The 234,075-nt window shown below is 48.0% G+C and overlaps 1 protein-coding gene and 1 long non-coding RNA gene across 11 annotated transcripts; one reads left to right on the top strand and one right to left on the bottom strand.

The window, feature by feature from the left end:
* Nucleotides 1–28,586: 28,586 nt before the first annotated feature.
* On the bottom strand, nt 28,587–197,007 carry PTP4A3 (protein tyrosine phosphatase 4A3). Of its 10 annotated transcripts, XM_037891917.2 has the most exons (8): nt 196,776–196,923; nt 191,753–191,866; nt 148,146–148,269; nt 72,347–73,083; nt 59,696–59,788; nt 42,373–42,503; nt 40,077–40,151; nt 28,587–38,057 (listed from the first exon to the last, which is right to left on the bottom strand). In XM_037891917.2, exons 4-8 carry the CDS (start codon nt 72,449–72,451, stop codon nt 37,940–37,942), a joined length of 522 nt encoding a protein of 173 aa, XP_037747845.1. In that variant the 5' UTR covers nt 72,452–73,083; nt 148,146–148,269; nt 191,753–191,866; nt 196,776–196,923; the 3' UTR covers nt 28,587–37,939. The 10 variants fall into 10 exon arrangements, with proteins under 10 accessions (XP_037747845.1, XP_037747846.1, XP_043394954.1 ...); XM_037891918.2 differs by lacking the exon at nt 191,753–191,866 and having other exon boundaries at nt 196,776–197,007; XM_043539019.1 differs by lacking the exon at nt 148,146–148,269.
* Nucleotides 197,008–217,841: 20,834 nt separating this feature from the next.
* LOC122464202 lies at nt 217,842–231,228 on the top strand. The gene is made up of 4 exons (XR_006288143.1): nt 217,842–217,854; nt 219,284–219,289; nt 224,950–224,959; nt 231,025–231,228. It is a non-coding gene; the product is annotated as an uncharacterized LOC122464202 (long non-coding RNA).
* The last annotated feature ends 2,847 nt before the right edge of the window (nt 231,229–234,075 follow it).

The raw sequence follows: 234,075 nt of genomic DNA, 5'->3' as shown, positions 1-234,075 counted from the left end.
TGTAAACAGAGAGCCAGTGCAGGAACTAGGTTAGTGGGGTCTTACGTCTGGTGCACATATTTCTACGCCATCAGTCTATATCCTGATCCTACTTCTCTCCTAGCAGTGAGCCAAATTGCTGATTTTCTATACATCACACCTATCCAAAGGGTTTTTACTATCTTCTTTCCTGACCAGGCCCCAGGAGAGCTTAGTCACACACTGATTTCCCAAGTCGGTTCTCCTCCGCTGAAAACAATGATTTACAATAATTGCCTTAAAAAAGAAAATGTTCCAGTGACCTCTGGTGGCATCCCTGGGAACTAGTGGACAATACCATTGATTATTGAACTGTGCCGGCCAGGCCTCAGGCCCAGACTTGGACAGAGCAGAAGACTGGGCCAAGAGGACGTTCTGTTTAATTTCTTTGTTTGAAGGGATGTTCAGAACAGGTGACTGTGATTATAGAGGAGGATTTTAAGGCTGATCCTTTTGTTGTTTTGGGTCCATGACACACAGCCTACGTCTACACGGGCACTTTTGTTGCTAAAACTTTTGTCACTCAGGGGTGTGACACCCCCCCCCCCCCCCCCGCTTAACGACAAAAGTGCTGGCGTGGACAGAGCTTCATCGGCAGGAGTCGTATTCTCTCGGTGACGAAGCTCCTGCCCCTCGTTTGAGGTGGTTTTAGTTTGTCACTGGGAGAGCTCTCTCCCGGCGATAAAGAGCGGCCACACAGTGCACCTTACATGATATGGGGGCGATCGTATCAAAAGCTTTGCTACAGTCAAGGTATATCATGTCCACCGTTTTCCCCATATCCACAGAGCCAGTTATCTCATCATAGAAGGCAATCAAGTTGGTCAGGCATGACTTGCCCTTGGTGAATCCATGTTGACTGTTCCTGATCACCTTCCTCTCCTCCAAGTGCTTCAAAATGGATTCCTTAAGGACCTGCTCCATGATTTTTCCAGGGCCTGAGGTGAGGCTGACAGGTCTGTAGTTCCCCAGGTTCTCTTTCTTCCCTTTTTTAAATACGGGCACTATAGGCACCACAGGTCACCGTCCCATAATTGTGACTATGTAAATAGCAACTTTGTTAACTGTTTCAGTGCTGGGCCTTTTAGGAGAAACCTCCAGCTATAATGAGATGGCGGGCAGAACTTGAGCAGAGAACTGGAATAAGCATCTGATACACAGCTGTGTTTGCAGGAAACAGACTTTACTCCATGGTCACATGGCAGCGATCCGTGCACTAGCACCAATGGAGCCCATTACAAGGGCCACCCCTTCCTTCACATGCCCAACTCCTGCTCCGGAGTTTTCCAAAGGGATGAAAGCACGGAGATTGCAAAACCCAATAGAACAGCAAAGTTACGATGATATTGCAAAAATTCAGCGAGACTCTTATTAGAGCTGGTCAGCAAACAGGAAACAATTTTATCAACATTTCCCCACCCGTTTTTCCATCAAAACATCAAAATAGTTCACCCAGCTCCAATCAGTATTTTAATGCTTCCCTGCAACTTTGGAGACCCAACAGGTGGGGGTGTGGGGTCTGGGAGGGAGTTTGGGTGTGGGAGGGGGTTCTGACCTGGGGCAGGAGTGCGGGGTCTGGGAGGGAGTTTGGGTGCGGGAAGGGATTCTGACCTTGGGCAGGAGGTTCGGGGCACGGGCTCTGGACGGGCAGTGCTTACCGCAGGTGGCTCCCGGTCGGTGGTGCGGCGGGGCTAAGGCAGGCCCCTTGCCTGCTCTGGCTCCTTGCTGCTCCCGGAAGTGGATAGCATGTCTGGACCCTAGGGGGAGGCACAGCCAGGTGGCTCTGCACGGTGCCCGCACCCGCAGGCACCGCCCCAGCAGCTCCCATTGGCCGCAGTTTCCAGCCAATGGGAGCTGCAGAGCCAGCACTGGGGGCGGGGGCAGCATGCGGAGCTTCCCTGATTGCCCCTGCACCTAGGGGCCGGACATTTCGGCCGCTTCCAGGGAGCTGCACAAAGCCAGGGCAGGCAGGGAGCCTGCCTTAGCCCTGCTGCACCACCGACCAGACTTTTAGCAGCCCACAGTGCTGACTGGAGACGCCAGGGTCCCTTTGCGACCAGGTGTTCCGGTCGAAAACCGGACACCTGGCATCCCTAATTGGAGGTTTACAGAAGGTGCTTAGGGTCTTCAGAAGGAAAACTCAAAGAGCAGATTCCATTTCCCACTCACGCTACACTTAAAACATGAGGCAAAACAGAACCCTCTGTTCTGTCAGAAGTGCCAGCTGAATTGCTTTTTCAATTGCAGTCAACAAAGCAGATTGCCATGAGCTGAACTTTAAGAACCTCATGTACACTGGACAAACTGGAGAAAAAGCATAGAAAAATCTTGATTATGTTTTTTTTTTTTAGTCCCCAACCCAGTGCCTTCAGTCCATGTGGCCTGCCAAGTTGTGACACCATCGCAGCTGAGAAAAGCTGAGCTTTTCATAAGCCCCACACGCAATTTTCTTGCTTAGGAGAAGTGGAATGGAAGCTCATTTGAGAAACACTCTGCACATTTCTGATGCTTTGTAGTCTAAGACTAGGCAAGGATTGCTGTATAGTTATGAGAGCATGGGGCTAAAACAAGCATTTATTGGGCTCTATTCCCAATTGCCACCAACTTGTGGCGGGATCTTGGGCAAATCCGTTAGCTTCTTTCTACCTCCGTTGATCCTTCTGTAGAAATTGGCACAGCACCGGGGCAAATTCCCGGCCACTGAGGACTTCATGACCATCCCCATGCTGCACACCATGGCCACTAGGAACTTCACAGTGCAGGGTAGAACTCAGATTGTTTTCTGCTCCCAAAGCGAGGCCCCTAACACGTTAGATATGGGGAGACTCATTGTTAGCTGTTAGCAGCATATGGCCCATGTCACACTGTTGAGCACTCCTGATGTCATCCGTTAAAAGGCAGTGACACATACTGTCCAATATGTATGTGTCTAGAGGGGAAGGATGGTCCAGTGGTTAGAGCACTAGTCTAGGATGAGAGACACCCTGGTTCAATTCCCTTCTGTGTCACAGACTTCCTGTGTTATGTTGTATCAACTTAGAATAGATGGGGTCAAAGGTTTAAGATAACCCAGTTACTGTCCAACATTAAAGAGTGTTAACAGGCTTTGGGGTTTTGCATACAGAGACCTCAGCCTGCTTAGCTCCATGGCAAACCCACCACTGAAAATCCTTTTCACCTTTTTGTAAAGATGCAGAAAAGAAGGAAAAACTGTTGAGGCATTCAAAATGTTTTCATTTTAACATCCCTTGCTCCCTTTCCTTTTAGCTGAAGGAAGTTTTTAGAAAGCAACTCCCTTGTTTTCCAGTCTTTTAGATATAAATAATAGTCCTTGTGTGTGTGTAGTGAAGGGACAGGAGGGAGGGGACTGATAGTTGAGATGGGATGGAGCTGCTGTTGTTATAGTCTGATCCTGTTCCTTAAAAGACAAAACAAGTTGGACATACACAAAAGGGGGAGAGAAAAGAAGAACAAAGATAAAAAAAATTAACCTGTGGAACTCCTTGCCAGAGGATGTTGTGAAGGCCAAGACTATAACAGGGTTCAAAAAATAACTAGATAAGTTCATGGAGGAAAGGTTCATCAATGGCTATTAGCCAGGATGGGCAGGGATACAACACCATGCTCTGAGCATCCTTAGCCTGTGTTTGCCAGAAGCTGGGAATGGGTGACAGGGTGGATCTCTTGATGATTGCCGGTTCTGTTCATTGCCTCTGGGGTGCCTGGCATTGGCCACTGTCATCAGACAGGACACTGGGCTAGAGGGACCCTTGGTCTCACCCAGTGTGGCCGTTCTTATGTTTTAAAATGCAGCTTCTGTCTCGGATGTTGACATTCATTTTCAGCCTCACGGCTGGAGAAACACAGGCTGAGCTCAAAGCGTCCTAGCTCAGCACAAGGAAAACTGCCAGAAAATTTGTGCTGGTTCCCATTTGGGGTGCAGGCTTTAGGGACTGACCCACTGAGTTCCCACTCCTGCCATGGGTATCTTTGTGGTGACTGGTTTCAGAGTAGCAGCCGTGTTAGTCTGTATTCGCAAAAAGAAAAGGAGTACTTGTGGCACCTTAGAGACTAACCAATTTATTTGAGCATAAGCTTTCATGACCTACAGCATCTGATGAAGTGAGCTGTAGCTCATGAAAGCTTATGCTCAAATAAATTGGTTAGTCTCTAAGGTGCCACAAGTCCTCCTTAATATCCATGTAATTCCCATGCAGTTCCTGAAGGTGGCATCCATGCACCATAATGCTCAGCATCACAGAGAAGGAAGGTAGGGTGAATGAGTGTGAGTGAGAGAGAGAGAGAGAGAGAGAGGCCTTGAACTTTTTCTTAACTTGCAAAAAGAAAAGGATGTGCCAGCAATGCCCCTCTGCCATGTACACTGGTCAAACTGGACAGTCTCTATGTAAAAGAATAAATGGACACAAATCAGATGTCAAGAATTATAACATTCATAAACCAGTCGGAGAACACTTCAATCTCTCTGGTCACTCGATTTCTGATCTAAAAGTGACTATTCTTCAATAAAAAAACTTCAAAAACAGACTCCAACAAGAGACTGCTGAATTGGAATTAATTTGCAAATTGGATACAATTAACTTAGGCTTGAATAGAGACTGGGAGGGGTTGAGTCATTATACAAAGTAAAACTATTTCCCCTTGTTTATCCTCCCCCCCACTGTTCCTCACACGTTCTTGTTAACTCCTGGAAATGTGCTGGAAATGGCCCACCTTGATTATCACTTCAAAAGGTTTTCTCTCCCCCCACCCCACTCTCCTGCTCCTAATAGCTCATCTTAAGTGATCACTCTCCTTACAATGTGTATGATAAACACCGATTTTTTCATGGTCTATGTGTATATAAATCTCCTCACTGTATTTTCCACTTTATGCATCCGATGAAGTGAGCTGTAGCTCACGAAAGCTTATGCTCAAATAAATTGGTTAGTCTCTAAGGTGCCACAAGTCCTCCTTTTCTTTTTGCGAATACAGACTAACACGGCTGCTACTCTGAAACCTTTCTTAACTTGGTTTTACATTCACTATTTAATTAGAGGGCAGTGATACAACCGTGGTGATGGGACTGTAACATCAGAAACACGACAAGGAGCTTGCAGCTCTGGAAGAGAAGATCACTTTGTAGGGCTAGCCATGTATACAACAAACTTTCAGTTCCCCACACACCTTCCCATCCAGACTCAAGCATGTACCTGTCCGCTCCCTGCTGGATGCATCTGAGTCCCTCTCCCTTCCCTAAACTCCTTCCGCTTGTCTTGAAATCAGAGACCTCTCGCACCAGTCACTTGTCTTGTCCCACAGGGAAAATGGCCAGTGGCCAATGCCACACCATTACGCAGTGGTATGTGTTTGGATGAAATTCACCATTAGCAAACAGTAAGCTTCACTAGCCAAGCTGCAATACAACAGAACCCCTGTTGTCATTTGGACACTGCACACAAGAGGGCAGAGCTGGGGTCCCTCTGAGAGCACTTAACAGGCCCCCCTTTTTGGGTGTTAAATCTCAGGTTCGCCATTCGGTTAACGTGGGTTTAACGCACTGGACAGGAATGGGGCAGGGTGTTTAGAGGCTCAATCACAAAGAGAAGCAGACTGAGGGGACCCCACATTTTCCTTCAGCCTCATCTTGGTGGGGTAACCCCAACAGCATTCTGCCCCGGTAGTGACGGTCTCGTCCCAGGAGAGGGGTCTCGGGAAGCCGGGCGGCTGATGGGTCAAAGCGGTTGTGGTTGCAGCCTGGATTGAAGACTCGCAGTAATTACTGAGCAGATAATTGATAACTGAGCCGATACGGGGCAAGCAGTGGTTTAGAAAACTCATCTGGTGGAAATAGCCACATGCAGTTTTCCTGGATGGAAGCCGTGCTGCAAGGAAAGTTCACCGTGCCTTTACTTGCAACGCTACACGACTTTAACCTTACAGCGGTAAGCTGATGGCCCAAAGCCAACCTGTCAGGACCTGTAACATAAGCAGGCTCAAGGCAGAATAGGACTTGGATGGGAGACCCCGCAGGAAAGCCCAGGAGCTGCTGATACAGCAGGTGACGTTCTCCCCTGTGCGTCTGCATCTACCGGGCGATTGCTCCGTGTCCCAGGGCAGATGAAAGGGGTTGTATAACACATACATGTCCCTGGAAGACATGAGCTCAGCACTTGGGCCCAGATGAAGGTGTTTGCAATGGCTGGAGGTGGAGCCTTGCCTCCGTTACCAACTCGGCAGTGCAAGAAGCGGCAGGCCAAGCGTTCCCGGCCCCGCCCGGTCTGCGCTCCTCCTGGCTGGCTGAGTCAAGAGCTTTCCCTGCTGCCCGCTCTCGCTCTGCCCAACGCGGCCTTGTAACGCCAACCACAACGAGCCAGCCGCGCGGGGCTGCCCTTTGGCCTGGCCTGGGCTGGGGAGAGCAGTGTGGGTGCCAGCCGGTGGCAATGGCTTGGCGGCGGAGGAAAGCAGCAGCGGCCATCTGACAGCACAGCTGCTCCCTGTCTGCTCCTGCAGTGACTTGGCGTCTCCCGCTCCCCTGGGGGGTGCAAGGGCGTTCAGGCAGTTTGTGGCTGCCCCCGGAGAGCAAACGTGCCCAGAGCAGACAGCGGGCCTGCTGCCCCTCCCGTGGGACCAGAACCATGAACGTGACACACGGGCTAGGGAGGAGAGAACAGCACTGGGTCCAGCCTGGGGATTGCGGCTGGGAGCCTTGATGCTGTGGTGCAAGAGGGAGGGTATTTCAGGTGAAGCCAGGCAGCTGGCACAAGCCTGGTTCATAGGCACAGTCGAAGGGTGGCACGTAGCTGTGATCCTGCCCACAGACCCACCGGCAGCGGTGAGCGTCCCTGCATGAGCCGACCCCAGCACGATCAGCTGTCGCTCTGAATTCTTCACCTGCCCACCCCCTCTCCTTCGCACGGGCCGTCGGGTAGCTCAGCCTGGCCCCCGTTATGCTAGCTTTCCAGAGTAACCGGGCCTGTTCAGCTCAGAACGATCAGACACGGCAGAGGGGGAATGAGAGAGAGAGATCCTGGCTTGGGGGCAGAGTAGAAGTCTCACGCGGTCCTGCTTCTGTTACTAATGCTGTAACGCACCCACAGGAGGACTGCGCGGCTCCTTGCGCCATCACGACGACGGCAGGGACCGAACTGATTCTCCTGCTCTGGGAGCACAGACCTCCAGCACTGGAGCTAGATTGTCAGCTCTTTGGGCAGGAGCTGGCTTTTTGTTCTGTGTTTGTACAACGCCTAGCGCGATGAGGGCTGGTTCCTGACGGAGGCTCCCAGGTGCTTCAGTAGTAGGATGACCAGAGACCAAATATAAAAAATTGGGACAGGAGGTGGGGGGTAATCAGCGCCTGCATAAGACAAAACCCCGAATATTGGGACTGTCCCTATAAAATCAGGACATCTGGTCACCCTATTCAGTAGAACAAGCAGCGACTAATAAAGGAGAAGCCCTGTTAGCAATGTGGGGCCTCTGATACACAGCTGAGCAGTTCTGATTCCATCCAGCAGAGGGCAGCGGCACTCAGGCACACCGGCCATCATATTGTAATGCTTTGCACTTATGTAGCACAGGTGAGCAGGACAAGCCTCTTCGCAAACCTTGGGTTATGGGGTGACCCTGAACTCAGGCATAAGGGACTGAGCAGAATCAAAGGGGAAGCGCAGAAGGTGAGGCGGAGCGGGGGGGGGGGGGGGGGAGGACACAGACAGCACGGTTAGCTCTCCTACTGCAAGAATGATCGCAGCGAGTTTGGGCTCAGTTATTTATCATCTCCATCCATCTGTTGAAAGAAAAGGAGGACTTGTGGCACCTTAGAGACTAACCAATTTATTTGAGCATAAGCTTTCGTGAGCTACATTTCCACTGAATGCATCCGATGAAGTGAGCTGTAGCTCACAAAAGCTTATGCTCTAACAAATTTGTTAGTCTCTGCGGTGCCACAAGTCCTCCTTTTCTTTTTGCGAATACAGACTAACACGGCTGCTATTCTGAAACATCCATCTGTTGAGCATCCAGAGCCAAACAAAAGCCAGCTCAGCTTCATCTGGTGCGGAGATCTCCTGGCTGTGTCCTTGAAGACAGGAAGGGTACAGCCCGTGTTCTGTGCACAGCCATCCAGGAAAAGGGCTCTGGGGAATTCAAGTGCAGTTCCCATTCTCCTTTGCTGCTGGGTGTTAGAAGGGGGAAGGAGAAAACCCGACAGCAACAGGAGCGAGGCAGACAACAAAAACCGTAAACACAGCGCGGAGCCGAGCTTTCCATGTGGAAACAGACGACGGCACGCCAGACACTCTCCATTTTAAAGTGGCCCAACTGGCCTTGGGACAGGAATGACGAACCGGCCGTTTGCCCTCCTGACCTTTCCACGTGCGAGCTGGTATTAAAGCATTGCTCCTCATTTGATTGCCCGGAGCTGACAATTCCCACCCTGTTTGATCGGGTGGATGGACCCCACTCAGGATGGGAGTAACACACCTCTGCTATTGTTTCTGGCTGCCAGGAGCAGTGCTGAGTGTCACCGCATTGCCCCTTTCACGGCCAGGGAGAGCTAATGACACAGACGGAGCCGTAGCTGAATGAGATTCACCAGGGTCGGGAGCTCTCTGACTAAGCCAGAAAAGAATCTCTGATGAGCCACCCCTGATGTAATGAGTGGGAAGGAGCAGAGCCCGGAGTGCAATTTAGTTTGGCAGCTCTTTCTGGACAATCAAAGGTCAGACTGCGGTGTAATTTTTTTTGTTTTTTGGTCTGTTCCGTGGCTCTTGTTCAAGGCTGTGTCCTTGAGGACACAGATCCTCTGCCCCGGCGGAGAACGAGCAGCATGGGTGGGCAAGCAGCTCTTTGTTACAGCAGGACTTAGCATGCAAATCGCTTTGCTTTAACACAAGCTGCGGGGGGGGGGGGGGGGGGGGGGGGGTCCAGGATGGACCCGGGGTGGAAACGGACAAAAGATGGAAGAGCTCTGATCCCAGCTCTGGTGCTGTGTGTGATGCCCCTTTGGAGCTTCATAGTTTTATTATTTATTGTATTTGCAGTGTTGTAGTTTGTAGATGCCCCAGTCACAGACCAGGGCCTCACCGTGGGAGGCTCTGTACAAACACAGAACAAAAAGACAGTCCCTGCCCAAATGGCTTCCAAGCTAATGTAAAAGACAGCTGATGGATATAGCCAGACCGATGGGGGAATACAAGGAAACACAGAGACAATATTCCTCAGCATGATAGGCAGCGGCCTCCGCACACCGGCAGCCTGTCATCACGTTTTTTGAGGTATTTAATATGTTAATAACTCAGTCATTTTAGCTGGTAGGGGCAGGGAGAGTTTCCTATGTTTATCGGGCCTAGCACAATGGGCCCCAGTCCTGGTTGCTGTCCTACCTGCTACTGTCTACATTTCCAGCTGTAATGCTGTGTGTATAAGAGAAGCAGCACCTGGCATGGCTGTCTAAGCCAGCCAGTGGTTAGTGGAATGGAGGCTGGGGGAAGATCCTCACCACAGAGGTAGACCAGCCTTAAGTTTGTAAATTTGAAACCAAAGCGGCCATAAAATTGATCATCCCCCATGCTCGTCGCACACAGAGTCGCACGCACAGCGTCCCGGGGCTTTGCTGAGTTAACTAGAGCTAAACATGAAGTGAAGGAGGCAGGGATATTAAATGGCAAAAGGGCTGCACATTTACAGAGGAGATCTGAAAGGAGATGGAAAGCCAGGGTGGCGGAGGGACAGGGAGGCTGCTCCAGGTGGCAGGAGCCAACCAGTGGATGAGAGAGTGTGAATGGATGGAAAGGAACCCAGAGCTACATAAGGGGAGTGGAGGGAGATGAGGGCCTGGGGAGAGGCTGGAACAAGTTTACGGACCAGCGCAGAGAGGGCAGCTTGGAGAACTGGATGTCAAGATGAATGGGGAGCCAGGGAGCACTGGCTGAGGATGGGAACAGTGACGTCTGTGCTTCAGGACACACATTGTATCCTGACTTAACCCCTGGGCCACGCCACTAATGGTGATGAGGTTGCCCGATCAGTCAGCACGGCAGCTTCCCCCTTCCCTGCCTCTGACCACCCACCTGTGACTACTCCCTCTCTCTGTCTGGTCTCCCGGTTCCCCTTCCTCAGAGGGGCCCCTCCTCTTGTTTCCACATGCCCTGCTCCCACGATAGCATCTCTGGTCACTTTCATGGCAGCTGTTCACAGTCCTGAGACAACCCTTTCACACAGTGTCAGCACTTCCAGGTGGGGCGAATCCCAGACACTGAAGGGCTCTTGGATCTAGCAAAGAAAAGCACAACAAGAACCAATGGCTGGATGTTACCACCAGAGGAATTCAAAATTAGAAACTTTAATGGAGGGCATTTGGTTACCAAGCTCTAGCCACATGGGACGTCAGCCAGCAGCCTGGATGTCTCGCCGTTCAGGCCAGGGCGCAACACAGAGATGGCTCTAGCAGCACTAAAAGACAGCGTCCTTATAGTCATGGACACAGGTAAGATCCCCACGCTGGTGCTGCTGGGCGTCTCTCCAGCCTTTGGCACAGTGGACCACAAGACACTAAATTACATGTCGGGAGTAGATGGTCCAGCGCTACAACAGCTCCCATCATTCTTCTCCAGCAGGTGATGGGTAACTGCGCCTCCACTCTGAAGGCTCTCAGCTGCATGGGACCATCCTATCCCCGCTTCTCTGCAGTATCCACAAGAGACCACCGAGAGAGAGTATCAGGGGGTAGCCATGTTAGTCTGTATCCACAAAAACAATAAGGAGTCCGGTGACACTTTAAAGACTAACCGATTTATTTGGGTCTATTTATTTATTAGATGCATCTGAAGAAGTGGTTTTTTTATCCATGAAAGCTTATGCCCAAATAAATCAGTTAGTCTTTAAGGTGCCACTGGACTCCTTGTTGTTTTGACCGAGAGAGAGAGAGAGAGATGCGGTGGGGCGGTGGCGCTCAGGTACTCATCTCCTTCTCAGCGGATGCAACCATCACCATGACTGTAACATCAGAATGCCTATAGGAAATCAGCTCTTGGATGAAGAGCTGCTGAATCCAGGCAGGACCGAAGTGATGCTGGTTGGAAAGGGGAAAGGCTTTGAGGGGCTGGCCAAGACACCGTCTCCACTTTCCGCTGAAGGCTCAGATCCCCCATTCGCCAAAGTGCTGCTCTGCCTTGGGGTCCCTCTTCGCTCCTGGCTCGCTACAGGCAAAATAATGAAAAAAGCTGGTAGGGGATTCAACTGATAAAGATTAAAGGCCTGGATACAATTAATGCCAGTCAACATGGTTTTATGAAACTAGGGGATCCAACAAACCAGATTGCGTTCTTGGATGAGATTAAAAGTTCGGCTGATAAAGGGAACTATGTAGACGTTTGACTTGGGTTAGGCGTTTGATTTAGCACCGCACAACATTCTGGTTACAAAATTAGCACTGCATAGTATCAACAGAGCTTGTGTTAAATGGCTTAAGAACCGGCTAATGAACAGTTCTGAAAACGTAGTTGGCAATGGGGACCCATCACCGAATGGGGGGGGAGGCTTCCTAGAGGGGCTCTGCAGCGACTGATACAAGGCCTGATGCCATTTAGCATTTTCATCGAGGATCCAGAAGTGAATATATAATCCCGGCTGCTGACACAAAGACTGGCAGAGCGGGCTCGGCAGAGAACAGCACAGGGCGGAGCTGGGCGGAGAACGGCACAGGGCGGTACAGGGTGGAGAATGGCACAGGGTGGTACAGGGCCGTACAGAACAGAGCTGGGCGGAGAACGGCACAAGGCGGAGCTGGGCGGAGAATGGTAAGGGGCGGAGAACGGTACAGGGCGGAGCTGGGCGGAGAACGGCACAGGGCGGTACAGGGTGGAGAATGGCACAGGGTGGTACAGGGCCGTACAGAACAGAGCTGGGCGGAGAACGGCACAAGGCGAGCTGGGAGAACGCACAAGGCGGAGCTGGGCGGAGAATGGTAAGGGGCAGAGAACGGTACAGGGCGGAGCTGGGCGGAGAACGGTACAGGGCGGTACAGGGTGGAGAATGGCACAGGGTGGTACAGGGCCGTACAGAACAGAGCTGGGCGGAGAACGGCACAAGGCGGAGCTGGGCGGAGAACGGTACAGGGCGGTACAGGGTGGAGAATGGCACAGGGTGGTACAGGGCCGTACAGAACAGAGCTGGGCGGAGAACGGCACAAGGCGGAGCTGGGCGGAGAATGGTAAGGGGCGGAGAACGGTACAGGGCGGTACAGAGCGGAGCTGGGCAGAGAACAGTACTGAGCGGAGCTGGGTGGAGAATGGTCATGCTGGTTTGTGGTGGGCTTTGAGATTTTGAAATGTGATTTTGCTCCAATTTGGAACAACCACTCCAAATGTTGATGTTCTCTGTGAACCAGAACTACTGTTCCCCACCCAGTTCCTCTGGGAGCCCTGGCTCCGGTCAGTCTGCCTGGTGGGCTGCCCCAGAGCTGGTGACCCTGGAAGCCCGGGCTGCTTAGGAGCTGTTGGTCTGGAAGCTTGGGAATGGGACTCCCAGGCTTCCTGCTCCCTGATGGCTAAAGCCCTGCAAATCCACGCAGCGGATGCAGATACAACCACACAGGGCTCTACTCACCGGCGGTGCCTGGCCCACAGTGTCCGGCTCGGGTACCCGGGGGGCACGTCGTGCTCGAGGCCGGCGCCTACCAGCCAGTGGCTGGGGCTGGGTGGCAGGTTGGAGTCGGGGCTGTCCAGTACCTGCTCTCTGTGCCGCTTCCTGTCCAGCAGCTCAGGCCCCTCGGGCAGCACCAGTGTCCCCACCATGGCCTGGCCCAGCAGCACTGGCCACTCTCCCAGTCCCGGGCCTGGCCCGCCGACTCCTGGGCAGCAGGGCCCACCCCCAGCCACAGAGATTGGAGCGAGTGGGGCCCCGACCCCCACTGCTGCTGCCATGTGCCATCGCTTGCCAGGCCCCGGGAGCAGCAAGCGATGTGATGCCCCTACCCCCAGGCCCCCTCTCCATGCCACCCCTTCTCCTCAAAACCCCACCCCTGCACTGCCTCTTACCCCCAGTCCCCACCCTTGTGCTGCTTCTTCCCTGCAAGATGCCGCCCCCCATTTGCTCCTTCCCCCTCTTCCCCTGTCACTAGCCCTTGTGAGACGGTTCGCTGCTGAGGGTGCGGATGCAGGTGAAAGATGGCTAGCGGATCATGGGTCAGATCGGGGGTTGATCCTGGTGGATGTGGATCAGATGCTGTGACATTATCTGATTAAAACATGACCATCTAGATCATTGTTGCAACCACTGTTATATATTTGCAACAAATCTTGTACAAAGGTTGTCAAGTGAGGGGTCTGTGGAAAAGTTATGCCTCGCTGAATATAATTCTGCTATTTGTATGCGTGTATCATTGTTGTATTTGAAGTTATGAGTATGGGCTCTATACCTGGATTTCAAATGTTTGCTCCAGGTTAAGGACACTTAACTCACAATGGACCATGGGAGACGCCCATCTACACTGAGTAGACTGTCATGTAAACGTGCTGTCTGGAGTGTAGGTAATGGCTTCCTGCAATGACTGGGCGAAATTGGGCATGAACATGTGACTCCAAACTCCATCTCGTTACTGTAATTTTCCACTGTAAGAACAATGGGATTCCCTCCACATGGCAAAAGCTATAAAAGGCCCTGGAAACTCCTCCATTTTGCCTCTTTCCTGCCCAAACCTCTGGACTATACTAATGAGAGCATTCTAATCAATGGACTGAGGTCCTTCCAATGATTTGGAAGCAGCCAGAGACTTGATTTAAGCCAGCAGTTTATTCCATCACTGCAACAAGCCTGAACCAAGAACTTCGCATTTACTGTGTGTATTGGATTCCTTTAACCAATTGTAACTCTCACCTTTCTTTCTTTCTTTCTTTTTATGAATAAACCTTTAGATTTTAGATACTAAATGATTGGCACCAGCACGATTTTTGGGTAAGATCTAAGTTATATATTGACTTGGGTGTGTGGCTGGTCCTTTCAGATCAGAAGAATCTTTTATTTGATGAGACTGATTGTAAAGAACCAATCATCTCTGAATCCAGTGTTTTTGGTGGTGATATAAGAACTGGAATTCCCAAGGAAACGACTTTTATGACTTCTTGTTAGCCAGTGTGGTGAAACAGGAGTTTACTTTTGTGGCTGGTTTGGTATATCTTATAAAGGAATAACCACCAGTTTTGGGTTGTGTTTGCCCTACCTCTCAGCAGTTCGTCCTGAATTTGGCATCCTCAGTTGCGAACCACTGAGGCACGGATGCGGATCCACATTTTTGTGTCCGCACAGGGCTCTATTGCCAGGCAGCAAAGGAGCCGGGTGGGTGAGCTGGCAAGAAATCAGGCTGGATTCGAAAGATGCCTGGCAAGCCACATTCTGCTGGAGAATTTTGTCAAAATCAAACCACCTCTGCACAACGTTTAGATTTTGATGAATCAGCAGATTCCAACAAAAATGTTTAGTCAACCTATTTCTGGGAATAAATAACTCTGAGGGCAGGGCAGTCATCTAAAACGATCTCGGTCACATGGTAAGCTGGGACCATTCAAACAATGCATTTTAATACAGCTAAATGCAACATTATTCAACTAGGAACAAGGTCTGCTGGCTGTACCTACAGGTGGGGGCTGTTTCCTGGAGAGCCGTGACTCTGAAAAGGATCTAGGCATAAAAGTAACTCTGGTGCAAGGTTTTCTACTGTTAAGCAGAATGTTCTGGACAGCTGTGCTCTTTCTTGACGCTTAGATACTGATGAGCTACGCTGTGAGGTGCAGCACTGGAAGATTTGTGGGGCAGCACTCATCCATGGGTCTGTGGCAGGAGGTCTTTGGTCCCTGTCAATGGTAAGGGGTCCTGAAAGGACAGAAATGTGGAGGTCTGAACACCATGTCTGTCTCAGCCAGGTGGGAGCAATCAGGAGCATTCTGCCACAGTTTTGCTGGAGTTTGATGGTGATTCTGGGAATCAAGGACACTGGTGGGAAAGCATAAAGGAGGTCCTTGCCCCACGGAAACACAAAAGCATCCATTATCGATCCAAGGCTGTGACTTGCTCTGGAGCAGAAATGGGGACACTTCCTGTTCTGCCATGTCACAAGTAGGTCCATGGGCACAAAACCCCTTGTGCAAAACGTTCATGCCAAAACATTCATGTGGAGACACCACTGGTGACCTAAGTTGAAGGATCTTCTCAGATGATCTGTTAATCCATTTTGAACTCAGGGCAGGCAAGATGCTTTTTGAGGGACCAGGTTCTGGTGTAAGCTCCGTAACTTGACTACCTTCTGGCAAAGGCTGTTGGATATGGCAGCACTTTGCTTGTTCACATGAAACGCTGCTGGGGTGTTGTTGGTGAGAACCTGGACTGTCAAATCCAGAAGTGTCCCAATGAATTCTATTCTTTGGACAGGCGATGAGACTGACTTCTCTCCGGTTAGTTGCAGGCCCAGTACGTTGAAGACACACAATGAACAATGGCCTGAACCTGGTGTCTGGAGCAGCCCCAAACCAGCCACGCAAGGATACACATGTATGTCTCTTGCAGAGGTAAGTCGCTAGCACTGCCATGCACATGGTAGAATCATAGAACTGGAAGGGACCTCGAGAGGTCATCTAGTCCAGTCCCCTGCGCTCATGACAGGACTAAGTATTATCTAGACCATCCCTGACAGGTGTTTGTCTAACCTGCTCTTAAAAATCCCCAATGATGGAGATTCCACAACTACCCTAGGCAATTTATTCCAGTGCTTAACCACCCTGACAGTTAGGAAGCTTTTCCTAATGTCCAAACTAAACTTCCCTTGCTGCAATTTAAGCTCATTGCTTCTTGTCCTATCCTCAGAGGTTAAGAACAACAATTTTTCTCCCTCCTCCTTGTAACAATCTCTTATGTACTTGAAAACTGTTACCATGTCCCCTCTCAGTCTTCTCTTCTCCAGAGTAAACAAACCCAATGTTTTCAATCTTCCCTCATAGGTCATGTTTTCTAGACCTTGAATCATTTTTGTTGCTCTTCTCTGGACTTTCTCCAATTTGTCCACATCTATCCTGAATTGTGGTGCCCAGAAGTGGACACAATATTCCAGCTGAGGCCTAATGAGCGCAGAGTAGAGTGGAAGAATTACTTCTCGTGTCCCACTTACAATACTCCTACTAATACAGCCCAGAATGATGTTTGCTTTTTTTTTTTTTTTTTGGTGCAACAGCGTTACATTGTTGACTCATATTTGTCTTGTGATGCACTATGACCCCCAGATCCCTTTCCACAGTTCTCCTTCTGAGGCAGTCATTTCCCATTTTGTATGTGTGCAGCTGACTGTTCCTTCCTATGTGGAGTACTTTGCATTTGTCCTTATTGAATTTCATCCTATTTACTTCAGACCATTTCTCCAGTTTGTGCAGATCATTTTGAATTTTAATCCTATCCTCCAAAGCACTTGCAACCCCTCCCAATTTGGTATTGTTGGCAAACTTTATAACTGTACTCTCTATGCCATTATCTAAATCTTTGATGAAGATATTGAACAGAACTGGACCCAGAACCAATCCCTGTGGGACCCCACTTGTTATGCCCTTCCAGCATGACTGTGAACCACTGATAACTACTCTCTGGGAATGATTTTCCAATCAGTTAGGCACCCACCTTGTAGTAGCTCCATCTAGGTTGTATTTCCCTAGTTTGTTTATGAGAAGGTCATGCGAGACAGTATCAAAAGCCTTACTAAAGTCAAGATCTACCATATCTACCGCTTCCCTCCTATCCACAAGGCTTGTTAACCTGTCAAAGAAAGCTATCAGGTTGGTTTGACACCATTTGTTCTTGACAAATCCATGCTGACTGTTACTTACCACCTCATTATCTTCTAGGTGTTTTGCAAATTGATTTCTTAATTATTTGCTCCATTATCTTTCCGAGTACAGAAGTTAAGCTAACTGGTCTGTAATTCCCTGGCTTGTCCTTATCTCCCTTTTTATAGATGGGCACTATATTTGCCCTTTTCCAGTTTTCTGGAATGTCTCCCGTCTTCCATGACTTTTCAAAGATAATTGCTAATGGCTCAGCTATCTCCTCAGCCAGCTCCTTGAATTTTCTAGGATGCATTTCATCAGGCCCTGGTGATTTGAAGACATCTAACTTGTCTAAGTAATTTTTGACTTGTTCTTTCCCTATTTTAGACTCTGATCCTACCTCATTTTCACTGGCATTTTCACTGGCAAAACCCCCCAGGGCTTATGACAGCCAGAATGGCATTACTGTGAATTTTGGTTGTGTCCTACTATGACCTTCCTGTGGCCAGGTTGGATTACCATGCAGAAGTAGGCATTCTTTAAGTCGAGGGCAGCAGACCAGCCTCTCAGATCTAGGGAAGGGATAATCATGGCCAGAGAAGCCATCTGGAACTTTTTCTTCCTGATGTATCTGTTCAGGTTCTTAAGGTCTAGGGTTGGTCTGAGACCTCCTGTGTCCTTGCGAATTAGACAGTATTGGGAATAGAACCTTCTACCCTGATGGAGAGGAGGCACTTCTACTATCCCTCCCAAGGAATGTAGAGTCTACACTTCCCTCTCATGAGTCTGTGCTAAGCCGAGGTCCCTGAAGAGGTGTGTGGAGAGGGAATGGGATAAGGAAGAGGGGATAGTAGGGAAGTGGAAAGTATATCCTGGTTCCACCGTGCTTAGCACCCACTTGTCTAAGGAGATGAACTGCTGGGCATATAGGAAATGGGACAATTCTATCCCAAAGGCAGGGAAAGGCCAGATAGCTCCGGGTCAGGTGGCATGCTGTCCTTAACGCAGAAGTCAGATCTGCTGTTTTAAGGCCTGGGGATGGCTCAGACCAGAGGAAGTGGAATGCATCTGCCTCCTCCTCTGTGATCGTTGCCTCTTCTTATGTTGGTCAGCCTGGCAGACGGGGTAATATCGCTGTCTAGGCTGGTATGGAGCACCATAATTTCTCCCTCTTTGTTATGGTGGGGGAGAGGCACAAGGACTTCAGAACTGCTCTCAAGTCCTTTAGGATGTGCAAAGCCTCATCTGTTTTGGATGAGAACCCTTCAAAAGAGAGGCCCTCAGCTGTGTGCTGCATTACTGTAGGAATGCCCAAGGATTGCAAGCCAGGAGGAACGGTGCATCATTACAGCTGTCACCACGGCCCTGGCTGCAGAGTCCACTACATCCAGGGAAACCTGCACAGCAACTGGAATTGCGCCCCTTGAATCTTCAGGCAACCTGGTGACAAAGCAGGATAGGGCCTACCCACTGGAGAAGTCCTATTGCAATAACAGGGTGCGATGGTTGGCAATCTGGAATTGTAGATTTGCCATGGAATAAATTTGCCTGCCAAAAAAAGTCAAGCTTCTTAGCGTCTTTGTTATGGGGGGGTAGTCTAAGCACCACCCTGATGACTTCTCTCATTCACTGCGGCCGCAGCTAATGAGCATGGGTAGAATGTAAATGGAACCATGCAAACCCCTGTGATGGAACCTGGTGTTTCCAGCCCATTTGTTTGGCCACTGGAGGAGTGCAGAAAGGGGTCTGCCAGATGATTTTGACTGGCTGAATGATAGTCTCATTCTTAGGTAGGGCCACCTTCCCGGCCACAGTGGGATGGAGAACGGCGATGAACTTGTGTGTAGTCTCTTCTCCAGGCTCCACTTGAATCCCTAGAGAGGACGCCATTTTCCTGAGTAGCTCCTGATATTTACTTTAAAGTCATCCAATCCTGGAGAGAATGCCTCCAATACCAGGGCCTGATCCAGAGAGGAGGAAAAGGCTGGAAGCAGAGGCCAGGGAGATGGCTCCCTGGATGGTCTTCATAGATTCATAGATATTTAGGTCAGAAGGGACCATTATGACCATCTAGTCTGACCTCCTGCACAATGCAGGCCACAGAATTTCCACTACTCCTGCGAAAAACCTCTCACCTATGTCTGAGCTATTGAAGTCCTCAAATCGTGGTTTAAAGACTTCAAGGAGCAGAGAATCCTCCAGCAAGTGACACGTGCCCCATTCTACAGAGGAAGGTGAAAAACCTCCAGGGCCTCTTCCAATCTGCCCTGGAGGAAAATTCCTTCCTGACCCCAAATATGGCGATCAGCTAAACCCTGAGCATATGGGCAAGATTCACCAGCCAGATACTACAGAAAATTCTTTCCTGGGTAACTCAGATCCCACCCCATCTAATATCCCATCACAGGCTATTGGGCCTATTTACCATGAATATTTAATTACCAAAACCATGTTATCCCATCATACCATCTCCTCCATAAACTTATCAAGTTTAATCTTAAAGCCAGATAGATCTTTTGCCCCCACTGCTTCCCTTGGAAGGCTATTCCAAAACTTCACTCCTCTGATGGTTAGAAACCTTCATCTAATTTCAAGTCTAAACTTCCTGGTAGCCAGTTTATATCCATTTGTTCTTGTGTCCACATTGGTACTGAGCTTAAATAATTCCTCTCCCTCTCCGGTATTTATCCCTCTGATATATTTATAGAGAGCAATCATATCTCCCCTCAACTGTAGCCTATAAGTATTTGCTAGGTAAGGCACAGCCATAAGTTAAGGCAGTAATGCAATGAGCCAACAAGCCTCAAGGCCTGTAAGACAATAGCTTAGCTGAACTCATCAAGGCATAAAGCCCAAAAACCTTAGCATAAGTAGTCAGCCAGCAGTAACCCTAGATCTTAAGATATCACAAGATAGAATGCTGCAATCACTAAACTGCTGACAGGTAACCACAAGATGCTCGTTTAAACCTGCTTGGAATATTTTAATTTAGGAACATCAGCAGGTGTCTGAACACAAGAGTGCCACAGTAACTAATTGACATATATGCTAATAAGCTTGAAAGAAAGGACTAGACCTATGGGAAAAGAACAGACAGATATTAGTAGGGTGAGGAACTGCAAATTAGGAAAAGGAGAGAATCCCCTACTGAATATGCATTAGGCATAGTGGCATCAGCATAATACACTATAAAAGTTCTGTCCTGGCCTGTGTGCCCTGGGAGATGCCAGGACGACAACCACTGGTGATGGTGAGGGGGAAGATGTTAACACTTCAGGTTGTTCTGCGAGGGATAGTGGGAGTATATGGATGCTCAGCTCATTCTGTATTATCTCTGCCTGGCTGGGTTGGAGTGTTTGTAACTTTACTAATTGTGTTAATAACACTATTACAAATACAGAAGGCTTTTCCGACACGTGTGTTGCAACTGTGCATGTCGGGGTTCCCGATTAAACAGGAATTCTAACACTCCTGAGCCTGATCTTGGGACAAGAACCTACGAAGCGTCAGATCATTAAGTGGGAATTTTAAAGTAATCAATATAATTCATATGTAATCAATAGATTAGGAAACTGTACGTGTATGGGCTGCAGTGCCGGTGGTTGTTACAGAGCCGGCAATGGTCAATCAAATGCACAGGAGTTGGGCGGTTGTCCCATACCAACCAGCCTCTCAGAGCTGTTGGGGAAATGTGCCTCCTGGGGGATTTACTCAGACAAGGTGCTGTAGATCTGGAAGCCAGAGGCATTTCACAAGGGGGGAATGGCACAGTATTGGGCCCCAAGCCTGGCTGGCCCAAGTGGCCCAATCCCTGGATGGACCCTTCTCTGAGCCATGGCAACAAGAACAAGGACAAGAGTGAGCTCTAAACTATCGATACCAGGAAACCTGAGAGTCGACTTCAGAGTCCAATGACAACCTGGAGTCCCTGGAGGACCAGGGAGAAGTGGTGCCAGGAGGAGTCCTCAGGGACCTCAGTCAAGACCTATGTCTCGATGCATTACTGCGGGCAGCATGGATGCCTTCCTAGCTGCTGGAAATACTCAGTGTGGGGGATCCTGAGCCGGCCCCATGGAAGGTGGCAGGATCTACCCGAAGGCAGGTGGTGCCATGGATGAGCAGATGCTGACAATCTAGAAGGCTGCACCATGCTGAGCAACGGTCTTCACGCCGAAGCAAAGGTAATGGTGATACTAACGGGGATAATAAGTGTCTAGCCATGGCCTAAGCCTCCTGCGTGGTAGGTACCAACAAGGGCTGCTAACTGCAGTGGTCAGGGTAGACTGTTCTGCCTGCCACGATGGGAGAAGTAGCTGGACCCCACAGTCTCTGAGGTGGAACTGGAGTCGACAGCTCAGGTCTCTCTGAGCAAGTCGTCACCAGGGAGGAGTGAGCCTAAGGAGGTGCTCTATTTTGGTACCTGAAGGACCCTCTGTAGAAGAGGCCTGCAGCCTAAACTTTGAGGAGCCAGATGCAGACTTTTGTGCTTGTGCTTCTGAGGCTAGGGGCTCGGATTCCCTGGGCCTCAAAGAAGATGGTCCTGGAGACAGGGATCTTCCGAGGCCTTTTTCAGCTGATTTAGCCAGGGGAGCGCTTCAGGAAGGAGTCTTTGAAGAGCTTCCGTTTAGTTGATGGAGGGGGCTCCGATACCGGTCGAATGGCATCCCTACACAATGATATATCGGAGGTGCTCCTTGCCCAGCTTCTTCGTCCCAGTCTTGATGCCACAACAGATAGAGCACCTAGGTCTGACGTGGCCTTCTACCAAACAGGCAAGGGTGGGGGGAGGGTCACTGACAGAAACAGCTTCCTGCAGCCTGCACCAGTTTGAAGCCCAGGGTCCCTGGCATAGATTCTGCCAGTGTCGGTAGGGTCCCGAGAGCTGTTGGACTGGAAAAGCCCTTAAAGAAGGGCTAAATCAAAAGAAACAAACTTAAAATTATACAACAGTAAAAGAAAAGAAATATCCGAAGAGCTTTTTGAGTACCACTAGGTAGTTGGAGTAGCTATTCACCAGGAACACCAATGCTTCCACCACTAACCACAGACAGTACGAAGGAACAGGCGGAGGGGCCAGTCTCTGCCCTTTATACCAGCACAAACTCGGCAGTGGGAAACTCTCTGGCACCTGTGCACATGTACACACACCTACAGTGTAATGGACACATGCAAGCGCTCCAAGAAGAACGGTCCCTTCTGGCCTGAAGACGAACCGCTCCAAGCTGTGGGCCTGACACAGCCCCTCAAACTAAGCAGATTTGAGCTTGCTAGGGCAAAATCCAAGAACAGCTAGGCTCAGTGGGACGATCTGTTGGGTGATCCAATGGGTTTCTTTCTTCCAGCCCAGTCAGTAGTGAACCAATGTCGCAGCCTATCGTTTTGTATCCACCGTGCTGGCAGGTGGATCATCTTCAGATGAGCTGTAAGGACACCCTAAGCAGTCGTGGCCCTTAAACAACCTACAACACTTCAGTGGCAGGCACCAAACGTGGTGTCTTAGCCTAGCTCCAGCTAAGGTAGTCACATTGCCTTGCCAGATTTCCCCGCTGTGGTTTCACTTGGATACTATGTACATCCCTCCCTGTTCTAAGCCATTGTGTCGCGCGCCAGCTGTCCAGCGGCACTCCGGCCCAAATGCAGCACCTGTGATCTTTGGCCGTGATTTGCCAAAAAGCATTCTTGCCATTTTTGGTGTCCTACTTGAAACTCCTTAAAGGGGCCTAATGTACAAAAGGGCTGAGAAGCTGCCTTCTGAGAGCCAGGCCCCTTCAATTGTCTCTATTTGGGCACCCAAAAGTCACTAGATACTGCTGAAAAATCTCACAGTCCCGACCTGTTACCAGCAACATCTCAGAAGCGCAGAGAGATTTTTCACTCACAAGCAGGATCCTCCTCTCTATTCATTTTCCAGATCACTGCCCACATAAAACTCACTGCTCTTCATTCCACGCCCAGAGCCTCCACAGACTTGAGATTCATTCACACCAATGACTCAACGGTGCCATTGACTCAAACCCGTCGAGAACGACTGGATTATCGTTGTAGGTTGGAGGCAGCTTTTACATTCAGCTCATCAAAGGATAGAGATGCCAGGTCCCCGAGCATCTTCCACCCCCAATCATTTCCCCAAGCTCTGGCTGGGCCACTGTCAAGGTTCCTTCCCCACTCTGAACTCTAGGATACAGAGGTGGGGACCTGCATGAAAGACCCCCTAAGCTTATTCTTACCAGCTTAGGTTAAAAACTTCCCCAAGGAACAGTATGCTGCCACCACCAAGCGTTTTAAACAAAGAACAGGGAAAGAGACCACTTGGAGACGTCTTCCCCCAAAATATCCCCCCAAGCCCTACACCCCCTTTCCTGGGGAAGGCTTGATAAGAATCCTCACCAATTTGTACAGGTGAACACAGACCCAAACCCTTGGATCTTAAGAACAATGAAAAAGCAATCAGGTTCTTAAAAGAAGAATTTTAATTAAAGAAAAGGTAAAAGAATCACCTCTGTAAAATCAGGATGGTAAATACCTTACAGGGTAATCAGATTCAAAACATAGAGAATCCCTCGAGGCAAAACCTTAAGTTACAAAAAGACACAAAAGCAGGAATATACATTCCATCCAGCACAGCTTATTTTACCAGCCATTAAACAAAAGGAAATCTAACTCATTTCTAGCTAGATTACTTACTAACTTAACAGGAGTTGTAAGGCTGCATTCCTGATCAGTTCCCGGCAAAAGCATCCCACAAACTGATCCTTTGTCCCCACCCCCGCCTCCAGATTTGAAAGTATCTTGTCTCCTCATTGGTTATTTTGGGTCAGGTGCCAACGAGGTTACCTTAGCTTCTTAACCCTTTACAGGTGAAAGGGTTTTGCCTCTGGCCAGGAGGGATTTTATAGCACTGTATACAGAAAGGTGGTTACCCTTCCCTTTATATTTATGACAGCCACTAAGCCATGACTTGACCCTGACACAAGGCTGAAGGCTGCATGCTCTCTGTGGAGGTGTTGCACAGGCCCCCACACCCAGCAATCCCACAGGGAGATGTTGCAACAGAAGACAACTGCAGTCAGGGAGGGACGAGAGGAAGTGTTTAACTGCTGCTACCATTTGCAGGGAACTCCCTCACTCTGAGAGCCACCCGTACCTCTCAGCGATGGGATGTCACTGACGGCACCAAGCAGTTTGCGGCAGAACCTGGCACTAGTACTTTGTCAGCTTCATTACAGAGCAATCACAGAACTTTTCACAGATAGTTGGATGGCCAGGGTCCGACGCTGACACCTCACCCAGTTCTGGTAGAGAGAGGAGCCAGTGTGGCAGCAGGAAACTGTCCTGGAGAAAGAAGAATTTTCTCTTTGTTCTGTGCACTTAGGAATGCCAGGAAGACAATTCAGAGGGCGCAGCTCAGTGCGAGCACCTTCTCCCTTGGAGCTCGCGCTAGCCAGAATAATGACTCATCTCTTCAGGTCTCCACTGAAGCGTTTTCCACCCTTACTGCTGAAAGGTTTTCCTCTCCTTCAGCAATTAAAAAAAGTTAATTGCCATCACCAACTTTCGAGTGCCCTGGGATATAGGCTGAGAGACGCTATACAAATCCACTTCAGATGGCACCAGCACAAGCTCTGCATGACATATTTATGGTTTGTGTGGGCGAGCTCTGGTCTGGGAGTCAGGAGAACTGTGTTGCAACCACTGACATGGTGGTGTGACCTTGGGCGAGTCATTTCTCTAGGCCTCTATTTCTCCACCCGCCCTTTGCCTGGTTAGACTGCAAACTCTTTGAGGCAAGGGCTAATTTCTTACATACGGGGGGACTCTCAACTGGGGCCTCCAGATGCTACCTTGTTGCTAACAGTAATATACCCCACCACTGCTTTGACATTTTATCTATGGTATAAAAGTACATATGATGATTTCATTCTAAGTAGATCTTCATGCCCCAAGATGCCTGTCTTGGGCTCTGGCTGCCACTGGCATACATTGAAAAGACGAGTTACCACACGTAAGTCAACCAAAGCCACAGCACTGCTCTTCTTCCCATCCTATCAAGAACCAGCTAATCGCCAGTCATGTGACCCATTGCACTTTCCGAAAGGGGAAGCTCACGCTGAGCTGGCCCAACACCTGCTCAAACAGATGGGCTGTGCAGCATGCCAAGGTCAACAGATTGCGGGGGTTTCACTTGCCTCCAAGGGTGGAATTCCAAAGGAAGGGATGGGGAAACAGCACCAGCAGTCCCCTCCCATAGATCACGAGGAGGCTCCGGACAGAAGGTCTTGACTGTTTTAACGTTGCTGTTCCATGTGTGAAAAACGTGTAGTGCCTGGATGCGTGCGTTGCCAGAGACCGGGGCTACGTCGCCCTGCCAACGTGAACCAATGCAATGCCTTCCGGTGTGATTGCAGGCGGGCAGCTGTGAGCAACGTGGAGGGAGTGCAGATTACGTTTGTTTTGGATCCAGCGCGAAACCCGGAGTCTCAGCTTGTATGGGGAGAACACCCAGGAGAAAAAGGGAACCATGTTGAATAGCAACCAAGTCAGCGCCAAATGATGATGATGATGATGATGAAGCTTAGTGCTTATTCCCAGATCTCCAAGTGCCTTGCAAAGGATGGGTTAACTACAGATTGGAAGCTCTTTGGTCCAGGGCCTGACTTTTTGTTCTGTGTTTGTACTCTGCCCAGCACAATGGGGTCCTGGCCCATGACTGGGGCTCCTAGGCGCTACCAGAACACAAACAAATAATAACTTCTTTCACAGATGGGGAAACCAAGGCACGGACAAGGAACGGGATTTCCCAGAGGTCACCCAGCAAAGCAGTGGCCAAGATGGGAACAGAACTGAGATCTCCTGATTCCCAGTGCTGGACCACACTGAAAACAGGAGGAAGTTATCAAGCATCAACTTTTTCTAGGCCGCGCTTTCGAGGGGTAGCTGCCTACAATAGCGTTTTGGGGCTACACACCGTCGTGTGGCATGAGAGTGGGGCTGTTCTGCAAGGTGGTGAAAGCAGAGGTGCATCTTTATAGCCTAAAATCTATGGTGGAGGGCGGCTGCTACAGAATTGAAATGCTCCTTCAGAAGCAGCCCTAGGCCTTCTGGTTGGAAGCTCGTCTCCGACAGCAGTAATTAGGCTGACTGAAGGAACAGCTTGTTATTGCCCAAACCTGCAGGCAGCGTACTGTGCAGATGTAACATAAAATGCACGGATCAAAGCCAACGGCTAGATAACAATCTCAATTGCAGAACGTTTAGGGGTGGTACGGGCAAGCCAAGGAGGATTCCTTCACTTGTGCTGCCCCAGCGCTCTGCTATCTGGAACTCTCCCTTCCTCCGAGCCAGTGAGTCACTTTGCTTCATCATCGCACCTTAAAAGCTTTCCTGAGCCTGCTGCTGGCCAATTCCCGCTTCCCTTTCCCTGCCCTGCTTACCCTACCTGGCCCTCACTGCAATTACCGGGGAGCTCACCATCTTGGCCGGGTTTCCGTTTCAGCCTTTTCATTTCACTGCATCGGAGCCCCCTGCTGACCTTCCCGGGAGAACAGGGCACAGCCACCAGTCTTTGCCCTTCCGCCCCAGCCGACAGGTGCTGGATAAAGTCATTTCCCTGTTTAATTCACAAGAACGGATCTGAAACATGACCAGTCATGTGGCGTCAGTGAGGCCATTAGCCTCCCGAGGACTGCGCAACGGCAGGAATTGGATTGAAACAGGAACCCACAGAATCTCTATCAGGAATGGGGGCCTGCAGCTAGGCCCAGGAGCCACTAGCCAACCGCGGCTAAAACCCCTAATCAGCCAGATGGTCTGACTGGCTCAGCGGCATTGCCAGGCCTGCGCTTAAGCCCAGCAGTAGTGTGATGGCGACAGACCCAGTCGTCGGCAGGCAGGATCAAACCTGGGATCTCTGGAGCTTAGTGCATGAGCCTCTATTGCATGAGCTAAAAGCCATCTGACTTTGCTAAGGCTGTAGAGCAGACTCGATCTCTCTCTAAGTGGTCTCGGTGCCACTAGATGGGACAGAACATCACACCAGGAGGTGTGTGGGTTACAGTAGCACTTGGTCAGCAGCTGCTCGATGCTGACCCCGGCAGCTGCGATCATTCCTGAGCCTGCCTTGCTCCCGCTCTGCTCCGGCCCTGGGGCCCTGCTGAGTTGCTGACTCCAGCTCTGAGCCCTGGTTCCTGACTCTGGCCACCACTGCTCTGACCACTAGACCCTGGTCCATGACAGTTTGAGCAGCCCCCACAAAAAAGGAGGAGGTATAGAAGGGGCGTGGGAACAGGTCAGTTGCTGAAAGGGTCCCCCTAAGCCCCGTGTCTCTGCCGGAGATAGACTGCCTGTAGGCACATCCCTTCGTTTCTTCTCATTGGGCCTTACAGCAAGTTTCAGGAAGTTTCCAACATGCAGACAATAACTTACCAGTTCTTTGCTGTCTGCCAAAGGACATAGTAAGCCAGGCTCGATTGCCATAAAGGAGGGGTCGGTGGTAAGAAATGAGAGAGGAGGTGGGGTGGAGTGGGGCCTTGTAGGACAGGCCAAAAAGCACTGAACTGGGAGACCTGGATTCGATTCCTTCTGCCACTGACCTGCAGCGTGATCCGGGCAAGTCGCTTCTCCTCTCTGATCCTCTTTGTCCCTCCTCCCTTCTCTATTTGGGGTAGGGACTAATTTTTAATAAGTGTCTCTCTAGTGCCTAGTAGGATGGGGCCCTGATCTCACCTGGGGCTTCTGAGGGTATGTCTACACAATGAGAAGTAGCGAGTCTCAGAGCCCAAGTCAACAGACTTGGGTTACTGTGCTAAAAACAGCCATGTAGACCTACGTTCCCCCTAAGCACAGCAGCCCATGAAGCGCCGCACAGGCACTAAATTTGATTTAATTGGGGATTGGTCCTGCGTTGAGCAGGGGGTTGGTCTAGATGACCTCCTGAGGTCCCTTCCAACCCTGATATTCTATGATTCTATGCCTCTCCCACAGCCCCAGACCTGCACAGCCGTAGGAGAAGCGCCCCTTCTGCGGCCCCAACCCAGTCCCGGACCTGCCGCAGCTGGGAGAGAGGCGGCTCTCCTGTTGCCCCAACCCCGGAGCTGCTGCAATAGGGAGAGGCAGCTCTCCCCCCAACCAGGCCAGGTGCTGCTGTGGGGAGAGCGAGCTGGGAGGAGTCCTCTCTCCCTGCCATAGCCCTGGGGCAGCCTGCACCCCAAACCCCAGATCCCTGGCCCCACCCCAGAGCCCCCACCCCCAGCCGGAGCCCTCACCCCCCCACACCCCAGCCCCGAGCCCCTCATCCCCAGCCCCACCCGAGCCTGCACCTCCACACCCCAACTCCCTGCCCCAGCCCTGAGCCCGCCCCACACTCCAAACCCCTCGGCCCCACCCCCACCACATGAATTTTGTTTTGCACCCCAATATGGAGGCGATGTGCCACATATCACCTCCATATTGGTGCACATAACAAAAATTCATTCTGCAGATGCGTGGGAAAAATTAGAGGGAACACTGATGTAGACTTCAGGGTCTGAAGCTCCGGAGGCTTCAGAGCCAAAGCTCCAGCCCAAGCCAGGACTACAGGGCGATTTTCAATGCAGTAGCCTGAGCCCTGTGAGCCTGAGTCTGTCGAGCCACGTTCTGAGACTTGCTGCCGCGTAGACGTCCCCTAAGCACCCCCCTAACACAAGCCGTGCCTAACGTAAGCTTGAACGCAGAGCACGTGATCTGCAAAAGCTCGAAGGTGAACACTGAAGAAAAGTCCACAACACAATGTACAAAACAGTGAACCCTTTTATTTTTATTTTGCTGTTGTTGCTGGAGGCAAAACCCCCTTAATCCACTTTAGGAATTTCATAAAACTCAAAAAAGTGATTACTAAAAGGCATACAATTTTACACAAGACATAAGTAAACAGACTTTTCTTTTAAAAAAGGTTATAAAGTGTCAAGATCCTATACCTCATCTGCATAACCCGAGTGATGCTGTCTGGTATAAAAGCACTGGATATAATAATTTAGCTATGGCTCAGACCAAAAAAGTCGTTGGGCTTAATCTACATACTACTAAGATTGCCCATGGAGATTAAAAGGAAAAGTATATACAGTTCTTTGTTGCCGAGAAAGAAACAGCTGGGAAATCAAGACTTCTTTCGGGAGAATATTATCTAAAGTAAAGCAGAAGACTTAAAAAAACCCCTAAGAATGTTGGTTATATGCTTGAAAATGTGATGCCCAATGTCCCATGGCCCCACACTGAGCAAAGACACCGGGCGAATTCTTGCCTCACCAGACAGTATCCATAAGAAGACCAAAAGCTGAAGCTGCCTATGTAGCCAAGTGGTTAGACGCAAACGGGATAGAAGAACTTGTAAACTGCAGTTTAAAAAAGGATCTTCCTTTTGCTTCCTTGTGTCAGTTTTGAAAAATAAAGCAACTTCACCCTCATTTTGTTTCGACAGACGAGACCCTGCCTCTTCCCAAATTGACTAACGGTAATAACCCTGTTGCTGAAAGCTCCTTCAGCCCAAGCATGGAGGTGGTGGCTTTATCTCAAAACCCATAACATAATTTACCAATAACACAATCTTTAAATAGGTAGAAACAAACCTCAGGTGAAAAAGTGGCCATTTACGCGGGTATTTCACACTCCTCACCACTGTCACCTTTCAGTATTTTCTATTTTTTTTTTTTTAATCACAAAGCATTGAGAACAGAAGGGAAAACATGATCATTTTAAGCCAAAACATTGTAAAACACACACAGGAAATGCGCCCCCCCCCCCGGGTTAATATTTCCCACCCCCACTCAAGCTCAGTGAGACAATTCCTCTCCTTCATGAATAGCACAAAGGTTCTTCAGATGCTGGCCACAGTGTGCCTGTTTATAGCGATCACGCTGAGTGTCCGAAATACATGCTAGGGTTTGGAGCAGTGTCAGTGGTAGGAATTTAAATATTTAAGAGAATTCATTTTACAGGGAAGGGAAGAAGGATATGGTCTATGCTGCCTACAGCTCAGTTTGTGTCTTTTTTTTTTTTTCTTCCTTATGATAGACAAAGGAGACATGAAATATTTATCTCTCCTGTTGTTTGTTTTTTATTTGAAACTTCAGGAATGTCAATCAGGTTTTGCCCTAGTTTTGCTGGGATGATCCAGAGAAGCGGTTCGGGGACGGTCTTGATGCCCTGGCCACTTCAATTAAGGACAATTCTTTAACTACGAAATCTCTTCTTCCAAGAGTTTGTTGGGCATTTGATAGAAACAAGGGTTAGCAAAACCAAACACGAATATAAATCACTTCCACCATCCAGCAAGCCTCATTTCATGGTTATGATGCCTCCAGTATCTGAAACCTGCTTGCTTTCCAATTGTCTGGGGAACCTCCCAGGAAGAAAGGGTGGACACAGCAGGAAAAATCCCAACATGTCAGGCCTTTTCTACTGCCTTTGAAAACACTTCGCGGCCAAGCTGTTCAGAAGTTGGAACCTCAAGTCAGGCTCCTCCGTCCAGAGGGAAAGTGCTCAGCACCCACCGAACACAGCGAGAGGATGGCTGCTCAGCCCTTCTGAAAAAACCAGGCCCCTTTCATTTTAGCTGCCTAAAAATGAGTTTAGGAGCCTCCCTTTCGACACCCACATTTGGAAATCTTGGACCACGAAGCACAAAAAGGCACAAAGCTGTTTTTTCCCCCCTTTTTTGCGGGTCATCATGAGGAATGACTCAGCCAAGGAGCTGGTGGGGGGAAGTCACAAGCAAACAAGCTCTATCCAGACCCGTGCAACTGCTGAAATGCCGCACGCGCGAGGGGCAAGGCAAAGACAGTCCAGCTTTGAATCAAGCCACTGAAATGATGCAGCAATGTCAGGGGTGAGAAGGAGAAACGGCAGATCCTCTCATCCGTTCCGTGTGTGTGTGGGGGGAGATATTGCTCTGGTTGGCCGTCATAAACTGTCGCTACTAGCCAGAAATGGTGGCAAATGTTAGAGATAAACAGGAAAATCTGGTTTCAGAGTAGCAGCCATGTTAGTCTGTATGTGCAAAAAGAACAGGAGGACTTGTGGCACCTTAGAGACTAACAAATGTATTTGAGCATAAGCTTTCGTGAGCTACAGCTCACTTCATCGGATGCATGTAGCTCACGAAAGCTTATGCTCAAATAAATTTGTTAGTCTCTAAGGTGCCACAAGTCCTCCGGTTCTTTTTGAGGAAAATCTGAGCACTTTTTCTGCTTGATTTTGTTAGCCCCATCTAGACAATCCTAACCCCAGGCTTTAAAACTGCATCTTTAAGACTCCATCCCTTTTCTGTACAGGTATTCCCCACCCTCCCTCCCACCCCCAGCTGTGCTCCACTCAAGCGCTTTAACTTGCAAGTAATGACTGTGCAGCCACAAAGATTTCCTCAGAGAACTTCTGCTGGACTGACCCTTCTTAATCAGCTGAGAGCCTGAGACATGAGAACCCTCCCCGCTCCCTGACCAAAACCATCGGGGTCTCGTACACAGAACAACACTCAGCAAAAGGAGGTAACAAGTTCCGTCCCAGGAGAGAGGTGTCCATCAAAAACCAATGACAGCAGCTAAGGGGGGCGTGGTTTTGCAGTGACCTGGAAAACTGGGCACCATTTTAACACACAGAGGCCTTCAGAGGGAGTTCACAATACCAATCTTCAAAGCAAGGCGGAGACAGCGGTCTCCTGTCACATCAGTTCTACACGCTCCATGATGCCAATGGAATTGATTCTGATTTATCCTGTGACTTGTCCCCATCCAGCCCCCTCCAAAGAGAACGCCCCCCGAGTTCAGATCCCACCCCACAGTACAGACAAGAGCCACTTGTTTCAATCTCTGAACTCTTCATGGGGGTGGGGGCGGCACAAAGGGGCTCCCACAACCGAACCAGGCGGAGCTCTCTCACTCCCCCCCGAGGAGCGTACCAGACCCGAACCCATTGCCACTCTGCACTATGCCGTGCCACCGATCCACACTGAATGCCCTAAGCGCTCGTGCCGATGCACATCCCTGCTCATCCTGGGCTGCAGTGCCGTTACCCTGAGGATTAGGGTCAGGAGGGGAGGGCGAGAAAGCTACAGGGTGCAGTATTCTCGCAGGCCCGTCGTGATGGAAAAGAGGATTTATCAGCAGGGTACATGGATTGTACTAGGGCAGCAACATGGCTGCAGCCTGCTGTGATCTGGGGGTGTATGGAGACACTCCAGGCATTTTGGCCAAGAGCACCCTCCCACCACCCCTGGACCAAAGCAGCACTGACGGGGGTTAACTTTGCAGCCCTCTAAAGGAACTCATGATACATCCACCAAGATCCCTGTTCCTGTCCCAACCTGCCAAGGGCTCCTTGGGCACAATCCTGCTGCCACGGACTGCAACAGCAGTTCACGATTGACACCCTTCTCCTCCATGCTTCCCCCCCACCCCCGCCCAGTCCCCTATTGTGCTGGCTTCTTGCCCAGGTGAAACGTGCTAGTGAAGTGGACTGGAGCAGAAACGCCAAGGGAGTTCATGGGAGCTGGGTGGGTGTCCCACAGAGAGCAGGGGATGGGCTGGGTGGAGATGTATGTACTCCTAGGACATGGGGCAGAAGTTAGGAGAACCTACAATCACAGTGCAAATCCCCAGTGGCGACAGCATCTTTTGTGAACGCCTGCAAATAAATGCTACAGGAGTAAACCAGAGAGAAACGGAGCATCCAATCTGGATCAGTTAAACACCAAACTTAATCCCCTCCGGGCTACTGCTGCAGCAGGTCTGTCCCATCTCTAACCTCTCTGATACTCAGCAACACACTACTCTCTCCTACCCTGCGCGGATTTGTAGAGCACCCGCTAATGTCAGGTTAAACCAAGATGGGGATTTCTGGGCCCTGGATTCTGACAGTGGAGAACCACCGTGGATGTCGCCATGCGAATTTAAGGAGCTCCTTTGTGTGGAGAAGTGTATCCCCTAGCATGGAGGATCCTGGTAGCAAATCAAAGACAGGGCTGGCGAGAGCGCTCTTACTCTATACTATCTAGACAGACAGTACCTCAGTGTCGTCTCACTTCCATCTAACGGCAGAGACCTTGTGGGAGATTCCTGCCAAGATCCGGAGGCAGATGAGAGACGAGCTGCTGGCACAGAAACACAGCCCTGCTCAGGGGCACTGTGAAAGTGGCTGATTGCTCAGTGTGGTGCAGACCCGAGGTCACCACAGTCTCCCAGCAGCGCACGGCACCAGCTGGGGGAATAACGCGACTAACCAACCCCTTGGGCTTGGCCTCAGCGTGAGCATCCTGTGAAGCGCCGGCTGTGACTCAGGAGGTGGCGTTTGGGGTAGAGGAGAGGCAGCACCGGAGACGGTTTGCGAATAAGTTATGCAGCATGGAGTCATTAAACCTACACGGGTTCCTTGGCAGATGCCGGAAGAATCTATAAAGCCTTCTTCACGAGATCAGACGGGAAGCTGCAGGGCACAGATTTGCAGGAGTGGCTGGTGACTGTCTAGTTTTAGGGGCCCAGAATTTGAGACTTTCAATGGTGCCTGATCGTCAGCACTTTTTGGAGGTCAAGGCCCCTCTAAGGCAGCTCAGGCTGGGCACCTCAAAAGCAGAGCCACTCAAGATCACTGTTGATCATCTGGGTCCATCCATGTGAATAGGTTCTGTCCTACGTTTCTATTACTGACAAGGCGCAGATGAAATCAGCATTTCTAATCCCCATTTATGATCCCCACAGGATAGTCATGGAAGATTCTACAATGATGAGTTACACTCACGAATTACGCAGGAGGGCCGAGTCCTTTCCATTCATGGCTTTGTGCTTGGCCAGCACGGCAGGTGAGTGGGCCCGCACACATGGGCTACATTTCCAATTCGGGACGCAATAAGCATGAACAACTTAGGTTGGCTTCCCCGGAAGGAAGGTTTTGCACTGTGGATCTTTTCTCACCATTTCTTTGTGTTCTGCTCAGGAGGGGGGAAGTTTATATTCTTCTCTCCCTTGGCGGGGACTTCCAGCCCCTGTTCCTCGATACACGAGCTGCAGTGCCCTGCAGTGCTTGGAAATGGAGCTGATGAGAGAAGAAAGGCCAGAGGATTCATGGAAGGCAAATATGTTCCATTTTTCATCCGTTAATTCCTGCCCTTGCAAGAAGAAAACATTTTAAAAAGCATGTTGTGATGGGTGTTTAAATACGTCAGTTCTGCCACTGGACAGCCGCCCCATAAGCACACCCAGCGGTGTTTATGATGTAATTGTCGCCATGTGTTTACACACACCCATGCTCCAGCGTGCCTGCGTTAAGGATTTCACTTGGGGGAGGGTGTGTGCAGGGTCAATGGGTTGCGCTGCCGTGGAGCACGTCAAGGCAGATTCCAAAGCCAAGCCAGGCGCCGACTCCGAGGAGGAGTTTGAAGCACGCCCAGGGCACGGGTGACCTTGCAGGCTGTTTTGCTTGGAGTACTTCTGGCATCAGTGCCTCTTTCTAGACTGGAGGGCACCATCTTTACTGCTGGCTGCAGGGCAGCAGTAGAGGTTTTGGGCTGGGCTGGGGAAGATGAATTGCTGAGCCCATCCACGCTTCGAATGCCCGACAAGGAGGCGCCTGCTTACAGAGATCCTGAGCTGGAACCCAGGCGAGGTCAAAGCCGATAGCACTGACAAACTGGGAAGCATACAGCAGTGTACGGGGCGGAGGGAGGGCAATTTGCGCCCGTACCCCCAAGCTTGCCCCCAAAGTTAGAGGGGACAGCGGAAGAGGCATGACCTCTCCTCTCGGACTGACCCATGCAGAGGGCTTGAGCTAGTGCAGCACCGCTGAAGCCGCGCTCACACCGGGCCAGCACGTTCCATTCTCCACCGCACAGCGGGGAGGGTGGAAATCGGCCATCTTCCATGTCACATGGCCTTAAACAGCAGGGAGCATCCGCGGGCCGTGCAAAGCGTCCTCGGCAGCGCCTGGGCATGCTCAGAGAGCGACTCAGGACAGCTGCTGGGTGGAGAACTCCCTACCGCTAGGTTCACCGGACCCCGCAACAAAACATGTGCAGTGGCAACCCAGAGATCCCGTGGATGGTGTTCCCGCATCTCCCTCCCCCACAAACACTCCTTGCATTGCAGATTCGTCTGCCACAAGGGAAGGTGGCTGCTTCCCGCGCCCCAGTTTTAAACAATCGCTAGTTCCTGCATATTGGGGGCAGGGGAGATAATGTAGGGTAGGCCAGCTCATGGCAGAACCTGGAACAGCCACGGGGCTGGGAAGGAGGGAAAAACCCTTCCCTGGGGCTGCATCTCTGAGAAGTGTCACTGAAATCCCTTTAGAGACCCCCTTCCCCAATTGGCTGGTGGTTAGGGAAAAGCAAACCGGCAGTGGGTGATTTCTGAGCCTGGCTCCTTTAAAGGAGCCTTGTTCTGGGCTCGGAGAAATGCACAGCCACAGGGAAAAGCAATGGCACGGGCCATGCCAGTCCTCACCACCAGTGAAGAAACACGGGGCCCTATTCTTCCCAATACAGAAGGGAGCCATATAGAGAAGGGAAGACTCCAGGGGTTTCCAAGCTGTTCTCCCTCCCCATGCCCAAGGGGGAGCACTGCACTCCCCAAGCCCAGGGGCACTGGGTCAGAAGCAAGTGGCACCTGTTTGGATGTGCCCATCTCGCCTGCCCCTTCCAATCAGAGCAGGCTGCCCACATGGAATCTCCCCTTTCTTCAGGCACAGGCTCCCCTCCACACACGGTGTAGCAGAGAGCCCTTAGAAATGGATGCAGGATTTGGAGGAAGAATTTCTTAATTCTTCCCCCCCACAGGACCTGCATGCAAGAGATTGGCCTTTCCTAGCCCCTCTCCAAACCTAGAACCCCAGCGACTTTCATGCAGACTAGCGGGGCAGCTTCCTGGAGGATACCACCACATAGCACTCCCCTAACACTCAATGGCTGCTTGGCGCTTTGCATCCATCCTCCCAGCCCCTCTCATCTCCTCTTTCGGGACACGGACACACACACACGTGACGTGATGGGCACAAGCCACAGGGGAAGTGTATGATGGAGCTGTGATTGTGGGCACTTGCTGTGTGCTCTGCCTGCTAGCCCTCAGCAGCGGCATCCGAGCCAAACGCTGCCCACGGCAGCACCCGTTCCTATCATCACACAAGCAGCACATTAAACATCTTCCCATTTTGTAAAGCTTGTGCATTTAATAAAGAGGTCAGAGGTGACAGGACACACGTGGGCAGTGCTATAGGGAAACTGACACCTGCAGTCCAGGAGAAGACCGGCCATTTGCTCTCCCCTGGATTCCTTAGAATGGAGGAAGGGGTAAGACAGAATAGTAGTGCCTTTCTGCGGAGGCCCAATCCCCGGTCCCCCTACAAATCTGGGCATCTCTGCCAAAGCAGAGTTCTGGAGTCACCGCTTCGCTGGACTGGCCTCCTTCTGTAACCGAGGTGCTCCCCTTTCCTGGGTAATGCACTTATGCAGGCCATGTGTGTCAAAGGAGAGGATCTCAGCTCATTTCCCCAAGCCGCTGGGGGAGCCTGGGGTTACACTGCAGCAATCTGGAGAGAACCCAACATCTCTTAGCCCCTTGCATGTTGTTTCCCCGAAGGCAGTGGTATCTAACCCCAGCCACGGGTCATGGCCAAAGGTGGATGTCACCGTGGAGGGCTGGCTACCCGAACGGGAAGCTGCTGCAGCAGACGCTGTGCCAAGGGGAAGATCAGACCCAGACAGAAGGGAAAAGATGACAAATTTCAAGAGCAATATCACCACCCGCCCCCTTGTGCTCTCCTGGGGTTCGCTTGATGTAGGAAGCTGCTCAGTCTTCCAGCCAGGCGGTGGCTTTCAAGGTGAAACAAGCAGATCCTGGCTAGTTACACTAACGCTGAGCCAGACGGGAAACTCCTACGATCCAAGAATGAGACCGAAACTTCACATACTCCCAATTCCCTCGCATGCTTCGCCTCTGTGACATCAAATTGTCCGGCTGCCCCTTCTCCCTCCCTGTCAGCCCCGGCACCAACCCAGTCCCGGAGTCTGTATTTGGAGGGTGTGAATATGCTCTGGGATGCACCTGTCCAACAGCGGGCTAGCATCCACACCTAAGCCCCTCTCCTCCCAGCTAGAAGACCCTTTACTGGCCCCAGCAACGCGTTCCCCTTCCATTCCCACACCCCGTCACCCCCGTGTACAACCCACTCCCCCAAAAGAAGACCATTTGATTTCAGAAGGAGAAAAGGAACTCTTGGGCCAGGTTCTTTTCAGGCAAAGGAGGGAGGTAGCTGCGGGGGGGGAAGAGAGCCCTTGAGATCTGAATGAACCGAGTTCTCTGCTGGGGAGTTAAGGTCCCACGAGACACACGGGGGATGTTCAGCGCAGGGCTGGAATTCAGCCAGGGAGCGGCGTTTGTACAGTGCCGTCTCCTCCCTCAACAACACCCTGCCCCAGGTGACTGACTGGAGCCAGCTCTACTGAAGCCCTTTAGGGAAATAAAACAACCCACTTGCTCTGGATCCTACGTGCCCCACTGGGACACGTAACAGTGCTGCCCTAATGAAGAGCAGCACAGAGAGAAGAGAGAGGGAAGAATGTCTGTCACCAGAGAGGAAACCCAACCTCAGAGCATGTCCTAACCCCCGATCCAGCAAACCCAGTGGAAGGGGCTGGCCCGACACAGCGTATTTGACACAGCGCCAGACTGCGGCTGTCACACGCCAGGCAGCAGGCGAATTCTCTGCAGCTTTCCCTCCCGCAACCCTTCCCCAGGGCAGCACAGCATAGACAGATCTCTTCCTGCAGGTGGGTTCAGATGGTTTTCACTCTCAGTGCAAAGAATTCAGATCAACTCAAGCTCCGCCTGCAGGTGGGGAAGGGGTGAGGAGGGGGAAGGGAGATTTTTTGGGGTGGGAGGAATGATGGGCTAATTCTCTGTCCATTAAAACCAGGAGCGAGATGCCTAACCATCTTCCCTCCTCGACCTTAGCTGGCCAGGGGTGCAGCGATTTTTTAAAGAGAAAGCGCCCCATTTACAAAGAAAGGTCAGTGCCACTTTGTCCAAGCTCCCCGCAACTCCACCGTCCGACCCTGCGTGCCCGCATGTGTGTGTCTGTGCGTGTGTTTTGGCAAGAGGTTGCTGAGGTTACATGATGCAGCATTTGTTCTTGTGGTTGTGAGGGTCCTTGAATCGGAGTCTCTGCTTTGGCCGGTATTTTTCCAAGTACATTAGCTGCTTGCTGTTGATGGCTCCTCTGCGCTTCCTGGAACACAAAGAGAAAGCCATTAGTGCTCCAAGGCTGGGGAGCGTCCGAGAACCAGCCCTGCACCCCGGCACTCTCTGCCTCCTGCTCATCTCTCGGTGTCCAGGCAACAGAACCCTGGAAGACTAACAGGCCCAATGGCCAGCAAGTGGCCATAGAGGCCTTGGGGGACACATCCCGCACCTCCCAGGCTGGGAGCTCGAAGCCAGAGAGGTCGCTGCTCAATTAGTGAAGCCAGAGGGCAAGTTCCTAAAAGCTGCATTTCTCCCCTGTCCTCCCTCTTGCACTCAGCTGTGCAGCAAATCCAACTTTGACTGCAGGAGGCCTGCGTGTCTGCAGCTGCACTAACCCTGTTACCTGGGGAGTCAAGAAATATGGGATGGAGCGAACTCCCGCAGGCTGAAGTTAAGCAGAGGGAAATTTAGGCTGAACAGTGCCCTAGCAGGGAGATCTAATAGACTGTGGATTAGCCTCTCCCAAGGAAACGGTGGGAACCTCTTGGCTCTGGGGCATTTAAAACTGGGCTAATACCGATAACAGACTATGGAGAACACGAGGCTGGCTCTGCTAATTGGCTCTTCTATTGCTAGTCCCCGATTTACCCCTCCATTTTGAATTGCTCTGTTCTACATACACAACGAAACCTTTCCAATGAAAATGGAGTGCGCCTGAAGGAGGAGCCTGAGCAGAAATAGCTGAGTGGGACTCATCCTCTGGGGCAGGAACTGGGGATCAGACCACAGACAGAGACTGACATACTTGGTGTTCATGGAAAACCTCTCTCCCTCCTGCAGTCATAGCTGGCGTCAGAGAAAGGGGAAAGAGAATAATCCCCATATTTGCAGTCCTAAATGGGAGCTGCAGGGCATGGACCAGAATATATTACGAAGACTAGAGTGGGATCGTAGACAAATATAGAAACAGTGGCTAACAGCAAGTATCAGCTATGAGAAAGGTCTACGATAGCCTACGCTGACTTATGACCAACAGAATGGTCAAGAGTGGAGTTCCCAGGAGCGAAGAACGCCAGAGATCCATACAGCCCGACCCACTGCCCCTGCCCTGCAGACTGGCTAAATAGAAACGACTGTCATGAAAAAAAAACCAACCAGTCACAGCACGTGCGAGTTTGGTCAACTTCTTACACACACACACACACACACACACAGTGCATGATCCTCGCTGCTTTCCGCGCCTGCCTTCTGATTAAGATGATTGTTGGTCTAGAAATCAACTTATCCATTCGTCTCCTTCCTTCCTTCTCTTTAGCATTTAGTTATTTCACTGCCCAGGACCTCTGCAATCTTTGTTACATTTACCGAGTACCTGTCAATGCAGCAGAGCTGAAGGCGCAGCCCTTTGCCTGGGGGATCCGAGCTCTGCTAATGAACTGCTCAGAACTCCAGAATGAAGTCTGCATTAATAGGTCACTAGGAGTTTAGCCGACTAATTATTCCCTGATCCCTCTGGCCCACAACCACCAACATAGCTGGGGAAACAGCAACTGATGATGAGCAGCAAAAAAAGTGGGCTGGATCTGCTCAGCTCTGGCTACCGATTTACACACACAGACTCCCGACAGACAGCTCGACCCATGGAGCACAGGCCAGCCGCGGGGGGGAAGCAAACAAAAATATAGCACCAGGTTTGTTTTTATATGAAGATGGGGTCTAATTTAGAGCTAGGAGGATGACAGGCTTCATTCCCTCTCTATGCAGCTACCAGGCGTGTGAGACTCATTTTCTCCATCTCCTGCCAGTTCAGGGGAAGATAAAGCAAGTCTCTGAAGGTTATTTCACCCTGCTTCCACCCAGCCGCTCAGAGGAGTTCACAAGTTCATGCTCTCCCGGCCCCCCGGTGCGGCTCTGAAACAGGACTTGCCCCTCTCATGAGCACCGGCGATGTATTCCCTGGGGCACGCCAGCACGGAGCAGCAAGAGCGCCATGTCACTCTGGATATTTTACACTGTCAATTTGCTGCTTGGCACACAGTGGAGGGGTTTATTCCAGGCCACTTACTGTCTGATGAACTGAATGGCATCTTCATACTTCATCCCGCTCTCAATCAGAGCCAGGGCTACGAGAACAGGAGCTCTGGAAAGTAATTACAAGAGGAGTCACTTCCTGCTTTAATTAAAGAAATGCCAACAGTGATAAGAGCCTTGAACAAAAAACACCGAAAAACTCATGGACTCTTCCCAAACCTACTGTCATCACATCAACAATCCCCCCCACGCTAAACCCACAGCACCATGAGTGCACACACAAAATCAACGGGTTATACAGCACGCAGAGATCACACAGAAACAGACACACTTGCATCCAGCTTCTCCTACAATAGGTTCCCAGAGCAAACCCCAGCAGCATAGTTACAGTGGCGTGTTCACTGCCATTTCCCACCACATAAATTCTGGGTTTCAGGCTTTGTCGTTTGGCCACAAAAATTAACTCAAGGTTGGAGCTCTGAGGCGCAGCGTATCCATGCCTAGAGAAACGATGCTCCTTTTAAAGCAAGGAGGATAAAATAAAGAGAGGACAGAGCTTTCACCTGTCTACTGCTCTCCCTATAAAACACAGCTTTGATTTCAGAGGAATTTGGCAAATGATTTGCAAGTAGATTAATAAAGGAAAAAAACCAAACAAACCATAAAACAAACAAAAACCAAACCAGACCGAAGTGGACTAGATACGAAGTGTCTGAAAAGGGGCTTCTAGTTTTAACAGGGGGGAGATTTTACAAGCCACGTTTACATGACAGACCTTAATACAACCTAGGTCGTTGTGACACTCCAGTATGTGAATGATACACGATTCCAAGAGCATATTAAAAGCTGTTGCAGACGACTGTGTGACAATCTGCACTTGGAATCCTGCTTTGTTTCTGGGGCGGGTTTTAAACCTAAAGAGAGATTCGTTCCCAGGCAGGGACCAGGATCGAGAAGCCCTGCAAGGGAATGACAGATCACATCTCTAAATACAGGGAAGAGGTATAAAGTCACCACTCTCTTTAGCCTGCCCAGTTTTGGCCAGGTCACTGATTTATGTAGTGCCTGCCTTTCCTTCCCCAGGTACCTTAAAGGGATTTAATAAGCAATGGAGTGAGCAAAATGAACAGCTGTTATGCACGCCACCCAGCCAGACCATGGGGTGTTGGGCTGTGATCTTCAAAGCTACCTCATGGATTCAAATGCCCAATTCCCATTAAAGCCAAGTGGGTGGCATCTGGGAGCTGCCACCATTGTATTTATTTAGCCACCCAAACTGAGAAGCCAGGGAGAGCCCATGGGTACGGTCAACTCCCGTGGAGGGGAAGCCAAGCTCAAAGAGCCCAGCATAGTTCCTATTTTGCACACCTGCGGTGAGCGATCTCTCATCATGGGGACTCGTAGGCAGAGCTCAGAAGAGTCCCAGCCCCTTCCCCACTATCCAATCTGGCCCCTCCGTGCTTCAGCACAAGTTTAAATCCCATGGACTTCAATGGGATGTACTTCAGTGGTTTGCTGAATCAGGATCCTTCTCTGATTCTATCCTAATCTGCTTCAGCTGAGGACTGGAGACTGCTCATTGACACACACACACACCCCCTGCTCGGCCTGGCCACAGCTGCTTTAGGTAACTTGCACTGAGGACACGTGTGAGGCCCAGCTGCTCCCCAGGGACGCTCTCTAGATCACACCTCCCCCCTTAGAGAGCGAGGCTGTCGAGCTGAAATCCAGGGTGTTTATAAAAACCCCTAAGGAGTTAAGCTCTCTTCCGTTGTTGTGTGCAGTGCTGTTGTAACTGTGTCAGTCCCAGGATACTAGTGAGACAGGACGGGGGAGGTCAGATCTTTTATTGGACCAACTTCTGTTGGGGAAAGAGACAAACTTTCAAGCTTGAGTCGTTCGAAGGTTTGTCTCTTTCCCCAACAGAAGTTGGTCCAATAAAAGATTTGACCTCCCCCATCTCATCTCTCTAGCCTGGCCTGGCTTCTCCTGCCAGCATTGGAACTTTTACAATCCCATTTTCTTGTTAAAAGAGTTTTGTCCCCATCCTGTGTGGCTGCATGGAAGACCCTCCCCAAACAAGAAGGGGCCCGACAATACAGAGGCCAAGATGAGTCCCATCAAGCATGGCCTGATGATACAAACAGCCCTGCCAACTGCACAAAGGAAGAGCTGGGAAAAAGAGGGAGAATTTACCTTCTCTGCAGCTCAGTAAGCTCCAAGGGACTTAGCAGTTAGTTGTAACAGGAGACATCTCCCTTTAACAAGATATTTAAATCTAGCTGTCCTTCCTAAGGGCAGCTCCTAGCTCCTTTCGAGCCCTCACTTACCGGCCCAGGCCAGCCACACAGTGAACTGCCACGCAGCAGCCAGGGTCTTCGCAGAACTTGGTTTTCAGCAAGTTGAGCCAGTCTTCCACTATTTTGCTGGGGGGAGGAGCGCCGTCGTCAAAGGGCCAGTCCTAATGGAAGGGCAGGTGGGGGAAGGGGAGGGAGAGCAGTTAGCAATAGATACATAAAGTCAGAATCTTACAAACCAACACAGTGGAGAGGAAGGCACTTGAAGCTTCCGCCAATCTCCCATCTCCCCAGGGCTGTATTTCTAAAGCACAGCATCCTCCCTACAACAGAAGGAGAACTGGGCTGTTCCCGTCTGAGATGCTTTACCTCTCTCTGTGACTCGGTTTGCTCAGCTGTAGGACAGACACATTGCTATGGATTACTACCAGACAGTGTGACCTCGTGGACAGAGAACTGGACTGGGACTCAGACGAATTGGGTTCTATTCCTAGCTCTGCCCCTGACCTGCTGGGTGACCTTGGGAGAGGCACCTCTGTGACTCAGTTTCCCCATCTGTAAAAAAGGGATAATGATACTGAGCTCCTTTGTAAAGCACATGGAGATCTACTCAAGAGAAGGACTGGGTCAGAGTAGCTATGATTATTTCTAGCCTCGCAGGGGTGGGGCTGCGAGGCTCGTATTTACATGCTCTGAGATCCTTGGGTGAGCTGCTGTAAATGTTCAGCAGTAAAAGCCACACACAGCTAACAAGGGGCAACCCGAGTTTCTTAGCAAGTTAAACCGTAAGGGAGCCTTTCCTGCAGGGGTAACTTTACAGCACTGACCGAAGAAGGTAACAGACGTGGCTTTCAAAGGTTCATTTCTAGGGTATGGCTCCATCTCCATGTCTTATTGCTTTAGCTAGTGAGAGCGGCCAAGCTCCTGCCTCCATAAACTCGAAACACATGCGGGGTTTGGCAGATGTTGCAGTTCACATGTTTGAGCTGAGTGTGGGTGGGAACAGTAACTGCTGGCTCAGCCGCTGCCAGCTACAGCCACAGGGAGTGGGAACTCGGAGGAAAACAGACTTCCTTCCTGAGCCAAAAAGTTACAACTTCCGAAAGGCCCCCGCCAACCCGACCACCGAAAGAGAGCCTATGAGCTGGCCTGTGTCCCGGAGACTGACACCCATCAAAGCGCAATTAAGCCACCAGTGAAAGGCCAGCCCTGCCCTCTTTGGGAAAAGGGCGTGTAAGGTAAAAAGGACAGTAAAGCTAAGAGGCTTCTAACCACAAGGCAGATGGATACAGATAGTGAAACCGCAATATTGCCTCGTTTAACTTGAAACAAGCACTCCCTGTCCCTACCCCCCACTGCCTGTTCCTGGCTAAACAAAGGAGTTGGCAGATTCAATCTGCTTTGCAACACTCCACGGCTCGGACGCTGAAATAAAGAAGCCCAGCAGACAACACATATGCCACGAAGCAGAGGAAGCAACGAACCCACAGCCTCCCCATCCCACCACGCCCCAAGCAGCCACTGAGTGTAGCTGAAAAGTCATTTATTGACATGTCAATAGTCTGTGGACTTTGGGAGATCAGGTTACAGCCAGGGGCCAATGGCTACTGATTTCAGACACCCAGCTTGACACATTTGAAAGAGGCTTGATTTTTAAGGGCAGAGGGAGCTCAACCCTCCCTGGAAGACAGGGCCCTCTAAAATGCCTAAAGTTTGGCAACAAACATTGGGGCCAGCCAAAATCACGACTCCCTTTTGGAAATCTCATTCGCGAGACATGGACTGGGCTATCCACGTTGCCCAATAAGACATCAGACTAGACATAAGGTGTACACTGCTAACAGTGAGACCATCGACCATAGGGACAGCTTATCTAGGGACGTGATCTCAGTCTCTTGAAGTCTTTCTAAGGCCATGTCTACACTACCACTTTTGTAGGTATAACTTAGGTGGCTCAGGGGTGTGAAACAAACACGCATGTGACATTAGTTACCCTGACAGAGGCACCGGTGTCTGCACAGTGCTACGTCAGCAGGAAAGCTCTCCCCCTTCGGCACAGAGCAGCGACACGAGCCATCTTACAGTGGTGCAGCTGCGTCAGTACAGCGGTCCCGCTGTAAGTGCTCTAGTGTAGACACGGCCTAAAAGATCTGCTCTGGCTCAATCACGAGTTGTGGGCGTGGTGCAGGATGCACTGGGTGGAGCGCTCTGGCCTTTCTTATGCCAGAGGTCAGACTCGGTCAGCAGAACGCTCGCTTTCCGGCTTTAACCTCTAGGAATCCAGAAAGAGGCTCTGGCCCTGGGCACATGCCTGCAACAGGCAGGATCTGGTGAGAGCCAAGACCGAGGGCTTTTCACACCGCTCAGTTCAGGGTGACAGAGAGTCAGGTGAAGAGCTGGCGAGGGTGGCAGGGCAGACACGTGCCAGGGATGACCCTGACCCATACGAGGGTGGCTGTGGTGTGTCGGGAAGGTGCTGCGTCCCTGCCGGGCTGCACGTGAAGTAACCCTTGTGTTACGCTCAAGCTAACTTGCTGCCTTCCCCACGCTGACCTCAACCCCGATAAGGGCTAGACACACAGGTTACCCTCCCAAGCGTTTGTATCACCCACAGAGAAACGAGTAGGCATGGGCTGTGAGCTGGGATAACTGCTTCTGATTGGCTACAAGCGGCCTAGACTACAACATCCTCCCATCCTGCCTCACCCGTCCCCACCCCACTGCTCGTTTGCCTCAGCCGCCTGTTATCCTGCAGGCTCCAGCCACACAACTGACGTTGCATGGGTGGACTGTTAGAGTCGGCGGTGCTCTGCATGGACACAGCAGCACAGGGTCAGAGCCCTGGACCACAAAGCTCTTTGGGCACTGCCCAGGCCTGGCTGAGGCCTCTATAGTCAATATCAGCAATAAGGCAAAGCATGGCCCAGGTTTTCCCTTTCATTACTGGGTTTAATGCATAATCATTAGCAAGCTACAGAGGTGAGAATTAGCATTACGATTATTTCCCCAGCTTTAGCCACTCAGGACACGTGCCATTAAGCAGGGAGCGAGACCGGTGGAGCAGCGTGTCGGGCAGCAACGTAAGCTTACCATGCAATACCCCAGGATCTGTATCCAATGGGTTCTGGGGAGAGTGCTTAGACAAACAGCTACTTATTAGATGTGCGTGGCATTGGAACGGGCGAATTCCCACTCTGAGTGGGCACCGCGGACAGGGATTGCTGTGCCAGGAAGTAGGGGGAGCTCCCGGCTGCTGAAATGTGAGACCCACTTTTCCCACCTCACCCCTGTTGGGGCCCCCCCAAGAATCCTGACATGAGCTGCTAGGGTCTAGCTGGCCCGGCAGGGTCCAATTGCACAGAATGAGCAGTGCAGGGGGAGGAGGGTTTGGAGGCCACAGGGCTGTTCTTTGGGGAAGGGAGTTGTGGAGCTTTAAGAGTGGGCTCTTCTGGTGACGGAGAAAGGCCTCCCTCCTTGGGGGTGGGTGGGGAGGGTCTGATGATTGACGCGACTCAGTGCCTTCCAAGCATTAACAGATCAAACTGCAATGTGCTGCCCCCATCCCTCCACCTCATCCACACCCCTCTAACTATCCCCATCTGCACAGCAGTCTCAACCCAGGCTCCTCCCGTCTGTCTTTACACTAGGGAATCACACACCTTGTTGCTAGTTTCAGAGTAGCAGCCGTGTTAGTCTGTGTTTGCAAAAAGAAAAGGAGGACTTGTGGCACCTTAGAGACTAACCAATTTATTTGAGCATAAGCTTTCGTGAGCTACAGCTCACACCTTGTTGCTGCTATTGGCAAAGATCACTGTGCACCGGGCTCCTTGGCTCCCTCCATCCTCCCCCACCAGCTCCCTGAGCGTTTCCCTCCTGTCCCCCTCTATTTCAGGGCCTCCCTCCAACCCCCACTTCCCATACCAGGACTCCGAGTGCCTCTCCCAATTCTCCCCACATCAGGAGCTCCTTTCAGTTCTTCTGCTTTCACCCAGATCAATAGGGTTCTGCCCACTGGTGCCTACAACCTTCCCTGACATTTTGGAATTGACAAGTTGAAAGGTTACCCCATTGCAGACAGACGGAGAGAGAAACGCTATCCACTTGTGAGCCAGGCGCCCGCAGTACAGAATTACCGACCATGCTCAGTGATGACTATTTCATCTCAAGGAAGATTAGGGGGCTAATCCCAGATGCTTCAGACGGCCCCCCCTCCCTGGCATGAGCCCTTCTGATCTGTTGCGTGGGCGGTGGCGGACCACAGAGCTAGACACTGGTATGTATGCCTCTCTGTTAAAGCCCGTCAGCTCCTTCACACTGACCCAAAATACCTCTCCCCCCACTGCTATGTGCATCCCACACACTGGACCATGGATCTGAGGCTACAGGCAACAATGTATGTAAAATACACAACTCCTGTGTCATTTCCAGCTTTCCGCTCCTCATTCTGCCTCAATTTCAGGGCATGGCAGGTCCTCCTATATTCATTTGGATAGGATAAAGGCTCTGATTGATCTGAGTCACATGAGCAGGGTTGACGCCCCTAGCAAAGTGGGCTGTGCTAGGTCATTCGCGCGCGCGCATGTGTGTCTGTGTGTGTGTGTAGACTGCTCACCACATCATTTACAACTCTCCCTCCCCCACTGGGGCAGACTGTTTTCACTGCACACCCAAGTGTAACTCAATTAAAGCTTTAGGCGACTCTAAACCCCACCATCAGCAGGAAGGTTTAGAAGCACACTTCCCAAGAGATTTACAGTGCAGTCCGACTCTCCAAAGAGACAAGGTGGCTGAGAATTGCAGAAATGACTCGTGATTTTGGGGCGCCCAACTTCAGGCAACTTGTTTCTTACTGACAAGCTAAACTGAAATAAACCTAGCTTATCTCAGAGTGTCCACACAATCTTTTGCATTGATTTAAGTTAAATAGGTTTAAAAGGGATCATACCTTTAGGTGAACTGATGAAACCCTGGCTATAGACAAGCGCTCAGAGTCCTGAATATGTCTGCAAGGCTGCTGGGTGTTCTGCTTGTCAATTATTCCCACACAATACATGGGGAAACTCCAGAATGCTATTTCACCGAGCCGTATTTCAAAGCAGAGTGGCGCTGAATCCATCAGGCCAAAAGCACAACAGGCTGGGGGCACTTTAGGAACACAGCACAGTCTTCAACATAGTCTTCAAATAAAACAATGTGTGGCAGATTTTCTTAAAGCATTTTGACTCTTAAAAGGAGCATCTCTTTTAATTTAATGGGCCTCCAACAGTTAAAAACCCAGGCGGTGCTTCCAAACAAAAACTTGCCCACAAATGTTCAGACAGACTTCGTAACAGCTTTGACTGCAGACCAAACATTGGCGGAAGTCTGTTCTGCAGCGAACTTGACTCACATAAGCCCTGACCCTGAAAAGACTTACAACCAGGCATCTAACTTTGAACTCAATGCAGCTGCGCACATGTTCAACTCAAAAGCACGTGCACTGATGGAGTTTAGCCCAGCTTTGTTCACTCTGCTATTTGCCACATCCCCTGTGTCATTTTCTCCCCTCTTTCTGAGGTATTTATTTCCTTCACTCTTTTACCAACCCTAGTTTCACTCGTCCTAAACTATTTTACACACTCTCCACAGTTTGACATTTCTCTTTTCATTTGTTCATTCTATTTTGCTTTCATACCACTGCTTATTTTTCCCTTTAGTCTTTGTATTCTTTCAATCTGATGGGGTTTTTCCCCCTTTACTAAAAGTTTCCAAATAAACTTTTACTAAATTGTTTTGTTTTGGTTTTTTGGAGACTGGGGGAACCCACACACACACCAACAATTTTTCATGATAAGTTCTGTTTTCAACAACAGGACAAGTCTCTTCAATATGTTCCAACCAGATCTGTCACTAGAGAGCTCCAGTATATAGTCAAAGCCTATGGGAAGACGATGTGTTGACCTATATGAAATACACATGCCTCAGAGGGTCTATGTATAGTGTAATAACTTCATTCTGGTGGACTGGTCTATACGGAGGGGGACTGGTGACCAGTCTAGGGAGGCAACGCAGTCCAGTGGTTAGTAAAATGGGCTGGAGTCAGGAGATTTGGAGTCTATTTCCAGCTCTGCCAGTGACCTGCTGCATGACCCTGGGCAAGTCACTTCACCTCTTTCCCCTCCAGCCCTTGTCTACTGAGACTGACAGCTCTCTGGGGAAGGGGATGTATCTCGCACAATGGGGCCTTGATCTTGGGTGGCACCTCTAGGCGCGAGTATAATACAAAGAGAATGTAATATATCTACTTCTGGCGTTATGGCACACTACGGGCTGTAATGTATGAAGAGCACCTACCCCGAGGAGCAGAGTACAGAAACATTACTCTGTGCCAACGCAACATTGCAAATGCAAACAACATATGGTGCAGCGCAGAAAGAATGCATGTGGGCATTAACGCCTTGTACTGAAGTCATCACTGGTATAAGATGATAAAAAACCCTTGAGGCTTTTTTTTGGTTTGTTTAAATCAATGATGAAATTTCAACTCCCCACTGGCCATCGCTGGAGAATCGGTGCTCTGTGCATTAGGGAATCCTGCTGCCTGAGTCATCCCATCTTTTGTGGAGGGTTGCTGTGCACTTTGAAAGCACTTTGCCTCCTCACCATGCCGAGGAAGCTGAAGTTCAGGGATGGATAGTGACCACGGTGCATAAAGTAAGGCTGTTAAGCCTAGAGTGATTTGGGGTTAGAACTGGTAAGTGTCAATCATACTCATTTAGGCGTTAGAAAACTGGGAATAGTGGACTGAAAAGCACTTATCCTCTTGCAGAAATTCTGAACACGTCTTTGATCTGTACAGCACATGTACAACTCCGAATGTCCCTGACTCCCTGGGAATGAGCGTGATGTGATTAGAATGGTGTGTACGGAGCTCACAGGGGGCCCCAAAAGGCCTGGGCTGTACTGGCACCTTCTATCTCGCTGGGGAAAGGTTCCCAACATTCCCGGCCACGTCTCTCCTCCAAAAGAGAATCAAAAGCCTCTTAAACTCCTGCTTGCATGTCGTGCAGAGCGTCACACGCGGGCGAGCTTGCAGAACAAAGATTTCTGCTCCTTCAGAGACACACCCAGTGATCTCAGCACGCTAACAGGTTTGCACTGTGCAGCGCAGGGCCTGGGTCTGACCGGCGCAATACCCTGATTGCAGGGCCTGGTGGTCACCGCATCCGAATCCGACCCAGAACCAAAGCCCCCTGCAATTAAGCAGCTACAGATCAAGCCCATTTGTGCTTACTGCAGTCGCATCGCTTTCGTCAGTTTTCTGAGACTGCTAAGACCATGGGACGCCCTCAGGCTCTACAGATTCAAACATGGGGCATTCTATCTCCATTTGAATGGCCAGTATCAATGAAACCCTCAGCCAAGCCACAATCGGACACCCATGTCCAGGGACGTTAATATTTACATATTGCTCCGAACAGTGACTGCATATGGAGGGGCTCCGAAGAGAAGAGGTTCACTTAACAGTGTGTGCGCACAAGGGCTGTGTGCACAGTGGCATGTGCATGTGCACTCAACACGCCCCATCCCTTGAGCACCCCCAGCCGCAGGCACTGGGAGAGCACTGCAGTAGCAGAACCCAGACATGGGTTCCCCAGGGTCATTACATTCAACGTTGTCCTCTGCATTGTATAGGTCAGCTCTGCCTTCCACACCCAGTGGAAACTCTCTGTGGTGCAGACCAGTACTAGACAGGCTCTCTCGCCAAAAATGAAGCAGAAATGGACTGAGTTGGAGCGTATACAGTGGGGAACAGGGACCGAATGCTGTACAACATCCTCACTTAACACAGTTTGGATGGGGGAAAAGATCACTGCCAGCCCCAGTGAAAGTGGGCAGCTGCCTCTTTCCCTAAGCCAGGCAGGCTGGGAGAGCTGTCAGCTCTGTGATAGCTGCTCCAGTGTTTAAAAGGGAAAGCTGCTGGAAGCTTTAAGCCTGGTGGGGGTACTGAAACCAAAAGGGTTTGGGACCTCCCACTCCAGCCCCCTTGCTATTTATTCTGCCTTTTTATGGGCCGCTGATGGTGACATCCTAACCAGCTGGTTCTGCTCCCAGCTCCGTTGTAGGAATGCTCCCCAAGCAGAGCAGGGGCACCTGCATTCAGCTGGCCTATGTTACATAGGTTAATGTGTAAAACGCACAATTAAAAACGCTGCTGCTGTTGTGAACTTTGTCTGTTACACCAACGGGACCCAAGGAAGCCCAGGGTACAGATCTGCCTTTTCTAATTCACGACTTGGGGAAACTATATAACTATATAACCATATAGAAAGAAAAGAAAGAAAGAAAGAAAGAAAGAAAGAGATAAATGATACCCAAAGATACCCCTTTCTCAGTCTCCCTCAGCTCCTCCTGGTTTTACTTCCAAATCCCTCTTTTGCCCTCATTGGCCAGCCCTCAATTCTGATTTAGAAGTGGACTGAGTGGCAGCTTCCAAGCTCCAAGTCATACAGCTCACTGCTTATCGCCTCTGGACAACACACGGTAGTCCTGAGACACACACTACCCCTGTCCCGGTCTCCACAGGCCTGCCAACGGGTCACCCACGGAGTTCTCATGCAGCCTTGATCGCCTCAGACATGCAAGTGCAACCTGTGAGGATCAGGAGTCCTGGCATGAGACGCTCCAGTCACCTTGGATGAAGATGGAGTAGGACGTGCCAGGACCTGTCGTCTCTCCAGTCACATCTGTGTGCTATCAATAAGGGCTTCTTGCCATCTGCTTTGTTTTAAGTAAGTCAGGCGTGCAGCCTTCATGCTAGCTGCTAATACGGCTCTTGGATGTCAGTGTCACAGGTGGGGAACAACATTCCCTCTAATTTTTTCCATCCACGTGTGGAATGAATTTTGTTATGTGCACCATATCAAGGTATGTGTGGGATATGCACCACCAGTAGAAACAAAAACCCTAGATATCATATATATTTTTTAAAAGTTACTATAGGAATGATTACTCCAGCCAGGACAGGTTAGGAATTTTAGAATTCACTACTCCAAGAATTAAATTTAAGGGTAGGAGAGAAATAAAAATTATGAAATGCATAGACCAGTCAAACAACTCAAATAACAGCACTCTGAAAGAATAAAATTACAGAGAATATATGTGCATTGCAGGAAGTACCAAGAAGTAACAACAACCACCATAATAAAACAAGTATGTGTTGGGAGGTGAGTGTGAAAGGCAGAGACACAGAGTGTGTGTGTGTGTTTGTGCGCGCGCGCGTGTAAGAGAGAGAGACGTGCTGCCCCTTTAAGTAGATCGGCACTCACCGGTCTGAAGCCTGCTTGTTTGGACACAGCGGCAGCCGCCAGCAAGCTCATCTCTGCCCTGAGCCCTGTCATGACCCCTGCACCGCGGAGATGGAGTACAGGGGGGAGGGGGACACCCTGACATCAGCACCCCCCCCCCCCCCACTCTGCACAGCAAGCGGGAGGCTCCCGGGAGCAGCTGGCCAGGGGCTCCAAGGCAGAGGGCAGGAGCAGCACGGCAGTGGCGGGGAGAGACCCCTGAAGTGCGCAGCACTTGATAGACTGCTGGGCGGCCACACAGCTTAGAGAACACACACACACACACACACACACACACACACACACACTCTCTCTCTCTCTCTCTGCACCCAATGTGCGTACATAACTCAGTGAGAGCTACCGTTTGTTCTGGAGAGAAAGGAGGTCCTATGGCTCTTATTGTTTCAAGCACACTACTGAGACAGAGAATTTAATAGATTACCTGGCAAAGAGACCTGTTAAAACTCTGGCGTGTTACTCTCATGCCTGACCTCATCTGCAATTATTTATGATTAAAGACACAGCCTAGGCAGTTAGAAGATCTATGCCTGTTTTTTTGCTGACTGACTGTCTTGACTACTCTCTAGCTGCATCATGCCACTGCTGAGAGAGCAAAAAAATAAAGCATAATTTTCATACCCTCTGGATGAGATAATACTAGTGGGTAACATAAGCAGCTTCGCTTGTGTCATGCCCTGAGGAATGGAACCTTTAAAACCCTGGATGCTTTATGGCTCCCCCTGGGGGTCATATTAATACCATCCCCACTCAACTTGATTCTGCCTTCTTCCCTTTCCCAATTTTGAGCATGGGGATCCCTGGGAGCAATCTGAAGTCTGAATTGTGTTTATTTCAGTAGGACATGGGGCGTTACCAATGATGAGCTACAGGAGAAGCCAGATCTGCTAGGCATATCATCAGTTCACAGTACAGAGGTGAACGTCCACATTTTAAGAAGTGGCCTCTAAAACGGGATACTCAGTTTCTGAGTGCTCAACGTGAGACTGTGGCTTGGATTCTCAGAGTGGCTGTTGATTGCTAAGGTCAAATGAAACCAATTGAAGTAGTGGGTGCTCAGCTCCTTTAACCAACCCTACTTGCCAGAGTTTCCAGTTGGATTCCAAAACTACCAGGACTGAGCGTGGCCAACTCTCAATAACTTTGGGAATCCTTGCACATTGTCTGTGGGCATTGGGCCTGCCTTGAAGGCCCCTGGATCTAAGCAGGTACCAAACCGAATAGCTTGAACCATAATGACCTCAACTAGAAAACAGGCTTGTAATAAGAACCACAGATGGGGTTGATCCAAGCTCCCGCCACCTTGCATAACAAGGCTGTTTCCCAAAATCCCAGCTCTGAACACCCACAACGTTTGGGGATTAAGAAGGGCATGCAAACTTTGCATCTCAAGTCCATATCTGGAGGGGAAAAGAAATAAATAAGCCATTATTTCATATGGCAGCCTCCGAATGCTGCAACTGACACAAACCCCAGAAAGTCAATAGGTCCTGAAGCCTCCCCTTTTAGAGGGTTTTTCTTTCCCCTGTAATTAAGAGCAGTTAGATTTACTTCCAAGAAAAATTCAGGGCTTTGCTTTTTCTGGAATTGCCCTCTTGTTAAAAACACCCCTTTCTTCTCATGCTGGTTTGGAAGCTCTCCTTACAATGCTCTAACTAAGGAGATGGAATTTTAGCTTTATTGGGTGAGAAAGGCTCAGCTGCCATTCCAACAGCTCAGACAGCTGCCAAAGCCACACAACCGAGACATTACAGCTAAATTAAAAGCCGGGCCGGCTTTAAATGGCTCCATGATGCCCTAAAAAAAGAGCTAAATACACAAAGCCTAAATAAACTGTCCTCACTGTTACCTTGCTCTCTTTGCACATAAAGAATGCACACATCCTCAAGGATGTCTTTTAAAGGGGAAGCTTGCTGATCCTTAAAGCTGTCTCTGATCAGTGCCTGGTGAGGTCTGGATACAAAGCAGCAGTGCTCAGCTGCTCAAGAATCGCACCTCGCTTCCGTGCGGCTGGAGACAGGGAGATTAAAGGTTTCTCTCCACTTCCTGCTAGCACATTCACATTCACTCCTTCTAGCAGGTTCCAGGGAGAGAGGGAGCGAAGCCCCCATTTTTAGAAAGATGCAACAGGCGTCAGGATCTCAAGGTGGTTATTTGACACTGAAAAAGAGGAGCTGAGGTTGATGCGAAGCAAGTTAGAGCTCACAGGGAAAGCCAGGCTGGCATGTGAAAGCACAGCTCTGGCTGCGCCTCCCAACACTAGCATGTACCATCTCTGCAGCCTGTCTGCACAAGTCCCCCTCTCCGAGCGTTAAAGCCAGGGACTTTACAAATGTAAAAGTGCACAAACAGCCCCTGAAGGCTTCCAGAGCTTCCGTTTCCTTCCCTTGCACCTAGCATTAGACAGCCGAGAGAAAAGGCCTGCACTAACTTGTCCCCCGTTACACAGATTTTAGAATTGTACATTTCGTGGTCTCAAGGAAAGTGGACTCTGGAGGTTCATAGCAGCATCCATACAGGGATTCAACTATTACATAGGAATGTGCATTTAGTGGCATGCGAAGTGTATAAAATCCTGTAACCTAGAGCTGGTAAAGACTTGGGCAGTCTCCCTGTCAGGGCAGGATTGGTCCCTACTACACCTCACATACATTTGGGCCTGTCTAGTTTTCAATGTGCATTCCAAAGTATACATGAGGTTAGAAACCTAACCAGAGCGCTACACTCATGCATGCAAAGAGTTAAGCATTCAAGCAAGCTGGAGTCAGGCAATCTGAGCTCTCTTCCCCTCTTCAAGTACTGGCAGGGAGCTTTATTCCTCATTTCCCTCTGATGCACTGCGAGAGGATCACCGAGTCAGGTTCTACTGCATCAGTGTTGTTCAACTGATGACAGGGACCATCCGGCAGAGGAGAACTTTGGTCCCTCCTGTCTCCTGTGTTGCTATGACTAAGGCCTGGTCGACACACAGAATTTGAACTGCTAAACAGGCACATCTTTGTGTTTAGACAAGCACTGAGTACTAAGAGGGGCTTGTCTGACTGGAGCCTGGCATAATTAGCACTGATGTAGCACTTTTCAACTTCAAAAAGCTTTACCAACACTTAACTAATTAATCCTCAGAACACCCATCCCTGGGAAGTAGATAAGTATCCTGCCTTACAGATGGGAACGCACACAGAGGCGAAGTGTCTTGCCTGAAGCCACAGAAAGCATCAAGAGTCTGGGTTAGAACTCAGAGGGCCAATTCTGCACAAACAAACCTGTGTGAAAATGGACTAACACCATCAGAGTCTAGAAGATTACTCCATAAGAACATCCATACTGGGTCAGACCAGTGGTCCATCTAGCCCAGTATCCTGTCTTCTGACAGAGGCCAGTGCCAGATGCTTCAGAAGGAATGAAGAGAACAGGGCAATTTAACGAGTGATCCATCCCCCGTCGTCCAGTGCCAGCTTCTGACACTCAGAGGTTTAGGGACACCCAGAGCATGGGATTGCGTTCCTGACCATCTTGAGTAATATTAATTGATGGATCTATCCTCCATGAATTTAACTAATTGTCTTTTGAACCTAGTTATACTTTTGGCCTGCACAACATCCCCTGGCAATGAGTCCCACAGGTTAATTGTGCTTTATGTGAAGAAGTACTTCCTTATGCTTGTTTTAAACCTGATTCCCATTAATTTCATTAGTTTACCCCTGATTCTCGTGTTATGTGAAAGGATAAACAACACTTCTTCACCATTCATGGTTTTATAGACTTCTATGATATGCCCCCCAATTAGTTGTCTCTTTTTTAAGCTGAACAGTGCCAGTCTTTTTTAATCTCTCATATGGAAGCTGTACCGTACTCCTAATAATTTTTGTTGCCCTTCTCTGTAATTTTTTTTCGAGTCCAATTATATCTTTTTTGAGATGGGGCGAGCAAAACTGCACACAGTATTCAGAGTGTGGGTTTACCGTGGATTTAAATAGTGGCATGATGATCACAGAATCATAGAATATTAGGGTTGGAAGAGACCTCAGGAGGTCATCTCGTTCAATGCCCTGCTCAAAACAGGACCAACCCCAACTAAATCATCCCAGCCAGGGCTTTGTCAGGCTGGGCCTTAAAAACCTCCAAGGATAGAGATTGCACCACCTCCCTAGGTAACCCATTCCAGTGCTTCACCACCCTTCTAGTGAAATAGTTTTTTCTAATATCCAACCTAGACCTCCCCCACTGCAACTTGAGATCATTGCTCCTTGTTCTGATATTTTCTGTCTTTTATTATCTATCCCTTTCCTAATGGTTCCTAAAATCCTGTTAGCTTTTTTGACTGTTTGTTGTCCAGTCACCTAGTGTTGTGAGATCCCTTCGTAACTCTTCACTGTCTGCTTTGGACTTAACTATCTTGAGTAGTTTTGTATCATCTGCAAATTTTGCCACTTCACTGATTACCCCTTTTTCCAGATCATTTATGAATATGTTGAAGACCACTGGTCCCAGTATAGATCCTTGGGGGACCCCGCTATTTATCACGCTCCATTCTGAAAATGGACCATTTACTCCTACCCATTATTTCCTATCTTTTAATCCATTACTGATCCATGAGAGGACCTTCTCTCTTACCCAATGAGGACTTAATTTGCTTAAGAGCCTTTGGTGAGGGATTTTGTCAAAGGCTTTCTGAAGTTCCAAGTACAGTGTATCCACTGGACCACCTTGTCCACATATTTGCTGACTCCCTCAATGAATTCTAATAGATTAGTTAGACGTGATTTCCCTTTACAAAAGCCATGTTGACTTTCCCCAACATATCATGTTCATCTATGTATGATAATTCTGTTCTTTACTATAGTTTCAACCAACTTGCCTGGTAATGAAGTTAGGCTTCCCAGCCTGTAACTGGTCTCTTTTAAAAAAATCTGCATTACATTTGCTATCCACCAATCATCTGGTACAAAGTCTGTTTCAAGTGATACGTTAGGTACCACAGTCAGTGGTTCTGCAATTTCATATTTGAGTTCCTTCAGAACTCTTCAGGAAATACCATCTGGTCCTGGTGACTTATTTATCAATTTGTTCCAAACCCACCTCTATTGACACCTCAATCTGGGACAGTTCCTCAGATTTGTCACCTAAAAAGAACGGCTCAGGTGTGAGACTCAACCTCACATCCTCTGCAACAAAGACAGATGCAAAGAATTCACTGAGCTTCTCTGCAGTGGCCTTGTGTTCCCTGAGTGCTCCTTTAGCACTTCGATTGTCCAGTGGCCCCGCTGATTGATTGGCAGGTTTCTGCCTTCTGATGTGCTTTAAAAAATTTGCTGTTAGTTTTGTGTCTTTTGCTAGTTACTCTTCAAATTCTTTTTTGGCCTGCCTAATTATAACTTTCCATCTGACTGGCCAGAGTCTATGCGCCTTTCTATTTTCCTCAGTAGGATATGGCTTCCAATTTTTAAAAGATGTCTTTTTGTCTCCAGCTGCCTCTTTTGCTATGTTAAAAACATAAGAACGGCTATACTGGGTCATATCAATGGTCCATCTAGCCCAGTACGCTGACTTCCAACAGCGGCCAATGCCAGGTGCTTCAGAGGGAATGAACAGAACAGGTAATCATCAAGTGATCCATCCCCTGTCGCCCATTCTGAGCTTCTGGCAACGTTGTTTAGCTATGGTGGCATTTTTTGGTCCTCTTACTGTTTTTTTTTTTTTCTTTCCTAATTTGGAGTATACATGGAGCTTGAGCCTCTATTATTGTGTTTTTCAGACGCTGCTATGCAGCTTGCAGGCATTTCACTCTTGGGACTGTTCCTTTTAATTTCTGTTAAACTAGACTGTTCATTTTTGTGTGGTTCCCCTTTTTGAAGTTAAGTGCTACTGTGGTAGGTTTCTTTGCTATTTTCCCCCGCACAAGGATGTTAAATTTAATTACATTATGGTCGCTATTACCGAGCGGTTCAGCTATGATAACCTCTGGGCCAGGTTCCGTTAGCCACCTAGGACTAAATCAAGAATTGCCTCTCTGTTTGTGGGTTTTAGGACTACCAGCCTCAAGCAGTCATTAACGGTGTCTCAAAATTTTCTCTGCATCCCATCCTGAAGTGACATGTATCCAGTCAATATGGGATAGTTGAAATCACCCATTACGGAGTTTTCTGTTTTTGTAGCTCCTCTAATTTCCCTTAGTATTTCACAATTACAGTCACCATCCTGGTGAAGTGGTCGTTAGTGTATTCCTACTGCTATACTCTTATTATTCAAGCACTGAATTTCTATCCGTAGAGACTCTATGGCACTGTTTGATTCATTTAAGACTTTTATTGTATTTGACTCTGTGCTTTCTTTCACATATAGTGCTTCCCCTCCCTCCAGCACAACCTACCTTGTCATTTCTATGTATTTTGTACACTGGTATTACGGTGTACCATTGATTATCCTTGTTCCACCAAGTTTCTGTGATGCCTATTACACCACCATCCTCATTTAATACCAGGTATTTAATACCCCTCCCCTCAGAGAGGTATCCTCAGTGCAAGGGGATATCATGACATCATCTGGAAGGAGAATCCCAACCATGGGCTCATTTCCCTCCGCTCCAGCTTCATGTTCTTCCTCGAGACTTCCATCCTCCTCAACAGCACAGAGGCTGTCAGACTGAGGACAGGACCCCTTGGAAAGTCTCCTCTATGTACCTCCCTATCTCCCTTACTTCCTCCAGTTCAGCCACTTTGGTCTCAAGAGCCAGTACTCCCTCTCTGAGGGCCAGGAGCTGCTTGCACTGAATGCACACATATGCCACCTGTGCTGAAGGCAGGTAACCATACATGCTGCATTAGTGCAATCAATTGGACAGCCCCCACTCTGCTGCTGGACTTCCGCCTGCATTATTTTTACTCTTGCAGGGATGTGCATGCGTACACATTTTGGATCCATACTACCATAACAGGGTAGAGATTTCGGCTCCAGATTTCCTGGCTTCCAGTCCTGTGCTCACTGCATCCTTCTCTCAGAAGTGGTAATGACGTATCTATTACAGTGGTATGTTCTCCCAGAGACACATGCGCACATTAGGAGATACAAGGCAGCAGCAGCTGATGATGAGACACTGGGTTTATTCCAGGGACAGTTAATAGATGGACCGTGAGCCTGGACCGCCAGATGCGTTTGAACTGACCATGATCTTTTTATTTACTTATTATCGTCATGATTGTTGTTATTTTTGTATTATTTTCTCTGGAGTCTGGACCTTGACTATATCTTGACCAAGAAATTTGGACCTTAACAAAAAATAATTGGTTACCCCTGGTTTATTCCTTTCCCCTTTAAAGCGATCAGCATCTTTATAGCCTTTAGTCACAAAGCAACTGAACCCTCCTATCACTTTACCACTTCAAGGAAGCTATAATAGCTGCCGAACGGAAGCATGAGCTCCAAAGGCAGCTGCTAGCTGAGAAGTTATTGGAAGGGTCTGTGACGGCAACAAAGCAAATATTTACAAAACTGAAACATATGGGAGAGATGGGGACCAACAGGTACTGCCTAAGCTTGGGCATCAATGTCTTGGGTAGAGAAGGGGCTCCCAGCGAAGGGATCTGATCCAATCATTCCCAGCACAGGGTACATACGTCAGCACTGTTACTTCAAGCTGTGACTAGCAGTCTAGGCCCAATGCCTGGGTGTGGCCTGCCTCCTTCGGCCCCAAATGGAAGCTGGGCTGCTCTGAACCCCAGCAGGGTCTGGCGTGGCCTTGGCTCTGCTGTGGTTTGTTGCGGGCACATGTCGGAAAGGGAGGCTGCGGGCACTGTCTAGTAAAGTGGAGGTCGCGCTCGAGGAGAGAGGGGGTACTCCAGAGAAGTAAGGAGAACTGATCTAGCCCATCTCCCCTGCACTGTAACAGGCTGGCTGTGCCCAGACTCAAAAGCCTCCCGCAGCAGCTGGTTGCTCATCCCTGAGCTCTGGGAGAGAGACCGAAAGGGGCTACTAGAAAGGGGACGCTCTGGTCAGGACCTGAAGAGGCTACATACCATTACTGTGATGCCATCCTTCTCCAGGGGAGTCTTGTCGTAGGTCACTTCGCAGACCCGCACGACTGTCGTCGCGCCGTACTTCTTCAGATCCTGGAAAGGGAAGGGGAGACTCTTTACTTACAGACACATCTTCTCTATAGCAATCCTACCAGAGGGCAGACAGGCACGTGGCCTCTCTTCTCACCCGTGCTATTTGCGTGGCTCTCCTTCCAGATGTAGACTCAGCCCGGCACGGAAACATGTGCAAGCACAAATCACATGCTGAGTGAGCTGGGAGCACGTGTAAGCGCCTGGCTGAGTCAGGACCAGGATGGGTATGGTGAGGTGCTCAGGGAGCGGTTTAGGGCTGCAAGAAGTATTTACCCTCTGCTTTCTCCACATTTACATTCATGATCCCCTTAATCCTCCCACCAGCCCCTCCAACATGGCTCCCCCGACTCCTTTCCAGTGTTAGACCTGAAAACAAAATCCTCCAACACACACAATTCACCCGTTATGGCATAGCCGGTATGTGGTCGGAACACAAGCCCATAAATCAAAATGCCCCAACAATTCTGGCAGAAACCAACTCACTGGGACCTTGGGCAAGTCAGCACCAGTGTGATGCTTTGGGGGTCCACCCAGACCAGTAAGGTGGTCTGTTAACACCTGCCCGGTAACCTCAGGTGCCCATACGCTGTGCAGCTTTGGCGGAGCCCTGACACCAGCACCATGTCCACAGCATAAAGGTCTCCCCCTGCACTTTCATCCTCCAGTTACTCCTTTGCAGGGTGACCCCAAAAGCCCTTCCAATTTGGAGTCTCCCCAAAACTGTCTTCCCTGAAGTATCCGGTCCCTCTCGCTGAACGCTGTCAGAGGTAACACCTACTTCAATGCCTCCAAAGAGCCAGTCCATACAACAGCTTGATAGCTCAGCTGGGGTTAGACATGGCCCTTTAATACCCAGCACTGAGCTGGTCTGCGGTAAAACTTAAGTTTATTAACAAAGAACACAGATTCAAGTGATTTCAAGCTAGCGTGGAAGAGATTCGAAAGGGTGACAAACAAAACCACACCAGCACGCGTTCTAGTGTCTAATCTTTAACTCTCGCCCGATATAGCTTCTTCCTCACACCACGCTGTTAGCATTCTCCAGCATGACTGGCTGTTCCAGCCAGGATCCACCCTCCCCTGCTATGAAATGGGGATTGTGCCACATGTCTGGCACAGGTGTTGTGAAGATTAATTTGTATTTGTACAATAAGGCAGAAGAGCTATGAAAAGGGGCTGCGTCCTGGGATGGAGAAGCCTCCTTTTCCCTACGCAGGAAAATATCTTTCAGAGAATCATAGAATATCAGGGTTGGAAGGGACCTCAGGAGGTCATCTAGTCCAAGCCCCTGCTCAAAGCAGGACCAATCCCCAACTAAATCATCCCAGACTCATATCCAGCTTCTCATTCACTGTAGTCCCTAGGTCCTTTTCTGTAGAACTGCTGCCGAGCCACTTGGTCCCCAGCCTGTAGCAGTGCATGGGATTCTTCTGTCCTAAGTGCAGGACTCTGCACTTGTCCTTGTTGAACCTCATCAGATTTCTTTTGGCCCAATCCTCTAATTTGTCTAGGGCCCTCTGTATCCTATCCCTACCTTCCAGCGTATCTACCACTCCTCCCAGTTTAGTGTCATCTGCAAGCTTGCTGAGGGTCCAATCCACGCCATCCTCCAGATCATGAATGAAGATATTGAACAAAACCGACCCTAGGACCGAACCTTGGGGCGCTCCGCTTGATACTGGCTGCCAACTAGACATGGAGCCATTGATCACTACCCGTTGAGCCCGACAATCTAGCCAACTTTCTATCCACCTTATAGTCCATTCATCCAGCCCATACTTCTTTAACTTGCTGGCAAGAATACTGTGGGAGACCATACCAAAAGCTTTGCTAAAGTCAAGGAATAACATGTCCACTGCTTTCCCCTCATCCACAGAGCCAGTTATCTCGTCATAGAAGGCAATTAGATTAGTCAGGCATGACTTGCCCTTGGTGAAACCATGCTGACTGTTCCTGATCACTTTCCTCTCTTCTAAGTGCTTCAGAATTGATTCCTTGAGGACCTGTTCCATGATTTTTCCAGGGACGGAGGTGAGGCTGACTGGCCTGTAGTTCCCTGGATCCTTCTTCTTCCCTTTTTTAAAGATGGGCACTACATTAGCCTTTTCCAGTCGTCCGGGACCTCCCCCGATCGCCATGAGTTTTCAAAGATAATGGCCAATGGCTCTGCAATTACATCCGCCAACTCCTTTAGCACTCTTGGATGCAGTGCATCCAGCCCCATGGACTTGTGCTCTTCCAGCTTTTCTAAACAGTCCCGAACCACTTCTTTCTCCACAGAGGGCTGGTCACCTCCTCCCCATGCTGTGTTGGCCAGGGCAGTAGTTTGGGAGCTGATCTTGTTAGTGAAGACAGAGGCAAAAAAAGCATTGAGCTTTTTCCACATCCTCTGTCACCAGCTTACCCCCTCACTCAGTAAGGGGCCCACTCTTTCCTTGGCTTTCTTCTTGTTGTTAACATACCTGAAGAAACCCTTCTTGTTACTCTCAATATCTCTTGCTAGCTGCAACTCCAAGTGTGATTTGGCCTTCCTGATTTCACTCCTGCATGCCCGAGCAATATTTTTATACTCTTCCCTGGTCATTTGTCCAATCTTCCACTTCTTATCAGCTTCTTTTTTGTGTTTAAGATCAGCAAGGATTTCACTGTTAAAAGACAAGCTGGTCACCTGCCATATTTAGTATTCTTTCTACACATCGGGATGGTTTGTCCCTGTAACCTCAATAAGGATTCTTTAAAATACAGCCAGTTCTCCTGGACTCCTTTCCCCCTCATGTTATTCTCCCAGGGCATCCTGCCCATCAGTTCCCTGAGAGAGTCAAAGTCTGCTTTTCTGAAGTCCAGGGTCCGTATTCTGCTGCTTTCCTTTCTTCCTTGTGTCAGGATCCTGAACTCGACCATCTCATGGTCACTGCCTCCCAGGTTCCCATCCACTTTTGCTTCCCCTACTAATTCTCCCCGGTTTGTGAGCAGCAGGTCAAGAAGAGCTCTGCCCCTAGTTGGTTCCTCCAGCACTTGCACCAGGAAATTGTCCCCTACACTTTCCAAAAACTTCCTGGATTGTCTGTGCACCGCTGTATTGCTCTCCCAGCAGATACCAGGGTGATTGAAGTCTCCCAGGAGAACCAGGGCCTGTGATCTAGTAACTTCCGTTAGTTGCCGGAAGAAAGCGTCGTCCACCTCATCCCCCTGGTCTGGTGGTCTATAGCAGACTCCCACCACGATATCACCCTTGTTGCTCACACTTCTAAACTTAATCCAGACACACTCAGGTTTTCTGCAGTTTCATACCAGAGCTCTGAGCAGTCGTACTGCTCCCTTACATACAATGCAACTCCCCCACCTTTTCTGCCCTGCCTGTCCTTCCTGAACAGTTTATATCCATCCGTGACAGTGCTCCAGTCATGTGAGTTATCCCACCATGTCTCGGTTATTCCAATCACATCATAATTCCTTGACTTTGCCAGGACTTCCAGTTCTCCCTGCTTGTTTCCCAGACTTCTTGCATTTGTGTATAGGCACTTGAGATAACTTGCTGATCATCCCTCTTTCTCAGTATGAGGCAGGAGCCCTCCCCTCTCGCGCTCTCCTGTTCATGCTTCCTCCCGGTATCCCAATTCCCCACTTACCTCAGGGCTTTGGTCTCCTTCCCCTGATGAACCTAGTTTAAAGCCCTCCTCACTAGGTTAGCCAGCTTGCTTGCGAAGATGCTCTTCCCTCTCTTCGTTAGGCAGAGCCCGTCTCTGCCTGGCACTCCTCCTTCTTGGAGCACCATCCCATGGTAAAAGAATCCAAAGCCTTCTCTCTGACACCACCTGCATAGCCATTCGTTGACTTCCACGATTCGACGGTCTCTACCCAGGCCTTTTCCTTCCACGTTGAGGATTGACGAGAATACCACTTGCGCCTCAAACTCCTTTTTCCTTTTTCCCAGAGCTATGTAGTCCGCAGTGATCTGCTCAAGGTCATTCTTTGCAGTATCACTGGTGCCCACGTTGAGAAGCAGGAAGGGTTAGCGATCCGAGGGCTTGATGAGTCTCGACAGTCTCTCCGTCACATCGTGAATCCTAGCTCCTGGCAAGCAGTAGACTTCTCGGTTTTCCCGGTCGGGGCGGCAGATAGATGACTCAGTCCCCCTGAGGAGAGAGTCCCCGACCACCACCACCCATCTCCTTCTTTTGGGAGCGGTGGCCATGGAACCCCCATCCCTAGGACAGTGCATCTCATGCCTTCCAATCGGCAGCGTCTCCTTCTGTTCCCTTCCCTCAGATGTATCATCTAGTCCCCTCTCCACATTAGTACCTGTGGAGAGAACATGAAAACGGTTGCTTACCTGTATCTGCGCTGCTGGTACATGGACACTCCCCTTTCTTCTGGAGGTCACATGCTGCCAAATTTCTTCACCGTCCTCCTGTCCCCGCAGTGCAGCCTGCTCTGAATCTTCAGAATGTTGTGTCCGTAGAAGCACATCCTGACCTCTGTCCAGGAAATCTTCAGTCTTTGGACACCTTTCTGGACATCGCTCCAGCAGGGACTTTGCAATGCGAGACCTTCCCGCAACTTCACTACAAGCTACGTTTTCCCACACAAAGGTGCGTGTCGGCATTAGAAACGTTTGTCAGATCTGCCAACAATTAGTCTAGCACTGATGCAGCTCAGCTGATTAAGCTCTCTGGGGCAAGGTGGGTTGTTTTGTTCTGACAGCCTCTAGCAGAGTGGGGCTTTGGCATACTTGGGGTGACTGTAATGAGTAGCAGTGTAGTTCAGCGGTTAGAGCAGTGGACTGGGATTCAGGAAGCCTGGGTTCTATTTCCAGCTCTGCTACTGACCTGTCTCATGACCCTGGGCAAGTCACGTCACTGCTCTGTGCCCATTTCAGCTCTTCTGGGCAGAGTGTGTCCTTCACTCTGTGTTTATACAGCCCCTCGCACAATGGGGCCCTGATTTTACTGGGGATCTTTAGGCACTGCCGTAACGCAAATCAATAATAGTTACTGGCATCTAACCCTGCTCAGAGCACGGCTACATGACACTGTGGTCAAAGGGCCTGGGTGCTGCCTAGAGAAACTTGGACAAAAACCTTCACGTAAACAAGTTTTAAGAGGCAGACAGATGTTAAATCACAGGGCACGAAGACAGAAAATCTGGTGTAGGCAAGAGTGGGATATTTTTAAGCTACAGCAAAAAAGACTGGACACCTTCACTGCTCCTTCGAGTCGTAAACACAAGCAGGGGCATTTATTCTGAACCCAAGGAGGTTTGCAAAAGCTCATCTTGTTGCCCACGAAACCAAACAACATCCATGGACAACATAACCAATTCCAGGAAAATGAATGGCTCAAAAGAGCACATTGGCTACGGTCCCAAGAGCTCAACAGAGCGACACCAGAGAGAATGTTTTAGCTCCACGCACAGATAAAGGGAGCACTCTCTCATCTGTCCTCGGCTATGGTGTGTTTCCGTCTGGCTCTGCATCACGCGCGCCTTGGCCCCAAGAATTCCGGTAAGACTGCGCACTGCAAACACTTCACCAGGTTCCCTCCAGGAATGTTTGCAGCAGACAGGAGACAACTGGTCCAATTAACAGGGCCCTGGATAGGAAGCTGGACCCGGAATCTATTCTTGGCTCTGCCACTGACCTGCTGAGTGACGTTGGGCAAGTCCCTGTTTCCTCTCGCACTCTCTGTCTTGTCTATTTAGATGAGAGACTCCCTGGAGCAAGGAATGTCTCTTGCTCTAGGTTTGTACAGTGGGGCCCTAATCTCAGGTGGGGCACTGTGTGTTTTACAGCAAAGCCTAGTTAACAATAACATAGTGAAGTATAAAATCCTGCAAGTTTCCTCCTTCCCCAATAAAACGCTTGTGGTGCACAAGAGCAGGGATCCAGACACACTGTAGAAGGGAGAGATGGAAGAGAACATCTAGAGTATTAACTGGAGTGATGTATATCAGACACGGGAGGTAACTGTCCCGTTGTACTTGGTTCCAGTGTGGCCTCAGCTGGAGTGCTGCGTCCAGTTCTGGGCACCACACTTGAGGAAAGATGTGGACAAACCGGAGAGAGTCCAGAGGATAACAACAAAAATGATAAAAGGTTTAGAAACCCGACCTATGAGAAAAGGTTACAAAAATTGGGCATGATTAGTCTAGCGAAAAGCCGACAGAGTGAGGCCCCAATAACAGTCTTCAAATACATTAAGAGCTGTTACAAAGAGGACGGCGACCAATTGCTCTTCATGTTCACTGAAGGTAGCACGAGAAATAATGGACGTCATCTGCAACAAGGGAGATTTAGGTTAGATAGTAGGAAAAACTTTCTAAGTATACGGGTAGTTCAGCTCTGGAAGAGGCTTCCAAGGGAGACTGTAGAATTCCCATCACTGGAGGTTTCAAAGAACAGGCTGGACAAATGCCTGTCAGCGATGGTCTAGATTGATTTGGTCCTGCCTCAGCGCGGGGGACTGGACTGGACGACTTTGAGGTCCCTTCCAGCCCTATATTTCTATGATTCGACGATCCATCTTGTCTTCTGCCAGTGCAGTTATTACTTGTAGTATATTCCTCCAGTGCTCTGTCCAGTCCACGTTTTTCGTTGCTCAAGCAGTGGGGCTTCCGCCGCGCCCCTTGAGAAACATGCAGGGATATTTCGGTATAGACAGATGTATCACTGGGGGCGGGGGAAATCAGCCTCACTAGCATCTCAGAACACAAAAATGACCACCCAATAAGCACTATTCAGTGCGTTCGGCTTACTATCTATTATGCTTCTATGGTCTCCGTCACCCCAGGATTGGAGCATCTCACAACTGGGGAAGTATTTATCCTCACAGTGTCCTTGTGAGGTAGGGCAGTGCTACTATCTCCCACTTTACAACTGAGGAACAGAGCGACTAAGTGACTTTCCCATGGTTACAGAGGATGTCTGTGGCAGCGTAAAAGTGTGTGACCACACTGTGAACATGTAATTCCCCAATGTTAGGTGCTCAGAGGACTGAGCAATTTTCTTCCCCAGATGGGAGCCAAAGTCAAAGGTGTTGGTCCTGCTTTGAGCAGGGGGTTGGACTAGATGACCTCCTGAGGTCCCTTCCAACCCTGATATTCCATGATTCTATGTACTGTTCCTATTTATGTCAGGGCTGACTTTAGCCATTAATGCTTTGCAGGTTCCTTACGATTACTGTGAACATTTTCACACCATCGCTACGTTTTCTAACAAGCACAGGTGACATCTCCTGTCATGTTTTATTGCACATCCTGAGCAGCTCATTAAAAAAAATAAACCTGACAAACAAAGCTAGTCACAGTGCAGGAGCGATGACAGCTGCATCAGATTTCAGTGCAGTAAGCAGTTAGCCAGTACGCGCTCACACACTTTAGTGACACACACAATCCCATGGAGCCAGATGTGGAACCACTGATTCTTATGAACTGTAGTGGAATACACTTTTTAAACCACTGCCAGCTTGAAATTAATTTTTTTAACCTACTATTGGTGCAAGTAACACTGAAGAGGACTATAAATAATGATTTCTTTATCCTTTTGTGCATCTGACAACATTTTGTGTGGTTAGTTTTACTGCTTTCCTTGTATTTCCAGTCAGCTGGTCTGTTTCCTGTGCTGTTTGATGCTTGTCTTTCACACAGCAAGAGAGGAGAGAAAACCCTTTTAATAAAATAGAGAAAGATAATTGTAAAACCACAAAATCTGGTAGGGGGACTCTGTGTGCAAGTAAAATTTGAAGCTACTTTAAACTCTTTTTCAAATGGACCAGACGTTAAAAGTTGACTTTGTCCCTTTAAGCAACACATGCATAACAGGAGCGCTCAGTATTGTAAAAGAGGCTATTAATACTCAATTGTAGGCATGAGAGTCTATGCCTAACACAGTAATAAAGAAGAAAAGCGACTTGATCACAGTCTAAGCGTCTACATTGGGAACAAATATTTGACAATGGGCTCTTCAATCTAGCAGTCAAAGGGATAACACAATCCAATGGCTGGAAGTTGAAGCCAAACACATTCAGACTGGAAACAAGACGTATTGTGTTTTGTTTTTTTTAAAAGGGTGAGGGTAATTAGCCACTGGAATAACAAGTGTCATGGTGGATTCTCCCTCACTGATAATTTTTGCATCAAAGTTGGATGTTTTTCTAAAAGACCTGCTCTAGGAACTATTTTGGAGATGTTCTAGGGCCTGTGCTATACAGGACATCAGACTAGATGTTCACAATGGTCCCTTCTGGCCTCAGACTCTACAAATCTATGAAAGTTGGGAGCCAGACTGCACGCAACAAGAAGTGGAGGCTAAACTGCACACAATCCAACTGAACCCGAAGTCCAACTGCATTTCAGTTTGTTGCTCTATGCCTACAATAAACGGTGTCTAACCACCAGTGCCCTTCTCAGTTATGCAGGTGCAAGTCTTCAAAAGAAAGAATTTAGATTTGCTTTTACAACGCTGTGCAAAAACCCCCACTTCTGATGTGAGAGATTAGTATCTTTAGGTTCCGGGTCCACCACTTGTTTCAGTTTCACTCACCAATGCAGTAAGGATTTTGAAAGTTACATAGGTCACCTTCTTGATCAACCGGAGAGCTTTGTTGCTACATCCCTCAAGCAATTTAGTTGGATGCTACAGGCAGTCAAAGACTTGGTCCACTTCCAGCATGGCTTATCACCTGGACCATGGACTGGCCTTGAACTTCGATCTGACAAAATCAGCTACCTTACACTTTATGGAAAATCATCTGAATTGCTTCTTGCCTGAATGTGGCAAATCTACTTTCATACCAGATGCTTCAAAAAGTTATGAGCAAACAGCAAACCCTAGGGAAAGGTTTATGGTGCTCTCCCTCCTCCCACCATGTCTAAAATGTTCCCCTTCCTTCTCCCTCTCACACACAGCATATGTACCTGCCTCCCTTCAAAATCTGTACGGCTCAGACCTGCTTTGGTGGGTCCTTTGCACGTGTGAAAAGGAAGTCTCTGGTGTCAGCAGGTGTTTGCTTCTCAGGCTCTGAAGGGATTATTTTTTCTATCTTGGACAGTTTCTTCTTTGGCTCAGAAGGCCGCACCAGCCATCTTCTGAGCAGAGCATCCTCAGAATATGTCTGACCGTTTCAGAGTGCTTGGCATACTGAACGGCAAGCCATTACAGCTGAGCAAGCCAGCTCCAACTCATGCCTTTACCCAGATGGTGCCAGGAAGCCTGAGATGATGGTGAGAAGAGCGCATATAACAAGGTTTTATTTTATGCCACAAACATGGCTTGTGATTAGCCTCCTTACTTCCAACCTGTCGCAAATCAGTTGTTCAACACCCCCAGCTTCAAGTCAGCTCTGCACGGGAAGAGTCCTGCGTACATGTCCCTTCCCGCTGTGCTGAATTCTCAAGATTCTGTTTGTGCTGCGTCCCAGCTAGCAGTGACTTTGAGAGCTCATGGACAGTTGACACTAACTCACAACGAACCAGTAAATAAAATGCTCCGTGGATGGTGCAAAAGAAAGAACAGTAATCTAGATCTGACAACATGTTTCATCTGCTGCACATGAATGCTCCACAGGTGGGCTGGTTTCGAATGGCAGATGAAGTCAGTTTGCATTTTAAATACCTTGGGATCTTCTGGAATGGAAGATGCTGTATACATTTAAGGGGGGATATCATGTGTTCAATCAACAGAAGAACATGTGCATGTGAGCGAAGTAAACTAGACTAGGCTCAGGTCTCCTTAGGAGAACTTAGCCTTTTCCATTTTGATGACCACAGAACTAAAACTCTCTCGTTGGTGGAAGAACAGGGTCGAAGCCACACCCTTCTTTCCCCACACACGTGCGAAGTGGCAGATAATGCCAGACACATCGCTTCTAATTTTACCACCCTGCAATTACTTGCTTTGCCAGTGGGATCCAGAGCCCAGACAGTGAGCTCATGAAGATTGTTATCTGTGCAGCATCACCAAAGCATCTCTGTCGCCTTTAGTCTGCTAAGCCTAATGAGGAACAGGAGCTGCTGGGCTGTGGCTGTGAGAATGTAACTTATAAAATTCCACAACTGGTGGGGGCAGATGGGAGGGGAGGGTGTGCACGTGAGGACAGAGATGAGAGTTTACTCTGAATGCCGGGGTGATCAAGTGCTATAAGGAAGCAGTTTTTCACTCTGACTCAAACAGCGATACAGCTTGAGCTCCAGAACGTTTCAGTTCTGCGTCCGATAGAAGGTGAGGTACAAGCCCAATGAACAAAGGGAGAACGCGGCAGTTGAGATGTATCTTCAATTCTTCTGAGAGGCCAGGAGGCTAAGCATGAACAGAGTGGCTCACAGTGATCTGGAGATGATAAACATCATGGATACCCTGCCACAACTCTGAGATTTTGGCATGACAAGGGTGATTACAGTCAGGTAACCGACTACCTCCCAACGCCTCCCCCTTGTCCTCCTGCAGACACAGCCACAGAAATATTTATAGAACAATGCAGTCAGCTAACTGCAGTCACAGAGAATACAAAGAGAAGCTTGGAAGTGGGAGCCCGGGGACACTAGACTGAGACAGGCTTTCTCTAATGTGATCCTTGGATGTATAAAAAGGAGCTGTACTGATGCGACTGCTGTGGGAATACTGTGTCCAGTTCTGGTGCCTACAATTCAACAACGATGTGGATAAATTGAAGAGGGTTCAAAGAAGAGCCACAAGAACGATTAAAGGACAGAAAACCTGTCTTATAGGACAGAGTCAAGGAGCTCAATCTATTTACCTTAATGGAGAGAAGGATAAGGGGTGACTTAATCAGAGTCTGTAAGTATCTACATGGGGAACATATATTTGATAAGAGAGCTCTTCAATCTAGCAGACAAAGGAATAACACTATCCCGTGGCTGGAAACTGAAGATAAAGTCAGACTAGAAATAAGGCACACTTTTGTTTTTTTTAAACAATGAGGGCAATTAATTATTGGAACTAGATTCAGGATGGTGATCGATCCTCCATCACTGGCAATTTTAAAATCAAGGTTGAATGCCTTTCTAAAGCAGGGGTGGGCAAAGTTTTTGGCCCGAGGGCCACATCTGGGTATCGAAATTGTAGGGCAGGCCATGAACGCTCACGAAATTGGGGATTTGGGTGCAGGAGGGGATGAGGGCTCTGGCTGGGGGTGCGGGCTCTGGGGTGGGGCTGGGACTGGGACTGAGGGGTTGTGGGTGCAGGAGGGTGCTCCAGGCTGGGACGGAGGGATTTGGAGGACGGGACGGGGATCAGGGCTGGGGCAGGGTGTTGGGGGTGCAGGCCCCGGGCGGTGCTTACCTCAAGCAGCTCCCAGAAGCAGTAGCATGTCCCCTCTCCGGCTCCTAAGTGAAGATGCAGGCAGGCAGCTCTGTTCACTGCCGTGTCCGCAGGCATCGCCCCGCAGCTCCCATTGGTCGCGGTTCCTGGGTGCCAAGCCCCCGGCTGCCCCTACGCGTAGGAGCCAGAGGGGGGACAGGCCGCTGCTTTCCGGAGCCGTGCGGAGTGGGGCAAGCCCCTGACCCCACTCCGTGGCTGGAGCGCCAGAACAGGGCAAGCCCCAGACCCCTCTCCCCAATGGGAGCTCGAGGGCCGGAATAAAAAGTCTGGAGGGCTGGATGTGGGCCCTGGGCTGTAGTTGGCCCACCCCTGTTCTCAAGGATCAGCTCTAGTTTATGCAGTAAGTATTGCAGGGAGGTCCTATGGCCTGCGTTATGCATGCGGTCCAAGCAGATGACCACACTGACCCCTTCTGGCTTTATAATCTATGAATCTGGTCAAAGGCAACCCACTGTACCGATCTATGGCTAAGTGCCTTTGTCTGGCGAATGGGTCTCGGAGGATCAGAGACTCTCCAAATTGCTGTGTATTATGAATGCTGAGCAGCCTAGTGGTGAGTACTCGCAACGGGGAAAGCAGTATCCATTTTCAGATCCAGATATTACGAGATATTTTTCTCCTCGGCACGGTTGCTGTGTGAACAAGGAGCTGGGTGACAGGGTGCCCTGCGCTCAGAACTGTTCCGTCACTCCAAATGAGTCCCCAGGTACTGGTGGTGAGAGGCTCTGGACTGACACGCCTGCAAAGGAGGAGTGTTATGGCCTGTATTACAGCACCACCTCTAGGCCCCAAATGACCAGGGACCATTTGTGCTGGGAGCTGCACGTACACGTAGGGTGAGGCTGGTAAAGCTGCTTAGAGGGCTGAATGCCCAATTTCCTTTCATTTTAAATCTCAGTCGTAGATCTGAGTTGTAGTATAGGGAGTCCCTGCCCCAAAGACACTACAATCCTAGCAGATAAGGCAGACCAAGGGTGAGAGGAGAAGGGACAGTATTACTGGCCCCATTTTACAGATAGGGAGTTAAGGGACAGAGAGATTAAATGACTTGCCATGGGGCACTTATGTAGTTTGTTGCAGGACCAGGAACTGAACCGAGATCTCCTGAGTCCCAGTCAAGAGACGGGCTAGATTTGAACTGGTGTCCCTGAGAGTTCAAACCTCTATATCCTACTACCAACTCCCTAAGCCACCCCCCCATCTTTCCTGCATTTCCTCCTTACCTCTATGAAGGTGCTGAGTGTGGCATTGGTGGGGTTGTGGGTAATCAGGAACCGCATGTTTTTGTAGCAGACCTCCACAGGTGCAGGCCGATTCATACGGGCCATGGTGAAGTGAGGGTGGCAGGGGGAAATAAAGAAAGAAGGACGAGAGGTAAAAAAAAAAAACAAAAAACACCTGGTGTTTTGGGGGGGAGAGGAAGTAATTTAAAAAAACCCCAACACAAATGTTGTGCAAATATTCCCAGCTCTTGGGAGTGTGTTAGATCCCCCAACACACACAAAAAGCCATGTGCTTGAAGCCAAATAATAATAATAAAAAATAATAATCTCCCTTTGTAGTGTCAGTTTCCTTTGGGCGTGCAATCCAGAGCCGCCGCCCTCCCTGCCTTCCGCGCCGTCCGGTTTCCTTGCTTTCCTCTCTAGAAAGGCCTTTGCATCAGGGAACCTCCTTGCGTGCCGTTGCGCGCCGTCACGTTACCCCATCTGGATAGGTGGAGTACTTGGGAGCAGCGATGGGGGCCCGAAGCGGATCAGGCTGTGGCAGCAGCCAGCAGAAGTCCCTTGGCTGCGAGAGCCATGCACGGGAGATTTGAATGGTTAAACCCGAGGGCACGGACCCAGGGGCAGGAGAGCCGGCAGAGACCCTTCTTCAGTGGGCACAATGTTGTGCGTGGCAATACTCAAAGCTGCTCCCCGGCACCTCCATAAATCCACAGCCAGTCACCGGCAGAGAGAGCCTGGAAGGGAGAAACAGACAGGATGAAATCAATGTGGGGTTGGGATCGAGTAAAGAGAAAGCTACACCGGGCCACGAAGTGCCAAAATTAGTAGGGGACGCAGCTGCTGTGTCTGATGCCAAAGCCCTTTTTCCACCCTAGCCCTGAGCAAAACACTTCAGGAATTGTCACACTAAGGGCCAGCTAAGGTGGATGTAATGAGATCAGATCACCTAACAGCAAATGCTCTCAACAGAAACCAGGCAGGCAAGTGGCCGGGCAGAGGGCTCGTCGCCAGGACGCCTGGGCTCTATTACCAGGTCTGCCCTTAGCGAAGCAGGTAACCTTGGGGAAACCACTCTGTCTCGTCTCTGCCTCTGGTTAGCAATAGGTGTGCCATCTGCCCAGGTCAGGCGGTGCTTTGAGGCTGAGCGACTGCGACATGTATTTGTCAGGTGAAAGGTGTGAGAGGAACACACAATAGGCACTAGTCACCCTGTACGTCCTCTGCAAACCCCACTCTCTCGCGATTCTGCCACGCAGAGAAATTCGTGAATGACTCGTCTTCTGGGAAGGCCCATTTTCATATCTTGCTGGCCAGCTCCCCCGCGGGTACTACAACTCAGTGTGAGCCTCCAGCTGCCTGCCCCGGGTCATGGATGGCTGAGCTCTAGCACGGCTCGTTGGGATACCCCGCGGGACGGACAAGCACCGATGGAGCATCCACAGCATTCAGCCAAGTAATTATCTGCTTTGAAAACATTCACCTGCTACTTGACCCCTGAGCGTAGGGAGCAGCTCGACAATGAAGACAGCCGTCCCTTCAGACAAAGGCTGCTTCCCCTCCCGAAGCCTGACGGCGGGGGCTCGGAGTCCAAGGCCTGGCACTGGAGATGCTCTCCCGCTCCTGCCCAGCGCTGCTATACAGAGAGACACGCCCAGCGCCCAACACATGGATCTGGGAAGCCAGAGCTCAGCTCTTTGAACCGTGCTAGAAGCCTGACCGTGCTCTGGGGAAGACGCAGGCGACATTCTCTCCAGGGTTCACAGCCCCACACAGGTGGGCAACTGCCTCTACACCACCTGGGGCTTCCCTACGACCGGCAGACAGCTCTTTGCGACAACACACTACAATTGCCTTTAACAGATGCAGCTGGAACCACACTGTACCCTGCTGCCAACGGCGCATGGGAATCTAGCAGCAAGCTCTCCTAACAAGCTGGGATCTGGTCCGATGATGATCACAGCAAATCCTTACCCTGGTTGGATTGGCAGGGCCATGGGGGGGCGTGTCCACTGAGGGGCGGAGCAGCTCACGGGAAAGGGGGCTTGCGTTCATCAGCTTAGCCTAGGACGGGAAGGGTGGTCAGCAGGTCACAGGTGGAAGTTAAACTGCTCGGCTTAGCTCTGAGAAACTTACAGCAAGGCATTTCTAGCTGTTTCTAACTATTAAAAAACCTGGGACAGCTGCAGAGAAACCCAGCTGTCTGCTCTGCGGGGGGGAAAGACAGAGTGGATCCATCTCACGAGCCTTGCAAACGTGCAAGAATGACTAGCTACACCCAAGAATCAGTTACTGCATCCTCGGGGCTGGGAGGGCAGAGGCGGCACTGGGGCCTTCAGGAAAGGTTGGGGGTTTGAAGCCATCAGAGCACGGACTCAGGATTTCTTCAGCAGCTTTGCTCACCAGAACAGTCCCTGAGAAGGTAAGAGTCTGAGCTGCTGTGTAGCTTCCCCCTGCAGGAGCAGCCGCGCAGGAAGGCAGCTGTTAGGAAATGTGTCCCCCGCCCTGGGCCAATACAATTTCTCATTTGTATGATTTAAAGAGGGCCACATCGGGGTTGCGAAATTGTACAGAGGGCTGGGTAGGGAAGGCTTTGCCTCCCTGAACAGCCAGGCCCCCTCCCCCTATCTGGCCCCCTCCCACTTTCCACGCCCCTGACTGCCCCCCTCAGAAAACCCCCAACCCATCCAACCCCCCTGCTCCTTGTCCCCTGACCGCCCCGGCCCCTAGCCGCCGCCCCCCCCCGCCCCCTGACAGCCCCTCCCCAACCCTCCCTGTCCCCTCCCCCCCCCCCCGAACTTCCACCCCATCCAACTGTCCCCTGCTCCCTGACTGCCCCCCTGGAATCCCCGCCCCCTTGGGCCAGAGCGCTGGCAGCGTGGCTGCGGGGGAGGGGGAACAGCAGGGGAGGGGCCGGGGATTAGCCTCCCTGGCCGGGAAGTCAGGGGCCGGACAGGATGGTCCCGCGGCCGTAGTTTGCCCACCTCTGATTTAAAGGGACAGCAACAAGGGTTATACATTTCATCTGCGCTGCTAGTTCCCCATTAAATCCCCCCGCCACATTTGAACACTTCCATGCTCCAGCAGATCTCTGTCCCCACATGCTATGCCAGGAGCCACGTACTTCTGATCCACCCCGTAACAGTCCACTCGTTACAGAGTCAATACTGGAGCAGGATCTAAACACGGGCTTGGGCATGCCAGGACAGTAACACACGGGTCCTTTTAAAAAGGCATTTAGAAGCAGCTGCTGCTTAGTTCTTTTCATAGATCCCAAAGCACTTTACGAAGCGGGGTAAGGACTATCTGACAAACACACCAAGGTGTGGAAAGAGTTGTCCCAGGGCCCAATATGTCGGGCTGGGAATGAAATTTAGGTCTCCTGGGTACCAGTCCAGGGCCCCCTGCAGCATGCTGTGATTAGCCTCGCCTAGAGAAGGATGCAAAAGGTGTGATGTTCACACACATTATCTAACCTGCGCTAAGTACACCAGACACTTCAAACATATTAGCTAGCATGTGCTAGCCAGGATGTGCTAACAGCACACCCTTCCCTCCTAGCCCAGACAGCCACAGGAAAAATCCAGTCTCAGGATTCAGGGGTCCCTTGGTCACAGCGAAGGACAGCAGAAGAACTCACCCCACTCCCTCTGAAGACACGCTTCGTGCCCCACCACCATGGTATCTAGGCTCTGCTGCCGCCACGTCCCCACAGACACAGGGCTGCACAACTGGCCAAGGCCATTACGCCACAGGTCATGGTGAACGCTCTGCATCCTCCGGTCTGACCCACCACAGCAAGTTCTAATGTTGAGGCAGCCTGTGTGTCCAGGGGAGAAAACCAACCTAGCAAGGAAAGATGTCCAGGGTTACAGCACAGGGAAGGTTTTGAGTCGGGGGCGGGGGGGAGGAGGGGGAGGGAGAGATCTCACAGGGCAGATAATTTTAAGTCCCAAGAAAAGATCAGATTCTTTAGCCCAGCAGACTCCAGCTGCATCACAAAAGGCCAGTGCTCCCCACTACAAGAGAAGGAGACTCATTCACTCCTAAATTATACCTGCCTACCGATGGGTATTTCAAGCCTGAAGTTTTCTTCTAACTAGGTACATATATGGCCCTAACACCCTAGTATCTGAGGCTGCAATCGCTGAGGGATTTTATCTTCACAACACGCCTGGGAGGGAGGAAGTAGCTCAACTTTACAGGGGAAGGAAGGCAGAGAGGGTATGTCTACACAGCAAAACAAACACACCAAAAAAACCCCACCTCACGGCAGCAAGTCTCAGAGCCCAGGTCAACTGACAGGCTTGTGCAACGGGGCTAAAAACCAGCAGTGTTGACATTCCCGCTCGGGCTGGAGCTGGGCTCTGAAACCCGGTGAGGGGCTGGATCTCAGAGCCTGGCCTCCAGACTGAGTGGGAACATCTACGTTGCTATTTTTAGCCCAATAGCTACAGCCCCATGAGCCCGAGTCAGTTGACCGGGGTTCTGAGACTCACTGCTGTGAGGTTTGGGGGTTTTCTCATACCCAGAGAGAGACTCAGTAACTGACTTACCCTAGGTCACACAGGAAATATCTGTGCAGGGCCGGGAACTGAACCCAGCTTGCACACTGAGTCCCCTTCAAGCTCTTTGTTATTGCCCTTGTCCCCGCAATCGGGGTTTCCCCGCCCTTTGAGTAACTCAAACTAACAACCAACGTGCTCTGCGTGAACGAGCGGGCTGGGGGCGATTCGCGACAGGTTCTGCCTGAGCCCTAGCCCTGTTTTTAGGCAGCTCGACAGCATTTTCACAATTGCAGCCTCTGCAACTCCACTGGAAGCCACGACAACCCCCAAAACAACAAGGCGTCCGGTGGCATCTTAAAGACTAACAGATTTATTTGGGCATAAGCTTTTGTGGGTAAAACACCACTTCTTCAGATGCATGGAGTGAAAATTACAAGAACCCCAGATATCCTGAAAAGCGGAAGCGTCCATTCTAACAAGCAAGATACCAAGGTGACCATCATAGAAAGAGAGGAAGGCTGGGGGACCCTGGGTTCAAGTCCTGCTTCTGCCACGTTCCTAGTGTGACTTTAGGTAAGTCAGTCTCTTAAACTCACTTCCCCATCTGTACACTGAGGATATCGGCACTGGGCCGTTAGAAAAACACGTTAGCAACTGTGAGGCACTAATATGAGTAATCGAGATAGAATGACAAATGGGCTGGTTGGTCCAGGTGAAATGTCTCCTTTCACAGCCCCAAAGCCTCATCAATTACAAGCAGCCAGCCGGGACTCCCGGGTATGAAAAACGGCAGCATTTCAGAAAGGAGCCTGACTGGTTACTGAGGCCAGCGCAGAAGTGGCTGGGACCAAAAGGTCAACAAAGGTAGATCTCTCATCCCAGCCTTGCTGTCTCCAGGCTCCAGCAGCTGACAGCACCTCACTCCTGTCACTCAGCCAGGAAGGGGAGATTTGATAGGATCTGCAGGTCCCCCTGCAGGAGAGTCCTCTGCCAGATGGAGGGCGGCCTTACCATGGAAGGGTTGGGAGCAGACAGAACTGAGGACAAGGAAAAAGGGGAGAAATTAAGGATTTAACTGCAACACACTGGATGCCCATCTCTGCCCAAATTAAAGCAAAGTAGAGGAAGGCCCTTTGCGACAGTGCTCGTTCCCCTATGGATTCTCTCCTATTTGGGTCTGAGGAGGAGTGTCATTAATAAATACTACTTAATAAAAATAAGGGTCTTCCCTCCCTTCTACATTGTTCTGCGTTTGCACTTAGCACAATGGGATCCTGGCTCTTGACAAGGGCTCCTACATAATGCAGCAACACAAATAAATAACAACACACGCGCCTCCCAGCTGGACACACCATCTCCTAGTGGAAAGAGCACTGGGATGTAGCTGGATATAAGTAGCACACTCCCTGGTTTCCTTTCCATCAGAAATACTGTATTCCACTCCAAAACCAAACAAAACTAAGGCCAACTTAGTTGACTCTATGGAGGAAGGATGGCCCAGTGATTAGGGTGCTAGCGTGGGACTTGGGAGACTTGGGTTTAATTCCCTGCTCTGCCACAGACTCTGTGGGTGACCGTGGGCAAGTCACTAAGTCCCTCTGTGCCTCAGTTTCCTCATATGTACAATGGGGGGTAACAGCACTGCCCCACCTCACACAGGGGCACGGTGAAGATCAATACATTAAAGATTGTGAGGTGCTCAGATAGTATGATAATGGAGGTCAGATAGATAACTTCGCCTCACCCCATCCCGCAGCTCTGGTTGATTGACACCAGCTAGATAGAGCACTTTGGGCTGTAAAGAGCCACTTTTGTGTGTTTCCAGGGGATACTATAAAGCACAGAAGATCAAAATTGCACAGTGTGCCTGCTGAGTGCCATGTATTTCTGCTTCAAGATCATCTGGGCACGTTTAGCCTGTGGTTCAGGGGGCAGTTTGCAATTGGACAGCTCAGCAGCGGAGGGAGGGAAAGCAGTGGGGGAAAGAAAATAAACATAACCAAGGAGGAGGATTCGTTTCAGCTGGCAGCTGATTTAGTGGGGCAAGTTTGCTGGGAAGCTGGTCTGCTAACAAAAAGCTGGGGAGGAAGGAAGGCGAGAGTAATCTCTGTCTGGATTTACAGGATGGGCAGGAGATTACAAACAACCAACATGCGATTTAAAGAGAGATGTCATTACGAAACATCAGCAGTGCTAGCAATGCGAGGCATGGCAGGAAAGCAGCTCACACTCACCCCTTATTTATGGCTTGGAAAGCTGGAAGTGACCACTTTCAAAAAGTGCAGTCAGCAGCTGGTGCAGCGCTGTGTCCCTGCAAGGCTCATGGGCTAGAAAACTAATCACTGCTCAGTGCAGTCACCTACTGCCCGAGACAGAAGGGAAATGGTTAAAAGCCATTTTACCCATGTTATAAGGAGAACTCTGTGCTTATCTTCCCCCTTCTGTTGGGCAAATACAACAAACACACTGACACACTGCCAAGACAGAGAAGCTGCTTTAAGTGCCACCTTAGGAATACAAATGTGGTACTTGTTCCTCCGAATGCAAGTACCATCTGCCACAATTAAAGCTGATCTGAGCCAGCAGTCGCTGAGAAAAACCCTTCAGCATCAAGATATTTTGCTGTTAACGCTCTGTAACGAAACATCTGAGATTAGGGACTTTATAGCCATGTCTGTCTATGTTTCCAAGCAACAGCATGCAATTTATTACACACACGCAGGGATCAAGAGAGAATCTGAAATGTCTATCTGTATCTTACCTTTAAGTTGCTAGTATCCAAGCAAACACAACACAGTAGGGTAGGAGAAACCACACATGATTTCTGACCTGAATAACTCACTCTGCTTGTAACCAGTCAGCCTGCCCTAAGCAGCCACATGACACTGACACTGCTCAATGGTTAATGTCAAGTAAATGCACTTCTAATACTCTTAGGTCAGCTAAGCTTTTCCTCGCTCTCTTTTTTTGGTTCTTCAGTCAGTGCCTGTTCCTGAGGCATGAAATCAGAGGCGCATTCCTCTTAGAAGCCTCCTGAGGAGCTGGAAACCTATTAATAAAGCTATTAGTACACGAGGGTAGATGGAGAGCAGAGAGTGTCCCTGTGTGTGCACATAAGTAACTGACAGCAGCAACGTGAAACATGCAGGCTGTAAGAAGGGGCGTGAGGAATATGCCAGAGACAAACGTCAGCAATAGCCATCCTGGGGAAGGGAGAAGTGCAAAGCAACTATAAGAAGCCTTTTCCTATTGAAGTTTAGCTGGCTTTGGTGCATGCACAAACATTCGTGACGGATGCAGGAGGTTTAGGGAACAGGGGCTAATGAAAACTCCGTAATCACTGCTGACGTACATAGAAGCTCCAAACACCCAGGTCTTGGGGTACATGATAAGAGGCAGCACACAACAGCTTCCCACCGAAAGCTGTAAAATCAACGGGGAGGGCGGTCCGTGGGGCTATATCAAACAGTAATGGGAGAAGATTAAGGAAAAGAAAAATAGAGCTAAAATCCCCTCCCACGGGGAAATGTCTGGCTGTGGAACAGTCTCCCAAGAGAATTGGTAAAAGCCCCAGTGCTTCAGTGACCTCTTGAATCTGACTCATTTCAGAGGGAGAGAATCTGGAGCATTTTTCAGGCAGCCTTTAGAGCCGCTCACTCCTGTGAGGAAGGATTTTCTTGTGCATTTCACAGGGAAACACATTGTTAAAGAACAGCCAGGTTCAATGGCCCCTCATTTAAGCCTCTGCCGCTCAACAGCCCTGAAACTAGACAGAGCCCTTGTGTATATTCCGCATGGAACAACTGTGGCCCGTCAGGAGATTCGCAAAAAGAAAAGGAGGACTTGTGGCACCTTAGAGACTAACCAATTTATTCGAGCATAAGCTTTCGTGAGCTACAGCTCATTTCAAATTGGTTAGTCTCTAAGGTGCCACAAGTACTCCTTTTCTTTTTGCAAATACAGACTAACACGGCTGCTGCTCTGAAACCCGTCAGGAGATTGTGAATGTGGGAGAAATGGAGGAGCTCCCTAATTTCTATGACTCGAGGATATCCAGCATGTGGTCTGCAACCTGCCTGGCTGAAGGAGATGCACCCCACCATCCCGGCTGGAGGCAGCCTCCCCATTTGATCACCCCACTCAGCCACTCGCAGACTCTTGTTTTGAAAAACTCACACCTTCCCCAGGTCACAGGCTGCTTAGCCCTGCGTGGCCAGAGACTCAAAATAGAACATAAGCACATAAGGAAACTGAAACGGGAGGTGGCTGAGCAGAGCAACATCTTTGGTTGGTTCTTTCTTGTTGTAGACGCAGCACAAAAAAGCAACTGGAACTGTCACAGCGCTTCACAGCACACCTGAGGGAAGAGGCTGCTAGCAGAGACTTAACCCACTGTGTGCCATCCTCTACCGTTTACACTACACGAGGGACCATGCTAATGCTGCATTATCCAGCGTCCCCCCCTTATTCGTTCAATTCAGCAGATGCCTCTGAAGACTGCTGACATACATCCAGGAAGGGGTTAAAGATGGAGGGAGAGGGTGATGGGCTGTCCAACCCTGACATGACACGTTAGGAAAAGAGCTAAAAGCAATTCCTGCTGTCACTGGGAGCTACGTACCGTTATTATTAGAATTATGCAGCACCTGAAGACCCCAAGCAAGACCAGGGCCCCACTGCACTCAGCGCAGCGTAAACACACATTAACAGCCCATCTCCGCCCACAGAGAGAGACAAGACGAAGGAGGGAGGGGGGAAGAAAAGAAGTACAATCACCCCCATTATACAGAGAGGGAACCCAAGCACGCAAAGATGAAGGGCCAGACAGTCAAGACAGCTCCGCACGCTGGGCGATGAACAGTTCTGGAAATCTGCGCTCTCTTGAAAAAAATCGGATAGTCGGATCTCTCGAGTCCTAATCCCGTGGCTGAAGCACAAGCCTGTCCCTCCTCTCCTCCCTAGGCTCTGTGGCGACTCAGTCAAGGCCAAGTTTTCCCATTAACGGGCCTGACCCCAGACCCCCAAAGCCACACGTAGGCCCCTAGTTTCAGCAACAGCCCTCTGAAAATTGCTGTGGCTCTCCACAGCAGGAAGTATCTTAGCGGTTCTCCCCAACACCCCGCCCACGCACTGGCCTAGCCAGTCTCAAGTGGACAGAAAAATACATTGACACGGAGAGAAAGCAGATTTTCCTAAGAATGCCACCACCCGTGAGTCCTCCTGCGACGTTTACATAGCCACCTTCAGCAGGAGAGTCAAACCATCCACTTGTCACATGGCAGCAACACTGAAATGGGCAGCAAGTATAAATGAGAGGGGGGGGGCGGAAAACCAAACGGTCATTGCGAGAGGCAGTCCCTACCTGAGCTAGAGTTCTCACAGATGGAGACATAATGGCAAAGCATCTTTACTGATGAATAGTAATTGGACAGATCCCCTTCCAAGGAGGGGAACCTCAGGGCAAGCGACCTCTGGGGTTTGGGGGTGTGCCCCACAGCTCGTCCAGTGTAATGACACAACAGGAGGAGATCCTTGCCCTGCCCTGAAAACCTTCTGACAGGCTTTACATCTTGACTTGGGGCAACGTGGACCTATGAAACGACGTCATGTTTATGCAGCACTTGGCACATTCAAGTCACTGCACAAATAACAACTGATAACTCAGGGCACTGCTCTTATGAGATGGGGAAAGGATTTACCTATCTGTGAAATGGGGATAACAGGCTGAGGTTAACTGATTAGCCAATTTCCACACAGCGAGTCATAGGCAGTGCAGAGATTAGAACCCCCCACCCTCAACTCCTGCCCCAGTCCAAAGGGCCACATTTCTTCTCACCCCCACTCTCCACAGAACCTCAGTGGAAATTTGGTTCCCTGCCTGGGAAACTTAGTTTGTGTGAATTCCTTTGCGCTAATGTAAGGCTGTTGGGGTTTTACCCTCCAAGGGCAACATGTGGAAACCGGACAAGGCCAATGGATACCACGGTCTGTGAGAACTGTCAGCCGCCTGAAGCATTCCAGCACAATCAGTGATCCCATGTCTGAACTTATCACTGTACAGCGTAAAGTTAGACTATATGTGCAGGCTATCCTTTTGCTCCCTGGAGATACCAGCCTGGGAGGAGCAGGAGGAGGTCTCTCCTTTGTCCAGCTAGTTTTCCAAATCCTAAGAGGGAAGGCTCCTAAACTGGCACAGAGGAACTGCATGTCTGCAGAGGAACTGCGTTCCTCTTTCATTGCTGATGCCTACACCAATCTGGGATGGGGAGGAACGAGAATGTGTAAGAGAGCAATGTAAAAGGGGAGCTAAGAACATACTCCATTTGTACTGGTCACCCCTGAAAGGGCACCCAGTGACTTACATTAAAAAACAAACAAACCCATAACAAATCAGTGCTCCATGCGTCTTAACGCGAATTCTATCCCCTCTTACAACAAAGGATAGACTGGAAAGAGACGCTCTGCCTTCAAGTTACAGACTCGGCAATCTTCCCTGTAAAACATCTAGGCCCCCGACACGTTTCAGAATGACAATCTATCCCAGGCACCTCCAACAGATACCAGGGGAGCGATGCTGCTGCAGAAACACCGAGAACCCCTCAATAAATGAAGATGACTCAAGTCAGTCAGCTTGTCTGTCTGAAAGTCCTCACCCTGAGTAAATCAGCAGAGTTTTCCAGTGGACCTCTAAGAGATTCGCAGGTAGCTACTGCTTCCCATGTTACGGCCTGAGTCAGGAAGAGACGAAGCTCACCTCACGTTTTCCCCAAAGAACAGTCACTATTGCAAGGTGTGGTTCCCTACAGCATCCGCGGGGCTCAGCGAAGTTGAATTTCTAAGGAGGGGGTCCCCCACTGCCTGAAGCCCTGAGCTTTGAGAGACGTCTTTTCCCAGTCTTGCTGCAGCGAGCTCAGCGCCTGGAAATGTTTCTGAAATCTTACCCAAAGCGAGGACGTGAGCGTGCCAGCCCTGGGTGTCAGGATGACAAACTCCTTCCTTGTGTGCTGGAAGTGAGTAGATGGACACAGTGCCCTGCAGCCAAAGTGCTAAGTTATTCAATTCTCTTCCTTTTAAAACCTTCCCGGAGGAAGTGACCTGATGAGGAGCAGATCCCCACTGTCCTCCTGGGAAGTGAAGTAGCTGAGTATCACGTTTCTGAGGGCTATTAATAACCCGTCACATCACACAGGCTTGCCCAAATCGCCCCAGTCAGGATGCAGCAGCTCTGACGGGGTTGTTTTGAAAGGAGTATCCGGTGAAAGCCCCTCTGCACTTCAGATAAGCACTGAGGAACTTCTCTTTCACTGCAGACACCTGCTTTCTATATTTAAAATCCTGCATCTGTTGAATATGTTCGGCTTGGCCGAAAACAAAGTTGTAAAAGGGTACAAAGGGGTGGGTTTGTTTTTTTTTGGGCGGTGGGGGGTTCACATAGTGAGACAAAGCTGGACATTTCCACTAGCTCCCTGCTCCTAGGACAAGGAGAGAAACATATAGGGCCTTTTAGTGGTCTCTGCATCGGGGAAAACAAAAAGCTAGCAGCTGGCCACCATGGAAAAGAATATTGACTATTAACGGGCAAGCAACTGTTATTAATGACTCTTAAAATCACAAGTCTTCTTCCTATTAATAGATCGATGATTATTTGCTTCATACTAGTGCCCAGACACCACAACTTTGTCAGGGCCACATCGTGCCAGGTGCTGTACATATGCATAGTCGGAGTTGGGCCCCTGCACCAGAGAGTTTCCAGCTCGGATTTTTCAAAAGGAGCCGCAAGGGAGTTAAATGGCGAAATTCCCGGGAAATCCAAGGGGATTTGGATCGTGACTCCCTCAGGCCCCGATGAAAACCCAGCCTAGTATTTTATGTATGACAAAACAAGCGCGTGAAACAAGCAGGAAGAGAGGACAGGCCGGCAGAAATCGAGGCATGCTTTTGCAGAGCTCAGGTGCATTTGCAAAGTTTGTAGGGGGTGTGCATGTACGCAGGTGTTAGCAGAAGCCGTAATTGCAGCTGACCACCTGCCTATCTATGATCAGCTGGCAGGATTCTGTAGGCAGCACTGCAGAAATGAGTCTTAAGGAGGGATCTGAAGGAGGATCAGTGCGTAATCAAACTATTAACTGAGTCAAACCCAGATTTCAGTCACATTGAAAGCGACGGTGACAGCGTGAGCAGAACCATTTCCCCCACGCCACACAGGTTCACTACAGAACTGCTCGTTGTACAACGGGAGCATTTGGTGCTTTTACCCTGCTTGACTATAAATAGTTTCTCGAAATCTGAGCTCACTACAACCAGGTCCAGCTGCTCTTTTTTTTTTTTTTTTTTTTTAAACTAGGAGCTACAGGACAGCACATGCTTGGCACACATTCTCTCTGTGCTGGAACAGCTCTAGCGCACAACTAGAATGCAACTACGTTTCAAAATAGGTGAAGGACGGTCTCATAGCTAAAGCACAGGATTGGGACTCAGTTCTGCCTGGGAACTGCCAGACCGGATCCATGGTCCAGCTAGTCCAGTATCTGTCTCGGACCCTGGCCAGCATCAGATGCTGCAGAGGAAGGTGCAAGTAACCTCACATTAAGGCAGATGTGGGATAACCTGACCTTTACATTAGGTGGTCTCCTAATCTCTAATAGACAGAGATTGGTTTAAACCCTGAAGCATAAGGTTTAATATCCCTTCCAAAATGGATGTTAGCATCAACTAGAACACCTCTGGCTTCTGGTATCCATGTCAATATCCGGGCCCTTTTTTAATCTTACTAAGCTTTTGGAATGAACAACATTCCGTGGCAGTGAGCTCCACCGTGTATTTCTTTTTATTGGTTTTCAGTCTCCCACATTTTAATTTCACTGACCACCCCTTGTCCTTGGTGTTCCAAGACAGAGAATGAAAGTTCCCAATTTACCTTCCCTATACTGCTCACTCTGTATAATTATGCTTCTTCTTACTCATCCTCTTGCTAAGGTAAGCAATACCAATCTTTTCCATCTCTTTTCATATGAGAGCTTTTCCTTCCCCTCTGTCCTTTATACCACCAATTCTCCATTCATGCTTCTGCCACAAACTTTCTGGTCAAGTCACTTCACTTCTGAGTTTTCTCATCTGTAAAATGGGGATAACATGGTCCTACTTCACAGGGAGGTGTCAAGGCTAAATTCACATCTGGAATGCACTTTGAGGCCATGGAATACAAGAACTCTGGATTCTTAAAATGCATAGGTTGGCAAGCAAAAGTGGAGTAAATTACCAATAAGTGCTGACTTCTATGATTCACCAATATTAACTGTTACAAACTGGTTACGTGCCACACCGGTCTAGCATCAACACCCTGCGGGAGCATAGACATAATGGTATTCTATGAGTCCTTCACGGTTTCCACTCCACTTCTCTTCACGTTGTGATAATCAATTTCTAAAACTCTGGAGTCTATCCGTTGCAAAATCCAAAGTCAGAAAGCGATAGAATTATAAGAGATACCTGCATAGTGACAGTCTGTGATTGGAAAGGTTCACTTCAGAGGATACTGCAGCATTAAAAACTATGTAGGACTTTCCACTGGGGATTTTACATCACTATAAATGGAGCCTCTCTATACATAGAAGCCAAGACTTGTGTCTGACCAAGGTTATAAAAAGATTCTGAGTTACACTAGTAAAGTGTAAATGAATACATACACCTGACAAGAATGAAAGCCATTACCACTAGCACAAACTAAAATGAGACGAGAATATTTCTCCCAGTTTCCACTGGTCTCTATGTCATGGTTTCATAACTGGGATGGGAAACAGACATTTGCAAATGTAGCTGAATTTTTCTTCATGCTATACAATCCCAGGTGATGAGATTTATATTGGCTTGAAGTTTGAGACTTGGTACTGTCAGGGTTGACTCTACTGATGTTTAAAATGATGTTCACCCATTTTAAAAGCGTCTTTAATTTTTGCATATGCTCCCAGAAACAGAAACGCTTCAAAAAATTTAAAAATACTCAGTCATGAACTACTAGGATTCCCACCAGTATTTACACTAGCAATTCTTCCCAACTTTGGCAGGATGCACACGAACACACCATAAAAATCACGTCACTTGATTACAACCTTCCTTACAACCCACAACAATTTATTCACTGAGGGCCACAGGTTTATTCAGCACTTTAAAGACACACGAAAGACAAGGAGAAGCTCACAATCGAAACACCCCAATCTCATTTCTGATTGTTTCAGAGGCTACCACCACAACAACTTCTCGAGCTAGAAACAGTGTTAAATGTTTCACCTTTTGAAATGCTCAGTACCCAGCTCTCAAATGGCAAGCAGTATTATAACACTAGTGCCTCAAGAGATTTCAGCTTCTAAAGTTACACCAGAATTGTAACAGGGGAAGAAGGAAGTAAGCCGAAAAAGAATGACACGAGTTATATCAACTGATACATCCTGACCTATCCATGGTCAAAGCACTTTGGCACATCCACCTTAATGTTTTCAGGACCACTAGTGTCTTCTAAAGAAAGGTCCTAAATGAGCAATCAGTAAGAAAAGGCAGAAATCCTTGGCAGCTCTCTTCAAGCATTCCACTCCCAGCTCAATACGGCCAAGACACAACTTGAACACCTAAATAATCAGAAGATATTTTGGATTTTTATCCCAGGCATTAAGACCAGCACACAGATTGAGAGAACAGAAACCTGTATTCCACAGATGAAACAATTTCTTCTTTTTAAGTATCCACAGGGTCCAGCCCTTGCTCCAACAGAGCTGCCAGTTCCCAGTCTTTATTTACTCCCTCCAAGGAGTGCTTTGCTGCAAAAAGATGATCTGTTTGTTGACAATGTGTTAAGTAGCACGCTTCACATAAATCTCCCTATTTATTATCAAGGCTGCATGCACATTCTTCAACTATTGCCGAACACTTAGCAGGTGCTGCATTCCCCTGCAGTGTCACCACACTACTGGTGTTTATCCTTGGGCTTCACAAAGTGCTTTGACAAGCTTTTACATATGATCCACTAGAGCTACTGTATATAAAACCAAGGCTCTTCAGAGCAGTGTGGCCTGGTGGATGGAGCACTGACCTGGGACTCAAGAGATCTGGGCTCTATTCCCAGCTCTGCCGTTGGCCTGCTGGATGACCTTGGGTTCATCATGTTACTTCATGGTCTCTGTGTGTATATAATGTCTTCTGCAGTTTCCACGATATGCTATGCATCCGATGAAGTGAGCTGTAGCTCACGAAAGCTCATGCTCAAATAAACTGGTTAGTCTCTAAGGTGCCACAAGTACTCCTTTTCCTGTGCCTCAGTTTCTCTATCCATAAAATGGGGATATGATACTGATTTCCTTTGTAGCACACTCTGAGATCTACTGCTGAAACATCCTATATAAAGAGCGAAGTATTATTATTAGTTCTACTTCCAGGTTCGCCAATCACCATAGAAACTCAGCGTTGCTATGCTATAGATGCATCTTGACTTGTATCTGAAGGAACACTTGGCAATTGCAGAGCACCGTCCCGTTAAGTACTGTGCGAGCATTAGGACAGCATCTCTGAGAGGCAGATAAACACATTTTGCATGGAGGGGGGAGGTTAAGGCCTTGCTGTTGCCTTGCTGCCTTTGAGCCCTGGGACCACTGTGGGTGCTCTAACTTTAAAAATCAAGCCAGTAGTTCAGACACCAACTTCAACAACCCCCGACTGATATGTCTGGCCCAAGGCCATGCCTGAAGTTACATTTTGTCAGTGGGAATGGCCAGGGATAGAAGGTAGGAATACTTCGTGTTCTAGCCATGCTAAGAGTGCACTGCACTTTCTTGTGCCAACTATAACTCCTGGCAACTTTTATTTTTTCTTTCATCTAAGCAGACAAATTCAGGGTTGGCCAACAGGAGCATGCGCTGGACATAGAGCGGTGGTGGGCAACCTGCGACCCGTCAGGGTAATCCGCCGGCGGGCCGCGAGACAGTTTGTTCATGCTGACTGTCCGCAGGCACGGCCGCCCGCAGCTCCCAGTGGCCGCGGTTCAACGTTCCCGGCCAATGGGAGCTGTGGGCAGCAGCAGCCAGCATGTCCCTGCGGATGGTCAATGTAAACCCACTGCCTTGCGGCCCACCAGCGGATTACCCTGCCCTGACACAGAGGCTTCTCACTCACCCACAGGGTCAAGAGATTTCTTGGGCTCCCAAGTAGCTAGCCCGTGGCCCTCTTGCACTCCTTACACAGGCACTGCAATAATGACAAGACACCCACCTATTACCTTCTCCATCGGAGAAGCCCACATCCGCCCCTGCGCTTCTGTCCTGGGCATTAGTTAAAAACAGGGTGAGAAACAGCAAGTGGCTGACCGAGTTGGAAGCTAATTCAGGGTGTTTCACTCCGAAGTGGGTGCCTGGGGTAAGAATCCTTACAGGCTTGCAAAGAGATCCAGAGACCATCTCAGGCAGTACAAGAGTCCTGGGAAAAGCTGAGCCTCCGAGTGCAATGACTGCCAAATGCCAAAACTGGCACACCAACCCCCTTCCATCCTGAAAATAGAGTCACCCAGAAGGTTTTCTCCAGGGAAAAGAGAATCTTCTCTTCCCAGTCACTGGCAGCGAGATTGTGAAGGAAATACAATTTCTTGTCAATCAGACCGGCTCCATTCCCAGAATCTCACACCTGCATGGGAACATTCACTACTTAAGGAGGTATTTCTATAAGCCGGCCCAAAAAGCCTGGCAAATTACTCATGACCTATTCCCTTAAAATAGCCCTGCTGGAGAGAGGTACAACACGACCAACTGGAGAGCTCAGTGCGTTATTGACATTTACGCTGGTGGATCTCAGACTTGCCAGCTTCAGCAGTCCCGTTCCACGGGGTAGCCAAGAATTCGATACGTAGACCATCTCATTTATCCCCATCTCATTCCTGCATGAGCGGACGGTCAGCACACACAGTTAAGCCTGGTGGTGCCAAGCTTGCCACTTCTCAGCCGAGCAGCATTTCTGACAGCTAATATTTCAGATATTGGACAGCGTCTCTGCTCCTTCCCCTCCTCCCCTGCCCACTATGAGCCCCCACGGGCCTGCCTGCAGCCAGAGAAGCCACATAAGAGATTTTTGTTTTATTTATTTATTTTTTTCCACAGAAACAGATTTTAGGGTGACCAGATGTCGCTCAGCTTTTCGTTCATGCCAAGAACACAGGGCTCCAGATACGCATGGTCAAAAAGAAGAGAGCCAAGAACACGAAGAGCAAATGTTTCCCAAGAGAAACTCACTGGCATTCTCTCCGGCAAACTGTTTTCTTTGTTTTGTTTGCTTAAAGAAAGGAGGCTAAAGCTGAGGTCCTTTAAAGAGACAGGAAAACAAACCCTACCCAGCAGTTGAAATACTGGGTATTATCAAGATAGCAGTAAGAGCCCCATTCAAAACAGAGGAGCTGCCATAATTACTATTTCCACCGATTAACTCGTAATTGATTTGAAAATGGAACCAGTCTGTTCCAGCACCTCCTTCTGACACAGCCCATCTTTATTGCCTGAAAAGAGTAGCTCACTCCTCAGCACCTTCTGATGCAAAGAAATATTTAGATTCTCATGGTTTTTAATTTCTCCTTTAACGCCATGCCGCTGTGCCTCCTGATTATTTTGCAGGCTTCCAGCTTCTGATAGACTTAGAGGATTTCTGGTTCTTTATTTGTAATGCCTTTGGCTATTTGCTCTTCACACTCCTTAATTTTGATCTTACACGGCATCTATCACAGCTTACGTTCCTTTCTATTGACTTCACATGGGTTGGATTTCCTCTTCTGAAGGATAGCCGTCTGGCTCAAACAACCTCTGAAATCTTGTCCTCTAACCCTACTCTATTTTTCCCTCTTTATTTTGCTTCCTTTTCTGCTAGGGGCACGCATGCCCTGTGTGACTATCAGTGTGGTTAAGAGATCATACTATACTAAACCCAAGGATTTTAATTTCCTCAAGTGTGGATTTTGGGGTTCTTTATGACTAGCTTCCCATTTTAAAATCCTCCTTTTAAAGTTTCATGTTCAGGAACCAGTTTCTAGGACGATCCTTCCTCAGAGGATGCTGGACTTCATTGGGTTGTGGTCCACATTAGTTACTTGGTGCTTCAAGAACTTCTTGATCCAAGTGAGGTGTGTTTGTGAATTAGGACCCAGTTGAGAACTGGATGGTTTCGTATTTAAGGCACCACACAAAGACTCGAGATCTGGGTTGATTCCTGGCTCTGCCACATACTTCCTGACTGCCTCTGGGCAAATCACTCACTCTCTCTGCCTCAGCTCCCAACTGTACAACGCAATGATCTTTCCTTTCTTCCCCCTGAACCCCCACCCCCCTGCCTCTGTCTTGTCTATTTACAATGCAAGCTCTTTGGGGCAGGGTCTGTCTCTTACTATGCATATGCACCGGTTGCTGTGATATAGGCTCTGATCTCACTTGGGGGCCTCTGGCTGCTGCAGTACCGAACAGAACACTTGTATACTGCACTCTTCTAAGATGAAGTCATTTAAGGTAGCAATGAGAAATCGCTTCTCTCAACCATGGCCTAGCATGACCTACAACCAGCTTATATGCTGGCAACTGACACTCACTCATTACTGCTTTAGGAGATGGAGTTGTTCTGATCTCCCTCAACAGTGCATACTCTCTATCCTCTTTCCTGATCTTGAGGTGGGTAGTATAACTCCAGGAGCACATCCACCTTCCTAAGACTTGGGTTTTAAATCCCCCTCTCTGCTCAGAAGTGTCTTCTCATTAGATTTGAGATTGACAGAGCCGGACGGAGGCAGCAAAAACCACAATAGAGCAGGGCGCCTACACTCCTGTGAGAGCATTGGGAATTGTTTATTCCCCCCAATCCCGTCCTTCCCTTGGCAGATGCTGCATCTTTCTGGCCAAGGACCCGAACAGAACAGCTTACCCAGCCTCTGAGCAGTGCCCAGCGATCAGCTGGAGAGCTGTCTGCTGAGCAAGGAAAGAGCAGCCACTCCCTCTCCCCACACCTTAAGGAGGAAGAGATTCTTACCAACCCCTTTAAATCACAAGAATGGGTTACAGAGTAGCAGCCGTGTTAGTCTGTATCTGCAAAAAGAACAGGAGGACTTGTGGCACCTCAGAGACTAACCAATTTATTTGAGCATAAGCTTTCGTGAGCTACAGCTCACTTCATCGGACGCATTCAGTGGATGCTTTTCCACTGGATGCATCCGATGAAGTGAGCTGTAGCTCACAAAAGCCTATGCTCAAATAAATTTGTTAGTCTCTAAGGTGCCACAAGTCCTCCTGTTCTTTTTAAGAATGGGTTAGTAGCGACACAGAGACACCCTGTTTGGCTGCCAAGTTGTGTCTGGTTAGACACAACGCAGAGGCTTAGCTCTGCTGGAGCACTAACAGCTGCTTTTGGGAGCCTTGCTCCAGACACGACTTAGCAACCGCTCCCAGTAGAGCTTTCCGCACTGCAGGCCACCTCCCGTTCTCAATGCTTTGCAGACTAGCTGGTGTCCCAGCAGTGTTCCCCCTGCCACAGTCCAGAGCTGGGGGAAGGTCACAGCTTGGGTCAGTGAGCTGCCCTTTTCCTGGGCCCCTCAGCCTGGTGCTGGCTTCCCTGAGTCACCTAATTCACTCTCAAACGGCACTGCAGCCTTTTGCTTTGTCAACGGCGCCCGCGCCGCACACCTTATCAAGGGGCTGTATGAATATCTCAGACCCAGGGAGAAGGTTTAGCCCCATTTTACAGTCAGGAAGACGTTCACGCCCACATTTCCAGAAGGAACCACTCATTCTGGGTATTCGACTTGAGAAACCATGGGCCTGGCTTTCAGACACGCTGGCACCTACCACTCCCACTGGAGTCCATGGAAGCTGGAGTTGCCTAACCCCTCCGAATGTCAGGCCTTAAGATCAGTGGTCCCCAAACTGTGGGGCATGCCTGCCTAGGGGGCCATGGAGAAACGTTTGGGGAGCGGGCAGCAGGGCCCGGGCCACCCCCACGGTGGGTGGGGAGGGAGCGCCATGCATCCAGCCCTTCTCTGCCCCAAACCCCGTTCAGCCCCCAGTCCTTCTCCGCCTTCCGGCCCAGCTCTGACTCCTACCCCAGCTCCATTCCACCCCCTGCTTCACCCCCAGCCTCGCTCTGTCCTCATTCCCTCTCCGCCTCCAGACCAGCTCTGCCTCTCGCCCCAGCCCCTCTCCCATCCCCAGCCCTGCTGCTGAGGAAGCCTAGGCTGTGCAGTAATGGGGGTGGAAGGGGGGGCATTGACAGATTCCGTTACTGGTACGGGGGGAGGACGGGACTGGAAAAGTTTGCGCACCACTGCCTTAGATGCTTGAAGCTGGGCACCACTCAGCTTTTACAAACCTGGGCCTCACGGAAGGCCACACACGCTGAACCAGTAGCAGAGCCAGCCTCAGAACCAGGTGGGCCTGGCATCCAGCCCTGCGCTCAAGGCGTTCGATTTGCCAGTGTGGCTTCTCACCACTATTTCCACGTGCTAGGAGCGTTATGACATCTGTTCCCTGTAGCACTCGCAGCACCTTGCGGCAGGAGATCGAGAGGGGAAGGGTAGAGTGAACAGCGACCCCATGTTTTGCAACATAAATCCTGGACACATTTGCTCCGGCGGATCTTGGTATATTTGCACTTTGAGACAAGTCAATCCCATTCAGATTAAAAGAATGATGTTTCTATGGGCAGAGCAGGGACACACTGTTCCCTTCACAGTACCGATACGTTATATTACTACACTGCCTTGCATCCTGAAGGATGGCAGGCTGCTTGACAAAATACACTGATGATGGACCTCCGGGGAGAGCAGTCTTTGGGAACAGCGAGAAGGCGTAAACCTCTTTCGGGGCAGTGCTGTCATGTAAGGCGACACCAAGGGATGCATTGTTGGAGCTGGGACCAGTGCCGGTGGAGTCTGCTCTGTTTCAGGCTGCTCCTTCTCCCCAGCCCATGTGGGACTTGGTGGACTTCTCACGGGAGGCTTTGTGGTATTTATTCTTATGGGAGCTCCTTCTTGGGCTTCTGCTTCAGTGTTTGGTGCAGCTCCTCCGGGTTTCTCACAGACACTGGGAGTGTTGATGCCAGATGCAATGCTGATGTTGAGATCAGCTTTAGTGCCGTGGGAATCTGGGATGATGCTGGTGCTGGATCTCCTTTGCGCTGTCTTCTTTGTGCCAGTCTCAGGCGTTGCCTGTCTGCTCGATGACGCTGGCTTGTCCACTAGTAGGATTCAGGAATTTGACTCCTCGAGGTCTGATGAGACTTTCATGGACTGTTCCGGAAGACAGAATTTCAGCTTCCTGCCTCGTGAGGTGCAAGGTCCGGCAGAGAAGGACAAGCATTCCAAGCCTCTGCTCAGAACGTGTGATTCCCCCAGGGAGAAGAAATATCTGCTATGTCCAGCCTTCAGGGGACTTAGTCCATTGCAGGGGGGCCACAGCTTGCAGCCTGCAGGTTTAAAGTCTGCCACGTTAAGGAGCCCTGAACTGCGTGCATGTCTGGAGGGTGGGGTCTGACTAGTGAAGACTCCATCCTGAGGACTTCGGCAGGGTTTGAAGAAGTTTAGCCTGAGCTAAGAGCTAGCTGACTGGACATTTTCCAGGCTCCATGTCACTGCCAGGGGTGACAAGAGGGAACTGAGGGAGGGTGGCAGCCGCCTCCTCCCTGCCTTTATACCCTTGCACAGGAGCACGAGGCAGCACCAAACTCATATGCTTCCCCAAAGGCCACTGCGACTCAAAAACCCTCCGGGCTCCCATACAAGAGGTGCAGGGACACCTCCAGTGGACTCCACACTGGTGCTTACTGAAAGAAAGCCAGGGGGCCAGCTTGACTCTACCTCCACCATGCAACAGACTGCGCCTTGCAGGGAAAAGGAAGCGGATAACACACATGTCCATTTTGCAACTGAAGGAGCTGGAAGTAATTCTTGCCTCACTGAGCCCATCTCTAGCTGTTGAACAGTAAGGTGACAGAACTCATGAGCCATTGTCATTTGTGATAAGGCAGCTCTAATCTGTGCAAAAAAGAAATCCTGTCCACCCAGCATGCTCGGCAAAGAATCAACAGCCTACAGCTACCGGTCGGCTCACAGCCGTGTCTGTACATCCATCCATCCTGCTGCCTGGTCCCATGCCATTTGCGGTTATCTTTAGCTTGCCACAGAGCAGCACCTGGCCCCATCATTATGTGACATTCTTGTTATCCCACAGGAAAAATAAAAAAAACAACACAGCAGGAACTAAAAATGATACATCCCGTCACACCCCCAGGGCGGTCATTAGGAGCCAACAGTGCGCTGCAGTGTCTGAAAGCATCAGATTTTAAAAGAAAGCAAAAATATAAAGAAGCAAAGAGGGAAAAGAAAATTAAGAACAGAGAGTGGGGTTTTTGAGGGGGGAATATTGGTGATCGGCTGAGTCAGAATTCATGTCCACGCGCAGTTGGTTGTATGCAAGAGCCTAAACCAGCATGGATTCAACAAGCAGATATGCTTAAGCATGAACTTTATGCTGTTAACGTTGAGACCGGCTGATTGCCTTGTCCCACTTTAAATACTGTCTGAATAATTATTTGCAACTCACCAACCCTGGGCTGCAAAGATTGACAGTGTCATAAACGACGCTTCAGCCAGAACAGCTGCTGCCAGCAGGAGTTCTAAGAAATGTCGCTTTTAATTAAAAACATTGTTTTGAAGTACACTGCACAACTTCTACATGTGGAGAGAGGTTTTACCCACCACAGGCGTGAGATGTCATGCAGAGTCGAATGGGCACAGCTTTCCTTCCAGCCTGGAAGGTCAGACACAGGATCCTGCGTGCACAAGAGGTGCCAGGTATCTAATACCATGGCAGAGGTTTTCAAGAGCGACTAGTGATTTTGGGTATCAGTTTTTGGATGCTCGATTACAGACACTTCAAAGGGGTCCCATTTTCAGAGGGTAAAGTGTTCAGCACTTGCTGAAAATCAGGTTCCTTTCAAGGCATTTCAAACGGGGCACTTGAAAGTCACTAGTCACCTCCTGAATTCCAGTCCTGTGTTCTAACCCCTACCACACTGCCACCCCCCAAAAAAGGAATGTCCAGCCAATATGTTGTTATTAGAAGGCAGAGCTGGAGCAGTGTAATGTTTGGGACACTAAAACAGGAGTGATGCAAAAGGACTTCTCTCCAATAAAACCTGAAGCCTCTGCCCCTGTTTTAGCTGGTCCCAACTGAACTGAAGCCAAAGCAGCACGGAGGTTCAACAACGTGCTCCAAGTGTTCACGAAAGGCTCAAATACAGCTCTGCACAGCCTTTTGAAAATCTACAGTGCAGCATTTACAGGAGTTGCATCATATCAGTTGCATCAAAATTCTGTTAAAGGAATGAACATGGTCTGGCAAACTGCTGAGAACGAATACTCTGCAATGTGTTTCGGGAGCGGAGGTTCACTAGGAACCTTCTACCACCGTCATCGGGTAGCAAATGTCAGACATGTGATCCCTATTCTATACGCATTCAATATTTTTTATTGGCTTTGATCCACTCCTGCCAGTAATCAGGATTCAGTGGGAACGGATTGCATATGAGAAAAACATACTAATTTCCCACAAGGTCTAATTTTCTGTGTAAGCATTTAAACTATTTTGGCAAATCCATGTTCTGGCAATTCAGCTCTAGTCCATAAATTCTTAATGGGTTTTCAATCACAATTCATCCCGGCAATACAAGCTGCAATACCGATTACCATATTCAGCATGACAGAACAATGTAAGGAGGATTTTTCAAGCAATATTAATAACCTGTCAAGTGAATACATATCCTTCCCACTCAAGAGCTATAGGGGATCTGGATGCTGCAAAGGAACATGCAGTAAATAACCTTTTGGAAGAGGATAGCTTATCCCCAGTACACAGCCCTAGGTGTCCCTTGGCTTTCAGACTCTTGCACTGCACAGACCCAACCAATTACTCAATCTGACAAGGCCCAAACAAGGGAATCTGAAGGGAGGGCTCTACAGGGAGTTTTGTGTGGCCTAGCAGATAGAGAACCGGACAGGGAGTCAGGAGACCTGGTTCTAGTCCCAGCTCTACCTTGTCTATTTAAATAATAAGATGTTGGAGGAAGGGACAGTCACTCACTATATACACATGCATAGTCTCTAGCATAATGGGGCCCGGGCCTCGGGTGCCAACTCTAAACACTGCTCTAACATAAACTACAAAAGGAGAGCAATTGCTTTACGGCATAAGCAACCCTTCCTACTGCCTCAGTTTCACAGAATCATAGAACTGGAAGGGTCCTCGAGAGGTCAGTCCCGGGCACTCATGGCAGGACTAGGTATTATCTAGACCATCCCTGACAGGTGTTTGTCCAACCTGCTCTTAAAAATCCCCCAATGATGGAGATTCCACAACCTGCCTAGGCAATTTATTCCGCTTAACCACTCTGACAGTTAGGGAGTTTTTCCTAATGTCCAACCTAAACCGCCCTTGTTGCAATTTAAGCCCATTGCTTCTGTCCTATCCTCAGAGGTTAACAAGAACCATTTTTCTCCCTCCTCCTTGTAACAACCTTCATGATTCACCATTATCCATAATAAAGACAAAACAGCAACAGGTAGAGATCAGTGCCAGGCGATTGTCAGGGGAGCAGGTATCACTGCGGAGCGAGCTATGGTCTGGGGCTGAGAGCCATGACTCTGTTCTTAAGCCACTTCATTCCTGGGTGCTTCAGTTTCCTCATTCGTCAAATCGGGATAATGCTTACCCCACCTTTCTAACACAGTTGGAGATTTTAAGGATACGAAATGCCAAGTGCAAAGCACTATTAGCAATAATAATAATCCTGATTTAACCAGCCTTCTAGGCTAGTGTCAACTCAAGTGCCAGTGGAGAGTAATTGCTCCAGAAAGAGACACTACAATGGGATCCAAAAAGAATGTACCACAGATTAACTGATTACAGGTTGAAACATACACCTTTTTCCTAGTGAAGACACAATCCAAGACTTCATGCCTATCAATATTATGCAATGATGTGACCTTTTGGAACTTCACAGCAGCAGAGGTGATAGAAAACAGGGCCTTCCTGGTCCACAGCTGTAGTTCTTTAATGGCTGAGATAAAGGAGAATCCCTTTTAGCTGCAAGCTGTACAGGATCTTGGACGCTGCTGAGCAATTCTGATTTAATCCAACAGAGGGCAGCGTACACACTACCAGACCTAGTATACGTCTGTGAGTAATGCTTCAACGTACTAGCCTTTCACCTCCTGGGTTCCGAAGAGGAAGAGCGGAGTCACAGCACAGTACTGTGTAAATGGGAATGGGAAGTACAGTTGTAAGTGTGCAGCGGTGTTACATTTAGCTAGGCCGGACATGAAACACACATGGGTCGGTGTTTGTGGACCTACCACATCCCCAGATGACACAGTAAGGCATGCTTTGCTGCCTGGCTTAGGCAGAAACACCTAGCAAAGGACACTGGCAGACCGGTGCCGAGGCAGCGCGTGAGTATCAGAAGCGGACGGCTCTTGTCCTTTTAGTCACATAGCTAGGGCCAAGAGGTCCATACAGAGCACCGAATTCAGCCTGATCTCAACGTGAGTACAGAGACCGAAAGGGGGTTTTAATCACAAAGAACTGCCTACCGTAATACCCCTCCAAATATAACCTGGGTATGTGTTATAAATACCACCCTGCACATACTGTGGACACATACAGCATATGAATTAGCTCACGGCTAGTTGCAACCTTCCTACCTTAGAATCATAGAATCTCAGGGTTGGAAGGAACCTCAGGAGGTCATCTAGTCCAACCTCCTGCTCAAAGCAGGATCAATCCCCCAATTTTTGCTCCAGATTCCTAAATGGCCCCCTCAAGGATTGAACTCACAACCCTGGGGGTTAGCAGGCCAATGCTCAAACCACTGAGCTATCCCTCCCGCCCTTGCCGTGGCTTGTACGCTCACAACCCTCAGCTTAGAGCACACTGAGGCAGTTCTATTAGGCTACCTGCGGTTCTCAAACTGGGTTGCAACCCTGTTTTAATGGGGTCGCCAGGGCTGGCATTAGACTTGCTGGGGCTTGGGGTTGAAGCCACAGCCAGGGCGGTGGGGCTCCGGTTACAGTCCTTTCCTGCCCCTCCCACCCACAGCGGCAAGGCTCAGGCTTCAGTCCCCCTTCCTGGGGTTGTGTAGTAATTTTTGTTGTCAGGACGGGGTCATGGTGCAATGAAGTTTGAGAACCGCTGGAGAAAGCCCCCAGCTGTTGTAACGAGCAACATTCCTGGGCTGTCCCAGCAGCCCAGTAGCGTTATACTAAAGAGCTTCAACCTGCAGCATAGAGGACAGCTAAGAATAGAGGAGCAATCCAACACCTTGGGCCGTGGGACACTGTGGACTCCCCCACCACTGGAGCTATTCCATGATTGGACCACAGACATCAGTAGGTATACGACTGACATCCATCTAGCAGCGAGGGTTCAGGGACGATACTGCCAAGAGTCTGGAGGATGGGCTAGCTGACCAGCTAGAGCGCTCTTCTGATCCACCCGATTTATATGAATCGCATTAATTCCTCTTACCTTAGACTCAGCCTTTAATCCATAACACTGTTTCAGAGCTGGGTAAAAGGTTCAGTGAGCAACAGCAGGGGGAAAAGGGGGTGCGGGTGGGGGGTGTCAAACCAAAGACAAGTTCAAGCCCAATATCACTTTGAACAACTGGCCAGGAATAATCAGCACAAGACTCACCTCGGCTGCGTCTGTACCTTTCAGAAATCCAGCTAGCAGTTTTGGAGTCTCAAGCAAGGCAGGCAGCCACAAAAACCCCGGTCTGTCAGGCTGCTTCCAGCTCACTGGGTATTTAACATTCTGCACAGAGCGATGGCTTAAGCCTCCTGCGATCTGGTTTCAACACTGGGTTTTGCTTTTAATTTACATAGGCAGAAGCATTAATTTTCAGGTCTGTGCTGTCTGAAGCTCCGGAACACAAATGGCGTTTTTCAAAAGACCCCCCGAAAGCAACATGTACCAAGCAAATTGCAATTTACATTTTGCCACAAGCATCTTTTGCTGAAACCTCAACTGTCAGTAACTGTAGGATACATGAGTGAGTGATAAGTGGGCGTTATCAAGCGCGTTTATGAGTAAGTCTCATTAACCCTTTGCTTGTCTCCTGAAGGAGGCTGTTTAAGGACTCAGAGTGGTAGCCATGTTAGTCTGTAACAGCAAAAATAAAGAGGAGTCCTTGTGGCACCTTAGAGACTAACACATTTCTTTGGGCATAAGCTGACCTCACACTTGGTAAAGCAACCCCCATCCTTTCTTGTATTTAGACCTGCTCCTGTATTTTCACTCCATGCATCTGATGAAGTGGGTTCTAACCCACGAAAGCTTATGCCCAAATAAATTTGTTAATCTCTAAGGTGCCACAAGGACTCCTCATTATTTTTGTTTAAGGACTGCATTACTTAAAACAAAAAGCTGCGTTCATCCCAGTTCTGCTACTTGCAGCTTGACCTTGAAGAAGCCAATTAACTGCTCTATATCTCAATTGACCCATCTGTAAAAGGGGTATAAATGATATTTTTCCAAGAGGGATGGTGCAGGTAGAGCTAATAGATTTTTATGACAATTTAGCCATCAAGTTTACCCTTATTTTTGTGCTGGTAATTCACCTACAAACAGAGCATGATTTATTAATTTATTCTCCATTCAAAACTGATCAATGGTTTATTCAAAGAAATATCAGCCTATAGATTGTTCACAAACTGTTTGCACGGATAGGCAAGTTGTGTGACTGGTCACTTAAGTCACATGGCATTAAGGTTGCCAACACGGTCTTTCAAAAATACAGGACATGCATGATGGTGGGGTGGCCAGGCCAAATCTGAGTGGTGTTGCGACCCTGTGCACTAGGTTACACCACAACTCAAATTTGGCCCACCTGCCCCTCTGTCAGCCTTCTAAAGCAATACGAGACTCCTTTTATTCTGTATTTTAACCAGACGTGTAGTGCTGCTGGAAACCTGATTTAAATAGAGGACATCCCTTATAATATGGGACGGTTGGCAACCTTACATGGCATCTGTTCCCCAATGGGATGACCTAACCTTTATGTACTAATTTTGTTTCTGCCCCAAATGAATTTTTGGTTAAATAACTTTCTTTTCTGAATTAAACCCGGGCCTGAAATTTGACCTTCAAACATGCTTGTGTAAGAACAAGAGCTTCCTCAAATGTCCGTGAAAAAGGTGGATGCAACAAAGCTAACTCTGAGAAAAGTTTCTGAAAAGAGTTAGCAAATACTCCTCTGCACTCTTTGCCCAGATCTAGCTACAAGGCTCAGTTTGAGTGAAACACTTTAAGACCCTTGGTTTCAAGGCCTTATTACTGAACATTTTTATTACTATACTAAAACCAGAGCCTACACAAACTCAGATCTGCCTCTTGTTATGAGCAAGAGAGAAACTGACAGCCCAGCCCAGTTCCCTGAAGGAACATAGCAGGAGGATGTAGTAACACAGACGCAGAGCTGTTTCGGCAGAAGCTCAGTAACCTTTGTGTGTTTGTAGACACACACACACATTGTGAAACCTGGGGGCACACACAGGACAGAGACTGAAAACACAAAGCGCATCAGTGGGGCAAGCTGCTTCTGACCGATGGAGACTAACCATATTCCCAGCCAGACTCGGGCTGGTGAGGAAAAGACCACCTGTAGTGAATGCTTCTGTAAACAGATGGGACTGGATTGTACCCTTGGATGTCAACAGATTCTGGCGGACAGACAAGGGGAAATAAAGGACTCTTGGCCAATAAAAAGATTCCTTAGTTCTTGACCCTGGGTGTTCAAATCTGAAGTTACCAGGAAAGCCCAGGATGGGGGAGCAGCTTGCTAAGGAACCAGGATCCATACGATATAAGGGTTTGCAGATTCAGTCAACTACATTGAAGCAGCATTCAGAGCGCTAGAAATGTGCTCGAGATCCCCTGCACCACTAACGAGGCAGGATTTTGCTGTGGACACTAGGTAAAGATTTGGAGCAGTAATGCTGGAAAAAGCCCATTGCAGTAATCAAACCATGAATCACCATAAGAGGGGCGGGCGGGTTGGGAGACTGCCAAAGGGAAACTGAGAAGATGTGCCTGGCTCCTGCCCCGACCTGGGAATCCTGGTAGGGTCGTCCTGCTCATTAAGAACTCCTAATCTGCATGCCTCTGACAGCTATCTGCCACGCAAGTCACTCATTACACGTGAGCCAACTCATTTAGCAAAGACACAATATTTACTATATGGCTTGTGGAAAATGAGAAGCCTTGAAGAAAGCACATAGCCAGAGATTTTCCTGCATCTCTGACTTAACCGTTTTAAACCCTCCGCACACAAGCAGCTAGCTCACAGCCGAGCAACCCTCATCTCCCGGGAGCTGCCGTTCCGCACTGACATGGTAATACGTTCATAAGACTGGCTGTGGAACTGTCAAAGGAAGTATTACCACCATTTTACAGCTTCAGAGCCAAGGCTCAAGGTTAAGTGTTAAAGAAGTGCCTCGGTCCCGTTTTGAAAAGTGACTCAAGAGACCAGGCCAGAGTAAAAGACACAGCCTGTCCCGGCTCCCACATCACTCGCCCAAGGTCACAATGGCAGCCAGGGGTTGAATTCCCAGCCCAAACCTCACCCCAGGGCCCCATCCACGAGACCACCCCCTCAGACCTAGACTTGGGAATGTGCTTCCTCCGACCCTGTGGTCTGGCAGAGCTTGGATTCATAAGCCTTCCGAACAGCCTGCAAGACCCACCTTGGCGCCCCAGTATTTGGGAAAGAGGTTGTCACACGTGGAGAGGCTGGCACTGGTTAACTGGGGGGCTCAGCACCGATGGCGGGAAGAGGCGAGTGCTTTGTTATAAGATTGGATGGCAAGAGTGCCCAGAGAGGGGGATGGGAGCCTCTGGGCTAGACAGACATCTGCACTGTATGAACCGAAAGGCAAATTTAAGTTCCCCGCAGCACCGACTGGAGAAAGGCACAGCATGGACAGGTCCTCTGCATTCTCAGCGCTGGTCTCTTGGGACCCTGGCTCCCATGGTGTCCTGTTCCTCCTGGACAGAGGCTGCCAGTCAAGCCCAGTTATGGGACTTCCAAGCAGCCAAGCAGGATGAGACAACAAGACTCACTTTCACTTGTAAAATGACACCGACACCGCAGCCCAGGTGTAGAGAGAGGAGAGGCCAGCTCACAAACAAACCCATTACACACCACACCTAGCCTTGCCCAGTCGATATTTTCGGGAATGCCTGCCATTATAGGCTGTTCACCGCTGAGGAATGCATGTCAAATCATTATAACTTGCTCAGTGCTCCGTGTATTCTCTGTCCCCGAGCCGCACTGCAAGCTGCCTCCCGTCTGCCCGAGGGCGCGGGAATGCCAATCATGCCATTCCCACGCTGCCAGATCCCCTTACAGTCAGCGCTCCACTTCCTGCTCTGCCCACGTGCTGCCGGGGTCGGCGATGCCAATCCGAAAGAGAAGAGCGGGTGTGGGAGCAGCGTTATTCACCCAGAGAAAGGAGGAATGGATGGGACCGGGGACAAGCAGCAGTGAGGTTCCCTATCCCCGGAGTCAGGCCCTCCTTGCTCATTGAGGGTCTGTGCCATGACATACAGAGGTCAGCTCACAAGGTGCTGCTGACCCCTAGTTAGCGCCATGCAAAGCGATCAGCCGGGAGTCAAATTCAGCCCTGGTTTAAGCTGGCATCATTTGGCCCTGCATTATTGCTCAACAGCATGAAATGAAATCTGAACCTTAACCAGAGTCATTCCCCCGCCCCGGCTCACCCCCCATGCTGGCAAGCCAACAGCTCCACTCTCACCGGTCCCCAGCACTCTAGGGCTGCCCCAATCCTGCTCCAGGTGCAAGGCCCAGTTGTCACTCCAGCAGCTGAATCCCAACACCAGCCATCCGGGGAGGCTCTAAATCAACGTTTCAGGGGTGGCCTGAATTCACTTCGGCAGCATGCTGGCTCATCCACCGAGGGCCCTTGTGGCAGCGCTCCTGGGCCTGGCATGATGAATGCCAGGCTAATTTTCTGGAGCATGCTGCTTTGGCCCCACTTCCGGAACAAGCACCGGAGGTGATTCCTCACATGGAACCCTCATTCTTCCAACAGCCATGAACGGCACAGAGTCTGGATGGTGTTTTCCCATTTCTCCAAGTGGGGCAGTGCCTGCTGACCCCAGTGCGGGGCTGGACCTGGTCACCATCCTGCCTCCCCCCCCACACACACACGCTCAGGAAGTCTCTGGAGCCAGGGAGGCAGCAATCTCTCTAATCTAACCCCAGGGCAAGAGAGACACTGCGACTCTCGTTCCGGGTCCTGGCCTTTCGCACAGCTCAGGAGGACCCATTGACAGACGACAGCCCAGAGGACATGTACAGCATGGAGCAGATCCAGGCATGCTTCCTCACACCCGCTGCTACCCCAGCCACGCCAGCACGAAAGGGCAGTTAGGCTTTGCTGGGCTGGACCATTTGAGCTTCCGTCACCCTGCTGGGATTGTGCACACCTACACACAGGAGAGACACTGAGACAGCCAGGCAATGGGTACAGCACTGCACTGAGACCTGGGTTCAATTCCTGGCTCTGTCACTGATCTGTTGGGTGGCCTTGGGCAAGCCACATCCTGCCTCATGCCTCAGTTTCCGCACCTGTAGAATGGGGATAAAGATACTGACCTCCTCTGTAAGTCGCTTTGAGATCTACTGATGAAAAGAGCTATATAAGATAGAGGTACTATTATACACAAGCCACCAAATAGCCATCAGCCTGTAACAGCTTCCAGCCACTACTACTCCAAACCAGTCAAACCTCGGTCTCTGGTCTGATCTCTATGGATCCCCCAGATAAACAGGGAAGAGGGAGAGATATACCCACAGCTATCTAAAACTTATTACTAATGAGTTCGCACACTCCCACCTGTACGACCATCGTTCGATACATGCTTCTAGCAAAGCGTCAAAAGAGCCATTTAATCCAAAACTCTTGTGTAGTCTGGCTTGCGTTACTTACTGACAGTCTGGAGAACAGTCCCAGAAAAGCCTGCCGCAGCTCTGTACAGAGTAGGTGAGGTTTTGTTTGATGCCGTAGATGCAAATGCAGGGTCTTTTGATAACAGAACTGCTGTACCGAACTCTCTGAATAGGAAGCTCTCCTCAATTTGGATGGGGATCTGAATTTCTGTCTTTTCTTTTATAAAATGAATAAAGAATTATGCGAGACAGGTTCTCGCCCCATCTGGGGAACCAGCTGAAGGGTCTAATTTACATCTTAAAGCTCCCATTTCTCTAAGTTGCCAAGTTGCCCTTGGTTACCAGAGGTTTTTCAGTAGCTGAAGGATCTGCTACTTTTCTGTCATCTCTAAACAAACTGAACGGAGAGCAGTTCTCTTTCACGCCAACAGCCCTGAAATGCCACCACTATCTTGGTGTGACAAGAAGTCTGGTCTACTTCCACAGAGCTTTGCAACACTAACACACGACATACCACCATGCACAGCCTCTTCTCTTCAAAAATGGGTATGTAAAACAGGACAGAGGCGAGATTGGAAAGAAATCGACACAGATTTCCTTTGATAAATGAATCTGTATTACGCTACAGCTCCTAAAAAGGGGAGAGATCATCCCCTCATGCCCCCTCCACTTTATGTACGGCACAAAATTCTCACACTTCACCTTTGGGCACGTTCTAGTACAGGAGAGAATAGGTGGGGGTTTTGTTTTTTTCTTTTCAGCCATCTCAGTGAAGATGGCTGAAGCTGAACATTACCCAGCGAAACAGAAGGTGGAGAATTGATAAAGCCTATTCAGGTTTTGGTTTATAACCAAAAAAAAAAAAAAAAAGTCATGAAAAAGAAGAAAAGTGCACTTTATAAGCCAGATTTATTTTTAAATGGCTCTTTGGAGGGAATTTCTACATGTGCTAATTCCACAAAAATTAATTACATTGTCAAGACTTTTAAACTCTACCTTTTTTAGTTATCTCCTTTAAAAAGCCACAGATTTTAACTGAATTTTCACTGTGCCATTTGCTTGTTTTCCACTCCTGGTTCAGTTTATATAGCAGAACAAGACTGGTCAGTTTCACCTTGTTTCCAGTCCATTTCGCTTGCTGGTTCACAGACACTAGCATTATGTATTCCTTCTGTCCCCCCACCCTCCCAAGAACATTTTGATCTTCAAACTCTCAAAACTTAGCTGAAGCGTGTCATAAAAACTTTTCTATTCCTATGGAGTTTTATAAAACGCTTTTCCTTTAAACAAACTTTACACTTTATCCTTAAAAAAATCTTACTAGAAATAAAACAATCAGTGGTAGAGGATCAAAGGGACGGGGGAAGGAACAGGATTCTTTCCTTGGTTGTGCCTGAGGGTTCACCTAAACTGCAACAACAACAAAAATCTCCCGAGGCAGCGAGTTTCAGAGCACGGGTCAACTGGCTCGGGCTCGCGCTACAGAGCTAAAAACAACAGTGTAGACATTCTCGCTCTGGATGGAGCCCAGGTTCAAACTTAGTGATGGTGGTGGGTCTCAGAAGCCAGGCTCCAGCCTGAGCGGGAATGTCTACACTGCTATTTTTAGCCCTATAGCACAAGCCCGACTCAGGTGACCTGGAATCTGATTCCCTCTGCCGCAGGATTTATTTGCCGCATAGATGTGCCCTGAGTTGCAAAGGTGGGGGAGGACATTGTTGAAAGTTGGAGTGTGGTCAAGATTTTAAAGAACGCTTAGTGATTTTTGGTATTCAGCTGGTGACACCGTGAATGGGGCCTGTTGTGCCCAAAGTATCCAGCACCCATGTCTCAAACTGGGCAGCCAAAGGACTGAGGCATCCATAATTGCTAATCCCTTTTGAAAATCCTGACCATGCATTCTTACTGATCATGCAAGGCAGCAGATTAAAGGAACGGCAAAAGGTCAGCTACAGTAGAACTTAAAGCAACAGCAGCACATGACAAACTACTGTAACTGGAACAGAAGGTGAGGGGATGTATACACACAAGTTTGTGATAGACCTGGTATGCAGAAAGAAGTCCTGTGTAAAGACCTTACAGAAGACATCACAGTCCTCCTGCCCAGCCAGGACTTCAACGCCACTGAGAAAAACTGAATCTGACAACGGGAGAGAGATTGTATCGGTTACAACCAATAACCACAGCAAGGGGCTTGCCAAAGGAAAGAAAAGTTCAGAAATTCCCAGTGGGAGTAAGGGTGTGGAAGGAAGCAGGAACTAAAGATGAAAGGCCTGGAGGAAAAAAACAACCCAACATCTGCACACAGATCTCTAAGTGATGACTGGGAGGAGACTGGCCCAGGTGCAGTGCTGCCAAGCGGCCGGAAAAAGCAGATCAGTGTCACCAATTCGGGCCTCGCTCTCTTTTAACAAAAGCCACGAGCCACCAGGCAATCAGACAGTCAGGCAGGACAAATGCATCAGTCAGTAGAGGGAAGGAAGAGGCACACAGTGTAGGTACGTCTGCCTCCAAGAAGCTGCTTGAGAAATAAGTAGAGCTGGTTGGAAAATGCTGTTGTTACTTGCCATGAACATTTTTGAAAGAAATGTAAATTTGTGGGGTTTCCTAGAGAGTTTTTGGAAACTGGAGGATTTTTTGGAGGGGTGGCGGGGGGGTGGATGGCAGAGAAAACTGGACATTTTTAAGACAAATGAAACTTTCTATTTAGAATACAAGAGGCCATTTTTCACTGAAACTGTTAGAAAGACATTGACCAGCTCTAGCAATAAGCATGCAAGAGAGCGGCAAACCCAGCTATGTTGCTGGAGGAAGAGGAGAAGGGCTAGGGAGTGTCATTCAGGAACACATACAGAGATCTAGCGTGCACATGAAGAATTCACCACAGAATGTCTCCCTTTGCAAGACGTGGCCACATCTCTGTCACCAGCCTGAGACGCAGGAAGGGGTGGAGGCAGAACGTACAGGATGGTAGTGGATGGACCTCCCAGGATAAATGCAAAGCCTATTCCTGGTTGAGAGTTTCGATCAAGGTGACCAGTCCCAATAGGCAATAAGAAAGGGAGGTGTGTCCTTTGAAGAAGAGTGCTGCTGAAGGCCTGTGATCCTGCAGGGATGGTAGGGGAGTCATGCAACCAAACAGTTTTCCAAATGAGAGAAAGGATGGCCCAGTGGTTAGGGCACCAGCCTTAAGAGACCTGGGCTCAAGTCCCGGCTCGGTCACAGGTGACGTTGGGCAACTCACTGACTCTGTCTGCATGTCAGTTGCCCATCTGTAAAATGGGGCTAACGGCACTTGCAAATCTCACCTGGGGTTGTGAGGATTGAGGGGTTTGGACACCACAGTGATTGGGATGGAGGCATATGAGTACTTAAGACAGACACCTGTTTCACAGAGTTTCCACAGTACCACACTTACCAACTGACCTGTTATTTGTTAAAAACTACAGACCCCAGACTGGACACAGTCACGTGATCCTGTTTTAGCCAGCTACCTTGACCACATTTCCCAACAGCCACAGGCACCATATCCCACCGACGGCCAGTTTTCCTCCAATGGACAGAGCAATACATTTTGCACTATAAACTCAACTCCACTTAGTGTGTAAGGAGATGCAGACACTGTTGTTAGTGCAAGTTGTTAATGGTTTCGATCTAAACCTACGGCCCAGCTTGACTTGCAATGATGCGAAGACTTGTTTCCATGCACGCCCCTTTCATTTAACCCTTCCTTCCTCACACATCGCACGGGGTGTAACAGGAGAATCTTGCAATTAACTCCTATGCTCTGCAGGGCAGACGAAGCATTAAAAAACAACTATCAGATGTAAAGACGGACTTCATGCAGCGTTTAGGTCTGGTGCTAGTGCAGAGGTCTTTGAATCGACGGGAATGAGTAGGCTATTAGGTAAGGTGTGCAAGAAGGAGCAGGGGAGGAGAACAGAAGAGCACTGTTCAAGGCACCTCAAGGTAGTTGCTATGGAATACATCTGAAGCCCAGAGAAGTTGAAAATTCTGTCAACTGCCATTTAGTTCTTTACTTCTTATTGAACTACAGGCGTTCCTGCCCTTAGCGGAAAGCAGAGAGTTTACGTACACAGCCTCAGGGCTTGTCTACACTTGGAAATCTACTGAAGTAGCTACTCCTGTGTGGACATTCTTATCCCAGAATAAGAACACATCCACCTGGAAACACCCAAAAATCTGTATTGGGAGAGATTATTCTGGTAAGTTACCAAAGTTACACAAGCCCTTCGTCTATGGCAGGGGTTCTCAAACTGGGGGTCAGGACCCTTCAGGGGGTCGCGAAGTTATTACATGGGGGGGGTCGCAAGCTGTCAGCCTCCACCCTAAACCCCGCTTTGCCTCCAGCATTTATAATGGTGTCAAATATATTTAAAAGTGTTTTTAATTTATAAAGGGGGTCGCACTCAGAGGCTTGCTATGTGAAAGGGGTCACCAGTACAAAAGTTTGAGAACCGCTGATCTATGGCATCATCTAGCCAGTCTGTCTCTGCACACTCTAGCTATTGCAACAAAGCGATGATGAAAGCTACGCAGTCCGGAAGCCCTGACATTACTGTTGTGTGAATCAAGAATGAACACACAGAACAAGCCACCCTTGACTGTGCTGACGCAGATGACCACTCCAAGTGCTGCTCTCTAGCAACAGTTTGTCTAACCAAGCAAGGACAGCTAATAAAAATGGCCTTGACAGTACATGGAATTCTAACACATGGCTTGCCACGGCCCAGAGACACGGGAAAATGAAAAAATCCAGACTTGTCTATCTGCTCTGAAGAACACACATCATTAACACCCGTTTTATTACCTGTTATGTACCTAACAGGCCCCCAGGGAGAACAATGACCTATTATGCTAGATGCTGTACAAACACTGAGAGTCAGTCCCTGTCCCAAAGAGCATATCATCTACATAGACAAGACAGGTAGAAGGCAGTAGGGGAGAGAGGAAGTAACTTGCTTAATGTCACCCAGCAGGTCAATGGCAGAGCTGGGAACAGATCCCTGATCTCCTGACTCTCTGCCCAGTGCCTACCCACTAGACCATATTTCCTTCCTTAAGAACTGGGTGGCCAACAGATTAAATCCTTTATTTTCTTGGAGTTCGGCAAGGAGCCCGTGAATCTAGATTAGAATGTGTCTACAAACTTGCACTGAGAGTTCCACGGTTGCGAGGCACATGCCGGCTTCATAGCACTTGTCTGATTGTTAAACCGTGCGCACGGCATGTTGAGCGACACTGTTCCCAAGGACGGTCTGTTGGCATTAAGGAACACAGGAGAGTTTTATGCCCCCGACTCCAGAGCGGGACACATTCGCCTTTCCTCCTTGCTACTCACCCCTGGTCCTCCTATGCACCCCAGAACCCCTGGCACCACTTCCCATCACCTGGTCGGACATCCTGTGTGAATCAGCACATTACTTCTAGGCTGCTAGTGGCCCCAGCGCAGAAGTGGAGGTGGAGAAAGTCAGCAGGCATGGAACACGGCACGCAGGGCGCATTAAAGGAGCTCAGCTACAAAGCAAACTAAGGGCAAAGCACCAGAGAGCTGTGCTTCCCAACAGGCCTTGTCCGTGCATTTCGAAAACTCCACACCACTGAATTCAAATATTCGCCATTACACAGAACTGCCAAGGGGAAGGAGTTTCTTGGTAGGAAGGAGCAAGAGAAATGTCAACCCGCAAAAGGTGATTAAAAACCGAGAGAGACCAAGGCCCTGATTCAGCAAGGTACCTAAACACGTACCTAGCTTCAGGGTGAATGCTGGGATCCTGGTTAGGCTCACATTTAAATACTCTGCTGAGCTTTCGTAGATTCTAAGGTCAGACAGGACCACTGCGATTGCCTTGACTGACCTCCTGCATAACCCAGGCCAGAGAATTTCACATACAGATCGCACCAAGCCCATCACGTCCGTCTGAAACTGGGGAACGTGGGCTCCCTCTAAGGGTATGTCTGCACAGCCAGCTTCCACGTCTGGGTGGACAGACACAGTGCTAGGCCTCTCTCTAGGCTTCAGAGCCCAGGCCACAATGTCTACAGGGCCTTATTTAGCACTGTGGCGCGTGCCCCGTGAGCCCAAGTCTGTGGATCCAGGCTTGGAGGCTCATGGCAGCAGGCTGCACACGTATACCCTCACAGGGTCGTCCATGTGTTCATTTTTGCATTTATCCATTGCTTTTCATCAGAGGATCTTACCAACGTTAACCCGCACAATATCCCCAGCAGGGAAGGCGATCATTCATACTCCTCTGAGAGGGATCAACAGAGTTTGCCGAGAGCCAGCAAGAGAGCCTCAAAGTGAACGATTCGCTCCAGACCCCCAGTCCTTCTGCAATATCATCCACTAAACCTCAGCGACGCCTCTGCCCAAAGCCACTCTGAGCAGCCTCAGCTGCTAAGCCCACGGCTGGCCATGCGGAATGCCAGACTTCTGGATGTCCAGCAGTAATCCAATCACAGTCACTGCTTGCCTGTCCACATCCTTTATCGTATCCTGGCTGGATTCCTGGGAACAGCCCAAAAACTAACAAATGCTCAACCTACAAGGCAACTGGGTCGGATTATCCATCTCCTCTAGGGGGAGAGGTAACCCTGCATCTCTTGGCATGAAAGCAGAGCTCTTGTCTGCACACAGCTTCCTCATTAACAAAGGAGGCTGAGAATATTCCCCTCCACAGATGTTGAGAGCATGACTCTTTAAACAAAAAAAACAGAAACCCAGCATCAGGCATGAAATCCATACAAAACAACCAACACAAGAAGCTCTCATGACCCTGACTAATTTAGTTTTATGAAGACTGTACTCCCAGTACCAACCATCTGAGTTTGCACCAAACGCTATCTGGGAGGCTTAATAAAGGAAACCTTTACATAGACACAAAAAAGCATAGCATTTCTGGATCGGTATTTAAAATACACTTGTCAGGAAGACAGATCAATCAACTGTCAGGCGAGAATGCAACAGAAACGCTCTACTTCTCCTAGAAAAGTTGGTAAGACAAGGTCAAACTACTTGACTTCTCAAGACATCATCAGGAAAAAAGGTTACCCCAAGGACAGCCAGCATGTATGGCTAGCAGTCCCCTTTCCCTGCATTGCTGTACATCTGGATACTTGAGAGAATTTGCTAAAGATTTATTTACTTTTCACAACCACCGCATGCATCACATCAGCCTCTCCCACGTGGCACTAAACGACTCCAGCTTGAAAGAATTAGCCCCGTACGGCAGCGCAAGGAGCCACAAAGCTTTCAATATTTCAGCCTTTGAATGCGAAGAGAGACATGACAGTGAGTACAAGCTAACAATCAGCTGCAGATAACTCACTTGCACTGGAGGCTGTGACTCCTCCTCTGTGCGCACAGGGTGGGGAAGGCCAGAACGAATTACCCCCCGGCCTCGCTCAGAGTGAGAGCCGGGGTTGACTTTCTGCGATATCCCCCACCAGCAGCTTGGAGCACTCAAAGGCTGTGCCAACATCCGAGGTTTCCCTGACTTGGATTCCAAGCACGGCTGATAAATCTTACGGAACAGGGGGGTGGGGGGGAACCCACAGAGAAAAAGGCAGCTCTGAGAAAGCTAATGCACACGCTGAGCTAGAAACACCAGCCGCGCTCGCTGGCAGTGGTTAGTTACCCCTTCGGCCTGTAGCCCAAGCTGCTTCCAGACCCACCGTCCGCCTCCAGACAACCACGGCAGCCCCTTGCCCCTGTTTCAATGAACGAGAAAGAAAGCAAACCCAGGGCTCGGGGAAGAAGAGGATGAATCAGCGTGCTCCCTGCTGCTGAGTGCTGCGATGTCTGGGTTCAATTAGTGATCTCAAATGCCAGTTCGGAGCAGGAGGGGTGGTGGGGGAGGGAAGAGAGGCCAACTCCACAGGGAATCGTAATATAATCATTTAAGCTGGCTGCCTTGCAAATCGCAGAGCTCCAGTTCTGCCCTGGCGTGGGGCCAAAGCCTGAGGCACTGCGAAAAGAGGCTTGACTGGAAAGCTCGCTAGTGTGGCTTGGATTTCATCGTAGGTACCAGCCCTGCAGGAAGCTGATCCAGATCAAACAAGCGGATTACACATCAGGCTTTCAGCAGGAGAAGAAGAAGAGGGAGAATCTGAGATGGTTTCCCATTCCCCTCAGCCCACCCCAACTATTCCCCTTTGGAACGTTGCAGGGGGCACCCAAGATCACTCCATTTTCTCTCCCCTTTGTCAGGAAGCGAGCCATTCCCCCAGTCTGCGGTGTCAAACCCAAAGGGAAGGCTGGTTTGGTAGCTGAGGTGCGGGACTGGCCCTCAGAGATCTGGACTCAGGTCCCTGCCCCGCCACAGGCTCCCTGCACCATCTTGGCTGCATCACTGAAGCACACAAAGGTTAAGCTTTTGTGTTTCTAAACTGGGGATCACGATACTTGCCCATCTCACAGGGCTGCAGGGAAGGCTCATCCCTTCATTCAATTCTGTAATGTGCTCTAAGATCATCTGAAGGAAGGTACTATATGAAGCACAAAGGATTATCAGGACCTGGAAAACTTTCCCACTGGCTACAAGGCAGAATGAAAAATACTTTGGGGGCTGGAGCCATGATTCTTCCTGTAAGACTATAGCCTGCCACAATCTACGGACTGATGGGAACCTAATGGCCGAGATGGGTGCTCTCTTGTTCCAGGTGGACCTAGAAGGGGAACAAGCTATGAGGAGCAGACATTCCACGGGGCCTGTTTCCTGGCACTGGGAGAAGCTGGTGGCTCCAGTCGAAGCTGGAGACATCAGCACTTCCTGTTGGCCCTATAACCGGAGCTCATATGACCTATTTCCCATCTTCCTCCAGTCAATTCAATGCTTCAGTGTCTTTCTGGGTTGCTGCCATATCTGGAATGCTGGGATCATTACCAGCCAGGTTAACGCCAGACACTGACACTGGAGGGGACTTCAGAGAGGTGCAACAACAACAAGGAGATTGGAGGGAACGTTTCTATTTTAAGAGCTTCCTCCTGCTTAGCAACCTGAATCTGGTACCCACCGTCTCTAGCATGGGGTGCCAGGTGCTACCAATGGCTGATGCACGAACAAAGAAACCACAATGACAGCAACATGTGGAGGTGGCAGAAGTGGAGGGATGTTTGCTGGACAGTAAAACGCAAACAGGTAGCGAAATAAACTATTTCATTGTAGGCGTGAATAAGTAACTAGTTTGCACAGTCCCTGACATCCAAGGGCAGATTGTTCCGTAGGGGGTTCTGTAGCAAAACCAATCCAGGGCAGAAAAGTTTCAGCGCACGCTGGAGTTTTCAGGCCACCGCTGTTCTTTCTCCTCACCCCGCACCCATTCCCCGCTCCCCGATGATATAAACTGTGGAAGGGATGTTAAACCTTGTGCTTCAGGGTTAAAGCTAATCTGACTATTAGACCTAATGTGGGGGTCAGATTATCCTATACCTTCTTGCACCTTCCTCTGAAGCACCTGATGCTGGCCACTATCAGAGACAGGACACGAGGCTAGTTGAACCTCAGGTCTGAACCAGTCTGGCAGTCCCTAGGTTCTCTCCCTATTATTCTCTTCTTACTGCCAACCTCTCCGCTCCAGAAGACAGCGCCGTACTCTCTGTGTCCCCACATAATCAGCTAGTCTCCCCCACCCCAGAGTTTTCGTACTTCCAAAGGGCATCTATGAAAGAAAACAAACTTAGCCCTCGTCTCCCCCGCCGTACCCCACACCAATAAAACCCAAATAAGGAGGCTAATTACCTGGTGAGAGCAAGAATATGCTTTGTGATTCCTCCCACCTTTCGTTAAGCTTGTCGCCCAATTAATCCGTGCACCATGTTGCCTAGCTAATATTGTCTCTGCTTCTCTATGGCAAGATGGTCTTCTTTGTTACTTGCTTGTACAGCACCTACCACAATGGGTCCTCAATCCTTGATTTGGGCTCCCAGATGCTACCATAATAACTACCACCCACTTCTTGTTTTCTCTCCATTCACAGATTTGAAGGGCAAAAGGGACCACTGTGATCATCCACTCTGACCTTCTGCATAATTCAGGCCAGAGGACTTCACCCAGTGGTTCCTGCATCCAGCCTAGCAGCCTGTGGCTGAATTCGAGCATCTTGTTTAGAAAGCTGGTCAGAGATGGAAAGTCACCACAATCCCTGGTACTAGCTCTTATTCCCATTGTTCCTGCTACTATTGTTAATTATCCTCCCTGTTAGTTGGCATCTTATTTCCATTCTGAATTTTGCTGACTTCAGCTTCCAGCTACTGGCTTCTGTTATAGCTTTGTCAGCTGGAGCCGGCTAGTATCCTAACTTCTCACTATGTCGGTAATTAGACTCCATAGGAAACCCTGTGTGAAGACAGGTCCCTGCCCTGAGGGAATTACAGTTCCATAGCACCCACATGGCCCGAATCAACCAACATGTCTCAACCCTGACCAGTGGGTACAAGCAGCTGTGTTTGGGCTCATTCAAATTCCTTGGCCTTTCTGCCAAGACGACCAACCAATCTAGCCAGTCGCAGTAGTAATTGTGGACATTTGTTCCCTAGGAACTGGACTGAGACCATGATACCATTTTATCTACTGTATGTGTCCATCAGAGGGACAACGTCAGCCGTTGCTGGAATCTGAACCTCGGCCTCAAGATAAAAGGGATGTGTAACTATTCATGCCCTGCCCACCTTTTAATAAGGGTTTCCCACAAAAATGTCCCAATTAGACTGCAGACAGGCGCATGCCCTCCCAGGGTGAGGATGCTACAGAGGCAGGAATCACCCCCCCGTCCCTCCCCCCCCCCCCCCAAAAAAAAAAACAACCAAAACCAAAAATTCCCCTCATACCAGTTCCAGAGGCACAATAAATAAAAACTGCTCTTCAAAAGTATTTTTATGAGCCCCAGGGACATGTCATCTCTGACAGCGCTTAACAGAAGCGGAGAAGAACGGTGAGCTCCAGCAATAGGGGAACCATTCCAGTTTAGTGGCAGAATTTTGACAAGGAGCTCACATGATACTCTACCCCTTCCGGCGCCATATCCCTGTCTACAACCTACCGTAACTTCCCTCAGTCATCAAGTCCCTTGCTCCCATCTGGTATTCTTGTTAATCTTTCCACACCTTGTAGGCAAGGGTCTCCCCAGTGCCCCCAGGACAGATCAGTTTCTCACAGGGCTCCAGCCAATGCCAGGCGTGAGTTTTGCTCTGGAGGCTTTGCATGCCACAGCTGTGAATGGGCCTGTGGGTTTCTGTAATGCCCTTGATAATGGAGGCAACAATGGCTTTTTATAGCTCTCCTGACACCATTGTCTCTTACTCATCCCAGGCACCAAGCAGCTTTTGGAACCACCCAAAGTCTCCTCGGGATGTTGCTTTACACAGAATCCCAGCTCACTAGCAGACTGTTTCCTCTGTAGAGGCGGGAGGGTATTTACAAGAGAAGGGAGAGAGGAACGGCAGAGTGTGTGTTGAGTGGTTTCAGCATCAGATTAGGAATCTGAAGCTCCTGAGGTATAGCCCCATCTTCTGCCTCAGTTTCCCTATCTATAAAATGGGGATAACACTGTGTAAGTCCTCATTAGCTGAGGTCTGTACAACACTATGAATGTGGAAAGCATCCTGTAAGTGCTAATGGTCACTGTACTACTTGGTCAAATAGGCTACTTTTCATGGAGGAAAATTCAAATGGTTCACCAGCCACAATTAACCCACCTTTTCCAGCACTGCCGGTTTACTCTCTGGCTATGCTCATTGGACTCTGGGCTACGTCTACACTTAAACCGCTACAATGGTTCACTCACTACAGCGACAGGAGGGGCTCTCCCCCCTGAGAAGTGGTAGCTAAGTTGACGGAAGAATGGTTCCATCGACCAAGGGCTGTCTAAACCAGGGGCTAGGTCGGCTTAACTATGTCACTCAGGGGAGTGGATTTTTCACACCCCTCAGGGACAAAGCTGGGTCAACCTAACATTTTAGTGCAGGCCTGGCCTGAGGGCAATAATTATGCTCATTGCTCACCAACCTTCAGGAACATACACAGGTATGATCTTTACCCATCACTGAAAGTCAACCCCCCCTGAGAGGGAACATAGCAGCTGTTTAAATTGTTCACAGGAGCTCTTCATTCTTTAATGCAAGATATGAAGAATCCTATATGTAGGTAATCTAAGATACTCCTCTGGGGTACAAACAGTATATTGGTGTATTCAGCAGGGGGAGAAAAGCACCATGCTTAAAGAACTTTATGGTTAGTGCTGGCCAGCAAGTCAAAAAACTTTGACCAACCCCTGTCCCCCAGGAAATCTCTCTCCAGTTTCCCTACCCATGCTAGCTCTGCTGCTTAAGACAACGCAGGGTCTACCACACTAGTAAATAACAGCTAACGTGCACCACACAGTACAAGGCTATCAGCTACAGCTGAGCAGCAATACATCACAGAATAACTCAAAAGACTCTACAAGCATGGCTCTTCCCCTGGTGGAAAAATGCCAGAAGCTCTTTAAATGAACATGGCCAGTCAAGAGCAAAATTACTGCATCTCATCCAGAAGCTGCAATGATGATGTCAAAGAGAAAGCACCTTCTCTTCCCAAGCCAGGCATGGGCCGTATCTTGCATGGAGGGAGGTCCCTGGGGGTCTGGAGGGCAGAAAGACATCGAGCCAGCGAGCACTCTTTTCCACAAGCCCTGCTGCCCACTGAATGATTAAGCACCGAATAGCAGCACTGAGAGTCACAGCCACTCTGCACGGGGCTGCGTCCAGACCAGTTTGCTAATCAACAGCGTCCCCCAGAACCCTTCCAACTCTGTACGTCCACCTTAGAGTTTACAGCTTGCCCACAATGAAAACTCTCCAACCTGCTCACCCTGCCGGGCTTCCCAGCGAGTCCCGCCCTTCCGTCCCAACCGTTTACACTGTAAGTTCTTTGGGTCAGGGATTGCGTCTCTCTGGGTTCTTAGGTGGCCCCTACCACCATGGTACTGGACATCTTCACTTTGCGCCCTGCAGACTTTACGCTTGGGGGCTGCACGTTTACAACAACAATTCCACTGCAGAACAGAAAAGAACATTGTGATTGCTTTAGCATGGTGTCAGCAAATTCCCTTCTGGGGATACAAGAGGAATACAGCTGCAAAGATTCCATATCTCTTGTAACGCTTAATGCTTTATCCCTGCCGCCACCCCTCCCCCGCACCACACACACACCCCTTGACTCAGATTAAACATAAATAATTACACCACCAATATCTACAGACTGGAATTCAGGGTATTATTTCAACCCTTTGATGCCAGCCTCTCTATACACAACTTGATTAGCTTGATACAGGCTTGCCTCTAATCCAAGCAAACTTTTCTGGCCTATCTTGTTCAGCTCTCCTGCTATCAGCTGGTGCCAACGGCTTCTCTCTCAGCTCTCTCTTGTTCCAAGGCATTTCAGATCGCCCCACACAGCCATTTTCACAGCATCTATTATCTCCTGTATGACTCAGTCCTGAAGAGCAACAGTACCCTTTCCACAGCTGCTGCAGCCACACATTCTGTCCACCGGTGGAAGGCTCATCACTGTCAAACATAAAACCAGTCTTCAGCCTCGGACTCTGCTCTGGACACTGCCAGACAGAGCTAGAGCCATAATGCACCAGCGAGCATTATTTACAGTGGTGACAGCCGCAGCAGACGGTGCCAGGGAAGTAACTTTTTTCAATGCATTGCGTACTCTGGATTGGCATAATTTTGAAACCAGCCTTACTACAGGATCTGTTCAGTCTTGATAGGATCCAAAATGCAAATTAGAATTTTATTACCAAATTGAGTTGACTCAGGAGAACACCCTTCTGCCAGCAGTACTTTGCATGTACTTGTAATCTAGTCTCCACAAATGCACAGCATGCAAACGAGGCCTGCACGCAACACTTGGAGCAGACTTCTGCTACATCTGCTACCCCCCCGCAGAGCACCTTCTAGCTTGATGAGTAAGAAACAATCAGGTGGTTAGTAAAGTGCTCCCTCAAGATCAGAGCGCTGTACAAACTCATTACTCAGCCGTCCTTATTTACCGGTCCTTGAGCTCCTGTGTTTACCAACTTTGTTTCTTATACGTCAGGCCAGAAGGTGGTCTGCTAAGGAAGTCAAGGCTCCACTGTGCTAGGTGACGTACGAACACGTGGTAAGAGATCGGTCCTGCCCTAGGAAGACTTACGATCTAAGGGGATGTCTACACTGGAGCTGTCGTTTCCAGCTCAGGTAGATGTATGTGTGCAAGCTCTGAATGACCTAGTGCACTAAAAACAGCAGCATGGTCACAGCGACACAGGTGACATGACGGCTACCTGCCCCAAATACATATCGAAGGTCTCTGACATGCCTGTATTCGGGGTGGCTAACCTGTCCCATAGCTATTGGCTACACTGCTATTTTTAGTGCACTTGCTTAATCAAAGCTAGTACGTGTACATCTGCCTGAGCTTGAAACTGAGCTTCAACACACCCTAGCCAGACATGGAAAGACAGGAGATGGGAGGGGAAATAGACACATGGAGGTGACGTGACTTGCCCAAGGTCACAGCACATCAGTGGCAGGACCGGGAATAGAACCTACATCTCTTGACTTCCAGTCCCGTGCACTCTATCCGCTAGACCATATTAACCTGCTGATCAGCCTAGAATATACACCCATAAAGACTGCAACGTAAAGCACAGCTTCCCCTCCTCAACCAGCCATGTGTGGTGTGGTGAGACCCAATCTGGAACACTAAGTTCTGGGCATCTCTCCACCATAAAGAAAGGATAAGGACAAGGACAGGCAATTGGCAAGGACAACAACAAAAACTACAAAAATCAAGAGGCTGAGGATTTGGTTTAAGAGGAAGAGTTTAAAGAGTTGACTGTTTATAGCTTGGTTAAAGGGGGTCCTGCCAGCTGCCTACATCTGCATGTACGATGCATACTTAGGAGTGGTGAATCAAAAAAGAGAGAAAACTAACATTTAAGGTGAACATCAGGGGCAGACGTCCTGTAACACTGTGGCATAGTTTCCCAGAATTGTATGGGACATGCAAAACTGGACTGGACAACAATACACTGAGTACCTGTGTATATTCTCACGCACAATCTTGCACCACGTACCTGAGTGTTAGTACAGTTAAAACCTTAGTGTTTTACACACGTTTAGCTACGTATAAATGTCTATCAACTTACTTATAGTTTGGACAGGACAATACACTGGGGAACACACTACTGCAGTGGTTCTCAGACTAAGACCTAGCGAGCTGCATATAAAATGCAGAAATATTGGGTTGTACCACCTGCGTAATCATAATCAGTGCAGCAGTAAAGGATTCTGAAACCGACACAACACATTAAAGCCATTTGCAAATTGCCTGATCACAGTCTACAAACTACAGTTCAACGACCAACTGTGCTACAGAGTCTGGTGCTGGCTGCTGAGGAACGGTCTAGAGTGTCTCAACAAATCTTTTCTTTTACTATATATAGAGGGATCCCATTTATTCAGTCTCCTGAGCTCTGAACGGGTGGTTATGAGAGACTCAGCCTTTGGGCAGGTCTACACTACTGCTTAAGTTGATGTAACTTATGTCACTCAGTGGTGTGAAAAAGCCACTTCCCTGAGTGATGCAAGTTACAGCGACCTAAGCACTGTCCACACTGGTGCTATGTCGATCGGAGACACTCTCATGCCGACACAGCTTCAGCCTCTCGCGGAGGTGGAGTAATTATGCTGACGGGAGAGCGCTCTCCAGTCAGCCTAGAGTGTCTTCACCAGACACGCTACAGCGGAACAGCTGAGCCGACGTAGCGCTTCTAGTGTAGACTTGCCCTAAGGCTCTCTTCAGCAGCCTATCCAACCCATCTAGATGTGGCGCTGGAATAATGCAGAAGTCGTCAAAAATCAAGCCTGCCTCACCTGAAGGATGGGTCACATGGATGAGAGTCTGTGAAAGGACAATAATGGGGAGGGAAGGAGAGGGCAGGACAGACAAATCAGAAAAGACTTATCCCTCGCAAAACACAGGAGAAATCCCAGTCAACCTCTTAACTGTACACAGGGATTTCCATGTGGACAGAAGGGAATGCTGGAACTCAGCAACCCAGAACAGGGCCTTGAGCTGGAAAGAAATGAAACGCCTGCCTTATTCCATATCTATCGCTTAAGAAATGGAAACAGTTTGTCTATTGAGAGAGTAAAAGAGAGCATGTGGAGGGGAGGGAGGGAAGAGGTTTGGAGACAAGTATTATTCACAAGGCCAGTCTCCGCTTCCGCCAGCCAATCAGTGTATCCCAGCTATCGGCACAACAAAACGGGAACAGCTTTGGCTCCCTCCCATACCGCTGGCAACATGCAGGTTTTCTGGTTTCTATCTGGGCTGTGAACCAGAAGCAGAAAGTAGGTTACTGTCTCAGCAGCTGCCACCGCTGCTGCAAACGAGTGTTTTAAACACAATCAGTGCATCACCACACTGGGACTCAGCAGTCCCAACGCAGAAACCCAGCGGCTGAGACTGGCTTTCAACATTGCTACGAACATCACTGGGAAATTGTTCAATGCTCCTAAAGAGGATTTTTTTTTTAAAACAGCTTTTTTCTCTCCCATGAGCTGACAGGATAATCTCTAAGAACATAAGAATGGCCATACTAGGTCAGACCAATGGTCCATTTAGCCCAGTATCCTGCCTTCTGACAGCGGCCAATGCCAGATGCTTCAGAGGGAATGAACAGAACAGGGCAATTATCAAATGACCCATCCCCTGTCGTCCAGTCCCAGCTTCTGGCAGTCAGAAGTTTAGGGACACCCAGATCATGGGGTTGCGTCCCTGACCATCTTGGCTAAGAGCCATTGATACACCTATCCTCCATGAAATTATTCAATTCTTTTTTGAACCCAGTTATACTTTTGGCCTTCACAACTTCCCCTGGCAATGAATTCCACAGGTGGACGGTACACTGTCTGAAGAAGTACTTCCTTTAATTTCTTTTAAACCTTGTGCCTCAATTTCATTGGGTGACCCCTGATTCGTGTTACGTGAAGGGATAAATAACACTTCCTGATTCAGTTTCTCCACACCCGTCATGATTTTATAGTCTTCTATCCTCATCTCTTTTCCAGGCTGTACAATCCCAGTCCTTTTTCACTCTCTCCCCATATAGAATCTGCTCCATACCCCGAATCGTTTTTGTTGACCTTCTCTTTTTTCAGTTCTAATATATCTTTTTTGAAATGGGGTGACCAGAACTGCACATAGCGTTCAAGGTGTGGGTGTACCATGGATTTATACAGTGGCATTATGATATTGTCTAGCTTTTATTATCTATCCCTTTCCTAATGGTTCCTAACATTCCATTAGCTTTTTTTTTCCGACTGCTGCTGAAGACTTAGCGGATGGTTTCAGAGAACTATCCATGAGGACTCCAAGATCGCTTTTTGAGTTGTAACAGCTACAGTAGAACCTTAGAGCGAAGAACATCTCAGGTAGGGAGGTTGTTCGTAAATCAGATGTCAAGAATTATAACATTCAAAAACCAGTCGGAGAACACTTCAATTTCTTTGGTCACTCGATTACAGACCTAAAAGTTGCAATTTTTCAACAAAAAAAACATCAAAAACAGACTCCAATGAGAGACTGCTGAATTGGAATTAATTTGCAAACTGGATACAATTAACCTAGGCTTGAATAAAGACTGGGAGTGGATGGGTCATTACACAAAGTAAAACTATTTCCCCAAGTTTATTCCCCTCCTCCTTGCCCCCCACTGTTCGTCAGACGTTCTTGTCAACTGCTGGAAATTGCCCACCTTGATTATCGCTACAAAAGGTTTTTCCACCCCTGCTCTCCTGCTGGTAATAGCTCACCTTAAGTGATCACTCTGGTTACAGTGTGTATGGTAACACCCATTGTTTCATGTTCTCTATGTATATAAATCTCCCCACTGTATTTTCCACTGAATGCATCTGATGAAGTGAGCTGTAGCTCACGAAAGCTTATGCTCAAATAAATTTGTTAGTCTCTCAGGTGCCACAAGGACTCCTTTTCTTTTTGTGGATACAGACTAACACGGCTGCTACTCTGAAATCTGAAACGTTTGTCACTCTGAACACGTTATGCTTGTTCTTTCAAAAGTTTACAACTGAACATTGACTTCATACAGCTTTGAAACTTTATTATGAAGAAGAAAAATGCGGCTTTTAACCATCTTAATTTAAATGAAACAAGCACAGAAACTTTCCCTTTATTTTCTTTAGTAGTTTGCGCTTAACATAATACTGTGCTGTATTTGCTTTTTTCCTTTTGTCTCTGCTGCTGCCTGATTGTGTAATTCTGGTTCCAAATGAAGCGTGTGGTTGACTGGTCTGTTCGTAACTCTGGTGTTTGTAACTCTGAGGTTCTACTGTAATTTAGACCCCATCATTTTGTACATATATTTGGGATTATGTTTTCCAATGTGCATTACTTTGCATCTATCAACACTGAATTCATCTGCCATTTTGTTGCCCAGTCTTCTGGTTTTGTGAGCTCTCTCTGTAGCTCTTCACTATCTGCTTCGGACTTAACTACCTTGCATAGTTTTGTATTGTCTGCACACTTTGCCACCTCATTGCTTTCCCCTTTTTCCAGATCGTTTTATGAATATGTCGCACAGCACTGGTGCCAATACAGACCCTTGGGGGACCCCGCTATGTATCTCTCTCCACTGTGAAAACTGACCTTTTGTTCCTGATCCGTAACAGGACTTTCCCACTTAATCCATGACTGCCTACTTTGCTTAAGAGCCTTTGGTGAGCGACCCTTCTGAAAGTCCAAGTACACTATAGCCACTGGATCCCCCTTGTCCATACGCTTATTGGAAACCCGCAAAGTACATTGGTGAGACATGATCTCGCTTTACAAAAGCAGAGTTGACTCTTCCCTCACATATGGTCTTCATTTGTATGTCTGATAATTCTGTTCTTTACTGTAGTTGCAACCAACTGGTACTGAAGTTAGGCTTATGGCCTGCAACTCTGGGCACTTACAAGCTGGCTTTTTAAGCCCTTGTTCTCCCTGAGTTTACCCCTCTTCAAGGGATCCTAGGGGATTAGGGATCAAAACACAGCAAGCTAGAGCCTCGCTAGAAAGCTCTCAGTTTTGCCTAGCAGGCCACTAGGCTCAGCACTCAGCCCCCCAAGCAGACCACACTACCAACTTCAATCAAGCAGGCACATGGCAAGCAAGCAGGCACACAACAAACTAACAGAGAAAAAGAGCAAACAAGTGCGGTGTCAACAGGGCCCTGTGCAGCAAAGAGTGAGTTGCGATTCCCTAGCACATGAACAGAAACAGAAGTTGACTTCTGAGAGGAGGCAAACAGAGGAGGAATCCAGCTCTCACCCCTCCTGCTACGGCACACAGAGGTCCATAGTCCTGTAGTTACCTTTGGGACGGGACTCACTTGCCATTATAAGCTCAATAGTCACATATATGGCCTCCTACTTGGAAAAAGAAAATAAAGACTCCTTTCTGCCTAGAAATGTGTGTCTTCCTGGGGGAAATATTGAGGCTAATCAGACAAGAGACATAACACAGCAGAGGGACATGAAGCAGTAGATGAGAGAGGGAAAAAAGCAACTCTCCCCTAGCTGCTTCTGTGGAAGATGGAACAGGTTGGACCTCATGTGGGCCTTTGTTTTGCAATAACTGTTGTAAGGTAGTCTGATGCTAGGAGAATGGCAAAGCGTGCAGACGATACAAAACTATGCAAGGTAGTTAAGTCCGAAGCAGACAGTGAAGAGCTACAAAGAGAGCTCACAAGATTAGATAGATATTCACCTTGCATGTTGATAAACACAAGGAATTCCAAACAAGAATATTGCTAACCCCTTCTGGAGATGGTTTAATCACTTCAGACAGGGAAGGAACTGGGAGACCAAGGAAGGGACTGCTGGCTGGAACAACTCAAAAACAATCTGATTACTGCCAAGAAAAGGACCTACTCATTCACTCTGCATTGGCAGCATCGGTGTTGGGGGAGAGCTTCCAACTTCAGACGTTGCAACGCTGCTTTAGAGGCAGGCATTAGGACAAATCTGGCCAAGATGCAGGTTCTGCAATACGGTTATACATCACCTAAAACTATTAGAAATGCTGCCGTTATGCTATATTTAAAGATATAGCTTTTCATAAAAAAGCTGTTTCCATTATAGATATTCCCTTGCAATGTCTGCAACCCTCTGGAGTATCTGCAATGTGGCAATGCCCGATAGTGACATGGACTAGCCCATGGTCATTGCTCGAGCTGAGAGAAATGCAAGAGTAAACCAAATACATAAATAATGAGACATCAGGCTGATGACTTTCACTTTAATAGCCGATCGCATTTCTGGTAACTGATTTAAAAAAAAAACTTGACAGTGTCCCTCAATTATAATATGAAATAGAAACATTCATATGGTTGATGAATACATTTAAGATTCATTGCTGTCATGGCAACCAACTATTACTAAAAACCTGAAACTGAAGCTGAAATGATCCAGTGAAAAACAGAGTTAAAGCAGGAGTTCTGTCCTGCAAGCTACAGGACACTATAATTCAGAAATAATTGAAATTAGAAAACTTCTGAGAGACAAGACCTTCAGAGATAATTAACCTTAACTCTGCCCTCCAATATGCTTGACTAATCTCAATTTATATTCTCAGAACATCCTCATACTCCAATACAGCCCCTCTTCTACATTTCCAATATAAGTAATATAGCGAAACTACAGGTACACAAGGCATGTGTGTGGCCTATTATCCATTACCCTCTATCTCCAATAGTAGCTAGTTCTCGATGCCTCAGAGGAAGGTATAAGAAACCCCATAATTGTCCATTGGGGACCATTAACCCACACTGCTGCATGTGGGCACCTACATAAATATACAGGGTCACCCGCAGCCATTTTCACATGGTATGACCTCCCCTCCCCACCAACCTGACCCCCCTGCTTAATGAGTCCCTATCCCCCCTGGCCCCCCCCGCAGGAGTCTCAACCCAGGGAGTCGGCCTCCCTTCCCCTCAAAGGAGCCCCTACCTCCCCACCGCAGCCCCCAGGTTGGAGTCCTTAGGCACTACTGCAATACAAGTTAAATGCGTACATTAAATTTAGTATACGACGTGTCACACTACAGAATGGCACCGGGACTCAGAGAGCCCTGCTGCCCCCAAGTTATGGGAAGGGACTTCTCTTGCTCTGTGAAAGGAAAAAAAATTCCTGGCCATTGTTCTGAGCACAGGGACTGTGTCTGAGTTGGTAAACTTCTGGATCATCCCCCCGGGTGAAAGCACATGTGCTGCTATTTGTGAGGGCATCAGCTCTTTGCAGCAATCCCAGGCATTTGGGGGGATACATTTTCCTGGAGTTCTTGTCAATGACAGGCAGCAGACTAGTGAGAACCTTGCTCCAGACTGGTGGGAGAGCAGAACTGGGCAACCATTCTGCAATTTTATGGGCTATTTTCCTCCTCCACCCTCTTTCAGCATGAAACAAAAATATTAAAGGACACAAGGCCTAGAACCTGGGAGAAATCGAGTCCCTAATTCCTCACCAGAAGGAGGATTCCCCTCTACCTGCCAACTCTCCATTCGACAATGTGGCCAGCAGGCTTACTTCCACTGACACCACACTGCACAGGCAGATAGATTAAAGCATGGGGCATGTCAAAGTTTTTCTGGAGAGCCCAGCTTTCCAGACAAGAAGAGTCAGTGATTCTCCTGCTTCTGCTCCTCATGGGAGGGCATTGGAAGGAAATGCCTCAAAGTAGTGGCACCACGATCATGATGCTCCAATTCTTCCTTCCACCCTGGCCCATTTGGGACTAGCTTTAAGTGTACCTCTCGCTCTCTCAGACAGCTGTCCAGTCTAGGCCCCACCTTCAGATGCCCATGCCACATACCGCTCTGGGCTGACCTCAAGCTCAGGCCTGTTCAGTATACATATGTATACACCACCGGTTCTCAACCCACAGGCTGCATGCAGCCCAATTAGCACACAGCTGCAGCCCAGCTCAGCTGTGTGCTAAAGGCCACGGGCTCCAGGCTGCCACCCGTCCCCGCGGCACGGCGGGGCTCCGGAGTCGGGGTCCCTGCCCCCTGCCCAGCTCTCCACTCCTGGCCCCATTCTATGGAGGGCTGTCTGGGCAGAGAGCGCTGAGCATAGGGGTTTGTGTGTGTGTGGGGGGGGATAGTTGGGGGTCACTGTAGTACTCAACCTGTGGCCCAGGTAAAACTTTGTGGGCCATATACATGCACAGGAGGCACTGTAGGAAATGCTGGTAATTCAGTAGGGGGCGCTCTTCCCTCTGAACAAGTACTGAACCAATGCCCCAGCATGATGCCAGGAGGTTCTGTGTGAGGTGCCGTCTTTTACTTGAGGCAAATACCAGCAACGGTCACTCGTGTTCATTAAAGGTGCCACAGGACTTTTCACAGGAGATGGGGTATTAACCCGGATGGCTTGGCTCAGACTGGGTAGTTGTATTCAGTCCACCTAAACTCACCATGGGTACAATGACAGGTTTCAGAGTAGCAACAATTCCTGCTCTTGCGGACGGCTTGTAGCACGACTGTCATACAGCTGAGCTGGTAGGATAGGCCGACCAGTGGGGGAAGGTCATTCACAGCAGCGTGACGGGGGGGAGCGGGGAGAGGCTGAAATGAAGCCTAGCACCAGAGTAGTTTCTCATCCCACCCCAGGCCAGGCCAGGCCAGCTCTACTGATTTCATGGTACAGTTCCACTGCTCACCGAACAGGGTTCTCCCCTTTCTAGAGGCCCAGTCTTGGGAGTCTATCCCCATGCCAGGGACTTCAATCGGATTTCTGGTGAGCTGAGCGAGACCAGCTCAGGTCCCTATGCTCATCATGCTGTGAGTACAACCATGTTCCGTACAGTTATCCTGATTTGCATGAACAGGTGTTTACTGTCGGAGAAGTGTGCCTGCAAAGCCATGCTCCGAACGTGCTCATGGGGTACTCGTTAGCAGGATGGCTCAGGTGTTTAAACAATCAGTTAGCAGGATTCTGCATCTTCCATATGCCAGCACGTGGCCGGGTAATCGGAGGTTTCTATTGCAAGTGCACGCTTCTAAGAGGCACCTGCTGCAGAATGTCCTCTGGGCGCGTGAACAGACATAACTGGAAGAGACTGGATTTTTAAAATCATGACTGGAAAAGAAATTTGGAATAATTTAATAAGAGATGACTGCGTAGTTACCCTGCTTTAAGCATCTCGTGCATTAAGCTAAGATTTCTTAGTGAGTTACATCAGGCTAATACTAAATGAAAGCACAAGTAAACGTCAAAGAGGAGTGAAAGGGTATAGAATGCCATTCGCCATTCCCTCACAGAGCAGAAGTTATCTGTGTATCACATCGGACAATCCTCTGCCTATGGACGGTTCACTGATTACTGCAACCAGCGTAACAGGTGAGGAACACAACGGTCTCATATGACTATGAGAGTGTAGAGGAATGGACTGGGGAGAAACCAAAACAACATTTACCTTTATGCAACATCTTTCATCCAGAGAGCCCAAAGAACTTTACAGACAAACTAGACCCCTACCCCACAACGGACATGCAGTCACTTCTGGGGTGGCATACACAGGCTCTCTAACAATGCATAGGAACACTACTGTACAGCTTAAGGCTGGAATGGAAGAATACAACATCCAACAGAAACTGTACACCCTGTTAATCCCACAGCCACCACATACACATTACCAGCTTTACAGACAGCACGGATAGTTACCAGCATTCAAAAGCAAATCAAAGTTAGTGAACTAGTTTTCATGCTAAAATGGTTCAAAACCAAAAAACTGTAGGGGCAGGGGTTTAAAAGTTAAAAAAAAAAAAAAAAAAAAAAAGAAAGAAAGAAAAGAAACATGGGAGAAGAGAGCAAGATTTACCCCAATATTTACCCAAGAAAGCTGCAAAGTCATTTTTTTTGCACAGACTTTCACCAGTTATTACATTTTTGTAATAAACAGTGATTAAAATTTCCTGGGATTTTTTTAAACAAAATAAAGACCAAAAAGAAGGGGCCTTTCCAATGACAAACTATTTTTTTAAACCAGACAGAGGGTGTGCAATTACTGACACTCAAAAGGTGGTTTTGTAAGAAAACACAAATATGGAAATGCATTTCCCTTGGGTCACAAGCAGTTCTGAAATGGAGAACTCTTTAACAAGAGCTGCTGGCTCCCCAAAGAATACCTAGAAACGTTCCCAGTTTAGCACAGTTCTGCTTCGACTCTTCTTCCTTAAGGTTATTTGCATGAAAACAGCGTCTTTGGTGAAATGCAAATATTTTACACAAATGGCAGTGTTTTACATACTAAATTCCCCTGGAGCATGCAAGAGAGGGGGAGGTAGTGTTCTTTACATTTCAGACCCTGCAAGTCATACAATCAAGGTCCAAATGGCTAATTCCCTCAAAATGCAGCATTCTGAACATCACAGGGCCAGGAACTGCAAGATTTTAGGGTACTACACAGTTTCTCGTTTTTACTGCATCCCCTTTGGGTTACAGCATAAAAGGTTCATTCTGAAGTCTCAAAGTCACACAATACACTTAAACCACCACCTAGTCTGAGCCACAGCGGGATGGGTCCAAAAAATTCCTGGAGCCTGCGTGGAATCCAGTGGAATTCCTGATAGCTGGGACACCACAGAATCAGGCATTTTGCTGCACCAGAGTAATCTGATTCCTGCTGGTGACTTTGCTCATCTCAAATGAATTGTGCGCTGCATGCCCCTCACTTCCTTACCGCTGGGGGGCTCATCGGGCTTGGGGACACACATTTCATGTTAACTTGTCCGATGGCAACCTGGATCTTGCCTACGGCTCTCCCAGAAAACAGGAGTGTCCTTTTTTCTTGGTGCAACGCTGGAGTTAGCTAGTATGTTAAGCTGTGTTGGATGCAAGCTGTACGTGCCTCTTCCTTTGGGGACAAGCTACTCTGACCTGATGTCCACGGATGCCTCCTCAGAGCATCGAATAACCTACATATCTGACCAGAAGAAAATACGGCTTCCAAGCTGGAGGTTCATTTTCTTTTCCCTCATGTTGAATGAACTCATCTATTACACGGTCTGAGACGCCAAGCCACTCAGCAACACATCTCTGAGGGACACAACACATCCCATCCAAGCCACCACTGCCAAAATCATCTCCAACGTCACCCGTCTCCTCAACCACATCCCTCCCTTCTCACTCACCTCGCTGGCTCCCAACCGTACTGAAGAACAAGCTCAAGCTTCTTCTCTTTGCTTTTCAGGCCCAACACACCTCCGCCCTGCTCTCTCCTTCCTCACTCTTTCTACCCCAGTGACACCAGCCTTTTTACCCTGTACGTTTGTCCCTTACAGCACCTCTTTCTCTGAGGCCTCTTATGCTCTAAACGCTCTTCTGTTTGCCAATCTCCACCCTCTCTCACCCCCTCAAATCACTCCAGAAACGTAGTGGTGGATGTTTACAATTTACAGATGTGGCCCCAAATCAGCTTATTGGACCATTTCATTTCTGTCACCTGTCGCCTCACCTCCCAAACTACCTTTTCACAGATTCAAAGGACAGAAGCAATCACTGGAACCATCTAGTCCAGTGGTCATCAACTGGTAGATCGCGATCGACTGGTCAATCCAGGAGCCTCTGCCAGTCAATTGCCATCTCCGGCTGCTAAAAGTCCAGTGGCACAGCGGGGCTAAGGCAGGCTCCTTGCTTGCCCTGGCCCCACGCTGCTCCCAGAAGCGGCTGGCACGTCTCTGCGGCCCGGGGAGGTGGGGAAAGCGGGTCTCAGTGTGCTGCCCGTGCCCGAAAGCACCGCCCCCGCAGCTTCCATTGGCCACAGTTCCTGGCCAATGGGAGCGGCGGAGTCCGCACGGGGGGAGGGGGAGGCAGGGACAGCAGCAGCACATGGAGCTCCCTGCCCCCCGCACCACCCCAGGGACCGCAGAGACATGCCAGCCACTTCCGGGAGCAGCATAGGGCCAGGGTGGGAAAGGAGCCTGGCTTAGTCCCACTGCACCAGCAACTGGGAGCTGCCTGTGGTAAGCTCCTCCTGGCCAAAACCTGCACTTCACACCCCTTCCTGCACCCCAACCCCCTGCCCCAGCCCAGAGCCCCCTCCTGCACCCAAAACTTCCTCCCAGACCCTGTACCCCCTTCTTCACCCCAACCCCCTGCCCCAGCCCTGAGGCCACACCCTGCACCCAATCTCCCTCCCACAGCTTGCACCCCTCACCCCCTTCCTACAGACTAGGGACCGAATGGCTAGGCAGCAGTTCTGCGGAAAAGGACCTAGGGGTGACAGTGGACGAGAAGCTGGATATGAGTCAGCAGTGTGCCCTTGTTGCCAAGAAGGCCAATGGCATTTTGGGATGTATAAGTAGGGGCACAGCGAGCAGATCGAGGGACGTGATCGTTCCCCTCTATTCGACACTGGTGAGGCCTCATATGGAGTACTGTGTCCAGTTTTGGGCCCCACACTACAAGAAGGATGTGGATAAATTGGAGAGAGTCCAGCGAAGGGCAACAAAAATGATTAGGGGTCTAGAGCACATGACTTATGAGGAGAGGCTGAGGGAGCTGGGATTGTTTAGTCTGCAGAAGAGAAGAATGAGGGGGGATTTGATAGCTGCTTTCAACTACCTGAAAGGGGGTTCCAAAGAGGATGGCTCTAGACTGTTCTCAATGGTAGCAGATGACAGAACGAGGAGTAATGGTCTCAAGTTGCAGTGGGGGAGGTTTAGATTGGATATTAGGAAAAACTTTTTCACTAAGAGGGTGGTGAAACACTGGAATGCGTTACCTAGGGAGGTGGTAGAATCTCCTTCCTTAGAGGTTTTTAAGGTCAGGCTTGACAAAGCCCTGGCTGGGATGATTTAACTGGGAATTGGTCCTGCTTCAAGCAGGGGGTTGGACTAGATGACCTTCTGGGGTCCCTTCCAACCCTGATATTCTATGATTCCTGCACCCCAACCCCCTGCCCCAGCCAGGAGACCCTTCCCGCATCCAAACTCCCTCCCAGATCCTGCACCCCTTACCCCCTACTGCACCCCAATCCTGTCCCAGTCCGGAGCCCTCTCCTGCACCCCAAATCCCTGCCCCAGGCTCAGCCCAGAGCCTGCTCCCACACTCCGAACCCCTCGGCCCCAGCCCAGAGCCTGTACCCCCTCCTGCACCCCAACCCCTTGCCCCAGCCTGGTTAAAGTGAGTGAGGTTGGGCAAGAGCGAGTGACGGAGGGAGGGGGGAATGGAGTAAGCAGGGCAGATCCTGGGTTGATCTTAAATTCAAAAAGTTATCTTGCGCGTAAAAAGACTGGAGACCACTGATCTAGTCTGACCTTCTGCAAAACGTCGTGTGTCCTCATGTGCCTATCACATTCATAGTTCAGTGTTTATGCTCTTGAGGGCCGTGGTGGGCAGGGTGTATGGTTAAGCATCTACAACATTAGTAGGCCCTAGAAATTAGGTTTTATTTAAATAGCTCAATTTTAGATCACAGTTTGGCAGACAGCCAAATCAGAGATCCAGGTTGTCCTTGAACCAGGCAGCTCACAATATTGTTACCGCGCCACCACTGAAGCATCTCCAAACAAAGAGTTTCTCAGAGTTCTCGCGAGCCCCCAGCCCATCTTTAGAATGGCGTTTCTGCCTACGGAGGGAATCCAGATGCAGGTTTATGAACCAAGCCCAGGATGGAAAGGAACGAACTGGGCAAGCATGCATCAGTTCCATTCCTCGCTATGCTCCAAAGATTCTCCCATGCATATTGCTTAGCAAGGCCCTTCGCTTCTGCTGAATGCAGACTTGGCGATGTCCCAAATCCAGATCAGGTTCACTGTTTGGAAAGAAAGTTCACAGGGGAGGGAAGAGAAAGCTGTCCCCCTCTGAAGAAAAATATTCTTCCACCAACAATAAGCTTCTGCGAGGGATAACTGAAGCTTATGCACCTGTAGCAAGAGTACAGTTTACCTTGACCTGCATTAAGTAATGCTAGCCCAGCCCCCCCCTACTTTGAGTAAATTAAGGATGAAATTGAAGCCTATAAATCATTATCTTTACATATATTTGGATAATGGACATCCCGACACAGAAAAGTTGTTAGGAATGAGCCCAAAGTGCGGTGTGAGGAGTCATATCAGTATGAAATGCAGCCACTTCGGAGGTGGGATCCAACAGAGTCCCAGAGTGAGGGGATTGAACATTTCTGGCCCAGGAGAGCTCACCACGGCAAACGTTTCCTCATGTATAAAGTCAGGGGGAAATCTAATCTCCCAGCTGAGCAAAAGATCCCTGTGTCCATTAGCTCACGTGTAAGTACATTCCTCATCCAGCAAACCCCACAGCATTTCCCTCATGAGCAGTCACACAGTGCTCACTGCACAGTATCGGAGGACACAGATTCATTATAGCAAGAGAACCTTGGGGGGGGAAAAATCATGCCCCCCACACACGGCAGCAGCCCTGCCCAGCCTGCTGGGGACTTCAGGTCCACTCCAATCACTTTCAGTACAAACCTGCCTCAGCCAATTAAGTGGTATCATGCAGCGATCTTCAAGCTCCCGGCTGCCCGTCCAGCAGATTTGCTCGGGAGAGAAGATAGCTTTTCCAAGCTTTAATGCTTACAGAGTGTCAAGTTATTTATAACCAATGCTGTGCTGTAACTTCTCCTTGGATCGATACCCGGCTTTGTACGTCAAACAATGACGGGCAGCCAGATTGGTTTGTCTGAAACAACGCACATCTTTCAATAGCAGAGAAACTGCCAGGTCTCCTCTCTGCTACCCATTTGCTATACCTGTGGGCAAGGTGCTCTGGGAGTGACATCATTGGATGCTACCCAGCAATGTTATGTTATGGCACTGCCATAGGTGTGTATGGTGATTTACAGGTTTAAGGCAGCACCCCTGTCACGAGGAACTTAGAGGCAAAGTGACTTCTGCTCCCATTTAAGTCCGAGTGGTCCAGCAGATAGACCACCGGACTGGGACTCAGGAGAGCTGGGTTCTATCCAAGCATCCACTTCACCTGCAGGTCCCTCAGTTTCCACATCTGTGAAAAGGGTTAATATTGCCAATCCCCTTTGTAAAGAGCCTTGAGCTCAATGGGGTGAGAGGTGCTCCAAAAGAATGAGGCATTATTGCTATTGACGACTTATGGAGCAGAATTAGCCCACAGTTTAGACACAATTCAGATCATGATATTTGCCCTTCTCTTCACAAGTGCCAGGAAAATATACAGTGGGGAATCATCCTGTGCTGGCTCCAGGGCAATGGACTAGCTGTGACACAACAGACCTTCTTTCAGTTCTAACTCCTATGGCACAGTCACCTAGAGGAAGCTCACCATGGCTTTTCATCACGTATGGAACACGTAATTTGATGTAGACAATTTCAGGAACAACCTCTGTTGCTGTATCTTCTCCCAGCGACAGGGCAATCCTAGCTGCCACTGCCAGAAAGCCAGTTTTCTGTGCACAGACCATCGGACAGGACTTGTCCCACTTACAACAAACTAATTCCTTCAGAGCAGGACTTTAAAGGCTGCCTGACGTGAACACAAAACCCAACTCTCTTGCAGTCAAGGTAAGCAACAACAGCATGCAGCTAGTTATCAGGGTGGCCCTGCTTGGCAAGTGTTTGAGGACAGCTATAGTTCCTTAAATTAATCTGATCAACCACCACCCACATCTCAGCTCCTTTGGGGCAGGGGAGAAAGTTTCAGGGCTACTAAACTCCCCAAACGACCACCGTAAAGCAGTCACTGATGAAAGGCATTACTGACAATCACATCATCTCACAGACTAAGCAGGGTCTGGCTGGGTCAGAATTTGGATATTCCTTGCAGGTGCTGTCTTCAGATACTGAGATTAGCAAGGGGCGGATAAAATTCCACGCACCAGGACAGCATTAAGCAGCAATGGGCTGCTAGAGGTGCTCACCAAATCACAGCCATGCCAGCACTGATGTCCTGGACAAACAGCAGCCCAGTGACGTGCTGCCTACCTTTACTCACCTGGCACTGACAGTGGCATTGTGTTTCTTCACTTTGCTTCCCAGAGTGTTGTGCAGCATTGCTGTGCCTGGCTACTCCACTCCCGCAGTCTCTGCACTGTAGCGACTGGCCAAGCAGGCTGTTTTTATACCTCCACTGCTATCACCCAAGAAGACCCACAGGCCATGGAGAGCTAAGGGAAGCACTTAAGGAAGCCAACTTTATGCAATGCTATGGAAGTGAAAGTCGATGCATAATGAAACAGCCCTTGGAACAAGGCACAAAGCAACGCCTGGTCCCACCTTCTGATTTGCGGTTGTGTGTTCAGCCTCTTTCTCCTAGTTCTGTGAAAAGCAAACGTGTCACGAAGTACTGTTTCCACCGCTCGTCTCTTGAAGGGTCCAACTTTCACGTGGCGCTGGGCCCTGTAATTGAGGGAGGACGGCAAAGAGAAGCAGAAACCAAACTGATCTGGTGAGGAGGAGGCGGGAATCTTGTCCTGCACTATTATTGTATTAGACTGGTCACTCCCAAAAGGCAGAGTCAGGAGGAATGTAATTCTCAAAGTCAATTGCAATAAGCAGCACCTATCAGCGTGCCAGTGATGTGGAGATCAGCCTCAGGCTGGCCCTGTGATGCAGCTGGGCAAGCTCAGAAGCAAGCGGACTGAGACAGAAGCTGAGCAGGTGACCCAAGGAGACACAGCGAGTGGAGTCAGGAACAGAATCCATCCTCTAGCCGCTCGACCACAATCCCCTGCCAAGCCAGTCTGAACTCTGATCATCATGACACACACGCTTCCAAGAGTCAATACACACAAACTCATCTAGATAAGTCTGCCCACCTGAATGCTCTACGTTAGCTACCCCAAAAAACAAGTTCAGAACACACAGGGAAGAGCATGCCTGGAAGCTAGAAATGAATGAACATTTCCTGCGCCCTCTCCACCACATTCTCCCGAAGCGAGAATTATAAATTAGCCTCCTGGAATAAGGCACTCAGCATTGTCCACTAGCTTTCAAGGCTCCTCTCACTGGAAGGCAGCCGAGAAACAAGTCGCTTAAAAAAAAAAAAAAAAAGAAGTGGGGAAAAAAATCCCATCTAAGAATCCTTATGGAGCAAAGATAAAGTTCTATAAGGCAGTGGTTCTCAGCCAGGGGCCAGTCAAGCATGGCTGGTGTTAAACTTGTTAGGGCCCAGAGCAGAAAGCCAAAACCCCACTCTACAGGACTGCAGCCTGGGGCCCCAAGCCTCACCACCCGGGACTAAAGCAGAAACCTGAGCAACTTAGCTTCGTGATGCCCTCTGTGGCATAGGGCCCTGGGCAGCTGCCCTGCTTGCTACCCCCTAACGCCACCGCTGGCTTTTTTATCCAGAAAAACAGTTGTGGCACAGCTGGGCCATGGAGTTTCTATAGCATGTTGGGGGCCTCAAAAAAAAAAAAGGGTTGAGAACCCATGCTATAAGGGAATACAACAGACTATGCACCAAATACGAGCTAGGTATTACTACCACCACCTGGTACTCCTGGCGGAATTCTGTGCCACTGCGTGTGCATAATTAATGAGCCGCGCATATTTTTAATTATTTGCGCAGAAAAAAGCTTCTGCTGGAAAGTTTCTGCAGTTCCTCCTTTTGCCCACCAGAAAGCTAGTGGACAGTGGCACCAGAACAGAGCAGCCTCCTCCGTCAGCCCCAGGGAGAGACAGACAGAGTGGGGCTGCTGGGGGTTGGGGGGGGGGGGAGGGTCGCAGACAGGGGCTCATAAAGGCTAGTGGGGGAGGACAGACTGGGGCAGGGGCTGAATAGGAGTGGAGGTGCAGGACCACAAGGCAGAGGGAGATGCAGGGCCACATGGGGATGGGGGGAGTGGGTGTCTGAGTGGGGGTGGAGGGACATGTGGTGCAAGGACACACGACGGTGCAGGGACACATGGGAACAGGGGCAGTGTGCCTGACAATGGGACAGGCTAGGGGTCAGCCACGGTCTGCATGGGGGACACTCTCTAACAATCCCTCCCCATCCCCCATAAAAACCTTTCCCACCCATAGCCAACCCCCCTCCAAGTTCACGCCTAAGCTCCTTCCCAGCAACCCCTCACCTCCTCCATTACCCCTGACTTCCTCAAGCCTTTGCACTGTTTCTGAGGGGTGTGGGAAATACGGTTCTGTATTGTAGTTTAAATGAATTATTACTCATAGTTCTGTATTAATATGCCTAGTAAGGAATCTATTTCTCAAAAAACATTTCCTGAATCTTTTTTATTGTTATTTTGACAAATAAAATATGCAGAATTTTACAGAATTTGAAAATATTGTGTGCCAAAAATTAAAAATTCTGCACAGAATTCCCACAGAAGTAACCTGGGAGCACCTGGAGATAATTTCTTGGCTAATTTCTGGCACGCAAGCTTTAAATAGCGGAAAGGCCTCTTCACTGCTGCAGCTCTACCAACCCCATCGCTAGTCAGCCCCCTGCCCCCCAAATCATTATGTTTAAAAATCCATTATTTTTCAACAAGCCGGGGGGAGGAAGGGAGATTATTTACCCTCTGGCTTCAGCTTTTGGGGTGCACTTGGGTCCCGCTGTCAAGCTTTTTTTCTCAAAACATGCAGGTGAGAAGCTTACTTTTTTGGTAAAGGAAAGCTAAGGATCTCACCTAGTCACCTCCCTCCAGGAGCTGGGCTTTAAACCCACATTAAAACTCATGAGAGTTAGGAGCACTGAGCTTCCAATGAAGTTGCACAGAGCTACCGAGAGACCTTTTTAAGGTAAGCATGGTAGGTATAATCACCTTTATTAGAAAAAAGCAGGCTTCAACCTGAACAATGAGACTTACCAGTTAGTCCGTTGCAGATCGTGAGAAAGTGGTACCAGAGACGTCTCCGCTACCTGCCACTGTCCACGTCCCTGCCCCCACTGCGGATGTTAATGGTATGCTCTTGCATTGTTTCTTGCAACACAGGAAGAAAATTGCTACACACGTGTATCTACAATTACACAACAAAGCGCGGTCTCTGTTCACAGCACACAGCATTGAAATGTGCTCTCACCACATTCAGAAATTTATATCTGCACCTATCACCAAGGAACTTAGTTGCCTTGCATCAGTAAAATCATTCAAATCAAATACCCACTTCCTATTATGAAGTTCAAACAAAACCCTGGGCCAACAGACAGGTCTTCTGTCTTGAGGGCTGTCGAACTCTGGGTTTGACAAGCCCCTGGAGAGGGCAGGTCACCAACACACAAGAACCAACAGGGAGTGTGACCCAACTGGGATTAGCACTCAGGGTCTGCTGTGCTGCAAACACAGCACTTAAATTTAAGGAAAAATCTCTGTTAGTGCCTGTAGAATTGTGACGGACAGTAATGATGTAGACTTAAGCAGGTCAGCCACTAGAGCAGTGGTCCTCAACTTATTTACCATTGTGGGCCACATATGCCGCTCTCTATGTGTTATGGGGGCCGCAGCCACACAATATATATACTACCTGTATGGCCCAGAGAATGTCACATGGGCCGCAGCTGTGTGCTGATTGGGCCACAAGTAGCCCGCGGGCCCCGGATTGAGAACCACTGCACTAGAGGGAGATATAACCACACACGCAAGTGCAACTACGAGCCAGCAGAGGGCAATATATCACACACCTGCACACATTTCCCCCCAGCCTGGCCAACACGTCCCCTAGGCTGCCATTTGCCTTGGAAGTGCCTCATCCAACACTGATCAAGCCTTCTTTATTTATTGGCCTTTCTTTGGCGCTCATCTCCATGGTATCTAAACACCTCGAAAACCAAGGAATGTATCCTCACAGGGATAAAGAAATATCACCCCCGTTTTACAGACGGGGACTGCAGCACAGATATCGAGTGCCTTGGCCAAGGCCACACAGGGAGTCCGTAGCCGAGCCAGAGACTGAACCGAGGTCTCTCAAATCCCAGTACAGCGACTTAACGCAAAGTCATCCTGCTCTTGCTCAGCTTCCAAGTTCACCCCACTCCCCAGCCTGCCCCAAGAGAGAAACACCAGCTGCTCAACACAACCACTGCTGGCCGCTTTCTTGTAGGCTCCACTGAAGTGTGAATGACACACACGAATCTAACTAGCCTTAAAGCTGGGCACCTACTTGCTTTCAAGCTCTCCCCCTGTCACCACTTCACTTTCCCTTTTGCATTTCCAGCCTCTGCCCTACATGTCTTGGTAACACCCCATCTGCACCCAGATTCCCCGGCCAGCGCCTCCCTCCCGCCTCCACACGACCTGCCAGGGGGCAGAGCCTGATGCAGGGGGGCTGTTGATGGAGCCACGAAAGGACCGGAGCAGCCTGTGCTGGTACTCATGCCCCTGCTCGGTGGTGCCGTCAGAGGAGCAGAGCCTCAGAGGGGGCTGCTGCTGCAGTTAGAGGGGGAGGCAGGCAGTCGGGCAGGAGCGGCGGAGGACTCCTGCAGAGCAGATCCCTATGGGGGTCATTCCCTTGTTGCTTGCAAACGGAGCAGAGGAGCTGTGGGAATAGCACTGCCCATATCGCCCCTATGGGCATGAGGCCAGCAGTGCCCATCCACCCTACTTCTGCTGCTGGTTCAAGCCCCTCTCCCTACCCAGCCAGGCGTTACCATGCTAAGCCTTGCAGGGCAGACGAGATCGGGCGTCTGATCCTGGGAAAGCCATTTGCTCTCAAGTAGCCAAATGTGGCCCCTTCAGTGGCAATTCAGGGAGACTCGGTTTGAATTGTAGAACAAACTCTGGGAGCAAACAAACAGCTGTGCAGGTGGCAACCTAAAGAGGGCAGCTGCCACCAGCAGAGGGCAATGAGGAAAGCAGACAGCCAGTTCCCAGGGGAAGTAAGCTCACTATATAGAAAAGAAAAGGAGTACTTGTGGCACCTTAGAGACTAACCAATTTATTTGAGCATAAGCTTTCGTGACCTACAGCATCTGATGAAGTGAACTGTAGCTCACGAAAGCTTATGCTCAAATAAATTGGTTAGTCTCTAAGGTGCCACAAGTACTCCTTTTCTTTTTGCGAATACAGACTAACACAGCCGCTACTCTGAAACCTGTCATTATATAGAAAAGGGCAGAGATAACCCGTAACCCGCTGGCAGTGGGGGCAGAGTGAGAGCAGCAGCTTCAGCAAATGTGACTGAAAATGCTCAGCCCGCGTGAGCATGCTCAGTACAAGTCAAGCAGCAACTCTGAGGGAGCAGGTGACCCCGTTCCCCTGCTCCCAGACTCTTTTCTTAAAGCGTTTATTGTTTCTGTTACTGTAGCGCCTCGGAGCCCTAGTCATGGACCAGGACCCCCTGTGCTAGGGGCTGTACAAGCACAGAACAAAAAGGCAGTCCCTGTCCTAAGGGGCGTACAATCTGAGTGTAAGACCGGAGATGACAGATGGATCCAGGCAGATGGTGGAGTACTTGTCATCATTACAGCTATCACATAGGGGGATATTCCCCACAGCGGCTGTCTTTTCAAAAATACCCGCCCCCGAAGTGTATGGGACACCACAGTGTGGTGGGGGCGTTCCTGGAGTGACAAGAAACTTTACATTGCACCCTCAGACCCTGTTCTGAGCGGGCCATCCTCGGAGAGCCACCTACATTCCCGAAACAGCAAAGTCTGCATTCCTCAGGCAGAGCTACAGCCTTGCCAAGTGTTTAACAGTGTCAGGGTGCTTCTCTCATCTGGGGAAACGTCACGTCAGACAGAACAGATGCTTGTGAAACTCTTTTTTCCTCCCCCAAAAAGGGAGCTCACGACCAAGTACCAGGGAGCAACACCACACTACATTCTGGGATAAGTGAACTATGAGAAGGTTATACCGGAAACAGCACCACAGAACAAACGCCCAGAGGGCCACTTTGCCACAGTGGGGAGGTGCAGGAGGAGCGACATAGCTGATGTGAGCAGTCGCAGGGCCCTGGCATGAAAAGAGCAAGACATCTGCGAGCAAAACTCCCCTGCAAGGGCCAACCCCATTTAGCACACCGCACATCCGGCTCAGCAGCCATTACCTTTCACCTGCCGTGAGGACAGGCTTCTTTACCTTCCCCCAAAAGAGGCCAGGACAGCAGTGGGAGTTGGACCACATTCTGCTTACAGCTTTGACCTCTCATTCTTCGAGGGAAATTGCCCCCCAACTCCACCCCACCCCAAAAAAGTGGTGAATTCCTCTCATTTTGTGAAGGATGGTCTTCACAAGTGGTTTGATGTGGTGGGCCGGGGGTGGGGGAGAGGGGGGAAGAAGGCCAATACTGTTCCAAGCTCTATCCCCTGCCCAAGTTCTGCCCACTCATGCCAAAATTAGGAGCTCGTCAGAACACTTCTTAATAGGAGAGTCCATCTTTTTTGCATACCGTGCCCCAGAATGAAATAGTTAGTAAAGCTGACATTGAAAGAGACATTAGAATTTAGAGTCAACCTCCCACGACAATGAAGAGGGGACAACCGAGGCCTGGCAGCTATTGTTACAGGCTGTTTGGAGACTCAAGCAGACCTTGTTGCGTTGGTTTGCACAGGATTTTGTCAGTCCTCTTCACAACCACAAATGGCTTAAAGGCTCAATACTGGCTTAAAAATTAAGGTTTAGATACTGGAGATTCCAGCTTGCCAAGCCACTCCAACTCAAGCCACTCCACCCCAGTCTCTCTCACTCTCCACGGCTGTCCTCTTATTCCCCTTTCCAGCTATCTTTAGATGACAAAACTGTCTGAGCAGGAAAGCACATCAAAGGTGATGCACACACTGGGGTAAGTTACAGGCTGAAGGGCAGGATGGCAGCAGGACAGTGACCAGAACAGAGGTGTGATGTGGTGCAACATACAGTAATTCCCTATACAGCCTCTTTGCAAATACTTCTGCCCTCCTATTGGTTGTTTTTCCTGCTGCCATCCTGCCCTTCTGCCTCCTTTTCACGGTGCTAGCATTCTACATGACGACTGTACATTGCATTCGCTTGCCTTCATATCTGCATGTAAAAACCACAACACTCACTTAACAGGCAATACAAACACTAAATGCGCACACACACGCCCCCTTAAATGATAATTAAGGTTGCAAAACCAAGCATGCTGAAGTTAGGAAATGCCAGAATTAAGGTTGCCTGGCTCTTCTCGTCTGTGGGCCCAGCAGGAGGCTCTTCTCTTTTCACAGCAAAAAAAGAGAATTCTGGGGTTTGGTCCTACACTCAGGCTGGAGCAGCCAGAAACCACAACTGCAAGGGAAGTCCTGCTCAACCCAAGACTGGAGCATGCTCACTGCAGATGGAATCTTCAGGGAATTTAGCTGCAAAGCTCCAGCAAGTCTCTACGTGCGGTTTTTCAAAGGCTTAGGAAACTTGGCCAGATTTGCGCGGATTTTCATGGGGATGACAAAAGGTCCATCCCTGGACACAGGGATCACCCCCCACCAAATTTCAAGTCCCTGAGCCAAACCATGGGAGCACTAGAGCTTCTAAAAAAAGAAATCTGGTGACCTCTCTTTTTTTAAAACATCGCAAAACGTATTTTTCCTTAGCCTCATTCTCTGAAATGGCTGAACTGGTTTGCCCCGGTGGGGGAGGGGCGGGTGGAAATCAGCATGAGGCAGACACCTGGCATGAAAAGTTTCAGCCCAAACAGTTAAAGTTTGGCCAAGTTATAAGCAACTGAAAACAGAGTGGCCGAACAACCTTAACAGATGGCGGCATTCTCTCTGCCTACATTATATACTGTAAGGATTGAATATGCTATCGTGCTGGAAAGGGTTAATTATTTTCAGTAAGCAGAGCTTCCAGTTCACATCTGCACACGTCAATAATTCCTTTTAAAATAGCTTAAGAAACCTACTCTTTTTTTTTTTTAAATACACACACATACATATGCGCAAAGCAAGGGTTATGAACCAATGCAAGACTTTCTCAGACTGTAGCCAAGCATCTGAAGAGCTCTGGAAAGGAGCCCTAAACCACAGAGTTTCCTATCTCCAACATATCTGAAATCCCATCAGATCCAAGAAGCCACTTTTTGACCCTGGACAAAAAGGGGTAGGGGGCAGGGGGAAGGGGAGGAAGCCCAGTGAAAACAGGAGACCTTCTTAAATATCACTGAATGGAAAGGGAACTACCCTGGGTGTTCTGAATCTGCCAGCGACTGAGGTCATGTGGACGGTTTAAGATTTAAGTCCCCCTAAGGGACTCATTTCAACATTCCTATCTTTCCTGAGAATGCCCCTTCTTTTAGGGTTAGAGCTCCCCTCCCCCTTCCCCATAAGAGCTGTTTTACTGATGTGATTTAATTACTTGCTTTGAAATTCAAATTCTCAGCAGAGTCCAGGGTGGTCTCTCCATGTCAGCTCCCATTACAATTTATGTGGACATATGTGCATCTGAAATGGCACACAGCATTCCAGTCTCTGGGGTAGGACAGAGTCTCCCCTCTACCTGACAATGTCTGCACCCAAACGAGACACTTAAAACTCTCTTAAAAAAAAAAATGTTTAATTCATATGGGATCTTCAGGAATGGATTAATGGAGAATATTCCTCCCAGCCAACATGAGCCTGTCATGCTGCCAATGTGATTTAGAAGGGAAAACAAAAAACAGCTGAAGATTTTATTTATTTATTAACCTTGAGCGATTTCCTTTAACCCTCTGCAGAAACGCAGAGGAATAAGAACGGCCATAGAGGGTCAGACCAATGGTCCATTTAGACCAGTAGCCTCTGATGTGATCAGCCACACTATCAGAGGCTCGTTCACCTGCACATCAACCCAATGTGATATGTGCCATCATGTGCCAGCAATGCCCCTCTGCCATGTACATTGGCCAAACTGGACAGTCTCTATGTAAAAGAATTAATGGACACAAATCAGACGTCAAGAATTATAACATTCAAAAACCAGTCGGAGAACACTTCAATCTCCCGGGTCACTCGATTACAGACCTAAAAGTTGCAATATTACAACAAAAAAACTTCAAAAACAGACTCCATCAAGAGACTGCTGAATTGGAATTAATTTGCAAACTGGACACCATTAAATTAGGCTTGAATAAAGACTGGGAGTGGATGGGTCATTACACAAAGTAAAACTATTTCCCCTTGCTTATTCCCCCGCCCCGTTGTTCACACCTTGTTGTCAACGGGCCATCCTGATTATCACTACAAAAGGTTTTTTTCTCCTGCTGATAATAGCTCACCTTGATTGATCACTCTCATTATAATTGGTATGGCAACACACATTTTTTCATGTTCTCTGTGTGTGTGTAGATCTATCTATATCTCTTCCGACTGTATTTTCCACTGCATGCATCCGATGAAGTGGGTTTTAGCCCACAAAAGCTTATGCTCAAATAAATTTGTTAGTCTCTAAGGTGCCACAAGTACTCCTCGTTCTTTTTGCTGATACAGACTAACACGGCTACCACTCTGAAACCAGATCATGGGGTTGCATCCCTGACCATCTTGGCCAATAGCCATTGACAGACTTATCCTCCTTGAACTTATCTAATTCTTTTTTGAACTCAGTTATACTTTTGGCCTTCGCAATATCCCCAGCAACGAGTTCTACGGGTTGCCTATGCACTGTGTGAAGAAGTACTTCCTTTTGTTTTAAGCCTGCTGCCTATTAATTCAATTGGGTGACCCGCAGTTCTTGTGTTTCTTGAAGAGGTACATAACACTTCCCTGTTCACTTTCTGCACACCAGTCATGATTTTATAGATCTCTATCATATCCCCCTTCAGCCATCTCTTTTCTAAGATGCACAGTTCCAGTCTCTCATATCTCTCTTTGTATGGAAGCTCTTTCATACCCCTAATCATTTTTGTTGCCCTTCTCTGTACATCTTCCAATCCTAATATATCAGTTTTGAGACGGGATGACCAGAACTGCATGCATTATTCAAGGTGTGGGGTACCATGGATTTATATAGTGGCATTATGATATTTTCTGTCTTATTATCTATTCCTTTCCTAATGGTTCCTAAAATGGTTAGCTATTTTGACTGCTACTGCACATTGAGCGGATGTTTCCAGAGAACCATTCATGACTCCTAGATCTCTTTCTTAAGTGGTAACAGCTCATTTAGACGCAACCATTTTGGAAAACATAATCTTAACTATACATACAATGTGCATTACTTTACATTTATCAATACAGAATTTCATCTGCCATTTTGTTGCCCAGTCACCCAGTTTAATGAAATCCCTTTGCAACTCTTCGTAGTCAGATTTGGATTTAACTATCTTGAGTAATTTTGTATTGTCTGTTTATCCCTTTTTCCAACTCATTTATGAATATGTTGAACAGAACTGGTCCCAGTACAGATCCGTGGGGGGCACCACTATTTACCTCTCTTCCTAAAACTGACCATTTATTTCTATCCTTTGTTTCCTACCTTTTAATCAGTTACTGATCCATTAGAGGACCCTCCCTCTTTATCCCATGACTTCTTAGTCTGCTTAAACGCTTCTGGTGAGGGACCTTGTCAAAGGCTTTCTGAAAGCCCAAGTACACTGTATCCACCCTTATCCAGATGCCTGTTGACTCACTCAAAGAATTCGGATAGATTGAGGCATGTACTTCCCTTAACAGCTGTGCTGACCCATCCCAAACACATCATGCTTATCTATGTGTCTGATAATTCCGTTCTTTACTACAGTTTCAACCAATTTGCCTGGTACTGAAGCTGGGCTTACTTGGCAGAATCACCTCTGAAGCCTTTTTAAAAAAAATCTGGTGTCATAGTAGTTACCCGCCAGTCATCTGGTAGAGGCTGATTTAAGTGATAGCTTACATACCAGATTTTCAAGAAGAGCTCAGGACCCCAGCACTCCCAGCTGGGTGCTCAATGTGGCTGAGAGCCTAGCCATTTCATTTAGGTGTCTAAATGGGAGCGGTGTTCTTTCCAAAAATCTGGCCTTATACTCACTAATGCAGGCTGAGTTTGGAAAGGGCAAGGCTCTCAAAGGTAGCAGTCAGCAGTCTGGGTCTAGAGCGGTTTAGGGTGGCAATTTATGACATCAGAGCTTGTCATAATGAAGTGGCTAAAACATATGTGCTTCACCAGCCACTGCTAGATAGGACCAGAAATGCTCAACTGGGCATGATAACCTGAGCGCTCCTTTTAGGGATGGGATCACATGAGTCTTAGACGATAACCCTGTTTGGGCAGGTCTTCATTGCACAGTTAGCCTGGGTGGCTGGCACTCGGGTTGAAGCCTAGCGCGAGTGTGAGCAGCCATGCTGCAAAGCCCTACCCAAGTTACTGCTCCCTCTTGGGTGGTGCGCTCCCTGGGTTCGTCACTACGGCTTCTGGGGGCATATCCCACGGTTCTTTGCGCTGCACTAACCGGAGCTTCTCTAAGACCCAGGGAATTGTGGGAGAACTCATCTCTCCTTCTGGGCGCATGGGGCAATTGTGGGACAGCACTGGTGCCCTAGCAGCAGTGGAGAGATTTACCCTGCGTCCCCACTGCAAAGCAGACGGGTTACCGCCCTGAATGACAGCAGAACCTGGACTCTCGCCCACCTCCCCAGCCAGGCCAGCTAGCCTGGGTTAAAAGCGCCAAACTCAGGTGAGAGGGTTGTGTGTGTGTGGATGGGAGAGGGGATTAGGGCAACACCTGGGCTAACTGCAATGAAGAAATACCCTTTATGCCTTCATCAGCACCGTGAGCAGAGGAGCAGGGCGATGGAAGTCAGGCTTTACTCAGGTAAAATGCAAGCTAGAAGGGCGTAACGTTTTCATCGGTGAGAGCAATTAACCTTGGTGAATTGTTCCAGTGGGTCGTGGTAGATTCTCCATCACTCACAATTTTTCAATTAAGCCTGGACGTTTTAAAAAGATGTGATCTAGGAATTATTGGGGGGAAGCTTTCTGGCCTGTGTTACACAGGAGGTCAGACTAGGTGATCTCACAATCATAGAATATCAGGGTTGGAAGGGACCTCAGGAGGTCATCTAGTCCAACCCCCTGCTCAAAGCAGGACCCATCCCCAACTAAATCATCCCAACCAGGGCTATGTCAAGCCTGATCTTAAAAACTTCAAAGGAAGGAGATTCTACCTCCTCCCTAGGTAACCCATTCCAGTGCTTCACCACCCTCCTAGTGAAAAAGTTTTTCCTAATATCCAACGTAAACCTCCCCTACTGCAACTTGAGACCATTACTCCTCGTTCTGTCATCTGCTACCACTGAGAACAGTCTAGATCTATCCTCTTTGGAACCCCCTTTCAGGTAGTTCAAAGCAGCTATCAAATCCCCCCTCATTCTTCTCTTCTGCATACTAAACAATCCCAGTTCCCTCAGCCTCTCCTCGTAAGTCATGTGTTCCAGTCCCCTAATCATTTTTGTTGCCCTCCGCTGGACACGTTCTAATTTTTCCACATCCTTCTTGTAGTGCGAGGCCTCATCAATGTCGAATAGAGGGGACCGATCACGTCCCTCAACAATGGTCCCTTCTGGCCTGGAAATCTATGAATCAAGTTACTACGTGAGGAACCTAATGTTGCTCTGTTCCTTTGGGAAAGACTATTATGTGTCAATGAACACAGTGGCAGTCACCAAACCACCTGAAACACATCCAAGGGAGACTGTTAAAGTCACCAAGGATTTGTCTGTGCAAGAACTGTACTGTTTTAACTCTCCTAGTATATAGTTAAAGCACCTCAGTGCCCTAGCATGGACTCTGTCATATTGGTATGTATACCAGTAGTATAACTGGTCCCATTTGGGAAGGTGAATAAAACTGCACGAGTATACGGCACCTTTATATAGGTACAACTGCCTCCATTCTAAGCATTGTACCAGCCTAACTATTTTGGAAGGGGAAAAAAAAAAAAAATCACACCCCTAATTATATCAGTACAAGAAGTGTGTTTTGACCAGACCTTAGAGTAACAGAAAGGTTACCTGTGGCAGTGGGAAGTGTGTTATTTTTGTTAACTAACTAAGCATAAGTTGCCCAGCAGTGTTTACAACTCAAATATTGAGGAACCGCACTAGTGCCTGAGAACCTAAAGGTGAAATCACCAAGAAGGTGATGGTCTTCCTATAGACCTAGTCCAATCTGAGAGAATTGCAGGAAGTTAACAATATAACTAGAGAACAATGAACTAGATCAAAGTGTTTCATAGTTATTAAAAACAAAGAAGGCCACAGTACAAATAAGGATATTCTTTAACCTGAAAATCCCCTTTTAAACAATCTTTCCATGTAAGGAAAAGCAACAAGGAGAGCCACGCCCTACCTAATTCAATATGAATGTCCTCGTAAACCCAGACAGATCCACTGGCTGTTCTCAGCAATTTCATCTCCATTTAATGGCTTCTATTCTGGACCAGTTCTTCTCAGGCACTACCCACGATTCATATCTGCGAAGAGTAGAAAACAGATCTCTCATTTACAGGGTCCCAGATTACACTATAAACATTGCAACCAACAGAAGCAGAGTAGTAAACATATCTTTTACTCATGAAAAACCTCATCAGAAAGTTTTGTGGGTTTTTTTTAAATGTTAAGCATGGAAATTCCTACTTCCAGGGACACCACCTTCTTAGGAGAACACTACTGTAAACATCTTTTAAAATCCACTGTTGTGGCAATTAACACCCAAGATCATTATCACTGGAAAAGATTAGAGAAACTGGGGATACCTTGACCAGACAACGTGTTAAAACTACAGTTTGCCTTGTCTTCACTAGGATTCAAACAGGTTTTAAAAATACACTTTCTTCCTAGTGTACACATGACCTACATGTACGCACAGGACCCAACACAATAGGGACTGATCTCCACTGGGGCTTTTAGGTACTACTATAATATAAAGTCCCCTGCCTTCCCACTTCTCTGGCACTTCTAGCACAAACCAAGAAAATAATTGTTCCACCCCTGCTCCAGAGAGCTACTCTCCTTAGTATCCACCTATTAGAGCTATTACATCCCATCTGTATTCATTACCATATCTTCCTCATTTACTAGACATGCAGCAGAGTACCACTGAAGCTTTAGTTACATACACATTCAATTCCTTCGAGATTATCGCTGTAACTGGCAGAGTTAATGCAGCCGGCCAGGAAGCCCAAGAGCCCTCAGCGATACACCCCCTCCTCCTGCCACGGTGAACAGTTGAACTATTTGCCACCCAATCTTGCTTAAAGAGGGAGAACCCCACATGAGGCAGATGCAAATCACAGGGGGTTAAAGTAAAGGAGAAAGTCTCTGCTCCATTCCCCTTACAGTTCAGTCTACTTTAACCGCTGCTAGTCACAGTGCTTCAGCCATGATCCACCAAGCACTTAACCACGGGAGTGTCCTGGTGAATCTACCCAACGTATGGCCCCAGGTACCAGAGTATCTCAGCACCGCACAATGCATTTACCCACCAACGCCCCCACTGGGCAAGGAAATACGATTATACCCCCATTTCACAGCGGCACAGAGACGCCAAATAAAAGACCCGCTGGAGCCTGGGCACCAAGACCCAACAAGGGGGAGCCCTCAGAACGCCTACCCTGTTATTTTTAACCCTACAGCCTGAGCCCTGTGAGTCAGGTCAGCTGACCTAGGCTGGGCTCTGAGACTCAGTGCTGCAGGTTTCTTTGCAGCATAGAGATACCCTTGCCCAAGCGAAACCTATGCCAGAGCGGGGAACTGAATCCAGGTTACCCGAGTCCCAGATTAGCACCCTAGCCACTGGGCAATCTTTTCTTCTTCTAATCAACAGGACTGCTTCCATGTTTTGTTGAGTCGGGGCCTGTATGCACTGAGATGCCACAGTGATGGGTGAACCACAACCACCTTATGCGAACAGAGCCCTTGTGGAGGGCAAGGGAATGAAGCGGATTTGGAGTTTACAGGCCAAGCCCTCGGAGGTTGGCTCCAAAACACAAAATCAGACAATGTAACAGAGGTGACCTCCTGGTGGGTTTCTCAAACGGGCCCCTCATAGATGCCTTGTCCAGTTACTCCCTGAAAATTCTCCTCTAGCAGAGACACATGGCGAGACTGTTGCCATTCTGTCCATGCCTGGAAGAAGGGGGGTGTCAGAATTGGACACAAAAGGGAAAGGTGAGACTCCTGCCTGCCCTAACTGCAGTATTACTGGGAGACAGGAGTCGAGCACTTCTTCCTCTCAGGTTCCAAGATAGAACTCATTTATTCGTAGGCCTTGTCTATACCAGAGACATTGCACCAGTTTCTCTGAAGTGATTTTAAAACTGGTGTAGTTAAACCAATGCAAACCCCTAATGCAGACAAAACTCAACCTGCATTAACTCTAGCTCTAAGTCAGGTCAGCAGGCATCGACACAACTCTTCCTCTACGGAAGTGGGGTGCCAAACGTATGGCTTTCAGGCCACATCTGGTCTGCCCGAAGCATCTGAGTGTCTTGCATGACATTTACATTGTACAAACTCTCAGCTTCCATTTAAAAAAGGGTTTCTAACTTTCACGGCTATGCAGAAAGCCTTCCAAAGCGAACACTGGGCACATGGATGCAGTATTGCCTTCCTGAGCCTACAGACAGAAACAACAACTTGGAGAGGCGGAACCACCTCAATCCCCACTGGAGCACATGGGAGCATCAATTTAAATGACCCTGCTGTCAACATTGACAATTGCACTGCCTATCATTTTGGTGGATGGAGAAAAGCCCAGGGGGTTGGGTAGTGGGAAAGTATACAGGAAAAGAAATGCAGTTGGAATAATAACAGAAGAGGGAGACAAAAGAAAAGATGATGGGCAAGTGTAACACTTTGGGGGTTACCCCAGGGGTGCAGGATGAATCACTCCCACCTGTTTACAGCGTGAGAGAGCTTTGCCTATGTCCACTGCGGGAAACTCACCCAAAATTACCGTCTGCTGACAACAAAACTGCCCCACTCCAGACTCCGCAAGCCCTGTGCTTCCCTCTGCAGGCTAACAATTTGCACACCCCAGCCCTTAGGCTCCCTAAGGGAGTATCTGGGGCAAAGCAGAGAATGTGGGGCAAAAATCTATGGAAATAACCCCCAGAGTTCTGCTCTGACCCAGGGCTCAGGTTCCTCCAACCAGCCTGTACAACCCACTTTATTATACTCGGATGCCCACTCCCTCGACTTCTGGGCACCGCAATGCACACACATTCGCGGCCTCCATGGAAGCAGTGCCCCCACTTCGCTAGCTTCCACTCAGTGCAATACGCTCCTTAGCGCACAGAACTTGTCGTGTCTATAGTAAAACCAAACAGACCTGACAAAGCTTAAGATAAAGATTCAAATAGAAGCCAGGATGAGGATTGGAAACATACGGTTATAGATCAAAGAAAAACACAAAATGCCATCGAGAGCCTGTACTAATTAAGGAGTTCCTTTCCTGCCTAACAAGGTATTTCTCACGCAGTGGTCAGTCCGTCCAGTGCCTGTCCAGCCAAAACAGCTGGGATCTACTTTTCACGAGACACTCCCACTGGCAGCGTCACCTCCATAATGGAGCCCATCATGCATCCTTGTTTCTCCTATTATACAGTTCCAGATGTTTTGTCTCGTTTCATAACCAGGGCATTCCGGTAACTTCACTTGCCCATCATGGTCCCCCTATTCAAAATCCTTTTCTTGGGCTTGTTCGCACTTTGGAAAGGCCCAAGCCCACACCTTGTCTAGGCTGTCAACACTTGGCTGGGCTGGGCAGAAAGATGTCAACTGTTCTCAGTCTGGACCAAGTTAGCTCGGAGAACCACCCTGCCCCCGGTGGCCAGTTTCACCCCCAGCAGGTTTGGAAAGCGCCATTCTACATGTTACACAACTCTTCAAATATTTTCCGTACGTACATCTTGCAGTAACCATGGCAACCAGCGAGTTCTTCGTTTTTGGCAGATACCACATGGGCCCCTTCGGGGAAATACCATGAAAATGGCCATTGCAGGGGAAACGTGCCCAGCTGGGCATCTCTAGGCAAGTCCCTCGATATAGACTTGTAACCGTGTACCCCTGTCTGTTGCCAACATGGGGCACTTGATTCACAGAAAGGAAGAAGGAAAAAAAGGGGGGGCATGCATGTTTACCCACCAAGTGATATTAAAGTAAAAAAACTTGAAGAACAGTAACTATAAAGTTTAACTACCTACAAAAGCCAGATTCTACCCTGGCTCGTTGTGCAACCCTCCCATTGACATTGGGGGCATGTGGTGTGGGGAGGGAGGGGGGCCTGAATTTCTGCCCCGGCCTACAGACCAAGGACTGGAAGTGGAATTTTGCCTTTTCTACTGAATGAGCGCAATGCCCTCCCCTGGTGGCACACTGAGGAAGGGCAGTCGTCAGTGTGTTGATGGAGCTTTGATGGTCGACCCAGGATCTGACAGCTCAACCTTGCAATCCCACCCAGCAGCTGTCAGACATGACAGGGACCAGGATTGCTGGCTTGGTGGGAGACGTGTGAACCAACCAACTCTCATTTCCCCCATCCTCTGAACATAGACCTGGTTGAGGCTCTAGCTGGGACATCCCCCCTCTATCCTTTGTTTTCAGCATGGCCACAGCTCTCACTACCTATAGACCTTGGTTCACTTCTAACTTGTGGGCCTGTGATAGCCCCTCTCTCTTCCCTAAACCACCACTGCCTTTGAAGATTCCTGTGCAGGGCTCAGTGGCTCTGACACGCTGCATTTCAGCTATGGCAGGACACTAGCAGAGTCCCCAAAGGCAATTCAGGCTGCTCCAGGCAAAGAGCTGAAGCCAACCAGAGGGCAACCCGTAAAGAGAGTTTGGACAGCCTGAAAATCCATGAAGGTTTATTCTGACTGTTGCAACTCTCGTTCTGTGGCTCACTCACTGCAGATCAGCAACGTCCAATGCTGACAGCGTATAGCACTTTGCATCTGTAAGTCACAGAGCACTCTGCAAGTGCAAGTGACTGAGTATTATCCCCATTTTACAGACACGGAAGATGGGGGCACAGGAAGATAAAGTGACTTTCCTATGGGCAGAGAGGGAGTCCATGCCTGTGTGACGCTGACAGACCAGGTGCTAGCTCATGCCAGGGCCCCTAGGCCTCACTGAACACTGACAAATGCATAGCTGGAAACCATCTGGCTCACCGGTGTGTTAGCATTGTTCAAATAGGTGTTAGATTTATAAAAACTGTGTTTAGTCTCTGTGAAATGCCTGTAAACTGCTGCGTGCATTAATCCACTAACAATATCTATATTCCATGTGATATGGTAATATTTAAGCATTTGCTCTGTGACTATGAAAGTGTTTGCTCTGAAACTATAAACCCACAGTCAGGAGAAAAGCATTACCAAGTGTGAAATACTAGTTAACCACAAGAAGTGTCATCTCCTGCCCAACAAAAGAAGGCCCACAGACATCAGACAAGACTCTGTGGAACATCAGTGGACAAAAGACTTTGTTGATTGCTTCCCTCCACACCCATGAAGAGGAGATGTGCACAAACGCTTGTCCCATCCGCTTGAGCTCTGGGGGAAGGGAATAACAATCCCTGTCAAGACAAAACGGTTCCCTCTCTGCTGCTTGAACTCTGAGGCAAAGCCTTCTAAGCATAAGCAAGGGATCCCCAGCTGTTTAGCTGCCAAGTGCTGTACATGTGACTGACACATAAAGCCAACTGCAAACCCCTCATTCCCAGAACTTCTTCTCCTTACCCTTCAGAGTTCTCTTTGCCCCAGGCTATTCCTACAGACTTGTACCCATAAAGACAAGAACCAGGAATTGTGCCAACTGCTGGTAACCCAGGCAGATTCCTTTGATGTCAGAATGCCTATAAAACACTGGTCTTTGGCCTGTACACTCCATTAAAATAAACATAACTTAACAAAATTATCACAGCCTATTTCAGTTACTGCTCTTTCTTCTGCCCTTGGAGCTTTACCACTAACCTTATCCAATGCCAATTTTAGCAGCTAGCAGAAGGAATTTTTGCCCAGCTGTATGGTATGCTGATGCCAAGTTCCAACTACAATGCAGCTATAATACAAGTTTGAACAACACAAGGTGAACCCACTGGACGGTGCAAAGAAAAGTTTTAATTTATAAATTCAGCCTAATGGCCCAAGCTCACACCTCAAACATCTGTGGCAAAGACGTACTTTACCTTTGTGGTGACTACAAAGTTAGATGTGTAACCACCCATAAGATGCACTGTATCCGATTCCTCCCTCTGCGTATTTGTTTTCTAATTCTTCTTTTTATCAGATTACCTTACTTGTATACGCCAATAGATATTTCTTTAAACTGCAATCAGAATAGATGGCAAAGAAATTATGAACACCAAAGCAAAAATCCATTAAAAACATCAGAGGAACACATTAATAAAAACAGGCAAGATACACAGCTTTTGAGAGGAAATCTCAGAAATTGTTTCATTTTTCTGAGGTAGTGGGAAAAGGAAATTCGAATTGTCAATATTTTAAAGATACCTTTACCCAAGCAAAAGTCTAATCAGGGTTGCCCTTCCCCGCAAAAGGAATGACAATCACATTGGAAAACTAGTGTTTAAAAAGGATCTAACATGTTGCTTTGATTTTCAAGGCAAAAACTTTTCAAATCTTGGGTAAAACTTTCAAAATTGCCTAAGTTAGAGAGCCCAAGTCCCATTTCCAAAAGTAACTTAAGCACTTAGGAGATGAATGAGACTCAGGTACTTGTGAAGACCATAACTCTAGTCTCTAGAAATCAGGCTGTTAAATTCATATTTAGGCACCTAAAATGGAAGTGGCCCATTTTTCGAGAGTGCTGGATTTAAGCAGACTAACTTTTAGACACGCAGGTGTGATTCTTTTGAATGAGGCAACTTTCAAATCCCTGTTCAGCATAAGCCCCTGAAACGTTCCTCTTCGGCTCCCAGCCATCAAATCAGGTAGTTTTGAGTTAAGTATGTTTTCAAGGTAAGAACATATAAAGTCAGCAAGCTGAAATCTTCATTCCTTTTTAAAAAGCAATTCAAAGCTAGTGTGGGTTTAGAACATGGGCTTCTTTCCAGTTCTGAACTTTAAAAAAGCTACTCAACCAAATTACTTCAGACTTGGTTTTAGGCTTTAAGTCTCAGTGAGATCTACAAAATAAACCAGGTCTAAAGACCAATCTGTACAAAGAAGTTCCAATTTGTATCATAGTAACTGGCATATTTGTAACGAGAGAGAGAGAGACGCATTTTAAAAAAGAGACAAGGTGGGTAAAGTAACATCTTTTATTGGACCAACTGCTGTTGGTGAAAGAGACCAGCTTTCGAGCTCCACAGAGGTCTTCTTCAGGACCTGAAAAAGAGCTCCGTAGAGCTTGAAAGCTTGTCTCTTTCACCAACAGAAGATATTACCTCACTCACCGTGTCTCTATCATATGCTGGAACCAACATGGCTATAACAACACTGCTAACCATATTTTAAAGACAGACTCTAAGTACAAAAGAGACAGAGCTAAGGCAGAGGTTTCCATTTTAATTCTGCATTTCCTGATTTCTCAGTGTTTGATTTCTCAGCCCTAATGTTGCATTAATATGAGGGGACAGTAAAATGCATAGTCAAGCTTTTCCACAGTTTGCATACTCTGCTACATCAGTATGAGAGCTCCTGCTTCCTTATTTCACTGTTCTGAATTATATTTTTGGCCTGCAAAGTAAATAAAACAAAAAACTTTTTGGCACTGGTTGAAACTTTGCAATCCAAAAGTTCCAAGAAAACCAAAGCTTTTAATACACTAGTTTGTTCGTCAATAGTCTGATTTTTGAGGGACCTGACCCTGCATTTAGAGAGAGGAGCATTGCATTGACAACAATATTTTTGGTTCCTATGTGAAAACCCCTGTAATGCTCAGCTGCCAAGTCTTGAAAAAGTTCCCAGGAAACTAGCTACAGTTTGCAGAAAGTCTGTTCCTCAGCAGATCTCAAATAGAGCATTCCCTTGCTGACTTACCGCCACCTTGAAAGGAAGGGCACATCAATCGTAGTGTTTGAGAAGTTGCAGAAACATTTCAGTGGCCAGCAAAGGGCCAAATGATCCATCAAAGCCTCCCTCCATACCGAAACATGCCAGACTGAACTTCCAGATATTTTGCAGCTATCTGTCCAAGTACTCTACCTTTAATGTACTTATATAGGAAAATTTACCAGCACTTAACCAAAAACTTCCTTTCTTCTTGTGGGAAAATCCACAAAACCAACCTACCCGGCACAAGGATTATGATTAGAGGAGCTAGAACAGTCGTGCACTCTTCCACTTTCCTTGTAAGCGTGTTTTCTATTACCTCTCTCCTCCAGTAGCTGGGGTCAAAATCTGAAGTTGCTCTGCAGTAGGAAGCGTTTATATGAATTTATTGTTTTAAATAATCTATGAATTAAAGTTTAAATGACTTAGCTCTACAAAGTAGCTTTGGCAGTATCTCATATTGGCTAGGTCTCTACAGGTGTGGCCACTCCCAGCCTGCCTTGATAGACAGGTTTGGTTCTGCCTCCATTGAGCTCCAAGCACAATGGGTAAGTTCCATTGTAACACACCTGCATGCTTTCCCGCTAGAAAAGGAAATTTCCAGTAAGTTACAATTTTCTGATTTTTTGCAGGGAAATTTTGCAGATCCAGTACAATGGGATCCATTACAATAGCAGTGTGTCACCAAGGGGGAAACAAAGGATGAACAATGAGATTTATATTACAGAAACAATGGAGACCTGGGAGTTCCACTGGTAGGGTGTCCCTTGCAATGATCGTGGCTGGAAGATGACCATGGGGAAGACCAAAGACTCGGTACGTGGACCAGATCTCAGTAGACTTTAGAGAGACCAATTTGCACAACAAGCCAAGTGTACAATCATGAGTTTTGGAAGAAGGCTATAAAAGCGCTGACCCAGAAAAGGGAAGTGACAACAAAGACAACGAAAAGATCAGTGACTGGCTGGGCACAGTAAAGATAAAGAAGAGATCAGTTATCCAGCGAACACAGTAAGCAGAGCCCTTTCTCCAATGGCAAGGACCAATAAGGCCTGCACATTTAATTTATTTTAAAAACAAAACAAAAAAACACAACCTCAGTGAAGGTGTAGAAACATTATAAGGAGGCCATGCAACATTTCTTTATATGTTTCATACTAGTAGCTGAAAACTCGTGCTGTCACACAGGTGTAAATTGTAAAGGCATGTAAAAAAATATAACAATGGCTGAAAACTTAAAACTTGGATGGTAACAGACTGCAAACCCCAGAGATGACTGAACCTGGTGATATTCTGAACAAGAAGAACTCTCAGTCATGCTTGTAGCTACTCGTATTACTCCACATGGACTCAGACATTTCAGGTTTCAGAGATAGAGTGACAATGCTGGAATCTGATGATACATATTCCTCCTATCCCCCCAATTTCTTGTAACCAGCTTCATTTGAGGAATAAAGGCTGTGTTAACTCTTACCCATGACTTAGCCCTCATGAGACATGTGGTACTACCATTCCCCAACCAGACGTTAACTTTCAGAACTGCTCCTTTCTATTGTGACTGCAAACAGGATGACAACCTTTAAAGATAGAAAATCTATGGGCACTTCTGACAAGGGATCAAAAGATGCTTTGACAGGGTGTTTAGTACAAGATTTAGGTCTCAAGAGCAAGTTCTAATTGGTGTAGACTTAAGAACCATGGCATCTTTAAGAAAGCTACTTACATCTGGATGAGAGGACAGTCGCTCACTTACTGTCTCTAGTGAGCTGGAAATGGTTACCACTTGGACATTAGAGTCTGAGGTTTTAGGCCCATATCAAGACTTTAAGAACTCCAAGAAAGATAGGCTTTGGTCTTCTCTTGACCGGATCCATCCATTCCAATGGCTTACCCCAATGTCTTACCCCTAGACCGGGCCCTTGAAGATGCTCTTCTTGTGGAACATTTTCTCAAAGATAAAAGTCATGATAAATACCTCTCCTATTTTAACTGGAACCTCTCAAATGTCCTGCAGCTAGACTAACTACTCTGTGCTTGGATGTGGAATCCAGTCCTTGAGAGCAGATCCTCCTTGGACAGGAGGCATAAATGAACGGTGGTTTTGTTGTGCGAGTCAGATACAAAAACCAGGATGGGGCCACCCAACTCATTGCATTTTATTGTCCTGGAGAACACAGTAAATAGAAAGACAGTCGTGCTTCTGGCCATGGGAGAAAGTGCCCAATCATAGCTGTGGCCTATTAATCTCTTCGTATGGAATATGACTTCAGCATCTTTGCAAGATCCTGGAGGCAAATAGGTCTACTGGGGGTTTGGGGAGGAATGACAACTCAGGGCCTGAGTTTCCACCAGAACACTTTGGGAAGGAAGAAAGACAAATTAGCCTCACACTGAGCGTACCCTGATCGTACAGAATCCCCAGCCCCCTGCTATGTAGGGCAGAGGGAGAGTGGCCTCCCTGTTCTGAGATAAGGTATCAATGAGGGGGAATCTGAAAGGAGAACCACACCTGCTGCTGTATTATAGAAATAAGTCTAACACTTGAAAGGGTCACTCTTGAGATGATCCCCAGACAGGCTCCTTGAACTTTGTTGATACACCCGAAGCTCCCTCCGCCCTGCCCCGTTTCCAGGAGAGGAATGAGACACCTTCCCAGGCAGCACTCTAACCCAACTAGTGCTTTTTATGTAGCCTGTTGTAAAACTAGGCAAACGTTTAGATGAGTTGATGTCCCCCCGGAAGACCTCTACATACCCCTGGTTGAGAACCACTGCTCCAGACCCTACTGTCCAAAGTCAAACGTAAGGGAAGATTGAGAAGTACAGGTTCTACTCTGGAACTGTAAAAGTACAGGATTAAGAGTTAGGGGTATAAAAGCAATTGTCCATGAGTTCTGGAGATTACAAACCACACTCGAAACAACTCAGGAAAGCCACCATCAGATCATTGTAGCTATGTGGGAAATATAAGTCAGAGTCTGCAGAACTTCTGGGATTCTCATTACAACAGAAGCAACAATAACTGCTCGAGTCAAGGTTGCAGACCTCTGTTCATCCTAACCTGGTGTCTGGTATCCAGGTCACTCAACTTTCTGGAACTTTTGCCTTTAGAGCTGAAGCTTTCCAGGCTTAGTTACTGCCCAAAAGTGAAGCTCTCTGTTAAGTCTGAGCAAAAAAGTTCAGTCATTTTTGTGGTAGAAGGAAAGATGAACGTTCTCTTGCTAAGTGGCGGAAGGCAATCATGCCAAAATATGCATTCCCAAATGACCTGCCACACACCCACCCACCCACACTTGGGGAGCTTGGCCTCATTCACTGTGCATCACATAAGGTACAGGTAGATGGAGAACAGCTCTTCTCCTGCACAACTTAGCAGCTCCACTACCAGGCAACTGTTAAGAGGGAGTGGATGTTGTTCTCAAAGAAGAGACACGTAACATATGCTGCTGATCGGATCAGCCCTAAAAAGCTCTGGTTGCCTTACCTGACCATTATGCCCACCCCCAGATGCTGAAAATAGAATTTGGGCTCCTGCCTCTAGAGTTCTTTCTAAGCGACACCAATTGGTAGAAGCATTAGATTCTCTGACCAACCAGCCTGCTACTTTAACTAATGACTTCTGTCCTGTAATGTGTGCCACAAGAAAGTGTATAGCTAATAGGTTCTACTTCTACTAACCTGCTTCTACCTCTGAGTAAGAGAGTTTTCTCATTTTTTAAAATGATAATCTTCATTGCAGATGGTTATGACCCAATCCCCCAGCTTTTAGTAGATCTGGACATAATACCAGGATTTTTCCCACAACAGTTTTCCATGGGAAAAGTCCCCTTTCCAAAATTTTCCCCCATAAGGAAATTCCAGATCTTCTGCAAGAAATTAAAAAAGAAGTAGGCCTTTTGGCCCACTTTCAGGCCATTCCCCTCTGCCTTGCAACTTTCACTAGTTGGGAAAACTGCCAGAAAGTAGGAACAACCCCAACATGAAAAGTTTCAAAAAAGCTGTTTACCCAAAAAATTGCTTGGAAACTGACGTTTTTCATGAACAATTTTGTTCTCAACTAAACCTTTTTCCAAAGGAAAAAACAGTTTCCGCTGAGAAGTTTCTAGCCAGCTCTAGCCTAGTGATGCAAGCTTCACAGCATCTTGGGAGTCAGACGTGATTTTTTTCACTTCTATTAATTTTATTAATGGATTACATTAAGTGAAGTAAAGCAAAAGGAAGCCCATTAAATGAGCACAGGAGCTTTGAGCGACAGAAAAGCGAGACCTTGACCTGAACTCACCTCTTTGTGGGCAGATTCACCCGAATGAGTTACTTCAGAGACTGGTATTTAAAACCATTTCATTTTCAGCAAGATTGTAAATAAAATAAGCTCCTACCTTCAATACATTACGACTTAAATTTTAAGTCAGGTAAGGACAAGGTGGCCTTTTACACATGATAAATAAGTCAGCTTTTATACACACACACTTTAAAATAAGCCTGCAAATATTAAAACACAGGCTTTTAAAATAAATAAATAAAATAAGATTCACCCCCACTGGAACAATCATTCTCTGTTGAAACACATTTCCCTCCCCACTTCAGACATCTGGTCACCATATCGCAAACTTCAAGGCTATTAAAAGGTATCCTCCCCACCAGCCAGTTTTATTGGACATATTTTAAAAACCCACCACCTTTGTGATGGATTTGAAAAAACCCAATAAAAGATGTGTGTACACATCTAAGTGGCATCACCATTCTGAAAAGTCATATTTCTATCTCAGTTTTTCTTTAACCTACTGTTATAAGCACATCGAAGGTTTAGACATATCTTTTCCCCCCAAGGTGCTTACTCTGTGCATTTGACTCACTGTGTTCAGACGGTTCTCCATTGTAGAGTCGGGCCCTTCTCTATCTGTGTGGGTCTTTCACACACTAGTAAAGGGAGGTGGCAGTTGAAATTATGTATGAAAATTTGATTGTAAAATAAATCAAAATTAGGGCTCAGGTGCAATGACAAAAACTACTTGTAACTCCTGTTTCAAAAGGGACTCAATTTCAAGCTGATCACGTCCCTTTAAACTCTGCAAACTTCATTAAGAGATGTAGGATAGTCTTGTGCCAATTAATCTTGGTGTCTGGTACCAAATGGGATACAATGGACATCAAAGCATTCCTAAGATTTGCTGGTGAAGATGGATAGGCAGCAGTCTGCACTCCCTCCCACCTTCCCCCAACACACACACACACACACTCACTCACTCACTCTGCTGGTTCTCAGAGGACTGGTGGCCAGAAGAATACTATTGCTACTTTCCAGAGATTTTTCTTTCGCTCTAGAGGTTTGTTTCAATTGAAATTTGAGGGCTTGGATCTTCCCGCTAATCTTCTTCTAATCAGTTTAACTGGTCACAAATGATCAGTGCGCCCAGATTTCTCAGACTTTCATCCCAACATTGGCACAAGTCAGATCAAATGTTTAGAAGTGATGAGGGGGCAGGGAAGAGGAGAAAGAATTGTTCTCTTAATGGAGCTCTACAGCTACCTCCATCTGGGGTGGCCAGGTGCCAGGTTTTCAACCAGACTTTGGGGACCTGACAGTGTCCAGTCAGATCTACACCCAAAGTCCAATTACTGCAGGCAGGGGAGGTGGGGAAGTGCCGGGTCATGACCCACGCCAAACTCTACTCAGCCGGCGCTGCCTCCTACCTGCATCAAGTAGCTGCAAGTCCCAGCCCCTGCTTCCCAGGTGAGTTCCTCCCAACCCAGGAGGTGCGGGGAGGGGAGACGGGAAAAGCAGTGAGCAACGGAGGAAGGGGGGGAAAGAGGAGCAAATGGGGGCACGGCCTTGGAGGGAAGGGGCAGGGGCGGGGAGATTCCAGCACTTGTGCTGGAGTGTCCGTTTTTTAAATATTACAAAGTTGGGAAACCTATCTCATAAAAGGACAGTTCATTGCAATCAAGATAAGCCAAACTTTTTCATCCAGTAATGAGAGAATCGTCTTCTCTGCCCCTTAACAGCAAAGAGTATTTTCTCTTGCACATTCCTCTGCCTCCAGTAATCTTGTGAGAACCTAGAGAGACTGCAATTCTGAAACCTGAATCTTCCCTGCTGGCAATTCTGCAGGCTTGCTGGAAGCAATGGCCAAGAACATTTGGTCAGCATCCCCGAGCAGTGTTCCACAGGACACCAGAATAGAGTTTTCTATAGCAGCATCTTGCCTCAGCAAGGTATGTTGCTCAGCAAGGGCTGAGACACATCAGTGACTTGGGAGTGGCAAATGCTGCAGCAAAGATGTACTCAGCACCAGCATGTGTGCAAGCCTTGTCCTAGTTGCTGGAACTGGAGTAGAGTTCCAGCCACCGATGCAGCTGCCCCAGTGCAGACAAGGGGAGCAGTGATTTGCACGAGCGGAACTTAGTCATGGAGTAGTTGCAGCTTTCTATATCTATCCCTGGGGTTTGCATAGGGGCAGCCACCCCAGCGGCTGGCCATTGGTTGCTCGAAATTGATTTCATTCTTAGTGTAGACAACACCACATCCCTGGATGTCAGAACTGGTCTGAGGTGCGGAAGTACTGGCAGGTTCCTGATGGAATTCACTACCTTTTTCCCAAAGGACCATGGGACTGATACTGGCCCATGAGATGCTCACAAACAGGCAAGAAGAAGGCTTAGGAGACTGGTCTCATCCAGGTTAGGTTCAGATGTGGGGTTGCAGATTGAGCTAAAGGACAAAGCAGAGCTAGGGATGATGGTGCTGAAATACCATGAGCTGTTCTCAGAGGTCAGGGGCCAAGTCTTCCATTTCCACTGCCTCAGGCTATATTTGCCAAATCTGGAAAATGGATCCCTTTGGGCTTTGGTTCCAATCCAGACTCAAAACCATACAGGTAGGGGCCAGATCAGAGGCACAGAAGTTAGGTGGTTCAGAGTTGGGGTTCCAGTTTAAGCCAGAGATGAGCCTCAAGTCCCAGCTGATGAACAGCACCTCAAACAAGTCAGCTTCCCTGGTGCTATCCTGTGGCATCAGCACTAGGCAGTAGGCCAAGTCTTGACAGGTGGGACTTAACCCATGTCCTTCTGGCCTAGTGGAGGAAACACTACATGTTAAACCACACAGACAACAACACCCTCAGCAAGTTCGCAGATGACACTAAACTGGGGGAAGAGGTAGATATGCTGGAGGGTAGGGAAATCATGGAGCAGATCTTCAAGGAATCAATTTTGAAGCACTAAGAGGAAAGTTATCAGGAATAGTCTGCATGGATTCACCAAGGGCAAGTCATGCCTGACTAACCTAAGTGCCTTCTATGATGACATAACTGGCTCTGTGGATGAGGGGAAAGCAGTGGACGTGTTATTCCTTGACTTTAGCAAAGCTTTTGATACGATCTCCCACAGTATTCTTGCCCTCAAGTTAAAGAAGTATGGGCTGGATGAATGGACTATAAGGTGGATAGAAAGCTGGCTAGATCGTCGGGCTCAACGGGTAGCGATCAATGGCTCCATGCCTAGTTGGCAGTCGGTATCTAGCAGAGTGTTCCAAGGTTCGGTCCTAGGGATGGTTTTGTTCAATATCTTCATTAATGATCTGGAGGATGGCATGGATTGCACCCTCAGCAAGTTTGCAGATGACTCTAAACTGGGAGGACAGGTAGATACGCTGGAGGGTAGGGATAGGATACAGAGGGACCTAGACAAATTAGAGTATTGGGCCAAAAGAAATCTGATGAGGTTCAACAAGGAAAAGTGCAGAGTCTTGCACTTAGGACGGAAGAATCCCATGCACTACTACAGGCTGGGGACCAAATGGCTCGGCACCAGTTCTGCAGAAAAGGACCTGGGGATTAGTGTGGATGAGAAGCTGGATATGAGTCAGCAGTGTGCCCTTGTTGCCAAGAAGGCTAACAGCATATTGGGCTGTATTAGTAAGAGCATTGCCAGCAGACTGAGGGAAGTGATTATTCCCCTCTGTTAGGCACTGGTGAGGCCACACCTGGAGTACTGTGTCCAGTTTTGGTCCCCCCACTACAGAAGGGATGTGGACAAATTGGAGAGAGTCCAGTGGAGGGCAAGGAAAATTATTAGGGGGCTGGGGCACATGACTTACGAGGAGAGGCTGAGGGAACTGCGATTGTTTAGCCTGCAGAAGACAAGAGTGAGGGGGGATTTGATACAGCCTTCAACTACCTGAAGAGGGGTTCCAAAGAGGATGGAACTTGGCTGTTCTTAGTGGTGGCAGATGACAGAACAAGAAGGTCTCAAGTTGGAGTTGGGGAGGTCTAGGTTCGATATTAGGAAACACTATTTCACTAGGAGGGTGGTGAAGCACTGGAATGGGTTACCTAGGGAGGCGGTGGAATCTCCATCCTTAGAGGTTTTTAAGGCCCAGCTTGACAAAGCCCTGACTGGGACGATTTAGCTGGTGTTGGTCCTGCTTTGAGCAGGGGGTTGGACTAGATGACCTCCTGAGGTCCCTTCCAACCCTAACCTTCTATGATTCTATGTCCATGTTGGCTGGAGGGCAGGGGGTTAAATACTTTGCTTATCTCCGGCTGCAGTTAGAGTCATACCTAATTTCAGCAATGAAACCCAACCAAGCCATTTGCAAGCCCACAACATGAGCCTACACTAGGCAAGCCTCGCTGTCCCCAGGAAACACAATGACAGGTGTGCCATTGTAGAGAAGGTTACACCACCGTGATGTCTAACAACACTCAGAGTGGATGAATCTTTGCTAGCACGAATGCACCCTTCCAGACAGACAGCAAACTCAATGTGAAACCAAGCAGGCACTGGGCCCTTTGCAGACTATTAGGAATCAGTCTTAGTGAAGTCCTAGGAAACGTAATTGTTTTATTTTGGGCATCCAAGACCCTTTGGTTTCTATTGTACGTGCAAGTTTGCCAGAAAACAGTTGGTAATGACATGCCAATGCTGCCTCTGTAACTAGGGAAGAAAGCTACGTGCATGTTTCTGCTGGGCTTGTTATGCAAAAGATCATTTCTTCCCTTCCTAGAATCAAAGGGGGAAGTTCCCTTCCCAACATACTGCTGCCTAACCCCCACAATGTTCCTTATCGTACGCAGGGTATTCGCTAGCTACATGTAAGCAATTGGCACCATCTTCCTTATTCGCTTGTGAACATGAAATACCCCTCCCTGTTCAGAAATGCTTCAGATATTTACAACCAGAGCTTCAGGGTAAAACAAGCTGTGCCTTCCCACCTAACCAGTATGGACATCAGGGGAAAGCAGCAAGCGTGAGATTCCACATTATTAACATGTACAGGATTGGGTCTCTTACGAAGCCATGCCCAGAATTATCACACATTTTCAGTTGCTCCGCCGGCTGGTCACCTCAAGAAAGTTGCCTCCATTTGTTCGCCTGTCCAGGCTCAAGAAAATTGCACCACGTAGCTTACACTGTTTTTTCAATTAATATTGCTAAACTGGTACAAACCCCTCTGTGGGCAGGTATTCTGGTTTCAGAGTGGCTTATTTTGGATTATCTTATAATCATAAGACATACAATGATCTAAGAGAAGCAGAAATCCAATGCACTTTTTGCATTAAAATTAAAAAAAAAAACTTAAGGATGTGTTTAAACAAGCCACAGAAATCAGACATGGAAAATGTTTAATAGGGCATCTAGTCTATAACCTAGAGACTAGCTCTGCTCCCTAGAGGATACTGTCAAATGCTTTGTCCTGTCCAGTTACAACACAAAACCAGGGGGCTTTTGCCATTTCCCCTGCACTGTGAAAGACTATTCCAGAGCTTAAACGGACAACAGAAAAGGTTAGCCTGAATATCCGGAAACATTTCCTAAGCATCCAATAACTCCTAGCTCTCCCTGGGAGCATTCAAACTAAGTCTCAGCCCTCTATACATATATTTTCTTTAAGACTTTCCTCTTCAACCATTTTCCTTCAGTCCTTCAATTATTTTTGATTTTCCTTCTCTGTTTTCATTCCAATTTGGAAAAATCTTTCAGGTATTAAGTTTCCCACAACTGCACAAAGTATTGCAGGTGTGCTCACCCCAGGGACACAGATAAATGCACACTCTGGCTACTTGACCACAGCCTTTATGTTTCTACATTTGCAGCTCAAAATTGCTTTCTCTTTTTACTCAATTATTGGATTGCAAGCGCCTACCTAATCTGTAGTTCTGTCACACCCCTGGCCTCTTCCAGCATTATGGCTGCCTCAATTTCTCCTTCCTATTGAATAGATGCATTTGGGATTTATATATATTTCCTTACAGCGAACTCATTTTTATGTTTTACTTATGATCCTCAGTTCTTCAGCGCCATTTGTATTGCTTCCCCCCTCCTCACTGGTCTTTGCACCACCTCCCAATTCAGTGTCTGGATTTTGTTATACTGCGTCTTATTCCCTCTTCTAGACCATTAAAGATGATAAATGAGATAGAATTGAACCACTGGCCCTACTAGACTCTTCCAACTTAAAATATATGGCTAGCTATTCTCATTCACTTTGTTCCTTCTCATATTTTGAATCATATGAACAAGCTCATACTCAAGCCAATTTAATTAATTCAGGTAAGATTTCATGAGACACCATTAAACGTTTTCACAAAGTCCCAATATTTTATTCCTTTTTTATCCATTGACTGTCTGTCTATCTCGGTTTAACTAGCTGTTGTAAGTCTGACATAACTTCTTCAAAACGCAGGCTTTTTACTGCTCCTGGTTCCTTCCTGCTGCTATTTTAAATACCATCCAGTATTTTAAAACTCTGCTCCAGCCCGATCCTTACACTGAGTCCATTAATGGGGTATCTATACGCTTTCCAGGGGAACACGAAGTGACGTGACATACATCTGTTGTGTGGGGGGTCTTTCCCATTTCCTCTCATGAGAGGGACAAATTGCCTGGGGATTTTGAAAGAACTATACCTATGTTTTGCCAGCTGTCGTAGCTCACCGAAGTACATGGGCAAAATGTGAAGACTGGGCTAGGTTTCGGGCTCAAGGCCCTCCATGAAATTGGACTAGGCTCCTCTTAAGACATAAATTCAGTTCCCCAAGCACCCTACAAATATTTCAGAAATAGCTGGGGAAGCACAGAACTACTTGCAGAGTGGGTTGCTGTTTGTGCAAATGTGCTGTCCTGGAAGGAAACTTGAAGAACAAGTCCCCTTTTATAATGTATTCTATGCTGGCAAGATGCCTATAAATTAGGAGGAATTCGGGGAAGAGCAACATAAAAAGCCTAAGGGTCTGAGGGATTAGTTTAGGAGGAATGGATTGAGAGCTAAATGTGTGATCCAGTGCATGGAGCACTGGACTGGGAGTTGGATCTGGGTCCTCTTTGTGGTTCTGCCCCTTGCTCGTCATGTATCCTGGGCAAGTTACGTGCCTTCTGTGTCTCCATTCCCCACCCTTGCAAATGGGGAATCTATTTCCCCACCTTGGTGCAGCAGTTTGACTTTTACAGACTAAAAGTACTAAGCGCTAACAAACACTTCTGGACCACATGACAACCCCACTGTGTGATAGAGGAACAGAAGTCTACACGTAATTGAATAGAGAAGAGATGCTAGCTGGAGTGATGGGGTGACAGGAAGGGGGACAAATTTAAGACACAGTGGGGGGAGGGGGGGGAGAGAAAGTGTCCTGATTCTGGTGTATTCTCCAAAAGGACGTGACAGAAATCTCATTGTCAAAGATATTCTCAACTGAACAAATCACTGAAGGCCCCACCGCAGTCATTGCTGCACAAGGCAGAGTTGCAATGGACTAGCTGACCCAATTAGTCTTTTCTTTCTGATATATTTCTGTGTTTGTGACTCTGAAGACGTGTGATATTACGCCCTTCGTGCTTCACTTGTCTGCAGCCACCCTGTTCAAATAAAAATGGCAACAAAGCAAGACGGCAACAAAGTGTGCATATGAGACTGTACCATTCATTGAAGTACTGGATTAGGAAAGGCTTGCTCTGTTACCACTGGCTGTTTGGTCTCATCCTACCACCCTCCATCACTGCTATCGTTCAGCAGCTCGGGCTCCTTTCTGTTTTGCGTCTCATCACCCTTTTCCCACCTGTGTTTCCTCTATCCTACATTTCCCTTGCACCCCGATGAGTATCTATAACATATTAACAAGTGTGTGTGGTATAAAATGAAAATTGAAACAAGGCATCTTGTGATGTTCCCTTCTGGTGTTATCCGGACCGGTGATCTGCTAGGTCACTCCAATCCTTGACTCTGGGAGCCAGCCTTACCCTGCTCTGCTGTGAGAGCCCCCACTCCTGTGCTGTTCACGCACAGCCTCTGGCATGTAAGCTGCTCCTTAGATTGTGAAACCGAATGACCCTAGCCAATATCTCCGGTCCCAGACACTACCCTAGAAACCTCCATCTTGCAGTGCCCAGTTATGCCTGCTGGAGGTGCAAGCCTATATGAGTTCATCAATTTAACAAAGAAATTGTTATGTACCAGGCTTGTTATCCCAAGGGGAAACTCTGACACACTTCAAACCAAACACACTGCTTCAGGTAGCATAAACAGATTTATTAACTACAAAGATAAATTTTAAGTGATTATAAGTAAGTCAGATTTCGTCAAATGAAATAAAAGCAACACACATTCTAAAATGATTTTAACACTTTCAATGTCCTTACAAACTTCGGGCATGGCTACACTTGCAGATGTAAAGCGCTTTGAGTTAAACCAGCCTTTGGAGAGCGCAGTAGGGAAAGCACTGCAGTCTGTCCACACTGACAGCTTCAAGCGCACTGGCATGGCCACATTTGCGGCACCTGCAGCAATGTTGGGAGCGGTGCATTATGGGCAGCTAACCCAGCATGCAAGTGACTGCAACGTGATTTTCTAATGGGGGGGGGGGTGAGGGTGGAGTGTGACAGGGAGTGTGTTGTGTGCATGTGGGGGGAGAGAGAGTGGGTTTTTGGGGGGCTGAGAGCATGTCAGCATACTGTCTTGAAAGTTCAGACAGCAGCAGACCCCCCCTCCTCCTCCCGCCTCTCTCTCTCTCTCTCACACACACACACAGCATTCCACACTAATGGTTGCTTTGTCTCGGAGCAGATAAGCAGCCGGCTGTCAGAAACGGAGCTTTGGAAGGGCATATCTGCATTCCTGCAGTGATTCAAAAACAATGACAAGAGTGGCCACTTGACTTAAGGGGATTATGGGACATTTCCGGAGGCTGATCAGAGCACAGTAAAGCAACACCTCGTTCACACTGACACCCGGGCATTTTAGCCAAGGTGCAGCAAATGTTATTCCATTCGCCGAGGTGCAGTACCAGAAGCACTCTACCTGCGGAGTCAGAGCACTCTACGTGCCTTGCCATTGTGGATGGGTAGTGAGCTAAGCTGCCCACGGCTGCTTTAATACACTCTAACTCACAAGTGTAGCCAAGCCCTTAGATGCTTCTCACCATAGGCTGGCTGGTTGCTCTTCAGCCAGGCTCTCCCCTTTGATCAGCGCTTCAGTCACTTGGTGTGGTGTCTGTAGATGTAGGTGGGGGAGAGAGAGAGAGAGAGCGCGAGCATGGCAAATGTCTCTCCCATTTATCACGTCCTTTCTTCCCTCTTGGCTTTGCCCCCCCTTCAGAGTCAGGTGAGCGATACCTCATCACAGTCCCATACGGACCAAAGGAAGGGGGGGTGACTCACTGGAGAGTCTAACAGATCCTTTTGTTGTTGCCTAGGCCAGTGTCCTTTGTTCCTGTGAGGCTGGGCTGGGTTTGTCCCATACATACCCTGATGACGTGTGAACTGCCCCTCTGTTCTTGGAGAGTTTTTACCTGGGCTTGCTTTAAGCCATGAGGACATATTTTCAACCTCATAACTATATACATGAAATTATAACCTATAACATGACTGTAACAATCACTATAACAACCCTGCTCAGTGCATCATGAGCCTTCCGAAGACACCCAACATGACAAACTTTGCATTGGATACCACACAATCATTTTATAAAGATGAACATGGGGGTGCAGGGGGTTCCCCCGAGGTATACAGCGTCACAGCATCTGTCTGCCATCACACCGGACCCTTGCCTTGTATGTGGTTATCCCTTCCCCACATCTTTTACCCGCTCTTGCGACTTTTCGGAGCGCTCGGTCCTTGGGGCAAGCACTGTTGTCCTGTAGGACTGTGCCATGAGTAGCGCTTTTTGGGCACATCTGCAGTTCACTGTTACAAGCACGGAAAAGTCGTGTAAAAGTTGTTGCCTTTCTGAACCCACCGTCAGACACCTCCATTGTCTCTGCTGCCACTTGGCAAAGCTAAGTTCCAGAGATTCCACTCAGTGCCACTGATGTTACTCAGAACGCTATGGACAGCAGTGAGATGGGCCAGAATCACGTCCAACCAAGGCTGCAGTGGCCAGGGAAAGTTACGAGAAGCAGCAGCAGCAAGATGAGTAGCTGTTATACATGGGGAAGATGATGCAAAAGCAGAAGCTGTGGACAAATAGTAGAAATCTTTCTTCCTCTCTTCACACAGCAGCTGGGAAAAACACAGTGCAGCAGAGACCCAGCCTGTCTGCGGTGGCAGGAGACACTGGAGCGGAAGATGCAGACACCTCCCTCTTCCTTCCAGAGAGAAGCTTCATGATTATCAGACCTTTAACTAGCCAGAAATCAACACAACACACACCATTCCCCGGCAGGATCAAGACAGCACCTTGGTAGGAACCCTAGCACCTGTCACTCCAGATCCTAGAATAAGAGGGGGCTCTAGGTTTCTCTGGCCCACACTAACAAGCCCCCCATCTGTGCCTTTTACAACTTCTCCTGGCTAGCGGGTGTTTGGCAAGTTCTTCAAAACTCCCAAGATGCGCCTTTAGCCTCAGCAGCATGGCAATTCCACATTTCCAATACTTTGCTGAGTCTTACCCTTGCTTACAAGTGGGGTAAGCATCAACAAAGCCAGCTGTGAGTTTCTTTGGGGTTTGCACACATGGAACAATCTTGGTTATTGAAATCAGTACAAACTAATCCTCCTGAGAGACCAGGCCTCAGATAAATTGCACATGAGCACATCCTGTTCTTTGTGCTTAATGCTGAAGTGACTGAAGACCTGCTCGTGTAGCTTTCTGCTTCAAAATTCCAAATCAGAAGCATATTGCTACCAGGAGAATTTCCACTTTTTCAAACCTAACTTGTAAGCTTTTGGAGGGCAGGGCTGTATTTTTCTATGTTTGTACAGCACCTATCACAATGGGGCTCTGACCTCATCGGTCTGTAAGTGCTACCACAATACAAGTGTTAAATAAATAATAATTCTTCATTGCCAAGGAGTGGACAATCAGATAGGTTATTATCCTGTATCTACCTTCTGAGAGTCTACGCTAGGTTTTTCTCTCGCTGAAATACTCTCTAGCCTAAAGCCACTTTTAAAAATTTTCAGTGGAGATCACTCAGTTGGTCTGACAATTTTCAGGAGTATGAGAAAAGGCCTACATCGATCCAAAATAGTTTTGAATAAAACGCTTTTCAAGGAGTTCTGAGAGAGCGAGAGTAGCTGCAAAGTTTGTTTGTTTTTGGTTATATCACGTTACCAGGCAAACATGAACAAAGACAGAAAGGAAAATGTTTCACTGTTAAAGGAAAATCAGTTTTAATATTAAAGATTTCAAGCCCCACAAATAAACGCCATCCAGGCACAGCCGCAAAGAAACGGTTCACGGAAACTTTAACACTAAACGAGTCTGATATAATCTATAGCCCACCACCATATATTCAAAACTTCAGCTAAAATAATGTATCTTCACAAAAGCTCTTCCTAGTTTAGTAGAAAGCTTGTTTCAATAACGCTAGACTTCAGAGTGTCACCGCTATATAAAACCTGCCTGTTTTAATTTTTTAGTTCATCAGAACATTTCCTAGTTTCCAGGATAATTAAACCCATTCCCTCATCCCCTTCTCTACAATGCCAAGGCCCAGTGTGGAAGAGGACAGAACTCCCAAAGCCCACTCTGGAATGTTCAAACCCTTAAATGCTTGGCATCTCTCTTTAAAAGAGAGAGTTTATTTTAAAAGCCGCTTTAATAGCAGCTGGGAATTACCACGGAGGCACTTTGTTATGCGATTTCCCAGCTGCTGACCCTATTCACAAGAACAAGGCCTGATGCATACTCCCAGCTCCAGAACGTGTGCTGCAGGCCGATCTTACAAGGCCGTCTATAATGAGCAACATAAGCTGTTGAAAGAGCTAGTTCTGCACTCCGGCTGCCCCTTTTACCACATTCAGGATCCCTTTTAAAGTCCTGTTCATCTTTTTGCATCCCTGCTAGCTAGTTCAATTGCAAGATTACCGTAACACTTGCTCAATTGTCTTTCAGACATTCACTGGAAAAAGTTGTCGTCCTGCACTTCGCCCAGGCACAGTGGAGAAGGGTTGATTTTAAACGGCAAATGTCAGCATTTTATGTTTTATTGCAAGAAGCTCGTTTTATATATACAAGAGCACCTACGCATACCAAGTACGCAGATGGCATTCACGGCTATGTAAGGGCATTTATTTCCTTGCCCAGGAGCGGTCCTACATATTAATAACTGCTCCTGATGGCAGACTCTCCTATTAGGACGGCACTGCACGACCCGTATGGAAGAGACCAAAAGAGGCTGCAAGTAGACGCTGAATGGCTCGTGACACTCACCCCAAGAACAGGACAATGCCAACCGGAAAACAGAGGTCACTGAGGGCTGTTTTCCCTGTGCTGACACCTCCCTCCCCCACCCCACATCTCAAACTTTTTCTTAACATAAAGCATCTTAGCAGAGATCAGCTCGTGGGAAGCCTCCCACTCATCAGTCCCATTTGCAATCATGCAACACCTCCTTCCGTGAAAAGGTATTCACGGTTAGCTTTAAACAGAAAACAAACAAACAGTGTAATGCAGGCAGTGTTCTGCCACTGTTAAGAAATATTAATCACCATCCCCTTTTGGCTCATCTTTTCATTCACTGCCTCCTCCCCATCTGTTCTGTTCCTGCCATCCCTCCTCCACCACACACTCCACCCTGCTGCCTGAGCCTCCACATCTTTCTGGCATATACCGTACCACTTTCGCCTTCCCCCTCGCACATGCTGCCCTTTATCCCTTCACGCGCCCCTCCTACTGGATAACTTCAGACTCAGAGGCTCCTTTTCCTTTCCAAGGCAGCAGCAGGCACGGGAGGAGTATCAGGCTGGCTCCTTGTTAGCTGCCGAGCTGATAGGAAGCCCGCTGGGCTGCAGAAGCGGCTGGCAGTGTTGCCATGTTACCTGCCAACTCCCCATGGACCCCCCAACAAGCGCACCATACCTGGGGACTAAACTGGCTTTCCTTATCTTCACAGCCCTTCGTGGCATCCCCACCGGCCCAAACGAGCCCGGGTCTCGTCTCCTTCTATTGCCCCTTCCACGCTACCATTTCCCACATCCTCTCCCTCCCCCACCCGCTCCTGGGTCAGAGGTATATTGCCCCACTCCTTCTGCACAGGGCAACTGCCTCCACTCAGAGGAGAATGGGTGCTTTGGATCCTCAGGGCCTAGAGCCACAAAGCAGCAGATTGGCGAGCCTGCCAGGCAGCTCCCCGCCCCAATAAGTCAGAGTGAAGAACCCCACAGACCCCGAGCTTTCCAAGTTCCCGCGGATTAAATGCACTTGAGTAGCTAGAAGGGAGGAGCAGACACGTATCACTCATGCAACCAGGGAGAGAGAGCTCACGGCTTAAAGGAAGGCATCCTGGTGAACTCGAGGCCCAAACCTTTACCCCCACCATGATGTCTATGGGAGAGTGGGAAAGTTTGGCTAGTTTTCCCTCTCGGTTCTTCTTTAAAAAGTCACCCTAAGGAAAGAGATTCTAGGAACAGCTAGAGACCCCATTCTGATCCACCGCCCTCCCCACCCCCCTTTCTGTAAGTCAGACTCTGATCTTCTACTGCAGGTTTCTTTCTAAAGGTTAATCCACTAGTAATTGCACTTGTTTCTAACCCATACTTGCCTGCCTTGACTACAGCCATCAATTATTTTCTAAGTTCTGTGCAAGGCTGCAATGGTAAATAGCAAACGCCTGCCTAGGGAGATCAGCATCACAGCAAGAAAGAGACGTAAACAGCACAGCATTAGCTTAGTTAGTTTGCAAACAAAAGCCTGAAACACTAGCTCAGGGGGATGCAAACTTCTCCCATCCCAGTCAATGTGGTGTTAACTCTGAAGCTGAACGATGACTGTTTACCTCAATGCTTCCTCTTATTTCACTAATATTTTAGTAGTAACATTTAGATAATGGGGGTTTACCCTTTGTTGCTTGATGCAGCAGCAGCTATTCTAATAGCGAATGTAACAAAGGTAGGGCTGCTCTTTAATAATCTTGTATCTGCATCTGTCGCATATAATGGAATGGTTACTTCACCCTGTGGGTCTGTCTGGGTTGCATCTTGGGGGAGAGAGGGGAGATTGAGCAAGAAGCCTTACTGGCTCCAGCCTGCTCTCTTTGGGGAGCACTCAACCCAGTGTGAACAGGGTGGGTCAGAGAGAGAGAGAGAGGCCAGACCGAGTACCCCAGACACACAGGACAATCAGAGCTCCGCTAGGAGAACGTCAATAGGTTCCGTTCAGTTACAGGAAGAGAAGAGGAAAACCTGTTTAGCTCAGTTTGTAGTGAAGGGCAAGATTAGAAGAGACTACGTTCCCACTGCTAAATAAAAACCCTTAGTTTTAAGAAGGCTGTTAGTCGCTATCCATGCTCACAGGTTCCTGACAGGAGGGCAGGCAGGTGCCTGGAACCCAGTCAGGCCTGCAGTTTGATCAGCGGCTGGTGATGTACCCAGGTCCTGGTCTGAGTGTGGTAAAATTATGAGATTTCCCCCCCAAGACAGGAAAAGGCAGGGGGCTGACCACCTGAAAGGGTGCACTCAGAGACCAGAAGGGAGGAAAAGACGGAGCTAGCCCTGTAACCATGATGGGAGTCTGGCTGTTTCTGGGGGGGTCTCTCCTCTCAAAGCACCAGAGAACCTGCCCCTACTTCAGAAAACCACCACAGATGCCCCCTGAGTGCAGAGGCCTTTCCTGCCCCTCACTTTCCATGGATCCGCCATCTTGGCCGCCAGTAAATGACAGCTATCCAGAGGGGAGGAAAGATCACGGTGTGCTGCTGGGGAAACGAGAAGAGGCCGGGGGAGGTGACAGCACAGATGAAGAATCCGAGCAGGAAGGGTGGGTTTGGAATACAGACACGGCCGCTCTCTGCCGCGCAGGGAGCTCCCAGGCCCCGTGCCTGCTCAAAGGCAGTAGGGCGTGGGCAGGAAGCGAACAAACAGGTGCTTTCACTCTGCTCCCGCTTGCCTGGCAGCTCTTGCTGCCTCCACTGAACACACTAAACCCACCTGCACCAGACGGCCTCCCAAGAGAGCAGCTCCTGACTCATCTGTAACAGGGCCATCAGCAAGTCACCTAGTCCTAGAGGAAGACTGACAGATACACGGCTGATATTTAGCTGACTTTTGAGGGCTGGATTTCTCTCTCTCTCTCTCTCATACACACACTCACTCACTCTCTCCCCCCTTCCGTGGCATGATCTAACAGGAAAAAAAGTTACGGAAAAATGGTGAGAACAAGAGGAGAAACCTTGACTGACAGGCTTAAAAAAAACTGCGGGGGGGGGAGGAGGGACGGGACACAACCACCATGGCTCCAAGGAAAGGTTGCTTGGCACCGAAAGACACAGGCATTCCCGTTTAGTACCAAACTCCCCAGGGCACCCTCCAAGTGTTTATTCAGCAACTTCTACATTTTCTTCTCAACGAGCTGGCCTGGTAAACTGTTGCCATGAGGGACAATCTGCGTTGGGAGCCACAGCCGCTGAGACCGTTAACTCTGTGGTGGAACGCCACACAGCAATACACAAGGCACTCAAGGAACAAACTCAGCTCGGACCATTTTAGAGCGCCCAGTTCTATTGCTATGACAGCAGCTTCTCCCTGCTGCTATTACAACCGTTTGCCTATGCACAGCAAGACAAGCAATATGTTAATTATCTGCTAAACAGCAAAGCCTAGAGCCCAAATATAGTCAGGCCCCCATTGTGCTATGCACTATACAGACACACACAAACTGAACAGCTTATAATGTTAACAGAACAAACAAAAGGTGGAATGGGAAACTGAGGCACAGAGAAAGGAAGTGACTTTCCCAAGGTCACCCAGCAGGTCCGTGGCAGAGATGAGAACAGAACCCAGGTCTCCTGACTTCCAGTCAAGTGCCCTCCCCAGGGGGTCATGCTACCTCTCAGCAAGCAGAGAGTACCCCACAACCTGGTCAAGAATACTTGTCCCCTATATTTGCCCCCAGTTCTTCAAACCCCCATATGTCTTGCCTCTGAACAGGGAGAGGAGGAAACCCCTTTCCCCTGATGCAGTAAGTGTTGACTCCTTGCACATGTGCAGATTTCCACGACAGAAGCAGAGAACAGCTACTCATGGTAAGAAATACAGATATAATCACCTCCTTGCCAATAAAAGCAAGCCATCACCTGCACTCGGAAGTCCCTTGCCACGGCTGCTTCAGGTCTGTAACATACAGAACATTTATAGGGTATGAAAAATACTGGACTGGTTACACAGTGTAAGCTGGAGGGATCTGGTCTCATGACTCAGCTCAGTGCGGGAAGCAGCTCTTGGCTCCCGTAGTCCGGCCCTCCGGAGTGGTGATCCCAGCTCTGCCAAGGACTTGCTGTGTGACCTCGGGCCAGACGCGTGACCTCATCTGAAAGACGGGCAGTAAGAGTGACTTGCGTCTCGGGTGGGGTTGGGAGGATGAAGTGTCTGTGGTGCACTTTGAATAATAAGTGAAGCTGTGTGAGGGATCTGGCTCCCGATTTGGGTTTTTAGTTTCATTCACACACACACACCTCTCTCTCTCATTACAGAGGGGGGAAAAAGACTGTTAGCTGAAGGTTTCTGCAGCTGGCTTACCAGCCCCAGACAGGGCTAGCCGTCCTATGAACTAAGAATGTGGCTTTTGATCGCAAGTGCTCAGCTCACGGAAATCACACAAGCAGGCTGTAGGAAGACAAAAAAAAAAAAAGAGCTCTCTTATAATTCAAAGTTGGTTCCTGTACGCACATAACACAACCTGTATCTGCCGCTGTTTTGCCCACGAAGACTTGTCAGAACAGTCATTCTATCCCGATGTGGGGGAGTGGCAGGCAGGCACTACGCAACGATGCCAAATGATCCAACTCCAGCCAGCTATTTAGGATTTCCATTTTGGTTCAGCCACCCCGATCTTCCTCGAAGGCTGGTTCTATTTTGAAAGCACTGGCAGGAGCGACTCAATACAAGGGTAATTCTGGTGGGCTGGCAGGGCTACAAATCCCCTTTTTCACACCGTAATGACTGAATCGTGTCTTTGTATCTGACAACACTTCAGAAGACAAAATGAGTTTTCTATCTCCACTAGCTTTTGCAAAAGAAACATTTTCCGATGCTCCCTTTTGGAGAGTTCCCCCACTCCTCTTCATGTTCCTTTCATTCCTCTACCCTACGGGTTCTCAACAGGGCAGGAAGTTACCAAAGGTCTGAGGAGGGGAGAGGCTGCAACCACAACCCGTTTCTTCATGGCTAATCCAGCTTTCTCCATCACCCCTTCAACGTCAATTGCTTCCCCACAAACACACATGCTCTGTGAATACTACCCAAATCTGTATGCCAAGTCAGAACTTGGGATCGGGTGTTTCTCCCCCTCATCCTTTCTGATCACTGGTCCAGGAGCCCGAAGAGTTTTCTGGATCAGAAAAATGCATCTAGCCTCAACAGTCTGTAATATCAGATGACCCCAGGACAATGGATGCCCACGTGCTTACAGGGAGCCTCAAAAGTGAAGCAGAAAAAAGAAGAGGAAGATAAAACACAGAATTTGCCATACCACCAGATCAAATCATTTACCCATCGAGTCTGATATTCTACCTCCAGCAGTCACCAACACCTGACAGTTCAGAGAAAGGAAATAAAACCAGTTAGCCAGGTGCTTTATGATTATATATCAACGTATAGAGAGGGAATCCCCTTCCTGGTCTCTGCAATCAGCTCATGTCCTGATGCATGAGACTGATTTACCTGTATCTTAGATCTGGGGGGCGGGGCGGGGGACAGAGCACATCATGCAGGTTTCTCAATGTTAAAGATCAAGTCCGATTTCCAACCTGACAATTGCGGCAAAATATGCAGGCAAGTTCAACTGGAAAGACTCCGAGTCAATCCACCATCGTGCACAGAACTGTGCGTGGGAACTGCTATTGCCCTGTTTCCCCCCACCCTCACTTGCAACAGGACCACACACAAAACTGCTTTCAGCTCCCAAGTTAAGCACCGGTGATCTTCAGTGACGTAGAGAGGAAATTATTGGGCAATATTAAAAAGATGAGATGCAGCAAATTTACCATTGATCGGATGCAATACCATAGCACAAAGACCTACATAGAAAATGGATCCCTCCCACCCCATGCCTTTCTAATCACCCAGTGTCATGGGAAACTAAACCTGACAGCCAAACAGTCAAGATACAAGAGACTAAGAGTAAAAATATTTCTAAGATAAAAACTTGCCTTCCAGGAAACCAGCTGCCTACAAACACGGCACCAGCTGCAGACACCCCCTATAAACTCCACGCAGCCTGCATAGACTTTGAGTTCGAGGGGAGGGGAAGGAGATATTACAGCTGATCAGCTGTAAGAGGCTCTTAGCAAAGTGGTCCAGCAATCTCATCTGAAATTCATACAGTTGCGATGCGCTTGTCTGCAGATCCCACACAGCTGAGAATCAGCACTTACGTGAACTGCACACACAGCAATTCATTACATCAGCATCCCTTTTCCAATTTCTTTTCCCCACCCCCCCAACCCACATACTCTCCAAACACTTTCTATGGGAGTGGAGCAAAACCCTATACTATTTGACCAGCAAATCCTGCTTGACCTCAGAATACCATCACCACCCCCTTTGGTGGCGTTAATCAAGATCCCAATGCCCTTTATGGTCATTGATCAAAGCTCAGCACATCTATGAGAGGTGGATGAACAGGTAGAGAGAGATTTCTTTGACAGGGTAACAAGCCTTGTGGATGGGGGGAAGCAGTAGACGTGGTATATCTTGATTTTAGTAAAGCATCTGATACTGTGTTGCATGACCTTCTCCTAAACAAATTAGGGAAATACAACCTAGATGGATCTGCTAGAAGGTGGGTGCATAACTGGTTGGAAAACCGTTCCCAGAGAGTAGTTATCAGTGTTTCGCAGTCACACTGGAAGGCCACATTGAGTGGGTTACCGCAGGTATCAGTTCTGTTCAATATCTTTATCAGTGATTTAGATAATGGCATAGAGAGTACACTGATAAAGTTTGTGGATGATACAAATCTGGGAGGGGTTGCAAGTGCTTTGAAGGATAGGATTAAAATTCAAAATGATGTGGACAAACTGGAGAAATGGTCTGAAGTAAACTAGGATGAAATTCAATAAGGACATATGCAAAGTACTCCACTCAGGAAGGAACAATCAGTTGAACACATACAAAATGGGAAATGACTGCCTAAGAAGGAGTACTGTGGAAACAGATCTAAGGAGCATAGTGGATCACAAGCTAAATATGAGTCAACAGCGTAACACTGTTGGAAAGAAAAAGAAAGCAAACATTCTGGGATGTATTAGCAGGAGCATTGTAAACAAGGCACAAGAAGTAATTCTGCCGCCCTATGCCAAGCTGGTTAGGCCTCAGCTGGAGTATTGTGTCCAGTTCTGGGCGCCACATTTCAGGAAAGATGTGGACCAATTGGAGAAAGTCCAGAGAAGAGCAACAAAAATGATTCAAGGTCTAAAAAACATGACCTATGAGGGAAGATTTTAAAAATTGGGTTTGTTTAGTCTGGAGAAGAGAAGACTGAGAGTGGACATGATAGCAGTTTTCAAGTACATAAAAGATAATTACAAGGAGGAGGGAGAAAAATTGTTCTCTTTAACCTCTGAGAAAATGACAAGAAGCAATGGGCTTAAACTGCAGAAAGGGCGGTTTAAGTTGGCCATTAGGAAAAACTAACTAGCTGGACACTTAGGAAAACACTGGAATAAATCGTCTTCAGAGGTTCTGGAATCTCCATCAATGGAGATTTTTAAGAGCAGGTTAGAGAAACACCTTTCAGGGATGGTCTCGAGAGAACACTTATTCCTTCCTTGAGTGCAGGGGACTGGCTTAGAAGACCTCTTGAAGTCCCTTCCAGTCCTACAATTCTTTGATTAAGTGACTTGGCCAAGGTCAAACAGCAAGCTGGTGTTAGAGCTGGAAGAGAACCCAGACCTGATGTACTCCCTTGCTCTAACACCTAGGATAGACTTCTGTTCAGTACCTGGTGTATGGGATTACATGTTTATGGGAGTCCTATCTTTCCAGGTCACAATAATACATTTCCTAGTGAAAATTTTCAGTGTGACAGACATGAACCCCTCTTTAGCAGCGCAATGAGAAATTCAGACAGATATGGGTAATATACAAAAGAACTGGAACCAAACTACAGCAAGGAAATACTCCCTCCAGTTGTCAGAAGCCTGCAGGTTCCATTTACATTCGTATTTCTTCCCTTTACACCTACTTTTTATACTCTACAAAAGGGATTTTCCAGCGCGGGTCTTTGGAAAATTCCAATCACTGAGAGCTGCCCATCCACTACCCCTCTCAATTACTGTCACCCATGGCTATATCTAGGGCCCTACCAAATTTATGGTCCATTTTGATCAATTTCACAGCCAGAGGTTTTTAAAACTGGTCAATTTCACGCTTTCAGGTGTTTATATTTGAATTTTCACCATGTTGTAACCGTGGGGGTCCCATCCCCAAAAAAGGTCGGGGGGGTGGTGGTCACAAAAATGTTGTAGGGGGGTTGCGGGATTGCCACCCTCACTTTGCAGAGATTCCTGCAGCTGGGGAAGTTCTGAGAAGCGGGTCTGATCTCCCCGCCAAGAACAGCCAGGCAGAGGAAGAGGAAGTCCTGTCCCTCCCCAGCCTGGAGGACTAGCAGCTGGAGCCCAGCAAATGCCCCCAGCCCTGTCCCTCTTTCTCCCCTCCAACAGCTAGATTTCACAGGGCAGGTCTGATTTCATGGTCCATGACGTGGTTTTCACTGCCGTGGATTTGGATATCCATAAGCAGGATCAAAACTGCAGCAACTGCTCCTGATGAAGGGCTACCATGAGTGACGCTAGCGTTATCAACAGCTAAATGTGCAGCAGTTACAGCTACTACAGAATTTGCTTTGGTTTTTTAATCTACGAAGAAGTGTGACCACAAATAACCCCTCCTTTCCAGGACAGTTCAAAACTACGTTTAGATCACTCATTGTCGTATTCCAACTTGTTCCCCACAACCATCTAACACCGGCTTCCTTTGTCCCTTCCTATCATCTGGTCATGCTTGGCATAAGCAGGCTTTTCTGTCGCTCCCACCATCCTGAACAGCCTTCTTGTATCCATCGTCTTTCCATTTTATTTCAAATCTCTTTCAAACACATAATTTAACCTTCACCTGGACCACTTAACGTTGCCTGAGCCACATATGACCCAAGATTTAGGATCTCTACAATGCTTTTGCAGAAATCAGAGACCAGCAGAAAAGTTTCAATTAAAAACAAAATTTTAGAAGAAGCAGTTAGAAAACCATTCCCTTGCAGTGTCTGCGACTCATACTGTAGCACTCAGCTAGAACTTGCGAGGCATTAACACCAACTATCAACTCCTGTCCAATCTGAGAGAAATACAAAAGAACCAGCAGACACAGCAATGATTCTTTTAAAAGTACTTTCGGTTTTAAGCTCATGTGCAATATATTAGTAACAGGTAAGGTTATTTAAAAAAACACAGGCTCTGATTTTTAAACTGAGAGCCTCTTTAATTTATAAACCCAACAAAGGCTGGGGGGGAGGGATAGCTCAGTGGTTTGAGCATTGGCCTGCTAAACCCAGGGGTTGTGAGTTCAATCCTTGAGGGGGCCATTTAGGGATCTGGGGCAAAAATTGGGGATTGGCCCTGCTTTGAGCAGGGGGTTGGACTAGATGACCTCCTGAGGTCCCTTCCAACCCTGATATTCAACTCAATTCATGGGGGAAACAAAGCAACATACTGACTGATGCTGCAATTCTGATGACCGTGCCAGGTTCTGCAGGGAGTTCTAACTATACCACAAGGATTGGCTGGCCTGAAAGGAAATCACCTCTGCAGGGCAAGCACCATCAGAAAGAAGAAATAAAAGGGGAATGTGAGGAGGTGAAACTCAAACAACCCATCTTAAAGGGGGGAAATGCCAAAGATATCCCCTGCTCCACCGACCGGCAAGGTCATGTCTTCACTACAGAACCCACTCAAGTTATCTGCACTCAAGTTACTCCTCTCACATTAGCCTAGCTTGAGCGAACGCAACCATACTATGAAATAACACTCAGCATGATCACTCTGAGCAGCTTAACTGCCGATGAGTTGTGCTAAGCTGATCTGTAGCCCACACCTAGGCTTAGCAGAATTCGTGGGTGGGAGGGTGGTTACTCATTTCAACAGATAATACTTCTGCTTATTTTAAGCTTTTTATTTTTATTTTTATCTATTTCAGTTTTCATAGTTGTGGGAAATTGGGGGGGCAGACAAGGGAAAGAGGTCAGAAATTATTTAATGACAGTAGACATTGAGACTGTAAATTAAAGGCTTGTAACAGTTAAAACACACAATCAGCATCATGTGTCAAAATACACAAAGTAAATATCCTTAAATCAAACTCTGACAGGTTCTCAAGCAGCATTCTTCTTACTTTGCCTACCCATACATTTCAATGACTGTCGTCGGAAATATTTTTTCATCTGTGCGCGTGTAAGGTAAAACTGACATTTACTGATAAAAATCTAAGGCGTCCAAGCCTATCTACACCAGAGGGGCCAGCCAACTCGAGTAAAAGCACCACCACCACTCAAGGTAAGTGTTTGTGTGTGCACAGGACTAGACTTAACTCTGCAGTGAAGACAAGCCTTAAGAGATATAAACTTAAAAAAACCCTCACAATCCCACCCCTGTGATTAGCCACTTGGTACTTCTCTACACAGACTGCCCTACTGACTGATTAGTTAGCTGGTTGTGTGCAAGTGGATATACAGAAGCTCTCCCAGCACTACTCGCTTGAGAATGAAGCCTATTAGTCAGGTTGAGAGATTCCTTTGCTGCCACTACCCCCAATCAAATCCCTGAAACCTACAATTTAAAGGAATATGAAACTGTGTCTTGTTTACTGAGCCCCCGTATTTAACAATAATCTACAATCAGTTTTCTATTCGATAATCACTCTAAACGCATGCACAGATTTTTCCCTTGTTCCTGTAAAACCCCTGCTGGCTTTGCTTCAGTTTTACTCTCTTCTTTTCAGTAGGCGAACATGGCATCTCTTCTTTTGCACTGACCTCAGTCAAAGTTTCTGTAACACCTTGGCCCAGTGCCCCTCTGCACAGTCCCCAGTCTTCTTGTGAGCAGACCCAACTGCTGGGTCCCACATGCTTCCACGACAAGTGGGTCTGAGTTGAGCTCTCTCTCTGTTTCTAGCTCTGGGTCTACAGGGCCATGGTCCCAGGCTCAGACTGACACTCCCTTCCTTGTGGCATGGGACTCCACATTCCAGCTGCCCTTGACCCTGAAACCACTGCCTCAGACCTCCCAACCCCTCGTCCCCTTCCCGACGAGTTTTCTGCCCCAACCGTGGGAGCTCTAGGCTTCTGGGTTAACTCCTTCTGGACAATACGGCAAGAAGCAAGAAACAGGCTTGGGAAAAGACCTCATTTGCCACCGTCACTTTAGTCTTGAAAGCACTTGAGAATAATAAATCTTTGCAAGATTAAAGTCTCATGACACACCTTCGCCTGCTCTCACCCAATCTGTGAGCCTGGGGTTTGTCAGCATTTCAAGTTGGGCAGAGTCCCCCCTGCATAGCTCGCTTCCAAGCGGCAATGGTCAGCTTCCCGACCCTCTCCCCCTCCCCCATCAACTCAGAGCAGCATCCCACTCAAAAAGTCTGTTCCTTTTTGCCATGCGTTCCATTGGAAAGCCCCAGCCCTGCCCGCAGTCAGGCTCACCACATAAATGGAAGAACACAAGAAACAGCCATATAGGGTCAGACCAATGGTCCACCTAGCCCAGTATCCTGTCTTCTGACAGGGACCAGCACCAGATGCTTCACAGGGAATGAACAGAACACGGCAACTTTCGAGAGATCCATCCCGTCATCCAGCTCCAGCTTCTGGCGGTCAGAGATTTTAGAAGCCCCAGAGCATGGGGTTGCATCCCTGACCATCTTGGATAATAGCCACTGATGGACCTATCCCCCATGAATTTGTCTAATTATATTTTTAATCCAGTTACGCTTTTGGCCTTCACAACATCCCCTGGCAACGAGCATGTTGTGTGAAGAAGTGCTTCCTTTTGTTTATTCTAAACCTGCTGACTATTAAATTCATTGGATGACCCCTGCTTCTTGCATTACGTGAGGGGGTAAATAACACGTCCCTATTCAGATTCTCCATACCATTCGTGGTTTTACAGAAAATCTGTTGTTCCATAGGCACGAGTAAGTGGTTGAGAGACAATCAGAATCAACAGATGGCTTCTCAGTGATTGTCATTTAACAGATGTGTCAAAAACCTCTTCTGGGCAGGCACTGCCTTCAGTGCGATACAATAAGCTGGCCAGAGAAAGTTCAGAAGTGTTCAGCACTAAATACAAAAACGAAGGTCCCAACACAAAATGGAGTTCACAATTTGATACACACATGCCAGTCATGGTTTGTTCCCTCTAATCCCACATTGTATTCTAGCCCTCCTTCTCCATATTCTCCTCTTGATTTCTCCAAAATACTTCACTTCCCTAAGGGCTTGTCTACACATAGTCGCTCCCAATTAACATCGTTTGTGGACACTTGCTCTGGAATAAGAGTCCGCACATGGAGTCGTCCAGGAACAGCCATTGTGCTTTAAATTCACACCCTACCTTAATCAACATTTTCAAGTGTAAACAAGTCCTAATCTACCCTATCGAGCTTTCTTCATACACACACACAACCTATTCACACAATTCAATGAGGGTTAGCACGGTAAGCAACGCAACTGCTTCCAGAATGTGAACTCAGACAGAGCCCTCTGGATTCTGCCCAACCAGCAAGATCTGCCCAGGCCAAGGGTATGCACTGGACTTGGTATTTGATTCCAAGTGTCTATTTTTCAGCAGTGTCCAGGCCTGATCCCGTGTCAGGTTGATATACAGCTCAATGCCATTACTTGAGCATTTTAACCAGATAATTAACAGCTAGACAAAACTTACACTCTCCAGGATTAACGCCCAACACAGAATCCCGCCGCTCCCCCTCCTTCAGCTGAGGCAGGTGCCGAGATTCCTATATGGAAACTGTTCAGCAGCTCATCCTTTCTAGCAACCTCTGGCTAGCTGGTATCTGAAAAGTTTGAGGCCTTTCTTGCCACCCCTCTCTAGATACTGGAAGGGATTAAAAACCACTCTGTATTTGCCACCCACTCCAGAGCCACTAGGGTGCTGTAGAGAAGTTCTCTGCATCCCAAAGTCTCTCTTGGATTGTGATCCTTTGCGAAAAGCTCCACTCCCTGCTCTGGAATTTCCCAGACACCAGCAACATGAAATTGACCCCACTTTCAGTTCCACAGGTGCTGGCAGGAGTCTCAGAAGGGGCAGTGACCTCTGAAAAGACTGCCAGGTTGCAGAAGAAACTGGCCAGAGCTATGAGCAGCAGCAGAGGCACTGAAGCCATCTCCTGGCAGATTCAGGAAGCACTGCATTGGTTTACACGCTGATCATGTTTTAAAATCTATCATCACAGTCATTAGAGCTGAAAATTATACACGTTCTTAGTGAGTTCCTAGATTCCCAGGAGAGAGCCGTCAAGTTCAGCTGAAAGTTTCTCACCACCGGGAAGTGGATTTTTTCTCAAGACTCAATGATTCATTACCAAGAAGTTTGCTCACCTGCTTGACACAGTTAGTTGCCAGTTAAATGCTCTCATCTAGTCTAGTAAAGGCTGGCTCCAAACAGATGTGATTAAGATTTTACATTTTTCATCGTGGGGCCATTTTATAAACATGCATGAGCTGCAGAAAGCTCTAACAGCACCCTACGGAAGATCTTGGAAGAACTGCTATTCTTGGCTGCAAGATCACTTCTTCCCAGGAAGTGGAAATGACTACAACCACCACCCCAGACTGAAGGGTTGAAAAACAATCTGCAAAAGCACTCAAAACTCCATCCACTTGAGAAGTAACTCCTAGATGCACACAACAGCCATGCTGAGAGCAGCATTCAGCAAGTTACATAAGATGGCTACACTGGGCCAAACCAATAGCCCATCTAGCCCAGTATCATGTCTTGAGATAGTGGCTAGATGCTTCAGAGGGAATGAACAGAACAGAGCAATTATCAAGTGATCCATCCCCTGTTGTCCAATCCCAGTTTCTGGCAGTCAGAGGTTTATGGACACCCAGATCATGGGGTTGTGTCCCTGACCATCTTGGCTAATAGTCACTGATGGACCTATCCTCCATGAAATTATCTAATTCTTTTTTGAAAGCAATTATACTTTTTGGCCTTAACAACATCTCCTGGCAATGAGTTCCACAGGTTGACTGTGCGTGGTATGAAATACTTCATTTTGTTTGTTTTAAATTTGCCCCCTAGTAATTTAATTGGATGACCCCTCGTTCTTGTGTTATGAGAAGGGATAAATGACACTTCCTTAGTCCCTTTCTCCACACCATTCATGATTTTATAGACCCCTATCATACCCTTCGTCATCTCTTTCCTAAGATGAACAGTCCGAGGGCAGTTCTACACTTAAAGCGCTGCACTGGCACAGCTGTGCCATTGTAGCGCTTTAATGAGGACGCGCTAAGCTGATGGAAGAGCGCGTCTCCCGTCAGTTTAGTTAAAAAGCCGTCCTGCTGGCATAGCGCTGTCTACGCCAGCACATAGGTCAGTACCACTCTGGTCACTCACAGGTGCGGATTATTCACATCCCTGTGCAATGCAGTTATACCGAAGTAATTGTGCACTGTAAACAAAAGCTCAGCCTTTTAAACCACTCCTTGTATGGAAGCAATTCCTACCTCTAATAATTTTTGTCACCCTTCTCTGTACCTTTTCCAATTCCAAGGTATCTTTTTTGAGATGGGGTGACCAGATCTGCACGCAGGACTCAAGGTATGTGCTTACCATGAATTTATATAGAGGCATTATGCTATTTTCTGTCTTATTCTTGATCCCTTTCTTAGCGGCTCTTGATGTTCTATTCGGGTTTTTTTTGACTGCCGCTGCACACTGAGCGGACGTTTTCAGAGAAGTATCCACAGTGACTCCAAGATCTCTTTCTTGAGTGGTAACAGCTAATTTAACCCAATTCAGTGAGATCCCTTTGTAATTCTTTGCAATTTGTAGGATTTAACTATTTTGAGTCATTTTGTATCATCTGCAAACCTTGCCTCTTAGCTGTTTACCCCTTTTTCCAGATCACCTATGGATATGTTGAACCACACAGGTCCCAAAACAAATCCTTGGGGGACCCAGCTATTTACCACTTTCCATTGTGAAAACTGCCCATTTATTCCTACCCTTTGTTTTCTAACTTTTAAGCAGTTAGTGATCCAAGAGAGGACCTCAGACTCATACATGTTAAGGCCAGAAGGGACCATCATGACCTCCTGCACATTGCAGGCCACAGAAACTCACCCAGCCTCCTCATGTAATAAACCCCAACCTCTGGCTGAGTTACTGACGTCCTCAAATCATGATTTAAAGACTTCAAGTTACAGAGAATCCACCATTTATTCTAGTTTAAATCTGCAAGTGAGCAGTGCCCCATGCTGCAGAGGAAGGCAAAAACCTCCCCAGGGTCTCTGCCAATCTGACCTGGGGGGAAATTCCTTCACAACTCCAAATATGGCAATCATCTGAACCCGGACCGTGCCAGCAAGACCTGCCAGCCAGACACCTAGGAAAGAATTCTCTGTAGTAACTCAGAGCCCTCCCCATCTATTGCCCCATCTCCGGCTGTTCCAGATTTTTGCTACTAGCATCGCAGATCGGCTACGTGCCATTGTAGGCAATTAGGTCATACCTCGCCCTTCATAAACTTATCAAGCTCAGTCTTGAAGCCAGTAAGGTTTTTTGCCCCCACTGCTCCACTTTGAAGGATGTTCCAGAACTTCACTCTTCCAATGGTTACAAACCTTTGCCTAACTTCAAGCCTAAACTTGTTGATGGCCAGGTTATATCCATTTGTTCTTGTGTCTACATTGCCACTTTACTTAAATACCTCCTCTCCTGCCCTGGTATTTATCCCTGTGATGTACTTAGAGAGAGCAATCATATCGCCCCTCAGCCTTCTTTTGGTTAGGGTAAACAAGCCAAGCTGATTGAGTCTCCTCTTGTAAGGTAGGTTTTCCATTCCTTGAATCATCCTAGTAAACCTTCTCTGCACCTGTTCCAGTTTGATTTCATCTTTCTTAAACATGGGAGACCAGAATTGCACAGTGTTCCAGATAAGGTCTCACCAGTGCCTTGTATAATGGCAATAACATTCCCTATCTCAACAGGAAATACCTCGCCTGATGCATTCTAGGATTGTATTAGCCTTTTTCATGGCCACATCACATTGGCAGCTCATAGTCATCCTGTAATTGACCAATACACCCAAGTTTTTCTCCTCCTTTGTCACTTCCAACTGATACATCCCCAGTTTATGGCAAAAAAAATTGTTGATAGTCTTTAAGTGCATGGCCTTGCAATTTGCATTACTAAATTTCATCCCATTTCTATTACTCCAGTTTTCAAGGTCCTCCAGATCTCCTTGTATGATATTCCAGTCCTCTTTCATATTGGTAATACCTTCCAACTTTGTGTCATCCACAAATTTTATTAGCACACTCCCACTTGTTATGCCCCCTTTGGTGTGAGATCTTCTCAAAGGCTTTCTGAAAGCCCAAGTACATTATACCCAGTAGATCATCCTTGTCCACATATTTGACGACACCTTCAGTGAATTCTAATAGATTGGTGAGGCATGATTTCTCTTGGCAAAAGCTGTGTTGACTCCTCCCCAGTATACTGTGTACATCTATGTGTCTGGTAATTCTGTTCTTTACTATAGTTTCAACCAATTTGCCTGATACTAAAGTTAGGTTTACCAGCCTGTAATTGCCAGGAGCACCTCTGGAGCCTTTTTTAAAAATCTACATTACATTAGCTATCCTCCTGTCATCTGGTACAGAGGTTGATTTAAGTGACAGGTTACATACTACAGTTAGTAGTTCTGTAAATTCATATCCGAGTTCCTTCAGAACTCTTATTACAGTTTAATAATTTATCAGTTTCTTTCAAAACCTCCTCTTATTGACAGCTCACTCTGGGACAATTCTTCAGATTTGCCACCTAAAAAGAATGGCTCCGGTGTGGGAATCTCCCTCACACCCTCTGTAATGAAGACTGATGCAAAGAATTCATTTAGATTCTCCACAATGGCCTTGTCTTCCTTGAAGGCTCCTTTAGCACCTCGATCGTCCAGTGGCCCTACTCATTGTTTGTCAGGCTTCCTGCTTCTGATGTACTTAATTTTTTTGCCATTGGTTTTTGTGTCTTTTGCTAGTTGCTCTTCAGATTCTTTTTTTCACATGCCTTATTACACTTGACTTTGCCAGAGTTTATGTTCCTTTCTATTGTTGTCAGGAGGATCTGACTTCCAATTTTTAAAACATGCCTTTTTGCCTCCAGTTGCCTCTTTTACTCTGCTGTTTAGCCATGGGGGCATTTTTTTTTAATCCTCTTTATTTTTTTATTCGGAGTGTACATTTAGTCTAGCCTCTATTATGGTGTTTTTAAATAGTCTCCATGCAGTTTGCAGGCATTTCACTCTTGTGACTGTTCCTTTTAATTTCCGTTTAGCCAGCCTCCCCATTTTTGTGTAGTTCCCCTTTTTGAAGTTAAGTGCTACTGTGGTGGGTTTCTTTGGTATTTCCCTCACTACAAGGATGTTAAATTTAATTACATTATGGTCACTATTACTGAGCAGTTCAGCTATAGTCAGCTCTTGGACAAGATCCTATGCTACACTTAGGACTAAATCAAGAACTGCCTCTCCCCATGCGGGTTCCAAAAATAGCTGCTCCAAGAAACAGCCCTTAATGGTGTCCAGAAACGTTATCTCTGCATGTACCCAGTCAATATGGGGATAGCTGAAATCCCCCTTTGTTATTGGGTTTTCTGTTTTTGTAGCCTCTCTAATCTCCCTGAGCATTTCATAATCATTATCCTGGTCAGGTGGTGCTTAACACTCCTCCTCTTCTGGCTCCTGATTTCACAACAGTTTTTGCACAAATTTTTTTTTTAAACCTGCAAGGGTTTGCATTTTTTGTTAAAAGAACCTTGAATCGCTTTCCAATGGCTTTTCCTTTCAGTGCACAGCCATAGGGATCACGTATTTTTAAAGCCACCTCCCGTAGTATGATGGCAGGAGAAGACTACAATTCAAGTAATTCATGCTGAGCAAGGGCCTATTGTTCCAGAACTTCATCTTCCTAGGCCCTGCAGTTCCAGGGAATAACAGCTTTAGACTCTGCCAGACTCTGGGACTGAGTGCAGCAGGGTTCCCGTGTTCCAGTGTGGGGCAGAAGATGAGCACGTTCACAAGGCGAGGAAGGACAATGTGCTCTGACAATACTCAGCTCCTTGAGCTCGTTAAGGTCACCACTTTGTTTCGGAGGACAGTAAGAGCCCACTGGCCCTCTCCCCCTGAGGTCTGCAAACTGCTGCTGTTGCATCTGTTTTTAGGGAAAGAGGTAAGAAGGAGATTTCAACAAGGGAAGTGGAACAGAGGACAGAAGGAGCAACAGCAAAAGGAAGGGGAAGAAAAAAAAAAGATGCCACCCACTTTGTCCCCCACAGAGCTGGCTGGGAAAGAAAGTGACAAAAGAAAGAACAGGGCTTGTCCACAGGGACCACAGTAAGCTGGGGTGTGAATTTACCCTACACTAGCCTGCTGTGGTGTAACTGCGTGTACCCTGCTAATGCGTGTTAACAGTTAGTTAATGCACTTTGAGCTAGTCCCCTTTCAAAAAGAGGATCAAAGCAAAGCGTTCTAACAAGCTGTTAATGCATGTCAGCAAGGTGCACAGGGACAATTAGACAGCAGAAGGCTAGCCCGGGGTTGCCGCGGTCTAATTGTTGGTGCAGGCAAGCCCTTAGAAAGAGAGGCGCACTTTAAACTCTAGTGAAGCCAAAGCAGTTTGCCGTTTTCACACAAGTTAGCAAGTCCAAGGTAAACCCTAGGGTCTTCATAGTCTAACTCGATCTGGTAACTACAAAACTGCCTTGTTTTCACTCAGATTTGACTTAAGAACACACAACCTTCCCGTGTTAGAACAAGGAGGAATCTTACTTAAAGCCCACTTTCTAACCATGGCTCCCCTGTACTCAATTTTTAAAAAAAAAAAAAAAAAAAAAAAACACTTCTTCACTTATCATGAGCTCTGTAGTCAAACCTCATTGCTGCTGCTATTGATTACTTTTTTTCTGGAAGCAACGTAGCAATTTTTAAACTTCTAGGACATACACCAATACAAAAGAATGTTTTGCTTATACTGTGTAAGAATTACTTAAAAATCAATGAGCGTTTCTTGGGAGCCGTTACATTACCTAATTAACGGCCATGTGCCAGTGACATTTTTAAACGCTGTGAAAGTAACAGAAATATCACCAAGTAAGTAAATTGAATGTATTGTGTTTCCTAGGCTGCAGCAGGGAGAACCTCCTTTAGCAGCCCTTGCTCAGGTATGGGCTCAATTATCTTCTCGGTAGATGGCCGATTAATCAGAGGGCTGTTACCTTTTCTCAAAGTACCAGCTGGTTCATAGATCTGCATTTACTCATGCTTCCTCTCGGGTGTAATTAATTCTATAGCAGAAGATAACATAGGGCATCACCAATAGGTGGCACTGCCTAGAATAAAAAGAAGAAATAAGCACATGTAACTGAGAACAGTTGCTCGGAGCTGTGTATACACTGCCCTAAAAGCGACTGGTTAGATAGTAAAGATTTTTTTTTTTGCACTGTCTTCAGGAGAGTAAGATGGCTTACTCCCATTTCAGAGAGCTGTCTCCTGTTGCGTGACTTGTATTTAAATATAGAACCGTAACTCTGTGTGCAGATGAGTACTCTACACATGGGACCCAAACCACCTCCCACTGAAGTAAATGGAGGCCTTTCCTTTGGCTTCACTTAGCACTGAATCTGACCCCCTAATGTCCTCCTCCTGTTTGAGGGTACATCTTCACAGAGTTCACTTGAGTAATCTACATTTAAATTTAATCCTCTCGCGTTAGGCTAACCTGAGTGAGAGCAGCCCCATTGTGAAAAAGCTTTCAAGTTGCTTTGTCCACATGGCTCTGTACTCACTCATGTGTGCCACTAAGATTTCTGAGGGTACACATCATGGTTCCTTGTAATGCAATAAGCTGAGCTGCTCTAGGAATTCTCTCTCCCCGAGTGAATTGTGGGAGAACTTTGTCCTTTCTGGGCACACAGGAGGAATTATGGAAAGGCACTGGAGGACTAGCAGCACATGAGATGAGCTGAGCTGGCCTGCGTCCACCACAGCAGTCACGTCAGCAGCTGGTTGCGCTTACTCTAGTTTTAGACTTTACCCCGGACTTGCCAGCCAACTCAAGTTAAAAGGAAAAGGAGTACTTGTGGCACCTTAGAGACTAATCAATTTATTTGATCATAAGCTTTCGTGAGCTACAGCTCACTTCATCGGATGCATACTGTATGCATCCGATGAAGTGAGCTGTAGCTCACGAAAGCTTATGCGCAAATAAATTGGTTAGTCTCTAAGGTGCCACAAGTACTCCTTTTCTTTTTGCGAATACAGACTAACACAGCTGTTACTCTGAAACCTGTCAAGTTAAAAGAACTACCACGCTCAAGATAAGTCCACTGCGAGTAACAGGACTTGAGTCAGGGCAGTGGTCCCCAAACTGTGAGGTGCACCCCCCTAGAGGGACAGAGAGGAACGTTTGGGGGGGGGGGGAAGGGGGCGTGGCAGGCCCAACAGGGGACAGGGAGGGAGCGTCACCCAGCTCTGCTCTGCCCCCAGCCCAGTTGTCTAGAATTGCTAAAGCGGAGAACAGGCAAATACACCTGCATTAAGCATTTGTGAAAAACAGGATACAGTCCCAAATCAGTAAAATCTACCAGTTCTGAATTAAATTCCAACTGTTATAGAATACAGCACTAATGTGACACAAATCAGGGTGTCTTTAAATCCAGTCTGCTGCAAAGTAAGGGATCTTATTAAATGAGTTGGTTATACACACAAGGTATCAACTTCCGTTGATTTGTGGTTTGCATCTTTTCAAGGCCATCAGTAACTGCATGTGCATCCCTATAGGGCTATACTAGCTGCTACATCAGGGGTTCTGCTGGCACAGCTACATCAGTCAGGGACCGCCTCTCTTCAAGTTCACACCCTGACCATCATAGCTGTGCTGGCAGAAGTCTGTAGCGTGGACCGAGCCCAAGGCTTGTATTCTTGCTGAACAAGTTTACCAAGAAGGATGCACCGAAAAAAAAAAAAAATCCATCCATTCGGCTTAAATCTCAGTTCCTCTCAGTGGGCAGATAAAGTTACAATTGAATTAGTTAGAAGCTGGCAGTAACATAAAACCCAAGATTTAGACTAACTGCTGGGATTAGTAATTCTGGTTGTACAAGATGTACACCACACGCATTTTGGAATAAGACACCAGCATCCAGAGCTAGCGTCTCAAAAGGGTCTGTCCAGCTGAAACTCCAAAATGACAGTCACATGAAGAAGGGGTTGTTTTTTTATTAACGATATCACACTAGTGCCTGGACTAGGGGCGGCCAACCTGGGGCTCCGGAGCCACGTGTGGCTCTTCAGAAGTTAATATGCGGCTCCTTGTCTAGGCACCGACTCTGGGAATGGAGCTACAGGCACCAACTTTCCTGTGTGCTGGGGGGGTGCTCACTGCTCAACCCCTTCTTGCCCCCTCCCCTGAGCCTGCCGTGCCCTTGCTCCTCCCCCTCCCACCCCAGAGCCTCCTGCATGCCACGAAACAGCTGATCAGGAGGTGCAGGGAGGGAGGGGAAGGTGCTGATCAGCGGGGCTGCTGGTGGGCGGGAGGAGCTGAGAGCGGGCGGGGAGGGGGCGAGAGAGAGCTGCTGACATATTACTGTGGCTCTTTGGCAATGTACACTGGTAAATTCTGGCTCCTTCTCAGGCTCAGGTTGGCCACCCCTAGCCTAGAGGGCTCAAATTAGATCACTGCCCCATGAGCCCTATTGTGCAAAACACTGTACACATGTGTGCATGCACACTCCACAAGACACAGTCACTGCCCCAAAGAGCTGAGAACAGAACTCAGGATTCCTGACTTCAGCCCAGAATCCATCCACTAGACCATACCCCTCTGCCATTTTCCAGATTCAGCTCATCCAATACAAATAGTCTGCAATAATCTGAGTTAAATACATAACCTGAGAGGGAAACTGAAAACCCGTCTACACATACAGCGAAGCAGCCATGCCACTGTAGCACTTTAGTGAAGACGCTACTACACCGACAGGAGAGCTTCTCCTGCTGGTGTAGTTAATCCACCTCTGCGAGAGGCAGTAGCTATGTCAATGGCAGAAGCTCTCATGGATTTTTCACACCCTCAGCGATGTAGTTACACCAATCTAAGTTTGTAGTGTAGACCGGGCCAAAGAAATATTATGAGTCTAACCATTTAAACACACATTTTCATAACTGTAATTGAGAGGCTGCTGAGAGATGCTGGGAACTTTCACCAACCTAGTTTTTATTTACTTAAAGCTGAAACTCATGTCAAGGAAAAAGGCAATCAAATATACTCAAGTATCGAGAACCATGCCAGTTGTGTGTGGCCATTACCACTACTGCCATTCAGCACCTATTACTTCTGCTGCTTCAGATCTCAGAGTCCTCATGCGCATTGCAACAATGTATACCACCACATATACACTCATAAGAACATGAGAGCCGACATATTAGGTCAGACCATCTAGCCCAGTATCCTGCCTTCCGACAGTGGCCAATTTCAGATGTTTCAAAGGGAAATGAACAGAACAGGGCAATTATCGAGTGATCCATCCGCTGTCGTCCAGTCCCACCATCTGGCAATCAGGGGCTTAGGGACAATCCAGAGCATGGAATTGCAACCCTGACCATCTTGGCTAACAGCCACTGATGGGCCTTTCCTCGCTGAACTTGATTCTTTTTTTTAAACTCAGTTATACTTTTGGCCTTCACAACATCCCCTGGCAATGAGTTCCACAGGTTGACTGTGCCTTGTGTGAAGAAGTACTTCCTTTTGTTTGTTTTAGACCTGCTGCCTTTTAATTTCATCAGGGGACTGCTGGTTCTTGTGTTACACGAACGGGTAAATAACGCTTCCTTAGTCACTTTCTCCAGTTCCTTAGTGATTTTACAGACCTCGACAACCCCCTTAGTCGTCTCTTTTCTAAGAGGCTTGGTCCCAACCTTTTTAATCTCTCCTCATACGGAAGCTGTTCCAAACCCCTAATCATTTTTGTTGCCCTTTTCTGTACCTTTTTCGATTCTTTTTTGAGATGGGGCGACCAGAATTGCACAGTGTTCAAGGTGTGGGCATACCATGGATTTATACAGTGGCATGATGATATTTTCTGTCTTTTTATCTCTCTCTTTCCTAATGATTCCTAATGTTCTGTTAGTTTTTTTTGCCTGCCGCTGCGCACTGAGTGGATGTGTTTAGAGAACTATCTAGGACGACTTCAAGACCTTTTTCTTGAGTGCAGCAGCTAATTTAGACCCCCATCATTTTGTATGTATAGTTGGGATTATGTTTTCCAATGTGCATTAATTTGCACTTATCAGCACTGAATATCATCTGCCATTTTGTTGCCCAGTTACCCAGTTTTGGGAGATCCTTTTGTAACTTTTTGCAGTCAGTTTTGGACTTAACTATCTTGAGTAATTTCATATGGTCTGCCAACTTTGTCACCTCACCGTTTACTCCTTTTTCCAGATCACCTGTGAATATGCTGAACAGCAGTAGCCCCGGTACAGATCCCTGGGGTGCTCGTGCTCTGCTATTTACCTCTCTCCATTCTGCACACTGACCATTTATATCTGTGCTTTGTTTGTTGAAAGCGTAGCTAGGCATCACAGTTAGTATGGCTGTACCGCCACTGACGGTCTCCAAGCGCAAAAATGTTCAGCGTGACACTGCCTCATGCACGATGCTCTTCTCCCAACCGCACTTTTGGGACATGCTACCCAGGGGACACAACCCCATCAGCACCCTCCTCCAGACTGCAAGGCACAATCTCCACCACCTCAGGCTGCACTAAGAAGGGGGCGCATCCGGCCAGCTCCAGGACATCATACACAGGGGGCACCCCCATCTGCAGGAGATGCACCCAGCTACAGAGTACCCTATGCACGGGAGCGCGGTCTCCCCAACTCCGGAGCGTCCTGTGCATGGGGCACGTGCCACCGTCCAGGCAAGGGGCGCGCTGCATGGGGGAGTGTGTGGGAGGGGGCAGGCTCATCCCCAGCGCCCCCCACCCGGGGCGCCCACCCCCCAGTGCCCCGCACGCACGGGGGCGGGCTCCTCCCCAGCGTGCTCTGAACGCACCGGCGCTAGGGGGATGACGCCCCCCAACTCCCAGCGTGCCCCACACACACGGGGTCCTCCCCAGCCCCGAGCCGGGGGAGGTCACGGTCACACTCCCCCCGCCCCCCGCCCATTGTTGCAGCTGGAGCTGGCGCCGCCCTTCACCCCCCCCCGGGCTGCCCCCGCCGCGCCGCGCCCCGCACACTCACCTGCCTCCCCCGCACCGACCCCCGCAAGGGCGCAGCAGTAGCAGTAGCAGCAGCTCGCGCCCGCCCGCCCGCCCGCCGTCGCGCGCCGCACGCCGCACGCGCTGCCTCTGAGCTCCCCCGGGGGCCGGCGCGCACCCGCGCACGAGACACCACCCCTCCCCTGCTCCGGCGCGCGCCCCTCGGCTCGCACGCACGCAGCCACGCTCGTCGCCCCGCCCCCTTCCCGGCCGTTCGGAGGCGCTTGGTCCAGGGCTGCCCCCACCCCTTACACAGGGTGTCACGTGGGTGCCGGGGGAGCCAATGGGAGGCGGCCGGAGGGCTGCGATGCTCTAACGGGGCTGAGGGGGTGAAGGAGGGGGGAGGCGACTGGAGAAGTTAGAGAGGAGAAAGGGGAGGGGTCACGGGGGAGGCGGGGAGACAGAGAGTGGGGGAGGGGGAAGAGATGGGGGGGAAAGGGGAGGGACAAGAGGAGGGGCCGGGGAAAGGGGAAGGGGCCAGAGGGGGAGGAAAAGGGGTTGGGGGGGTAAGAGGAGATGGGGAGAGGAGATGGGGGAGGGGTAAGAGACGGGGAGCAGAGAGGGGGGTGAGAGGAGATGGGGAGAGGCAAGAGGGGAGAGAAGGGGGAGGGGTAAGAGAAGGAGACAGGGAGCAGAGAGAGGGGGTGAGAGGAGAGGAGATGGGGAGGGGTAAGAGAAGGAGACGGGGAGCAGAGAGAGGGGGTGAGAGGAGAGGAGATGGGGAGGGGTAAGAGACGGAGACGGGGAGCAGAGAGGGGGGTGAGAGGAGATGGGGAGTGGCAAAAGGGGAGAGAAGAGGGAGGGGTAAGAGAAGGAGACAGGGAGCAGAGAAGGGGTAAGAGGAGAGGAGATGGGGAAGGGGGAGGGGTAAGAGAAGGAGACAGGGAGCAGAGAGGGGGTAAGAGGAGAGGAGATGGGGGAAGGGGGAGGGGTAAGAGAAGGAGACAGGGAGCAGAGAGGGAGTAAGAGGAGAGGAGATGGGGGAAGGGGGAGGGGTAAGAGAAGGAGACAGGGAGCAGAGAGCGGGGATAAGAGGAGAGGAGATGGGGAAGGGGGAGGGGTAAGAGACGGGGAGCAGAGAGAGGGGTAAGAGGAGAGGAGATGGGGGAGGGGTAAGAGAAGGAGACGGGGAGCAGAGAGGGGGTAAGAGGAGAGGAGATGGGGGAAGGGGGAGGGGTAAGAGAAGGAGACGGGGAGCAGAGAGAGGGGATAAGAGGAGAGGAGATGGGGGAAGGGGGAGGGGTAAGAGAAGGAGATGGGGAGCAGAGAGAGGGGATAAGAGGAGAGGAGATGGGGAAGGGGGAGGGGTAAGAGAAGGAGACGGGGAGCAGAGAGAGGGGGGTAAGAGGAGAGGCGATGGAGAGGAGTAAGAGACGGGGAGCAGAGAGAGGGGGTAAGAGGAGAGGAGACGGGGAGGGGTAAGAGACGGAGATGGGGAGCAGAGAGAGGGTGGTAAGAGGAGAGGAGATGGGGAGGGATAAGAGACGGAGACGGGGAGCAGAGAGGGGGTAAGAGGAGAGGAGATGGGGAAGGGGGAGGGGTAAGAGACGGAGACGGGGAGCAGAGAGAGGGGTAAGAGGAGAGGAGATGGGGGAGGGGTAAGAGAAGGAGACGGGGAGCAGAGAGAGGGGGGTAAGAGGAGAGGCGATGGAGAGGAGTAAGAGACGGGGAGCAGAGAGAGGGGGTAAGAGGAGAGGAGACGGGGAGGGGTAAGAGACGGAGACGGGGAGCAGAGAGAGGGGGTGAGAGGAGATGGGGAGAGGCAAGGGGGGAGAGAAGGGGGAGGGGTAAGAGAAGGAGACAGGGAGCAGAGAGGGGGTAAGAGGAGAGGAGATGGGGAAGGGGGAGGGGTAAGAGAAGGAGACAGGGAGCAGAGAGGGGGTAAGAGGAGAGGAGATGGGGGAAGGGGGAGGGGTAAGAGAAGGAGACGGGGAGCAGAGAGGGGGGTAAGAGGAGAGGAGATGGGGGGGTAAGAGACGGGGAGCAGAGAGAGGGGGTAAGAGGAGAGGAGATGGGGGGGTAAGAGACGGGGAGCAGAGAGAGGGGGGTAAGAGGAGAGGAGATGGGGAGGGGTAAGAGACGGGGAGCAGAGAGAGGGGGTGAGAGGAGAGGAGATGGGGAGGGGTAAGAGACGGAGACGGGGAGCAGAGAGGGGGGTGAGAGGAGATGGGGAGTGGCAAAAGGGGAGAGAAGAGGGAGGGGTAAGAGAAGGAGACAGGGAGCAGAGAGGGGGTAAGAGGAGAGGAGATGGGGGAAGGGGGAGGGGTAAGAGAAGGAGACGGGGAGCAGAGAGAGGGGATAAGAGGAGAGGAGATGGGGAAGGGGGAGGGGTAAGAGAAGGAGACGGGGAGCAGAGAGCGGGGATAAGAGGAGAGGAGATGGGGAAGGGGGAGGGGTAAGAGAAGGAGACGGGGAACAGAGAGGGGGGTAAGAGGAGAGGAGATGGGGAGGGATAAGAGACGGAGACGGGGAGCAGAGAGAGGGGGGTAAGAGGAGAGGAGATGGAGAGGGGTAAGAGACGGAGACGGGGAGGAGAGAGAGGGGGTGAGAGGAGATGGGGAGAGGCAAGGGGGGAGAGAAGGGGGAGGGGTAAGAGAAGGAGACAGGGAGCAGAGAGGGGGTAAGAGGAGAGGAGATGGGGGAAGGGGGAGGGGTAAGAGAAGGAGACGGGGAGCAGAGAGAGGGTGGTAAGAGGAGAGGAGATTGGGAGGGATAAGAGACGGAGACGGGGAGCAGCGAGGGGGGAAGAGGAGAGATGGGGAGAGGCAAGAGGGGAAGGAAGGGGGAGGGGGAAGGGAACAGAGAGAGGGGGTAAAAGGAGAGGGGGGGGCAAAGAAGGAGTGGGGATGGGCTAGTATAACTGCAACATGGCCTCAACTTCCAATGGCTAGTCCTGCTGTTGCTGACATTCACGATTTTTATCACAAGTGTCGCCTATGCCCCCACCCCACCCCCCATTCAAGGAGCATTTCCTTTAGCTGTTAGCGCTATAGGGCTAGTGACACAGACAATGAGTAATGTTGATTCTCTGCACTATAGGACAATGGTTAACTCGCCTACTAACCTGCTAATTCAGTGACTTTGGAGGAAGAAGCTAGTGAAGCTGTGAGAAATCCCAGATGGAGTTAAACAGCACAGCACGTTGGAAAATGAAGTGTAACTTGTACAGTGTAACGCACACACATATTTCCCAAAAAAGGCAAACTTCTCTACAAATACACCAAGAGCTTGGAACTTGCAGGATCCATTGAGGAAGATGGCTCAGGAATCTCAACCAAGTTACTTGCCCAATGTGAAACAGCAGTTAAAAAAGCAACCACCATACTAAGGAGCATTGAACAAAGGTGCAGAAAAATAATATTGAAAGGAACTAAGTAACTAAGCACCACTACCCTCTACTGGAGGGAATCGGGACTGTCCAACTGTGTGTCACAGGCTCTATACAAAAAGCACCTGAAGGTTACTCTCACTTAGCTCAAGTGGGAAAGGCCTCATCTAAAGCCCACTGACTTCAGAAAGATTTGAGTTCTAGCCCTGCTAGACTGTTCCAAATTGGCATGCTGGCAGCCTGTTGACAACCATGAAGTCCTAGGTAGTTGAGGGTTTGTACAATGTTATAATAACCTGACATCAAACAATGATCTATCTTTCCTCTGGAGTACAGTGGTCAACTCACTTTAAACTGAAAGGTTCAGAGAAGTACAACAAAGATGATTAGAGGTACTTGCATATTGCGAGAGATTCCAAAACCTAGGATCAATTAGCATGGGAAGGAAAAGAATTAAAATATGAAGCAGAGTCACTTGAGTGATGTGTTTAAGATTAGAAAAGATAGCATAAAAACAGAAAAATCCTTTCCTGCTTATACCATCCCCATAATTCTACAATAACGAGTTACTTGAAATTAACAGAAGATTAATTTGGGACAAGCATATGGAAATATTTCTTCACACAGTGCATAAGCAACTTGTGGAATCGAGTGCTGCAGTCGATACAAAGCAAAATGCTGTCGCTGAACTTAATAGAAGACTGGAGAATTTCCTAAGCAATATAAATAATAAATTTAATATGGTGCAACTCGCAGTAGCAAAGCTAGATAAACTCTAGATGTAATGACATTACATCAGTGGTCACTACCCTGGAAACGTGGGTGATTTAAAAGCTGCAAATACTTAGCTGTTCAGGGCAGGGGTCTTGTCTTAGGCTGTCAATATGTTACTTTATTATTATAAATCACCATCTATACCTAGGGTGCTATATAAATATCATAAAGTTGAAGGAATGAGAACAGAGCAACAGTCTTCAGCACGAGCTGCCTCTCTTAATTTATTTTTGATTGATAGGTTTTTTTATGGCACTCATCACTATAGCATCTGAGTGCCTCACAGACATTAAAGAAGTATTATGGTCTTCTTGTTACAGAGATGAAATGAGGCACCAAGAGGGATTAAGCGCCTTGCCTAAAGTCACACAGAAAATCTGTAGTAAATCTACGAATAGACTCATAGAAAAGTAGGGTTGTAAGGGACCTAAAGAGGTCATCTAGTCTAGCCCCTCACGCTAAGGCAGGACCAAATATACCTAGACCATCCTTGACAGATGTTTGTTCTGAAAAACCTCCAATGACAGGGATTCCACAACCTCCCTTGAATGTCTATTCTAGTACTTAACTAACCTTATAGTTAGGAAGTTTTTTTCTATTATCTAATGTAAACAGATTAAACTAGTTCTCAGGAGTCCCAGAGATATGCTTTAATCTCAAGACCGTCTTTCTTCTGTGGTGAAAGACACTGAAACTTCGTCTTCTAAATCAGAAATTCCTGAGAATACTTTTAACCTCTGAAAGCATTAAACAACTAAGCCTCACAAGACCTTGTTGGTATTGGGATTTACAGATGAGGAAACTGAGGGTATGTCCACACAGCAAATGAAGGTGTGATTGTAGTTGTGATGTTGCACTCTACAATGTTTTATGGAAATATGCTTACGAGTGTGACAATGATGTAACTGGAATATGCTTCATGCAAAAGGTCTCGTGTAAGGTATCATTACAAAGCTTATGACCTACTGAGTGTGGTCATCCTATTTGTCTGCATGTATTATTTCTATGTCTAGAGTTAGGAGAATAAGCTATAAACTTGTATTACTGATGTAAACATATTAAGCAGAAGCCATTAAGGGTGCTTCAGAATCAATGACCTGTAAATGGCTCTGTTACTTGCAAACCTTCCTGGGTACCTATGGGCCAGCCCTGGAATAATGGAGGCTGGGGTCTCACAGGACATGTGAACATATCACCTGACACTGGAATCCATCTTAAACCTGGTGCTTTTCCATTTAGAAGGAGGGGTGGGGACCCAGAGAGACAAAGGAGTCCCGCCTTGGGCCAAGGCTATAAAAGGGGGTGGAGCAGGACAAGGGGAAGTCCCAGCCATGAGAAAGCCCCTGCCTGCCACCTAAGATATCTGCTGGAACTAACAAGGACTGTACCGGGGGAAAGGATTGGGCCCAGACTAGGAAGGAGTCTAGTCTGTGAAAGAAGCTTATTGGAACATCTCTGAGGGTGAGATATTACCTGTAATCAGTTTCTTAATGTATTAGGCTTAGACTTGCGTGTTTGGTTTCATTTTGCTTTGTGACTTACTTTGTTCTGTCTGTCATTACTTTAAACCATTTAAATCCTACTTTTTATACTTAATAAAATCATTTTTGTTTATTAATAAACACAGAGTAAGTGATTAATAGCTGGGGGAGCAAACAGCTGTGCATATCTCTCTATCAGTGTTATAGAGGGCAGACAATTTATGAGTTTACCCTGTATAAGCTTTATACAGAGTAAAATGGATTTATTTGGTGTTTGGATCCCATTGGGGTCTAGGTGCTGGACTCAGGTAACCTGAAGAGACATTTTCACTTAAAGCCTGCAGTTTTGGGGGCATGGCCCGGACCCTGGGTCTGTGTTGTGGCAGGCTAGCATGTCTGGCTCAACAAGACAGGGTTCTGGAAGTCCCAAGCTGGCAGGGAAAATGGGCTCAGAGGTAATTTCAGCACATCAGGTGACAGTCCTAAGGGGTTCTCTGTGACCAAACCTGTCACAGTATTGCAAGCATACCCGCATTAGCTTTAGCTAGTAATGAAGACATGACAGCACGGACTTCAGCATAGGCTAGCAACCCGAGCATGTATCCAGGTGCTTGGCAGGATTGTACAGGGACAGCTAGCCCATGCCAAAGCGTATGCTGCCACATCTGCACTACTATTGTTACGTGCACTAGCTAGATTAAAACTAGCGTAGGTATGCCTACTTGTGATTACACCTTTGTATACTGTGTCGCTGTTTCCTGAGAATCACAGAAATCTGTCCAAGGTTACATCACACATCTGTGTCATTTTGAGATAAAACTATCTTCTGGATATCTTCTGTTATATGATCCCTATCACCGTGATATTTCAACACTTTTATTGTCTCTCTGTTTAAATACTGAACTCTTTGGAGCAGAGATCATGTCTTTTGTTCTGTTTTGTGCAGCACCAAGCATGTGTAATTCCATTTCCTTTATTTTATTGGCTCTCAGCATGTAACAATGTCTGTGGCCAAATCAGGAATAAAATCCAGTGTGCTTGGCACTGTACAATATGTAGAGGAGGATGCAATTCCTGCTCTATGGAGCTTGCAATCTAAACATACGGTACAGACATAAAATGCCTTGGATGATCTGAGGAAGGTTCTCTATCACAGTGTTGCGAGATTGGGACTTTTCAGCTTGGAAAAGAGATGAGTAAGGGGATATGATAGAGGTCTATAAAGTCAAGACTGGTGTGGTGAAAGTAAATAAGAAGTGTTATTTACTCCTTCTCATAACACAAGAACTAGGAGTCACCAAATAAAATTAATAGGCAGCTGGTTTAAAACAAACAAAAGGAAGTATTTCTTCACACAATGCACAGTCAACCTGTGGAACTCTTTGCCAGAGGATGTTATGAAGGCCAAGACTATGGGAAGGTCTACACTACAGGGCTAAGTCAACCTAAGTTATGCAACTCCAGCTACATTATTCATGTAGCTGGAGTTGACGTACCTTAGGTCAACTTATTGCGATGTCCACACTGTGCTGGGTCAATGGGAGAAACTCTCCCATCAACTTACCTTATGCTTCTCATTCCGGTGGAGTACCAAAGTCGATGGGAGAGTGATCGGTGGTCCATTTAGCGGGTCTTCACTAGACCCACTAAATCGACCCCTAGTGGATCGATCGCCGTGCGTCACTTGCGCAGTAAGTGGAGACAAGCCCTATAACAGGGTTCAAAAAAGAACTAAATAAGTTCATGGAGGATGGAGATGTGGGCAGATGAAGTGGGGAATGGGTGGAAATGAGAGCAGAGGTGCAGCGAAGAGTAGCATTGGATACAGAGTTGTAAGGATGAGAGCTTGAACCTGCTGCAGAAGAGGAAGCCAGCTGGATGAAGGTGCGGCACTAAGAAGGCCTGGAAATGGATCCAGATGCATCTAAGGCAGGAATTCCACACAGTCATTACAAGTGTCCCCAGGGATGATGTTATGTGTGGTCCAGCAAAATGCCTGGTCTACAGGTCAGCCTAGACCTTAGCTCTAGGAATTTTAATGTTACTGAAGAGATGTTGTGATTGGTTTGTTGCCTAAAATACAGAACAGGAAAATATGGTTCTGAGCTACTGGCAGCCAGATCATGATAGATGCTAAGTGCCTTCCCCATTGTTTCGAGTTCATACCTTACCGAAGGCGCTCGGAACCTCATGGCCTTGCGCCAGAACATTCTAATTCATGAGCATGTGTAATTCCACTTCCTTTATTTTATGTGAGTTACTTGACTGACGTATCGTGGCTACACACGCATTACAGTTTTGCTATTTACTCTGTGCCTTGCAGGTGACCTGCAAAGTAAAAACAATAAAGATTAGTGCTCTTTTTGGCTTTATTATGTGTCACTAAATCCTGAAAGGTTGGGGAGTGTTGTGGGTTTTTTTCACATTGGAAGTTCAGCCCTGGTGTGTCCTGGAGGACCCTATTGATGATGGGAGAACTGGTAGGTTTATAATAACAGGGGTACCGTGCAAGTGAAACCAGATTAATTGAGAAAGGAAATTATTTTTATTCTAACTGTATAGAACCCTTTGGGGGCTGTGATGGAGCTTACTCCCATCACCTGTCAGACAAGGGGTTAAAAGCCAGTTAGTGCACTTGTGATTGATTGATTGATTGATTGCCTTCTGGCCAGAGGGGGTGGAGGTACCGTAAGGATCATGACACCCCCCCTCCCTACTGTCCCACCCCCCGGGCCTTGTAAGGAACCAGGGAGAATTGAGGAGAAAGAGAGAGAGCCTGCCTGTGACTAAAGAGGAGACAGGATTTTCTGTGGACAGAAACCCACAGGGAGCAGGTCAGGTTCCTGTAGGGGTGACCCTGAGGTAGGGCCAGTAAAAGCACTTGAGTGGAGCCCATGAGGGGTGGAAGACTTATTAGTTCAGCAGAAAATGGAGGCTGTGTTAAGCACAAGCGGTGGGAAACAGCACAAGGGGGCTTAGAGGTAGGAAGCAGCCCACGAAAATAGCAGCACATCTGAAGAAGCAGACCTAGCTGCTTAGTACAGGGGTCCAGGCCAGAACCTAGAGGAGATGGTGGGCCTGGGTTCCTGAGGAAAGAGAATGCAAGTCAAACATAAGGCATAGTGAGTCCAGGATGGGGCTGAATGCTGACCCCAAAGGCTGGGGTGAGGAATAGCCCAAACAATTTCTCAGGCAAAACCAGACTTGACAAGCCTAATATTTCCATGGTAAAAAAAACAAAAAACCAAAAAACAAGCAGAAACAAACCTTTGAAAATAACTTTCTGGACCTCTTTATGCATCATACAAAAACAATAAAGAGTATACTTCCATATTTTCTCCTTGAGCCTTTCCTTTCCTTTCACCTTTAAGATAGCAGGTTTCGCTGTGTAACTCCCTCCTACCTCTTCAAAGTGAGGACAAACTCTAAGTGAAAGAGGAATGGAGGCTGTGGGTGGAATGACTGTTGTTTTCATTAAATAGTAAGTAAATTGCTTTTGGTGTTCACAGGCTTGATTCTGCCAGTCTTACTCAGATCAAACTTCTGTTGACTTAACTCTCTTTTGACATCATTGGATGCACAAGGATTGGCTGCTAAAACCATATACAAATCAACTATTTCCTTTAAAAAAGAGAGAAGGAAACAGGAACAACAACAAAGGGAACAAAAACAAACACAAAGGAAAAAGCTTGCCAGCCACTACAGTTGGTAAAATATTTTGGCCAAATTCTACCACTGTTACACTAGTTTAAGTCAACTACCTTCAATGGAACTGAGGGCAGAATTTAATTTTCAATATACATTTATTAATTTGTTCCATTTTTTCTTTAACACAATGTAGTGGTTTGCAGCATTGTTGTAGCCATGTCAGTCCCAGGATGTTAGAGAGACAAGGTGGATGGACTTTTATTGGACTAACTTCTGTTGGAGCAAGATTTACCATACTTCCCCAATAAGTGTTACAAACCTGACCTGGTTCTCTCTTCATGGATTAGATGGTATTCACTTTCCGTGTCTCAGTGTCCTTTATGGACTAGACAGAGGGTGCAGATAAACCTGACACTGGTACAAAACCCCCTCTGGTAACATCTTCAGGTCTCTTTACCAGTCTGGGTGGGGCGACTATATTTCCCTTTGTTGAATATGGGAAACCTGGTAAAATTACTCGTATTCAAGCGAGTTCAATGGCAATCAGTTAGAACTATGAAGTACAAACATGCAAATGAACATAAAGTTGACTGAGCCCCCACTAAAAAGAAATACTGCGTAGTTGGATTCTTTGTATTTACCTTCTTATCTTTAAGGCTTTAGGGTTCATATGGGAGGGGTCGCATGTTCCCCCCCCCAGATTTCTGCCAGGGTTCACACCAGAATGTGGCCAGCAGCAGCCTCCTTGCAGCACTGTGCAGGAGGGAAGAGACGGGAACTGCTTCCAGCCACAGATGTGGCGGACACGGATGACCTGGCCCCCGTCTTTGCAGAGCTAATCTCTTCTTTCCTTCCCCCACCCCACCCCTGTGTGGCTGGAAGCAACTTCTCCCTTCCTGCCCGCACCATGTCAAAAGGCAGCTAAAACCTCCAGGCTGCTGCTGATCACTGACATAACCCAGCCACCTCCAGTTCCTCCGGCCACAGCGTGGGCAGCAAGAGGTTAAGCCCTAAGGCTGCACTGTGCACCGGGGCGCAGGGAACCTGACTGCAGGGGCTTCTGTGAACCCAGCCAGAGAGGTGGGTCAGCAGGTGAAGGTGTCTAGGGGACAGAGAGCCCCGCGCTCACTGCCAGGACCCAGGGCAGGGGTGTGAAGAAGGTGCTGAGCCCCTGCCCCAGGGGCTGCTGTGGAGCCTGCAGGCTCAGGGCATGAACAGGCTGGAAATTGCTTCCCACCCACCCGCCACTCCAGAGCTTAGCTGAGGGGCAGAGAGGCTTCCCCATGCCAGCGCTGTGCGGGGCTTTGACACATGCAGGGCTCAGCTCCTCCTGGCTAGCGGCCCAGGCCGGAGGGTCTTGGGCTTTCCCGGGGCGCCCGCTCAGCCAGAGGCCGTGGGGGAAGGAAGGAGCCTGCTGGCCAGGCTGTTGGTGAGCTGAGCAGTGCTGCGGGAGATATGGAAGAGCAGCGGGGCTGGGGGCGAACAGGCAAAGCAGGGAGAGGACAGGGAGAGTAGGAGGACGTGAAGGGCCAGTGGATGGGCAGCAGAGGCGACATGTAACTGGCCACCGCCTGGCGCCTGCCTGCACTCATGAGCCGTCGTGGCTTGCAGCACACAGCCAGTGCCAGCCAGAAACGGGATGTGGGGGCGGGGCCCTGCTGGCCAAGAGCCAGCACGTAGTGGGGGGCTGTGCTGACGGACCAGCCGGGGGAGCGGCTGGCCCCACACTCTGCATCTTTGCCCCACCACCAGCCTGGCACACCCACTCCCATCGTCAGTCACTGGACCCCTCCCCATCCCACCCCCCCCATACTCACTGCTGGCGGGAGGGCGGCTGGCGAGCAGGGATCTGGCCAGCTGCAGGACCCACCTGTACTGATGGGGGGAGACAGAAAATACGGGACAATTTGTCTGTTTTTAAGAAAAAGTCAGGACACCTGCAGGAGCGCTTAAATACGGGACTGTCCCTTTTAAAACAAGACATCTGGTCACCCTAAATCTGGGTCCATATCCCATAGCCATGCTAGACCTGCCAGACTTTTATCTAGTTTAGAAAACCCACATTAGTTTAGAGGAATGTTTCCACATTTGGGCCACTGCCTTAAGAGGATCAAATGGGATCTACGCTAACTGTAATTTCCTGGATTTGAAAGGATTATTCAGCACAAATATTGACAATCTCCTTGCATTTCAGCATCACGTAATGTCCTTTTCAGCATAATGCCCTGAAAAGCAATTTGGGATCATTGTAACCGTGCTGAAATTACTAACCTTATAGGGCTCTGTCCCTCTAGTCAATGGGCCTACTCACATTCTTAAAGATAAGCACATGCCTCAATCCTTCAGTGGATTGGGACGGGACTACTGCATTCAGCACTGTGCTAGTTCAAATCCATACACGGAAGAAGAGGCTCTTTCTGCAGTAGCTAAGTTTAGAGGGAGGGTTTCAGACTCTTGAAATGATTCTCATACACCTGCTTTGTCACAATTTCTGATCCCTAATCTTTCCTTTTTTTTAATCCTTCCCTGCTCTGTCATAATGATTTTCATTTCAGCAAAATTCAAGCTCTTTCACCTAGGATGACGCCGCACTGAACCAATGGAAATAATGATCCTATTTTGTGTCACAGCTGACAACACCTCTCACTGCTTCTGCAGAAAAGTGGTGATGCATTTTTTCACTGCTAACTTACAAAACGTTGCTACAAAAGCCACTTCTCCAGGACCGGAAAGAACAGAGATTGCTTCTTAATGTGCTTTAGTGTCACTGCTCCAGCACTGATGCCTCCTTCTCACCCTCCAGTTAAGGACCAGATTCTCTCCTGATCTCCCCATACTATTAGAGAGCCAAGACAGATGCTCCACTTTTAGTACTTTCCTTTGGGTTATCATGAGAGTCAGGTGACATTTTTGTGACCAGGCAGTAGGTTTAACTACAAATCCCAAATTTAAGCCGAATTCATTAAGATTTGTGAACCTTTAGGGAACCTTCCCTGAGTTCCAAGTGATCCTGCAGTTACGTTTTGGTCAGTTGTGGGCTCAAAGAGATAAGGAGACGACGATTTATGGTTGCAGGTGGAAACGAGATAAAACTTGGCAGTTTCTCATAGTCTTGAAGTTGTAACCAGGGAAAACTGGTGGTTTCAGCAGGGTTTCACTTTAGATTTGAGGGTTGTTCAAACCCAGAAACTCAAAATGAGCCTCGGTGGGTAAGAAGTTAGAACCCCATGAGACCTGAAACAAAAAAGTCTCCTTTGGATCGAAACTGCTAAACACCATATAGAGCTGGTCAACACCACTAATGTCCTTCTCACAACCAGCTAGAGACTTCAGTCTTGTACTGCATGTTTCACACCAGGGTCCAAGGCTTCACCATTTTGTTTCACATCAGTGTCTTGGTTAATAAGCAACACCATTGATGAAGCATCCGTTACTGTAGCATCTTTCCCTGCATTGCCTCACCTGCAATCTGAACAGTATCAAAAAGTCCATTGATATAAATGAGTAGGGATCAGTTTAGGTGGTGCAACTCCTGAAATGGACACTAATGAGTAGAAGATAACAATCGCACAGCCGATGAAGTGAGCTGTAGCTCACGAAAGCTTACGCTCAAATAAATTGGTTAGTCTCTAAGGTGCCACAAGTCCTCCTGTTCTTTTTGTGGATACAGACTAACACAGCTGCTGCTCTGAAAATTGCACAGGTGACTCACTTGATTCCTCCAGAATTACAAAAAGCAGATTGTTTTTACTTGTCTTTCCCAGCACAGAGGTCCATCCGGCCACAAACCCACCTGGTCTCATGGAGATGCTGGATTTCTTGAACTTGCAGAAAAGCCTTCAATAGCGTCTGTAACACTGTGAGTGCTTGTGGGTGCTCTTTCTTTCTGGGTGACCTGGAGAGGAAACAAGACCATCCAAAAACTCAGATTCAGATGGTTTCTTTATTAGTCTTTCCTTCTCACAAAAGGTAATAACTGCAGCCTGCGCAAGAGTCACAGGATATATAGGTTTCAGAGTAGCAGCCGGGTTAGTCTGTATTCTATATATATAGATATATATAGGATCAATGTCTGGAATTCACTTAAAGATTGACTAATTGGACTGCATTCTGCACACAAATGAAACTGAAATTCACTGCCTTGTGGTACCACCTTTCTTCTTCCCACACATGTCAAAACCATAGTTGTATGCTTCACTTATTACCCAAGTATTGGTAGCCAGGGGCAAATTCAAGCCATCAGGAACTGGGAGCCCTGAACAGAGACTCCGTCCAGATCTGCAAGGTTATACGTGCATGTGGCCCTGGGAGAGAAGTACTGTATAAAGCAGGGGTTCTCAAACTGAGGGTCAGGACCCCGCAGGGGGTCGCAAGGTTATTACATGGGGGGTCGTGAGCTGTCAGCCTCCACCACAAACCCTGCTTTGCCTCCAGCATATATAATGGTGGTAGATATATAAAAAAGTGTTTTTAATTTATAGGGGGTGTCGTACTCAGAGGCTTGCTATGTGAAAGGGGTCACCAGTACAAAAGTTTGAGAACCACTGGTATAAAGGTCTGACTACACAACAGCTGCATCAGATGACCTGTTTCCATTGCAGCTGTCCTCTAACGCAGTTAAAGTTCAATCCCATTTTGCCATGTAAACGGGCCAATCCAAGGCTTTAGCCTTGTCTGACAACATGGTTAAATTCTTGCATGCGCCACAGTGTGGAATGGTGGCTTAACCAGGTCAGAAAAGGGCCCTGTTGTAACTGGGTCCACCAACATGGCTGTAGTTGTGTAAACAGACCCTGTGGGTGTAGGATGTGCATGTGTAAAGGGTTAAAGGGAGTGCCTTGGGATGCTCTTCAATAGCCCTGACCCTGGCAAATGCAAGGCTACCGAGGAGAAAAGAAAGAAAGAAAGAAAGAAAGAAAGAAAGAAAGAAAGAAAGAAAGAAAGGAAGGTGGTGGGAGGGCTAAGGAATTGTGGAGAATCCTTTGTGGCTCTGAAGTGTTCAGTCTTATGCTTCAGCCTTAACAACATTTTCAGTGTAATTGTGCTTATTGTTAATACTGGGTGGGATTTTCAAAAATACCTAAGTGAGTTGGGAGCACCAGCCTCATTGAAAATCAGTGGGGTGGGATTTTCAAAAGTACCTGAGTTAGGTGTCTAATATGCTTAGTGATTGCAGATAATCAGGAGTTGGTAGATAGGGAGTCAGTAGATCCTCAGGTGGTGTAAACTAGCATTGTTCTATTTAAGTTAGTGGAGCTACATTGATTTACATTAGCTGGTGATCTGACCCATGCTGCTGATCAGATTTTCTGAGAACAACAGGAGCTACACACTCAGGGGTTGTCTACACATGGAGTTATCCGTAATTAACGATCCCTGATTCACTCCATGTGTGGACACTAATTCTGGAGTCAGAGTTTTTTGTTCCTGTTTAGTTTAACTCACTTTGAAAGTGAGTAAATGTAAACACAAACAAGCACATTCAGGGCTAATTCCTCAAACCCTCATAACTGGGCAGATGTTTTTCATCCTCAAAGCCCTTCACAAATGTTAACTAACCCTCACACAACACTGGGGTGGGACGGTGGATAACTCATCTTTAGGCTGGGCAGAATTCGGTTTTGATATTTTGATGTTTATTTTTAACCATTTTTTCCAGTTTTTATTGATGTACATTTTCATAGTTGGAGGAAATTATGGGGGGAGGGGAGTCTGCCAATAATTATTTAATGACAGTAGATGTTGCGAATCAAAAAGTTAACTCGTATAACCATTAAAACACAAATTGTCAACCTCATGTCAAAATATACAAAGTAAATATCCTTAAATCAACCTCTAAGTTCTCAAGCAGGATTTTTCTTACTTTTGCCTCTGTACATTTCGATGATCATCAATGGAAATATGTTTTGTGGGTATGGGGAAAGTGACGTTTACTGACACTTACCAATAAAAAGCTAATCCTTCCAAGCCTGCTCATTTTACAGCTGGGGAAACTGAGTCAGAGAGGTTCCAGCGACTTGACTAAAGTCCCGCCATGACTCACTGCTTGAACAAGGATTAGGACCAAATAATGCATGGGCTGCAGGTCTGTTCTCTCTCACCTCTCTATCTTAGGTATTTATCTGGCCCCCATTATCATGGTATCTGAGCGCCTCAAATGATAATGTATTTATCCACACAACACTCCCGTGAGGCAGGGACATGCTATTATTCCCATCATACAGAGAGACTAAGGCCTTGATCCTCAAAGTTGTTTAGGCCCCATTGATTTCATAGGGATCCTTTGAGGTCTGGGCCTAAATGACTTGACCAGGGTCACTCAGAACAACTCTAGTGGAGCAGGGAATTAAGCCCAGGCTAACCACTGGACCATCCTTCTTCCCAAAACATCTGGCGGGAGTAGGTGGAACACCGGGAAAAAAGTGACTTGCCCAAACTCCCACGGCAGGTGAGTGGCAGAGCCAGGTTTAGAATACAGGTCTCCTGACTCTCAGTCATTTAGCCTGTCTGTAAGACCACAATGAACTTCCCATCTCTCTGGTGTTTAAAAGTCTAGAGGCGAATTAGAAAAATACCAGTTGACATTAATTCCAGCTGAACTTGATTGGACATGCAGAAGCAAGCTGGAGAGGGAGATAATTCTGGTTCTGTCTGGTTCAGCAGCAACTCCACCCCCTGAAGCTTCCCAGCAGGAAATTGAGTTGCAAACATTACATGATCAGAATACATTTTCATACACTGATCCTACCCTGGGGACAGGACACTTTTGCTCACCACATGTTGAGGGAATAGCTTTATACATATTAACCCTTTTGTGAATATTGCATGTAATGCATCACAGTTCCAGTCTTAATCCAAGCTTTGAAGGTGACAACCAAAGAAAAAAATTGGGTTTAGGATTTTCTGGGCTACTTCATAATACATAAAGAAGTCCCAAAAGGTTGTGTCTTTTGAGGATTTTATTTTTCTGCTTGCTTTTCACATTCAGAAATGTAAGTCTCATCCATATATTTCTTGAAATACTCTATAGCTAAGTGGAGAACGGGTGGTTTATGACAGTGGAGAAACCATGTAAAACTGTTTAAAACTCATTGGTTTTTGTTAAGATCTAATTAACTCAGATGTTTGAGAAGCTGTTGGGAGAAACACTCTCATGTTGAAAATTCCAAAACCTGCCTCTTCAGTTAAGGACTAAGAAAAATCGCAATTCACATGTCTAAACTCTATAATGCACCTCAGGGAAAATAAGACTTGACATTGCTAATATCTCTCAAAGACTCTCAAAGAGTCTTAGGATGGAAGAATCCCATGCACTACTACAGGCTGGGGACCGACTGGCTAGGCAGCAGTTCTGCAGAAAAGGGCCTGGGGATTACAGTGGATGAGAAGTTGGATATGAGTCTGTTAGCCCGGGGCAGTTGGAACTAGGTTTTACTTTACAGAAGATGGGCTACCTGCAGTGTTCTACCCTTTCCACATCTATCATCGGTAATTGTGTAGTTAAGACATAGGCAGACTGAGGTTGCAAACAGGTGGTATATATTAAGAGTAATAATAACAGGCTAGGACTCCCTGCAAACTAAGATAACACAATAACAGTTGGGTTGTTAACCCTTTGATGTAAATGGGGGTGAACCCCAGAGCCCCAAACCCTATACACATTGGGGTACCCAGGACTAAACAAGAAGGACTATACCATGTCTTGCAGACGCTGGACAGGAGAACAGGAACAGGAACACAGACGGGAACCAGGAGCTCAGGGACAGGTGCCAGGAACAGGAACACAACAGGAACCAGACCTCAGGAACTTTGGTGACAGGTAAGTAGATCTTCAGTATGGTGTCTTCTGTCTTCAATTCTTGATCTCTTCATCCGGCGTGCTGAATGCGAACGCTAGCTCACATGATGATGGAACAGGTGAGTGGAGGTAAGTTAAGGGGACGCTGGTAGATGTTACTGGTTCACCTCAAGTCCTAATCCCTCATGCCTCTAGCTAATAGCAGGACTGGTACACTGTAGAAGGGCTTCTATGCCTCACTGGGATGACCTGCTTCCACAGCATCCAGAGACACAGAGTGCCCCTCAGAGGGTGACACTTTCTTATATGCGTTCTCTGTTGCTAGGCAGATTCTACTGCCACGAGACACTACCTTTCCCGCCTTTTGCTTGCTTTGGTGCCAAACTCAAAAAGAGCACCAAAAGCTGCAGGAGAAGGGATGACAAGATGGAGGACAGGTTGTCCTTTTACCAATCCAACATGGCGACTATGTACACTTAATAAATTGAACGTTTTCTACCCAACAAGTCAACATTGTGCCCTTGGTGCCAAGAAGGCTAACGGCATATTGGGCTGCATTAGTAGGAGCATTGCCAGCAGATTGAGGGAAGTGATTATTCCCCTCTATTTGGCACTGGTGAGGCCACATCTGGAGTATTGCATCCAGTTTTGGGGCCCTCACTACAGAAAGGATGTGGACAAATTGGAGAGAGTCCAGTAGAGGGCAACGAAAATGATTAGAGGGCTAGGGCACATGACTTATGAAGAGAGGCTGAGGTAACTGGGCTTATTTAGTCTGCAGAAAAGAAGAGTGAGGGGGGATTTGATAGCAGCTTTCAACTACCTGAAGGGGGGTTCCAAAGAGGATGGAGCTTGTCTGTTCTCAGTGGTGGCAGATGACCGAACAAAGAGCAATGGTCTCAAGCTGCAGTGGGGGAGGTGTAGGTTGGATATTAGGAAAAACTATTTCACTAGGTGGGTGGTGAAGCGCTGAAATGGGTTACCTAGGGAGGTGGTGGAATCTCCATCCTTAGAGGTTTTTAAGGCCCGGCTTGATAAAGCCCTGGCTGGGATGATTTAGGTGGGGTTGGTCCTGATTTGAGCAGGGGTTGGACTAGATGACTTCCTGAGGTCTCTTCCAACCATAGTCTTCTATGATTCTATAAAAAGTAGAAAAAATTGTATAGCCTTCTTTATCCATCATAAATCAGCAAAAAGGGCACAACTCATTTTTCCTCTTCAGGTTATCATAAAACAGATGAACATCTGAAGTGCAGATAGAAAGGTGGTAGCCATATGTGGATGGGTGGCCTGATGACCGTAGTACTATCTCCTGTCTAATGACAAGGGCTGTTGGGTCCATTATTTGGTGAACTGGACTGAGAGAGAGTGAGAGAGAGAGAGAGAGTCTGTGTGAGCCTGTCTCCCTTTAGTGGTGGGAATAGCGTATGTGTGTTTTGATGTTTCCTTCTAGGAGTGGGTCCCGCTGAGTATGCAGCCTACCCTTGTCTCCATGCTGAAGGAGCTCTTTGTTAATTCAAGTGGTGGGCTTGCCATTTTGGTGCTGAAGGTCACAGGCTTGATCCCCATGGATGTCTGTTGGGTCTGTACATGGCTACAATTTGTAGCATGTGGTTGTGTTGCTATAGCCACTAGACTACCTCTGCTCCTGCCAAGTGAGAGGGAAGAGGGGCAGAGCAACAAAAGGGAAATATAAATAGATTTCCTCTACAAGGTCTACTAAAAAGAAATGGGGACGAGGCCGGGGGGGGGGGGGGGTGTAGAAAAAGAGAGAGCTGTGTTTCCATGGTAACTGCCAATGGTTTATTTAAGAAAGACAACGAAACAAAAAAAATAAAAAAGGCAAAGTCAAGTGGGAATGAAGATCCTTGCAAAACCCCATGAATATATTGATGCCCATATATTTAAAGTGAAGTTCCATGTACGAACAACTCTCTGTTACAAATGGTGTGCTTAAAAAATTCATACCACTCTACCTATTTATGAATTGATCCTTGAAATGTTATTTTTAAATATTCATTTCTGGTAAGGGAATAAAGAAGAAATGGGGGAATGCACTATAACAAATGTCAGGATGATGAAATCATCCTGAGTGGAGCAACAGATTCTGTCTGCCCTGTCAGAACCCAAATGAACATTGGTTTAGCTCAAGTCCTTATTCATATGGACTTCAAAAAGAAGCAGCCAAGGACATTCCGTTGGAGTGAGTGGGGGAGTGACGCTCCATTGGGAGACACGCAGCTCTATTGGCCTTACTGCGTCTACTTTGCATGGACCACATTCAGCCTTGGCAAAAGTGGGTGCAGCCCTTATTGACCTCAATGATTTTAGTTGCATTAGGATCAGGGAATTGGGAGATTTTGCGGCTCTGAGTGGCTCTCCCATCCTGATGGCCTATGTCAGGACTTCTCAACCACTGATCTGAATCAGCACTATTGGGAGTCAGACTTCTGTCACTGTTTGCCCTAGGCTCCTACTCCCTTCCTCCATGCTAAGCCGCTGTACTAAATCTTAATCTGCAATCATTTCCTGCCTTCCATTCAACACTGCACACCCTCCTCCACCACACTGACTCCAGACCACAAACTCAGCCACGAGAACAGCCCAATCTTACTAAGGTGCAGAATGAAGTCATTAGTCGAGTAATATACACATTATTTTTTCCAGTGTATAAAGGGATAGGGTCATGGTCATAGGAGAGTTCACCTTCCTCTGTGCCTGTGAACTCAGATACTCTGCTGGCGTCAGGTGGGGATAATAAACTTGTGGCTAGAGCGTATATGGCACCACAGCCTTCCACTGGATGTAACGTATGAACTGTTCAGCTACATATGAACATTTTGCGATCTGGAGGCTGCAGCCCTCGGATCTAAGATCTAACACCACGACAGCCAACTGAAATTCCCCGTTAGCCCACTTGTGTTACTGGAACAAGAGGTCCTGAGTTACATCCCCAACAAGGACAATCAAGTTCATGAGGCTGTGGGGTATGGAATACTTGCCAGGAATGAAGTTTCTGTGGCCATGGGATTATTACAGCATCACAGCCTATCGCACCATTTCTCAAATGTGGGGGAGTGAGGAGGCGAGCGGGGGGGGGTAAGGCAAGCAGCGGGTGGGGGTGGCTGAGGAGGCAAGCGGTGTGGGGGTGAGGAGGCGAGCGGCGGGCGCATGGGCAGCGGGTGGACTCCCTCTTTGGGGAGGCTAGCCTCTGACTCCACCCCATCTGCCTGCGCTCCCCCCGCCCCCGGCACCTGCATCCCTGAGACCCCCTGTGCCTGGAGCTACCACCTCCCCGCCCGGAGAAGCCCTGACTGCCCCCACCCCCGCGGCCGGAGGAGCCCCGGGCTGGTCAAAGCCTCCCCCCACCCCACCTGCCCGGATAAGCCCCAGCGGGGCTGGCTGAAGCCCAGAGCACCTCCCCCCTTGTTCAGAGGTGCTCTGGGCTGGCCGAAGCCCCGAGCCCCACACCTGCCTGGACGAGCCCCGGGCCAGCCGCAGCCGTGCCTCCCCTCCCCTCCTCTCCCTCCCCTCACCAGACCCAAGCCACCCTGATATGTTTTTCATTATTATTTGGACTTCTATTATGTCAAAGCATTTTTAAATTTACTTCAGAATTGTGATACAGACAACCACTTTTACCAAAAAAAAGCAAAAGAAACAATAATAAAAAAGACAAGAATGTGCAAAGCACCTTATTTGTGTTTCTATTCTGTGAGGTCCAGTAAAGAATAGAGATACCTGTGCATGATTTTTATTACTGAGTCTGCAAAAAAAAAAAAAAAAAACCCAAACCTTACATAAATAAATTACAAGGATTTGGATGTATATATGTGCATATTACTTTATTAACTTTAGGAAAAATAAATAATTTTAGGGAACAGTGTCAGTGTGGCCACCAGCAAGAGTTGGTGGCCGCACTCTGAGGCCACCAAAACATTTTTTGGGAGAACTCCTGGTATCGATTCTCTGCGAGTGCTTAGGGGGAGTCCCTGGACCCCATTCCTAACCTTTTGCTAAATTTCTGTCAGTGGTTGACTTGCAATATGTCCTGTGATGGCCTGGCAGACGTGGTGGGTATACACACTTGGTTCAGATGGCTGAAGAATTGTGGCCTCTACTTCATCATCATAATACAGAACAAGAAATTGTTTTTACATCTGGTTAATTTGAAAGTGCTCGCAGCCCCACCAGCATCCTCCACAGAAAACATATGAGTGAGTCTGGACTGTGCACATCAGTGGCTCTCAACCTTTCCAGACTACTGTACCCCTTTCAGGAGTCTGATTTGTCTTGTGTATCCCCCACGTTTCACCTCACTTAAAAACTACTTGCATACAAAACCAGACATAAGAATACAAAAGTGTCATAGCACACTATTACTGAAAAAATGGCTGACTTTCTCATTTTTAGCATATAATTCTAAAATAAATCAATTGGAACATAAATATTGTACTTACATTTCAGTGTACGGGATATAGAGCAGTATAAACAAGTCACTGTCTGTATGAAATTTTAGTTTGTACTGACTTGGCTAGTGCTTTTTATGCAGCCTGTTGTAAAACTAGGCAAATATCTAGATGAGTTGATGTCTCCCGTGGAAGACCTCTTCATACCCCCAAGAGTACACGGACCCCTGTTTGAGGACCACTGGTGTACACAACTATTACTCCATCAGACAATGCTATCAAGAGGTCATCTATCCGCAGTGAGCATCTCTACGCAATACAGACACTGCCCATTGTCTGTGGGTTTCTCAGTCTCTGCCACATCTCTACCCTGAGCAACAAGTTGGGGTTTTAGCCATCTTGTTAGAAGAGGCGCTCCAGTCACATGTATTGTGTGGTAGCACCCAGGATCCCCCCTCATGGACTGGGACCCATTGTGCTAGGTGCTGTACAAACCCAGAAGAAAAAGACAGTCCCTGCCCCGAAGAGATTACCATCTACATGTTGTTCTGACAGGCTGCATTCAGAGAACTGTAGACGCAGCTACGCCAGTCAGATCCTGTGTTCCAGCTTTCAAGATGGGCTACAGCAGATTGCTTTATCCCTCTTGGGGGATATGTTCTTCTGGACACATGGGGTGCACAGTACAGGCACCATGGCATTTAGAGATGGGGAAAGACCCAGTAGGACACCTAGGCCAGTGGAGGGTGGTTCCTTTTGGTAGATTTGCTGGTGCCAGATCACAGTGTGTTACAGGTGAAATGCATGATGGTGCGTACAAACATTTCTCTAAACACTGAATGGAAACAAGTGAGGCCCCGGGAGAGGCTAAGCAAGATGAAATGGGTGCAGCGACAGGCACACTCAGATCTCATAGCAGCGATATGGTGGAAGTTAATTGCGCAGAGCCCGTAAAGATGCTAAAGCTGTTTGGCATATCTCTTGTGGAATCTGAAACGATGCTGTTACTATAGCAGGAAATGGCCGCCTCAGAGGGGTTAAAAAAAACAGCAGTTACCCGTCTGATCACACAATAGGTCTGTACTAGTTATGGCAGCTGTTTGGAACTGTGATACTATCATCTAGTTACAAAAAGTCATTCACACAGTCTGATGCGAGGAAGGTCTTGGGGTTGAGGCATTGGTCAGTGAAGATCTGAGTTCAATTCCTGCCCCCAATATGCTGTGTGATCTTGGGTCTTTCACTTCACCCCTCTGTACCTCAGTTCCCCATCAGTGGGGACAGTAGTATTTTTCTCTTTCCCGCTCTCTGCGCAAATATTTGGGCTGCATGCTCTTTGGGGCAGGGTTGATCTCCTACTACTTGTTTGTACAGTGCCTAGCACAACGGGGCCCTGGTCTCCGTTGAGGCCTCTATGTGCTACCACAATACAAATAAATAATAACAGTACTGCATAGGAATGGGTCAAATACAGCCTCGTATTGCCCTTTGTGAGAGCTCTATTTGGACACACGCAATCCTGCAACGTAACTTTTTGCTGACCACTGAGGAGCTCTGTTGGCATACGTGCCTACATCAATTCAGGAGCAAACTTCAAAGCCTTTGAAAACGCTGGCAGCTCTGGACACCACTGAGGACTCTGAACGTCGCCTGAGTTTGGCACTCAGGTGTTTTTGGTCAGGTCTTTTACATCGTCTAACCTTTCCCCTCATCTCTGCAGGGGATGAAGAAAATCTCAGTAATGGTGTTACCAAGTTACCAGCTGCCCCAATTCTGCTGTCTGCACATAGCTAAGAGCAGACTGAGTCCTTTGGGGGTAAGGACTCTGATTTAACCTTGGTCTACACTTAAAATTTAGATCGCTCTAGCTAACGTCGATCAGGGGTGTTAAAAATTAAGCTGACCTAACCCCTGGTGTAGACGCAGCTAGGTCTACGGAAGAATTCTTCCTTTGAATTCTACCACCACTTGGGGAGGCGGATTACCTAGATCGACCAAAAAACCCCTTCCGTCGATGCAGGAAGCATCTATGCCACTTCAGCATGCCCCTGCTGTGTGTCCGTATGGTGCCTAGCTCAAAGGGGCTCTGCTCCTGATTGCAGGCTCCCACTATAGAAAAATTAAATAACAACAACAATAGTAGACAGCTTTGACAATACACACTGCAGGCCAAACTCAACCCTGGTGTACAAGGGGGCCGCTCCATTGAAGGAAATGGTTTAGAATTAACTAATGCCAGGGATAATTTTAATGGAATATCTCTCAGCAGATAAAGGTCGGAGTATTAATTTGGACCAATGGATCAAACCACAGAATCCCTTAGAGTAATGTAAGCTGGTGTAAATTGATTTCAATACAGCAATGTGGATTTAAACCACCTCAGGTCCCTAATATTTATTATGCACAGCTATACACAAATAGCTGGTTGAAAGATGTTAGGGAGAAACTGAGAACAATTACAGATATAAAGCTAGTAAATGGGAAGGCTATTGTTTCCTCTAGATTTGTCCAATATGGGCATCTAAACATTGCAACTTAAAGCTTTACAGAAGCCATACCTCCCCATAAATCCTCCTAAGCGTGCTCGTAGAGATCAGAAATTAGAGCTTGGGATCTGAGCAGCTGGCCCTACGGGCATCATGCAAGAGACACGAAAGGGTTAAAATAACTGAACAAGTAAAGACACACATTGTGGCCAACTCACCTGATTTAATCACAAATCTTGTGCCATTCGGAGTTTGTCTTAAAGCCCCAGCACCTGGAGTGCTGTGAATATGAGAGGATCTCATTTTGTTTAAGTTTTTCTAGCCTTTGCGATTGCAGAGAAAAGCTGGAAAATATGAACTCTACAGCCTTACAGAGCAGAGGGCAAATGAGACCCCACTTTTATTATTCTGAACAATCTCTTGTGTTTTTAAACCAATCTCATCATTTTGGGGGACCTGACTCATAATTTGTGAGTGCTTGGGATGGCAAAGCCGGAATAGAAATGGTTAAAAACAAATGGAAATGCCCATTGAAAAGGAGGCGAGAGCAAAGACTCACAGGAAGGGTCACTTTCTTCTAACACTGAACCAGGAACCTTATTAGAACAGGGAAGCTGCTCTGTTGCTTTGCTTGATTTACTGCAAGGCATCTGCCTAGAGCCTTCCCTGTCCTGCCTGGCTTCCTGCTACAAATGTAAAGGAAACAGTGCACATATTCATGCAACGGGAAGGGAAAAAATAATGTCCGTGGACAACCCTTTTCATTTTCCCTTCGTTTGGCTCTTCTCCATTTCGACTGCAAGCTGTTTGAGGCAGAGCACTCTCTCCTTCCATGCCCACTCGCTCGTTAATTAAATTCTGAGGTGTCATCTGACCACCCCATTTCTACCAACAGGAATAATCCTTGGGTTTCGTCCCACTGGGGCACCTTTTCAAATGCCTCCCAGTTCTGCCGGTGCAGATAGTTTGGGTAAAACAACCAGTCTTGATTGTCCATCCCTATTCCAGCTGACATTTGATGCAAAACAAATTGAGGCTCAGCGCTCCCTGCATAAATGAGCATGGGAAACGTGGCTGAAACATGTATATTATTCCAGGGCCCCCTTTCAGTTAAAATGGGGGCCAGCTTCTGTGAAAAAATGTGGAAAAAGTCCACATTTGAGTAGATATATGCTCAGTTTTTGAGTCTTTTTTTCCCCTCTGAAAAAGGAGACAAATTGGAGCTTGAGTCGCCTCTCACTTCCACCAGTTCTGTCCTATTGTAATTTCATTGACCTCCATGGCATGTTCTCCAGGCTTACACCAGCCTAGATGAGGGCAGAATCAGGCCCTCGGTGGTTTTGCAAGCAAAAATAGGCATTTAATTCAAAGCACAAATACAATGAAACTGGAGGGGTGTGTGAAATTACACCCAACTGGCAGCTCATACCATGGGATTCTTAGGGCAACCTTTCCAGGGAGATTTCACACAGCTCTGGTCATGCGTTTGATGTCTGCTTGCCTGGGAAAGCTGTCCTTCCTGGTGTGGAAGCCTCATTGTTAATATCTTAAAGAGAGAACATTCCCTTTCGCTTAGGACCGTGTGGGCCATTCGTGATATTTGCCTCCTCAGTGCTGGATCGCAGAAGAGATTTCCTTGCCATCAGGAATATCTTCCCCCAGTTATGCATTCAGGCACCCCCTTGGTGATGCTAGGGTGACCAGACAGCAAGTGCGAAAAATGCGGAGGAGGATGGGGGGTAATAGGACCCTGTATAAGAAAAAAAACCCAAAATCGGGACTGTCCCTATAAAATCAGGACATCTGGTCACCCTAGGTGATGCCACCCAGTGCACAGTTGCTCCCTGGCAATCAGAGCAGCTACCCTCACAGAGATTGGGTTATGTCAAGCTTTGACCTAAGCAAAACCGCTGACCGTCATAGGGATTTGGCTGATTTTCTTAGTTCCCTGTGAAATCTGCGACTCCTCACAGGGAGTAGAATTTTATTTCAAGCTAACGCACAATATACAAATAAACCCAGCGCATGATGGGCGATGAATGCCCGGCTAATTCCAAAGGGCGAGTCAGTCAATACAAGCTACCCCTTGGTCCAGCCCAAGAGAACGCTGCCACCGGCGCCTGCTTTTTGACTTTTTCCAGCACTTGGTTCCCACTCCCCATAGCCTCTCTCTCACACACACAGCCTGGCTGTCTGATTCCAGCCCTTAGGCACATCCCACGCTATTAGTCCTGCCACCTTTCCGCTGGTGTTGATTTCTAAACGCTTTGCAGATATTAATGAAACCTCCCATCAGGCCTCCAGATACCAGGCAGTAAATGGTTAAGTGACCAGGGAAAAGTCACTAACAGGGCTGGGCATGGAATCCAGGCATACCCTGCTCTACACACGACTAGACATACTTTACTCCTCCAAATCCTAACAATGGGAAAACCCTTGTACCACAGCTCATCATCCTCTGTGTATCCAGGCAGACTCCACCAGTGCTGAATTGCACTCGTTGCTAATTAGCATGGCCTCAATTCCGCAAGCTATTCTGTGCGGGGCATCAGGAGCTTTTTGCAGCATCTGACTGCACTGCATTGAATTTGTGCTACTCTTCTTCACACACACATGCCCCAACCCCCTTGCCTTGATGCTTCCTCCCTGCTTTGTTCATTTCCTTTCTGTGTGAAAACCAGAAAGAATTTTACTGCAAACTTCTTTCCCCTTTTCTCTCTGTCTGCACTATCTGATCTCCTCACGTCCTGAGCACTGAGAGGCTGCAAGACCTTGGCCTTTATGCAGCTTGCTATTTTCAGCTGCTTTTTATTATACCATAATGCCAAGCTCACTAGCTGTTCCCAGCAAGAATGACATTTATTACGCTATTCCCTGGGCCTCATAACCTACCCTGTACATTTTATAACACACACACACAAAAGGAAAGGGCAGTTCCGCATTTTTATTTTGGTAACTGAATTATTCAGTTCTGATACTGCACAGCGATGCTAGTCCCCCTTTGTATACCTATGTTTGTATACTGATCTTCACGAAGCACAAATGTCTATAAATGTCCTGGCTCACATTGTTATGCAGGTCAAAGGGTAACAAACTAATTCCTAGCATTTTCACTGGATCATATTATTAGATATCCTTGGGAATGCCCGAGAGTGCTGGGTGTGGGCAAAAATGCTTGTGAATCTCAAAAGTTGAATGAATTTTAGCATGGAAATCCATACCACCAATTCAGTAGTAATTATTGTCCTGTCTTAAAAGTTCCAGTCCTCCGATTAGCGAGCATGTGATTTAGGTGACCAATCACACAACACAAATAACAGACCCTTCGAACCGTGCCCATTGCTAGCCCATGTAAACGCATTCTCATTACTGTTACCCTCTGTGATGAGCTGGCGCTCTCTCTGTACGACTTATGAATCCTGACTGATATTGTCAAGTTGTATTCGGGAAAACCTGCGGTATCATCTGTACCGATAAGTATGTGGTTCCATCACTGTTGATACACACCAGGCAGGGACAATGGGAAACACTTGAGGGTAATGATGATACTTAAACCTCACAAAAAGATACGCTAAAAGCAGCTGCAGCCTTAGGCTATGTCTACACTACAGACCTTCCAGCTGTGCCGCTGTAAGGTCTCCCATGTAGCTGCTCTTTGCCAGCGGGAGAGAACTCTCCCGCCGGCATAGTTAAACCTCTCCCAATGAGCATAAGCGGGAGAGCCGCTCCTGCTGACATAGCGCTGTCCACACCGGCACTTTTGTCGGTGAAACTTATGTTTTTTCACACCCCTGACTGACAAAAGTTTTACTGACAAAAGTGCTAGTGTAGCCAAAGCCTTTGACAAACCAATTTAGCTGATTCCTCTGAGGTGGGGTGGGGTGGGGAGGTAGCAGCTATGGAAAGCTACCAGGAGGAACAAAAGAGGCCAGGAGGTGTCCAGGGGGAGTTTAAAATAAAGAAACACAGAGGAACAAGGGCCAGACAGGAAGAGGAACGGTGGGGTTGGAGACTGCAAGGTCACAGAAGCTGGGTAAGGGACTCCATGAAGGAGAGAGACCAGCTAGCCTGCGACAGGCTGCACAAGGAGGGGACACCCTGCCCGGACACCAATGGTCCCTAAAGACTCCCAAGAAGGAGTGAGATAGGAAGGGACATGTGTTTAGTCTTTATTAATCTGTATGATCAGTCTTCTCCTGGGCATTACATGATTAACTGTAAAAGAGCATGAAGGTGTTAGACTGTGCAAAATGTGTGTGTGTGTGTGTGTGCGCGCACGCGCACGCTGACTGCTTTATAACTGCTGTGCCCCACCGAGGGAGTTAAACTGTAACCAGATGCTTCACACCTTTGGGGTGGAGTTCTGGGACAGGGTATATTTAAGTAACTGGTGTATCCCAGGGGTCAGCACTGGGATGAGCTTGAGGAGCCCCATTTCCAAGAAGGTGTAAGAGTCTGAGAGTTGGCACCCAGGGAATGTGTCCAAGATGCCAAGGGAGGGACCAGTGCCGCAGCCTGCTGCGGATCCAGGAGCTTGATGCATCCGGGGATCCAGAGCAGCAGATATTTGGATTCCCCCGCTGCCGTCCTAGGGGGTGGCCAGCAGGGAGCACTTGGTAGAATCTGTGGTGCCCTCATCCTTCCTTTCCCCTCCCATGCACATAAATGTGCCCGGCCCATATATTCAAGCATCATTGTCTTGTTAAAGCTCAGGGTAGGGAGCCAGAGGTTTTATTCCTGGCCTCCCCATACGTAGTGGTACAGTGTGGTGGAGAGGTGAGGTGCTACTGGCATGAGTTTGGGATGGCTGAGTTAGTCACAAGCGGCAAAATCTGGAATAGAACCCAGCCCCGGTCTGTGCTTTAACCCAATACCACCCCTTCTCCCTTGTGACCTGGGCACATATGACTGAACAGCAATGGGCATGTTGTAATAAGAGCAATGTTCACGGACATAGTAGTGGATGTATCTAAAGTGCACAGACCTAGAAGCCAGGAGACCGGTGCTGATCTTAGCTCTCTTACTGACTTGGGCAAACTCTTGCCCTATGTGTAAAACGGACAAAAGGAAATTTCTTTCTTTATCTACCCTGTTGGGGTGTAGTGAGGATTATCTAGCTAGTGCTTGTCCTTTTAAAGATGGAAAGTTGCAAGCACCATTGCTAACAACGCATGGTCACACAGTTAGATAAATGAGGGAAACAGGTAATTGCCTCAGGAGGAAGTTTGGCTCAGTCTGTCGGTGATGAAGGGGAGACTGTTTCGTTAGGGTTGGGATCAAGCACAGCCGTTCAAGGGGTTTATTGTGCAGGGAATGTCATTCGGCTCTTTGCAAACTCCCAAGGACAAGGGTTTTATTCTCGCAGTGTATGTTACTAGAGGTTTATTTAAAGTTCTCCCCAGAATTCCCTGGGTGGGTTATCCCTAGAAATCACTGGATGAGAAGCAGGATTAACCAGCAGCTGGATCTTCCTTATCTGAGCCCCAGGGGCAGCTCTCTGACGTCACTCAGTTTCATGAACTGCGTTTACCACCAGCTTTCGGGGGAGGAGGGTCATTATTTCCCCTGTGAGTATCTATTTATTGCTCCATATGGTATGCGGCAAACCTCGGAATCAGGGGCCTAAAATAGATGTGACAGACTGTAATTGGCATAGGCGCCTTGGAGAGGGGCACAGAAGAGGGGCCTAGCAAAGGCTAAGGCTCACCGATAGCTCTGCTGTGCTCCAGCGGCATCTCTCGTGCCTCCCAACTGAAAGACCCTGTTTCGAGAGAAGAAAAGGAGTACTTGTGGCACCTTAGAGACTAACCAATTTATTTGAGCATAAGCTTTCGTGAGCTACAGCTCACTTCATCGGATGCATCCGATGAAGTGAGCTGTAGCTCACGAAAGCTTATGCTCAAATAAATTGGTTAGTCTCTAAGGTGTCACAAGTACTCCTTTTCTTTTTGCGAATACAGACTAACACGGCTGTTACTCTGAAACCTGTTTCGAGAGAGTAATCTGGTTTGTGGGGAGCGCTGTCAGCCAAAGCAGCCCTAGGAGCTCGAGGGATGCAGTTTATTTGCAACCTCGCAACTGATTCCAGTGTGCAAAATATGCAGACAAGGGCACTAGATGAGACAAGAGAGACTGGCCGTATGGGTCAGATGATCATGCGTTGCCCAGTACTGGAAGGTGAGATGATTTTGAAGTCAAATGTCAGTATTAGCCCTGATTGACACATCAGGCAAAATTCAGCTCCCTGACTTCCGGAGGCGTTACACTCCAACAAGAATTTGGCTCAATCTTAATTCTTAGTATTTTTGTTTTGGGGTAGCACTCATAGTCCCCAGTCAGCGGCTGGGCCCCATTGTGCTGGGTGCTGTACAGAGATAGCCCATGCCCCCAGACAGCTATTCTCTCTGAGGGCAATGAAGCTAGCCATTGTAAGCATGAGTTAGAACCTTGCATATTTATTCATTTGGACTATCATAATGGCATCCTTTGAACTTGTAAAGTGCTTTTCATTGCAGCTATATTGATGAGGGCAGTGCATATGCTTAGAGAGAGAAAATAAAGCTCAAAACATTGGTGATGGGGTGTACAAACCCCGCACTGGGCAACAAGGGGTTAAGGAACTGCTCTGGGCCCAGCCAGCCCCTCCTGGCCACACCTGTAGCAAATGCACCAACTGGAGGGGGAGTTAAAAGTCAGGGGAGCGGAACATTTGGTAGCAGCCCAGGGAAGAGAGCAGACCTGCAACCTCAGGAGAGAAGAACTGAGGGAAGGCAGAATGTCTCCCTAAACAGCTGTCCAAAGGTCCCTCCCTGAGGGAAGGGAAGGTCTGCTGCACAGACAGCCTGAGAGGGCAGCAGTCCCCTCTCATACAAACTCCAGATTTGGTTAATCACCCTTTATTTTTGTCTGAACTACCCTAGCAGGGGAAAGCCCTTGGACTGAGCTGGCCCCAGGAGGATGGGCCATATTGCTGGAGCAGGCAGTTACTGCCCGAGAGAGAAAAGAAAGTGACCTCCCCCACACCGCCTAAACTCAGACAGCGACTTTGGGACAACTGCAGAGCACTGACAGCCCTCAAAGTGCCCTGGGTCAGAGCTCGGTGGAGTGGGAGGGGCCCGGGTTCCTCTACCAACAAATCCCGCTGCATGTCATGAGCCTAAGCCCTGACCACTAGGCGATGCTCCCTTACTAACCACCTTGAGCGAGGGCCATCACAGCACTATAAAAACTTTACCAAAATAACCTTCACAGCCATCCCTTATGTCCCCATATTAATATATAATAAAACTAGGAAGCAGAAAAGATAAGTGAAATTCTCGAGAAGATATAGCTAGCAGTGTCAGCCGTTTGGGAAGAAAAAAGGGGTGGGAATTTCTTCAAGTTCCTCCCATGATCCCAGAGTACATGGGAGTTTATGCTAAAGGATTAACAGTGAACAGGAAACAGAGTTGACACCATTGTTATCATCATTAGGTTTCAGAGTCGACACTTCATTGATCTGAATAGGGAGAGTTCATGCTGGCCTGAGGGTATGTCTACACTGCAAAAAAACCTCTGTGTCTCAGAGCCTCAGCTCCAGGGAACGTCTGCACTACTATTTTTAGCCCCATAGTGCCTGCAAACCTGAGTCAATTGACTTGGGCTCTGAGAGTTGCTGTCTCAGAGGTTTTTTCTCCAAGGGCACCCTAAGAGACTCTTCTGTTCTCATGGCTTACAGGCTCACAAAGATGTCACAACATTGGTTCATATTTGGAAGGCTTTTTCTTCACAGATTTATGGGCTAGAAAGTTAATATTCAGACTAAGCACTCAGCTCCCTTTTGGATGTCGCATAAAAAATAATTAGTCCTTTCTTAAGGCTTGCTTCTTTGATGAAGCCCGAGAGAGCTTGAATCATTTTTACTTTAATCACTTTAATAATTATTATCACACTAATTCAATAATAAAACTTTAACAGTACCAGCAAGACGTGCTCATGCCTACATTGATTAACAGCGTGCTCTTCTTGCTTCCTCTTTGTAACCCGGACTTGTCACCAATTAGGCCTTGATCCTGTGAACGGATCCAAATGGTCCTGTGCGGAACCCCATAGAAATCAATAGGGTTGTACCTACTCGGAGCCATTCACAGGATTCAGCCTTAAATTTCAAGCCCTTTGTGGGAGGGGGACCATATCTTCCTATTTCTAGCCCTTGTCTCTAAGGTAGCACCTCTCTCGTTTCTAGAAAGGCCAGCTCTAAACATTCATTGTATTGTGTGTAGTTAGCCTCTGGCTGTGCATAAGTGCTTAAATTATACTTGGAAATAAATTCAGTAATAGGGAATCATTAATTATTATACAGCCATATTCTGCTCCACTGACGTGCTGAATTGTACCTCACTCTGCATGCAAGGTACTTTCCAGTGTGAGTAATGGTGGCAGAGCCTTGTTCATATAGAACAAGGCCAAGCTTTTCAAAAATGATCAAAGATTTTGGGTGCCTCAACTTTTGGAAGCCCAACTTGAGACCCTGGTTTTCAGAGGTTGGTGCTCTGCCCTTTCTGGAATCAAGCCCCTTTCAAGCTGCCTCAAGTTGGGCACTCAAAAAACAGAGACACCCCAAATCACTCGGCGATTTTGAAAAATTTGGCTTAGAGACATAGTGCTCTGTATTATGATACTAGAGGGCTTAGGCCTTAAAAGACGTCAAGAAAGCAGAGATCCTGGTCTAGTTTCTCCCTGTTACACCAGTGCAACCCCATTGGCAACATTGTCCTTCATGGAAGTCAATGGGTTGTACTGATGTAACTGAGAATTCCTAAAAGATATAATACTAAGGCTCAACATCAAGCTATTCTGATGCAGAGGAAAGATAAGAGGAGCCACAGGAGGCCAAAGTGGCTGCACAAGCGATCTAAAACCCACAAGCGATATATACAGGAAATGGAAGGAGGGGCATGTCGCCAAAGAAGCATACATGGGAATAGCGCAAGTGTGGAGGGACAAAATCACAAAAGCCACGGCAAAGAATGAGTTACAGCTGGCAAGAATTGTTAGAGACAGAAGGAAGGGGTTCTTCAAATATGTCAGACAAAAAAGAAAGATCAGGGATGGTGGGGGTCTGCTGCTCAGTGGAGAAGGTGAGCTGGTAATGGAAGATGATAGGAATGGAGAAGGTGAGCTGGTAATGGAAGATGACAGGAAGGCAGAGCTGCTCAATGCCTACTTTGCTTCAGTCTTCTCACAAAAAATAACGTGACCAGATGACTAGTGAAGTTGCCATAGACAATAAAGGGGAAGGGTTGCAGATCAGGATAAGTAAAGAAAACATCAGAGATCTTCTGACCAATTTGAATGAATTCAAGTCAGAGTGGCCTGATGCTATTCACCCCAGGCTGCTGAAGGAATTATCTGAAGAAATCTCAGAGCCATTGGCAATAATATTTGCAAATTCATGGATGACAGGAGAAGTCCCAGAAGACAGAAGAAGGGCTAACTAGTGCCCATCCTTAAAAAAGGGAAGGAGGAGGAGCCAGGAAACTGTAGACCAGTCAGTCTGACTTCAATAGCTGGGAAGCTTCTAGAGCAATGTATAAAACATTCAATTTGCAAATACGTGGAGGATGAAGGGGTGATCACTAGCAGCCAGCATGGATTTACTAAGACCAAATCATGCTAAACCAGCTTGATTTCCTTCTTTGACAGGGTAACTGGTTTAGAGGATGGGGGAATGTGGTGGACCTAATATACCTGGACTTCAGCAAGGCTTTTGACACAGTCTCACATGACATTCTGATACAGAAGCTGGAGAAATGCGGGCTCGGCAGAACTACCAGTAAGTGGATACATAATTGGCTAATCGCAAACAAAGAATAACTAAAATGGCATGATGTCAGATTGGAGGGAGGTCTCAAGTGGGTTTCCACAGGGATCTGTTCTGGGTCCAGTGTTGTTTAACATCTTTATTAATGACCTGGATGTAGGACTAGAGAGCACACTGATGAAACGTGCAATGACACAAAGCTAGAGAGGGTTGCAAACACTGTGGAGGATAGAGCTAAAATCCAGCGGGATCTTGATAAATTAAAGAATGGGGCTATAAACAACAAAAAGAAATTCAACAAAGACAAATGTAAGGTGCTACACTTAGGGGAAAAAACCCAAATGCAGAAATACAGAATGGGGGAAAACTGGCTTGGCAGTAGCACTGCTGAGAAGGAGCTGGGAGTTGTGGTGGATCACAGCCTCAACACGAGTCAACAATGTGATGCTGTTGCAAAAAAAGCAAATTCAATTTTGGGTTGCATTAACAGAGGCATAGCATGCAAGGCTCGGGAAGTGATAGTACCACTCTTCTTGGCGCTGGTTAGGCCTCAGCTGGAGGACTGTGTCCACTTTTGGTCACCAATGTATAGAAAGGATGGAGAGAAACTGGAAAGTATCCAGAGGTGAGTGATGAAGATGCTCAAAGGGTGCAATGCAAGACATATGAGCAAAGATTGAAGGAACTGGCTGTGTTTAGTTTGGAAAAGAGGAGTTTAAGGGGGGAATTGATAGCGGTCTTCAAATACTTGAGAGGCTGCCATAAAAAAGATGGAGGAAAGTTGTTCTCTCTTGCCACAGAGGGCAGGACAAGAGGCCATGCGTTCAAACTACAGCATAGCAGATTTAGATTAAATCTTAGGAAAAACTTCCTAACTGTAAGAACAGTAGGACAATGGCACAGATGCCTAGGGAGGTTGTGGAAGCTCCTTCACTGGAAATTTTCCAAAGGAGGCTGGAGCCATCTGTCTTGGACAGTTTAGACACAACAAATCCTGCATCTTGGCAGGGGGTTAGACGAGATGATCATTGTGGTCCCTTCTAACCCTGTGGTTCTATGGGGGCAGTGAGTTTGCCTAATCAGGTTCACAGAGGGAGTCTGTATCAAATGGTGTAAATACCCCTAGGAGGCAAGGCAATTAGGCTAACATAAGAATCACTCCAAACAAGGCAGAACCCTGTGTTGAGGTTTCAGAGCAGTTTAGTTAACGTTCTCATGTGTATGTCTCTCCTGTTGGTTCCCACGCCCCCGCACTTCCTTGTTCAGCCCAGGCCCGGAAGCAGAAATACAGAAATATCAGGAGGAGAGCTGTTCTCATGGCGTTTCCAGCCCAAACAGAACCAGGACGTGCTGGAAATCTCAGGAGAGAGCCTGTTCTTGAGAGGCTTCCAGCCTGGCTTCCCACTCAGAGGCATCAGGAGAAGCAGGCGAGTTCTAGGACACTCATCTGTACCTTTAAGGGCCATGGGTGCCTCCTGTGCATGGCCTGGAGAGCCCGGCATGCAGCAGGATCATAGAGGTTCTGCTGGGAGGGCTGGCAGCAGGATTCTGGCATTCATGCAAGAGGACCAGACCCTGTATTGTTCCAGGGCTCAGCTCCACCCTGCCCCAGGGTGGGTAGGCGTGAGACCAGGGGCTCTGCCACTAGACTGACTGACTGACATGGCCATTCCCTCCACCATTGAGGGCACACTAGAGCCATGGGTGGGACCACAGGCCAGAGATGGCAGTAGAGGCCATAGAGCAGGTGGGGGAGGTGGGATTTCTTCTCCCGGAGAGCATATAAGCTTGCGACACAGGACAGGATGTGAGACGTTGAAAGCACTCAATCACTAATCCCCAAGCTGACAAGTTGGCCCTGAGCCTAAAACCTGAGGCTAACAGGCCGGCCCATAAACTGCCGCTGCAATGAGAAGGTCTCCAGCTGTTTGGCTTTGTTATACATTTAAAGAAGCCACACGGACCTCACAGCCTTTGAGAACATAGGAGGTGGCACTGTGGAACATACCACTGGTCAACGTGGTTCCTTATGCAGCCTATGACGGTGATCCTTGCAGGATGCATCAGAGGACAGCATCACCCAGTCCTTGCTCTCTGCTCTGAGTGGTGCAGCAGAACCCCCGGCAGGGGTGGCAAGGAGAGGGCCGAGTCCAGCCTACCCTCCATGAGTGCTCAGTTGACGGATTAGTCCTTGTCATCTCTATCCCAGTGAGTGTAACTGTCGATGTTAAACTTGCTCATGCACTGGGAATGTCTCGTCCCATTTACCTTGATAACAGCCCATGGCAGCAATCTTCACGGGTTAAATGTGGGGTTTGAGGTGTTAAAAAAAAATCCCTTTGTATCTGGTTTACATTTGTTGCCTTTTGCTCCCATGGAGCAACCATGGTAATTAAGAGTCTGCAGTTTTAACTTCTGCAGCAGCAATTAATCCCCTGTGCAAACACAGCCAGAGTGCAGAGCAGATGAACAAAACAATGCTGCAGACAGATAATCTGGGATAATTTATTATCCCAAAGCCATGCTCAGAGCGGCAGAGACCACTGGGGTTTGCTTTGCCTTTCATTTCAGGGATGGGGCAGGTTACTGATTTATAACACACTGGGTGCTGGCTGGCTTATTTGGCCTGTCATCTGTATGGTTCCTCCCCAATTTTATGGTGCTGATTAACTGTTTCCAGATAGATTTTATCTTGTGTAAAAGCTCTAAACTGTGCCCAGTTGCTCCAGAAATGCTGGGTCTGGAGCCTGGCCCCTGCGTCATCATTGACCCCAGCCAACAGGGAGAGCTAAAGGGGTGAAAAATGCTACCAGGTCGGAATGGTAACACACGTACACCAGTAACCCTTCTGCCAGGTGATGTCAGCAGCACCAGAGGCCAGGTTCAATAACTAGGGGGTTCCTCTTTACATTACAAACAGAATTGGCTCAAGCCCCCACCCAGAAACCGGGAAAACTAAACACCCCCCATAGTGCCTCTAAGAGGTAATACTTCCCCGCTCGCAAACACTGAGTCTGTGCATCACAAAATAAATCTTTGATTAAAAGGAGAAGGAAACACGGTGTTAATTTAGGAAACTACTGCAACAATGACTCAGAAGCACTGGAACCCTAAGGAACACATCCGCCCCGCAGTATCTTGGGCAGTGGCCTTTCTCCCAGGTCCCTACCTTGCAGTGTGAAAATCCAGTGGATGAATATCTCTTTAACACACCACTCCCCTTTCCCTCCACCGTACCCCACTCATGGATGGAGATCAGCAAACTCCCAGAACCCAGGGGTGTGGTCAGGTGGGTTCAGCTCCCACCGGCTCTGCGGCTGATCGCCCTGGCACATCTGCTGCTGCTCACCGCTGCCTTTGCTGCTGATCGCCAGCACCTCTGCCCCTGCCTCCTTCAGCTGCAACGTTGTGTCCTGAGTTTCCTCTACCTCACCCAGCCCTTCGTGATTTCCCTGGCTGGTGGGGAAATCTCATGGCTGCTGCTCTCTCTGCATTGTCTTTCACCACAACACTGTCCACACCACCAGGTCTAAGGCCCCCCCTTCAATGGGTGTAGG

Source organism: Chelonia mydas, chromosome 2, assembly GCF_015237465.2.
Source record: "Chelonia mydas isolate rCheMyd1 chromosome 2, rCheMyd1.pri.v2, whole genome shotgun sequence".
In the NCBI taxonomy this organism is placed as follows: domain Eukaryota; kingdom Metazoa; phylum Chordata; order Testudines; family Cheloniidae; genus Chelonia; species Chelonia mydas.
The sequence above is the reverse complement of the archived record's forward strand: the minus strand, read 5'-3'. Positions and strand labels throughout refer to the sequence as shown.

Excerpts from the sequence above, each read along its gene's own strand:
- PTP4A3 (XM_037891918.2), bottom strand. The coding sequence starts at position 72,451 with ATGGCCCGTATGAATCGGCCTGCACCTGTGGAGGTCTGCTACAAAAAC. Across the intron at positions 42,504-59,695 it reads AGGATGGCATCACAGTAATG|GACTGGCCCTTTGACGACGG; the intron begins GTATGTAGCCTC and ends CCCTTCCATTAG. Across the intron at positions 38,058-40,076 it reads GCCATTCAGTTCATCAGACA|GAAGCGCAGAGGAGCCATCA; the intron begins GTAAGTGGCCTG and ends TTTGTGTTCCAG.